The sequence below is a fragment of the Haemaphysalis longicornis genome, unplaced genomic scaffold, assembly GCF_048455015.1.
Source record: "Haemaphysalis longicornis isolate Haplotype H1 unplaced genomic scaffold, Haemaphysalis longicornis Haplotype H1 scaffold_3, whole genome shotgun sequence".
NCBI classification, from domain to species: Eukaryota; Metazoa; Arthropoda; class Arachnida; order Ixodida; family Ixodidae; genus Haemaphysalis; species Haemaphysalis longicornis.
The window spans coordinates 46,505,837-46,744,298 of record NW_027526335.1 but is presented as its reverse complement, the minus strand read 5'-3'; the positions used below and the strand labels follow the sequence as shown (position 1 = coordinate 46,744,298).

Sequence of the window (238,462 nt, the reverse complement as noted above, 5' to 3'; positions counted from 1 at the left end):
GTTTTCTCTCTTTCCCGGTCCTGGCATCCTTCGACCGCTGGAATTACGTCACTGCAGCGGTGTAGCGGCTATTGGCCGGCTTTTCTTCCGTTCGAGCCACAGACGCATTCAATAGCCACTTTAAAAAGAAAGCCACCAAAAGCAGAAACGGAAGGCGTATCTGCTGAGACGAAGAAATTACGCGATACCGCTCCTGCTGGCAATAAGTATAGCTTTCGCAGTGCTTCCAGACGGAAAGAAAAGAGTAAAAGCGTTTATCGGCAGTGTTGCGGCGCCCTTTTAACGAGTAAGTGCCAGAAGCGGCACGCGCAAGAAGTCGGATGGGCGAGAAGGAGCCTGAACACGACGTCCGCATACCCAGCCTGCCCTCGTCCGGAAAGCGCAGCCAGTCTCGTGCGAGCTGGTTCAGCCGCTTCTGCCTCCGCTATGGATCTCCCCATCTGCCTGCGTTCCAAGTAAAGTTTTTCAGTTGAAGTCCAGCGATCGTGCAGTCTGCTTCTTTCTTGGTCCGTGCCCTTTTTTCGCTGGTAATATGTTCTCTGCTAAGCGAATATATCTACTCAGGCCGAGTGGTGACCCCGGATCCCAACCATGAGGGGCAGATAACTAGAAGGATAACAATGTGGTGGAGTGCATTTGGTAGGCATTCTCAGATGATGAATGGCAGCCTACCATTGTCCCTGATGACGATGACGATGATGACAGCTCCATATTACCGGTACTCACCTACGGGGCAGAAGCTTGGGGGCTCACTAAGAGGGTTCAACTTAAATTGAGGATGACTCAGCGAGCAATGGAACGAAAGATAGGTTTAACATTAAGGGACAAGAAGAGTGCGGAGTGGGTCAGGGAACAAACGCGTGTTAACGACATATTAGAGAAAATTAAGAAGAAGAAATCGGCGTGGGCAGGTCATGTAATACGAAGGCAAGATGACCATCGGTCATTAAGGGTAACAGAGTGGATACCTAGAAAAGGCCGGCGTAGCAGAGGCGGTAGAAGGTTAGATGGGCAGATGAAATCCAGAAGTTTGCGGGGATAAATTGGTCGCACTTAGCACAGGACCGGGATAATTGCGTTTAATTGGAGAGGCCTTTGCCCTGCAATTCGGCGTAGATAGGATGGTGATGTTGTTGTTGTTGTTGATGATGATGATGTTGTTGATGATGATGATGTTCTCTGCGTGAACGACTAATCCTCGGTGGCCAAAAACAGCGACCTCGTTCCATTCCAGAACGGCCACCTCTGTCAAGCTGTAATACACATAACAACGAAAGGCTTCACTGAGCTTCTGTAACGACGAACTTCAAGCTTGTCTCAGGCTTTTAACCTTCTTCGCATTGCTACGTTTCAAAGCGGCCGCTGAGGTAAACGCTTTAGATTTCATGGCAGCCGAGGCAGCACCGACGGCAGCAGAACCGTGTCTAGGGTTGTGCTTGTGACTCGGTACCATCGCCACGGCCCTTTTCACATTGCACAATTTTCTTCTATTTCTCAGTTTGAGTCGGTGGCTAGGCCAGTCACGGTTGTTAGCCCCACATAAACGACGTTACCATGAGCGTGGCTTGCTACTTTCGCAGTTAGTATTATATAATATTACCCCTGCATGCCTCCAGTGGGCCGATTGTGCCTTCTCATTGTCACCGCGCCATTCCTTTCCCATTGCGTCGTTTTCTCCCTTTTCTCATTTTTCGCTCCCGCCAGCCCCAAACAAATGCTGTCAGGATAAACAGGCTTTGCTTCTTATGTAATAATCATGCTCAAATTACTGATCTAGACCTCCGTATACCGTCTATAATTGTTTTAAGTTGAAGCCTACGACAGGGTATGCTATAGACGACGTGCGTTGTACTCGCATTCTGCAGGCACTGGGTTTTAATACTAGACCAAGTATCATATTACAGATGCACACAGGACGAAAGTCTCTTCATTGACTCCCCTTTACATACACCCCGCTTTAGCCTCCATCGCTCACCCCACGTATTCAACTATCTAATCGCTCAAGCCAACGCTCTTCATGTCCCTCTGCTTCTACCAGTCTCATTCTGCCACCTACCTGTTTTTCGTGCCGGGCATCCCAGCATGGTTCAAGGTAGAAGATGGGTTGTCTTGCCTAGATAAAAGGTGGGTACCTCTGTGCGTCTCTATATACCGTATTTACTCGCATAATAATCCCACTTTTTTCCCCAAAATATGATGAAACTTTAGGGGTGTGTAATTACGCGAGGTAAATTTTTCGCCAAAAAAAGTTAGAGCTCAGAAAACGCAAGCAAGTTGCAGCTCAGAATTTTCACGATAGGTCTCATGAACGTAATAAACACAAAAAATTGGCCGCGTATCTGCTCCTTTCGTTGCAAATGCCGTCAAAAGACGATAGTCTTTATCGGCTTTTGCGAAGTAAATGCCTCCCTTCGCTTTCCCGCTCACCTTTCATGTTGTTCCTCATGCGTCGCGCTCCTCCCAAGGTAAATACGCCAAATGTTTGCTTAAATCATTTTAAATTTCCCGCGTTCCACTGCTCCAAACCGGGTGTCTCGATCCGAACGCTGCCGTACGGTGAAGACGAGCGTCCATCGAGGCGCCCTACTTCAACGTTTATAGAACCGCGTTTCCCTACTCCACGTGCGTTGCAAGCAGAACGTGAAACCTATCTAGTGGCACCTTGCGTAACTGTTGCCGGGCGATTTCTTAAAATGGCGCCAGATGCTGTAGTGGCGCGGGCGACAGCAGGCGACGGCGGAGTGAATTCTTTTTTTGCAGTTGATGAAGTTTTTAATTTCGCAAAAGTCAAGCATGTTTGATTTTTTATAAAGGAACACTGCAAATATGACTTCTGTATTGATTTGTTGTCTCATATTTGCGTAATGTCTTGTTCTTCTTGAAGAATGTTGACAAGTATGAGCATTACACCGGACATAGACGGGGAGATTTAGCTGTGACTATATAAGACTATTGCGCAGGCATTGTTTTGCTTTGGCCGGGTGGCTGAATCGAGTCACAGACAGACAGACGGACAGACAGACATACAGACATACAGACAGACCAAAATTTTTGGGTTTAAGTAGCCCAAGAAAGACTATCGTCTTTAATAAATAAAAACATAATGCGTCACAGACCACTGGCAGCCGCGTTGCAAAGTGACGCCAAATGCGGTGTTTTCATGAATTACGGAACGCGCCGGAACGAGTTTGCTGCGAGGTTACAAAAGGTCGACCAATAGCGGCTGCTGCTGACACAGTGCTTGACATCAAAACAAGACACTGCTGCCGACGCAGCAAGCTGAGCGCGTTTGTCCTTCTCTCGTTAGTACATTATGTGCATTTAGTGAGGGTTTCTTCCGCACCAATGATGAACTCATGCTTTCCGACATCGCTAATATCTGCAAGTCTGCGGCAATTACGTAGCCATGTCCGCGTTTTAAGAGGAGGAAACATAGCTAAGCACAACCTTCGTCAGCTATATTTGGCACACATACGGCATATGGCCGCGGCAAGTTCAAAAAAGTCTTATTTTGACGTCGAACTACAGGGGTGCCATCATTACGCGAGTGCGATCATTATGCGAGCGAATACGGTAGGCCTCTCCAAGTAACCGTTGTTCATCTTGCGCTTTCAGTGTGCTGTGCTAATGTCCCAGATATTAGCCGAGTGAAGCACGCTAGATGTTAGGAGTGCAGAAATTTGGATTCACGACAACGCACAGGTAAGATTTACACCTCACCCAATTTAAGATTACATGCGCGCATGAATAGCAATAACAAAAATCAGGTATCAATCTGAAGGTGCCGGTTACCGTAGCTTACGTCAGCCAATATGTGGCATGACAACCGCTTATAGAGGAATCACTCAGTGATTTCAATGGCCGGAACCATGCTGAACGCACCTTTGGTGTGCGCGGTCAAGACGAGGGTGGTGCTCGAAGCGCAGGGCTGCGCCGGATCCCTAGTGTTCAGGGGTCAGCGGCTGTCCAGATGGTCGGACGCCGTTATTCAGTGGGGGACGGTGACGTACTCTTCAGACTGGTGTGCTAAAACACAAGCGCCGCGCTCCTGGGATACGAAGGGTTGTCGGAAAACTTATAAAGAGGCGGAGAGGTCCGGTAAAAAGAAGAGCGATGAGAGCAGCGTCGTCAGAACTCCAGAACTGCCACTTCTCCCGTGAGGACGCGTTCGTGCTTCTCGCTCGTGCGCTTTAGGGCTGCGTGGATGGGGGAATAGAAACGATGATGATGATTAGAGCCGAACAGATCGCGCACAAGCTGTTAAGAATTCGCGGAAAAAGCGTAGGTAAAATCAATTGATCCACGCAGAAAATTGGCTTAAAACATAACTGGAGTTACTCAGTAAGGGAACTGTGGATTTGCGCCAAAGAAAAATTGTATGACAAAATACAGAGATGCGCTTCAGAGTGATCATGTAACAGTGAACTACAATATTGTACTAGTGGCAAAAGCGAGTGCATTTTCAATGGCAGGCACTGAAGCCAGAAAACCGGAAATCCGCAAGGGGCGCTGCCGTCGAATAATAGAGGATAAATAGTGTAGTCATGGTGTAGTGGATGCAGTCACTACCTGCCACTCGTTGTTGCTGGGTTCGAATACCGGCGTACGCCCTTTTTTTCATTTTAGCAAGCCGTGAACATGAATAAAAGCAAATTCCCTCTGTTGAACACCGACTGATTTCAAGCTTACGGTGAGTAATGACCGTCAATAATCTGCAGAAATTCACAGAATTGTCCACAAATTCGTAGAATTCCTATGCCACTTGAGTAGAGTGCGAGTTCTTTGCAGCCAAATATGAGCATGAGTAGCAAAAATCATTGGTTTATTTCATTCTTTTTAAGTTTTCTTTGTTTCTCTTAGTGAGCGATGTAAATATATGGAATTGTAGTGATGGAGCGCTTTTAGTTCGCTGATAATTATTTTTCCCGAAGGTGCAAGGCGTACTGCAGAGTTGGACCGTTTACGCTATTTTTATTCGCATTTCTGACGTTGTTTTGCGGGCTTTGTTTAGTTTATTCTTCGGTTATCGGGGAAGATGTATAAGATGCATATTATTGATTTTATTATTTTATTGTATTTTATTTTGCTATTAATTATAATTATTATTTATTAATTAAAATTTTATTATTTATTTCTCTTACCTTTTGTTTTTCAAAACGCTGCCCGACCAATTATCCCCTCTTGCGCTATTGTAGCGATTAGGGTTGTTTTTTCCCGCCAAAGCTGCACTTTTGTGGAAATGCAGGGTGTTACACGGTCCTGGCCCTGGCCCGGGTGTTACACGGCCGGAGCCCAAGGACTTCTGGCCGCCGTCTGAGGGGTGAAGAGGCTCGGCCTCCTTTGCATCAAAACCATGTTGGACAAATAAATGTTGTTTCTCTCTCTCTCTCGACAAAGAATGTTACCCATTACATTTTCGGCATATAGCGTCGCACCGGCGTCTTGCTTTCGGCTAAGCGATTAAGTGGACCGTAGGCAGAGAGGACGGTTGTACGCTTTCCCCAATCGCCATTTCCTCTCTTCCCCTACCAAAGGCGCTTACTTGTAAGAGAAGTGGAATATTTCAGTGAACTGTTCCCGAGCAGTATCTGGAATTGCTTTCGCTTCTCAAAGTTGGCTCGGGAGAAAATGCGCGGACAGAGAGATTGAACTGCTACTTTCACCACAATTTGATCCGTCATCCTACAAAACGTTCGTGTTTGCCGCGCAACAATATCTGCGCCCAAAAGAGCCAATGAAAGAATCCTCGTTAAGAAAAACGAAAGGCGGTAAAGCGATAACATGACTTGAAGAGCACACCGACTGTATAGCGAAGTTTTTTTGTTTCAGTTTTAAATTGATTTTGTTTATAGTTTTGTATTTTATTCTGGTTTAAAATTTCTTCTGTTCGGAATAGGTTTATATAGGACACTTTGATTCCGCCCCGAGCTCTCGAAATTTGCTCCGCGATCCCCCTCCGCGTTCCACATTCGATCAGTCCCTTAGTACGTTACACCGCTGCTTGTTTCCTCAGCTATTGCCGAGTTAAAGCGCATGTTTCAGTACGCGTCTCACTTTAAACGTATTGGGAGCCTCTGAAGCCGCTATAAATAAGCACGCATGCAAACAAAAAATTAGCAGTGGCTTAGCTCGGCTATGCAAGGATATACGTAGGGTGAGATGAGGTTCAGCTGGTTATTCTTAGGTTTCCTGGCTGTCTAAGAAAAGCTGATTATCATGCTTACTGCTACTAAAACGATTTCCTATCCTATCCAATCCAATCCAATTTAATCCAATCCAATCCAATCCCATCCGATCCAATCCAATCGCGGCAGCGGTGGCGACTCCGGCGCGCCAGCTGTGCGCCGTGAGACGTCACTGCTCCTCGCGCATGCGCAGCACGGCTCTCCAGGAGCCACGCGAAACTGCTCAGCCTCGGACAGTGTAGCTCACGCCAGAAAAACAAACACACAGCCACGAACTCCTCGCTGTATTTGACACCTCGCCCTTTAAAAACACGCGCATAATGTTGGCTTTTCCGCAAGGCGTCTTGATGTGAGGGCATAGAGAGAGAGAGAGAGAGAGAGAGAGAGAGAGAGAGAGAGAGAGAGAGAGAGAGAGAGAGAGAGAGAGAGAGAGAGAGAGAGAGAGAGAGCAAACCGTAAGTGACCATGTATAACAAGGTGGGGAGGCGGGTGGAGGTCCATGGGGCCGCCGCTACGTCTAGTGCCCGCGACGCAGGACATCGAAAAATGCATGAAATCACTTTGCGTTCGCTGGGGTAGAGTTTGGAACGTACACAACAGGTCATTTGCTCAGCACGGACAAGTACCGCCATCCCGCGCAGCCCGACGTAATCAGTAACTGCGCATTCACATGGTTGCCTGCATGTGTGCCTAGCCCGACGTGAAGCGTGGTGTGTCAAGCATTACAGATGTTGAAGAAAATTTCGGTTTGGCGTCTGCGCCAAAGAGATGCGTTGTGAGCCTTTATAGAGCCTTTATAGATTAGAAGCGTTGTGAGCCTTTATGGCGCCGGTAGGGATACACATTGAGAAAATTCGAATCGTAAAAGACGACAAGGCGCAAACAATAAAACCAGTCGAAAAAGGGCGGCACATCAACAACTACTCAAGACAGCGCGAACGTTAAATTTAATTTTTACGATGAGTAATATTGTTGAAATAGTTTAGAATTAGGCGATCCTCAAGTGTAGGCTATTGTTTTTTGGTATGCATCGCAGACTTTTTTTCAATGTGTCGGCGTATCTGCAATATATCCTGAATTTGTTTCACCTTTTGTTTTTGAATCAAATAATTTTTTTTTTCAAACTGATGCCATCAATCAGTGCATTGCGGAGACTGGCTGGTTGCCTGCTAGATTGTTGAGTTTTTGCGATGTCATCCTGGATGTTCTAATCCTACCTGCATTTCTTACTATTAGTTTTTGCGATCTTTTACGAAGAGGCTACCTTTATTCAAGATTTATAATTGCTAGCCGGCTGGCCAGCCTCCCACACCCCTCCCTGGGGGTATGTGGCATTTCTAAAGGTCACAAAACACATTTTTTTTTTTGCGTATAGAAGGGGAAACGCTTAAATTTTCAGCCATGCGGGGCCTCCATTGAAATAAATCACGAATGTACGCGGAAATGACTTCGCGTGGGGTGCAAACACAGTGCGAATCCTTGCCACTCATATACGGGGGAACCTGCCCACAACGCATGGACGAAGAGAAAGACTACTCTGCCGTTGCCTCGTGCGCACGCATCGTTCGACTGATCCTGCCTTCAGCGAGAAAATGGTAAGCGTTCTGTTGAATTTCGTACTGCGGACTGTGGCTTGTTTATGGAGCCTCAATGGGGGCTGAAGGGAGAACACGGGCAATATTTTGAAGGAATCGAACCCTCCCGTTCTGTTTGCGCCTCACTGGTGGCCGCCGGAGCAGTTGTCTGCGTTACACTCCCGTACTTCTTGTTAAAGACCTAGCTCAGTACAAATCCTTCGGCCAGTCCTTATGCCGTTTACGGTTAATGTTGCAAGCCGGGTGAAAGAACGCACACCCTTAAATCAACCAATTGTTCCCGGTAAATTTCTGATAAAAGGAGCAAATGAAATAAACACTGTGGTGTAGGTCAGCGGCGCCCTCCTTCGCAGCGCACGCGCACCAGGTGTGCCGCTGTATGGAAAATGTTTGACAGATGTCGTTGTTGAACGGCACGTGATTGGAGCTAGCCAATCACGTGTGTACGCGTGACGGCCGCTTGTCGGATGAGTTGGTTGTTGCGCTACAGATCCTCCCTGTTCTGTGGTTACAGCGGGTCGGGACTCGTATACTTCTCTGGTCGTGCCGCGGACTTGTGCCGGCGTACGTCGCGCCCCGCTCCAGTCGCCGGGCCCTTGTTGCCGGCCAACGCCCTCGACACAACACACACTTCTTTTTAATCTCTCCCACACACACGTTTACGGGAATACACTACGAGGGCAGAGCAGAATGCATACACGGGCGTTCCTTCCTATCTGTGATCAGTTTACCGATCAGCTGGGAAAATTTGTTTTTCCACATTTTGAAGGCATCAGGAATATTTTGAAAATTCGGAATACCGTGGTACGTGACGAGTTTTAGCGCACTTGCAATTCCTTAAACCAGCAGAAAACTAATCACTAGAGTTAAGGGTTTTCTGCTGGCGAGGAGCGAAGGTGGGGAATTCAGGGTTTTCAAATTTGAGTGGCGGTTTCAAATTTAGTGGTGCCTGGCAATCCTTGGAATTTGTACGCCTATTTTCACCTGCGTGTTTTGTATTGCATGTTTGTGTTTGCACCTTCCGTAAAGAAAATGTAGCGGTTTATCGCTAGAAAATGACAGTGCGTCATAGTTATGCGGTTTGTTTTGCTGTGTTTGCAGACGGTAACCACAGCTGGTCTAACCACGCTCATCGTTTTGACGCTGCGGGGCATATCGACAGCGTTGGAGTTTGATGTGCTTCTGTAAGTTTGTTTCTCTATTGATGTCTGTATTGAAAATCAACACGAGGCACGCGTTAAAGTCTTGAAACTTTTGTTTTTAGACTACAAGACAAGTCCTTGTCTATATACCTGCGGAGAACACAGCCGTTCGTAATCTAACCGGAAGCTCTCTTTTAAAGTAGGCTACCTGAAGTTTGAACTGTCATTTATTTCCGCACGCGGAAGGCTGTCAGAATGAAAATAATTTACACGGCAACATGTTTAAAATAAATGAACAGCGCTTTTTCGATTATTGAGGGTCGCGTTAGTGCCATGTTTGTTTCATCGCGACTCAACGCGCGGTCGGTAGACGTCTCGCAAAAAAGGTTCGGACATGTAAGGCGAGAGATACGCAAGAAAAAAACAATAAGTCATAGCTGTGGACCTAAAAGCAAAAACGACGTGAAAACGCATCTTTTTCCAACCTCAGTCTTGTTTGTAGGGTTAACGGAACATGCACTCAAACATTTCCATAGGTTTGTTTCACCGCAGTGCGCCCAAAAGGTCAGTGACTGGTATGATTAAAGAAGCTAAGTAGGATAATCACGAGGCCCACAAGAACGATGTCGGGAAAAAAAGTGATCCGTGCTGGGACATCACTGCGACTATTAAGCTTTGCTTTGTGCGACAGCAGGTCACAATTTAAAATCAAATCACATGTGGGGCTTCATTACTCAAAATTTCTTCCTCAAACGCAGCTATTGTTTCCACAGGCTGATAAGTTGGAAGCAGAGCAGGCAATTTTTTTTAAAGAATGACTGTGTAATTTATAGATGCAAATTACAAGACGTTTAGATGACCGTCTAGTCGCCAATTGATGACCTAGGCCAGAAGCCAGTGCTGGCATCATTCTGTTCACCCATCGTTATTAAATGCTCGGAGAAGTGTTCATCAGAGTTTCCAGGAGTTTTGTCAAAAATGCTCTCCTCTTCGTACATGTGTCTGAAGGGGCACTAAAAATGAAAGCCGTTCTGCTCAATGTGAAAGCTGTCGGAAGTGCAGAGCAGTGATCCGCCGTAATGGGCTGTGGCGCCGTTATCCGCTAACTCTTACCACCCATCACGCTCTTCGCCGCCGTGTCTCATTCCTCTCCCGAGGAATTCAACGGAGTCCAGATCAGTTCAAGGCATTTCAAATTTCCCGCCTTCGCAGTGCTCGCGCGCCCCCTGCCTGAAACCATCAGCGGAAGTTCTGTTCTTTTTGTGCTTGCTTTTCCTCCCGCACGTGCGGGAAGAAAAGTGGCAGTCGCACTGCCACTATTTTTTTTTTTGTTGCTTACTATCGTAAAAACCAACCCAACGAGCGTTCCTAACCTAATGAACACGGGCGCTGCCGGTTAATTGCGTACATTTTGCCTGAAATGTACCTACAGTTTTCTTTGCGCTAAACAACAGGGAGATGTGTGACAAGCGCCAGCGGTTCACAAGGCTCGAACACTTACGGCTATATAAACCGCTTGGCTTTCGAAGCCTCTGGGTTACGCCGCAACGACAGCCGCTACGACGGAACACCGTGTGACTCTACCATGGGTCCAGCGAGCGAGTTAAGAGAAGGCGAGCCCCTAAAGTGCTCTGGCCTTATAAGAGTTATTCGATTTGGCGGATTTGCAGGCGGTTTATCCCGAGAAGAGTACGTTCAAACGCTTTGTTTTCCTTGCGCTTTCTTTCTCGAATATGAAGTAGCAACTCTGACTACACGCAGACAGGTCTCAATGGCCGTATGTAACGCATTTCAAACCTGTTTATCATCTATAACCGGCGCATTGACGAACAGAGAGCGTAGCGTATTAACCAAGAGATAGCTGTACATCGAAAGTCCGAAGACTGAGAGTACCAAACCACAATGCGAACCAATGTGGTGTCATTTCGGTAGTCCTTGAGGGCCCCGTATCGCGCCTACCGTAGTCTGCTTTCTGAGCGTTGCATGTAAACTGGTACCAGGAACTCTCACAGAAGTGCAAGAGCTACATCTATTGAGCTGCGCAATCAGGTTGCAAGAAAGAGTCTGTCAAACTCACTGTCTGACAAGTCACTCTCAGACGAAGGTCTGGCGCGATGCTCCTCCCTTTTGTGACCTGCCTGCTGTATACGGTGTTTAGTTTGACACCGGGGTGGAGACTTACGCGAAAGCGATAACTTGTACCCTTTCAGTATTGGCTGGCGTTATCGAAATGTGCAGTACTCGGAACCGCCATCGAAACACAGAACAAAGGGGAGGAGCTTTGCACCGATCTTCACTGACTATACAGCCTGCGTAATCATGAGAACTTCGCATTTCAATATCTCGAAGTACGAATGCGCTAGAAGAATTCTATCAAATGAAACTGCGCAGAAACACGATTGCGTCTATTTTTTCAGTACAAACATGCCTGTTTACTGCAGCCACTAAAAAGTTAATTATTCAATTTTAGTTAATTAAGCCACCGACATCTATAATTACCACCGAAATCTGTGCCCCCCTGGGCGCGGATAACGTCGCTGTAGAGGTTGTCTTCACGTAAATCTAAGCGCCTAGTTAAAAAAAAAAAACTATCGACTTAATTTCGGTCACCCTGTAGGTAAAAGATACATACTAAGGTGATCTTGCTGGCTGCACCGAAATCCTATCTGTGATGCTTAATGGCGCCATATCGACACCATTCATTTCTTCGGGCGAGGAAATGTAAAAAGAAAAGACTTCTTTGTCCTAGCGACTGCCTTGCCTTGGTTCCTCTACCCTAGGTGTATTTGCTGCTTATCCATTTATGGCTTACTGTCCACTGCATAGCCCTGTGCTTCCGTGTATATGGCTTGTACTGACATATGTATAACATGCATTACGGCTTTTGTGTATCCTGGGTACACATAGTTATTTCGTTCTGTTTTCTTGGTATCCGCCGCGGTGGCTCAGTGGCTAAGGCGTTGCGCTGCTGAGCACGAGGACGCGGGTTAGATCCCCGGCCGCGACGGCCGCTTTTGTGATGGAGGCGAAAAGCAAAAATGCCCGTGTTTACGAAATTTCGGCGCACGTTAAAGATCCCCAGGCGGTCAAAATTTATCCGGAGCCCTCCACTACGGCGCGCCTCATCGTCTGCGTTGCGTTGGCGTGTTAAACCCTACATTCAGTCAAATCTGTTTTCTTGGTTCTCTTGCTTTTCAAGATACAAATTGCATTTGATGTTCCTGGGTACACACAGTTGTTTCCTTATGTTTTCCTGGTTCTATTGCTTTTCAAGATACAAATTGTATTTGATGTTGCTTTAATGCTCTCCAGTGGTGTTCGGAGGCTCTTGACTCTCTGTCAAGCTGTCGATATGCAACAGATTTTATTGCTTTCCTCAGCGCCATGTACTTTGTGCACGATTCAAAAAAGACAAACAAACAAACAAATAAACAAACAAAAATAGTCCGTCCTTTACCCTGGGCAAATTGCGCGAACGGCGGTCACAACAGCCAACGTCCGGGATATACTCGTGTACTGCCCCATCAATCTAAGCTCAAGGTTTACAACTCTGCGTCTAGGCCCCTTCCGATGGACGATCGAGAAGAGTGGACCGACGACGACAGATCGCCGAGGAGGGCGGATGGCCTCATGAAGCTACCCCAGGACGCTACCAGGTCGGAGTGGGAAGACGAAAGCGAATGGCGTAAGCAACACACTTACACCTGCCGTATGCGCATGCGCACTTTCGCCAACATATAAAACGGTTACAACTTATAATAACTCATAATACCGCCCTAGCGGGCCTCGTGAAGCCATCAGTTTGGCTGTTGTTAGCCGTTTGTTTGGACGGAAAGTGCCTCGACATCGCGTGTCTCTGCGTCGCCTAAGCGCCGTCTACCACGCAAGTACGCCAACAAGGGCGGAGCGCCAGAGATGTACAATACTAGCCGAAACCATACTGGTATCGCATTCAAGTCACGGGAGCGGAGTCAAGTTCACGAGAAATTTCTTTTCTTCGGACGGGAAACGTTTGGTAGTTCTCCCGCCGACTCAGGCTCGGAATCATGGTGGCGTCCAGTTATGTTTAGGGCATGTCTATGCGTTGCAGTACTATTCGTGTTGCAAACCTGCCCCGAGCCGCTGTCCCAATCTGTACCTCTTCCGGCGCTGTTCCCTGCAGTGCAGAGCCGGATGCACAGGGCGAACCCGACCCCGAGGCCAGCACCCCCGCAGGCGCCCGCAGGTCCGAAGGCGTCGGCTCCTGTCCAGGGTGGGCTGCCTCCGCCCCTAGAAGCGAGCCCCGCGGCCGGCATAGACGACGCTGCGATCGGACAGCGCGGCACTGCAGGCGCTGGCTTCGGCGCACCTTGCAACGCCCATGCACCATGCAGCAGCGCTCTGGGGCTCGCCTGCGTTGTGTGAGCCACCAACCTGTTTAGAGCGCTTTCGTCTGATCTTCTTCATCCACCTAATTCTCCGCCGTTTCGCTTTTCTTCCGGCGTTGCGCCCTGTACATACTTTATATTCGTGTTATTGTTACGTGATGATTCATTGATTGATTGATTGTAGGGTTTAACGCGCCGACGCAACGCAGGCGATTAGGCGCGCCGTAGTGGAGGGATCCGGATTAATTTTGACCACCTAGGGATCTTTAACGTGCGCCGTAATCTCGTACACACGGGCGTTTTTTGATTTTCGCCTCCATCAGAAAAGCGGCCGCCGCGGCCGGGAATCGAACCCGCGTCCTCGTGCTCAGCAGCACAACGCCTTAGCCACTGAGCCACCTCGGCGGGTTATTGTTACGCGATGTAAGCTGAAACAAGGCAACCAACATGGAAGATTCGAAGGATGTCGGTAGAATCCGGCCATGACTGCTCGAGCAATTGTCTACGTGCCACACACTGCTTCGTCGTCGTCGGGGGTGGATTACGCTGGAGATACGCGCCACTGTCTACGTCTTATGCTCTTGTAGCACTATTACGCACAACCCCACAATCAATCAATCAATCAATCAATCAATCAATCAATCAATCAATCAATCAATCAATCAATCAATCAATCAATCAATCAATCAATCAATCAATCAATCAATCAATCAGGGAGTGTTACGATGACAACTTTGCCGCGTTGTTGTTTCTGCCGATCCACTTCCGGTCACGTGGTACTGAACGCCTCAAAGTGCGGTGCGCGTTCCCTTTCCGAGCGCGGGGTGCAGCCTCAAAACACATTTGCGGTGAAAGACGCGTTTCTGCGTGCGTTTTCCCTCTCCGGAAACCGGTCCGGCGGCGGTGAGGAACACACGCGAAGGCTGCAAGACCGTCTGGGATAGGGAAGAGACGGGAAATGGAATGCGTGAGGTCAGCCTGTGCTCCGGCGCTTGCTTGCTCCTTTCCCGTGACGGAAGTGTGTGAGACATTGCGCACTACCTCTCAAGAACAACACTGTCACTGTTCTGTGAGCCCTATCTGAGCCGGTTTGACATAAGATATTGTGTATGAACTAGAGATCCTTATTCGCACTTTCCAGCGAATATAGGTGGCGTGACGGGGTATCCAAAATGGAGGACGGGAAGATTATCGGGACGTCGCGTAAGCGCGCGCGTCTGGAGGAAAAAGCCGATCCGGGCCCATTAGTGTCTCACAGTATTTTGCGGCAGCAGGGTGGCCACCGATGACATGCTGAGCATCGAGGGATTGTGCCTGCAACCGAATGGCGTCACCAGCCAACCGCACTGCGTGAACGTTTGCTGGCACTGCAGGTTCTATAAAGGATGCTACACTTCCATCCATGCTCGTGAATCTGTTCAAGCACACTTTACGAATATTTATTAGGCGCCAAGCAGAGCTCGGTAGACGCATCCGAGCACAGCGTTTTGTTATTGCCACTTGCGCGATTGTGTCGGGTTAAGTGCGAACAATGCGAGTAAATTATAATTTTGTAGGCTGTTTTTACAAGGAAAGATCCAACGGCGTTTGTGCAGGTTACAGGTAATAATAAAAATACCGAAACTAACTATCAAACGCTGACGCCTCTACGGCAGGGCCTGTTACATCGTTTGTGCTGTGCTTTCACCGCGCTGTCGGAAACGACGATGCCGCAGTAAAAACTTTATTTATTTATTACAAATACCTACATCGCCCATTCCTGTGGTGGGTTCGAGAAAAAAAAGAAGCAAGTTCAAAATAGTAATTACACATACTGCTAAAAACAGAACGAAGCACAAACCCCACAAAGCACAAAATGCAACTGGAATCCAGCATTTATTAAAAGAAACCAGCCCGTTAATAAAAGAAAAATGACGTTATCCTGTTGCTTCTTGGCTTAACTTTCTTCTCGTGCGTGCGCATATATAGGAATGTTATGTGGCGGCACGGCGCCTTTCAACAACCGCGGTTCCAGCGGCTGCAGACCATCTATTAATAAACGACACACTCAACTTGCACGAAAAACACACCATCAATAACGAGAGAGCGAACTAAACTTACGGATATTGCTTCAGGGGAAGTCAGCTTTCGTGAAGTGACTAGTGCAAACCCTATTGTGTTGCTGACACCTTTTCCAATGCGGAGCATATAGTTATCCAAACCTTTCTGGCTTTTTTATCTCTATAGGAAAGATATGAACGCTGGCTTTTCCCGGCGCTGAGCGATTTCTATACTGCGGTGTACACAGTGCATTCGATTGCTTTTTGGTTTTGCGTTGTCAATCGCCACGTTTCCGAACGCTCGCTGCCTTCGCCCGGGACGCCGATCATCTTCAAACAGCTTCGGAAAAAAGGCGCGCGGCGGCGCCACTGTTGCTGGAGAGTGCGAATAGACAGGAGCAGCTGCAGTTAACGTAAAAAAGAAAAAAATTCCCCCGCATTTCCCCGAGGGGGAGAATGTGAAAGTGCGAATGCACGGTTGTCGGCCCGCTTGCGGCGCTTGCGCTCGGTCCCCGCAGTCCACCGCCTCGCCGCCTTCTCTTCCATCTCTTCCATCGGGTTTGTAGTATCACGTGTACACCACGCAGTTATCAAGCCGCTATAACGCCGCTGAGTCGCCAACGCACGCCGCTGACGACGTAGTTTGAATGCGTTAAAGATGTAAGGCGCGTCACTAACACTGATATCACAGTCGCGTCCGTGGCTTGGTCGGTAGAGCGTCGCGCTGCGGCCGCAAAGTCCTCGGATCGAAACCTGGCGCCGGATGCTGTTTCTTTTTTAAATATAGAGGAGCACTGCGGACGCCGACGCCGCCGCCGCCGCCGACGCCGGCGGTGGATGGTTTGGGGTCGCTTATAAAGTGCAATAGCGCTGCGTCTGCCTCCGATGCACTTCCAGCGGCCTCACCAGGTTTTATGAAATAGCTGTAAACCGAATCAGGTTGTAAGGATTTTCCTCTTGTCCTCAGAAAGAAAGCCACTATCTTACCAAGTTTTATTAGGCTGTAATTCCATTGAAGTCCGTTAAACTGCAAACTGAAAATGATCCTAATTCAGTTTCCCAAACTCATTTGGTCACGCCACGATGGCACACTTCCCGGTCACGCCGCCCACTAAAATGCAATAAAGATCCAGAGATTTTGCCAGAGATTTTGGAGATGATTTTGGCATCAAGGCATGAAGAACCAGCCTCGCTGGTTCTTAATCTCTTAATGCCAAAATCCTCTCCGAAGTTTCCTTATCCTGAGTTGGAAGTGAACTTACAGCGCAGACGAAAACTAGCTTCGTTGGAATGGCAACCATAACGTGTTCCTTAAAAAAAACGGAAAACAACTAACCACCCCTAATAATCGAAAACTGCTGAAACTGGGGAAACCTGGGCATGTGGCCTTCAATCTACATCTACGCAGCATGATAGAGTCCGCCGGTCATCGTTAAGTAGAATACCATAACCGTGAATCGTTCACTATCCCCCGCTGCATGGAGTGTATGGAACTATCTTAAGTTCAGCTACTTACGAACTTACGGTTGGCGTTCCATTATGCATATTTGGGCTCTCGTAGGAAGCAGCAAGGTTGGCCTGACACATACCTAAGCCTGGGTTCACTAAGCGTTAAAGAGCTTAGCGTTTCTTTTTATCCTTCGCAGATCCGACCAAGGAAGTTACCACTGCGGTTGCGCCCATGAGACACCGGTCTTTTTTGATGAAGGCGGCATGAAAAAGTGCGTTCAAGGTAAGCGCCGAGTATTCATTACAATGAGAACTGGACAGTGCGTAAACTGCATGTACTTCCGGTATACAGAAAGGATCACAGCCATCGGTTTTTGTTTGTCAGGTTGTTGTATTGCCATTTACGCACGCACTGCTATATATGCCATTCGCAGCCAAATCGGTGTACGAATCGTGCATCCACAACCGTGAGTGCAGCTTCGAGAACCCGAACCTGCAGTGCGTCGACTTCGTCTGCTACTGCCCGCTGCCTTTCGTGCTCACGGATGATCACCGGTGCATTACGCGTGAGTCGCGAACTGTTATCCCTTCAACTTGGCACGGGAGGTTACTTAGCACAGTCCAATAAACTGAAACGGTTAGGGCAACAACGTTCTGATGGATGTCGGTGGCGATTCTTTCCGACAACTACGCTTATCTAAAGTTACTCATCATTACGAGACTTTATAAGGCGTACTTCCTGTTGCTCAAAAAATTGGGGAAACTAGTTGTTCAATTCAATTCAATTCAATTTTTATTCAGGGATGTATACATATTTACATATGGGTTGTAATACAGACGGAGGTCCCAAGACCGAAGCCGTACGCGGGCCCTCCGATGACGATACACAAAATATTACGAGCGACGTTAAAAAAAATAAAAAGGTATACAGAACTGTTGAACCATAAAGAACTACATATACAAAGCCAAACTATAAAACTATACAGAACTATTGAACAATACATAACTATGTATTCAGAGACAAAATATAAAACTAAATAGAACTTCAGATACAGTTATAACAAGTAGTAGATTTCAAGCAAGTAGATGTTCGCTGCTAAAACGCGCCTATACAATTACAGTATGCGTCGTCCGCTATCGTATACCCACTGAACTTTTTTACACCTTCCTTCGCCGAAACGGATGTACATATCTTGTCCAAAGACGAGAAATATTCAAAACTGGTTTGGTAGAAGAAGGTCCAGGCAATATGTTAGCGTGTTGCAGGTAAACACTGCATTACTGGTGGACTGTAACACGCATTCTTACACAGTGCTGCCAGATCCACAATCTCATATCAACAAGTGCACATATTTAAGAAAATTGGGATAGCACAGAAACCGCAAGTATATACGTCCTTTGCCTTGCAGCATGTTTTATACTATCTTCTTTCATATGCTGCATGCTACAGAGGATCCTTGGACAGAATTGATGAACCCCTTGCAAAAATGAAACATTTTGGCGCTAATTGGACTGTAGGTGCATGAATCGCTCTATATACGAATCAGTATGCCGTCTTGCAGAAGGTTCTGGTAGAAAAGGGCACAGACAGTTTTGTTTTACGCTTCCACACACTTCACACATTCTTAGATGATTATTCCCTGATTGAGATGATGAAGTGTTCTTGTTTGAGCACCTGCGCTTGTTTACGCACTTTTTTGTCATTTCTTCTACCGTCGGTACCAGCCCTGGCGCTACTGCATCTTTGTGACTTGACTCTGTGAAGTTGGTCTAAAGACATACTTGATGTGTTTTTTTAAACGTGAAAAACTGTAGCAGCACCATAATTGAAAGCGTCGTCCGCAATGGCACGACGCGGCACGGCATTTTTGTTTTTAAGTGACCCTCGCTTTTTGTCTTACTTTCGTTGTGATCACGACTTTCGTTGTGATGATCTGCACCTGTAAGTAACTACCAACCTCAGCGACCCCTCGTTGCGTGCAGCTGAAACCATGAAGTAGGCCTAAACGGGCTCTACAATTTTCGTTGGGCTCTCTAAGTGATTTCTGTAGGAAAAGCAGTGCTTTTGCAGTCGTCATTTCACGCTGTGCACGGAGGTATCTGTATCACATTCACTTTCGTCCTGCTTTGGTTTTACTCGGCAGCGCCAAGCTCGCAAAAGAACATCGTCGTCGTCATCGCACCAGCCACTCTGTTCATCGCCGTTGTTTTGCTCATTGGCGGAGGCTATACGTACAGGAGGTGAGTGAGTGTTTCGTGAACTCATTCGAAGCCCGCGAAATAAATGATACGCCAAAGACTTCGGCGGATTCCTCGTAAAGGCGGCCTTTAGTACTGGAGAAACTTGGGTCTTAAATCGGAGTTAATGCTTGTGCATTCGTTATTCACAACTGCTATCTTCATACGGAAGCTTTCCCCTCCCCGCTCCCTCTTTGCCGTTTAGGTTACCTCAGGCAAGTCCACTACAAAAGCTGCATCTATATATTCAGCTACGACGTTTATTATATCAATTTACTGGCCAGTTTTATATCTTGTTCTTTGGTAAACTAAAAACGGCTTTAGAGCGATTTCATCCGCAGCAATAAAGACATCACGTCGGCACTAACTAGGCGAGAGACAGTAAAACTTCCGTACTGTTCTCCTTGTCATTCGCCTTAATGCGTTATTTTACCTCTGTATTGGCGCAGTAGTGTTCCTGTGTTCCATTTCAGGAATATCATTTTATAGTAAATACATATAGCACGAATGTGGTTGTAGTAGACAACGACCCCATGGCCCTGTTCACGCACGCAAACCGGACCGCGTGTTTAGAAAGCGGTGACATTCAGTGCTTCTGGACACCTTTAGGCAGTGGAACGGCCACGAGGGGAGATAATGGGGAAAACAATTTCCGGACTTTCTGCTTGCGCATGCGCATCGAAAGTTCAACGCAGTGTTCAGTGCTTCAAGCGCCGTTGCTTAAAACATTGAACAGGTATATTGAAGATGTGTATTCGCTGCTTTCAAGAGTCTGCTTCTGGCAACCCGTAATGGAAGGCGCCTCTTCGAGGAGAGTCGCTGGATTATGTCGCGATCGTTCATGATAACGGCAAGCTGGAAAGCTCTGGCAAGGCACTTCCTCGAGGAGTGCAGTCACGACTGCGCGGTCTTCTTCTTAGGCGTCGCAGCAGCGTCGAGGGCGGCTGGCCTTCCCGGAGCAGCGTGTCGGGCCCGCGCTCGACCAGGCGCTCTTCGGACTCGACGAGGCGCGTGTCGTCGGCCATCCGGCTGGGTCGCAAGGCTGAGGCGAGTCGGCGCCTGCGGCTTTCGCTCGACGAGCATGGCGCCGCCCTGAGGGACAACCGGGTGCCGCGACATCCTCCACGTTACATCAAAACCAAGCCGCGCGAGCAGAGCCCCCAGGTGCGCCCCGGACGCTACATCGTCATCATCATCATCATCATTAGCGCCGCTACATCGTCATCATCATCAATAATAATCATCATTAGCAGAAGCAGGAGCAGCAGCAGCAGCCTATCCACGCCCACTGCAGGGCAAAGGCCTCTCCCATTATTCTCAGATTATCCCGGTCCTAACTGCGACCAATTTACCCCCGCAAACTTCTTGATCTCATCTGCCCATCTAACTTTCTGCCGCCCCCTGCCACGCTTACCTTCTCTAGGGGTCCACTCTGTTACCCTTAATGAACAACGATTATCTTGCCTTCGCAATACATGCGCTGCCCACGTCCATTTCTTCTTAATTTCTACTGATATGTCCTTAACACGCGTTTGTTCTCTGACCCACTCCACTCTCTTCTTGTCCCTTAGTTACACCTATCATCTTCCATTCCATTGCTCACTAAGTAATCTTCCATTTAAGTTGAACCCTCTTAGGGAGCCTCCACGTTTCTGCCCCGTAGGTAAGTACCGGTAAGATGCAACTGTCATACACTTTCTTCTTCAGGGACAATAATAGGCTGCCATTCATTATCTGAGGACGCTACATAGACGTCCTCAAACAGGGCACGGTGTCCACGTATCCGCTTGTCTTGCTGGAAATTTCGTCGAAAGATGACAGTTCTGCCGCCCATGCCACATTAATCCCTCTCCACCCCCCTCACGTTACTTCCTTCCACTCTTGTTCTCACCTGATGAATGCAATGGAAGATCGCTTATTTGTATTTTCACGCGTTCGCACGTAATGCCTACTGCACGCGGGCCATATCCCTCACATTTCTTGAGAGAGAAGTCGCAACGTTGGCAACATCTGTTGGGATTTTAATGAAAATCCAATGGATTAATAATCGAATGCTACCTTTACGTTAATCTTGACTTACCGCATGCAACAACGCGTGTACCTTGCGTGTTTTGTTATTACAGTGAACCCTCGTTTTAACGAGATCGCTTTGATTGGAATCTCGCTTTATGTGAAGTGTTTCATGCTCTCTATACTTCAGAGCATTAAGAGCAAAGCAACTCCTTTTTTGCAAGCTTTCGCTTTTGACGAACCCAGTTTCCTGCAATGGTGACCTGGTTATATTTGCTGTCTTCGTTGCTTCATCGAGCGCAGAGGTCGGTCCCGCAAGGCACTCGCACATCCGACAACAAGGACGAGTCATTGCTGATGTCGCTGTCGGGGGACAATACTTCCATCCGCGACCTGCCATACCATTTCTCCGAGGGAGCTCCAAAGGCCAACGGCAAGCAACTACGGCCGCTCCAGGAGGGCGGCCTCATTCACGCGTCACTTAGAGCTCCTCTATATCGTGTAGCGCAAGAGTTGCGCGTCTGATTGCCACATGCCGCGGGTTCCAGTTCGACAGGAAAGCCCCCTTTCAGTGCTGCACACAAGATCCCGTATTCAGTCAATTATGCTCCACTGAGCATCGGCGGTTGCGGAAGCGGCGGCAGCGGCGGCCGCTCAGCTGATAAGCAGCCGACTATCGTGCGCCAGTTTTAGTCCGCGCCGCCCCTAGCCACTCCTCTTCGCGGCCCGGTGGCAGCTCGTACATGCGATACGTGTGGCTTTCCCGCACGACCTGGAACTCTAGATACCGAATGGACGCTCAACTCTGCTCCTCGAGGGGAGCAACATACAGGAACTATAGAGTCACCCACATCCACCAGGCAGACCCACTACCTGTCCAGTTGATTGCAACCGCGGCGTGGCAAACCAGTCGATTCGAACTTGAAATAGGATAAAGCGAGGACGCATACCTGGCGCTAGGTTACCTTAAAACTGAGCCTCACGATATGCTAAGCAACGTCGTGCATAGTGTACGTCGAGCTGCAGGTTCTGGTGCACGTTAGATCTCAAAGCGGGACATTGGTAGGCCTAACGTGAGAACGTCGCACACCATCACTCCCTCCATTTACTGCGCATCAACTGTTGCGCGAGCGAGCTATAAACAGAAAAAATTGTGGTTGATTCCTCCGTCATAGGAATCTGTAAAACACGAAAGTGAAATGTGCAGCGAAATCAGCTGCAGCAAAATGCGCAGCTGAGCATGATTTGCGGGTCGGCGGCTGTCTTGTGGGTGTGCTTGGCGAGCGACGTCCTGCTGGCGGATCACTTCGGCAAAGGTGAACTGGCGTCATTTCCGTGACGGATATGACCCGGATATGACATCAGTTAAACCTTGGTGTGTCCCGACATAAGACACTTTTGTGTTAAAATATCAAACCCGAAAACGAACCCGTACTATTTAGTTCTAAAGGTTGCTTTCCCGCAAGAAGACCATGTGTGCAGGGGTGTGCACCCTTTACAGGCCGCTTGCTTCGTTGTACTGGCGTCACTTCTGTGACGGGTCTGTGTATGTTTGTCACTCAAATGTTTCAAATGGCATGTCACTCAAATGTTTATGTATCCCTGAATGAAACAGTTTCATGTTAAACGGGGGACTTCCGACACAGTCGTGCTGATTTTACAAATGCGTCAACCGCGGGAAGGAACAGTTGGCACTGCTCGTAGGATTACATGCGCTATAGCTTTTGTTGTTTATGTATGAGAGGAATTAGAAATGCTGTCAAGCTTTCGATACGCAAAGGTATTATTCTCCGACAGAAAACCTGGGGAGTCGAAAAATGAATTAATAGATCGTGCGAGCAGTTGGTCGATAAGATTGAAATATAGTCACCTTGCAAAAATAACATGCTGTCGCATCATAGTGAGCGATGAATTCAGTTTTTTTTGGTACGGAATTAAAAGAGCAGCCCTTTTGTTTGCTGGCACACAAAATTAGTATGCGTGCACACGTGACCAGCAATACCTGCTGTTATGTTACTGGGTGCGAGGCAAACAGGCAGATGGGCGTGTGCTGAAGGTAGGGCGGAAGATTAAAAAGAAGGACGCTACAGGTAAGATACTTAGGGGCATTGCTCGTTTCAGTATTCCTTCTATGTTAGAAAATTAGGCGATCTAATGCAACATGCCAAGTCTCTGCCAACCGTTTCTAAACAGATACATTGATGGTGTGTCTGGAAGTGCACTTATGACTGTTAAGCCCCCCAATTAGCAAAACAAATAAGCCATCTAAAAACAGTCGAAGACATGGCAGTCTCTCGCTTGGCTTTACGTTTCCGTGCTGGAATCGGCCCTACTGGTGGTAGGCAGGGTGGAAGCCAATGTGGAACCCATAACAACTAATATGGCCGGTTTTAGTGAGTGTTGGCCCAGATTTATTTTGAATGTTACTTTGGTGTGTATGAAAGGTCTAGTGCCCTTGAACCCGTGTGCACTTGCAGAAAACAGTCACCGATGCGTATTTTTAAGTTATTGGAGTTGCCCCGTGATGTTGATTCGGTCTTTTCGTAGTGTTACACGAACTCCTCAAACGATGTACGTACTCACTACCCGTTTCCGACGCGCAGTGGTCGTGTTGCTAACTCACGCGCCACAATGCAGCCAAGGTTCCACGGGGGAAGCAGGCCCAGAAAGAGGCGGGTGGCCACCAAACTTCTCCGTTGCGGCAACTGGAGTCCAAAGGCGACCTGCTGCTGAAAATGCTGAACGAGGCCGAGGTCAAGGTCAGCGTTGAGAGGCACGGTTCCAGTGCGTTCGCAGAGAGCAAGAGTCGCTCTGCAGGCCGACATCCCAGGTTAAGCTCTTTCTCGATTTCATGGTCAGCGCAAAGTGTTCAGAAATACAATAGGAAGGACTTCAATCTTACGAGTCCCTCCATATTTTTATATTTGCATCGTACAAAATACATTTTAGCGGAGACCTGTGTTGTAACTGCCCAAGTGCGTATAAACACTATTTTAAGGCGAAAGCCTTAAGTGCCCCGTTGAGTGAAAAGCCATTGTTGTTTTTGTTGTTATTGTTATTGCCTGGTAAATAAAATGGCCGCCGTGGTAAATAGTAAATTTAAACTTGTGGTAGTTGAACAGGGGTCTCCATAGTAGTCTCCATAGGGGACTCCAAGGCGTTACCGCTGCGCTGTTTCCGCATCTTGCCAGTGGTAAAACTTAGTCAAACCAGTGCGTCCTGGCTGAGGAATGAAAGTGACGGCTTGGGAGTAAAACAGGTGCACATCAGCCGCGCCAAACTATGGCTGTGGGCAAGCTATGACATGAATCACCCGCCTGTTTGCTAAGGTACTTTGCGCCAAAAGAGAAACTATAGCAAATAAAGGGACGGAACAGCCGGGCGACGAAATTCGCTTCAGGACACGATGCTGTCAGTGAAAAACAGAGGCCACAAAGAGAGAAAAAAGTGCTTAGTGGTGTCGCGTCGCCACACGCGGGCTTAACAAGTACTCGGCCAATGCCGGAAGCAATGATACTGCACTATATAAACTTGACTGCTAGTACACTCAAACTAATCTTATCAGGAGCTTGGCGGAAGTTTTTTTCCTGGAGCAGTCGAAGATTGGAATTGACTGCTCTATGGCGCTTTTAATTTTAACAGTTTTCTTGGTGACTTCGAGCATTACCTTCTTTTTTAACTTTTATGTTTCTACTTTATCGTTGTCTTTTCTTTTCTACAATTATGTTATGATGTACCCACTCCTGCTTGGGCCAGCGCCATTTCGTCCAGTATTGAAAAATAAATAAATAAATAAAAATTAAATTACTGGCCAGCAGCATTACACAGCATTTGGAATCACTATGCCCAGTGTAAGCTGTTCTAAAGTGAGAGTAAGCGCGTTTATATGAATGCGACAGTAGCGTAAAGCTACGTGCACACTAGCGTCGAACTTGCCGTGCCGCCCTGCCGTCGGCCCCCAGCGGCGTCACCCACAGCGCTGGGGCGCGACGCCGCTGGGGGCCGTCGGCAGGGCTGCACGGCAAGTTTGACGCTAGTGTGCACGTAGCTTAACGCATTGGTCCGTCGAATCGGAAAAATGCGACGCATTCGCGTTTAGATGCATGCGAAATGGAGACGCCCTGTGTCATATCTTAGAGTTGTGGGTTCACCGCGGTGGCTCAGTGGCTAAGGCGTTGCGCTGCTGAGCACGAGGTCGCGGGTTCGATTCCCGGCCGCGGCGGCCGCTTTTCTGATGGAGGCGAAAAGCAAAAACGCCCGTGTGTACGAGATTTCGGCGCACGATAAAGAACCCCAGGTGGTCAAAATTAATCCGGAGCCCTCCACTACGGCGCGCCTCATCGCCTGCGTTGCGTCGGCGCGTTAAACCCCACAATCAATCAATCAAATCAATCAGAGTTGTGGGTTCGCATTTCCGGGGTTACCAGTTTCCGGTTGCGGGCAAGTTGCTTGTGTGCGTTTTGACGTCTACGCGAAAATGTTGGGTAACGGTGCTGTTCGACTCCGAATTCTGTTGCTTCTGGCAGCGTGGACGAATCTCCATCTGTTTTTAACAGCGGAGCTATTGGTGCTGGACGTAATGTGTGCGGCGTCATCAGAAAACATTAGGTCATAGTTACTCCCGCCGTTGACCGCACACGTGAGCACGCGCTTTACGAGGTGCGCCCGGCGTCTCACAGGCTTGCGCGTGACGCTCGCGAAAATACCAAGAAAACAGTTCACGTGCGTGCGTGGCTCAATGCGGGAGGACAGGACAGCTTGCGCTACAGACGCCCAGTTATACGTCTCGGACATAATACGTCTCTTGGCTGGGAAATGTCGTGCGCGTCGATGCCGGAGCACTCGAGGTGGATGCCATTTTTATCTCCCGAAGTTCGGATGCCGCGCGCGCGAAACCAGTCCGGATAGTCCGGGAAGCTGGCGCGGGCGGCGCGGCGAGTGCCTTCACACCATTCCTCAGTTCCGCAAATGCGATGAGACTGCCGCTACATGTGTTCGGGAAGTCGCATTTGCGTTCTCGATGTATATTCTGGCTTAGCGCATCGGATACGACGCGTCCTCGAAGCGAATTGTCCTGCTTACATGCGGTGCGATACGCTACTGTCACATCCATGTAAAGGCGATTAGTGACGTCACGTGTCTTAGCTGACAACGACCTGGTGCCGATTGTGTCCCTGCAGGGTGCCCTTCCCAGCTTCAACGCACCGGCCCTCCTACTGGGAGAACAAGGCGGAGTCCACAGGGACCGAAGACTCGTTCATGAAGGAGGTTCGCTTCCGGATGAGGGCCACCAACAAGCAGGGCCTCGCACAGAAGGGCCCGGTGTCAACCGATGTGATACCCTCGAACGCCGGTGCCGGTGGCCATGAGGACAAGACCACTCGGAATGTGGTTGACAAGTCCCAGCAGGTGTCCGATGAGTTAGGCGGAGGTACGAAGCGGACTATTGGTCGTAGGCGAATAATTTTCCCTGACTTCGAAGTAAATATCACTAAGTGTAGACCGTCAACGAGCTTGACAACAATCACAGCGCGAAAGAATTCCCCGCGAAGCGTGTTGTCGTTGGTAGCGACAGCTGCTTGCTGCTTTGCCGACGAAGGCGCTTCAGCAAAATTGTTTTCCAATTCCTTCCTCTTTCACTACTGACTGCCGTGAAAGGTGGATGGCCTGCCACTGATGTCCAGCGTGATGTCCAAATGACCAGTTTGGTCCCGATCAAATAGATCGGGACCAAACTGGTCATTTGGACATCAAGCTTTGTCAGGCCTGGGCCATGACGCTCGGGACGACCAGGATGCACTGTGATGTACACTTGTATGCGCCGACCAATGTTTAAGAAGCGGCGTGGGCGCACACTCGAAAATGTTGATCGGAGGCGAAGGCAGGACAACGCGAGTGTCAGATTTTTCGCGACGCGTTGTATTTGACGCAGGTGAGCAGAAATTTTAGCGGACTTGAGCGCAGCATGCAGTCCCTATGACCTCAGCACGAGATTGTATGAAGCTAGAGAGAGGGAGAGAGAGAGAGAGAGAGAGAGAGAGAGAGAGAGAGAGAGAGAGAGAGAGAGAGAGAGAGAGAGAGAGAGATTTTATTTTGAAACCTGTGTCCAAAGGACTGCCCGGCTTCTTGATTGGATTACAGGGACTATAGTCTTGGCTATAGTCCTGGCCATCTATAGTACTGTCGTATTTTTAATGTGGTTCACCAGCGTGGTCCAACAGAGCTGAAGAAGTGCAGCTTGCTGGGCCAGTTGGTACATATTGAAGGTGAAAAACCAGCGAAAAAGACGGAAGACGTAGAAGAGACGAGACAACACACACAGTTGCTAGTCCAGCGTGTGTGTTGTCTCGTCTCTTCTACGTCTTCCGTCTTTTTCGCTGGTTTTTCACCTCCAACAGAGCTATTCTAGCTCCTTAGGGTGTGTGACCCATGCCTTCCAGAAAGGAGGCCGCTTTGTGGCAGGAATAGGTTGCAGGGAAGATCTAAGGGTGCTTTGTATGTTTGGGCATGTCCAGAGGGTGTGTTCATTGCTGCGGTATTGGTCGCACTGTGAGCATTTTGGTGTGCCTGGAAGCCCGTCTATGTAGTGCAGTATGTGTTGCGTTGGTAGAGTGCCGGTTTGTGCTAGCTGGTAGCGTTTCCCACTGGCAGCGTTTCCCAGCAAGACCTGTAATTAAGCGAGCATAACTGAGCATCTGCTAAACGCTTTGAGCGTGCCAGAGTGCATACGCCCCAGTGAAAACAGGATCATGAATTCCACGCTTCACGTTATCGAGATGCCGGATTATTTCACTCTTACCTTCAAGGAGGAGTGCGTTCAAACACCCCTTTCACTCCTATAATATACCTCGTACCTTTCCTGCCTCAAAAGCTACTGGGACTCCCAACACTCGAGCATAAAGTAATGTTCAGAACAATGCAAAAGCCTGATTGTGTTTGCCTTTGTGGGGATGGCTTGTTATTTGCATTCTTTTTCCTAGTTGTTGGGACAGCGACAATGGCCCGGAAAACGTTGGCAAAGACAAAGACACACGTAGACGCACGCCCACACGCAATCTTCTTATCACACTCAGAGCGACATGAAGTCTGTATCAAATAATACAGTCACTGTCCTCCTCAAGGTATTAAAGCCAAGTTTTATATGCCTCAGTAGTGCCGTCCAATGCTACGCTCAAAACTCACGACAGAAAAGCCAACTTACACAATGGCTTTCCACAAAAGGCACATCAAGCGTCTCAAAAAATGGCGGCGGCTTAGCTCAGCTAACCCTGGATAGGCAAAGCAAAAGTTTGGTTTAGTCTGGTTGAGTCTCGGTTTCGCTTGGTTAAAACCTTTGATTTAGCTGTATTGTTAAAGACGTCTCAAAGCCGTTCGGTTCCGTGCGACGCTTACAGAAGGAAGGAGGCCTGGCGAACGCGGCGTTCGCTGGGGCGAACTCGGCGCTCATTCATGGCGAACGCACCGTTCCTCTTCGCCGGGCGCGAGACGGGTCACGTTGGCCCAAACGACCCAGCGCCGCATGCATGGGAAGCTTCGGGAAGGGGGTAGGGCGGGGGGCGGGGCGGGTGTAGGCGGGAGGGTTGGCTGCCTCGACCGCAGCAGCGGTGGCGACTGCTGTCGGCGCCCGCAGGCTCCAACAGCGGCCCCGGCGAATCAAGCGATGCACTTCGAGGGGTGTGTCTCCGGGGGTGTGTCTCCGGTCAAAAGGTCATTTTCGCATCCTCCACGAAATCGCTGGACGAAAGTAGTGAAGCTTTACTTGAATATAAGCAACTCTTCCCATGGTTGGAATCGAAGCTAGGTTCCCCGCGTTATGAAGCCGACGTCTATCCGATTGCGGCATCCCCGCACGGTCAAACAAGTTTGTCTGAGGTTTCATGGGAGAAGGCTTTGCGTTTTAATCATCTTTTCTCTTAAGAAAGTCACTTCGATATATTTTTTCGTTAGTACTCAAATGGGCTATTCTAGCCTACATGTGTTACCGCGGTGTCTCCCACAACTTTTCCCGACCTCTTTTATTACAGGAAAAAAGCCTGGCGTACCAGTACACAAGCAAACACAAAAGTCTGATAACCAGCCCGAACAGCGGCTTAAGAAGAGGGCGGAAAGTATCTTCGGGTCCCAAATTGTATCTTTAAAAGACATCAAGAGGAAAGAGCCCGAAGCCTCTGAGGCGTCTACCAGTGCACGCATACAAACGTTTACCCAGTCAACTTTGGCAAAGCGGCAGAACTTCTTGAGGCGTATTTTTCCTGACGCGGCGGAAGACCTGAGTATCCGGGCAGCCGCTAAGAAAACTCAGGGACACGGAGACGTCGAAGAGGACGCAAAACATAGCGTCGCCTCAGGAGTCTCACACGTCCCGAATGAGAACGCAGCACGTACCAACAAAGATGAGGAAGACACAAGAAAAGACACAAGGAAAGATGCTGGTAACGAAAAGAGTGTTATGGCATCGTTCTCACTTCCTGGCGAAACAGTCGACGTCTCTGATGCACTAACATCGAAGACACCTACTTTCAAGAACGTGCTCAAGGAACTTATCCATCAACGCATGCGAAAAACGTCGGTAACGGCTAAGGACAATGAGGTTCCGCAGAACACTGCCGCGGAAAAAACGTCCCTGAGAGCCGCGGAGCCTACGAACCGTTCCCTGTTGGTAAAAGAGGATGCTTCTTTCACAGGAAGCATCAAGCGAAGAATGTTTCGCCGGGTGACGGAGGAGACGAAAAGCTTGTCGCCGCAAACGTCGTCGCGCTTCTACACGACCACAATAGACGAATCCAAAAACAGCCCGATTACTATGGGTACACCCCAGCCGCAGACGATTCAAGACGCCACTGACAAGACCCGCAGCGATATCTCCAAGGAAACAAACAGCAAAACAATTCCGAGAAGGCAGCATGAACTCATCGAGAAAACGTGCAGCACGCTGAAAGGCTCCCTCAAATCCGCTGCTGCAGCTCCTGAACTAGCTCAGCTGCTGACGAGTCAAGACGCCGACGACAAGACGAGCAGTGAATTGAGCGGAAAAACATTTGAGAAGACAGACAGCCATGCCACTGGCTTGCTAAGTTTACCAAATGGGATGGTGGACGACTCCAGACCACTGGATGTTATGCGTTTCCCGAAGGGGAGAGGGGGAAGTGACAATCGCAAATCAGCTCAGAAGCCAGCTGATTCGAGACCTGGAGCTAAGCCTCAAGGCAACCAGTCTGTTGGCCATCGTGACAAGCCGGCGCAGAAGAAATTTCCCAAGAGCCCCCTACGGAGAAACTTCAGCCAGTCCGAACAAATACTCCCTGCGGAAGGCCGTATCGACGGCTACGCTCCACCCGGCAGCCCAGGCAATTCGGCTCTCAAGCCACGACAGCCGTGGAAGCAAGAACTGGCCGCAGCTCGAAGCGAAAGCCCCCTTGTCTTGGAGCAGTGCTTCAGGCGCGGCTGGAGCCTGGCTTCGCCGGAGGCCATTCTCGGAAGCATGGACGTCGAGTCGAGCGAATCATCACTGGGAGGCCTGCGCCCCGCGTTTAAACAGTCTGTCAACATGACTTCGCGTCTGCTTACTCCACGCGGCGATCCCAAGCCTGTGCTTCGCAAGAACAAATCGAAAAGGTGGAAGAAACAAGTGAAGTTTCAAGAGAAGCCTTTCGCGGACGTCCTTGCCGAAATGGAAGCCGATTCTCCCTGCCACGGTAAGCGGTAAAACTTCATAGCGAATAGAAGGGGAAGGAGGGTTTGATTAAACGTTACTTTATCGAACTTTCAGCTCAAATTTCCATTGTGTGATTATGCCAAGGCGCAGTGGAAACTGCCTCTGAATAAAAAAAGTCTTACGATATAGCGAACTTTTAGGAACATGTAACTGTCTCTAAGGGCGTTTACATGGATGCGACAGTAGCGTATCGTATTGGATTTACCGCATTACCATACCGCATCGCATCGCATGTAAGCAGGACAATTCGCTTGGAAGACGCGTCGCATCCGATGCGCTAAACCATGGTAGATCGAGAACGCAAATGCGACTTCCCGAACGCATGTAGCAGGAGTCGCATCGCATTTCTCGGCTCGGCTAGGGTGTTGGGAACTTTAGGCTTAGCATCGTGGAGGATATTTCATTGCCGCTGTCTGTACAACTGCGGATGACGATCCTTAACACAACTTTTCGCCACATTACCATCCCCCTTCTCGTATGTTAGACATTATTTACGGGATAATTGCCGTTTGAGCGATCGGTGTCCAAGACATCTGCCGTGGCCTGTCTTGATTCTTCCGCGCATGTAGCGCCATCTTTCGGCCTGCTCGCCGCACCGCGCGCCGAGGTTCCGGGTCTAGAATCTTCGCGGCCGTTCAGCACAGGCTAATAAGCATCGCGGCGGATATGTGATCGCCGCTTTTAAAATCAGCGCTGATAATCCCTAGCTCAGTTTTTCACCACACCAGCATCTACTTTCTCGCATGAGGAACTCCTTTTTCGCGATCAGGTTGATTTGGAAGAGTGGTGACAAGCTGTTGCTACCGTGGTCTGCGTGTGCGCGTGTGGCCGGCATGTGCGCGGACCGTTGCCGAGGGCAAGTAAACGCTTCACGATTGCCTGCTGTATCCATTTCTTGCGAACGACGCGCTGAATCTACACATTTAGCTCAGCGATCGTCGTAGTAGATCGGGTGGACCGGGGAGCGACCCGCAGGATTCGCTTCAGCCGCGATAGACGCCAAAAAGGACACAAGCAACTTGCGGGCTACCGGAAACTGGTAATGCCGGAAATGCGACCCCACAACTCCCAGATATGACACAGGGCGGCGCTAGTCTCCGATGCGCATGCATGTAAACGCAAACGTATCGAATTCGGCCGATTCGACGAACGAATGCAATACGCTACTGTCGCATTCACGTAAACGCGCTTTCTGAAAGCATTTTTTTTTCGAACAGGGTTTGCTTTGCTCTCAAAGACCGCCAGACTAGAAGTTTCTTCCCTTGCCATGACATAAGGGGATACCGTTAGACATATCAACTCATCTGAAAGCCTAAATCGCTCTCACTGTCATGAGCAGCCGCCACATACTCCCCTATCGCAACTTGAACAATGGACGTTTTCCCTCCGTAAAATGGTTCTACGGAGAAGCTTATAAGATTTTGTTTTCTGCGTGCATTAACGCCCGCAAGCATGTCTTCGGCAGACAGTGCGCAGAGACAAGGATTTCAACCTTGCCCGCACAATTTTCAAATCTATAGTCCCAACGTACGATATTTTGCACAGTTTTAACACTTCGCGTTTAACAGGGCTTATACAAGGCAATACAATGTCAGGGCTACGCGGCGTTGAATAGTACACTGTGTAGAAATTACGTACAAACAGTAAATATAAATTAGGTTCTTCCTCCATAACGACATGCCACATTGGTTCCGACAGGCGGAACTGGTTCAAAGTCACTGCCCTTGTGGTTAAAAAGTTCACTTTGAGTAAAAATGGGGATGCAGAGCCACTGCATGTTAACATAAAGCCTCTTCATAACCTGTTTTTAGAGCGCAGCTCTTAAGCGTCCGCTCCAGGGGTTTCGCGGCCACCGTCACTGCCCTCCCTCGTTGTAACCGAGAAAAGGGGGGGACGCCGTTGAGAGACGTAGCAGGAAAGCGGAGGAGGATAGTATGGCGACAGTTCGAGGAGGAAGGCGGTATGCCGAGGGTATCCGAGGGTGCCGCGCGATACGTGCTCCGCGGCGGCTACTCGCTACGATATGACGCTAGAGTGGCTCGAGCCGTCGTACGCTCGCTGATGACGTGATCACTTCCTCACACGAAGGGACTGCTTCGCCTGCCACTGCAGCTAAACGAGCTGCCCGAACGGAGGCTTAGCGGCGCCGCCGACGCCAGAATCTAGAGGCACGCGCCGCCGAAGCAGCAGCGACGCACTGACGCCGAGAAAACTGCAGTTGGCGCCGCCGACGCAGAGGCTTACCGTGGCCGCCAGTTACATATATGTCTGTCTGAAATTCTTCAGGGAAGCATGGTTTGCAAAGCCATAACGGCTTAACGGGTATTCACACGACGGAGAAATCCGCCGTTTGACTCCTAGTAGTGCGCGCCCCGCGACCTCTACGTCACGGTTTCTCTCCGGCGCACCGCTCCGATCGGAGGTCGGAGCTTCTGCTCGCGAGCTACAAACGATCCGATGCTTGGCGGCGGAGCCGGCGGGATTTCGTCTGCTCGGCGGGGAGCTGCCCGCGACTCAAGTTCTAGAGCGATTGCAGGCTTCTTATTACATTGGACACGAAAATGCGCCGCGCACACGATAGGCGCTCTGAGGGAGCCGCGTACACCACCAGCACGGTCGCTGGACGAGCGGCGCCGCAGGCCGGCGCATGTAGCTCGAGCGATAGCTTGTTATCGCTCCCCAAGGCGCAAACATAGCTGCTAATACGAGTAAGGGTGTAATGATGTGATGGCAATTTGCATTAAAAATCGTCATCTGCGCCGCTCCGAGAGCGGCAAAAGAATATTCGCCGCAGTGTTAAGCCTAACATCTGTATGCGGGCCTCTAGGGGGACCGGCCGGCTGATCCCAGCGCGCGTATCCCAGCCCACTGCCTCGCGTGTCGCGCGCCTGCATCGCGCACACGGGCACTTTTTGGGCGGCTGACAAGATCAGTACGTAGGGGAATTAGCAGAAGTTGCCGCCGTCACGAAATCGGTGGTGCTTCGGCAGCTCTGCTTTAGAGATGGGCGACTGCAAACAGTGATGTCCGTCCGACAGTCGCATCCTCCGTGTGAGCGAAGGAGCTGGCCGAGCGAAAGTCCGCCTGCGGTGACGTCACGACCTCCCACGGATTTCTCGGCTGAAAGGCTCCGTCATGTGAATACTGCTTTAATAGCTGTGCTGAACCTTCGCATTAAGGAGTGTCGTAATTGTCAGCCATTTTTTTTCTTTTTCATTCAAATAGAGATAAAACAGCTCGAATGCCTCTAAGAAAACTTTTTTTAAATGCTTGCGCTACCTGCAGGTCGGGTTTGCAACTTACTTTCACGGTTACGAGTGCACTGCTTTCACGGTGCCACAGGTGGACTGCCATTAACGTTTGTTAATTGTTGGCGACAGTTCTTAAACGACATCTATTGTCATTCGTTCTGTAAGCGAAGTACTAAGTCATGAGCAACACCATTTTATTATCCAGACTTCCGAAATTAGCAGTTGTAGAATTTTCTGTGGCCGGCAAAACCTACATTAATTGCGTCGAGCACAATGCGCTTATGACAGCGCTTTATTTTTTTTTTTATCAACGTGTTTTTTCAGACGGCCGAAAGCAATCCGCCAGCGATGGAGAATCCGGCAAGTTCAGTGGAAGCGGGGAAGAAGACGTTCTGAACACTGCCGTCGTCAAGACTGCCAAAACTGCTGCTCCCAAGGTAGGAGTTGATGAAAGCGCGGAACCGCCTACACGAACGGAAGACAAAGATGTTTTAGGAGCAGCTCCGCCGCGTGATGCACAAGATGGAACCATTCCACGAGATATTGCGCTACCGGCGAAGAAAGAAGCCAGCAAGCAAGAACACGAAGTGCCGCCTGACCGAAGCGCGGTCCAGAGGACTGCCCGCCAGATGCAAGAAGCTCCAGCACGGCCCCTTTCGCTCCCGCCATCACGAACGGTGAGCTTGAGGGACGCTGCGATCAGCCGCCCGTTCTGCCGCTCAGATGAAGGGACACTGACACTGTCCGCGTCGACCACGCTGTCCTTCTTTTCCTCCGACTCGAGCGTCAACGTGGTAAATCGAGTCACGGACCTGACAGCATTGCACGCTCTGGAAATGCTGACCGCGCCGTTCCCAGAGATTGGAGATGCGATACTACAGCCGAGGGTGGCCGGTATCTCGGGGGAGCCGAAGCTCAGCGCAACAGCACAGCACCCTTCCCATCGCCAGGAAGGGACTGATAAGAACCAGGAACTGGCAGAGGCACCCCGACAGCACCAGCAGCAGGAAGAGCCACGTGATAAAGTGCGCCCACTTGACCAGTCGAAGGACGCATCTCTTCCGGCGCCCGAAGCCGTCGATAGGCTTGCGCGTCCCACCCTGCCTAAGCATCTCTCCGAGCAGACCAGGCGCCAGGGCATCGCCAAGAAGTGCAGCCCTACTCGGCTGCCGAAGCGACCCAACACGGGCGAACGCCAGAGGACGAACCAATCCGCTGAGAGGGAGCCCCTCTTCAGCGATGGCATCATGCGGGTCATCCTAATGGGCAACCAACACTATCTCCGCGAGCGTTCGAGCGCTTCGGCGTTAACGCTGCCCGAGCCTTGTCCTCGAATTCGTCCACTAGACGAGACGCAGTACATAGCGCAGCAGATCGAACAAGCCCACGCTTCCTGCAAGGACGCCACCGACGCCACTGCGCCCAAGCCTGAGCACGCTCTATCGCCCCCCGGCGAGGGCCTCAACAACTCGCCGGTCATGCACTCGTCCATGTCGGGGAAGGAGCGCTCTCACGACTCGTCTAGTAGCGGCATCGGGAAAAAGCTGCCTCCGACCAGTGGCACGCCGAAAAAGCAGGTATTGTCGCTTCCGTCACGCTGTCCTGCTGCGAACCGGCTCCCGCAGAATGCCTCTCAGGGACTGCCGTGCGTGCTTGCGTTGCCGCAGCCGGCGACAGCTAGGCAACTCGCTTCTCTTGGCCCAAGCGGTGAGCGGAAAATGGACACTATCATCGAGGCGGCCTACGAAATCAGGCTGGAGCACCCGCATGCTGTCACGGGTGTGCTCGGGGCCAAGAGCCCATGTCCGAAGGCCGGCGACCAGGTCGATGATGACGCGCGCGAGGTCGTCGGGAACGCAGTCCAGTTTACCGCTGTAGGAGATGACATCAACAACGTGTCACCCGAAGCGACGACCGGGCGCGGCATCACCAAAAGCGGACTGACGCACAGCTCTCGGCAGTGGCAAGCGCGCGAGCTTGAAGCCCCGGCGCCTGTGGGCAAGCTCACGGAGGTAGCGGGCTCGCCGGAATCCTTCTCGAAGTTTATCGAGCTGCCTTCCGCCAGCGACCTGCGCATGTCGGAGACCCCGACGCCCCCCAGCCGACTGGCAGACTCGGCCGGCCGCCGCGCTTCGCTCGATCCTAGCAGCAGCACGCTTTCGTACGACAGGACCGACAGTGTTCGAGACGCGCACGGCAGGCGGTTGTCAACCAGGATGCGCGAGGACCCTTGCTTCGAATCGCTATACAATTCCATCCTGCAGTCTCCGCCTGGTACTCCGGCCAGCGTGTTTGGGTCGACCGATTTCTCGCGCCCGTTCGAGGTCCGGGAGAGCGTGAGCGGGTTCGCGCCCCGGCACTCGACCTCTGCTCCTCGGACTGAAAATTACAAGCGCAAGGACGACGCCCCGCACGAGACAGGAGTGGCGGAGCGCCAACCTGTTCTCCGTTTCGAGACATCATCCCCGACTGGAAGCCGGCCGAATGCCACCCGACCACTGATCGCCGGTTTGCCGCGGCATGATTTGGTGGCCACGAGGCCGCAGCCTCCTCGTACGGGGGACCATACCGGCCTCGGCTTTCAAGGAGGTAAGCGCGAGTCCTGTTTAATATTTACTGCGTGAGCACTTAAAGTTACCCTCCAGTTTGTTTTGTGAGCAAAAAAAATGTGGTTGTGAACAACGGAGTGCACTTAAGCCTGAAATGGTTCTAACGAATCATGACTTATATTCTTGCGAAATTCATTGTGAAATCCCCTTGTTGCTCGTGCTATGAAGCCTTAGTTTATAAATAACCATGAAATAAAATGCACAGCTTATCATGCCTATTTTTTTCAAAATTGAGCGCTACGTTGCAGCTTTTCTCTATGCAGTTTTTCTCTATGACCGTTTCGTTAGTGTTAGAGCGTATACGTGACAGCGGCCCAGCACCGCTAAGAGACCGGCGGTGCTTTATGTTAGCGCGTTATCACCAGTTGCCAGGCTGGGGGAGGTATTGGTCGGTTCCGATTTTTGCTATGACAAATTAATGCTTATTATTCAATATTTACAGTATACAGCAGTCCCAGTGCAAGGCTCAAGTTCTAGCGGGGCATAATTGGAAGCTGGGTAACATGGACAGCAAAAATCAATTACAATAAACCCCTCATTATAACTAAGTCCTAGGGGCAAATAAAAAATGCTCCGCTATAAGCTTCGTAAACACGCGGATGATTTTCTCTCTATTTACTGTAGTGGGGATCATAAAACGCTTCGAATAAAGCAAAATGTACAGTTGATTGCGTGATACCGAGGCTATCAACAAAGCACAAACAAGAACGAACCAAAGTGTAATGATGACCGCGCCGATGAACCCCGTCTTGACGGTGACCCCCCTCCCTTCTCCTGGCCTTGTTGTGTCTCCCCATCCGGTGGCGGAATGTTGGGGCGGCCTCCGCCGACGCCAGCGAGTCGCAACCCTTTGTATGGGCCTCGCCGGCGGCTTTTACGCGGCGTCGGGGAAGGCTTTCCTGTGCTCCTGACCTTCGGGGACGGCCAGGGGGGAGCGGAGGTCAAACCCCTTATTGGCATGTGCGCTGCTGTGGGGAGGCGGCATTGCTTGCGCCCTGCTCGCGCATGCTTCAACGAGTTTGTTCGGAGCTGCGGCCCAGAGTGGTCGCACCAAGACTTGCTCCCGTGGCTGTTTCTGGGCGCCAGAGCGCCACGAATTTCTCGCCAACCGTGCGGCGGTTCGGCACCCTTTTTGGCCTCCGGGCCCCCATCAGGGATCGCGCCGCGATGCCCCCTTTCGTGCGCTGCGGCGCCTTTTAATTTTAATCCAGTTTTCGTTTTGTCTTGTGCTATGTTTCGTCGTCTCCTGTAAATAAGTGTAAATAGACTTTTTCTTCATCATCTACCTCCTGCGTCAGCGTCACCGGCTACTTTCACCCACCCACGGCGACACCAACCACCTTCTTCTACGAACCAAACTTTACTCAAAGCAAAACCAAATTCTTTTCGTACCGGGATGGATCACCACAATAAGGAAATATCAGCAGCTAGAGTTCAAATTTAGCATTACAGAAAATCGCAATGATGGGGTTTTGTAGCTTGAGCTACACAGGCATGGAGGGAAGAATACTTTTCTTTCCTCCATGTACACAGACGTAGGTTGAGCTTCTGGCTTCTGGAGAGCCGTGGCTTCTGGAGAGCCGTGCTGCGCATGCGGGAGGAGCAGTGACATCACTCGGCGCACAGAACGTTGCTCGCTGCCCGGCGTCTCTCACACACCCCACGAGGCCAGCGTCTTCGCCGACCTCCGTTCCGCACTAGGCGGCCCGGTCCACTTGATGATCATGCGAGGGGTGGCCGGGTGTGGAACCGATGGCTCGTGCGTCGCAGCAACACCGGCGTGCTCGTGCTGAACCAGCTTAGCGCTCTGGGGTGATTGGTAACGCTGCGCCGGAGTTGCTTGATAAATATACATCTGCCACATAATGCGTATACCGTGTGTGTGTCATTGAAGCAGCAGTAAGCATGACAATCAAGCTAATCCTAGACAACCAGGAAAGCTAAGAATAAGCAGCTGAACCTTAGCTCACGCCACGTATATCCTGGGGTGTAGGAAAAAATGGTCCCGGAAAAAATGGTCCCGGAAAAAATGGTCCCGGAAGAAATGGTCCCGGAAAAAATGGTCCCAAATCCAAGGTAGGAAAAAATGGTCCCGGAAAAATTGGTCCCGAAGCCAAGGCAGGAAAAGTAGTCTTGTTCGAGTAAATCCGGTTAATCGCACCAAGAACGTTTGTTGTTTTACCGAAATTCAGGTTGGGTTGTTTTCATGGCCTCTCCCATATTTATTTTCTAATTTGCCGTTACGCTAGCTTAATCCACAGATGTTTCGCATTGATGACGTCTCAACCACATATAGCATGCATAAATCTCAGCACATCTCTGTTTTGAACCTGCACGTTGTGAGGAGGGTAAACCGCTTCCACACAACCTCGACAGGTGAAGGTACCGACACGAAAAACAGGATCCTGGTGTTGTGTAGTGAAAGGAAGGAGCGTCAGAGGGGGCTGCCCAGGGGGCTAATCAGGCGTGGACGGGGGCGACCGTTAAGTTCGTATGAAATTTCAAGGCATATCAACAGAAAATTTCGCCTTCACATTCTCGGAAAGTTGTAAGCACCCCCTGCAATTTTTTACATGTTTTTTACTTAACTTTTTCTTACACTCTTTGTTGCTTGTTTCTCTTGAATGCTTTTTTTCCTTTGTTTATTCATGCTTTGAAGTTAAAGATCTTATATTTTAATTGTATTTACATTTATATTTCGGTGGCCGGACATTTCGGTGCATGGACATGTCGGTGCACGCACATTTCGGTGCACGGACTTCTCAGCGCACGGACGTTTCGGTGCACGATGTTTCGGTGCGATCATTCCGGTGCACGACGTCCGAGACATTAACTTTAGCTTTAATCTTTAATCTTTAGCTTTAATATTTTAATTTCGATATGACTTTATGATTGAGAGTTGGGTTTGGGTCGTACTGCGCAGAAACGAAGGCTAAACCAAGGCGGAGCATCAGCGCGTTAATCCCGATTTCAATTTACACCGATTCTGATGAAAACTCTCAGCGTAGAGCTTTAATGACCTTCCAGACACTGAGATAGCTGTGTCCGACTAAGCTCCTAAACCGGCTGTTCCAGGCCTCACAGTTGTTTGGGCGGTTTTAATCCAATTACTTGCACTAAATTTTTAATCGGTACTCAGCCCTACCATCCATCTATACATCCATCCATCTGTACGTACGTCGCCCACCCATCCATCCAGATTTTAGCATCCACAGGAGTTAATTTCTGCCCTTGTAGGAATATTAAAGCGTTCCATCTCTTTCTCAACCCTTTAACTAAAACGCAAACGCTCAAAAGCAAAGCCGCAAAAAAGTTCAGATCTGACTAACTTGAAGGGAAACACGTCGACTGGAGCATGGGACCATTTTTTCCTAGACGGTCACTGGGACCATTTTTTCCGGGACCATTTTTTCCGGGACCATTTTCTCCGGGACCATTTTTTCCGTTTCCGATATCCTGGCATAGCCGAGCTAAGACACTGGTTATTTTTTTGCCACTAAACTTGGAGCGTGGCAGATGAGCGGGGTAATTGCCACATGAACTCACCCCGGGCACGACTTGCAGGTGACAAAGGGAACGACGAAGAAGACAACTCGTCGTTCTTGTCCTTCGAGGAGTCGGCGTCCGAAATATCGCTGCTGCCGGACGGCGCCGACTTGGACTGGTCGTCGCCCTCATCGGGGCCCGCGTAATTTGAGGCGCGAACGGCGAGGTAAGGATGACCGCTTTTTCTTCGCTCGGCCTCTGTTCTACGTAAACATTTGAGTACTCTCAACGGCCACTCACAGAACCATATCGTACAATAAACCGGTTGAAAGCGCCGAGCCATACATGTGTAATAAGGAGCTAGGCATTGTATGACACACAAGGGGCTAGACAGAAAGGTCGCATTGGCGTTACCGGGTAGTTTACTCGGTATGAAGCAACGAGAAGTTTCTGTATGGATATTCGGTTCGAGTACTCATGCTGGAGTGTATGGAAGCACTCAACAACGTATGTGAAAAATAGTACTTTCACTGCTGGTGGAAAAAATAAATGTTTGTTTGGAGGCTCTAAGTATTTTCAAGATAATAGGTTTTAAGCTACAACACATACAGATGTTTATGACTTTGTTACGAGCCGCGTCGTGATTTCTTCTCGCCTAGCCGATAAACAACTGTGCCTTCTCTTCTTGGTAATGAGCTGGTTGGGCCACCTAGTGGCACTCAACTACCACAGCCCCTCTTTCAAAGCTCCCACGGTGTGCGACCTGCCATCTCGTGCGTAGCTGCCGACAGCCCCCTAATGACATAATCAGTCGCTCCAGCATTTACCACTGACCACTAACTGGGTGAGCACAGCAACTGGGCGGTGGCAGACATCGAGCAGGCTAGCCAAAGTACAGTCATGGACCAATGAAATGAGAACGCGCAAATATGAACGGGAACACATAAATAGCGCGATTTCTCGCTATGCAAGCCTAATTGTCGTATCACTCCATAGCAACGCAAAGTTTGTAGACGTGACTTTCCAAATATACCACAACCTCGTCCACACGTGATCTCCACAATCCAAACTCGTCGATTTTGCGTGGTCTGGTTCATACTTTCGGGTTCGCTTTTCAATTGTCCATGACTGTGCATAGGAGCTTGTCAATTTTTAGTTTCATTTTTCCGCCGCGTATGTATAATGCAGCCCGACGCCGCATGATCCAGCCCTTTCCTTCTCATACCGTGACCGCGCCACTGTATGTCTGCCTTTTCATGCGTTTATAGAAACGTTCGATGTCGGGCCCTGTTTATGCATTTTTAAAGCTTTATTTTAAGGCAACGTAATGACACGATGGGGCTTTCACATAAGTTGATTGGTTGCCGCTCACTCACTTCTCTTGCAGTGGCGAATATGTTTGCCACCCGACCACCTCTGGCGCCGCAACACTGACGCCAACACTGAATGCACCATCGACCGCGGCAGTGTTCGCGCTGTATAGCACCGGCGGGAGATCGGCACCGCCTCGAGGTTGCGGTGAAAAACGCAATATTCTTCAATAAATGTGACTATCATATGTTTTACAGGGACAAACGCCTCTGGTTTTATTATTCCATGATTATCTATAAACTGACCGTCGTGTATGGCTGTAGAGGCAAGTCGCAACGACGGCTTCACAAAAGCGGGTTTGAAGGTGAGGGGGAGGAGCGGTGAAACGTTGGAGACGAGAAGCACAGCTTTAGGTTGTAATGCCGATATCGTCGCAATTACCGTGCCACACGTACACAAAAAATGACATTAAGTGCTGAAGGCCCTAAGATGCCAAATGACATTAAATGGTCGTGCCGTGCTACACGTGAAACCGCAAAGGCATTAAATGTGTTAGGCATGATGGTGATCATGACCAAAAAGAGAAATTTACTCGTGTTTTAGAAGTCTTTAACGTAGAGAAAAACATCTCACAAGGGTTACAAATATTTTTTTTTGTGAAAGAAAACGTTATGAGAAACAGTGTTTTCTTAAAAAAATGGTGTGAGCCATTTCTAAAAGTGGCTTCAGCAGCTGCCATCGCCTGCTAGTGGTAGCCAAATCCGAAATATTTTGCACGACGAGTGACACGATGGTTTGCCTTTTGCCGCTGTTTTAGTGAACTTCATCTTCTTCAATACTTTTTTCTGATGGAGGCGAAAAGCAAAAACGCCCGTGTGTACGAGATTTCGGCGCATGATAAAGAACCCCAGGTGGTCAAAATCAATCCGGAGCCCCCCACTACGGCGCGCCTCATCGTCTGTGTTGCGTCGGCGCGTTAAACCCTACAATCAATCAATTCTTCAATACTTCGGCACCAAGGGTGCACAAATAATCGCCTTATTTCGAAGTTCAGCTACGTTTCCGCGTAAACACTCTTGTGCTGAAGGAAGGAATAGTACAGGAAAGGCAGGGAGGTTAACCAGAATACTGTCCGGTTGGCTACCCAACTCAGGGGGGAGGGGATACGGGAAATGAAAGGGAAAGAAAGGACAGCGGTACATATTAAAGGAGAAAATGAGAGAGAAAGAAAAGTAGAAAAAACACAAGGCATGACCAGGTAACTATAAAGGTGGTACAAACAACGCACACAACCAGAAAATACACAAAACTAATACGGTCCACTGATAAAATTGGCGAACTAAGGTCACTGCACTATATTAATGTCCCTACAATCGTTCAGACAGGCCCGTGTCCTTCAAAAAGAGCAGTAGGGCTTTTATAGCCTTTTCGGCCTGTGTCGGACAACGCCTATGGCACAAAATTGTCTGCGCTGTAAAGGGGAGGTCGTCGAGTCGGCGAATTGTGGTGGAGAGCTGTTGCCTCGGCGTTATGAAGCGGTCACAATGGCACAGAAGGTGTTCAATCGTCTCGTCGTTGGCGCACGCATCACAAGCAGGGCCGTTGGCTATTCCAATGGTGTAGGAGAGAGAGAGAGAGAGAGACAACCTTTAATAGAAAAGGATGACCACTGGTCACGATGGGGGAAAGAAATGGGGAGGGAGGGTAAGAAAAAATAAACAAATTAATGCTGGTCGTTCTCAGTAGAGTCAATAACTGGGCCAGTTCTTGGAACCTGCAATTCATGGGCCAGTTCATGGTGATCGCAATAGGGTTTGTGCACATAGTAAGCACCGGTGAAGGCAACACCTAGCCACGGGCGACAAAGTAAGGTGACGTCCGAGGGTGGCACGTTATTAGGTAGGTGGCGCTGCAAATCTGGGTCGAGCGAGTAAAGACGAGCGTTGGAGAACTCGGGTGTATTCCACTTAGCGAGAGTGACTTCCCGGGCAATGGACCGCAGAGACCTTGCTGCATCAGTACGTGATAGAGGGATGCGGGTCAATCTTGCACTTCTGTGGGCGCCATGAGCCGCTCTATCCGCCTGTTCGTTCCCAGTAATGCCGCAGTGGCTTGGGAGCCACTGGAAAACGACATCATGTCTATGCCTGACTAATGTGTCATATAAGCACCGGATTTCAGCCACAAGTTGTTCGTATGGGCCGCGGCGGAGGGCAGATTGGATGCACTGAAGAGCGGACCTCGAGTCGCATAGCACAACCCATGAGTTTCGTTGGTTTCATTTGGTGCTCATCGCGTTCGCTGGTAGGTCGATTTAGGGTGTTCGTGAAGGTAAATGAGTTGTGCGGAACTCCTTAAACCAAAATGACATTAGAGCGAATGGCATTAGATTTTTGCGTGTAGCAGCGAATTAATGGCATTAAAAGTTAAGGCATTAAGCACTTAATGTTATTTTTCGTGTACGTGTGGCACAGTTTACTTGGGCATTTTATATCGACAGCGGTGGTGCTGAAATGCATCCACTGCCACGATTTGAAACTCTAGCTGATCAGTTTTATAAGACTTATGTTGACACTTGCAAGTTTAGTCTGCTACTAAGTAAATACTGCCTATGTTCCCTGTAAAAGTTATGTTTTACTCGTATTCAGTACGTGACGCTCATACCTTTATAAGTTCTTGCATTCTTTGTAGCAATGATTCAGAATGCTGCAGGCGTAAATCTATTTACGTGAATAAAAAACTGCGAAGTGCGCGGATAGGATGTCTGTGGTATCTCTTTCTGCAGAATGGGGCTGATTGCAGAAACATGAATCCGCCATTCTCTCAGCCACCCCGATTGATCGATCGATCGCTCGATCGATCGATTGATTGATTGATTGATTGATTGATTGATTGATTGATTGATTGATTGATTGATTGATTGATTGATTGATTGATTGATTGATTGACGCTAGGTTAAGAAAAAGACAGCTTCACACGTTTCGAAGTGCACTAAATATTCAAAGTTAACTTACAACGAATTTGGGATTAGCTAAGACAATTTATTCGTGCGCTTGAGGTTGAAGTGGAGTCGTATGCGAAGTTACGTGGGATTTAGACGGTGGTATTAAACCAGTACTGTTGAGGCAAGCCTGCCCCAGAAGACTTTAGTCCCAATGGTTAGGTCCGAATTTCGGTGGGTTCAAAACTGGTGTCGCCATTTTACCCACACCCGTGGCACAGGTCTCTAATTCCTTCGGTATATTGAATGGCGTTGTCGATTCCCGCGTTCCTGCAGTGCATACCGCTCACTGGAAGGCTTGGTTGGACGTTTAAACCACAAAAGCAATGTGCTAACCCATTTTCGAATGTGTCGTCTGAACACCTCTTCAGTCGTATAGTGCATCGTAGCAATGACGCCGCTGATGTCATCCATTATTCTGAGCACCCCACGAATGAACAGATCTGTGGAGGACGCAAATTCAAATGTCAGGTTTAACACCTTGAATCAACACCTGGGCTAATAGTTCGCCATAGCGGACGGCTCTATAGTACATTAGATCATTAGATTATCCGGGCTACCGGGCACACAACGTTTTGCACTGTTCTGCAGAACAGTGCAAAACACGAAGACAATGGATGTTTATGCGAGAAACGTTGGTAAGCCTTACCATAAGCTTGTAGACGTTACCCTTGGCAGGTGAAAGCTCAGTTCAGGTAGTCGACGTAGTGCCCACGTTGGGTGTGTTTAACCAAAGGCGCGTTTTATGAGGTCTCTGACCACTTTCACTTCATATGAATCGCCAAAGCACACAAAGAATGACAGGATCGAAAAGCTTAACTGCGCTCATGATTCAAATGAAGCAGAGCACACGAAAACCCCCAGACGTTTGTCAACTTCTGCGAAAGTGACCGAAACACATGTTGCCCAGCCCAACAAAAGGAACTCCTTGCGATACTACTTGCGTACGACGATACGGCGCCGCGGAAAACCTGTTTGTCCGAAACAAAGTCATTGTTGTGCACTCTTTTGCTCTTTTTCTTCTCTCAGCTTCCAGTTAGCCACGCGCAAGTTCCGCGCCTCCCTCTCCCCCTCCCTTCCCCTCCGCTTTCTTTCCATAGAATATGTGGACTGGGCTACCACCACATCTGCAGTGTCTTAGGAGCGATTCTACTCTTGGAGGCTAGAGGTTAAAAATAAACCAAATGCGAGAACTGTAGAAGGGCTTTCGTTTATTTCCCGCTTTAAGTTTTCTTTTCGAGTGATGTACCACAGGCGGTTTCCTCTCTCGTGCTGAACCCACCACTGATGTGTGACAGCATAATTTCATCTATGCTATGGTCCATGGAGCTTTTTACGCTAACTTAGGCAGGGGAATAAATCGCAATGAAATGCTGTGGGGCACAATTAGCTGAGCGTAGAACACGATGGCGAATTCTAACTCTACAGCTCGAAACTGTTTTTCTTTGACAATTATCGGCTGTGGCTAGTCAGGTTGCGCGGAGTGAGTAAAATATTTATTAGCACACTAAAAAACGAGACGTGATCGGAGCGTAATTCTGGAGCAAAGGAAATGAATAGGGTGTACAGCAGTGTAAATATACCTGTCGTGAAGTACACACGTTTCTCTGGACGCATACGGGGAATGAAAATCACCTGTCATAATCGAACGGAAATTTGGGCCTTTAATCCGCCGAAGCTAAACGTGTTATGAGGCCCGCCGTATTGGGTGGCTGTGGATAAATTTCGACCAACTGGGGATTTTTAACGGGCGCAGATTTTTCGACACATGGGCATTCTCGCTTTTTGACCCCCATCAGGGAAACTGCAAGCAGGAAGGTTCCTGCTTGCAGTGCTGTTGACTGAGTCACCACCCGAAGCTGTTAGAAAGTGTGGCAGCCTCTATGAGATCGCGCATTCAATTGCCGATGAATCTATTCATGGCCAATAAATGCGGCAAAGGAGGCCGTGTCCTGTCAGCGGCCTCCTTTAGCATCGGCCTGTTATAGAGGAGGCGTTGGAAGGTAGGGTATGGCACGGGAACACGCACCTTTCAGCCGTTGCGACAACATGTTACCTGCCATTGCTTGGCTGGAGCGGGTTTCGTTCCCCGATTTTTTTTTTATTTTGTTTTGCTTTATTATGGGGAACACGGAATTAATAAAGGAATTAATAAAGGGAAACGCCGCCGTTGCTCGGCAGCCACTGAGCCACGGCGGCGGGTTCACGTCATTAGTTGTCACCTTTGTCGACGTGAAGTTGACCCCGAAGCTCCGCTTCATAAAAGTAGCTCCTGGAGTTTCTCCTTTCTTTTTGTCATGATTGTCGCGAGACCTGCGCGGTGAAGAAACGGCTGTTTGAAGCGCAAGGACGGATGAGTAGCAAGATGCGCTTAGCAGAAAGTTTCGAGCCTTCGCGTTGCCCATAATAGAATATCCGCTATCATCATTGGCGTAATCATCTTTGTCGATGGGGCACCGGCCACGAAACTAAGTCATCAATGTCGTGTGGCCAGCGACGAACTAGAAAATATAGAACATTTCATGTTTAATTGCCGCAGCTTCTCCATAATGCGACGCACGCATCTGGAGCCAACCTGTAGGCTCCTCGACCTTCTGCTATCTGTCACTGGGCGCTTCAGCCCAAGGAGTCTGCCACAGGGATGATGTATCCGCCCTTCATTCTTAAGTTGCGGCGACAGGCCGGTTTTCCTGCTAGCCAGCTAAGCGTTCACATTTATTTAATTTTTCTTCCCGACTCTACTTTCATGTTACATATAACAAAAAAAATTTCTGTTCTGTATTTCCTTTTCTAAATTTTGGGGTCTAGAATAATATGGGTCACATACTGATTAGGTACAAAGCTTCTTGGCCAATCCCCCCCGTGGTTATGTGCCGTGGTCTGAGGCAACCAACCAAACAACCCGCTAGGAAGAGGAACGCCAGGTTCAATCAGGTAAGGAGACAGGGGAGGACGCCAGAGCATGCCAGCTAAGGAAGAAGGTGCGCCATACTCCCGTGAGCGCTTATCAGACCGAAGTGCGCCAGTGGTAGCCAATGATTCCAACTCATCCGCCATCCCCTTTATTCGCGTGCGATCGCCTCAATGCCGGGTGGGGACGCAGTGGTGCGAGAATGGTGGCCTGGCCATGTCTGATAGAACGTGCCGCAGCATAAGGCAGCTACCGGCCGCACACAGTAGTGGAAGAACCTAGTTATTAAAAAAAAAACGTGAATATCAAGGAAGAGGAGGAAGAAGAAAAGACGGAAAGGCCGGTATGTTAAGCAGGTGTAGGGTGCGGTTTGCTACCCTGCACTGGGGGAGTGGGGTTCAGGCGATAAAAGAGAGGACGGGAGAAGAGGAAGATATATCAAAGCGTTTCTACACATACGTATGGTAAGAATGTGGCCTGCTGGTTGCAGTAAAGCGACGAAGGTGAGTCGTTGCAACAGTGCATTTATTCCTACTGCTTTTGCAAACCTACAATGCAGAAGTTTCACTGCCACTTGGTGTTCGACCTTATTGCGTTCAAATTAGAGGAGAGGCTGTTCTGTGAGCTGTATGCGCCAACGTAGAAATCGTTAAAACGAGGTTCGAATTCCGTGTTATGGAAATTTCTGGACTTTTCGGTTGTTTTAACGGCGAGTTTGTGGGAGTTGGGGTGGGAGAGAGTTCTGGAAAAGCAGAACAGGACCAGTGCAACGCAGTTACTCTGTTTTCTTAGTAACCAGTAACTGAAGTGAGATACAACGGCGCGTAAAATGTATACGGCAAATAAAGCAAGCTCGCGGTTGTCCAAATGCACGCCCCATTTGCTAAACGCGCTCCGCATACCCCGCCTTATGCCATGCTCAAATTGCTGGCGGGACAGCAGATGTATCGTGAGCTACAGACGTAAGATACGGCGCTTCACGCATTTTTGTGTCCGACGCATCTGATGACGTCATTATTCAGAAATGTTACGCAGTTACGACCACTGGCGTAGTGTTCAGGACTTGATGTCTTAAAGGTGAGGCGGATCACTATCGTGACAGCAGAAAACGAAGCAGCGCAAGCTTAGGGGTTTGCTTGCAAGAAAAAGAAACAATTAAAGTAATTTTTTTTGTTACAGTGACGCAAAAATATGGGGATGGGCCGCAGCCCCTGCGGTCCCTCCTCCCCTACGCATTATAGTTTAGACGCCAGTGGTTGCGACAAGTCATAACCTTGTCCCAACCGCTGCTGACCCACATGTAAGATTATGATGGGTAAGCCAGGAGTTCATTCCTCTTTTGTGCCTGCAGGAAATACAAGCCCATAAATGGTGCTGATCAATTTCGGAGGTTTTGTGACGGCGCGGCGCCGACACTTCAGAGTGTGCAAGTGGGCAGCGTTCGTGTCGGTAGCCGCCTATATCTTCAGCCTGGTCTGGACCCCTACAAGACCAAACCTAAAAAACGTGAGTGTTCGCCAGTTGTGTGCATCGATTATTACTCGACAGACGAATCGCCACTTCTGGTTTATGCAACGTTCATACGACTGCTCCCTCGATTTTGTTTCTGTCTGAACGCTTCTCGTAACCTGGAAAACTAACCATCTCGCTCTTCAATTACTCATTGCTGCAGCTTTATATGGTATGATATGGTAAGTGGTGCGCGAGAGTTTGTACGAGTTGACCCTCGCCCCCTTTCGGCAGTCTTTATTGAGAAGGGATGTTCATAACAAACTATTCTCTTCCCCAAATTACGTCAGCAACCACTGCGGAGTACTTTTTTTACCATTTCTGTGCACGTTAGGCGGTTATTGAAGTGGCGTGATTTTACGTGGTGAGGATTGAAAATCGTTTGGTAAACAAATGGCATTCCCCCTTAGCATACCGACATGTCTTAAAATAGTCTCGTCTTGGTGTGTGGCACAGAAATGTGGTGGTCATCTTTTCCGCTAAGATGCAAGGAGGAAATAATCGGACAATATTTGCGAGGGTGCCATGAGCGCGTACAGCGCTGTAGTTCCGACACTGCGGCCGTCCTGGCAGGCACGCAAAGAACGCACAAGACGCGCATTTGATGTTGGAGCCCCTTTGGTGATCAGACACGTCGTCAATCGGTAACAGGCCTGTAAAATGTTCTATCGTTGTAAGTGAAAACAGGTAAATTCCGATAAACTCGGTTATATACATAGATTGCGCTGACGTCACTCACTGTAGCTCCAATGTTGGAGCTCTGCTTGCACGGTGAAAGACTATGGACTTATCCACCGCTCTTATCTCGAACAGCGATAAGAAATCTGAGAGCGCTTTTGACCAGAAAGGGATGTGGTGACGTCACATGCAAAAAATGTCTACTCTGGTTCGATTGATGATGCTGTTTAACGCGCCGAAACTACACATGTTATGAGGCACGCCGTAGTGGAGGGCTCTGGATTAATTTTCACCACCTTGGGATCTTTAACATGCGCCGAAATCTCTCACACACGGGCGTTTTTGCTTTCCGCTTCCATCAGAAAAGCGGCCACCGCAGCCATACTGCGGTTCCAGCGCTTTTAAGTAAATGCTCTAAACGAGCGCGAAGCCTTGTAGACTAACACAGCAGCGTGTGACACGAAAAAATGCATGGTCCCACCAACGTTGCAGAATGGTACGGGGCCGGGCTATTGATGGGGACCCTTGAGAAAATTAAAATTGTTCCCGCACACGTTTGGTAACCATAATGTATGCGTTTCTACTTAGCATCGCATATTTGTAACGCAGCGTGACGTGCACAGAGTGATATTTACTCTACCTTGCATTCAATCTAGTTGTTTGCATTGTAACCTGCCTGATAAAGTACCATAAGATTTTTGTGTTCAACTGCGTCTGCTTTCTTTTTTTGCGGTCCTGATGCGGAACTTCGGAGCTAAAAGAACAAGCCCTTCGATCCCGGTACTCGTAGTGGGTTGCGTTTCTCAGCTTGTACGTTCAAATGTCCAAGTTTCGGAAACAGCTCGCCACGGATAGCGCGCAGATGAAGTTTTAGGCGCGAAAAATAGCAGCTGAATGTGCGTACACCCTAGAACATCGAATACAAAGGAATGCATTTCGGCTATTTACAGAAAACTAGCGACAGAACCCGTTTCAGCATTATGTATACAAACTTTATACTTGTGCATTTTTTTTAAAGTCACGCCGTTTTGCCGACGAAAAAAAAAATAAAACAACCATGACCTGTTCGCGACAGGGACCCTGCAACACTTTTACCAACTTTTTTTTTTTTTTGAAATCTTAAATGCTTGCAGAACGGAGTCCCCCAACACACCCAGTGCTTAGATTAGGGGGTCGCAAAGTACCTCTGCCAAAAATTACTGCTCTATGCCCTTCAGATAACTTGTAAACTCGCTCAAAAGATTTTTCTCTATTTTCCGGTCTTGAGGTTCTTCAAGGCTCCAATTACTTCACTAAGGCCATGTAGCGGCTGTTGGCCGGCTTTCCTTAGGTTGCAGCAATGAACGCTTTTCGAAAGCGACTTAAAAAAACCACGAAAATAAAGCGGAAATGGAGGGCGTATTTGGGGCGACGACCAAATAACGCAGTGCCGCTCCTCGCTGTCTTTCGCAGTGGTTCCAGACCCGAAGAAAAGAGTAAAAGCGCTTATCTGAAGTGTTTCAGGGTGTCTTGAAGGGTGTTGAATGAAACGTTCTGATTGGTATCTCCGTGCAACCAATCATTTTACCTGTTTTCCGGCGTGAATTGAGTGTTTTGGTCACGGTGCACGGAGTGATTCCTCCCGATCACCGTTTCTGTTCTTCTTTGCGAAGGTTGCCTTTGCTGCCGATGGACGTCACTTCCTGATGTACGGCAAGCCCGTGCAGATTCTCTCCGGATCGGTCCACTACTTCCGCATTCTGCCCGAGCTCTGGAAGAACCGCCTCACGACCATGAAAGCCGCCGGACTGAACACCGTACAAACGTACGCCGCAAGTATTAGCAGCGGCCCTGTGTGCTGTGGCACGCGTGCGCTGGGCGAACTGCTTTTGCTGCGCGCGCCGAATTCGAAAAACTCCCGGGCCATCTCCACTAACGTGAAACATGGGGAGGGGCGATGCATCAATCGACCAGATTTAGGGGAGATCCCCAAGGTGGAGAAGTTTCTATGAAGGCAAGTTTAACATCAACCTGAATGCAGCAATACGGCTATAAAGGAAAGCTATACAGCTTTCTCAGAAACTTCGCAGTTGAAGCGAAATTCGTCCTGGTCAGGGATTCGAACCCGGGACCACCGCTTAGCCGGAGCAGCCGCTCTACCAACTGAACTAACCAGGAGGTTAGCAGTTTGTAGCGCGAGAGCGGATTTATCAACAACTCGAAATGAAGGACAGGTGTTAATCGACCAGATTTAGGGGAAATCTTCAAGGTGGAGTATGTTTCTGTGGAGGAAAGTTCGACATCCACCTGAATGCAGCCATACGGCTACAAAGGAAAGCTATACAGCTTTCTCAGAAACTTCGCAGTTGAAGAAAAATTCGTCCTGGTCCAGGATTCGAACCCGGGACCACCGCTTAACCGGAGCAGCCGCTCTACCAACTGAGCTAACCAAAAGTCTCAGTTGGTAGAGCGACTGCTCCGACTTCGCGACAATATCTTTATACGTGAGCACTTAAGAACACATCACCATACATTTGTAGATGCTTGAAATTGTGTACCTACATGTTCCGTCGTTACTTTGCACTATGCATGCAGTAGTCATCGCCATATACATGGATATCGTCGTGTTCCTTATGCCACTCGTTACATATGCGTGGTAGAGCTTGACGGCAGTACTGGAGTTTTCTTTTTTTCTTTTTTGCTAAAGCCGCGGCGCGAGCGGGGAACTCGGCGATCACAGGGAGGCAAGCGCTCACGAGCGCTCGTCATTTTATCTCTCCTCATGGTTTTTGCCTTTCTTTTTCCTAAAGCCACTGGGCGTGCCACGAATGCGCGACGGTCGCCGTGAGGCACGCGCTCATGAGCGCTCCACATTTTCTTGATATTTTGTCCTGAAACACCGAACTTACGGCTCGTACAACAGCTCCGCTCTTAAAAAAAAAAAAAAAAAAAAACTGGGGAAAACCCCGAGAAGCGCCTCGCGTTGCCTAGCAACGAACGACGCCACAGCTCGCGCAACACCTGCTTCACGGAACCTCGACGCGACTCCAGGAACGCCGCGTATGCGTCTTGCACGTACGCACCGCTGCTACGCCCCAGCTGTCATCCAGCGCTGCCGCGCATATGTAACGTTTGACATGAGGGACACGATGATATCGATGTACATAACGATGATTACTACTAGCACAGTGCGAAGCAACGACCGAACGCGTAAATAAACAATTTCAAGCTTGTACAAATACGTGGTGATGTGTCCTTCAGTGCTCACGTACAAAGAAATCCTGCGGCTTCGCTATGGTTCAAGCCTTGCGCGACTTTGTGCAAGCATCGCCATTTGAGCTGGTGGAAGTATACAATGCTGAGGATGATTTGGCATCCACCAGTCACCGCGAAGAAGACGACGACCTCTTCGATGGATGTGACGACGATTACTAGCACCGCAACTATGCAAATGAAACAACTATGTGTCCGGCAATTTTCACCTACCATAGTTTCACCATTCAAGTCTTGCGCGTGAGTCCAAGCTTCCTTGACTTTTTTTTTTCTATTTGTGCAGTATAGCTGTCTATAACTCTGGTGTATAACTACCCAACTCTCCCCCGTATCTGCTTGACAAAAGACCATCCACGCGAAATGAGCGTACGTGCGTATAGTAACACGTCGTTGCATACCAGAGTGTGCGCTATCGAGACGATCGGCAGCGTGGTGTAATTGTTCTGCCGACTTCTTGCACGTGCAGCTACGTGGAGTGGAGCAGCCACGAGCCCGAGGAAGGCCAGTTTGACTTCGAAAGACAGCAGGAATTGGTCCGCTTCCTTTACATCGCGCACAGCCTGAACCTCATGGTCATCCTACGTCCGGGACCGTACATCGGCGCCGACCGCGATTTCGTGAGTCATTCGCGGATACCCCGCTAGCTGTATTCGCTGCACCGACAGAAAAAGAGGACTCTGCTCAGCTTCTTGAGCATTGTCATTGCCTCTGTTCCCATTGAGTGAGGGAGTGAGTGTGAGTGAGTGATTGAGTGAGTGAGTGAGTGAGTGAGTGAGTGAGTGAGTGAGTGAGTGAGTGAGTGAGTGAGTGAGTGAGTGAGTGAGTGAGTGAGTGAGTGAGTGAGTGAATAGGTGAGTGAATGAGTGAGGCAGGGAGGGAGGGAGGTGTCAGTGAGTGAGTGAGCGAGTGAGTGTGTCAGTGAATGAGTGCGTTAGCGAGTGAGCGAGTGAAGGAGTGAATGAGCGAGCAAGCGAGCACGACGTGTAAACAGGACGCTTCTTAAGGTACCGGGCTACCTGTCTTTTCTGCCTTCGCTGAACAGCTGTCAAACAACGACTCCTTACAAAGCCTCCAGGACTGGCGTCATGATCGAGACTTGGTCGCCGCCTATTTCCACAACTAGAAAAGCACGGGGGGGCAGTAATCAGTGAAGTACTGCAACACTGAAGAGTCTGCTCTGCTGCAGGGAGGACTTCCATACTGGCTGTTGCGAAACGGGTCCTTCATTGGGCTTCGGTCTTCAGACAAAAGTGAGTGCCTGGAGCTGTTATACGCGATTAAACATCACTGGGCTAGCTTCGTTTGTCTGCAGAAGGTCAGCCAAATGGCAGCACCAAAAAAAAAAAATATCCCGATGGCACCAGCAGGCTGATTAAGAGGCTCAGATGCTGCTAACAAGTTCATATGGTGGCCCATCACCAAGTCGAGAATTGAATTGAATTGAATAACATTTATTAAGATGGGGGAGGCCACATGGCCGTAGTTGGGGAAGGGGAAGCAGGGAAGGAGAAGGGGGTGATGAGCCAACTCAAGAACAAAATTATGTATGTATGTATGTATGTATGTATATATGTATGTATGTATGTATGTATGTATGTATGTATGTATGCATGTATGTATGCATGTATGCATGTATGTATGTATGTATGTATGTATGCATGTATGCATGTATGCATGTATGCATGTATGTATGTATGTATGTATGTATGTATGTATGTATGTATGTATGTATGTATGTATGTATGTATGTAGTAGAACTTTGAAGATGGTAGAGAACACAAGAGAAGAAAAACTTCGAACAAGGTAAAAGCACGATTGTGGCCTACGTTTCAGCAAAGAGAACTTGCTTTCCTCAGGGCAATCTCTCGCCTGGCAGGCAGGGTTTATACAGGGGTAGGACCCCAGGTGAATGTATGTATGTATGTATGTATGTATGTATGCATGTATGTATGTATGTATGTATGTATGTATGTATGCATGTATGTATGTATGTATGTATGTATGTATGTATGTATGTATGTATGTATGTATGTATGTATGTATGTATGTATGTATGTATGTATGTATGTATGTATGTATGCATGCATGTATGTATGTATGTACTTACGTATGTACGTATTTATTATGGAATGTAGGAATGATGACCCATGAGTGCAAACGCTTTTTCAGATTAGAAAGCTGTAATGGCATACTGAAGCTCTGTACACTTCAATGATCGCTTATAGCATTCTGCCTAAAGCTGACACCAAAGTGCCCAGGAATGAATCAGCTGCTGTTCGGCTGATTTGCTTTAGGAGCACGAGGTGAAACGCACTAAAACTGTGCAGGAGCCTATGATAAGCGCGCTTTACCTAGAAAGAGCAGAAACATACTATTTGCAGTGGCCGGTTGTACGTAGTGAATCACCAATACGACTAGCACAATGGCTGATCCATGCTGGCGGCATCAGTACAAATGTTGTGGGAGGTGCACCTTCATGAAACAAGTCAGAGGCTATACACCGTCACCCCTCCGCATTTGTCTGCGTTGTGTTTTTGTTAGTTTTTTTTTGTATTTCATGGTGTTACGCTGTAAATATGCCCTCTCTGTTCTGTCTCTCCTCTCTTTCAATCTGTCATTCCCTTTCTCCCACGAGCAGTTGTTCCGTTGTCCACCCCTGGGTGGCTCAAATTACGCCTGCTGGTGGACCTCCCTTAAAATCTCCTGACAATAAATTCATTCATCTATACACTGTAACATACACGTAACACACGTACGCTCTAGCATGTGTAAAACATATACACTCTAGCATACACTCTAACACAACTAGCCCCGCGGCGGCTCAGTGGCTAAGGCGTTCTGCTGCTCAGCACGAGGACGCGAGTTCACCGCTTTTCTGGTGGAGGCGAAAAGCAAAAACGCCCGTGTGTACGAGATTTCGGCGTACGTGAAGGTCCCCAGGTGGTCAAAATTAATGCGGAGCCCTCCACTACGGCGCGCCTCATCGCCTGTGAAGCGTCGGTGCATTAAACCCGACAATCAGTCAACCAATCACTCTAACACAGCTATATTGCGTTACCATTGCCGTGATTGTGAGTGAAAACTACCACCTCCCCTCGCGGGAACCCCTGTGTAGATGCGACGCATAGGGGGTTCACGTTCGAGCGTTGGACAGCGGAGGAACGGCGCTGGAACGATGGAGCGGAGCGACGCAGGCACCGCGTTTTATAGAGCGTGTAACGGTGAGGGGACGCGCCGGCGCCAGTGCGTCTGCCGCGGCTATGACGCAACACAATCCAACACAATCCACTTTAATCCAATCCAAATCCAAGCCAATCCAATCGAATCCAATCCAATGCCCCTCGCGAGAGAGTGTTCGCTATCTTAGAGGAGAGGGGGTGAGCGGCGGAGAGCGCAGCTGGCGCGGCGAGGAGAATGGGGGAGGGGCGGACAACGCCGCCGCCGACGACGACGACGACGCCGGAGGGACAAGGCGAGTGAATCAGATGCTCTGCATCTAAAAATGTCCTAATATTTATGTAACGAATGCTTGCGGACGTCCTAACGCGTACAGTAATCCATACGAAATAAAAGAGGTTTGGTTATCATGACTCGCGCGCAACTGGCAAAGCCGATATATGGCGTCGAATGAATCGGTGAGGGCATCACTTCAGAACACTGTTCGCTCCTTTTGTGCAGAGTTCCTGTCGTACGCGAAGAGGTATCTTTCCAAAGTGTTCGAGAAAGTGAAGCCTCTTCTCATCAGCAAAGGAGGACCAGTAATTATGGTACAAGTAAGTGCGCTGTTTTGTTTAGGCCATTACTTTTCTGAAGGTAGCACTCTAAACATTGCAAATATCTACGTCCATCATAAAATTGTATAAAAAAAACAATTCCCTATCCTGTTCTGTATTCTCTTTCGTTTTTTGTCTCATCCTCTTCTTATTTGTACTTTATGTGTTGTTCTGTTGTTCCCCTCCACCTTGTGTTTTTACCGATAGCATGTACGCTGCCGTGCCCCCCCCCCCCCTTATTTAATCTTCGTATTTCATTTGTTCTTGGGTTGCTATTTTCTCGTAGTTATTTTGATCTCTTTTAATTTAGCTGCCGTATTCGTCCCACCCTTTATGTAATTCCCCGGAAGGGTCCTTTAAGGGAAAATAAATTATGACTAAGATGAATTCGACAAAATACAGCCTGATTGAGAACATTAGAACCCCACTAAGTAATGGCGGCTTTAATATATCTAGGGCGTTATTTTCGTTGTACCGAGGTCTCGCGCTCCGCGTTCATGTGAACAGTGGCAATTTAGACGCACACCAGAGCAGGACCGGGGCACGTTTTGTGCTGCATCTGCGGACACCACTCCGTAACAACAGCAACTAGGTAGGTAGGTAGGTAGGAATAATTTTATTGATGCCGGCAACCGACGGTTTAACTCGTCGTGACGTCGGCCAAGCGTCGACCCGGGGTTATGCCCTACTCTGCAATACCCCAGTTCGGCCCGTTTGTGGCGGGTCGTGAGGCTTGTGCTTTTCGAGCGCACCGCGGGCCTGCTGGACGGCCCATAGTTGAGTGTCCTTGTCTCTAGACTCCACTGCGCTTTGAAGTTCGGGCGGGTATGTCCTGGAGGTAGCTTCAGTCGGGAACCTGGCGCAGTCCCACATGATGTGCCATTGATCCGCCAAACCCACTGCACAAACACTGCACATACCACTCGGATAGAGTTCTGGGTGAAGCACGTGTAGCACTGCCGGGGCGGGGAGTGACCCGGTCTGTATCTGCCTTAAGATAACGGCCTCCTCCCGACTGAGTGCCGGGTGGGGAGGCGGCATTGTCCGTCGAGCTAGGCGATAACACTTGGTAACTTCGTTATAACTGGTCATTCGGTCCTTGGTTTCAAACCACCACACGGAACGGTCACTCTCGGGGGAGCGGAGGGTAAGCGCTCGCGCCGCCGAATGGGCCGTCTCGTTGTGGTTCGGTGAGGATGTACACTCGTCCGCGTGAGCCGGGAACCACTTGATCCGGATGGTGCTGCCGCGGTCTTGGAGCTTGAGCTTGCCGATGATGGCGGCCGCCGGCGCGCACACTCGTCCCTTGGCAAAGTTGCGCGCGGCGTTCCTCGAGTCGCTGAGCACGGTGCGACACTCGGCCTCGGAGATCGCCAGAGCGATGGCAACCTCCTCGGCGTCTGTGGCGTCTGTGCACCGCACGCTCGCTGCCGTTGTCTTAGTCCCGGTAGCCGCCGCAACGACCACTGCCGCAAAGCCTTCTCGTTAGTATTCCGAAGCGTCTACGTACCGGGCGTGCGGGTCTTGGGCGTGTTGCTTGGTGAGGGCCTTGGCCCGCGCCTGCCGTCGTTCTTGGTTGTACTCGGGGTGCACGTTCTTCGGGATGGGGTCCACGTGGATGTGGGCCCGCGCCTCCTCGCTGATCTCGCACGGTTGCCGGCTGGGAGCTCGCGGGTTGTAACCTAGGGACGCCAGGATACTGCGGACTACTTTTTCATAAAGGTGACAGTCGCCCCTTCCGTCACCAGTAATTTAAATCAGTGTGTATATATGCTTTATGAAAATCCACGTACAGTTCGTCATGCCAGCTAACTTTTATTTCAACCTGATAATTTACCTTTATGCATGACAGGGCTGTTAATGAAATTGGGTTCAAATGCGTGCCTTCTCGTGTAGAGCAGTGCGTACATCGTCCTTATCATATCGTAATGTTTGCAGAGAATGGGCTGCTAAATATTTCGACCATTATCGACGATCAGCCTCACGCTCATCTAACTTTTCAAAAGCGTAAACGACACCAAGATAACGTTCATCCGTTGACCCCGATGGAGTGGCTAAAATTCTTCAAAAGGAACAGATAGCCAAGAATAACTTGTGCGCAGATCCAACTGCTCGAGCGGCACCACTTACATTGAACTCAGTGGCACGACGCTCAATTTTTTCTTGTCATTTAGGAAGCACTAGGTTTACAATCAAAACCATTACAGGGGCCATTGTTATTGCACTGTGTTTACCGGGCATTCACCGGTGGCCCTTCTCAGTTGGAGAACGAGTACGAGTCGTACGGCGTGTGCGACTTGGAGTACATGCACTCCCTCCGGGACCTGGCGTGGGCAGAGCTGGGTCGGGATGTCGTGCTTTTCACGACGGATGCCGGCGAATTCAAGTGCGACCGCGTCGACGGCGTTATCGCCACCGTCAACTTCGGAACAGGTGCGAAGGCTGGCCGCCAATTTCAGAACCGGAAATTTTCCTTTTGTGTCGGAACAGAGCTGCAATACAAACTGCAAGGAGAACAGGAAGGCACCCAGCAGGTTTCAGATTTACTAATTTATAAAGAGTACCCTTAAAGGCCCTCTGGATGATGGTATTACATAGGGGAGGGGTGGGGAGGCAAGACAACATAATAAGAAAATACGGAAAAAAATACAACAAGACGTAATGCAACCAGTATTTAACCGCAACGATGGAAAAAAAAAACGTAAATACAAGCTACAGCCATACGGCATTCTACAGTCATTAAACAATCAGATCAATTGGGAACATGGCGCGCCTGAGCTCTAAGAATTTGCTTGGAACTTTTTCGACGATAATATGGGCTGAAAAAACCCAATATAACGTAAAAACAAAGAAAAGAAAACATAAAAAGTGGCAGTATATCCAGAAATAGCCTGCAGCAAGAGCAAGACCAGCGAATGCAAGCTACAACTATAGGGCGTTATACAATAGTTAAAAATACAAGGAAAAAAATTCTAGTTAGTGAGAGTAGTGTGCAAGAGCTGCAAGAATACATTGGAATCTCTTCCGGCGTCAGCGTGTGCTGGCAAGTCATTCCACTCAAGAATGGTGCGCGCAGTATGAATGGCTGTTCGAAACGAAGGGGATGACATTGCGGGCGTGTGACTTTGTTGAGCTGATATACTGTCTGGCGAGATGAAATACGTCTTCGACAGTTCACCTCAATTTGGCACACTGGATTGCTTGTAAGCAGTAGGAATGCGTGCAGCCAAAACACATGAAAGCAAGCAGGAAAGTTGCCTGACTTCAGCATCTTTACGAGCTACATGGGGGTGCATTGTTGAAAGCATTGAAATTGCGGTTTCGAAGTGGAGGATTTCATTTCCCATTGGCATGACAACCACTGGCGTCCCTCCCTGGCCAACGTTAGGTGTGGCGTAGGGGGAGGTATCTCCCGTTTCTCATCCCTCATGTCATGCCGAAGGGGAATGAGGAGCTGTACCTGTTTCTGTATTTATTTATTTATTTATTTATTTATTTATTTATTTATTTATTTATTTATTTATTTATTTATTTATTTATTTATTTATTTATTTATTTATTTATTTATTTATTTATTTATTTCGTGTAGACTGGGTGCCAGGGCACTGCGTTAACTCCTCAAAGGAGGCCGCGCGCGCACTGGCGAGCGATGTTCTTTCCACCCGCTCCCACCCAGTTTTGCCTGATCACGACCCCAACTTAGACCCCTTTGAAGCCCGTGCCACCTACCAGCGATGTGCTAGAGCTCGACTCCACAGCCACATCCCTGCCAATGACTACCCGTTACCTACAGGACTGCCGCGTGGCCTTCAGATTCTGATCCACAAGGCTCGTGCTATGGCGGCGCTTACAGAGGACATCCTTTTCAAGTGGCGTTCTTACATACCAAAAAAAGGGCGGCCACCCATTCTCCCAGGCACTACCGCAAGCGATTCACCTCCGCCGGCCATGACACCCCCCACGTGCGTGACGGGCTCTTTAGGAGCCACACCGACCATTGACCATCTTCTTTGGAAGTGTCCAGGACTGCATGCGGAGCGCACCTCTTGCAAACACAGCAGCGTTACGTGTTTGACGGACTGGCTCTACCCACCCGCAGCCACAGCCAAGCAGGTGTTTGCCTCCTTGTGGGACTTCGCTCTCGCTACTGGCGTTCATCTGAGAATGTAAAGTTTGCCCTACACCACCCTCCCCACCCGCTCCACATAGACCGAGTCGCCATCCTTGTGTCAATAAAGTTTCGTTCGTTCATTCATTCATTCGTTCATTCAGTCATTTATTTATTTATTTATTTATTTATTTATTTATTTATTTATTTATTTATTTATTTATTTATTTATTTATTTATTTATTTATTTATTTATTTATTTATTTATTTATTTATTTATTTATTTATTTATTTATTTATTTATTTATTTATTTATTTATTTATTTATTTATTTATTTATTTATTTATTTATTTATTTATTTATTTATTTAGAAATACCTTACTGGATCCAGGCGGAGCGTGGTGTTAGGGGGGCTATACAAAGAAGAGGAACTTGGGGGCTTAAGCCAACACACGGAACAGGGATATATATAACAAGAATATCAGAACAACATTATATGTTTTTTCATGAAAAAGTACCTTGAAAAAAGTACCCTGAATGAAAAGTACCCTAGCGGAGAGCGATGCTAAATCAAGCTTCTATGAAACTGCAATTCTTATTGGCGCCTAGCGACAAGCGAAATCAAAAATATTGTACAGAAAGTACCCAGGGGTATTATATTTTTGCCGTTTGATGTGAAAGTATCCGCGGAATTAATATGTTTCAATGCGTAATAATTCTTAGGCGACTCCTCCAAGAAATCTGCCCGACTGCCCCTAACGCGTGGCACGATGCGGCGCTACATATTGGCATGTAGATTATATTTATGGTCCACGTGAGTTGAATCGGGTTTCTATCTTATCTACACCAGAATATACCCCTTGTAACAAATGTGCTATATGGGGCGTATTTATTGGTGCGTGGGTTATAAGGGCCTATGGCTCAACATAACTCTATATTCCCTATAATGTACCCCATGTAAGACATAGTTTATATGGGGTTTTATTTTGTTGTGCGAGCGTGCGCAGATGTGAACCCCAAGGCTGAATTCGCTCGGAACCGACGTCACCAGAAGCGGGGCCCCCTCTTCAACACGGCTCTGTCTACCGGGTGGCCGGATCACTGGGGAAAGCCGCACCGCACGGTGAACGCAACGCTTCTCGCCGCCAGGATCCGCACCATACTCCAGATGAAGGCCTCCTTCAACCTGTGAGAAGAGGCTTGGCCGCACTGCTTACTCTGCATAAGTGAAAGACTGTCGTTTGCCTGTGGTAACCTTTGCGTAAATTGTGCGTTCATTTAACGAACAGATGGGCTTACACAGGAAATGCGACCCATGCACCGTTCTTGAACGTAATCGTTCCACTACCGCTTTTCTATACTCGCTGCGGAAGTTTCACACGTGGACGTCATAGGTCATCTCAATTCAATCTTTGGTCAGTAAAAAAGCAGTCATCAGTGTTGTCGGTCCACTGTCCTTGCCTTCTCTGCATTTAATCCTCTGCAGTCATCAACGAAAAAAACACGTAAGGTAAATCTCTAGCCAATAGCAAGCCAACCGTATTCATTTTTCCTCTTTCAGTCGTTCTGTTTTTTTTTTTCCTGTACCTGTCACCCTCATCCTCTCCGAGCTTTAAGGTCCTATCTCATCTATCATCTAATTAGTGTTGAGCCTCCTCCCCCCCTCCCTTCAACTGCTAAACTTCTCCGAATCCAGGTGCCGCATTTTGTGGCTTAACATTTCATCCCCACAAAATATTGGACAGCTAGCCCGAAAACTTTTCATGGAAAAAAAAAGGGTGGTTCAAACTGTCCCGCCATTTTATGCCGCGGGCGACAGTCGGTTTCACACATGACGTAAATTTACTCATCCTGCTGTAAACGTCTCTGACGCTTAGTTTTCGTCGTTGGAGACATCACCGGGCATTCACGTCGCAATCGCCTTGCCCCGCTTGCTCTTTGCAATTTGCTCTTTTTGCTCTTAACCTTGCCCCGCTGTGATGCCTCCGAAGGTGCTGGTTTGGCATTCCGATTTTCAAAGGCACTGCAGCAGTGCTGCGTGCTGCTCCCTTTCCAAAATCTCCTGACGTGAATGATGATGATGATGATGATGGTTGGTGTTTCATGGCGCATCCTGACGTGAATGCATTCATCGCATTCCAGGTACATGTTTCACGGGGGAACAAACTTCGGATTCAAGGCTGGCGGTAAGAAAACGCTCTGCATTGGACGGGCAATTCTCGAAGCTCATGCAATCAGTGTCACGCGATTCTTCAATTTTGATATTTTGTGTTAACGTTTAATAAGAGAGACTGTCACAATTTTTTTACTTTTATGCAGCAGTACCGAACTCGTATGAAGGATAAATATTGTTGGCTAGAAGCAGCTTAAGGATACATATCTAACGCTTCCTTATTTAAAAGACAGGCCTGTCCGGCTCGCATAGCTCTCATGCATCAGTCAATGAACTAAGTATACACTCTGCTCTACCATTTTCTAGCGTTACGCAAACACGTGAAAAGCGCACGTTCTAGAACCATAGTTGCACCTGGTTTGGAGACCGAACGTTAAGAAAGCTGTTTTATTCTCGACGCGTCACCATGCTGCAAACTGGAGCCTGTGCTCTTTGCGGCTATTCGCTCCAACTGAAAAAAAATTACTTAACTTGAAACACTGGCTGTGCGCAGCCGAACTCTTCGAGTGGGAGCTTCTATCCAATAGTCATCTCTCGTCACGTACTGGCACAGAGAGCAAATTAGGAAAAAAAAAAAAACACACTAAACCCCACTTATAGCGAGGTTCTGGGAACGGGAAACTTATTTCGTTATAAGAGGTATACCGTTAAAAGCGATGATGACTTGTTGTTCCTACACTGCTATTGGGACAGCAACAAACTTAGAATAAAGCAAGATCGCTGTCAAAACGATTCCCCGACAACGGGGTTTAGTGTGTTCTCCTGGCTCGAGAACAATATCCTGTATTATGAGGTGAAATCTGTAAAGTTGTGACAAAAGGGTGATGCTGTAACGCCCCAAGAGACTAAAGAGTCGCAATTACTGACGCCAAACGAACGGTACGGACAGAAACAAGTTTACATTGCGTGCAGTTCTGTCGGCAGGAGTTATAGCCTTACCTTCCGCGGCCAGTTATGACAGTGATTACAGCCTCGCCTTCGGAAGCGAGTTATGGCTGTGAAAATGCCGAAGGTATAGCCCTACCTTCGGCGGTGAAAATTTGTCTGTCTGTCTGTCTGTCTGTCTGTCTGTCTGTCTGTCTGTCTGTCTGTCTGTCTGTCTGTCTGTCTGTCTGTCTGTCTGTCTGTCTGTCTGTCTGTCTGTCTGTGTGTATGCGCGAGTGTGCGTGTAAGTGGACGCATGCGTGCATGCACGCGCGCCACAGTGAGATTAAGGTTATTTGATGCCGACTCGCCTGTGTAATCTGTTCCTAATATTGATGAGGTCACGATTGTCAATGACGGCGTTTAAAGATGCAGGGGCCACCACACAAGATGGGAAATGTTTGCCGTAGCAGTGCGTTTGCATACATCCGCGGTAGTGTTGGCCACGGTTCCGCAGGGTCGAGCCCCGAGCTCCTTTTGCTGTCATGTTCCTGGACAATCATGGCACGCCGATTCCAGCATTGTTGCCCGTACACAACGACGATGGCGCCGATAGGACCCTAGAGGATTCCCGATTCAGGAAAACTTGCGTAGGTCGCGAAAGCAGAGTGGGATGGAGTTTGATTTTTCCGGCACCGCTATTTGTTCTTATTCGACGACACGGGCCATTACGGCACATTTGTACATTTGAAGCATCTTTTCTTCTGTAAAATTTAATAAGCGCTAGAGCCATCGCCGTCGACAAACAGGCAACGAGTTATTGCGCAGTATGTAAACATTATAAGGAATGAAACTAAACTTTCCATTTCTCCGACTGTCGTTACGAAGCACCGAACATACGAAACTTCTGCTATTACGGCACAAGTTACGAACAACGATGAATTGATAATTCAAATGTACGAACTGCACTGTGAAATATATATCTGAAGAAAAAGGAAGAGGAAAAAGGAAAAAGAAACAAGAAAGGAGCTACAGCTTACGACAGGTAGAGGCAATATTGTGACCTGTTTTACATTCTTAGAATAAGTACGACAAAATATATATTCTGAGTAATTACCGAAATATAAAAAAAAATTTTAGAAAAAAAAACAGATCGTGTTATGTTTGCCTCCTAGCTTGTAAAATATGTATCCCTGTTTTAATTAGCGTAAGCTGCGTACTTCGAAAGTCGTGAAACCCGAATATTTTACCCTGATAAACATTAACATCAATGTAAGAAAATATTTTATTTACCATTTCGCAAGCTCCTTTTCCCACACGTTAAACTGCAAATGATTTCCCATGTAGGCGTGACATAGGAGCGCGCTGTTTTTCCTCTGAGCTGTTTTTGACGCTTTGCCCTTTTGCCGTGCGCTCTATTGTCGTCGTACTCAATTGTCGCCTGCTGTTTTGACGCCGTGCTATTATGTCGGTGCTTTTTTTTGACGCCTGCAATACTGTTGCGTACTGTTTTGACACCGTCCCCGTTTCTTGTGTGCCAGTAATTACGCTCCAGTCTAAGCCCCGTCTAGGTCCACTTTTCCCTTGCGAAAGGCTGAGAGCGGGTTCAGCGCACAGGAAACAGGGTGGCTGTCAATAGAGGGAGTGACAGATCACTGACGGATGCAGAAAACTATGTGAAGATATGAGAAGTCTGAAGAGAGATGATATAAAATAACCATGAAGTAAGTATAAATTTGGTTGAGATAAAACCAAAGGTACTTCGTCTTTCATAAGCATACCACGGCTGGTAATGACAGCATGGTTTTCTTGGCGCCCTTTTCTGGTCGTTGGTCAAGCTTTCTGTGATGCCCTCTAACACTGCGCTTTTGGACATTCCAGCCGACGAGGAGCAAGGCTTCCGACCGCAGATCACAAGCTACCACCATGACGCACCTATAAGTGAAGCGGGTGACGCCACTGAAACTTTCAAGGTCGTTCGTGACGTCATCAACGAGGTTAGGGGAGACCCAGCTCTTGACAATTAATTGTATGAATGGGGGAAGCAAATTTCGTAGCGGCGAATGTATTGCATTCTCAAAGGCACCCATCTAACTGCGTCGGCATATCCAACAAGCATACACAGTCGCTGCAGCCAGAAATACGTACATACGTTCCCCAGTTCCTAAGATAACCGTATTTATGGTTCAACGCATCGGGTTAATACGGGGACCTTGGGAAAATATAAGGGTAATTTTTGTACAGCCCGCTTTTACAGGCGAACCAGTAACTTTTTTTTTGTTCCCCTCACCGCAGCATGAGTCCGTTTGCTGTGGAGCACCCTTCAAAGGCAAATCTTCATTGTCACGTTGGAGCCGAGATGAACTCACAACACGGCTTAAAGAATTATCGGGGTACTTAAGTCTGCTTACATGCTTTGAACGCTTATGCCTGGCGTACAATTGTGACGGTTACCTTCATATACACCTCCAGCCGTCGACGCAGCAACTAGGCTATTTTACTGCCCTTAATTAATTTTAATCCTCCTTATTTCATCTCAATCCAGCTTAATACCCTCCTTTACTTACCCTGATCCAACGTTATTACACCGTGATTCATCTTTCTTCATCTTATTCTACCTTAATCTATTTTAATTTACCCTAATCTGTTTTAAGCCACCTTGATCTACCTGATTCCTTGCAATCTGCTTTAATCCGTCTTGATTCACTTTATACCACGTTATTAACAGTTACTATCAATCACTAAACCGGTCAATCAATATTAACTTTGGTGATCATTAATCATCTGCTATACACGGCTCGCATGCTTTCGCCTGGCGTTCCTTGGGTCTTTGCACCATTCGTGTCGACATCGGGGTCATTCAAGCTTCCCTTCCAATCAGACATACAAGGCTTTCGCTGTTATAACCGATACAACAGCGCATGATGTGAAGCACGCGATAAGGGGGTAGAATGTGGTTAACCACTGGTCACGGCCTAACAGGAAGGTCCGTGCAAAGGAGATGGCCACCATCAGCCATGAACCGGCAGTTCGATGGCCGAAAAAAATTGGCTGGGGATTACGATACTCCCTAATGCGGTATTTCGGCGCAGCATAAGTGCGCTGAGGCAGTGCACTCACTCCTAGGTTCTCACCACAGAAGCGATGATGAGCCTCTGCGTCGGCGGCGCGAAGTGCGTCTCAGGAACGGATCGCGAGCTGCGTCTTAAGCGAACGCACAACATAGTCACTCGCACGCCCCCCTCACGTTTTCGCCAAGCGTTGCGCCGTCGAGCGCCTCGTGCGAGCACAGCAAACTGCCCCCTCCACTGCCCCACCGCACCCTTTCGGAGAGCGCTGGTTCACGCCACCACGGCGAACCGCCTTCCGCTCCCACTTTCGCGATACTCTTCTCCTTTGCTTTCTTCCATCGTTCGCCTTTTCTTTCACTCGCCATTGTTCACTCGGTTACGCCGACAAAGCGGCTCAGCCCAAAGACGGCCGCCAAAGGGCTGCGCCCTAAAAACTCAGCCCGTCCAAATTAGGGTGGTGGAAGCTGCAGTGAATACGAGCTCCGAGGTCACCATATGGGAGTGTGGTCGGGTGACTGCCTTCCCGAGATGCGGTGATGGCCACGTAAGGAGCTAACCGGCTGGACCGATGTCAACTACGAGGGGTCGATTTTCGCACCTTTTTTGGTGCTCCCGCTCACTGTTTCCTTCCCCCTGAGGTACTAATACAGTTGCAGCACAAAATGTACTTCTCTGTTTCGCTTTCCGAATAAGCGTATCAGCAAGTAACCTTATAACGTAAATGCTGAATTTTTTCCCGCTATACCGCCATTCATACGGTTTTGCGAGGATTGATTAGGCGTTAACCTTGGTCGTCCATTGGAGTGTGGACATGGACGGCTCTCTATAGTTTCCTGTTCATTTCAAGATTGTTTTTTAAACCTTGTATAGTCTGCGTGTTAAATGAGGTACAAATGCAGAAAAAAAATTCTCTGTATACATGCAATGTGGTTTGATTCACCATGTCGGACAATAGAACGTTTACATGGTTGAACATACAGTGCATGTGTGGCCCCCGCAGTTGTTTTTGTCGCCACAACATCGTGATAGTGTGCGCGTACAAAATATATTGTTGTGGACCCTAGCTTTAGTAATTTTCGCGATAACCGGTAAACGCGTTGTTGTCTCGCTTGCCTTTATAATGAGGGAGCATGATGATTGGCCTCTGTAGAAATTATTTCTTGGCTCCCAGGCAGCTGCAACTTTGCTGTTTTTTGCACGCTTCGAAAAGTAAAGATGAAGCGGAAATTTATATTATTGTTGAACGATAAAACGCTGAAAAAGGCTGCATTTACCGGCGTGGGACATTACAGTTCCGTTCCACTTATTTCTTTTTTCACATTCTCGTCACTCCAGTTTTTTCCAGGTAAGGTGAACAGCGAAATCCCGACCCAGAAGGATAGAATGGCGCTGGGAAACTTCGTCTTAAAACGTGTAAGAACGCTTTCGCGGGACAAGTTGCATGTCACTACTTTCATGTGGTACCCTTGTTTTATGCTGAACGCAGCTCCTGAAACTCACGTAATCTGTATTTGTGTCACAATGTACAGTCTTTATAAGTATTTCTTGTTTACTTAGAAGGTGTCCCTTTTAACGTGGATAAAAAACCAAGATGATGCCCCCTATGTTGCTTCTGAGGGCGGAATTTTCTTCTGAGCACATAGGGTTGCGATAAACAATGGTAGAATTGGTCGTTGTACCAGAGTACAGTCAAACCTGGATGTAACAAAGTTGACAAAAATTCGCAATTTTTCGTTACATGCAGGTTTTCGCTACATCCAGGTTTCGAGTTAAGGATCCCGTAAATGAAGCACAAACTAAATAAAAAACGCTAGACACCATGGATAGTGAACTCTCCATTTAAGAATTTATTTCACTGTGAAAAAATGCTTTGTGCCTCCTTCTTTCCCACGAAGTTATTCAGTACACGGCACTCCAGAGAATCAAGTTAACAACCCTTCGCCTTTCCCTCTCGCACTCCTCCTTTTCTCCCTTTCGTGGGTGATGCATCGCCGAAACCGGAATACGCTGCACGGCTCGTCTCCACGCTCTTCAAGGACACAGAGGCAGGCCCCGGTGATCGCAACGGAGTCCTCCTCTCTCCCCTCTCTCGGACTCAACGTGCCCGAGGCTATGAACAGCTTACGAACTCTGGAAAGAGTGTAGTGCGTGTTCCAGCGTGTTGGCGTTTGACCGTTACCGCTTTCGGGTATAAATAGAGCTCCCAAGCGTTGTAAACCAGAGAAAGCACTCCGGTCCCTCATCACCTTCCTGACCGAAACGCCCCTTCATACCTTCCTATAATCCCCTCCCCCTCCCAACCCCCCTCCTCATTCCTCTATAAATACACTATCCTTTACTTCTCTCTCACCTCCTTCCCTCCCTATCCTCTCATTATTCTCCTCCCGGTTGAGGTGTCATCCTAAGATAGACAGTTACCGGGTGGCTTCCTCCCACTTCACTTATATATATAACCACACACCATTCCTGTTAGAGCAGCGAATCGATGTTGTCGCTCTGCTCGAGTCCTGTATTGTAACCTCGCCCGTCGGGGCATTGTTCTTTGGCTTCGGCTCACCTCTCGCTATGAAGTAAACAGTTACGTTAGCCTACGGCTTCTGGACTTCTTCACGGCTGCAACAGCGGCTGGCCGCTCGCATCATACACGCTACCACTCGTATGTCGGAGGCCACGGAGCTCGGATCGGGTGCCCCCGCCCGGTCGCAACAACTGGTGGCAGCGGTGGGATGGCAACTTCGTAACACCTGAGGCCAGCGGTGCGAGACCCAACACCACGGACGTCAAGGCGGCTTCGGACTTCGCAGAATTCACGGCGGTCAATGGTGAGTGCGGGACTTTTCTTCACTGAGTTTTACCAGGCTTCTGAGGATAGCTGGTAGGGCGTGTGTTTTTGTCGCGTGGGTTATTCGCGCAAAACATTTTTGGGAGCAGTGGGAAAGCAGTACTCTATACCGGCCATGAATTTGAAAGCGTTGAAAAAACCGCAGTTGTTGGAGCTTGCAAAAGAATTGCGCTTGGATGTTACGGACGCGCTGAGAAAGCCAGAGCTGATACAGGCTATACTCGCTGTCGGGGCTGACGATGAGGAGCTGTCGGAATGCATTGAGCTGATCAATGGCAGGGAGACCGCGAAACGTCAGGCCGCCGAGGCAGAGGCAGAGGCTGAGCCCCAGCGTGAGGAGCTCGAGAGGCAGAAACGACAGCAGGGTCGCGAGGAAAGCGAACGAGAACACGAGGAAATTATGCGATGGTACGCCCTCGATATCGAGCGAATCCGAAGGGAAAGAAAGAAGCTCGAAAGAGAGAGACTCCAACGGGAGAACAAGTACCTAAAGCATGAAATTCAACTCGAGCAGGAAGAAGTGAAGCCCGAGTTGGAATTGTTGCTCGGAAAAGACCTCGTTGTCGTGGATAGAGAAACTGGCCACGGTAACGAAAAGAAAGTAGCAGACGCTCGGGAGCGGGAGTCGGAAGCGACCGTTGCTGCCCCGCAGCGCGTCAAGGTTGCTGAGAGAGATAACGACGGCGCATTAGCTCAGACTGTCGGCAGAGGCGGCAGAGGGCAGTGTGTGTCCACTGAGTGCGATAATGTGTCGGCGTTTGTTTTGGAAATCTCGGCGGAGTGTTCGGACGGTTCAAATTCGCGGGAGGCCTTGGGAATGGCTACCGACTTGAACATGAACATTTCGGGAGATAGCGAGGTTTCGCTGGAGTGCGTAAACCATGGGGCTACCGAAAGACAACACGAGTCCGCTGAAACGGAGGTTGTTCCTTCGGACGGTAGCACAGAAACGAGCGATGTGGTGGCAAAGCCTGCAGTCGAAGCAGCGAGCGGTTTGCACAGCTCAGCTGGGAGTCATGACGATCTCGCCACTGAGCAAGCCGATTCCGTCCTGCCAACAGCTCAGGTAGCTGACCTCGAGCAACAGCCAGCCGAGCTCGTAGAGATTCAGGTGTCGCGGGCGGCTGAGCCGTCTGTTGAGACAGGGCAGCTTGGATCTAGCGTAGCCTTGACAGCCGCAAAACAGAACGAAAACACCCTTCGGTATTCGCTTGCTGAGGCTGTCGCCGAAAGCGCTAGGGACAACGAGGTAGTGACTGCTCAAAGCTACCAGGTGCCTAATGAGCACATCGTGCCCTTTTCACTCCAAGCTGATGCTCCCGATGATAGGCCAACATCGGCGGAGCTAGTTGAGGTTGCGGTGTCGACTGCGGCTGAGCCGAAGTCGGGAACCGACCAGCCTAGAGCAGAGAACGTAAACGCGTTCCGGCGTTTGCTTGCCGAACGCGTTCGCGAAAAGGCGAGCAAGAAGGGTAGAGGGAAAACTTCCGCGCGTGCTTGCGGCGCGTGTTTCAGTGCAGGCACACGAAGGGGCAAAGCCGTGAGCTCGCATCGCGCCAGGGGGACGCCGCCTCCAAGAAGGAGTGCGCGCCTCTCGTTTGAACGATGGAAAATCCTTCTCGCTCCTCCGCGCGCTCGACTGTTGTCGAAGCGAACGGCCGGTGTCCTCTCACGCGGTCGCAGCAGCGTTCAGAGAACGGGTGCACCTAAAGTACGGTACAAAAAAAGGGAAAGCTCGGAGCAATGATGAGAGCTCGAATCGCAGCTCTCAGCGCGAGAAGTGGCTTGTAGACGCCTGACTTTCTCAATTTCATTGTTTTTCCTGGAACAGGTTTCGCCCTTTATGATTGCAATTTTTTTATGTGGGACATTTCCAATCAAGCGAAATGTCACCTTTCAGGTTTGTCACTTGTCTAAAGTACTGCTGGGCAAAAATATAACTAGAGTAGTTAGTTATTCGCGTACTTTTTCGCAACTAAAAGCCTGGTAGATCTTCAGTGTGGATTTGTCTTCGCACTTGCCGGCGATGCGGTTGTGTCTTCCTGTGTTGTTCTGTTGCTTGCCTGACCAAGCCAGAGACGTTCTTGGGGAGCCACTACTCGTCCAGTGACCCGCCCGGTGAAGCTCCAGCACGGTGTCGTACAGCCAAGGCCTGGAGTTGAGCGTCTGCCGAACCCTTCACTTCGACAGCATCCCTCCGGACAACGGTTGCAGACCCTTATCCATCGGGATCTCGGACCCCCGGCGGAGAAGCTGTTACGAATGGGCCAGCGCCGCAGTACTTCCCCGCATCACTCCTCGGCTGTGCGGCGAAGCCACTCGTGCGCCTTCGAAAACAGGCGCAATCATGTCGGCAACAAGTTGCGACAAAGCCTCGTCAGACGCTTCGCTCTCTGCGCATTCGGCGGCTGCCTGCGGCGGCTGAACTTCGGCGGCTGCCTGCACGGCTCGTCTCCACGCTCTTCAAGGACACAGAGGCAGGCCCCGGTGATCGCAACGGAGTCCTCCTCTCTCCCCTCTCTCGGACTCAACGTGCCCGAGGCTATGAACAGCTTACGAACTCTGGAAAGAGTGTAGTGCGTGTTCCAGCGTGTTGGCGTTTGACCGTTACCGCTTTCGGGTATAAATAGAGCTCCCAAGCGTTGTAAACCATTCCTGTTAGAGCAGCGAATCGATGTTGTCGCTCTGCTCGAGTCCTGTATTGTAACCTCGCCCGTCGGGGCATTGTTCTTTGGCTTCGGCTCACCTCTCGCTATGAAGTAAACAGTTACGTTAGCCTACGGCTTCTGGACTTCTTCACGGCTGCAACAGCGGCTGGCCGCTCGCATCATACACGCTACCACTCGTATGTCGGAGGCCACGGAGCTCGGATCGGGTGCCCCCGCCCGGTCGCAACAACGCTCTTAGGGGCCTTAATCAATTTCAAGGACCAAACGTATGCTGAAATGGCGCCTTTTCGCGAACCTAATGCTCGTTGCCGCACTGAAACTTTTTGGGTAGGAGCTAGCTGGGAGACTGTACCGGAAGGCAACGTTCATCTTTCTCGCCGGTAGAGACGGCACCTGAAATTGCGAGCTTGTCTTGAAAAGGCAAAACTTTTCGTTTTCTGACAGCAGAACTCATCACCGACGAACCTACACCTCAGAAAGCGGCGGAGACGCGAGCCTACACACCGACAGGCGGGCCTAGCACCTAATCGACACCACACTCACACTGGAAAGGCACGGTAGTTTGCGGTGCTGACAAAGTTCACTAAATTAGCGCATATTAGCCGATGTTTCAGAAAAAGAGCCCAAAACAATGGCTCCTCAACGTAGCGAATACGTTACATCAAGGTTATCCGTAGCCACGCGTTCGTCATATAGAGGTCGCAAACACATGAGTTTCAATAAGGCTGGCAATGGAGAATTGAAAACCTTTAAGTCTAGGAATTCGTTACATAGAGCTTCGTTACATCCAGGTTTAACTGTATAGGGTTTGCTTGGTGTAGTTACTTAACCTAGGGGCAATTTTTTAAAAGTCAATATCCAGATCCAATAGATTTGGTGTTTATGACAAGAAAATATCTCGGCCTTTGTTATGAGAGAGAGCGTGCAAAAATACATTAGATTTGTATTTTAGGGCTGGTCTAGTTGTTAGGGACGTCACGTGCGGCAGTGCTTTGTGCCACGGGTAGGCTACGGCAGGTTCGAGCTACCACGCCTATTATTACGGAAGGCCTTCAAAATATAGCTTTCGATTGATAAAATATTTCCGTATTCAAACTGGTCTGCACACAACCCGCAACCTATATCAAGGTGCTAGAACTTCGAGCGCGAGCTGAACTCTAATTACCAGAAAACGTGCCCTTTCTTCACGCTCCCATTTTCTGACTAATGGCTGCGGCGATGCGCATTGTGGGCGTTGCAGATGTTCGGCCTGAAGGAATTGCGAGAGCTGTCAAGCAGTCGCGCCGTCAAGTCACCCTATCCGCTCACCTTTGAACAAGTCGGACACGTAAGCTGCTCCTGGTGGTATAGGTAGTATGCGACGCGTATTTACATGGGGTGGCATGCATTACTCTATACGAACTAATTGTTAGTGGAGCCAATATGTACAATCTACAGTCTCTCCGTCTCAAGCAATTGAATTGGATTGGATTGGATTGGAAAACGTTTTTATCATTGCAAAGCCACAGAAAATTTACCTCGCATCTGCTCACTTCGCGCTGATGTCGTCTAAAGACGATAGCCTTATGCAGCTTCTGCCACGTAAATTCCTCTTTCAACACGAAAGTGTTTTATTCCGGGACTCACGACGATTTAACTTACGTCATATTCGTCACGGAAGTGACGCCAGTACAACGAAGAAAATGGTCTGTATAGGGTGCACCCCTGCACACAGGGTTTCTTGCGGGGACGCAAATTTTTGTACTAAAGAGTACGTTATACTTCCGGTTGTTCGTTTTCCGGTTTTATATATTAACACGACAGTGTTTTATGCCGGGACGCACCAAGATTTCACTGTCGTCATATCCGTCACGGAAATGACGCCAGTACAACTTTGCCGAAGCGACCCACCAGCAGGACGTCGCTTGCCATGCACACCCACAAGACAGCAGCCGACCCGCAAACCATGCTAAGCTGCAGATTTCGCGGCACATTTCACTTTCGTGTTTTACCGGTTCCTGTGACAGAGGAATCAACCACAGTTTTTTCTCTCACGCCCACCTCTCACGCTCTTTCCCGCCCTTTCTCTCCTCCCATGATAAACGTGGAGGACGCGTTTTCTAAAGTCAATTGAATTTCCCGCGTTCCACTGCTCGGGTCATCTACTTGAACGTTTCGTCACTGTTGACCTTGAAAAATTGCCGCGAGGTCCAGGCTCTCGCGAGCTGTTTTTTGCATTTTTGAGTCAAAATATTCTTTTCAGCGCGTATTTCTTATCTGCGAACCCAAAACATGAAGCACACATTTATTTTCAATTAACGAACAGTGCGCGTGCCAGTTGTGCACTGATGTATCCCCTTAAATATGCTTTATGTCTTTTTTTTGCTCAACAATGTTGACCAGTAGGAAGTGTGCTTCCAGATTTAAGGATTCGGAAGAGCTTGGCCTATATAAACTTCTCGTTAAAGAATTCTTTGAACTTTTGGCCGGATGGCTGCATAGACAGACAGACAGACAGATGGACGGACGGACGGAAGGACAGACAGACAGACAGACAGACAGACAGACAGACAGACAGACAGACAGACAGACAGACAGACAGACAGACAGACAGACAGACGTACGGACGGACGGAAGGACGGAAGGACAGACGGGCAGACAGACAGACGGACGGAAGGGCAGACAGACAGACAGACAGACAGACAGACAGACAGACAGACAGACAGACAGACAGACAGACAGACAGACAGACAGACGCGTGGACAAACAAACGGGTGGGCGGGCGGGCGGGGGGACAAAAATTGTAGGGTTTAAGTAGCCCAAGAAATACTATCGTCTTTAAAAGAAAGGGAGGTGGGTCCGGCAATTTATAATTAAAAAAACGCGAACTCAAAAGTTTCCGGAACGTGATTTCGAAAATCCAAGGTAATTTCTCTGCTGCTTCGTGGCTAAGCCTTTTCTATGCGTATGGTGATTATATGGTCCGAAGTATGATGTTTTGCTCAGCAAGACAAGCGAAGGGCTGAGCCATCAGGCAGCAAAGAAATTGACTTGGACTCTCGAAATCGCCTACCCAAAATTATGACGCAGGTGTGCATTACTACTGTGGGCACGAGCGGAAATATGAGACAGATAAGTTAATGGAACTAATTAAGGATTATCTTTAAAGCAGACTAGCAACTTATGTGGAATCGTAAGCGCCGGCATCTCTAAGGAGAGAAAACAACATTCGAAACCGCATCCCGGCAGCTTTTGAGGCCGGGTGTACATTGCCAATGTGCGTACAGGAGGGAATACTCCAACCAGTCCAACACCATAACTTGCCGACCTCTTTAAGTAGACTGTCTTGAGCCGTAGGTCAGGAATAGTGGCGCGTGCTCGCATGTCAATTGTGAATGAAATGTTGGGTCACCTTGTCCCTCCCTGCCTTCGCGCTTTCGGCCGATGTTCCTCCCGTATGAGAACAGTCCTTTTAAGTTGCTTAGTGAAGACAAATTAGCGTAAATATGGGTCCCAACGCCGTATTATCTCTGCTGACGGCAGCTGGTGAATGAAGGCTTGCTTCGTCTTTTCTCTTTCCAGGCGTACGGCTTCATGCTCTACGAGACTCGAATCGCTTTCCAGCCCCCGACGAGAGCAGTGCTGCAAGCGTATGGCATTCGAGATCGTGGCTACGTCTATCAGAATAACGTGAGTCGCCACATTAGAATGAGCAGTGCTAATGCAGTACGTCTACGGCCGTCACCCGCACAGTCGCAGCTTTGGGCTGCTTTACCCCGCCAGACAGGTGCGAATAGCCGGGAGGAAACCGCGAAGACCGAGGTGAAGCGACAGCAGAGCACGTCAAAGCCAAGTCGTCGCCCGCGACTTGATCATGGTAGTAGCTAAGCAGACAGACGCCGAGCTTTCCCTGCGATGGAGGGTCATTTCGCGTTTTTCGTTCTTCTGAATCAAACCTTGCTTATAATTCAGTGAACTGTGCTGTAGATAGCAACATTTTTTGTGTTCTCCGCATTCCGTCTTTTCTCTGGCGGAACGCGGATTAGGAGACTACAGCGCAGCTTTCGCACGGACAGAACGGAGGAGAACACGACACACACGAGCGCTGGGTCCAACAGTTTATTGAAAGAACTACGCACACATGTATGTGCGCAGTAGCCACGCCATACTGCTTGTTTATCAGCGGCGCATGCGTAGGAAGTTTAATTCCTTCTTCGACAGTGCTACGGACGGTGAGCTGACACATGCCAGTCCCAACCTGTTAATCAGTTCAGTTTAAAAAAAAAATGCTCTGACCGTGTCGCACGAGAGACCATTAAAGCTGAACTGAATAATTAACAGCTTGGGACTGGCATGTGTCAGCTTACCGTCCGTAGCACTGTCAAAGAAGGAATTAAACTTCCTACGCATGCGCGGCTGATAAACAAGCAGTACGGCGTGGCTACTGCGCACATATATGTGTGCGTATTTTTTTTTTTTCAATAAACTGTTGGTCCCACTGCACGTGTCTGTCTAGTTCTCCCCCCTTCTGCCCGTGTGCAAGCTGCGCTGTAGTCCCCAATCATGTTCAACCAACAAGCCCAAATAGCCACTTTAGCGGAAGGCGGACATTTTCTTGGGTGAAGCTGTTATTAGGAGGTTTGGTACTGTCGCTCTGTACAGGCGGGAAGGTTCTGATCACGTCACCTCTCGCTTTCGCCATTCTCTGCTGCGAGGAAAGGCATGGGAAAAAGCAAGAAGCTCCCTAATGAAAGGCACAGGAGAGTGATAGGCTGCTTTGTAGGCGCACTCTTTCTCCGCATCAATACATTCATCTGCCTCGATGAAAATGTCCAGCGGCATTTACGCTACCCGCTAGAACAAAGCAAACGTATGTTGAACTCGGGGCTTTGATAAAAAATGACATCCCTTTAAGAAACTTTTATGGCATTTTCACCAACAGTCTCTTTGGATCGTCTTGCGATATAAATGCGATTGTCTGTGGTGACGGGAAGTTTCCTTATATACACTACAATGTGCACTACAAAGTACGCTACAAAGTATACTACAAAGTACAAAGTAAACTACAAATTACACTACAAGTACAAAGTAAAGTGCACTACAAAGTATACACGCAGCTTCTAATAGTAATTATGCGTGTGTATGTGTGGATAATAAAACTAATAATGTATGTGTGCGTATGTTTAGGTGCGTGTTGGGGGGGGGGGAGCGCAGCTGCGCCAGAAATCACAACGCGCAATACTAGTTGTTTTGAGGTACTGCTGTTTTCAGTGTAGTTTATTTCCGAGGTCGTACTTATTATATTCGATGCGCGAAGAAACATTCGGAGGAAAATTGTGTTTGTATTATTTCCTTCTGCTCTTCCAGTCCTTAAGTGGCATCCTTTCTCGCTCGAGCAGCGTTCTCGAAATCATCCTGAGTGATGTCAAGCCGCAGCAGACCCTGTCCATCCTTGTGGAGAACCAAGGACGAATCAGCTCCGGCGATTCTCTACTTGACCCAAAGGTCAGCGCCAAAATACGCTCGCAAAAGCTTCATAAGACGACATAAAACACCATCTTTTTCTAACCACATGCGATGACGCGAAATAAAATAACGACAAAACTGGTACACACCCAGCTTCATGTACGTTGGAGTTTAACGAGGGGATAACGTTTGATTTCTGCAGTTGTCGCTTTTATGAGGCCAGCCTGTTGGAAATTTTCAAGCACAAGTCGCGCTCATGTTGCCAGGACTGATAGTATACCCCGTGGTTTAAGTATTGCTTTTGTGGGGAATATAACAGCTGCTGTTACGAAAAATTGGCCTTTTTCCCACAACCAGCGCTGTGTTGATTCGTTTTTTTTTTTTCTGCTTGGTGTTTTGTTGTGTATTTCTTCAAAATGTACAAACTCGCCCGAGCTCGCCTTTTAGAGCGATACCAAAAAAGCATAATGTAACTCGTGCAATCATTTTCGGAAATTTGTGTGACGAAAATACGTGACAGCGTTGTGAAGTCGCGTTGTGTATTCGCCGTGTTCACTTGCTGCGTCCTCCCTTGCTCTGACAGGGCTTATTGAGTAATGTGACGCTGGACGGCCGGATTCTGAGCGGTTGGGAGATGCGGCCGATCGACCTGTCCGACGCCGCCTCCTGGCTCCGAGACCCCACGGCCATAGAGCAACTGCGCGTGAAGGCCGACGACCACAACGGCGGGCTCGCGGTGTACGCGACCTCGTTCGCGCTTGTCCGTGGTCTGCCCCTCTACGACAACTTCCTGCTGCTCGAAAAGTGGACCAAGGTGGTACTCCGGAGCTACCTTATCGCGTGGGACGCTCGTGCGCTTTGGGTGTCACTGGGAATAATCTGTTGGCGCTTGTTACATCGAAGCTGAGGTGACTCGGGTCTGGGAACAATCGTGTCCGTGAACGAAAAACCCCTGTAGCGCGATCAACGGAAGTGCGATCGCCGCACGGAGCAGAACGGGGCAGAACGAGGTGAAAGAGAGCGCCGAACAGAGGACGCATGAGGCGAAAGACAGCTGAACACGACACAATGGAAGCAAAAGCCGTTTTTGTTTCGGATCACGCCTCAGAATCAAACAGCAGGTGCTACAGTGTTCGTTTCAATAAAGAAGAAGCGCAAAATACATCCAGCCCACATTCCCACGATGGATGAAAGGTACTCGCTAACATTGGGAATCACGTAGCGATTGCATCAGTTGCTTTTTGTGTGAGCCCATGGACACGAAAGATCCAAGCATCCGTGTCATGTACAGCTTCGTGTGAAATTCACCCAACATCAGGATCTACGGGGCGTTACAATGGGCACACGAGACGAGTGGAGAGAAATGAGATGGGGCTTCTCTCTTCGGCCAATCCGCACATAATCTCAGCTAAAAAAACCGTTGAGTTCAGCGGGAAACTAACGATAGAAGTTTGAATATTTTGGCGAGGATAACGCGGTGTGATGAAAAATGGCAGCGTAACTATGGTGATAAGTTGGCTCTCATGTGAGAAAACAGCCGCATGCTAAGACGTATTGCTAGCCCGGATTATTTCGCAAATGAATATAAGCAGATACTGCACCCTGTGCTCTCGATGACAACCAAACGCCGGCTGGGCGAGCGAGCGCTCAGTAACGGTTGACCTAACGTTGAGTTTACCGGCTCGCGAGAACTGCGCGCTAAAGTTTATGAAAACGCGTCTCAGAGGCCCAATGCGAGTGTTTCGCTGTCGATCGCATGCAGGGTGTGGCCTTCCTGAACGGGTTTAACCTGGGCCGCTACTGGACTCACCAGGGTCCGCAGAGGAGCTTGTACGTGCCTCTTTCGCTCTTCAGGGGTGACGGCAACCTGCTCGTACTGCTGGAGCTAGAGGGCGTTCGCTCTTCACCGCCCGGATGGTGCAGCGTGGAATTTGTTGACAGTCCGTACGTCAACGCAGCGCCGCACGATGCAACCCCGCACAGGAGCACGTAATTATATAAATAATAAATAATTATATAAATAATTATATAAATAAAACCCAATCATTCGCTTCCCCAAACTTGTTGGTCATTGGTTTGCCTGGAACACTGCGATAAACTTTGCCACTGGCACCTCTCCTTTGCCTTCTTATACATGTTCTTATTTCATAAGTTTGGTTGAGAGCGCCTCAGCAGTGGCACTTGTGCGTCTAGATAGCGTACACCAACTGCCCGCAGCCAAGCGCGTACGGCAACTGGGAGGGGGGTGCTGGGGAGTAGAAAATTGTCGGAAATGATAACTCTTCTCCCATTTCCCCATTGCATTCAGAACAGTGTCGGTAGTTAAAATCTTCTCTCTTTTTTAATCTTCAAGAAATAATCGCGACAACGAAATTTAGCTACGCCAGGGCCAGGAGGGTTCTGAACTAGATAGTTTCGCAGTAAAACCTTCCACCTTGAACTCTTCCAAGTCTCGGCATTTGGGAGACAAACGGTAGCGCCAGAAGGCGGCCATTCGTGTAGGTTACAATAAAGAGGGTTAGGAAGACTTGGGTTCCCCATGCACGTCAATTTATGACATCGTAACATCAGTCGATGAGAAACCTTTAATTCTCGGCGAGAGATGAAGGTGGGAGGCGACAACAAACACACCTTTGAGCTACAAATACTGCTATGAATGAAATGCGCTGGAATAACGGATACTAATAAAAGCAAACGGCAGCGTTAAAGCATCAATAAGAATCAGAAACAGTAGCGCGTTGTCACTTTTGCAGAAACCTGGGCGGCCACTCTGGGCAGCCACCGGTAAGTCTGCATTAAAGTGCAGCTCCTAAGTGGCTGAGCTTCGGCACGTACAGTATGCACCTAATAACAGCGCTAATTACATGACACGTGAAAACGTCAAAGCCGAGGTTCCCATGTTTGCACGTTTTGCCGTTTTTGTTTTATGTTAAGGCGCTTTTATTGGGCATCCTGTCGAACGAACTTGCCACCACTATTAGCTCTAGCTTCCTACATGTATTATTTAGCTCAAAGTGTGGTACCTGCTTTCCTGAGTGTAGTGAAAATTTATCCGAACATATGCGCTACGTTTTACCTCGGATATATCAAATTTCCTGTTACAGTGCACTGCAATTCTAGTTCGTATATCTCTGCACCTACAGCTTTTCCTCTTTTCATGTCCTTGAGAGCCTGTACTGCTTCCTTTTTAGTAACTAGGGGTGCATCGCAAACAAAGCTGGTACTCTCGGTAGTTTCCCCGACCTAACGTCGCTGGAATACAGTCCAGTGTATCGTTCTGCTACGTTTATTATCTCGTCCATGTTGTGTGTATTGTTACCCTGCTCGTCTTTGAGTGCGTACATTCTGACTTAGTTGCTTTCAAAGTTCCTCCCATTTCCAACGTTTTCTCAATCACTGCCATGTTATATGCGCGAATGTCAGTTGTTTTACTTTTGTTAATCAATTTAAACAACTCTGCTAGCTCAATTTGATCCACCACACTTGACACCTTCATGTTTCGCAATCAGTTCATTCGTTTTACTAGTCAGTTTTCCGGTTAGTTACCTACATGCTGTTTCTCCCACAGGTGCTGCAGATTCTGGGATTGCCGTTGTTAGGTTGTCATTTAGCGTATCTACCCTACCTTCGTTCTCCTCCTTTAGAAGCGCAAATTTGTTTTGGAGAGTTATCTTAACCTCATCCACCCTTACTCTGACTGACTACATGCAAGGTTTGTTCCTTTTCACGAGTTTTCTTCTTTCTCTTTTTAGATTCAGGCTTGCCTTGCATCTAATCATCCTACGATCGCTGCTCCGAACCTTACTTAGAACCTCTGCGTCCTGCACAATACCTGCGCTGCTACTTAAAATGACGTTTATTTCGTTTTTTGTTGTACCATCAGGATTTTTTCATGTCCATTTCCTGTTCTTTCGTTTGTAGAATAATGTGTTCATCAACCGCAGCTTATTTCTCTCCCCAAATCCCACCAGTGTATCTCCCGGACCTTTGCGATTGTCTATTCTAAAGTTTCCCACTGACCTTTCTTTGATTTGCTTCTCACCGACTTTGGCGTTAAAGTCGCCCATCACAACCGTGAACTGTGCTGTTCCCTTCTTCATAGCCGATTCCACGTCCTCGAAGAGCGGCCACGTCTTCGTGGCCACTTTTTTTAGGAAGCTTTGTTTCCGGCTACAGCTTGTCTCGACATCGACAATCCCGCTTCATCGGGGATCATCATCAGTGCTTGGGCTTGATCGCCATCTTGTGCTTCTTCTGATTCGCCTCCGAATAAAGGGGCTACGAAGTAACGATTACATCCATGTTGTGAATGAAGTGATAGAAAAATCCAGAGAACACACTAAACCCTTTTACTAGGCATTTATAGACTATGAGAAAGCGTTTGGCTGAGTACAAACCGCAGCCGCGCTAAAAACATTAAAAGACCAGGGAATATAAGTGATCTACGTAATACTTCTAGACGACATATATAAGGGATGTACGGGCAGGATTACACTCCACAAGCAAAGCGAGAAATTTCCCGTCCAAAAGGGAGTAAGACTGGGGGTATCCAGAAAGATTGACTGGGAAAACACAGGATTAAGGATAAACGGAGAATACGTGAGTCATTTCGGGTTTGCGGACGACAAAGTATTGCTGAGTGAGACTGCAGAACACCTCCAAAAATGCTTGAGGAACTGCAATCAAAAGCACGGCCATGGGGATAAAAATAATATTATAAAATCTAAAGTAATGAGGAATAATCATGCCAAGAACGTCCGCTTCAGCTTAGGAAACGAAATGCCAGAAGAAGTAACAGAATACCACTACCTTGGACAGATGGTTAGTGCTGACCCCAACCACGAGAAAGAAATCCGGTGTAGAATAGGTATGGGCTGGGGAGCATTCGGCAAGCACTCTGAAATAATGAAAGTCAAGCTACCTCTCTCATTAAAAAGAAAAATATACGACCAGTGCATGCTGCCGGTGATGACATGCGGAGTTGAAACTTGGTTACTTACTATACAAATAGAAAGCAAACTTAGATCCGCCCAACGGACCACGGAACGAATAATAATAGGAGGAACACTTAAGGGCAGGAAACGAGGTTCATGACGCCGGGAACAAACTCGAGTAGATAATATCATAGTTGAAGTCAAGAAAAAGAAATGGGCAAGGGCTGGCCATGAAGTGAGACTAGTCGACAAACGGTGGACAGAGTGTAACTGAGTGTAACAGAGGGTAACATAGTGGATACCAAGAGATGTGTCTAGAAGAAAGCAAGGTCAAAAGCAAAATGAAGGGATGAAATACCGAAATTCGGTGGCCAATACTGGACTCGAGCGACGCATGGCAAGGGCTGTTGGAAGTCAGTGGGAGAGGCCTTCACCTTGCAGTGGGTCTGAGTAGGCTGTTGATGATGATGGTATCTCTGCGCACGCTACACAAAACTATGAAACGTAAGCGTAAAAATCTAAATGAAGAAAACAGCGCGCAGTCACACGTGAGAATAAAAAAAAAGGTAGATCGATGGCAGAGGCAAGAAGGGAATGAAGGATCGGACTTTTGTTTGGCTGATCGTCTGTTTCGGTATGTACCATTAACCAAGGAACGTCATCATCATTGTCATAATTATTTTCATCATTTGTAAGAGCAGCTCATGTTTCCGGATAAGTATAACGAAGAATGCCATAAATGCCATCAGAAGGCAGACCTCTTCCACACTATATGGAACTGCCCGACCATATGGCAACAGAACAACTACAACACATCAATAGAGTCCTGGGAAGCGGCACTGTCCAGCTCGGACCTCTCCAGTCAGCGAGAACTGCTGGAAAGAGCCAAGCTAGGGGCTTTCGCCACTGGAGTCCTGGAAATAGGATTCCACCCTTGACTCCACCCCCTCCTCTTCTACCTTTGTTGTGAATAAAGTTTACCACCACCACCACCACCGTAAGAGCAGCTGGAACACAATGGAGGAAGGAGACACGCCATTAGCCCGCCCAACCACTCAAAAAATCAATAAAAGCCCCCTCTCCCCCCCTTCCTCCCTCCTCCACGGCGTCTTGTGAAACTGTGTCCGAGGATCCCTTGGCCGTGGACACCAGGAGGAGCTGCGTCACTGCGCTCGGGTCGGGTAGCGTCTCCCATTGCTCGAGCGGGTTCGGGTTGGGGGAGGGGGGAAGGGTGTAGGGGGGTGTTTTGAGATTTGTGCACTCCCCAATTATGTGCGCGAGAGTGCCGTCTCCCTTGCAGAACGTACATGTGTTCCCGTGTTCTGCCGGGTACATTTTGTGCTGAAGCGCCGGGTGTGCGAGCGACCCTGCCTGTAAGCGGCGCAGTATCGTATAGTGTCGTCTGCTTAGCTGCTTGTGCGGCATCGGAAGCCTCGTTCTACTTTCTTTGCATAGGCGGACGATCTCCTTATAATTCATGACGGGGTGCGGTTGCTCTTCCTCGGCCCTGATGGCTAGTTCTCGGGCATAGTGGTCGGCGGGGTTGAGAAGAGTGTATTAGAAAGTTACATGACTCTCGCACCAACGGTGTCGACTATAACGACGCTCTGAAATTACCTCAGAACTGAAATTACGTATTGATAACGTCATTATTTTTTATAGGAATGCCTTGAGGTGGCGCAGTCCAGGTTTCATAGCCGCATATCGTGCTCCGTTTTTCTTTGCCCCTGCTTTTGCTGAGGGCCTTGCCCGCCCGCGCAGTTATTACCCTTCGTTCCACGAAGCCTTCAGGATCACCCAGCCACCATCGGGGTCCCGGTCCGACGACGGGGTGGCCCCCCAGGCCCATTCAAAAGTCCAAAGCACCGCGTCGCCTCGCTAAGACTACAGCGTCGCCCTGGCACTCCGGGAATGCAAGACAGCACCAGGCCCCTACAGCCGATCACCACCGACGCTTCGCCGTTCTTCCAACCTCCTGCCTCCGATGCTGCTGCACCTTCTCCCATCACACTCAGTGCTATGGCCGACCCCGCAAGCCAAAATCTTGAAGTCGTCTCTGCAAACGCCGCGATGCCTGCTCCGAACGCTGTGAGTGGCGCCGACAGCGCAGGGCCGACGGTCCCGTTGCGGGCGTCTGCGTTCCTCACCGCAGATTGCGCCGCCATAGCGTCTCCGACGATGACCTTGGCCGCGGAACAAGTCAAGAGCCCTGCTCCCCCACCAACCGCGTCGCCGCTGGACGCTGCCGCCGGTACTGGACCTTTCATAGCTACACCTTCTACCGTGTGTTCCGTTACCCAGTTCTTACGTAGTGCTGCCTCCTCCTATGATAGACAAGAACATTCCATTAAGCCCGCCGTGCCTCCGACTGAAGACGCGTCGGCCGAAATGGATCTCACTCAGCCGCCAGGAGATGACGCTACAACGCAATCTTCGGAAAACGCCTGGACCACTGTTGGCTCCGCCCGTAAACCCGCTTCCACCGCCCGATCCCGCACCGAACTGATCACTGTCGGCATCCAACTTCCTCCAGGCACCCTTACTCCCAAGCTACCTCTGTACGACTTGCTCACTGCTATTGCCTCCGCTGCACAACTTTCCTCCCAGACAAGTGAAGAAATCACCCTCCAGGCGAAGCCCACTCAGAGCCTTGTGTTTCTGAAAACTCACTCCCCCCTTACCGCTCATCTCCTACTCTCTCTCTCTCACGTTCGGCTTCATGGTAAGACCATCAGCATCAAACCTTATGCTCGCAGCCCTCCCATCTCCTGCCTTGGTGTCATCCATAACGTCGGCGGCCATTTCACTCCTCCTCAGATTATGCAGGAACTAGAGTCGTATACCACCGATATTCTTGCTGCACGCATGATGGGTAGCACCCAATCAGTTCTCATTACTTTTGCTGGCACCGTAATCCCCCGCTTCGTATATTTCAAACGTGTTGCTTTTCGGTGTCGCCCCCACAAGCCTAAACCTCCCACATGCACCCGCTGTCTCGCTCTCGGACACCGGGCTCACCAGTGCCCGCAGCATTGTGCTCCGGCCAAGTGCCGCCGTTGTGCTGCCCCTCTACCACCTGACCCTAGCACCCACGTATGCTCTCAGCCCTGGTGCATTCATTGCAAGGTGAACACTCACCCCTCTCTTGACCCTACCTGCCCCTTCCTCCTCGAAAAGCAACGCGCATGTGCTAAAGCTGCGTTTGAACGCCGCATAGCTTTGCGCCGGGTCACGCAGGACACCCCTTGCCTTCCGTCCTCTAAACCTGCATCTGACTCACCGGTCACATCCCAACTGGGCTCGTACGCTGCTAAACTGAAAGGACCGTCGGTGCCACCGCCCGCTTCCTCCAATGCTCCACCCTCACCGTCCTTGAATGAGGAAAACCGTCACTCTTTCGACCTCCGACTCGCGATGCTCGAACGCCAGCTGCGTGAGCAGCAGCGCGTTTCCCAGGAATTGCAACAGCAGATTCAGTCTCTCACCGAAACACTCCAAGCAACCACCACCTGTCTTACCTCCCAACTTGCGCAGCTCAATCAGCACCTTGCCACGTTCACCACAGCTCCCTCTGCAACCCAACTCATGCCTTTGGCAGACTTAGTCGAAAGCACGTCCACCGCCCAGCACACTCGATTGGTTCAGCTCGAAACCTCCATCCTCAAAGTTCTTACCGCGCTGAATGCCCAATCCGAGCAACTTAAGTCATTTGGTTCCATTGCTATTTCTTTACAAGAATCACTCCCCCCGGCTAAGAAAAAGGACCGTCATTCTACATCCACCGCTACCTAGATGTCCAGTGCTGAGGGTTTGGAGGTGGTGCAGTGGAACTGCCGAAACTTACGCAATAATAAGACGCATCTCCATCAGTACCTCCTCAACCGCCATTTTCTCCCTCATTTTCTTTTGATACAAGAGGCCCGTGCCACTAGTGCCATCCCAGGTTACCGCGCCCACCATGCCGCTACAAGCACGCCGCTAGCATCCATTTATGTGCGTGGCGAGATGCTCGTGGAACCACTGGACATACCCTGTACCCTTCTCAAATATTTAGTCGGCGTGGTCTATTACGATCCTTCTTCTAAACTCTCACTGGCCCTTCTCTCTTTCTACAACCCGCCTGTAACTTCCTCTTTATTCAGTGCGCTAGGCAAGTTCCTTCACTCACTTCCGTCCACCACCAATCTAATCCTTGGGGGTGACTTCAATGCACCTCACACTCTTTGGGGCTACCCGCAGACCCTCAAACCTGGCCGCCTTCTCCACTGTCTTGTACAGGAACGCCACCTCACCCTTCTTAATACTCCGGGCTCCCCTACCAGAGCCGGCACTACCTCACAGCGGCCCACGACACCCGACCTTACTTTCTCTCGGGGGCCCCTTTCAGTTCAGTGGCGGGTCACAGCGGAAAACCTCCTCAGCGACCATTTTCTGATTCATCTTTCCATATCCGTTTCCCACATCCCGCGACGTCGCCTCGTCACTCACATTGACTAGGACGCCTTCCGCACGGCTTTGGCCTCCCACTCTTTTGAGTCGTATGAGAACTGGACGTCGGGCATTGCCGCTGCGCTTTCGAGCAGCAGTCGTCGTGCTCGCATCCGTCATCCAATCCAAGACCCTGACCCTCACTTTCTCCGTTTATGGCGCCGGCGTAAACGACTGCAGCGCTCCTTCCGCTCCCAACCCCAAAATACTCAGCTCGCTTCCAGAATCGCTGCTCTACGATACGAGATTGTTGCCCACTGCGCTTCCCTCGAACATTCTCGATGGAGTGCTCTCTGCGACAATATTGACTCAGCTTTGCACTCACGATCGACATGGTCTCTTTTTAAATCTCTCCTAGGCACTAAGCCCACGCTTGCTCCCACTTTAGCTAAAGCTCTTGCTCAAGGAACAGCCTCCGATCTCTTCAACCAACTAGCCTCTCTTTATCTCCCGCCCCCTCTTACTCCTAGCTATATGGACTACTCAGGTGAACCTAATTCTGATCTGGACCGCCCTTTCACTCTGCGGGAGCTCGAGGCGGCCCTGTTTGGAAATGCTAAGCGTTCTGCTCCTGGAGAAGACGCCATCACATACACGGCTCTCCGCAACCTCCCCGACAATGCGAAAGAGTTCCTCCTCCAGATTTTTAATCAAGCTTGGGACAGTGGCAGCCTACCTAGCTCCTGGACGTCTTCCCTTATTACCATGATTCCAAAACCTGGAAAACCTCCTTCCATCGCTAACCTTCGGCCTATATCCTTAACGTCATGCGTTGGTAAGACCCTTGAGCGTATGGCTCTGACTCGCCTCTCTGAATTTCTCGAAAAGAGGGACTTCTTCCCTCATACTCTCATCGGATTCCGTCGCCGTGTCGGTGCTCAGGATATGTTTTTGCTTCTCCAGCACACCTTTCTCTCTTCCACCCTCACCCAAATCCACGCTCTGGTGACCGTCGATGTCCGTAAAGCTTTTGACGGTGTGTGCCATGACCATATCCTGGCACAGCTTGCCACAATGTCCTGCGGCTCCCGCATGTACTCCTATCTCCGCTCCTTCCTCTCTCACCGAGTGGCTCGCTTTCAAGTCGACTCTCATCTGTCCGACCCCCACCACATCACTCGAGGCACTCCTCAGGGTGCTGTTCTTTCCCCCACCCTTTTCAATATTGCTATGACTCCTCTGGCTTCCGAACTATCTGAAATCCCTGATCTTCATCACATTTTTTACGCCGACGACATCACCCTTTGGTGTTCATCTGGCTCTCCGGGCCATGTGCAGAGCACCCTGCAACGTGGCTTGGATCTCATCGACTCTTTTCTCACCGCTGTTGGTCTTTCCCCTGCTCCAGAAAAGTCCGAGCTTCTCCTTCTCAACCGTTCCTCTTACCAGCGTGCCCACAATTCCCTCATCTCTCTCCATATTTCTGGTTCTCCCATTCCTGTTGTCACCAAATTCAAGGTTCTTGGTTTTCCTTTGCATGCAGCCAAGAACATACAAGCCCTACACAGCGCCGTCGCGACCTGCCACTCGGTAACCCACCTTCTACGTCGTGTGGTCACTCGACGGGCGGGTCTTCACGAAGCTAATGCCTGCAGGGTTGCTCATGCCCTCGCGCTCAACAAGTTCTTATACTTTATCCCTTACATCTCCTTCACCAACACTCAACTCAATACCCTTGAGACCGCCTTGGTGGGACTCTACAAAGCAGCACTGAACCTCCCTATCACCACTTCTACAGATAAGCTTTTTGCCACGGGCCTCTTTCATTCCCTTCGCTCTCTCCTCAATCTCCATCGAGATTCCCAGATTTCTCGGCTCTCCCTTACCCGTCAAGGTCAATGGTTACTGGTTCAGGCGGGTATATCTCCGATTCCCGTCTCCCCCATTACCCCTCCTGACGCAATTTCGGCGCCCAACCTTCGTATTCTCCCTCTCCCGTCAAACATGTCCCCTGTCCTTCATGCAGGTCGTCGTCATGCGGCCGCGCAGCATCATTCTCCTCTTTTCGCGACCCAGGGAATTGCTTACACAGATGCCTCCTTTGTGGCGCCTCGAGGCTCGTGCGGTTACATTCTGTACCACCCTCACCTTGCTGAAGCAGAAACCCACACTAGCGGCCCATACCTTCACCCTCCGGAAGCAATGTCTCTTGAGGTTCTCGCCATTGCCCATGCCCTTCAGTCCTTTGCTTCTCTCCCCCCCCCCCCGTCCCCGAATACACAGTCTTTTCTGACTCTCACGCCGCTATTATACAGATACAAAATCGCTCACTACCTTCTATCCTTCAACAGGAGGTCGAACGAGCGGCCTCCGCTCTACAGCCATCCATCGTTTTCCTCCGTTGGGTCCCTGGACATTCCGGGATTGACGGCAATGAGTTGGCGCATCAACTCGCCCGCGAAACTCTTCACCGGGCACCGTTGATCCCCTGGCCCGGGCCCTCGGAGGACGGTGCGAGGCTCTCCCTTCGCCGTACCATCAAGGAGGTCTACCTTCAGCTCCGTCTTGACAAACGCCTCTACCCGCCTCCTCACCCATCACTCACCGTAACGGAGGCTCGACTCCTCCGGCACATCCAAATGAATGCCCTGATCACTCCCTCCCGCCTTTCCCTCTATCGCTATAGGTCTGACCCCTCTTGTCCCAACTGCCCCACTGCCTACGCTGATCTACCTCATTGCCTCTTCTACTGCCCGGTGGCTCAGCTATCTGACTCCTATCCCTCTCCATCCCTTTCCATCACCACCTGGACCGACTGGCTCGGCTCTGAAGGAGAAGAAGAACAGCGCGGACTGGTCGCCCAGGCGGTGGACATGCTCGGCCTGTAACTTCGGCCGAATAAAGGTCTTTTCTCTCTCTCTCTCTTTTTTATAGTACATGAAAAGATTCTAGCTGAGGTATATGACTACGCAAAAGCCATCAGTTGAGTGCATAATGAGTAATTTATGTTGATCAGTATATCCAGAGCGGCCAACCAATCGCCTAATGCTTACAGAAGTTGTTAGCGTATAAAATGTACCTCTCAGAAATGATCTCGCTCAGAAAGCGCGTGCGGGTCTGTTTCGATCAGCGGCTCGCCTGATCCAAACATAAGCTTTTCATGCAGCTTTTCTAAGCTGTACATGGCAATTAGAAATACAAATTTACACGATTGAGACTCCCAATAGATAAATACTGTAGCACAACCACCGTATGCACTGAGAAACGTCGATACTAACCGCGAAAAGGACAAAGCAAAAAAATGTACACAAATTTAGAAAATATTGTTTACTAACGCGCAAGCATTCCTACGCCGCTCCTCGACACATCAAGCTTGATTTTTCCCCATTTTCACTTTCAGTACTATGACGATGATGTCAATGATGCATTTTGATGCGAAAACTAGGCGTTTCATGTCTGGTGCTATTACAAAATTTTTGATTCGCTTATTCCCCAATTTAGTTAATTTTTTTCCGAATTTCTTTTAGTTGTATACAAAAGACATTTTTTCATTTCGCTAATACATATTTATTTGTGCATGTTAATTTTTCGCTCGCAACTCTTGGTACACTAAACGTATATTTCTCTCTTTTGATATTCAAAATGTTTTTGAGCACTTATCGCTATTTGCGCCATTATAACAACTACATGTTTTAGCATTGCCAGTTATGCATGTTTTTGGAGATGCAGATTACAGATGCAGACACAGTTGGTGCTGAAGGGCACTCGGCAAAGAATGCTTGAGCATTAACACATTAAAACTCACCCCCCCCCCCCAAAAAAAAAACATAGTTTTTTTTTCTTTATTAAGATAAGAGGGCGGAACTATCTCATGTTCCTGCAACTTAATTTCTTTTTAGAAAGAGCCGCCTGGCACGTGCACCCCCCTCCCGTCCCCCCCCCCCCCACCGATATTGTTGTTGTGGTTGAAAAACTTGACAATGCCGTCCTTTTCGACTTACGGGGCACATGAAGCTTTCGCTTTAAAAAGTATCACAGTTTGTAGAGAGCCAATATTATCATCATCAAGATTATAAAAATATAGAGCGTCAATATCATCACCACTTTCGTCCTGCTTTTCCGGTTCTCGCGGTCAGTGCGCGAGCGAAGAAGAGCGAGGAACCATCGGCGGAACGGTGGTCTGAGGAAACTGCTGCCTCAACTTTTCTCCATTGCAGGCCTTCGTTGTCCGGTCCGGCGTCTTCGGCCACCCCGTCGAAGCCTACGCGCCCGCGGTGTTGCTGTTTCTCCGTCGGGGCTTCTGTACACGAACGGCCGCGTGGCGCTGTTCATTTCAGCACCGGCGGCATCCTGATCTCCGGAAACTAGCTGCAGCCTGCGCGCTTCGATTAGGCGGCGCCACCATGTCGAACGATGGTAAACCCCTGTATGCGTAAGGCTTTATGCGTGAAGCCCTGCTCGAAAGTGTGTTTTCAACAGCGGAGCTGTTGTAGGTCGAGGCTTCTCTTAAGCCTGCTGTAGGCCGTACATCCCGGAGAGATAGGAGCAGGCTTCCAGCCAGGGGTGAGACCAGTGCGCCATCTGTCGTTGGGTCTGAGAACCGCTTTCTGCGACACCACCGGGAGGTTCCCAGACCCACCGATAGAGGGCTCATTGGCCTCGCAGGGCGGGTTCCTCTTCCTCTCACTGGGGGAGAGAGAGGGGAGGGAGCCTCCTGCCACTGACCTTTAGCTGCCCATTATTTTGCGGGAACTGAACTTGCGGGAGCTGCAGAGCGCCAGTTGGCGTTAGGGCTGACTTCGTTGTTTCAGCTGATTCCGCTTTGGGTGGAAGTGGTTTTTTTTTTTTAATCGTTTGTGCGACGCGTAGCTCAGAGGCCGCAGCCACCGCCTCGCTCTCCGCTTTCTACGCGGCTCTGCATTTGCCCATGCGTTGCCCAGTAGCGTGGTCCTTTTCTTGGTCTTCCAGTAATACGAAGCACGCGCTATGGAAATATTGGCAGTCACGTGGGTTTAGGCGCCGTGGCGCTGCTTCAGATGTCGCCGACGCCAGCTGCAGCTTTCTAGCTCGATAAGCAATTTAACGCTTTCGCATTGTAATTCTGAGTTCTCACAGGTTTTCTGCTTAATTTGAGGAAATTCCCGTTGAGCCACGAGATAGATTATGCCGTATTCGTGTAGAGGGATATACGTACATGCCTACGTTCTATGGGCTTTTAAGCGACATCTTTAAGCATCACTGTACTTTTGAGCAACTGGTCACAGACCCGCTGCCGCAGAACGGGGTGAACCAAGATTGCGAATGAAAGCGTAGCCGACGCCTGCTAATATATCTGGTGTTTTCTCACTCCATGAAGAAGTGCTTTTACGTGGTGGTATCTTTGGTACTTTTGTCAGAATTAAAGCGTTACTCCTCTTGGGCCGAATTCGCTAGCCTTTTGGTTAACATTATAAAAAATGTCAGCATCTCCACTCCGTGGATGATGGCGAGGGTGCGGAGAACGGGGACTCGAATTGACATCCTAGTTGCACCGCTTAGTGACATCCGATTTGCGCCCCGACCGTCATTCGATTTGAGCCGTGACTTGCGCCTTGATTATTCCCTAAATTAAACTGCAACTCATGGCTCAAATAGAATTTCGCTTGATTTTCGCTTGATGGTGGTTTGCGCGCGGATAGACGCGGACGGACATTGCGAGGTCCTAAGGTACTCCGCACCGTTGCAGGTGAGGGAACAAGCTGTTTGACTTATGTGGTCGTAGCCCAATGGGTAGGACGACTGACACTAAATCTGTCTGGTCTACCAAACACAGGCTCGAATCCTGCCGGTGCCTGTGTGATTTTTTGCGATTTTAAATGCTATGCGCACGGACGCGGACGCACATTGTGCGGCCCTAAGGTACTCCGCACCTAAAACACTACTTTTGCCTGCAGAGTACCGTAATATGCATCAAAACTGCTTCCCGCATGCGGCCTAGTCTAGCTTTGTGCTGCTGTATGTTTACGACATCCCGGCTGCGTAATGCCTCCGTTGCGAACGACCGCCAATATTCCTTGCAGAGGCTCAGTCTGGTGGAGGCGTCGCAACTCCCGGACTCGCAACTCCCGGCTTCGCAAGTCCCGGAGTTCGAAGTCCGCAGAAGAGGAAACCGATGAGCCTACGTGAGAATTCTGATTTCAAACTTCCCGCTTCTGTTTCAGGAATTTGTTGAAGCTGATAGTTTGGTTTCGCAGCATTTGTAGTTAGACAATGCAGGAGAGCCATGCACTCTTTCCTACCCGGGAACATACTGACAACTCAAGTGGTCGTGACTTACTACCTTTCAACTTTCAGCAACCATTAGTGCGGTTGAGGGTCAGCACAGGACGGCTTATAAATCAGGGAAGAGCGTTACACACAGGACGAGTCGTTGTATCTGTGAGCTACACTTTGTCCCTGCACCAAACCAGAAGGACATATCTGAGTAATTTCCTCTTGGGTTATTTTTACTTTTGGTCGGTACCGAAGCCGTCCCTCGCCGGGTGTACCGATATTTTCCTCTTCTTACATGCGTGTGCTTGAGACTGAAATACTTAGTATAACGCCCCCGTTTAACGTGGCAGCTCAAATTATAGGGTACTAGTAATTCAGTCGCTCCGCCCGGCCGCGACGGCCGCTTTTCTGATGGAGACGAAAACAAAAACGCCCGTGTGTACGAGATTTCGGCGCACGTTAATGATCCCCAGGGGGTCAAAATTAACCCGGAGCTCTCCACTACGGCGCGCCTTATGCCCTGCGTTGCGTCGGCGCGTTAAACCGCACCATCAACCAATTCAGTCCCTCCCGCGTGCCGCGGCACACCTTTGAGGATCTGTCTTTTCCCACTCATCAAGGGCAGCACTCTGAATCCGTCTCAAATTATTGCGATGGTGAACTTTCCCTGATGGCATAAAAATTCCCAATAGTTTTCACGTTCTAGATTTTGGGAACGGGATCCAAAGGCTGCCGAAATGAAAGCATGAATGTCTTCTGGCAAAGCGAACATCGCTGCCCAGAGAGACTGCAGAATTGCGCGCATTATTGGTAGGAACACCAATAACGAGAGACGTTAGTGACTCCTGAGACCTGAAATACCATCTACCTTCCACGCACACAGGACACTATTGCGAGTTATCTTCGGTTTCGCGACCGATCAACATGAAATCTTTTGCGAAATGCAATCGGCCACTTCGTTTGCGATTTCATTTATTTGCTTCTGATTACGATATAATCCCCGATAATTTATATTCGCGGTCGCTTTCTAGAAACGTGTTAACAGTATTTTGAACACATTTTTTCACGTTGTTGAGGAATAAGAGACATCTCGTCTCACTTTATCGTGAGCAGCATCGGACCGTTAATAAATACGTATGAGCATGCGTAGCATAATATAGGCCTTTTCTAAAGCTAGACAAATAAAACTGCCGATACCATGCTGCAAAATCATATAAATGCAGTTAATTAAGATCTTTCAATTGATAAGGCGCTTGTATTTATTTATCACCTGAGCGCATCAAGTTATCTAGCATATCCTCATGAAAATGCACAAATACAGGTATGACTGTTCGTAAAACACGGCCACATTTTCCAGTCGGCCATGCTAATTACGGCACACCGGTCTGCTTGGTGCCCACTCGTCCGACAGGAAGTTTGAGGTATATAGGCAGAGCTGGGAAGTTTTAAACACAGAATGATAAAAACAAAGCGTTCCATGGCTACGTTCGATCTTTTCTGCGCCGTTTTCAAGAGCACAGAAAAAGCTCCCTTGCTGGATTTGTTTGAGGGGGGCAGCTCTGGTGTTCGCTGTATTTAATGACGCCGCTGACACCTGTTGGAATTGCAATAAATCTTTCGCTTCTTTCAGTTGAAAAGAAGAGGAAGAATGCCGGCAGGACGCTGGCGAACCTCTTTCCTCGGGTAAGCATAAAATTTTGCCGTGTCGGAAGATACCCTGCCTGTCACATTTTTTTAAGTTTAGAGCACTTTAGGAGCTCTCCTTGTCGTCGTAGCTCGCTCGCTGTACCGAAGTAGAACATCAGGGCGTCCCGTGGTAACGCTGTCGTTCGCGGTGTACCCCAGAGGCTTCGAAAGCTCAGCGGTTTATATAGTCATAAGCGTTCGAAACACGCGAACCGCTGGCGCTTGTCCTACATCTCCCCGTTGTTTAGCGCAAAGAAAACTATAGCTACATTTGAGACAAAATATACGTAATTAAACGGCAGCGCCCGCGTTAATTTAGTTAGGAACGCTGGTTGGGTTGGTTGTTACAATAGTAAGCGAAAAAAGCGGCCCCGCAAGAAAAAATTGGCACGTTCGAAATGCCGCAGAAAGGCTCCATCCGCAGGAAGAAATTGGCGCGTTCGAAATTCCGCAGAAAGGCTCCAGCCGCGCAATAAAAAAATGGCGCTTTCGGAGTGACGCAAACCAGCTCCAACATACGAAATTACAGCACGTCCAAAAAGAACAGAATTCCCGCTGGCGCATTCATTCAGGCGGTGCGCGAGCACTGTGAAGGCGGGAAATTGGAACTGCATGGGGTGGTAGCAGTGAGCGGATAACGGCGGTACAGCCCATTATGGCGAATCACTGTTCTGCACTTCGGAAAGCTTTCGCATTGAGTGGAACGGCTTTATTTTTTTTTTTTTCATTTGGGGGGGGGGGAGGGGGGGAGCATATTAAATGACCTTAGTGCATTTGTTCTTTTTCCTGCTGCGTACTTTATGGAACATCCAGGTGACCTGGAGAAAGTATACCTGTGTGTGGCTGTACTGGCTTGTTTTCACTCGAAGATTTCTCCAAATGCACTCAATAACTCCCGCGCGCGCAGTGAGGTCCCGCAGTAGAGTATGAGTAACAATGTATAGGTCCATCATTTCCGTATGCGTGAGCGAACGCGGGGCGCAAAATGGGGTGGCCTGTCCACCGAACTTGAATTCAACAAGAAAACGTTCTGCAGAAACTCAGAGAATTTTCTACCAATTTGTAGCATTCTTATGCCTCTTGTGTTAAGTGTGAGTTTTTACAGTCAAATATTTTGTTTTTTTTTTCTAAATCCTGACCGACCAGTTATCTCCATTTACGCTATTATAAATATTGGAAGTGGAACATTTGCGAAATCTGAATTATTGTCGAAATGCCATGGGTTATACGCTTTGCCATTTCCCGTATTTTTCGTATTTTTATTGTTTATAATTTTTTCAAAAATTCGTTCGGCCGATTATCTCAATTTACGCTATTTTGACGATTACAGGTGAAACTCTTGCGAAATCTGCTTTATTGTGGAAATGTCATGCGCTATAGGTTTTGCCATTTTCCGTATTTTTTAAATATTGCTCTTATTCTCTAGTTTTGCAAAATTTCGTCCGAAGAGGTATATCTATTTGCGCTATTAGAATAATTACAGGTGGAACTTCCGCGATATCTGCATTTTTATGAAAATGCAGGAAGTTGCACAGTCCTCGCTGTGGGGGTACTCGACAAAGAATGCTGCTCATTAAAAAAATCTGCAAGCTTCGCGTGTGCGCACACTTTAAAGAAATCTCGTGGTTCAGCTCCGCCACAATGCCCTAGAGTGAGCAATCCTTGCTGCCAACTAAGCATATTTGGCGAATGGCAACCAGGGGCATATCACTTGCCTGACAAATTGGATCTGAGCTATGGCATTGCATGCCCAGTGCAGAAAATCGTGATTTCATTGCGGGATGCCACAGCGTCAGTCGTCGGAATTTAATTGTTGCCTGCATAAATGGGTCGTTCTGGTGCATTGTGGAGCAGCTAAATCGCAGGGTTGTCTCTGACTGTAGGCTTTATATTCAAATACAGCGGCGAGACACGGAACCTAACGCTCGAGGTGGTAAATGATCCAACTGGCCACAACATTACATGCTGGATAAGAAAATGGCCGCGTATCTGCTCACTTCGCGGCAAATGTCGCTGAAAGACGATAGTGTTTTGCCGCCCCCACAACTTAAATGCCTCTACAGGTAAACCTGGATGTAACAAACCTCTATGGGACGATCGAATTCCTGGATTGAACCAAGTTTTTTTATTCTTTTTTTAATTTTTCAAGCCCCGTTGAAGTACATGTGTTCGTGACCCCTATATAACGAAGGCGTTGCGACGGTTAACCTTGATGTAGCAAATTCGTTACGCTGATTAGTCATTTCTTGTACTTTTTCTCGAATAATCTGCTGGAGAAATGCAGTAGCGAAGCTCATTTCGCCCGCACCGCAACCTACCATTCCTTGGTGTTAGTGTGGTGTCGATGGGGTGCAGGCTAGGCCTGCTTGTGGGCGTGTAGTCGCGCGTCTCCACTGCTATCTGTGGTGTCGGTTCTTCAGTGGTGAGTGCATCCGCTGCCTGAGAACGAAAAGTTTTTGTCTTTTCAAGACAAGCTCGAACTTTTAACCGTCTCCGCCGGCGAGAAAGGAGAACGTCGCCACCCGGTCCAGTATCCCAGCTAGGACCCTCTCGCCGATTTTGATTGCGGAAAAGAGCCCGGAAGTGCGCCATGTCACAAAAAAAAGTTCTTTAAATGGCGCTCTTTCGGGATAAGTGTGGTCCTTCAAGCATGTTAACGTACCGAGAAGTGTCAAAAGGCCGAAGTGATAAGTTCCGTTTGCGAATACGGGGGTAAGTCACCTTGCTTCTTTGTAGTGTCGTATAGTGACTAAGCTGGTGGCAAATCATCAGGCGGAAATCACACAATCCTCGCTCTAAAATAAATATTACAAGGGTGACTTTATGGTCACTGATTTCTACCGTTGTGGTTTCCTTTCTGCTTCATTCGCGCGAGCCTTAACTCAAAACCTGAAGGTAACGAAAGCCTGCACATAACGAAAAATTGCGAAATTTCGTCAAATTCGTTATGTCCCGGTTTAACCGTATTCTCTTTCCCGCTCAATTCTCCCGCTCTCCACTCCTCCCCACGATAAACACGGGGTAGGTTTGCTCAAGTCAATTAAATTTTACCGCGTTCCGTTGCACGCGCGCCACCTACCGGAACCTTTAACTACTGCTGGAGTTCTTGGAATGCCGCCACAAGGTCTAGGATCGGGTGCAAGAGCTTCTTGAATTTTTGGGTCAAAACAATGTTTTCAACGCGTTGTTGTTATCTGCTATAAAAAAAAATCAAGCAGCCCAGTATTTTTGATTAAAACAACGCTGCAAATACCACTTACGCATCGATGCATCGCCTCATATACGCCAATTGTTTTCTTTTCACTGAAAAGTGTTGCAAAGTATGTCGTGTGCTTCCGGATTCAGTGGTTTGGGGACGTTTTGCTTATATAAACTTTTTTTTTCAAGAATCCATTTTAACTTTTCGGAAAGCGGCTGAATCAAGGAACAAACAGACAGGCAGACAGACCAAAATTTTCGCTCTCAACGCTTTGATGCCCAAAACTTCTTTTGATGCCCAAAACTTCTTTTTTTTTTTTGCTTAAGCATGTGAGAAGTTTTTTATGATCTAAAATATTTCCGACATCAAAAATATGAAGTCAGAAAAAAAAAGTTCATTAGGACGGACACTAGGACACACTGGGCACTGGGAAACACTGGGCGCTGGCTGCCCACATATCACTTGAACAAGAAAGCTACCTTGATCACCATGATTTATGGTTCAAGTGAAGGTAATAACGTAAAATTTCTATTGCTATTATTTGTAATAACACAGAAATTGCACAATTTCGGTTACTTGTCACTAGCCCATTGAGTCACACGGGCTCGATACAAGTTGAAACGCATAAACAATATTGTTTTAGCACACGGAACTACGTGCTGCCCTCTCATCTTTAATTTTTTGAAAGTCCAGGATCTTCTGTATGCCGATAGGTGTCGTTAATTGAGAAAAAGCCACAAAGTGCGGGAGCAAAAAATGTTCCTGAGCAACGCTGGTCATCAAAGGGTTTAAAAGCTTGTGAAAGACTATCGTCGTTAAAACAAGCCCTCTCGAACCTTCTCCCGCACTTGTTTCCAGAAAAGGTGTTGTCTGCACTCTTGCGGAGCGCCCTCCCTGTTCTGATTCGCAGATTCCGAAGACGGCGCAGGCGCTTCTCGAGTTCTTCATCCAGCGCGAAAGCAGGGTGACGATGCTACGAGACCCCCTGGCCCACTTCTGCCAGGAAGAGATCGTCTTGCACGCGCAGGAATGCAGGCTCAAACTGGGCAGGCAGAGCATCACTCACCAGGACGTTCGCGACATGGTCGAGAATCTGGTCGCCCTGCACAGTCTCGTACGTATACACCGGAGGAATGCGATTTAACCGGCCGTGTACGCCCAAAGGTCAGCTATTAAAGTGCCTAAATCCGCGACAGCGATGAATAGAGTGTAAAGCTGACCGATCTAAGATACTAAGGGCTCAAAATCAGCCAAAAAAAGCTTTTGAACGGCCCAGGAAAGCCAAGACCCTGGAGTCGAGGTGGGACAGTGCCATGAAAGAATTTAGCTCAAAAGCTAGTACTATGTCTTATTACAAAATGCCTAATAATATTTTCATCCTGAAAGTTCTAAACTGAACAGAAGAGGCTTCTGGAAAGCAGCGTAAGGGATGAAAGATTATTTTAATGATGGTAGGAAAATGCAGAGAAGCATTACAACACAACATATACCTCACCATCGTAACAATCTTTTTACCATGGGGATTTCAGATGTATCTATGTACTACCTAATACAGGAGAGGAGCGTACAAATTCAAAGGGACGACGAAAATACCCTTCGGCACTCGCTCTCTCTCTCTCTCTCTCTCTCTCTCTCTCTCTCTCTCTCTCTCTCTCTCTCTCTCTCTCTCTCTCTCTCTCTCTCTCTCTCTCTCTCTCTCTCTCTCTCTCTCTGCGTGCGTGCGTGGGCGCGCGGCGGGAGGGGGCGAGGCGAGAACAACTACGGACGACGACTATGTTTTGCGCCGACGTCTCTTGTAGGCTCCTTACAATGATCTGCGAACAGAGGTTCACCATAAAAGCTGCTTGAGGCTCCGTTTACACCCTACCTGCGTAAACACAGTGCCTGCAATCTGCGCTTCATGCGGCCGTCCAAGGGAATCAAGTTCGGCGTCCCCTCTCTGATGAAGACGAAGCACGAAGACGAAGATGAAGATTTCTGATGAAGACGAAGCACGAAGATTGATTGATTGATTGATTGATTGTAGGGTTTAACGCGCCAACGCAAGGCAGGCGATGAGGCGTGCCGTAGTGGAGGGCTTCGGATTAATTATGACCACCTGGGGATCTTTAACGTGCGCCGAAATTTTGTACACACGCGCGTTTTTGCTTTTTCGCCTTCACCAGAAAAGCGGCCGCCACGGCCGGGAATCAAACCCGCGACGCAAGCCTTAGGCACTGAGCCACCGCGGCGGGTTGAAGCACGAAGAGCAGCTGTCCGAAACTTCAGCGCCCATTACAGATCCCTGCTGTGCTATAAACAAAACCGTGTCCTTTCACTGTTGCGGCCTCGTTATGCCCGGCCGATATTTTGGGGGTATTCTTGCCCGCTGTGCTTTCTTTCGTCGTGCGCTACCGTGTTAGGCGGTATCACGGCGGTGAGGCTGCCGACGGCATATCCGAAGCACAAAATTCTTTCGCCAGTCCCGAAGGTCGGGTAATCGAACCGAGACTCCCGTGCTTCTGAGGCGGTAAACATGACCGCTCGGTCTCGCTGATAACTAGTTATCTTTCCGGGATTTGTGTTCGCCTGTTGTGACCTGTTTTAAGCCCTAGTAAATTTATTGTGACACGAAGATTTCGCCACCACTGGGAACCGGAACATCGTGAATCATGGAATAGCTGCTCCAGATGGAACGTGACACATGCATACCAGGGATTAATGAAACAATTACGAGTCTTTTCATATAGATAGAAGCTGTGATAAATGCACATCAAACGGAAGGTTAGGGATGTAGGTTTTCATTTTTCTACTCCCTTGGTAGTGGCAGTGACTAGTGTCACAAGATAAGGTTACAGATAATCAGCACTCTTTTCTCCTATTGTTCCGTGCTGCCGCCGTGATCATTGGTCAGTTCTTATCACGTGACATTTGTTTACACTTCGATGGTTCATGGGCACTGCCATTTTGTCCTTTAAGCGTTTTCTGTCGGTCAACTGTGGTACTCTCAGCTTGTCCTCCCTGCTCGGCGGCTGCGCGCGACTGGCGTCGTTCCAAACGCGAATCAAAGATAACGCGCTCCGCAGCAGTTGAGCTGCAGAAGTGTGAGCCCGAAGACAGAGTTTCTTACAGTATACACTAGAGATGAATCTGGCGCTAGTGTCTATGCGGCTCACATCAAGGTCGTCTGTGTCGTCATGGACCGCCATTATACATCGCGCTCGCCTTAGTTTCATCATTGGCTTGGATTGAAACGTTTTAGTGACCGCAAATTTAAACAAAGTGCCAAAAAAACGCGAATAATAGTGTTCAATTATGTAAGTGGAAAATAAAAACAGGCTGTTTTAAAACTAGGAAAAAAAGAAGTAAAGCGTATTTTTACCGGAACGGTTGTGCCTGCTATTCCGCAGGCAAATTAGTTACAAACAATGTTATCATTTGGGGGGTAACTCACTAGAGATTGTGATTTTATTAATTTTAACATTATTTCAAAAAATAAGTTGTTTGCAGAGTTTCGAAACTTTTTTGAGCGTGCCTATGAAAACGTTGCCTTCGTGGTGAACCGGTGCACCGCGACCGCCAGCTAGTTTAACAAGAAAAATGAAAACGTGGCGTTAAACAGTCATGGGCGATGACAAGATAGGACGCATACAAGCGCCCTTATCTGCCGTATCTTGTCTTCGTCGAAGTACGTTTTGTTTCTTCTTCTCTTCAGCTACTAATTTCGCGGCGGCATATTACCCGCTCAGTCATACGTCCTTCGACTGCGGCTTGAGCAACGTCAGGTGCGATCATGCATTGCCTGCTGTTTCACTGAACACGGCTACCACAGAAACGGGAGGATATCGGCTTCCTTGTAGCTCGTAAAAGTGTGAATGCATAATGAAGAAAGCAAATCCCAAAAATCGCTTAAGAATCCAGTTGTCATGTCAAGCCCAAGCCAAAAAGGGTGGCTTCCCGTGAACCCCCATGATCACATGGTTTACGAGGCGCAGTTTCCTCTCTAGTACACTTACTAAGAAACTCTATGCCCGAAGATGCCGTGTTGCTGCCTCTCAGGCAGTGTTGTTTACAACTGACCTCGCCAAAGTTAGGGGTGAGGAGGCAGAAGCGGCAATCCGGCAACACTGATAAACACCAAAATGGCCGCCGTTGCTAACTTGCGGGCCTCAGTGGCGGTCTTATCTAGTGACACTAGCAGTGACTATGGCTTTGGGATTGCTTAATAGAGTTTGGAAGGACTAGCGTATTATACTAGCAAACAGACATGGGGCTGCCCGTTTCCCCGCCGTACATGCCCATGTATTAAGAGCAGACAGGAATTTTGTAACGTTTACAGCTTCATTGAAAACTACGTATGACAAGTAAACGAAATTCGAAGTAAGGACATAGTCGTATTAACTGTCAATTATCATTCAATTTGCTGGGACAGTATTGTTACAGCGCTGGGATAGCGTTGTTACAGTTACAGTGTCTAATGGTCATATAATTGTTTTTCGGGGAATTTCGATAACAGAAGAGTTACTTCAGTTTTCTGCTGAGCATTTGCAACAACGCTGACCTTCCAGCAAGCGGTTTTTGCCGCCCCAGATTTGTTGACGGACACGAATAACCCATAGAACCCCACCCATAAACAGCTTCGCTGTAGACTGCAAATGCCAATACTTCTCCAGTATACGTCGCTTTTCTAATGGAGGCGAAAAGCAAAAACGCCCGTGTGTTCGAGATTTCGGCGCACGTTAAAGATCCCCAGGTGGTCAAAATTAATCCGGAGCCCTCCACTACGGCGCGTCTCATCGCCAGCATTGTGTAAGCGCGTTAAACCCGACAATCAATCAATCAATCAATCAATCAATCAATCAATCAATCAATCAATCAATCAATCAATCAATCAATCAATCAATCAATCAATCAATCAATCAATCAATCAATCAATCAATCAATTAATTAATTAATTAATTAATCAATCTCCAGCAAACCTGAACTGTTATCTGCCCTAGGTATTTGCCCACACAAGGCATATGCCCACGCCTAAGTTTGAACTTCAACCCTAAGACGCATCGCAAGAAATGTTGTCCTTGTATAATCAAGTGATCGCACAGCTGTACCTTGGAACCTGCCTCTGCAGATAGCAAAATGTTTATTTGTTTGTTTTCCCTCGCTTTCGCCAGTGCATCAAGAAGGACCCCGAGGTGGCGAAGAATTTGGGGACTACTATTCGCAAGCTCATTATCATCACGGGCGAGGTGGCTGCGTCCCTGGAGAAAATCGCCGAAGTAGTGGTCACCGACTGGGTAGCTGTGGGCGACGCAGTAATCACCAAGGTGGAGCGGGTACGCTATAGTAAAATTAATGACCGAAACTGAAATGCCCAAGAAAACGGTGCGTCTTCAGTATCGATGCACGTGTATCAAGGTGTGTTAGCATCTGTATGAGGTGAAGCTAACTTTTCGAGTAACATCAAGTAAATTCAGATCCCCGGATCGCACAGGGGGAAAGCATTGGTTCAAGTTTCGTTTCCCTCGGAGTAACTTCGTACACAACTGGAGTAGATATTATACAATCCGAGGACTGCTTGAGAAACCCTTATTAATTGGCGAACTTTTCGTATTCATTAACTTTGTTGGTATCAGTGCATTTCAAAACTGTGGCCTGTAAACTTCTTTCGTTCACCTTTATAAAGAATCAAATTGAATGCCTTGTCTACGGCTGGAATACCGCAATAAACGAATGGGAACACAAACCATGTGTCTGGAACGCAAGGTACCAACCGGTTTATTGTTACATAATACCACTCTGGAGAAACACCGATGCACCGTAACAATATTTCGTAATTTTATCCAACCGAGCTTGTTCTCTGCGTGATTGCTAGCCTCAGCGATCTGTCCAATACCTTTTTTATCATGTAGAAATGCGGAACACTCCTGAGAGAAACGGGCACATTAGAGCACTAGATGTTCTAGGCTCAATTTTCGTACAGATCGCTTCAAAAAATTTTAATGTTTGCAACACTTGGAACACAATCTGCAGAAAAATGTACTTTCAAAAACAAACTTTTTCGTATTTTCGTAGTCCAAGTGCTGTCAATTAACTTACGTTGTGTTTGTCTCGTCAACAGATGAAATTACCATTGCCGCCGCCTTTCTCGACGTTTATACCAAGGATGAGCGACTTCAAAAGCATAAAGATGCTTGGTGCTGGAGGATTTGGGTAAGGTGCTTTTATGGAAATCCCTGCGGCTGCTAACAGTATGTAAACAAAAAGTACAAACATCGCAATGGTGTTCGCAGAGAAGATTGGACTGAAACTTTTTTTGGCTTCGCGCAAGGAGGTATGCTTCCTCAACGCAGCCACAAATCAAAAGGCTGAGAGTGGAGGATAAGAGAGCGAAGGAATGCCCAAGCAACGTTTTTAGGTATAGTTCAGGCATAAACGCCCCTTAAAGTATTTTTGGAAAAGTTAATAAATTGTGGCAGTGTATTGGCGGTGACCGCGCCCACAGGCGGCGCTGCGAAGCCACCTCCGTGACGTCGGCTTAGGTATTCTCGCATTTGTCGTCTGCTTCACTAGAGCTCGCTCGCCTTGCTGTTTCTTTGCGCTCGATTGACGTCTGATGCTCGTCCTCACGTGATTTTGCGTGTGCGTAACTTTTTATCAGAATTGTCGGGAAAGCGACAGAGAGACGAGCCGAGACCCGTCTGAACGCCATGCCGTGCACCCAAAAAAGTGGGGCCCCGTTTAATTCCACGCTCGTGGCGTTCGTGGCTGCTTGCGCAACGGCGGCGCGTGGCCCGCACTCATTGCTTGTCGCTCAGCCCCAGCGCCATCGCTCTTGCAGCGCCCGGCTGCGGCAGCAGACGACCCCAGCCGCTGGGGCGCCATGACCGAATAATAGACTTAAACTCGCATACAATTGCTCGAGGCGTGAGTTACAGTATAGCTTTAGATACCGCTACGGAAGAAACATTGCCGGCGTCGCCCCATTCCTTCCGGCCCTAGGCAGAGCGCGAAGAGTCGGAGCTAGGCGTCAGCTTCTGTATTAAACAATCTTTTGAACAAAGGGAACAGCCAGCTGCTAGTAACTGACAACAGCGAAAATACAAGACCGAAACGAATTCCAGGCCTCCGGGGCTGTCGGTTTTGCCAGAAGGCATTACAATTGCCGGTAATCATATGTAAGGTAAAACAGTTTTTTCAACCTTGCTGAAGGCTCGAAAGTACTGTATCATATGACTTTACGTCGTCATACAGGAAAGTATGCCGACATGCACTATGGGCTGCCAAAACTATTTCAAATAACCCACTGTGTGTTTAGGCGCGTGCTAGTTTTATACCAGGATTCTAATTGGTATGGAAATATATTGAACAAAAGGAGTCACGTCTACGGTAAAGATACAGTAACACAACGTTTGCTCAGACTTGAAGGGATATCTCGGTACAAGGGGCAATACGCTGGTCTATAACACAGGTTTCATACTTATAGCCTTATCTTGCCTCGGCTGAAAAGCAGTTGACGAAAACTATTGTGTCATTCTGAAGTCTTAACCATATATTTTGACCGCAAAATTTTTTGTGACAAGTTTGAGCCCGCAGTTTTGAGAGGTGACTAGTTGAAGTTGAAATCAGTGTTATAGACAAGGGTGTTGCGCACTGTACATTTCCCACAGCCATATCTTCTCAATATTCAGATATGCGTTGTAGAAAAACTGCACTCAAGAGGAAGAGGAGCAGGATGAGGAGAAGCAAACATTATTTAACAGTAAAATCGAGCTGATTGGGCCGGTTCTCCAGTCCAGGACAAGAGAGTAAGAGTAATTTTCTTCAATTCATAGAACGCCATCCCGAGTAGACCTGGATTTGTTCTTTACGCCTGGAAGGGTTGGAAAATAACAGATCTGTTTTGAAATATTCATCGGTTTGGATTCTTGTAATATATATGCACGTATACTATTTATTGCGTTCGTTAGCCAGTATATCAAGCCTTCAACATCGATATCATGTCATAATTGTTCGGGTTGAGAGTCAGTTCGTTATCATAACGATGGTTACGATGGAAATTCTGAGCACAAAAGCCGCCTTCGAGTACTCTGGACAACGTCGTTTGGGTCGCGATTCCGGTAGCATTGCACAAACCTTCTTAGTGCATTTGCATGCGAATAAACAACTCACGCTTCGGATATGCACCTTCTTGCACCCAGCCACAACGAAACCCAATATGTGAAGAAGGAATGTATGTCATACAGCCTGAAGAAAATATCCACACGATCTTCGTAAGCCTCCCAAACATTCCTAACCTACTAATAAGACGTTTGTGACGGTGCAGAAAAATTAATGCGATGGGCACAGAAAACAACAAGTCATCTGATACAAGTCAACAACGAAAGAAATAGAAGACAGCCGCGTTATTTCCTGCTGTGTGATTCGGGTGTAGGGGGCCGCTGCTTTTTACGTAGCATTAGACTGTTGAGTCTTCATAAGAACATCTCAAAAATACTGTAGGGAAGCCTAAGAAATCTTAATATTTGTCGAGGAGCTCTGAGCGCTGAACCTCGCGAATAAGCTAGAAACGACTAGTTACACACGATCTTCTGACCGACACTCTGACGAAAGTTATTCGCTCTCTCCTCGTGTGTTGCAAACTTTTGCGGGATACAGCTTGAAAGTATTCAGAAGTGTCAAAAGTCGGAAAAAATAACTGAATTACTCGAAATACGCTTTTTAATGCCCTAAATCATCAAAGCAGGCGATTTCTAGCACAGACACTGCTGCCTCTCACAAGCGGAGTGTAGCAGACGACAGCTGCGCGAGTCGCTAAGCCGACGTCAGAGCCAGGAAATGCCACTCGAACATCTCACCGCCAATTAACATCGCCTCCAGTGTTCCATAGCTTATTATTTTCATTCTGTGCCTGTCAGTGGTATTAGTTTTGGTTAAAAGCTCTCAAAATTAATCATACAGCTGCTGAGTTCAAATGAATTTTTACAGCATCGGCACTGTGTTCGTTTGAAATGTGATTGCATGTACACTCGAAGAGCCGGTAAATTTGAGCTATCGTAACTAAAAGTATTTTTGATTTCGCAGATACTTTTGTAATTTTTCAGAAAGCTTCGCGAAATAATAGTGACTTTACCTTTCTTTTTGGAAGCTTCTTTTTTCTTCGGCGTACCGCGTCGTCGGTGGGATTGCGCTAATCCGGAGGGCAGTGCGTCGAAAGTTTGAACGTTAGGCAACGTCTGCATTTCTCGCGAGAATTTGACCATAACAACGTTTTTTTCGCTCCTTAAAGACCTCAACACTGAGTAATACTTACGCCATGGTTGTCCTTTCTCTCCCTGGCAACTGAGGCAACGATTGTCCTGAATGAATTTCGCAGGGCAGTGTACCTGGCCAACTACCGCCCGGTCAATTTCGTCGCCACAGTGAAGCTTGTCAACACCGACCGCTTCAGCCGGCAGAAGCAAGCAGCCGTGGACAAGGTGGTGGCCTCGGTCATCAGAAACCCGTTTTTGGTGAAGTACTACGCCTGTTTCTGCGTCAAGGTGCGTTCCGCGAAGGCGTCCAAAGTGGCACCTCTGGTTCCCGCACATGGGTACTGCGAGTTGCATGGGTTGTGCAGTGACGTCTTATTTCTGTCCTTATGCCTATCCGTCCGCTTAACGGAGTATATACCGTCAGACGGCAAACGCGTTAGGGGAGAAGATCCGATGATCGGAAAGCCGGTGATCGGAGCAGTTGGAAACCTCTGGGAGCAGCCTTCGTCCTGCAGTGGATTCCAACGGGCTGTGGATGATCATGATGATGATGATGCATAGTTATTAAGGCTGTAATGTGGGGATATTTTATTTAAAGATAGGTCCACGTCTGGCACTTACGCTGCTATACAAAACTTGGTGATATGCCTCGCCTCATCCCTAATCCTACCTAAAACATACAAAACCAGCCTTATTTACAAAAAAATGCACAGAATTTGGTTAATAGAACACTTTACAATAAAATAATCACTAATTTGGCAAAAAATTAGCAGTGGCTTAGCTCGGCTATGCAAGGATATACGTAGTGTGAGATAAGGTTCAGCTGGTTATTCTTAAGTTTTCTGGTTGTCTAGATTAGCTTGATTATATGCTTACTGCTGCTAAAAGGATTTCCAATCCAATCCAATCCAATCCAATCCAATCCAATCCAATCCAATCCAGTCCAATCCAGTCGCGGCGGTAGCGGCTCCGGCGCGCCAGCTGTGCGCCGTGAGACGGCACTGCTCCTCGAGCATGCGCAGCACGGCTCTCCAGGAGCCACGCAAAACTGCTAAACCTCGGCCAGTGTAGCTCACGCTACAATTGAGCCACGAATCCGTGCCCTCCCCCTGGGCTACTCACGCCGAACAGCCGAGCTCGTTTGAGCAGTTGTTCAATAGAGTAGCGTGAGTGTTCCAAGCGAACCAGTCGGCGGCGCTGGGTGCGTACAGGCAATTCCGGGCTTGTACGTATCTTGGAAGGGAATGGCTCTAAATTGCAAACGGTGCCATGGAGCTATGGAATTTCGGTATAGCGTGCCGGATGAATGGGCAATCCGAAGAGGCCGGGAGGTAATATAAACGCAGACATTCCGTTTTTTTTTATTACGAGAAGAATCTTGAAAGGACATTCATGAAATGTTCCATTTTCCTCTCCTGTTGTACGTGTGAGGTGTGGTTAATCGAATAAATGACAAAATTTTTTGTGTCTGGTTTGCTTAGCTCTTATTTATTTATTTATTTATTTATTTATTTATTTATTTATTTATTTATTTAACAATCACTTCCTCCTCCTCCTCCTATTTATTTATTTATTTATTTATTTATTTATTTATTTTACCCTCAGGCCATACAAGCATTGTAGAGGGGAGGGGCTCATATAAAAGCTCAAAAACGATGTCAAAAGCTCGCGAAAAACGTTTAACGATTGTACACACAAAAACATACAATAATGTAAAAAAAACGTGGTAAAGCAAATGCGCTAAAAGTAGCCATAAACGCAATCACACTCGGAGTAAAATAAAATCAAATGGTAAACGCACATCATTCACCGTAAAAGAACGCAGAAACGGCGGATCGACACAAGCATACAATACACTAAACAAGAAACAATAAACACAACAATAAAAAACGAAAAAGCACTTTTTACTCGAAAGTATAAGACAAAAAAACTTCCAACAAATTTGAATTTGACAATGCTTCCCGGAAATTGTCAGGGTTAGTAATGCAAGCTAATGAAGCAGGCAGGCGGTTCCACTCACGGAACGTTTTCGGCAAAAAAGAATTAGAGTAGGTGACACTGTTTTGGTGCGGGATATGAACTTTGTGACGATGGTCAAGACGTTCAGATATGAAACGTGCGGGTTATATCCAGCGTAATTTGAGCACCTGGTTACTATGATACAATTTCTGAAATAGGCACAGACGTGACAGTTTTCTACGTGTAGCGAGAGGAGTAAGGTTCAGACTGGATCTCATAGAAGTTACACTGGCCGTACGATGATAGTTAGAAAGTATGAATCTCACAGAACGGCTTTGTACAGCTTCAGTTGGTTAGTTAGATTAGTATATCCAGGATCCCAAGTTGACGAAGCATACTCTAGTATGTGGCGCACGTAAGTAACATGCATGCGGATGTATATGACAAGAGGAAAGAGACATGGGCCGCTTGAATCGACGTGTATAAAATAAACAGATAAAGCAGCACAGAAAACGAGAAAGGAGCGATAACCACATGGGACAGCACTACCTCCAGCCGAAGTTTCTTGGGTGAAAACTGGTCACATGTACAGCGAATCACCAAGCATGCGCAGCTCCAAGCCACGCACATAATCGCCAAGAGCAAACATGCAGACACCACAGACGCCTCCAAACCGTACGATACGGAGGTAAAAATAGATTAGGGTAAACAACTGCCCCGACGTTGATGGGGAGGAAGATAGCCTACGCCGTCATTCGGTCCTTTCATTTCTGTTATTATGCGGTGAGCACATGTGGACATGTGAATTATATCCTCCCCTTCCATCTCCTCCTGCTACCAATTTTAAGGCGAAGCTTTCTACCTCTACCCCCCCAAGGATTCTATCGCAAGGATTCTATACCGTTGGTGTCAACAGAAAACTCCCGCGAACAAACGAAAGAACTAACTGGCACTGCCAGGTTTCGAACCTGGAACGAATAGAGAAACGTAGCGATAGCACATTGTCTTACCAATTGAGCTACGAGCCGATGCTGAGACGGCGGCGTCAAACGGTGCACTCGTCGAGCACAGCTGTGGGTTCCCGCTGAATGCCACGTGATAGCGTCATGCGACCTCTTGTGCTGCTGTGCGCTCTGCCCACGGCACGCGTAGCGGCCGTGTGCGCTCCTTGCGCAAGCGCTAGGGGTTAGTAAAAATTAAAGTAGGCTCACACAAACGCATGCAATCGCACTTCTCCTCAGTCTCTGCCGCCTATCTCGTCGCCTCTGTCGGCGGCGGCAGAGACGGATAAGCGAAATCGTATAACACTGGGGTTGATCTTCCTTTAATTTTATAAAAAAACGAGCTTCTACTCATGAGGTTCTCCAATACAACTCAGCCAACCATCGTAAATGAATCCTGCATTGATTTAATTTTTGGAAAGAACACTCTTTTCAAAAATGCATATCTGTCAAAAGTAACACATTTAAAGACTATAGATATGGAGGTGATTGGTCGAGCAGAATTTCGAAAACAAAGAAATAAAAAAATGAAAATACTTAGTGAAATAAACTGACGAAGTAAAAAATATGCATCTTATACACCTCCTCCAAAAAACGAAGCGGGGGAAGGTACACTGTAAACACAAAGAATAAAATAGGGAAAACGAACTAACCCTGAACTACGCCTTAAAAATAGCGCAAATTTAACTTGAAAACAATGAAATACCCCAATGTATTTGTCTACTCATAGCCAAATCTAGCTGCCAAGAACTCACAATGAAGCCAAGCTGCATAAGAAGCTACGCATTGGTAGACAATTCTTTGAATTTCTGCAGATTTTTTTTCTCGCAGTTTTTGCTATTGTAAACATTTAGGTGCGGTTTCTATTCTCATTCCAACTCGGTTCGACTTCTTACATATAAGGATTACGAAAACGACTTCGCATAATTTACCCGCCGTAGTAGCTCAGTGGCTATGGCGTTGCGCTGCTGAGCACGAGGACGCGAGTTCGATTCCCTGCCTCGGCGGCCGCTTTTCTCTTAGAGGCCAAAGCGAAAACGCCCGTGTGTACGAGATTTCGGCGCACGTCAAAGATCCCCAGCTGGTCAAAATTAATCCGGAGCCCTCCACTACGGCGCTGCGCGCCTCATCGCCTGCGTTGCGTCAACGCGTGAAACCTTACAATCAATCAATCAATCAACTTTCTGTGATTCAATAAATTAGCGGTGTTTGGATTTCAACATGCGCACAGCGCAAGTGCGCGAGTCTTATTGACGTCCCTTTCGTGACAAATGTGCTGTATTACTAAAATGTAAAGCCACAGCCAAGCGTTCGTGACTAATGTTTCTTCCCTTTTGCCAAGTCGCCCGAAGAAGTGGGGCTTCCTTATACGTTGTATTCACTGGTGAGGCACGCGTGCAGGCAACCATGGGAGTGTGCCTTCACTAGTTACGTCGGGCACCGCGGGATGGCGGTACTTGTCCGTGCTAAGCACATAATGTGTGTTGGACGTTCCAAACTCTACCCCACCGAACACAAAGCAATGCCCCGACTCCAATGTGAGTGCGATTAAAAGCGTTTCTCTTGACACCACCATTGGGAATCGGTTTGAAACGGAGCATACGACGCACGCCGGTGTTTTTTTTTTTTTCTTGTGTGGAGTGCGGGTGCATTGGCACAAGCCGCGCCATGTGCGTAGCCATTTCCAGTGTTGCCAAGTGAAGAAATTGTGAATGCCATCAATAGGACTTCTGGATGGTTTTGCCAGAAAGATAATCCGTATTGCAGGAGGCCTACGTGACGATCATGGAGTACATCCCGGGCCTCGACCTGATGCGCGTTGTGACCAAGGAAGAGTATCTGGAAATCGACGCCGTCCAAATCATCATGGCTCAGCTCATACTTGCGCTTGAACACATGCACCTGCGTGGCTTCGTGCACCGGGACATAAAGGTGTCCAAGTGAGCGAGATTAAACCGACATACAAGGGTCATGTGACGCTCGCAATTGCGGCGAAGAAATTCCAGCAGCTTGGAGTCAATAAAGCCTCTCTCTTGATACTGTACGTTGTGCATATTTTAGAAACAGCCGCTCACAAAGCGCTTTCCGTTCGGTGCACCATGAGCCAATATGTGTGGTTAACTGTGATCAGTTTAAACGGATACTTTTTATCAAATGCCTGGAAGTTTGATGCTGCCCCGTGACCTCCCTGCGCGCTCTTCTGCGAGTTCAAGCAAGTACAACCATTATCGCAAATAGCCGGTATAGGAGAGCCTGCCAGCAAAAAATAGGCCTTTTGGGACCCAATAATTGAACCCCTAAACCTCAGACAATTCATAAAAAAGGAAAGAAACTTGAAGGAAGCTTCACAAATACATCACGCTCTAATGAATATTTTTTTTGTTATAAAAATTTCAATTATACCGTTAGGCGCTGAATTGGCTAGGATGAAAACAGAGATCTAAGATAGACAATTCGGTTGTAGCCGAACCATTGCGCGGATGAAGACTTGAGCAGACAATTCTATGCGTAAGCTATCACTGTAACAATAACAACAATACGCGTTTAATGAACGTTTACGCGATCATTTCGCGTATATAGTAATCAGAATATTTTGCAAAGGTTCGCGCAAAAAAACAAATCTGGTCACCACTGGTATAATGACACAATGTCTGTGTGTTCACGCAGCATGCTGATAAATCCGGGAGGTCGCGTCAAGGTCATCGACTTCGACACGGTGAAAATCTGCAGTGGCCACTGTGAGAACCTCATGCTTTTATCAAATAGTTCCGCTAGGACTCACGCCAGGCGCACGGCGGGCAGTGGGAAATGAATAGTATAAGGCCATTTTTAAACGTCATACCCGGTTTGAAAGACTTCAACGCAAACTCACAACGTTGTGCCGTGTAGACAGCAACAGATATTTACTTTGTTAAATTGCAATGGCACGAAATGCCCCCCCCCCCCCTTCCCCCCGGCCAGTTTTTTGCGACATGTACTTTGCAAATGTCACAACTTTGAACATAATAGAAAAAAAAACAGCTGAAACTTCTCGGCTCATCACAATTCTTCCAGGTATGATTTCTCGCAAGCCCTTGAGTGTTACGCAGCTTATTTTCGTACAGCTATTATTGAATGCAAGAGCTTCTTTTGTTGAAAGTTGCACGTTTAAAAGAGGGTTATACCAAGGCCTCTACCGACACGGAATTCATTGAACCCGCCGCGGTGGCTCAGTGGCTAAGGCGTTACGCTACTGAGCACGAGGTTGCGGGTTCGATTCCCGGCCGCGGTGGCCGCTTTTCTGATGGAGGCGAAAAGCAAAAACGCCCGTGTGTACGAGATTTCGGCACATGTTAAAGATCCCCAGGTAGTCAAAATTAATCTGGAGCCCTCCACTGCGGCGCGCCTCATCGCCTGTGTTGCGTCGGCGCGTTAAACCCCACAGTAAATCAATCAACAAAATTCATTGCTCCATGGCTTATATTTGCATCAACGATCTTGAACGTTCTACGAAGTACCGCTATGTACCTCTACCTCAACAAAGTGCCTCTATTGGTCTATGCTCCGTATACTAACTCCTGTTGCATGGCTGCAGGAGTTTACATAAATGCCGCGGGATCACAAGCAAAGAAGGTCGCTTGTTCAGAATGGTAGAAACGTTTCCCTGTATTGTAGGCTTTGTAGCATTGCCAGTTCGCCCTCGTGAAAAAGACGGGCGCAGGTATGAATTTACCTACTGCTTTCCTGAGATTCCACGAGAGGGTTTCTGAAAACATGCTGGCCCTCCCATAATTGTATGCGCATGTGTATGTTGTTGCTGTTGTTTGTTTCTTTGTTTGTTTGTTTCCCTGCTTGTTTGCTTGCTTGCGTGCTCTCTTGCTTGCCTGCTTACCTGCTTGTTTGCTTGCGTGCTTTCTTGCTTGCTTGTTTACCTGCTTGTTTGCTTCGTGCTTTCTTGCTTGCCTGCTTGTTTTTCTGCTTGTGTGCTTGCGTGCTTTCTTTCTTGTTTACCTGCTTGTTTGCTTGCGTGCTTTTTTGCTTGCTTGTTTGTGTTTTGCTTTTTGTGTTTCCTTGGTTTTTCTTTGTTTTTGCTTGCTTGCTTGTTAGTTTGCTTGTTTGATTGATTGTTTGTTTGTTTGTTTGTTTGTTTGTTTGTTTGTTTACTTGTTTGTCGGACTTTCACGCAGTTTCCAAACGCCTTCTGCGGGGTTATTTCCGAAGAACACCGTTCGAGTTCCATGATGGCGAGTCGGCTGGGACAATCCCATACATGGCGCCAGAGATACTAAAGAGGAAGCCGTACGGTACGCAGCTTCTCTTGCAGCGCGTAAGATTGATTGTACCGGTGCAACCGATGTACACACATCATGCGGACGTCGTATAATGCGCACTAACGCTGTGTCTTCTAGCCGTGACTTCATACTGTAACGAAAACAAGACCCGCTGCATGCTGCCGGTGACAACAGTTGCGGGAAATTCTGTCGCACGGTGCACTTAAGAGTAATTTTAGCTAAATCATTTAGTTAAAAGCGACACTGTTAAGCACAATATCGACCATGTAGTGCAGTGTTCTTTTCGCGCGTGGTATATACAGCTATTTAACAGTGCATTTTCTTTCCCAGAAATTCAAATTCAAAACGCGGGCCTTAAACAAAACTGAAATTTTGACTGACGTCGAACAGGTTGCGAACGAAGCGTCATTTATTCTATTACCAATTTTCACAACTACAAGGACGCGTCGGTAGCCGAGTGTTTATTTCGATGAGAGCGTAATTTTTTTTTCGCAGCGCTACAGCTTGCCGCCGCAGTGGCTTAATGGCTTAGCCTAAGCACGCTGTATACGATCGACTGCGTGGCAGCCATTTACAAACATGTCACTGCACCTTTAAATTAAGCGGCCTATTTTTATTCCCGTCCAGCGGGGTCTACAAGGAACTATATATTAACAGCGTTGCAGCAGGGGGCATCCGTGAAGATTTGTCCTATAGTCCCAGGTAATACAGAACAACTCAATCTTATTCTTCCGAGATAAATTTCATCGCACTCACCCATCAAGGAAGGAAGAAAATTTTATTTCACAGATCAAGCCCGTCCTGATGCTGAGGCTGTTAAAGAGCTTCCGAGAAAGGGATGTCAGAGGTGTCCAGCCAATCTACGTCGATGACCTTAAGATTGGTGACCGAGGTTGAAACAGGATCTGTGTTTGAAGTGTCGCACATTTGTGGCACACGATGGCCAAAAAAAATGGCGGCGGCTTAGCTCAGCTAACCTTGGATATACAAAGGAAAATCTTGGCTTAGCCTGGTGTAGTCTCGGTTTCGCTTGGTTAACCTTTGATTTAGCTGTATTGCCGATCACGTCTCGATGCCGTGCGGTTCTGTGCAACGCTCACAGGAGGTGGCCGCGTGAACTCTGCGTTCGCCGGGGCGAACGCGGCGTTCATTCATGGCGAACGCACCGTTCTTCTTCGCTGGGCGCGAGACGAGTCACGTTTCCCGAAACGACCCAGTGCCTCATGCATGGGACGCTGCGGGTTCGGTCGGCTGCCTCGGCCGCAGCCGCGGTGGCGACCGCTGTCAACAGCTAATAGCGGGCCCCGCGAATCACGCGATGCGCTTCGAGGGTTCTGTCGCCGGGGGTGTGTCTTCGTTCAAAATGTCATTTGCTCATCCTCCCCGAAATCGCTGGACGAAAGTAGTAAAGCTTTGCTTTAAAACTCTTCGGCGGAATGTTTGCAAAATTCAATCGTGAAATTGAATATTGGGGCAGCGCACGTTCCAGCTGCCCGAACACACTGTGCAAACTTACTATATCAGGTTCTCAGCACAACTTAATTTTACTTGTTTCCCCGTAGGAAGCTTTGAATTGCCGTGAGCTAGGTTAGCAAGCACACTCAATATATCTGCTTAAGGTCGAAGTATCCAGGCAAAGTTGAGGAGTAAAAAGCGAACAAACTAGTTTCATAATATTGGAATAAAGCTTGAGGTTGCCTCATTTAAAACCACCTGAAAGTTAAACCATTTCAGTCTGGGATGAGATTAAAACCGCCGATGTGACACAGTGCGCGTAAAAATCTATAGTTATGGGGCAAATGATGATCTCGCTTCGATTTGTACTGTCTCAACAGCCATTTTACATGGTTGCTCTTTTCGAAGTGCCCATAAAAGACATTTAAATGCGCAAACCATTTTTTTATGATCTTTGCGCATCGGATTGTCAGTACTATAGCGACTCCCCATATTGGACTTGCTGCGTACATCCATTGAGAAGTGCGCTGCTCCTCGTGATGCTAGCTCATACAAGTTTGATTCGGCGGTTTCATGTATCACACAGTAAGCTGAACAGTACCACGGGTTTCTTTTCGCCATACTACTTTCACGTCAAGTTCGTTTTCTCTCTCTGTCGCGAACCCTGCCGCCCTTTGTGTAACTTATACGTCACGCCTGGCTCATTTATCATTTTGCTCAGCGCTCCAAATAGAGGGACGCTATGCAGCCCAACCGTTCGGCTGACACTATTTACGCCGGACGAAGCCTGCCAAAAGATTTACAGGCGCATTATTCAAAAGTCATTCTTGCCCTGCCGATCCATAGTCAGGATGCGACGAAAACCTCGCCTCAAGTTATTTTGCTTAGACACGCGGAGTTTTCTAAGTGCACGCGGATGGTGCACTTAGCATTCCAACCAACACGGCTTCATGCCCGGAAGATCAGTAGAATCAAATCTCGCATGTTTTCTAGACGACATCGGCCCTCCAGCCTCTCTCGTCAATAGGTAGATACAGTATATTTTGACTGTAGCAAGGCCTTCGACGCTGTTAATCATGAATTACTGCTTCGCAAATTGTCCGCATACCGTCTATCCAGTGACTTCTGTCATTGGTTCAGCAGTTATTTAAAAGGCAGGTCCAATTGTGTTTCTCATGAAGGCGTCACCTCCCGGCCTTTCGCGATGATATAAGGGGTACCTCAAGATTCGACACTGGGATCTCTTCTCTTTAAAATTTTTCTTAATGACATCCACCCTGTTATTAGGCGCTGTACGCTCTCTCAGTGTGCCGATGATATGAAGCTCTATCACGCGGTTTCTTCAGCGAACGATCGCGTTCTGCTACAAAATGACATCAACGCATTTTCGGCATAGTGCGACAGCAACTATTCAAATCTAAATCTCTCCAAAACTATCTGGATAACATATACTCGCAAGCCTGCCCCGCTCATTTTCTCACCCTCTGCTTGGTGTACTCGTAAAACGCGCTACGCGAAACTACTCAACTCACACGTGAACCATCTGACCAACTCCTGTCTCCGAACGCTCGGCATGATTTCCCGGGCCAGCAGTGAATTAAACGACCGATCATGTTTTGTCTCCCTCTACCGCGCCCTAATTTTACAGTAGCTCGCCTTTTCCGGTGCTATTTAGAATTGTCTAAGCCCTTCATCGTCTCATCGCCTAGAAAGGATTCAGAGGCTCTTCACTAAGACCGTATTTTATCGTTACTCACCAATTATTATCCGCATGGTGTTCTTTGTCAAGCTCTTGAATCTTCATGAGCTATGTACTAGGCGTTCCAGGCGTGACCTGGTTTTTCTTTTTAACTGAATTCATTGCAAGTTTGACTGCCCTTGTCTTGTAAGCTCTGTTCACCTGCGTGTGCCAAGCAGACCACTGCGGCCGCACGGCTGCTTTCATGTTGACAGAGCACAAAGCCTGGCACCAGCTAACCGATGCCAACATGCCTATAACAGTCGGTTTTTATCTTCCATCCACATTCTTTTGCAATGACATGGTTCTTTTTAAATGCTCCTTGAAAAACTTGACTTTTTTAACGCACATGTTGTAGAGAGGTCGCACATGCACTTCTACCTCTGGTTTTGTGTTTCTCCGCCAGAAGCTCCACCTTGCTTATTTTTGTTTGTGTTTCTTAGGGCATCCTCTCCACACGTCCTCAGAGTTCTTGTTGTTCAGACAATATTTTCGCTTCTTCGATCACTCTCCTTATATATATCTACACATCTGTTTTTACCCTTTTTAGAATTATTTTCCTTCATATATGTCGTTTGTCGTTTGTATGCCTTATACTCATGTACACAGTACATCAACCGAGAAGGCCCTTGCGCTGTTGGTGAGCACAAAATAAATAAATAAATAAATAACTACCCCAGTCGCCTGTTCTACCAGCCGGCGCCTTTGTTTTTTTTTTCGCGTTCCGCAGGCCGCGCCGCTGATTGGTGGTCCGCGGGCGTGGTGATGTACAAGCTCATGACTGGTCGCGTCCCGTTTCGGGGTAAGACCAAGCAGCAGCTTAAAGCGCGGATAATCGGGTCGCCGCTCAAGTGGCCTCGCTACGATACTCACCCGCACTCGGCAACGCCTACCGCCAAGGACATGACCTTTTACCTGCTCAAGAAGAACCCCATCGAGCGGCTCGGATCGCGCTGCTACGGCGACCTGAAGACGCACCCGTTCTTCGACCATTTCAACTGGCAAATGCTGTACACGCGGACCAACCTGTGCGACATTTCCGGCATACAGGAGCTCCTGGACGCCGACAGGTTGAAGGGCTCCGGGCCGGACCCGGACGACACGCGGCAGCACTTGCAGATGCAAGACATGACCGACGTTGGCTTCGAGAGCCAGAAGCCCTTGCTGTGCTACGCGTCGAGAAGCTTCAAGAAGCTCATGACTGCGGTAGGCACACCAGGCGTCACTGTCCTTGCTCCCTTCGTAAATCTCGATGATATTTCAGCAGCTTTCAGTACAGGAAGCAACTAGACCGGCTAACCGTAAACTTTTACACAAAATTTTATTAAAATTTAAGGGTATTTTGCTTCGAGTAGTAGACTCAAAAAGGCTACTACTTATACAGTTCAACCTGGATGTAGACAACTTCTATGTAATGAATTTCTGGATTTTACGATGATTTTCAATTCCCCGTTTGCACTTTCATTGAAGCCCATGTATTTGTGACCTCTTGCGACGAACCAGTTGCGACGGCTAACCTGGATGTAACGAATTCGCTACTCCGATGAGTCAAGGTTTCCTGCCCTATTTCTGAAAAATCCGCTCGCGAAATGCACTAATTTAGCGAATTTCGCCCGTATCACAATCTCTCGTGCGTTTGCACGTGTGAGTGCGGTGTCGGTTGGGTGCTAGGCCTATACCTGTCGGCGTGTAGTCGCGTGTGTCCACTGATGTCGGTGGTATGGGTTCGTGAATCATCTGTGCTTCCTGAATACGAAAAGATATCTCTGTCCAAGGCAAGCTCGCAATTTTAAATGCCGTCTCTACCGGCAAGAAAGAAGAACGTCACCGGTGGGCACAGTGTCCCAGCTGGCATCCCTTCAACAATTTACTGAAAAAAAAAGCAGGAAGTTCGGGAAAAGGCGCTTTTTCAGCATAAGTTTGGTTCTTCGAACGCGTTAAGGCACCGAAAAGCAAAAGCAAAAGTGTTACCTAGTTACGTTTGCGAATTCTGGGGCCGTGTAGTAGCAGCAGGCGAAAATAACGCAGTTTTTCAGTGCGAAATATATCCTTGAACAAGTGCGAGTTCAGCATCAGTGATGCCTAGCATATTGGTTTTGCTTCAGCTTCATTCACGAAAGCATAAACTCCAAACCTGCATGTAACGAAAACCTGGATATAACGAAAAAAATGCGAAGTTTTGTCAACTTGGTTATATCCAGGTTTAACGGTACTTGGTATTTTCGCGCCATCTGGCATAGTCACGCTACCCCTAAATAAACGCCGCAACGAGTCCCTTGCCAACTTCGCTTCGATATTAATAAATGTTTTTTGGATATTCTTTTGAGAACGGTCTTACGGCTTCTTCTCGCATGTATAGCTGTTTCGACAAAAAATGCAGCCCTTCGCAGCGTTCCCCGACGCCACGCTCGTTAAAGTGAGGTCCGCATAGTGCAAATTTTCCTGCAGTATACCATTGCATGAAACGACATTCAAAACACCAAGACTAAATTTTGGCAGCCGTACAGCTGCCCACGTCTCAACGCTCCGCTACCAGTCAACGTACAGTCATGGGCAAACGAAATGAGAACACGGAAATATGAACCTGAACAGGCAAAATCAAAGAATATCGATAGGAGATACAATAATACCTCGCTAGTACCGCCGTATTTTCGCGCGTATAACCCGCCCCTGCATATACCCCCCCCCCCCCTTCCATCGACGAATAGAAAAAACATATCCCCGCGTATTGTCCGCATTTTTATACATGAAAGTATGGACCAAGGCTACTACTAAATTACCCATTTGTTTATGCAAAAGGACTTACCTAGATGACTACGTAACTAGATGACTTGCCGCATACATTTTTTCAGCTTGGTACATTGTTGACCTGTGCGTGCAAAATAAGCACTGTCAATGGGATAAAAGTGGCTTAGTCGCTACTACTGCTGTAGGGGAATAACGGAACAGCGCGCATTGCGGCGAAGCTGCAGCAAAGCAAATATTTTGCATATAATCCGCACCTCTACAACATCCCTGAAATCTTCGTAATTTTGGTGCGGGTTATACGCGCGAAAATACGGTATATTTGAAAGGCCACATTTTCAAAAAAAAATCGCGCTAATTGCGCGGTCTGGTTCATATTTTCGTGTTCGAGTTCCATTTGTCAATCACCGTGCAGTGCTCTTTCTTGGGGATTTGCTTGTTCCATCCTCACAGACAATTGTCTGCAACGAAAATGCTCCGCTTTCTTGTGCGCAGAAATCTTTCCCCTTGTTGCAAGTGCGGCTAAAGACGACGTTCTTCGTGCAAAATTTTGGAGACAACTGATTTGAAAGGCCTTTTTTGCCTCGTAGATCAGGGAAGGCAAGATTTCAGCGACGGTGTCCCCCGAGTTCATGGAGACGAGCGAAATGGATACCTCCCAGATCGACTACCAGGGGGCAGGTCCGTTCCCTAATGCCTCGAGGGCAGCACTCGGTAAGTTTACGTGTAGTGTCACGGTAGACAGCGCTGCCTTTCAAATTGCTGTAAAATGATTTCGAGGTTTGCAGCCCATGCAGTGGTGAATGCGCCCTGCTTATATATCATGCTTCATTCAAGAAATAAGTGTGATCGCTTACTTCTAGCTCGGACATGCCTCGTCTGCAATTGACGAGCAAAATGAATCATCCTGTGTTTGCGGGAAATGTATGCGTCAAAGCGACGAGGCTGTGAACACTTGAGAGAAGGCCACTCAGGAAGCGCGCGGTACCAGTGTTCTGGTTTCGTAAATGTAATAGCCGGAGTACCGAATATATCTTGATGCTGCCCGTCAATATAAAGATAAAGCGTAATATAAACAAATCGCTATGTTTTTATTATATTCTATTCATAAAACATACAGCATAAAAACATGATGGGTGAGTTCAAACCTTCTGGTGCTCATACAGAAGCCCTTCATAATTGCTACTTGCAAGGCCTTGTTCTTGTTGCGAAAAAATCAAAGCCACTTTATTAAGACAAAAATAGTTAAAACGCGAAACTTTCACTCATGCAAACCGAGTCAAAGTGCAAGTCCAGAATCCAAATTGCTTCGACCATGCCAGAATGGCGCAATCGAATAGGCGTCGGCCTCGTAACGCGAGGAACCCATGTTCGATTCGGACGACGAAAAGCGCTTTTTTCTTAAGGCGCTTGATCTGTCTTTGCTTATCATCATCATCGCTTTGTGAAAGCCGTTGTGCGAAGACGGCTTCCCCGCAGTGCGTTTCGTCGCGACATGAAACGCTATCAATGAGGCGTAGAAAGCTTCGCTTTAAAACATGCCTGGGTGCGCGCGTGCGTGTAAGTTACGTTATGGTCTCTTCGCGTATGTCTGTAATACCACAGCTACTTTTATCGAGTGGCCGTGGTCAGGAATTTATACACACCCCCCTAACACCCTCCCGAAACCCCCCCAGAAGGACTTGGACACCCCCCCAGAAAGATTCCACAACCACAAGCACCCTGCCTAGGGATTCATACAACACCCCCCAAACATCCCACCGACACCCCCCCCCCCCCCCCCAAAATCGAAATTCTGCATAAACCCCTCGCCGCGGTAGTAACGAGCCGTACCTAGAAATAGCGTTTCAGGAACATTACGGCACGTTACTGCATTACACACCCCGCTGTGGATTTTACTGTTCGCAAACGAAAATGCCGCAAAAAGTAAAAACATTGCCCACTACATGGCCACATTTCATGAGCATCCGCAAGTGCAGCCGCGTTACCTGTGCGACACTAATGCAAGTAACACGCAAGGCGCAGGAACTAACGCCGCACCACATTTAGTGTGCGTGTTCAAGTAACCTTCCGTACGGAAAGCTCTAACCGCACAAAACGAGAACAGCACACTGTCCAAACACTGTCGTGCCTCTAATAGAAGCGCCGACAAGTCACGAAGAAGCGTAGCGCTCGCTGTTTCTGGTCGAATTGTGCCGGAGGCGGAGGTGAATTACGTCTCCCCACCAAGCTGAGCGGGAGACGTAAGCAGACGGAGCACCCCCCTCCTTACCGCTGTCAACCACAGAGCCCTTCGATGTAGGCAAGTAACTCTGGTCAACCCTGCCTGTGTTGTTGCAGTGTTGATCTTAGGGTTAATTGGTAGGTAGTCTTTTTCGGCAAATATAAACAACGCCAAGAACGAGAGGCAAGTAAGCCGCTGCACGAGTGCTGACCTCACAACAGCGTCTTCATTCCAACCTCCCCCACACAGAGATCCCCTACATCCGCCAACACGCTCTGCGGATGCGAACGTTTGAATCTGGCGCCAAATTCAGCGCGGCATTCTAAGCATCGCCACAGTCCTTCAATGCCTTTCTGGTCATGAAACTTCGGCGTCACGCTATGGGAGAGCTTCGTGCGCTGCCGGGCTTCGGCACTGGTGTTGATCGGAGGGCAGCCAGGGGCGTGGACTGAGCTCGTTGGGCCACGGCCGGACTGGAGCAGCGGCGAGCGCGCCGCGCCCGCCGCTCCTCCAGCCCGGCCGTGGTTGAGCAGGGAACGGACACGGAGTAAGATAAAACAGACGTTCGACGCCTTATCAGCAGTGCGCTATCGCTTTACGTGTCGTGGGCCGTTCAAATGCACCTATCATTTCGTGAGTGGCGAAAAAATGTGGTGCGATTGGGCACACTGCTACTGCGTTCCTGCCGGCCGGTCTGGCTACAGACCAACGGCGGCCGCTCGATGCCCTCCGATCTGCGGTGGCGCCACTCGTGGTAGCCTTTGTCCCTGTACGAAACTTGGCCGGGAGTTTCATGACCAGCGAAGCATTGAAGGACTCTGGCATCGCCATGCGGCACACTGTAGCTTGTTTCGAACATCGTCTCCTTATCGCTGCCTTTGTATTTATTGTCTCGGTGTTACGACGGTAGCAGTTAAATCATTCCGTAAAAAACCGGATACCAATACACAGGCGACTTTATCTGTAGAGCCCCGGCGGAAGTGGACGAAAGGGCACAGTGGAAAAGTTCAGGGAGGGAGTGGAGGAAGGGGAAGATAGGGATAGAGGAGAGAGACTTCAGTTCATCACCCAAAATGAAAATATGTTGCAGAACTGGAATGAAACTGCTACCGCTAGCGCCGACAGTACCGATTTAATCGAAACGATCGCCTATCAATTTTTTTGTATTCCTGAGCATGACGCATTATAGAATAGGAGGGAATTGTAATAATATGCTATCACAAAATTTCATGCTGTTACAAGAGAAAATGGGATTGATTGATTGATTATGGGGTTTAACGCGCCGACGCTACACCTGCGATGAGGCGCACCGTAGTGGAGGGCTCCGGATAAATTTTGACCACTTGAGGATCTTTAACGTGCGACAAGAGAAAAAGTAATGACGGTAGTAACAGAACCTGGAAAGTGGGTGGGGAGTCGCCACTGGTTTATCTGTTTTCCTTTATATCTCGATTTCGTTTGTTTATTTTAACCTACTCCAGCCCCTCTTGTGGCTGTAGCGGGAGTGGGATACACGGCACAAAGAGCAATATACATTTTAATAGGTGCAGACACCTCGAAAAAAGTAAAATCAAAGACAGTAATGATACAACTGCCATTCTAGCAGCAACACAGAAGGAAGTACACAAAGTAAAGTAGCGCCAAAGAATCACAATAAAATGATCTAGTGTGCGTATCTAAATACAAAGCACCCACACAAGTACAGCCTTACAAAGAAAATAGAAACAAAAAAATAAAAAATAAGAGTTATTCTTTTGCATCGCTTATAGCGCCTGAATTTTGTTAAGAAATGCGGCCGAGTCAAGGGAGCGCGCCCGTGGCCAGACAACGAATTCCACTAATTGTTCGCGGAAATAAACTGTATTTAAACGTGTCCGTGTGTGGGTGATAGGGGGAAACGTAAAGAGCGTGATTGCTTCTGATCTGTGTCGGGTTCGCATAAGTAAAATATTTGTTAGAAGACAGGCGGTACGAACCGTGAATGATGTGATGAAAAAAGTTTAAGCATTCTATTTCGCGACGGCAAGATCAGGTGGTTACGTTTAGCGTTTAGCGACGTTTAGCAATCCAGTTACTATCTGGGTAAGTCCAAAGGATAACGAAATATTGATGAGCTCGATACAAATCTGCGAGTTACAGCCGCTCTGAATTAAAGAAGGCCAGTCGATTCCAGGGGTGTTAATATTCCCCATGAGAACCAGATGCTTGGTGCTGAGGGTTTGTGACTTTGCGAACTCGTTAAGAATATGAAGCATATGGAGGGAAGGGAGGAATCCGCGGGGCGGTATAGGACGCCGATTACAATGTGAAGTTTGTCAATGTGAAGCTTACACCATACCGATTCGATGCCCAAAGGGCTGAGAAGGACTGCAAACCTGAAGTCCGACCGAAAAAGCAAGGCTACGGCCCCGCCCCTGCCGTTTCGTCTATCGACACGAACCGCGACATAACCGGATGGGGTAACTAAAAATCATAATTGGCATCGTGGAGCCACGTTTCAGTTATACCAATGATATGTGGGAAGTGTCTCGAAACGAGAGAAAGGAAGTCATTGCATTTGCGTGTTATGCTTGATAATAGGTTGATAATAGTTAGGCTGGGGGCAGAACCATGGGGTAGTCAATGCGGAGTTTCAGAGAAAAGCGGAGCACTAGAAGTGCCGGCAGCATTAAAGATTGATTAATTGATTATGGGGTTTTAACACGCCGACGCAATGCATGCGATGAGGCGCGCCGTAGTGGGGGTCTCCGGATTAACTTTGACCATCTGGGGACCTTTAACGTGCGCCGAAATCTCGTCCACACGAGCGTTTTTGCTCTTCGCCTCCATCAGAAAAGCGGTCGCCGCGTCCAGGAATCGAATCCGCGACCTCGTGCTCAGCAGCAAACGCCTTAGCCACTGAACCACCACGGCGGGTGGCCGCATTGAAGAGCAGCGACGCATTTGGGGACCGCACTCTCGGAACTGTACCAAGTTCTTTTGTGGTCCCGCTATGGTAACCAGGGGCCTTAACTAGAACATTCGAGGCGTCGTTCCAATTGTAGCGAACGTCGTCGATAAATACGGGGTCATACAACGATTTAACGGAGGAGCCGTTATTGCGTAAAGTGGAAGTTGCGACCCATAACTTCTTGTGGATACAGCGCACTCTAAAAAGAAATCTTCGGAGAAGCTGCAATCAGAGCCTTTGAGAAGTTTGGCATTTTTTACAAGAGCCACCTTGTCGCTAAAATCCAGCAGTTTCAATATGATTGGACGCGCCCGCCCTTCCTGCGCTTTGCCTAATCAGTGCAGACGCTCAACGCGGGGCATTTACATTTTCATTGTCTGCGAGACGAGCGCACATATACCAGACAGCATAGAATCGCCATTCTCGCCATTGCCCTGTGGAAGGCCGTGTAAATTATTATTATTTCTTCTGAATCGATTTTAGAGCTCGTATATCTTAAGAATTGGCTGTGCGATTGTTTTACCCGCCATGGCAGCTTCAGTGCGCAAGGCTTCGAGCGCAGTTTTTGATTCGCAACAAGCCGACACAGGTTCCAAAGTCCCCACCCGTGACTCTAAAGCATCAAATCTTGCGTTTAATTGTGTTTTTACGTCTACTATGCCACTTGCGATTTGGTTTTGCTTGCTAGCAACTGAGAAAGCATTGAAAAATTCCCCGCATTTCCCCGAGGGGAAGAATGTGAAAGTGCGAATGCACGAGTTGAATTTGCGCGGTTCGGTAATGTTCGCGAAAGAGAGATCACACACACACACACAACTACAAAGAAAGAAAGATGCATTTATTCACAGACACCTATTTGTGTTGTCGTTGTACTTGATTGCTAGAGCGGATCTCAGCTTTGAAATTTCGTGTCAGTACTCCTTTAAGCAGGTGCATTAGCCCTTCTCACGCCCGATTCTTGGCCAATCCCCCACGTGGGTATGTGCTATGTCAGCGGCCAGGCAGCGCGCGCCCATCTCTCCCCGTTGCCAAGGAAGACGAGGAGATTCCTGGCCAATCCCCCACGTGGGTATGTGCCGTGTCAGCGGCCAGGCTGCGCGCGCCCATCTCCACGTGCGCGGACATCGCCGGTGGACGCAGGTTCAGGGTCGCTTAAGAAGTGCATTGCACTTAAAAACTGTAGTGTTATCAAATTCGCTTTGCGTAGCATGGACAGACAGTGCAGCCGCCTCCGAAGACGCATTTGCACTTGTTCTAGAGCCGGTTGCGAGGCCATCTGTGTCATTGGTTAGGTTGCCTGCTTTATTTTTAGAACCAGGGCCAGGGTTTAGTTCTATGTCACCGCTAAGAATCGGGCGGCAAACACGATATAACGCATGCGGACATAGCGATATCACATCTGTTGGCCAAGGGCGCAACAGCAAGAAGCGATCGTCAGATCTGATGCAGTGTGAATGGTTCGATAACGTACCTGTGTGAAGAAGACGAAAGGATTGAAGTGTGCCCTTGAAGTTTGCGACAAAATTGGTATCGCTGTTATAGGAACATTGTACTCTTTTCATGAACTAAATTTGTATTTGGTCTTCAATCCCTTTTTAAAGATGAAGCTATATCTACAATTTCTTCGAAAGTTTGGTTTAAAACATCATCTTTATACGGACTTACTGGTGACTTTGTCTGTCGGCGCCGGCTCTGTTCAGAGGAATGATAGTGCCACAGGCAAAAAATCTATGCTGGCTTCATTTCTACAACCATGCTGTCTTATCCGTATCAATAACCAGAGCCTCCCTATCGAGCTGGCAGAGCAGGTAGATGCTTATGAGGATGGTGGTGGCTGAATCCTGTGCACCTTGTCCGCGAGGCTTTAGCGGTGGCTTGATGAGGGGCTGTCTTGATATTCCTTCGCGCTGCGCCCGCTGTACCGACACTTCTCGCTTTGTCCTTTGTGCACCCGCAGTGTTTGGCCCATAAATCTATCTGGGAATGAATAAGTATCATATAAAATCAATAAAATGCCACATGATTGACGCCACATGTCATGTTACACAGTAACGAAACTGTCTTTTGTTTTGGCTGTGAATTGTACAGCGTTCATGGTTCTCTACATAGCACGTATCATCGAGTTGGCTATTGTGATTCTCACAGCCGGAGTCATGCCAAAAACGCCAAGCGTGGTTAGAACGTTTACAAAAATCGTACAGACAAATTTCATGACCACACTGCCTCAAGAAGCACACGTATCACCCCCCCCCCCCCAACCTGAAGGCTCGTTAGGAGCTTTGGCAATGTACTGTTGTTCCCCAAAATATCAATTTGTGAGAACCTGTGCAATAATATAACCCCATTACGAGAGTCCAATTAAAGGTATTACCCTAAATGTTTGTGCGTATGTTTTCATTCTTTCTCTTTCTGATAAAGGGAAAGATTATCGTGCCCGAGCCGTCGAAAAGGTTGACTTGATCCTATTCCGGAAGAAGAAGCTTTACAGGTATCGGAGCTTCGGATTTTCCTTGCAAAGAGCAAAAGGTGAAGACAAATATTACATATATGTTGATGTAAGTGCGAAATTATTTCTTTCATTTACCCTTTGCCTTCATACCTATCGATTTTTGGTCGTGACGAATGTGCAGGTTTTTCTTTACTCGCGCTATGTTACAGCGTAATCAACGACATCATTCCAAGCACGATTGCATTGCCATACGGCGTAGCACCTCATCGTACATTGATTCCCACATTTAAGGCCAGTTAACTACGAATTTACTTACTTGTATATACAGCCGTTTTAAACATGAGTGCTCCCACTTCGCAATCCTCGCCATTATATACTACTCTATTATATAGACAAGTCTGCATCGTCGGAATTTTTACGCCGACGCCGTCTGGTCTGGCAGGCAGACACTCTGAACGCCATTTCTTTTACCATGTCGTTTTTTTTTTTTAACTCCATACTCATTCTGGGTATAACCAAACGGGAAAATTTGGGTTTACCGAAAATTTTGGGCAGGTGGTCTGTCTGTCATTCGTCGTAGTTACCTGGCCAAAAGCTGATACATGCAGGTTTTTTGACAAGAAGCCTGTATAGGTGGTATTCATTGAAAAGTTTGGCTGTCAATTTCTTCGCTTGGTAACACTGGAAACGGCCACGGACATGGCCGATGCGCTACGGACATTGCGCGGCTTGTGCAGCTGCACCCGCACGCCGAAGGAAAAAAAATTACGTCCACCTCCCCTCGCGGGAACCCTGGTGTGATGCGACGCTGAAGGGGGTTCCATTGTGCGTTTACGTTGGGTCGATTACTCGAATTGCGTGAGCAATCGTCGGGTAATGCGAGAGAGAGAGAGTTAGAGAGAGAGAGAGAGAGAGAGAGAGAGAGAGAGAGAGAGAGAGAGAGAGAGAGAGAGCGTAGCGCGGACGACCGTCGACTGAGAGACCGGCCGGAGCGCGGCACTCCGCTTAATGAACAGCGCGCCCGAAGGAGAGGAGACCGCGGAGAGAGAGAGCGCTGCACATGCGCACAGCGCGCTTGCGCCGCGCGCAGTGCCGCCCACCGGCGGAGTGAGAGCGTGCCGCACTGCGCGCGCCACAGATGTTGGGGGAGAGGGCACGCTATCACGGCGAGAGGAGAGGGGGTGAGCGGAGGAGAGACGCAGCTGTGCGCACGCGGACGCGGACGCCGACGGCGACGGACGCAGGACAGGGCCGCCGGCAAGAGATGCTCCTATCAGCGTCGCATCTAAAAGCACCGGCGTGCGTTGTCTGCTGCGTTTCAACCCGATTCTCAACGGTGTTGTCAACAGACATGTTATTAATCGCACTCAAATAGACTGGAGACATTACTTTGCGCTCCGTGGGGTAGAGTTTGGAACGTCCAACACAAATCATGTGCTAGCACGGACAAGTACCGCCATCCCGCGGAGCCCGACGTAACCAGTAACGGCGCACTCGCATGGTTGCCTGCATGCACGCCTCGCCAGTGAATACAAGCAACAGCCGAACCCTTTCTTAACTACTAAAGCAGTTGGCACTTTACACAGCGCCGAAAAGCGTCTGTCGTTTTTGCGGAAATACATCAGTACATTAAGGACAGAAGCAAGGTTTGTTTAAGTAGTAGTACACGACAGTGTTTTCTTACAATAGCAGATGAAAAAAAAACGCGTTACAAAAAGTGAGGCAAGTTGCTTCTTCTTCCACCAGATGGCGCACGAGCACTGCGAGGGCAGAAAATTTATATAGAAATGAGAAAATCGGCCCAGCATACAGCATAGGAGCGAGAGAGGAGAGCATGCTACATTGCTAAGTCACAGGAGAAGCAGAACACTCATCAGTCTGGCTATCGTCTACTATCAGACGGTATGGTCTACAGTCAGACTGACGTCCAAGACTTCCGACGGAATTGTTGCGGAGACAGCAGATACACGGCATTTTTTAGGTGCGGAGTACCTTAGGACCGCAGAATGTCTGTCCGCGTCCGCGCGCCTAGCATTTACAATCGTAAAAAATCACACAGGCACAAGCAGGATTCGAGCCTGTGTCTGGTATACCAGACAGAGTTAGTTTCAGTCGTCTTGCCCATTGGGCTACGATTGTGTGTTAGTACCCGAGAGTCAAACGGCTTACTCCCTTGCCTGTAACGCTGCGGAGTACCTTAGGACCTCCCAATGTCCTTCCGCATCCACCCGTGCGCACACCACCATCAAGCGAAAATCAAGCGAAATTCGATTTGAGCCGTGAGTTGCAGTTTCATTTAGGAAATAATCAAGGTGCAACTCACAGCTCAAATCACATGACGGTCGGGGGGCACGTCGGATGTCACTCGGGGCGCAACTTGGATGTCATTTCGAGTCCCCGCACTCCGCAACCTCGCCATCATCCGCAGAATGGAGATGCTGCCATTTTTTTTTCAGACTGTACGCTTAGCATCACAATCCCTACTGCTGTGACCAGTTTTATCTTTTTTATGGGCACCATTTTGGCGTAGGGTGCTAACATTACCCCGCACGGTCCGGGGTCACCTTCAAAGCCTTGTTTTCGGCCCATACCATAGCCCACACGGCTGCCTGTTGACGCTCCTGCAACAACACGCTCTCTCATCCTTGTCTATGGTGGGTTTCCGCTAGGAAGCAATGTCGGTTTCATGTGTATCGCGAGGCGTCAAACACCGCCACGAAGTGCGAATGATACGAGCACTTTTAGAGTCGAGCCGCTCATTCCTGCTTAACGATTGTCACCCGATTAATGTAGTTATTAAATTCGACTGGCGTTTATATGCCCTGTCAGCCCGGCTTGGTCAAGCCTTGGTTTTAAAGGTCACGTGAAGGGCTCAGCTAGGACGCTAACTAGAAAAATTTTGCATTATTCGTTAGGAGGCTGCTGCTGCAAATATTTTGCGGCACCCACGGCGTCCCTGCCCGAAACTACAACATAACTGAAAGAGACGCTACTCCGGGTAATGATGTAACTGCCTACGATGACGTCACGTGATGGCGTGCCTACTTGCCTGTATGCGGCGTTACATGCAGAACGGCGCATCCCCAATGCTGCAGGGCGCTGGGAGTCGACTATAGCATGCCGACAATAGTCGCCAAGTCGATGCCTGCGCACGAGTACAGGTATCAAGATCTCACGAGGATGTGCTATGAAGGAGCCATGAAGAGAAAACACAAGTTTGGTTCATTCAAAAGCTTGCCTCGTTAGATACATACTGACACCACTTTTAACGTAACGCTTAAACAGAGTGAATTGCTGGGCTAGTTGGTTCATAACGTTCAGAAATGGTGAAACAAGCGAGCAGAACGCAGGACAAGACGAGGAGTGTGTGTTGTGTGTGTGCCTCCTCTTCTTGTCTTGCGTTCTGCTCGCTGGTTTTATTTTTACTGCGCTTAAGTAAGCTACATAATTAGGATAAAAGGAAATGGCCATGCGACCCTCTAGCTCATTTCCTACAACAGAACCTATGATGTCATACCAGCCAGCTCTGCGATTGGCGGAAGGCGGTAAGAGCAAACGCAAATTAGGCAGAGCTTATAAGCTTGCCGAGCTTATGCGAGTTATTTGCGCTTAAATTTAGGGCACATTCTTTTTAAACCCGTAAGAATGTTGGGACAAACAGTGGAATTTACGCAAGTACACGTAAATATAGAAGTTCCGATGCGTACTGGTGTTGGTACTGCGCGCACTATGCTCGGTTTAGCTGCACAGGAACACGGGGCTTTGGGGTTGTCTCAGAGGTCACTGGCCGATTGACGCAAGCAACGGTGTCGTACGTGACCAAATTTGTCGAGTGAGCACTATGTTTCACGAAACAATTATTTCCTCCCTGAGAAAAAACAATCCATTTTTAAATACGGTCAAAAACAAACCAAAAGCAGAAAACGGCTTGCCACGGTATGGTGGTGCCACCTAGGTTCACTAACGGTAAACAAGGCTTCCAAATCGGCTGCAGAGCGCTCGGTTCTTGTGATGTCATTGCAGACCACGAAAACGCATGATATAGCGGGAAAATCAAAATTTTAACTTATAACAATTAATTTCTCGGTGAATAAAGCATCGTTTGCATTCTGACAAGCGCTGATGCAGTACAAAACACGAAACATTTCGAATAACACTATCTTGTATTTTGTCTTCGTGGCTCCTTTAATGCAGAACTTTAGCGCCATAAGAGACTCCACGCTGTAAAATCTTCGGTAGAATAATAGGGGTGTTGAGGACCGCTAAACATGTGTCGACCAGCGCCACGTGTCTGCGCAACCCTCCCGGCCGCTTCCCCGTGTCTTAATTCCCGCAGAGCGTGGTCAAGGACAGCCCGGCGGACGAATCGCGCGTGCTGCCGCTGGACGTGGTGCTGACAGTGAACGGGAACCCGTTGGAAGACCTCACGCTAGCGCAGGCGCGTAGACTGGTAACCTCGAGCGGCGACCACGTAGTGCTCTCTATTATGGCCTACAGCACCTACCGACTCCTCACAACGCGCACCGACATAGTAAGCCTGCTCCGAGGCATGCAGTACAAAACTGCCTCCTTCAAAAGGCCGCTCTTCTCCTGCCTGTCAACGCTGCCGTACGGCCTGGGAATCATCAACGCCGACGTGTGGGACGACAAGGTCAAGCGCTCCAACACCTTCTACATCGTCACCGTGCGTACCCCTCGCATGCTTCCCTCGTTCTACAACACCGTAGAGCCGTATGTAAACGCGTATACACTAACGTAAATTGAGAAGTGTACGGACCCCATCCCGATTACCTATATATTCTTTCCGAGGACGTCCCTGTAGATGATGTATCGCATTCGCAGCTTTGGCTGGTCTTCGAAGGACATTCGAGATTCGTTGCCTACCTTGAAAAAGGAAGCCATGAGTTCGAAGGATGAGAAGGGTCCATAAATAATACTTCTGCCTTAGGGCAGAACTAAGCGATACGAGTATCAACTATGAGGTAACTTCACGATACATGAACACAAGCTGAATTGCAGTTGCGCTGGAACTTTTCAGGGCGATCGGTGTAGCGTAGAAGCCACGTGCAACCTTCAATGAAGCACAGTTTCTTGTGACACATGTTATGAAGTTGCAGGGGAGCAGAACGAAGGGCATCGGTTAGGAATCTGGACACAGGTGCACCCGACGGTGCACACACCTTCTCTACGCCGCCAAGATATAGACGGGCGGATTATGTCCACTAAGATGGCGTAGTTCCCGGTGCGTGCCGTAGTCTTCAGATCTGCACGAAAATAATCTCTTTGAGCTCGCAGTTACGTTGCGGCTAGCGCGAGCAGATGTTGAGTATATAGCTTGAGCATAGAGTATTTGATAAAGACGTTCGTTGTCTTCCTTCTTACGAATACTACCTGACCGTGACATAGTAAGAATGCGTTGGCAAGAAACCGGGCGAAGTGGTGGACCTGACGTATAGATTCGCTTCCCTACAGCGAGGCTAGGGCAGCAAAGCGCACGAATGGTACACAGGGTCTGACGATGTCTCCCGATCGCAGCACGCCAAGCTGGCGCCGGTGAGCGGCCAGCCGGTGTACCCGGGGGACCTGGTGTCCAAGATCAACGGGTTAGACCTGGACAAGATGAAGCTGGAGCAGGTGCTGGGCGTGTTGCAAGCGGCTACGGGCGAAGTCATCCTGACCGTCATGCATCTGTCACCCATGCGTGTGCAGAGCTTGTTCCTAAGCAAGATGCACGAGACGGCAATGACCGACAGCAATGTGCCTAGCCGCACCATGGGAGCCGATATCGATTCCGGCTGACGCCAGCGTAGCACCGAGTGGTCGCGCTTGGCGCTGTCCCCCTGCCGTGCCAAAAGGCCGAAAGGCAAAGTTCGCAGTGTCTTTTCGCGCATGCAGGGTTACTCTTCCTCCTCCTCCTGACGTGGTGGGCGTTATAGGGACAAACGCTCACGGTGGGGTCTTTTTTAAAGCGGGACAAGTGCCAACTACGCATTGCCCGAGAAGTGTGGTGGCGTCTATGACGGACTTGATTGGTACTGTTTTCGTTCTGTTTAACTAACATCTTAGTATTGTAATTGTGACTGTTTAGATTCCGATAATTCTAAAAACTATTCGCCCTTATTTATTGCCTCCGTATTGGCTTCTTTGCTTCTTATGAGTCTATGGCACTAATACGGTTAATGGAAGTTTTACTCGTGGAGATCAGGACCACATTTTTAGGCTAGGTATGAAATGAATGACAGTGAATTTTATTTTTCGGATAAACAATGGCCAACATAACTGCACGGATATATATTCTGCAAATAAATGAACCACTTACAACGGCTTAATTTAACATATCTGTTTCCTGTGTTACGCGAGAATGGTTATGTAGAAATGTTTGTTTGCTTCAACAGGATTGCAGTGTGAAAGAAATCCTGCATTCGTTTCCTGCTGGGTTTTCCGCAGTTAGGTTCCGATTACTGCTTTGTTTTCTGCAGTAATGTTTTGGTACATCTGAACGATGAAAACTTGTACCGTATAATTTCGCCTTCAAGTACACTCAGACCAGGGTGTGCTTGCTCAAACGAATGCTACGAAGACGGCCATGATATCCAGTGGTAACACAATAAAACGGCACCTAGTATTTCATGTGAAATCAGTCAAAAAGTTGCGAGGTCACCAAGCACTCCTCGGGAGCAGGGAATGCGAAATAAATAGTGCCAGATTGCCGAACGTGCTGTCTCATTAACATCATCATGCTTTTATGTTTTTTTTTTTTACTTTGTTATGGCTGAGCGCCTTAGTTGCCCCTGGGTAGCGCAGCTCCCTACAGCCGTTGTTCTGGATGTACAGAGCAGTCTCAGGGTCCGCGAAAAACTGCCACCATGCGCATTTGTGCAGAGGTAAGTTCGGGTCCGTTGCAGCGCGTTGAGAGAAAGAGTAGTTTGCAAGGCGTGAAGATGCAAGGCGTGATACTCATCCGTCGATTGCTGTGTTGGCTCGCGATGTCGAAGTACAGCTCATTGCGCGGTGCATTTCTTTAGTGTTCTCGATGGACACAAGCGTGGGCACTTTGGTGCGGGTTTAGGGCGTGTACACGTATGTGGTAGTTAATGAACTTGGGGAATCCAACCATAATGCGGCAGGTGAATTCATGAAGAAGACAGCATTTACAGCGAAGCTGCGTATTTTTTATCCCCCTAGTTCTTGCGCCCGTATGGAACGAGAACTCTGTTTGTTGAACGAAAACTCCCATAAAAGAATTTATAAAATTTTATAACTTCCATAAAAATGAAACATTCCTAAATATAAAGTCTTGGCTACTGCATATTTTTTGGTACAAGATCTTGAGTGTCTTCCCAGCAATGCATTTCTGTTCAGAGGTGAATCCAACTTTAGAATTTTAAGCAGGCTTTTTTAGGCTTTTTCTCATTGTGTATTGCGCAGTGAAACAGAGAGAGAGAGAGAGAGAGAGAGAGAGAGAGAGAGAGAGAGAGAGAGAGAGAGAGAGAGAGAGAGAGAGAGAGAGAGAGAGAGAGAGAGAGAGAGAGAGAGAGGGTGCCCCATGCTATAGTCTTGTCCGCCGCCGCCTCGTCTTTCCAAAGTGATGTGTTCTGCTCGGCCAGGGAGGCGTCTGCCTCCCCCAGCAATTTTAAAGCCGCTATTCTTTCTTGGGCTATTTAAACGCTAAAATTTTGGTCTGTCTGTGTGTCTGTCTGTCTGTCTGTGACCCGATTAAGCCTCCCGGCCAAAGTGAAACAAAATCTGCGCAATAGTCTTATATACTCACAGCCAAATCTAAACCTCTAAGTCCGGTTTTAATGTTCATACTTGTCGACGTTGTTGAACGAGAACAAAACATTCCTCTAATATACGGCAGAAAATTATTACATAAGTAATATTTGCAGTGTTCGTTTATAAAAAAATCATAAATCTTCGATTTTTGCGAAATGAAATACTACATTCACTGCAGAAAAAAATTAACTCCGTCGCCTGCTGTCGCCCGCGCCACTATATCTTCTTGCGGCATTTTTTGAAATCAAGCGGCAACAGTTACGAAAGGTTACACTAGATATATAGGTTCCACGTTCTGCATGGAACGCACGTGGAGTAGGGTAACGCTGTTCTAAAAACGATGAAGTAGGGCGCCTCGATTCACGCGCGTCTCCACCGTACCACAGCGCTGGCATCGAGGCACCCGGCTTGCAGTGGAACGCCGTAAATTTAAATTGACTTGAGCAAACCTTTACCGTGTTTTCCTTAGGAGGAGCTCGACGGAAGAGGAACAGCATGAGGTGTGAGCGGGAAAGCGAAGAGAGGCATTTATTTGGCAAATGTCGACAAAGACTCTCGTCTTTTGTCGACACTTGCAACGAAAAGAGCAAATACGCGGCCAATTTTTTACGCGTGCATTTGAAGGTGGAGAACAGACTTCACCGTGTACTCCATGGTCGAGAAATTTGGGTTGGTGTGTTATACAGTAAGGCGCCTATGACGCGGAAAGAAAACTGACAGCCCCAAGTTTGTCCCGTAGAGTAAAAGTCTAAACCTTCCCAGTTCTATTCAGTTAATTAGCTAGGACGTATGCTCAATCGCAAATGGCAAAACTAACGCGTTTTAAGTGCGAAGCACTTCTTAGTCGGGCCTACTCCTGCTTCCACCGCCGTCCTCCGTCCGCAGCCTAGCAACGGAGCTAGCTACCGTGCCTAGCAACGGCGCCAGATTTCCGACGCGTGAGGGCGCTCGCATAGCGCCTCCTCTCCCCCCTCGCTTACTCTCCTAAAGCCCCTTTACTACTCTCCAGCTCGCAACACCCTCTCTCGGCGCGCCAGCCAGGCCACTACACTGTATAAAATAAAAACGGCATCCGGCGCCAGGTTTCGATCCGAGGACTTAGCGGCCGCAGCGCGACGCTCTACTGACTAAGCCACGGACGCTTTTTTGGACGCGACGCTGATATCAGTGTTAGTAACGCGCCTTATATCTTTAACGCATTCAAACTACGTCGTCAGCGGCGTGCGTTGGCGACTCAGCGGCGTTATAGCTGCTTGATAACTGCGTGGTGTACACGTGATACTACAAACCCGCTAGTTCTGCATTCTCTCACGTGACTGCGCCTCCTCTCCCTTCACTCCGGTCGGCGCTTCGCAGCTGCGGTGCGCTGCGGTGCGGTGCGCTCCTCCTCTTCCCTTCCCATTGTTACAGTGGCTAGAAGCCACTGTACCATTGTGTCGGCGGGCTCCACGTGCGACCGCGGTAGGCTTAGTCGAGCGCAGGCTTAGCGCAGGTGCGGTCGAGCGCGTGTCGAGGTCCGTATAAATAGCGGTTGAGAGCGCGTCACCCCGTGCTTCGCACTTCCTCATACTCCCCTTCGGGGAAATGCGGGGGAATTTTTGTTTCGTGCACTCCTTGCACCACACACAGCTTCGCTGATAATCCTCCTCCACAGAGAGGAAGGGCGCTCATTGGCCGCTGTCCTTCAATTCTAGCAAAGATTTAATCCTTAATTTACATCTTTAAGGGCGAAAGGTGACTACCTGAAAGAGTTGGCTCCTCGCGGCGCCGTTTTCGCCGTTCGTACCACGCAAACTTGCAGCTCGCTACATTGTAGCGTACGTAGTTTAGCGTGAATGTGAAACAAGTCCGCGTAGTCACTGCAGGCGTTGAGAGAAGTATCATAGTGCGCCATTGCTTGTGTCAAACGGGGAACACAAGCACTCAATAAAAATTCACACATCTCTACGAAGGGGATTATGACGAGTAGGCGAAGCACTGGGGATCGTTCTTGCCGTAAATCACCCGTGGCATAGCCCACTCGCGCATGCAAATGAGTGACAACGTGCGTACACTATATACAATTCTAATGCAATCCAATCCGATACAATTGAATTTAGTACAGTCCAATCCAATCCATTTCAATACAATCCGATCCAATCCAATTCGTTTCAATCCAATACAATCCGATTCATTTCAATCCAATCCAATCTAATACAACGCTCCTCACGCAGTAACTACTTGATGTGGAGGAAGGCAGTTACCTAGCGTTTCAATTTCCGCTTATTCGGTGGTTAATTAAAAGCAGTGTGGAGGAGAAATTTATCTTCGGACACCCTTCGCACTGCCCATGATCTGTTTTCGCTACGCACGCACGCACGCACACGCACACACACATACACACACACACACACACACACACGCAAACGCACGCGCGCATGCACGCTCGCACACATACCACACAAACACACGCACGCACGCACACGCGCCACTCGCACTCGAACGCGCAAGCGCACACGCAGACACGCCCGCACACGCACACACACACACACACACACGCACGCACGCACGCATGCGCACACGCACACGCACACGCACACGCACACGCACACACCAATTGGCATTTGCATCCCACCGCCTCCAACAATTGTATTTGTTGCTTTTTCCCCAGCTCTTCTCTAGGCTTAAAGAAGTACCACCTGGCGTGGCAAAGCCCGTACCGTGCAACGCCCTTTCCTTGTGAGAGTTCGAACTGACCAGGTCGCGGCCTGAAGGTCGACAACATTTGGCCTCCCGGACCAAAGCGAAAGCGGCAGGCGGTTTGTTCGATTGAGAAAATGCCGCGCACCCATGTTTTCGTCTTTTGTTTTTACTCTGCGTCAATACACGATTAGTAAATTTGGGATTTTGTAGCTCCGCCAAATCCTCAGGCTTGTGAACCCGCTGCACCACGATGCGCATGAAATCCCCGTTGTGCCGTTCTAGTTAAGCTAAGCTGTGTACTGAGGTGAACGTGAGGGCACGAGTACGTTACCCTAGATGCATATTAGGCATAAATTTTCTGAAGGGACTCGTACGTCTTCGTTTTTGCAGCTTGCTACTTATTCGGCGAGTTAGAGGCAGGGCCTCCGCAGATGCGTTGCTGGTATTCGCCCATGTTGAGGCTCTGCACGGGGAGAAACCGGAGCCACGTGACGCCGACCCTGCCACAAGTCTCGTGGCCTGCAACTTGCTGTCATCCTCCGCGCAACGAGAGAGAGAGAGAGAGAGAATCAACTTTTACTGAGCCCTTTAAAAAAAGGTATGTGCGCGCAGGCACCAGATGGGGTGGAGGCACATCACCGAGAACAGCCGACAAGAACCGACATCACGTAACAACACAGCGGGATCAAAATTAAGTGACAGATTTTTTTTGAAATTGGGCGCTTAGATTTACGTGAAGCCCACCCCTACAGTGGCGTTTTGCGCCATGGGGGACACAGAATAAGGTTGTAACTATTGATGTCGGTGTTTTATTAACCAAAATTGAATAATACACACTAAGCAGGTATGTTTGTATTGAAAAGTTAGCCGCAATCATGTTTCTACACAGTTTCCTTTGGCAGAATTCTTCTAGCGCATCCCTACTCCGAGATATCGAACTGCGAAGTTTAATTGCCGCTCGCATGATTGCGCATGATAGACAGTGAAGACTAGCGCCAAGCTCCTCCCCTTTGTTCTGTGTTTCGATGGCGGATACGAGTACTGCAGATTGCGATAACGCGAGCCAAGACTGAAATGGTGCCAGTTATCGCTTTTGCCTATGCCTCCCCCCCTTTGTCAAACTAGACATACACAGCAGGAACGTCACAAAAGGGAGGAGCATTACGCTGGACCTCGCCGTCTTGCATGCGTAATCATCCGAACGGTAATTAAACTTCGCAGTCCAATATCTTGTAGCGCGGATGCTCTAGAAAAATTCTGCCAAGTGAAACTGCGTCGGAACACGATTGCGTGTAAGTTTGCCTCCTTACTGCCTACTTACTGCAGCCACTAAAAAGATAATTATTCAATTTTTGTTTATAAAGCCACCGACATCAGTAGTTACCACCTCGTTCTGCATGTGTACGTGTGGGCGCATATCGCGTGTAGAGGTGGTCTTCACGTAAGTCTAAGTGCCTAACTTTTAAAAAATTTGTCGACGTAACTTTGATCACCCTGTATATACAAGCTCACAACACTCCTTCCGAGAATGGCGGTGCGAACCAATGAATGCCGCACTGCTAAATGAGCCATGAAGACAATATACAAGTTGGGTTCATTAAGAGGAGAGAGAGAGAGAGAAAACTTTATTTTATACATCATTAAGAGGATACTTTGTCCTGATAACAGCGCTACTAATTTTATAGCAACTTGGTAGAAATAAGTCAGATATTAGGGAAAACAGTTGCGGCAGTGGCGACTCCACAGCCACATTCTGCCATTTCCCTATGACGTCACAGAATCTTGTTTGTGCGATTGGCAGCCGCCGACCAAAGCCACTTGCACAGAACATGACTGGGAGATTGTAATGACGTCACAGAATTTTGTTTGCGCGATTGGCGGTTGCCGACCAAAGGCATTTCCACAGAACATGACTGGGACATTGTAATGACGTCACAGAATCTTGTTTGCGCGATTGGCGGTTGCCGACCAAAGGCATTTGCACAGAACATGACTGGGAGATTGTAATGACGTCACAGAATCTTGTTTGTGCGATTGGCGGTTGCCGACCAAAGGCATTTGCACAGAACATGACTGGGAGATTGTAATGACGTCACAGAATCTTGTTTGTGCGATTGGCAGCCGCCGACCAAAGGCATTTGCACAGAGCATGACTGGGAGATTGTAATGACGTCACAGAATCTTGTTTGTGCGATTGGCGGTTGCCGACCAAAGGCATTTGCACAGAACATGACTGGGAGATTGTAATGACGTCATAGAATCTTGTTTGTGCGATTGGCGGTTGCCGACCAAAGGCATTTGCACAGAACATGACTGGGAGATTGTAATGACGTCACAGAATCTTGTTTGCGCGATTGGCGGTTGCCGACCAAAGGCATTTGCACAGAACATGACTGGGAGATTGTAATGACGTCACAGAATTTTGTTTGCGCGATTGGCGGTTGCCGACCAAAGGCATCTGCACAGAACATGACTGGGAGATTGTAATGACGTCACAGAATCTTGTTTGTGCGATTGGCGGTTGCCGACTAAAGGCATTTGCACAGAGCATGACTGGGAGATTGTAATGACGTCACAGAATCTTGTTTGTGCGATTGGCGGTTGCCAACCAAAGGCATTTGCACAGAGCATGACTGGGAGATTGTAATGACGTCATAGAATCTTGTTTGTGCGATTGGCGGTTGCCGACCAAAGGCATTTGCACAGAACATGACTGGGAGATTGTAATGACGTCATAGAATCTTTTTTGTGCGATTGGCGGTTGCCGACCAAAGGCATTTGCACAGAGCATGACTGGGAGATTGTAATGACGTCACAGAATCTTGTTTGTGCGATTGGCGGTTGCCGACCAAAGGCATTTGCACAGAGCATGACTTGGAGATTGTAATGACGACACAGAATCTTGTTTGTGCGATTGGCGGTTGCCGACCAAAGGCATTTGCACAGAACATGACTGGGAGATTGTAATGACGTCATAGAATCTTGTTTGTGCGATTGGCGGTTGCCGACTAAAGGCATTTGCACAGAACATGACTGGGAGATTGTAATGACGTCACAGAATTTTGTTTGCGCGATTGGCGGTTGCCGACCAAAGGCATTTGCACAGAACATGACTGGGAGATTGTAATGACGTCACAGAATCTTGTTTGTGCGATTGGCGGTTGCCGACCAAAGGCATTTGCACAGAGCATGACTGGGAGATTGTAATGACGACACAGAATCTTGTTTGTGCGATTGGCGGTTGCCGACCAAAGGCATTTGCACAGAGCATGACTGGGAGATTGTAATGACGTCACAGAATCTTGTTTGTGCGATTGGCGGTTGCCGACCAAAGGCATTTGCACAGAGCATGACTGGGAGATTGTAATGACGTCACAGAATCTTGTTTGTGCGATTGGCGGTTGCCGACCAAAGGCATTTGCACAGAGCATGACTGGGAGATTGTAATGACGACACAGAATCTTGTTTGTGCGATTGGCGGTTGCCGACCAAAGGCATTTGCACAGAGCATGACTGGGAGATTGTAATGACGTCACAGAATCTTGTTTGTGCGATTGGCGGTTGCCGACCAAAGGCATTTGCACAGAACATGACTGGGAGATTGTAATGACATCACAGAATCTTGTTTGTGCGATTGGCGGTTGCCGACCAAAGGCATTTGCACAGAGCATGACTGGGAGATTGTAATGACGTCACAGAATCTTGTTTGTGCGATTGGCGGTTGCCGACCAAAGGCATTTGCACAGAGCATGACTGGGAGATTGTAATGACGTCACAGAATCTTGTTTGTGCGATTGGCGGTTGCCGACCAAAGGCATTTGCACAGAGCATGACTGGGAGATTGTAATGACGACACAGAATCTTGTTTGTGCGATTGGCGGTTGCCGACCAAAGGCATTTGCACAGAGCATGACTGGGAGATTGTAATGACGTCACAGAATCTTGTTTGTGCGATTGGCGGTTGCCGACCAAAGGCATTTGCACAGAGCATGACTGGGAGATTGTAATGACGTCACAGAATCTTGTTTGTGCGATTGGCGGTTGCCGACCAAAGGCATTTGCACAGAGCATGACTGGGAGATTGTAATGACGTCATAGAACCTTGTTTGTGCGATTGGCGGTTGCCGACCAAAGGCATTTGCACAGAGCATGACTGGGAGATTGTAATGACGTCACAGAATCTTGTTTGTGCGATTGGCGGTTGCCGACCAAAGGCATTTGCACAGAGCATGACTGGGAGATTGTAATGACGACACAGAATCTTGTTTGTGCGATTGGCGGTTGCCGACCAAAGGCATTTGCACAGAGCATGACTGGGAGATTGTAATGACGTCACAGAATCTTGTTTGTGCGATTGGCGGTTGCCGACCAAAGGCATTTGCACAGAACATGACTGGGAGATTGTAATGACGTCATAGAATCTTGTTTGTGCGATTGGCGGTTGCCGACCAAAGGCATTTGCACAGAACATGACTGGGAGATTGTAATGACGACACAGAATCTTGTTTGTGCGATTGGCGGTTGCCGACCAAAGGCATTTGCACAGAGCATGACTGGGAGATTGTAATGACGTCACAGAATCTTGTTTGTGCGATTGGCGGTTGCCGACCAAAGGCATTTGCACAGAGCATGACTGGGAGATTGTAATGACGTCACAGAATCTTGTTTGTGCGATTGGCGGTTGCCGACCAAAGGCATTTGCACAGAGCATGACTGGGAGATTGTAATGACGTCACAGAATCTTGTTTGTGCGATTGGCGGTTGCCGACCAAAGGCATTTGCACAGATCATGACTGGGAGATTGTAATGACGTCACAGAATCTTGTTTGTGCGATTGGCGGTTGCCGACCAAAGGCATTTGCACAGAGCATGACTGGGAGATTGTAATGACGTCACAGAATCTTGTTTGTGCGATTGGCGGTTGCCGACCAAAGGCATTTGCACAGAGCATGACTGGGAGATTGTAATGACGTCATAGAATCTTGTTTGTGCGATTGGCGGTTGCCGACCAAAGGCATTTGCACAGAGCATGACTGGGAGATTGTAATGACGTCACAGAATCTTGTTTGTGCGATTGGCGGTTGCCGACCAAAGGCATTTGCACAGAACATGACTGGGAGATTGTAATGACGTCACAGAATCTTGTTTGTGCGATTGGCGGTTGCCGACCAAAGGCATTTGCACAGAGCATGACTGGGAGATTGTAATGACGTCACAGAATCTTGTTTGTGCGATTGGCGGTTGCCGACCAAAGGCATTTGCACAGAGCATGACTGGGAGATTGTAATGACGTCACAGAATCTTGTTTGTGCGATTGGCGGTTGCCGACCAAAGGCATTTGCACAGAGCATGACTGGGAGATTGTAATGACGTCACAGAATCTTGTTTGTGCGATTGGCGGTTGCCGACCAAAGGCATTTGCACAGAGCATGACTGGGAGATTGTAATGACGTCACAGAATCTTGTTTGTGCGATTGGCGGTTGCCGACCAAAGGCATTTGCACAGAGCATGACTGGGAGATTGTAATGACGACACAGAATCTTGTTTGTGCAATTGGCGGTTGCCGACCAAAGGCATTTGCACAGAGCATGACTGGGAGATTGTAATGACGTCACAGAATCTTGTTTGTGCGATTGGCGGTTGCCGACCAAAGGCATTTGCACAGAGCATGACTGGGAGATTGTAATGACGTCACAGAATCTTGTTTGTGCAATTGGCGGTTGCCGACCAAAGGCATTTGCACAGAGCATGACTGGGAGATTGTAATGACGTCACAGAATCTTGTTTGTGCGATTGGCGGTTGCCGACCAAAGGCATTTGCACAGAGCATGACTGGGAGATTGTAATGACGTCACAGAATCTTGTTTGTGCGATTGGCGGTTGCCGACCAAAGGCATTTGCACAGAGCATGACTGGGAGATTGTAATGACGTCACAGAATCTTGTTTGTGCGATTGGCGGTTGCCGACCAAAGGCATTTGCACAGAACATGACTGGGAGATTGTAATGACGTCATAGAATCTTGTTTGTGCGATTGGCGGTTGCCGACCTTAGCCACTTGCACAGAACATGAGTGGGAGATTGTAGTAGGGCCTCTAGTTCCGTTTGATCGTATCACTAAATGCGAATGTGCGGCCGCTTAGAACGCTGATAACTGTGTATTAGTGCAGGCCCGTATTACGTGATGTCACTGCAGCCAATAACACGTCACCTTAGCGCAAAATTGGAAATTTTTCATCATTTATTCCGTTTTCTTAGTTAAAAAATTGTGATTAGTTCCTCTGTCATAGGAATCGGTAAAACACGAAAGGGAAATGTGCAGCGAAATCTGAAATGTGAAAAGTGAAATCTGCAGCGGCGGCAGATATTATTAAAACATATTTTACTTTTATGAGCATTTAACGTCTACGACCTGCACAGGCAAATCGAATATATCATGGCCTGATTTAAGAACCAACTCACGTTCGCGCACCGGCAGCAGGATACCATGCTTATAAATTTGCCCTACCGCGCGATCAGAGGCATTCGCTGAATGTACCAAACCACTCACTTCTGAGCGTGCGTAGCACGCATTCGCAGGAGACATATTTGTCGCGCATAACACTATTTCTTGCTATAAACACAGGAGCAATGTATTAGGTGCACCAAGATTTCACGGCCGTTTAGTTTCTCAAAAGAAATTTTGCGTTTCAGCGGCGGGTGGGAACCGCTAACAGTAATTTAATTACCGACACTACCGGACGTGCACCGCCACCGCGACGCTACTATTTCGCTTTCGGCTCGCCTTTTACGCGTACCCATGCTGCAGCATATATGTGTCGGGTTGATTTTTGTTGGCTTCTCGTCAATAAAACGAACAGAGAATGCCCTGCTGGCGCGGCGAAACGTAGCCTCACAGGCAACCCCCGTGAGGACAAAGCATGCGTAGTGTGGCCCGCCGCCTTAGCGGGTTGAGGACGGAATTTATGGGCACACCTGACAGCTCTCGGATATTTTGAACGTTCTCCTTAATGCACCGTTAAACTTCGCGCTGCTGACATACCGAATAAATGACACCGAATTTTGATGCTGCTGGGACGTCTGATATCCACGCACGGCACGGGACAACAGCGTGTGACTGCGGCGTCGTCTGCTCGCAACGCAGTCCCCAAGAAATGCCCGCCAGATGGCGCACCGGTCATTAAAAAATGGCGGTGCCCAGTGCTCAGTGGAAATTTTTGTCTATACCACTAGTGCAAGCTGCGCCATTTTATTTGTTTCCGCAAGAAAACGACTGCGGGGCATGCAACGGCGGGTTTATGAGTAGAGAATAAAGTTATATCCAATTATATAAATGAACTAAACTATATTATTAAAAATAAACTTGGGGCCATTAAGAGTATTGCTCGCACATTCAAACATGATTCAAATGCACAAGCAGCCCTAAGTTTCACTGCGAACCTTTTATTTCTCTTCAGTTAGTGTTGCAATCATTGACCTCCCATGGAAAACATTTTGCAGTAAATAGTACAGTTAAAGATACTGCAACACTTGCGATATACGCTTTCACTCTTTCCTTTGCGTCTGGAAGCACTGCGAAAGCTCTAGCTAGCGCCAGTACGAAGCGGCACTGCGTGATTTGCTCGTTGCAGCATATACGCCTTCCGTTTATGCTTTGATTTTGTAGCTTTTTTAAACAGATAAGTGTTTAAGCTTGAAGTTGTTCCGGCGGCGTTAGAAAAAAAAATACTTAGAGCAAAAACTGTGGCGCGAGTAAAGGGTTCACCACCGCAGATAGGGTGTCAAAACAGTGAAAGCCGGCTTTCACGCCTTGTTGTGCCAGAGCGGCCGGCGCCCAAATGCGTTGCACGGGGCGACGCGCCGACAGCGGGGCTGGTTCACGCCTCGTCCAAACCAGACCAAACTGCCTGCGGTGAAACACGCACCGCCGCAGAGGAGCCTCTCCTTTTACGTCGCGGAGGCTCGGCCAGATCCTGCATCGGGTGAACGACCCACCGCGGGCTTGTCGCTACTCGCCTGGAGGCGAGGTCATGGAGACGGCGTGGGCGTCACCCTCCCTTTCCCCATCATGGCGACGCGGCTGACTCACCGCTTCGCTACCATTCGTCGGATTTCAAACTTCAGCCACCGAGCGCCCTGATTGGAGCGATTCAAACTTCACAGGGCTCCAACGACCTTCCGGGGGTATAAAAACCCGCCCGGATTGAGTATCGCCCGGCATTCTCCGGCGACATTCTTCGACGCTACTTTTCGGAGGCACCGAGTGGAGAGGTGCTGCCGCCTTTGTGCGAGCCATGTAACGTTTGCTTACCCTTGTACATATGTATATAAATGTTGCCTCAACTTTTCGTCGGCCCGAGAACTTCATCGCTCTGCTCTGCGCCGCGTCGATAGCGGACAGAGCAAGGCTACACCGGTGACTGCGCTAGGATGGCCAGTCGCAACAGTGGTGGCAGCGGTGGGATGGCTGATTCCCAACTTCGGGTGACGAGCTGGATGCGAGTCACAACCTTGGAGCAGCGCTGGGGAGGTCATTCCCAACAGTCTGCTCGAGTGTGAGCACAAGGGGCATATGCGTATGCGCACCCCTTATTATACCATTTTAAAGGCAACAGCATTTCCTGTGCTACTAAAATGCTAAAATATTAGCGCAGCTTGCACTTGAGGTGCAAGGCTGGAGAAACAGCGGAGCTAGGGGTCGACCTAGCTTTTTCCCCCCTGGGGTCCTCTGTCAATGTGGGGGACCTACCAGAACAGCCTAGCAAAATCAGGCTAAACTTGGCCTCACCCGCAAACACTTAGCCTATAGCCTCCAAGAACATCGCAGGACAAAACGAGACCAAGAATAAAACTTAGCAAAACCTAGCAAAACCGGAAGAAGCTAGGTCGACCTCCAGCGCCGTTGTTTCTCCAGCTTTGCACCACTTGCGCAAGCTGTGCCAGTTTTTTTAGAAATGGATATAGAATGCGCCAATCGCTGCAGCTAAAGGAAAGGCAGCCAATAGCCACTCCATTGCTGTAATGACATAATTTCAGCGGTCGAAGTAGGCTAAGACCGGAAAAAAGAGAAAAATCTTTTGAGGATTTCCAAGTTATTCGATGGGCATAAAACTAATTTTTTTGCTGAGGCACTTTGCGACCCCCCTAATCTAAGTAATGGCTGTGTTGGTTGACTACGTTCTGCAGGCATTGAAGATTTCAAAAAAAGTTGAAAAAATTGTTGCAGAGACCCTTTAAGTTGGCCATATCAAAACATTTGCACAAATAAACCTACATTATCACTTTGTTTTTCCACCGACGTGGCAGAGAAACGAAAAAAAAAACGCAGCGCTAAAAAATCAAACACATAAAACACTCCAGCTTTTTTTTTTCTCCGAACCCGTTTCAACCAGCTCGAACTGGTTCGAACCGGAACGGAATGGTGCTCCGGAACCGAACCTGGAACTGAACCCGAAAGGCTTGAAGCCGAACCCGAACCGAACCTGAAAAAATTCCGGTTCGACACCCTGGTGTCAGCCGAGCCGCCATGACGGGGAAAGGGAAGGCATGTCGCTGAGTGTCTGCCGCGGGCTGGTCGTCCGAGGCATGCTTCGGCCCAGCTATTGAGAAGGGAAAAGAAAAGGGGAGGTGTCGCTGCGGCGCCGGAAAGTTGGGGCACGTCTGCCGCGGGCGGTTTGACAGAGGCGCGACTTGGCCCCGCCGTCGTGCGTCGCCAGATGAAGCGAATTTGGGCTGGGCGCTCTGGCACAACAGCCCGCAGCGGACGGGAGCTGGTGGTCGTTCAAGGGGCCAAAGGTAGGAAGAGGGCACCAGACGTTCTGCCTGCCACTGTTACACTGCTCAAAGCTACTGGGCGAAGTTTTCATTCTTTACCCGTTTGACCCTGGTGACCGAGTGGCTGGGATGCGTCAATGGGTAGGCGACTAGGCCGTGGTATGTGCTCGGCGTCTTTCCAAAGCAAGGTGAGATTCGAGGCGCGGGGCACAATTCGCGGCGTGCACATATATGGACAATACTTTAGGACGAGGCGCCCGAGAGACGATGGTCATCGCTAGGTTTGCTTTTTGTTGGTTGGTCTTTATTTGTGCTACATTTGCGTTTTGCGGAACGCCTCCGGGTTTCTGTATGAGAGTGAGAGAGGTGGGTCACGGGACCATTTTGTACGTACCTAGCTTTGTTTCTCACTGTGGCCAATCAGCGGCCTAGTGTGGGTTAATCAATGAGCCGTCCTCGCTGTCAAATTGGGACGTCCCTTTTGTGGTAAAACCGAACTTGTTGTTTTGGAAGAGGTGAGCCCCGCTCGACGCGGGCCTTGCTCGACCTCTTTTATGTGATCCTGAGCCTTGAGAGTTGTAAATACGTAGCTTAAATAAAGTGTACATATTGCACATCATACAAATGCTTGAAATACCTCATCGTTTGCAACGTGCCGTCGACCAGGAGCCATTGTTTCATCGGATCATCTTTTCGGTCATCGGCCGACGGATCCAGCTGGTAGGGTCACATGATCTTCATCTCCGTCTTGAATTTAACTGTTGTATTTTGTCTTCATGGCCCCTTTAAACGTGTTCGCACTTTGGAATTTGGGTTTAGGCTTTGGGTTTAGGCCCAGCAGTTTTACCCAACTGGTCGCATGTTACCAGATGCAAAAAGAACACGCCAAGCATTCGTCGCATTTGTCCTCTATCGCGACGGGCCGAACCACGTCGTCTCACCCTTACCTCACCCTGTCCTGTACCCCTCCTCTCTCCACAAACCCTCTCCACGCACGGCGCAAACCGAGAACTACGTGGAAATAAGCATTTCGAACAAAACGAAACAAGTTTAGTCGAGTAGTCTCCATCAAGAGAGAGAGAGAGAGAGAGAGAGAGAGAGAGAGAGAGAGAGAGTAAAAGCATTTTTTGCGAAAAGAAATGTGGAGGAGGCCCCAGTCCGAGACTGCTTGATTAATTCCCTTATACGCGTACTTACCGCCACTGTGAAAGGATAAGTATAGTAATAACCTTCCCAGGAGCATGGACATCAGCAGTGACTAATGTTACAGCAATTATACGAAAGGAGAGTGATTGGGGCTGTAACAGGAACTAAAATTTGAACGGACATCAGCGCGAGCAGTGCAGAGATATACATAGGGAGCCGCGTATTGCGAATAACCCTTATTTTTAGGGTGCGTCTTCACAACCTGACCCTCTAAAGGCTCGCCAACATAGGGCTCCTGCGCTGGAGTTTTGGAGACATGCAGCGCTCCTTCGTGTCCGACATACACCTCTGGATAGTACAAAAGCAGACGATTCTCACCCCCTCCATGTGTTTTCAATTACAAATCAGAGAGAAAGTTGGTTGTACTTAATTTAGTCGCGATATGGTGCGTTTAAATGACTCCTTACTGAATAAAATAGCTTTAAATTAGTTGCAAAGGGAAACAAAATAATAAAGGCAACAAGCCGATTTATCGGATTTCTTTTTAGCGAGCTGTCGCGATCTTCGCGACGTGGGACAGTATCGCTAGGTGGGGTGGTCTTACTTGCTGGCGATAATTATCGTTCTTTCTTCTTGCGTACGGTCGACAAAGGAACAGTTCGCAAGGAGCATAAACAACGCTTCTCAACCTAAAGCCTGACGTAACTGTCAATGGTTGCTTCAGCGGCAGCATGCAAGCGGACGCTAGAAACGCGCAGCCGACTCAGCTGACACTGCCGGCCTGGCACCGTCCTGAAAACGAGTGGAAACTTCGCTGTGCATTTTCGCAAACTTAATTATTCTTACTCCATTTGACGCCGCACGATTTACTAACAGCAGGGTGCATGTATACTAGCGAGTAGGTTAGGCAATAGCGTCCAATAAACAAATTGAGCGCAGTTAAATGACACAAAACAAGCACCAAATCGCACGTCCGCTGCCTGAAGAGATCTGTACTTTTATGCTTACACAACATAAAACACCCTTTTACACGGTGCGCGGCCCAAATATTTACATACAATCGTCGCAGACATTGTTGGTTATCTTTTACTGACTTTTACTGCAGGGGTCAGCAACCTACAGCCAGTGGGCCGAATGTGGCCCGTGGGGCTGTATTATGCGGCCCCCAGCACGTCGTCAGAACCCCCACCCCTCCGTACTGAACGCCGACACGCCAGTTTTGACATTAAATAGTGCTTGATTGGGAGACAAATGACATGAAATTGATCGCTTCCTGCTGCATGGTCCCCCATATTCACACTCTGCCATTTTGTGAAATATTATTGGCGATTCGCTGAATTTTTTCTCTTTGCATTCAAAACCCCTTTCCCCCTCCCACCCGGTTTGCTGTCCAATGCTCCCCCCTGTCGACTTCATGCAACTCGACACTATACGTCAAAACGTTGCCGACGCTTATGTTCTATTAAGTGTGAACTGGGAATATATGATGCAACAGCGTAATTAAATGAAGTGAGAGCAAACAAGGAAACAGAACGGCCACTCAGTTCGCCCGAGCACTTTGTTTTACGGTCACTACTTTCAGAATCACAAAACAGATTTTACTCTTCTGACGCTCGCTGCCTTTTGTCACTGAGCCACGCAATAAAGCGGCAAGCTAACGCTGCACCATGTATTCGTTACGGCGACGCAAACCAGCAGTGTAAACACTGCTCGTGAAAGTACACGCACAGTGTGGAGGTACGCAAAAGCGCGACGCACCGCAGCAGGCGAGCCTGCGGTCCGCCGGACTCTCATCGCCGATTGCGTTATGCTTTTTTGAATAGGCTGTTGTTTGAAAGTCCTTGCTACCAAGTTTATTAGTTTAAACAAGAAGCTTTCGCTTCAAATTTCACTTCATACGACCATTGGTAGGTGAACCTGCGAGTGAGTGGCAGAGTGCCGCCGTCCTAGCACTTTTCTCAACGCTGTAAAGGAAATTAGTGCTGCAAATCTTTTTTTAGGGGCGAAGCACCTTAGGACCGCCCTTTGGCCAGGGCTTGGCTTCCGTGTACACAGTCTTGCGCATGCGCGAGGAGCATTGGGTTGGATTGGATTGAGTTTGGATTGGATTGGATAGGATTGAAATGGATTGGATTGGATTAAATTGAATTGTATCAGATTGAATTGGATTGGAATTGCACATACTGTACACACGCGTTCCCACTAATTTACGTGCGCGAGTGGGCAATGCCACAGGTGATTTACGGTAAGAACGATCCCCAGTGCTTCGCCCACTCGTCATGATTCACTTCGTGAAGATACGTGAATTGTCTTCCCTAATGCCCAGTTGATCGCCGGAAGAGATCGGATGCGTCGGGGATGGGCTGAAGGCCATGTCGCAAAGCAATCAGGTGTATCGAGCTCATTTTTCTTGTGTCAAAATGGGATCCTATGGGACCCCCGCAGCTTTGTACTACCCCGAAGTACTAAGTCGGTTCCGCAGCGCTCCCTGGGCAGCGCAGGAGCCCCATGCAGCTGTGTTATTGTAACCTTCTCCGATGCTCAGAACAGCTTCAAATTCGAGCGGGGTGACGAGAATTGAGAATTAGGCACGCGTGCTTATTCTCACCCTTTAACTGTAATAACTGTCACGAACGGTTCAGTCAAGGGCCCAATCAACAACTTCCCACGTTTCGGGGCAAATGTATACCAAGCTTAATGGGAGCGAGTTACTCATGCTACTCGGTCGTCCCTAGAAATTTAAGATCGGTGTGGGCGGCAAACGAGTACGCGTTTGTATATCGCTGTATACAGCTGCAACAAATACAGTGGAATCTCGCTGATACGATGCGGCATATTACGTTTTTCGGCAGAATACGTTTTTCTTTTTGTTCCCGGCCAACGTCCCTTAGAAAAAATGCATTTTCGTGTGTTTATTACGATCACACATTTTTTGCCGCAATTGGATAATCCGATCGCGAAAGCGGATCTCGACCGACATTTCTAGTAATCTTACGTTCATTTTTCGGGGTACTCCCTCACACCGCATTCCAACAAGCCACGACCTGCACGTTGCAGAGACGCCCAGGGAGCGAAAGCGCCGGTTTTGCGGCAAAAACATTTCTGCAATGCGTGGCGTTTCCGTGCAAGGCTGTCGATAAGTCTGGCGATGCACCCCGCCATGTAGCAAATCGTGTCATAATCAAGGAAGAAGGCCTGCAATTCTCGCGGCTGGCGCGACTTCCCTTCGCGACTTCCCTTTCCGATTTATGCATGGACCGTGCTTCCCGCGCAGTGATTTGTTCTGTTTTTGCCTTGTTGATATATGCGGGGCCGTGTTTCCAGGCTTGTGACAGCATCGAAGAAATGCAAGGCGAAAGTGATAATTGTACGCCAATTAGAAGAGAACCCGAAGAGGAAACGCGAGGAATTGGCAAGTGAGCTCGCGTTGCCAGTGTCAACGCTCAACGCTATTGATAACCAGCAAGAGTAACCTCTAAGGAAGCTGCAAGTTTTTGGACCTAGTGTAAAGCAAACGCGAGGTGCGAAGCATGAGTAAAAGGAAAGCATCCTGCTCACATGGTTCAAGAAAGTTACAGCGACAGGAGGGAACTTCGACGGGTCAGTCGTATACGCGAAACAGTTGACACACCGCGCTCTCCTTGGGTATTCGAAACTTCCAACCATCCGCAGGCTGCCTTCACCGACTAACGGCCCGGAATAGATATGCCAAATAAACAAATACCGGCAGCTTCTTTTTGTACGTTTTAGGAGAATTTACTCCTGGACATTTAAAAGAAGAAAGGGCAGCACAAATTGAGCAGTTACTTCAGTGTTGCAGCATAAAAGTTAGTTGCTGACGGAGCATGCATATTTTCCTTCTTTTTTAAAAAACCTATTTGGATAGTACGATTTTCGGATAATATGTTTTATTTTTTGGTTCCCGTGAAAAATGTATCAGCGAGATCTCAATGTAGATACAAAGGCCCACTCCGGGATACATTAAAAAGAGAAACAGATGCGCGGAGGACGACGCGTATTGGGCTCCTGCGCCGCCCAGGGGCGCTGCGAAACCGACTTCTGGGAAGTACTTCAGGGTAGCACAAAGCTGCGAAGATCCCATGGGATCCCGTGTTGACAGAAGCAAAATGAGCTCGATACTCCCGATTGTTTTGCGACATGGTCTCCAACCCATCCCCGGCGCGTCAGATCTCTTCCGGCGATCAACTTGGCTTTAGAAAGAAAAGCTTTGCATCGTTAAGTATGTTTAAGCGTCGACAAAAGTGCTGGGACGGTGACAGCACTCTGCCACTTGCAGGCTCACCGATCGATGGTCGCATGAAGTTAAATTTGAAGTGAAAGATTCTTGTTTAAACTAATACACTTGGTGACAAAGAAGTTTCAACAGCGGGCCATCAAAAAAAGAAGTAACGCAGACGGCGATTATCGCGCTTAAAAGCTAGCGAGTCCGGCGGACTTCAGGTTCGTCTGAAGCTGTGCCCTGCGCTTTTGCGTACGTACATGCGCACTATGCGTGCACTTTCATTAAACACTGCTGGTTTGCGTCACCGTTACGAGTGCATGGTGCAGCGCTAGCTTGCCGCTTCATTGCGTGGCTCAGTGACAAAATGCAGCGAGCGTCCGAAGCGTGAAATCTATTTTCTCATTACTAAAGTAGTGGCCGTAAAACAAAGTGGTCGGACGAACTGAGTGGTCGCTCCGTTTTCTTGTTTGCTCTCACTTTATTTAAATACGCTCTTGCACCATATATCTCCAGTTCGAACTTAACAGACTAGAATAAGGGTCGGCAACGTATTCAGGTGTAGTGCCGAGTTGCATGAAGTGGACATGGCGGAGGGCTGGATGGCAAATCAGGTGGGAGGGAGAGGGGGGTTTTGAAGGCAAATCTGGCAGAGTGTGAATATGGGGAAATATGCGCAGCCGGAAGCGATCAATTTTCTGTCCTTGTTTCGCCAAACACGATTGAAAGTCAAAACTGGCGTGTCGGTTAGAGACAGGGGGAGTGGGGGGTGGGGGGGCGGAGGGGGGTTTTTGACGACGTGCTGGGGGCCGCATATTAGAGCCCCGCGGGCCACTTTCGGCCCGCGGGCTGTAGGTTGCCGACCCATGCAGTAGATGTAACCAACACCACCAGTGAAGATCGCATGTAAATATTTGGGCCGCGGACCCTGTATGTGGCTGTGTTATGTTTTGTAAATATAGAATTACACATCTCTGCAATAGCGGACATGCGATTTGGTGTTGGGTTATTTAATTACGCTTAATTTGTTTATTTGACGCTATTGCCTCACCCACTCGCTATTATACATGTACCCTGCCGTTTGTATATTGTATGGCGTAGAATGTTAAGCGAGAATCATTTAGTTTGCGAAAATACGAACTAAAATTTCCTCTCATTTTCAAGGCGGTGCCAGGCCAGCAGTGTCAGCTGAGTCGGCTGCGCTTCTAGCGTCGTCTTGCATTTGCTCCTGCTAAAGCAACCATTTTCAGTTACCTCAGGCTATATGATGATCAGAATTCTGTGTTGATGATATATTTGCGGACTGCTTCTTTGTCAGCCGTACGCAAGAAGAAAGAACAATAAGGACCGTCAGGAAGTTAGACCACCCAACTTGGGGATACTGTCTCACGTGGCTAAGATCGCGGCAGCTCTCTCAAAAGAAAGCCGACAAATCGGCTTGTAGCGGATATTATTTTGTTTAGCCTCTGCAACTACTTTAAGGGTATTTTTTTAGGTATGCAATCACTTAAACGCACCACAATGTGATTACATTAAGTACAACCAACTTTTGTTCTGGCTTGCAATGAAAACACATGGAAAGCGGTGAGGGTCATCTGCTTGGGTACTACCCAGAGGCGTCAGACACGAGGGGCGCTGCATGTCGCCAAAACTCCAGCGCAGGAGCCGTATGCGCACGCTTTTGCTCCCTCCGCAAGTCCAGTACTGCAGCCTCCATGAGTGTTCCTGACCACTGCAGGACCGGTTTTGTTATAGGCAAAATGCGTTCGGATACGCGTCGTCCTCTGCGCATGCGATTCGCCCTTAATGATATGATGCTTTTCCAGAGACGTAAAATTCCACTGTCTTCAAATAGAGTAACCATACATATATGCTCATTCTATAATCCCATTAAATAGCACTGAAACGTCGCAAAAGTGCAAACAATCGCTCCAAGAGTTTAGGCGAAGTTCTTGCCATTACGTCGAGCCATCTTTTTTGCCGCGACATCACAATAGGGCGTGTGGGGACTGGCGACCCGCCCGGTTTTCTTGGTGGAACAGTTTGGAGTGGACCGTTTCCGGCCGCACTGAAGCTAATACACCTTTTTTTATTATATACGCAACAAAACAGTCCAGTATATCTTCGCAACAGAAAACCTTGCACCACCTAGCCAGCCCTTCGACTAGTTCAATGCCTATGCAACTTGACCATTAACGGTAGAGAGACGTCTTGGACTTCCTTCAACTTGGCCTGGATATCGCCAGCAGAAGCGTTCGGGTTCTGGTCCAACCAAGTATGCACATCCTTGCACTTGGCGACCACTGGCTCCTTTTCCTCGGGCTTGAACTTCTCGCAGGCGACCTCACTGAGAGCCTGCTGCACGCTGAAGATGTAACTCTGGAGAGAATTCCTGGCGGCCGCGCGTTCCCTTTGCGCGATGTCATCGAGCCGGTGCGTCTCCGCCTCCTTGAGCATGCGGTCCATCTCCTTTTTGGACAGGCGGCCTTTCTCGTGGGTGATTACGATGGTCTGGGCCTTACCCGTACTCTCGTCTCTGGCAGACACGCTGAGAATGCCGTTTTCGTCGATATCGAAGGTCACTCTGATCTTGGGTATTCCCCTGGGCGCCGGCGGTATACCGGTGAGCTCGAAACGGCCTAAATGGCGGTTGTGCTGCGTCATTGTTCGTTCACCTTCGTACACCTGAATAGTCACTCCCGTCTGATTGTCCGCGTACGTCGTAAACGACTTCGAGATCTTGCAGGGCACCTTTGTGTTGCGGGAAATGATCTTGCTCATCATTCCACCAAACGTTTCAATTCCGAGCGACAACGGGGCAACATCCAGAAGCTTGACCTCCCTGAGGTGATCGTCCTTCACCCCAGCTGTCATGGCGGCACAGACCGCCGCTCCGTATGCGATGGCTTCGTCCGGATTGATCTTAAGACACGGCTTCTTATCGAAGAACTCCTTGACGAGGCGTTGGATTCGAGGAATACGCGTAGAGCCTCCGACCATAACAATATCGTCAACCATCTCCTTGCCTACACCGGAGTCGGTCAGTGCCCTCTCGATCGGCCCCAGGATGCTCTTGAACAGGTCCAGGCAGAGCTCTTCGAACCGAGCTCGAGTGATCTTCATGCGGAAGTCGTTCCCTTCAAACAGTGCGTCAACCTCAATGCTGGTTTCGACGGTGGAGGAAAGGATTCGCTTGGCTCGCTCGGCCGCAATTCGCAGGCGACGGACTGCGCGTGCGTTGTCCGAAATGTCAACCTTAAACTTGCGCTTTATCTCCTCGAGGAAGAAGTCCACCATCCGACTGTCGAAGTCCTCCCCTCCGAGATGCGTATCTCCAGCCGTCGCAAGCACGTCGAATGTCTGCGAGTCCTTGATGCTTAGTAACGACACATCGAACGTTCCACCACCCAGGTCGACAATAAGGACTTTTTTTTCGCCCGCGGTGATTTTGTCGAGGCCGTACGCCAGGGCCGCTGCCGTCGGCTCGTTGATAATTTTCGGCACGGAGAGACCGGCGATGGTCCCGGCGTCCTTGGTCGCCTGGCGCTGCGAGTCGTTAAAGTAGGCTGGCACGGTGACGCAGGCAAGAGTGACCGGGTCCCCCAGGTAGGCCTCGGCGACCTCGCGCATGTGGGACAGAATCATGGCTGATATCTCCTCGGGGCTGAAGATCTTCTCCTCTCCCTTGAACATCACCTTGATTTTAGGGGTGTTGTTATCGTCGATTATTTTGAAAGGGAGGTGTCTCAGGTCGTCCTGTAGCTTGGGATCGTTGTACTTTCGGCCAATGAGCCGCTTGGCGCCGAACACCGTGTTCTCCGGGTTCAGGGCCACCTGCAACTTCGCCGCGTCGCCGATGAGGCGCTCAGTCTCCGTAAAGGCCACGCAGCTGGGCGTGGTCCTGTTGCCCTGGTCATTGGCGATAATCTCCACCTTCCCGAAGTGATAGATGGCGACGCACGAGTAGGTTGTGCCGAGGTCAATGCCGATGGCCAGCGCATTCGGGTTCTTTTCCATGCCGTCCGCGGCGACGTCGCCAGTCGGAGGGTCTGCTGCTGTTCCTAAAAGTGAGCCCAGACCTCCACGGACGACCTGCCGGCCGCGGGATTGCGGTGGCGGCAGCTGAAAGGATGACGATAATGATGATCATTGTGATGATGATGATGGCTCCTTCATAATTTTCGAACGTACCCAATAGGGGGGGGGGGGGGGGGTTGATCAGGGCTAAATCACTTTCTGAAATTCGTTAGCACGTAGACCCGATAATATATCAATGCAGAAATTTGTCAAGAGTAAGCCATGATTTTTCAAAGAGCACAACATCAGGACTACAATTAGCAACTAGGCACTTGGGATCAACAAAAGAAGAATTAACGGAGTGGCAGTTTTACTGAACACCTTCAGAGATGCCATACTGACTTGTTTACTGAGGACACCACAATGTAGCTTCGGTCGTTGCTATTAGTCGTTTGTAGCTGCGTTTGTAGCTGCCGTCGTTGCTTGCTGTCGTTTGCGGTCGTTGCCTTTATGCTTACTGGTTTGCATCGTGCAGCCTTTGCTTCATCCATAGGGAAATACGCCTGTTCTGTTTTGTAAGGAGAATCTTGGCTGTAGAAACGCCATTCACGTCCATGACGTAGGCGTCGTCGATACCGGCAGCCGTGGCAGCTTTTGGAACCTTCTCATTATTAACAACCTGAAGTCCCTTCTAAGCCACCGGCTCGTTGCTATCCCAGTCTGAATCTTATGCCCCTTTCACACGGGTACTTTCAATCCGGATTGAAGTGACGCGCGATTGACTTTTCGAGCGCGCTCGACGTACCGCCGCTGCGTTTCAATCCCGATAGAGAAGTTTCACCTGTTGGACTTACGTATGCCAGATGGCGCTAAAAATTTACTTCGCGTCCTGCGTTTGGTAACTTTGCGCAGTCGTAGGAAGCACCGGACACTGCAGTTTGCGCGCGACTCCAGCGCCGGCTCTCGCCTCCGCTTAGCAACTCTGGGTCGGTGGATGTCGCGACCGGCCGTTCAGCGCACGTAAAAACACACGCGCTGCGTGCGGTTCGACGTTGTGTGGCGGAAGTTATAATTGCAAGTTGCGGGGTCCGAAATGATCAAAAGGCTGCAGAAAAGATTTAGTGGCAGCGCCGCTACTGCTGCGCGAAGGACAGCCACAATCGCGAAAGCAAGCCTGCCATCGTTCTGTACAGGTTTCTCGCTCGGGCAGCCGTGGGAGAATAAGCGTCGCAAGAAGTGATTTTAGCAGTAAGAAAAGTCAAGGAAGTAAGAAAGCCATGACATTTTTTGTCAGTGGAAGGAGTAAAATTATGAGTACGATTACCGTTTGTGCGCAGCGCCGACACGAAGGGCCGTAAAATTAAAACGTTTGCTTTCAGTGTTCATACACATTACGCACTGCGATGAATCGCATGCCGTCGTAGTAGTTGCATAACACAAGGTATTACCGCTTCCGCCACTATTGTTTTATCAGTAGTAACGTTTTGTAGCGACATTCACGGCACCGAATGGGTACTAAAAGGCGGCACAAGAATATGCATTCACAGCACTTCGCGGGTGATGCCAAAAGCAATGTCAAGACGGTCAATACGCATCCCGCTTACTGCCCTACTTTGTTCCCCGAAGTGTACATAGGTCGGTCACGCATTCCAAGCGAGAGCGTGGAAAGGTATCAAAGGCAAGGTTGCTTTCAGTCGCGCTGACTTCTTTAATGCGTTTTGCGCACTTTGAAAGTTGAGGTTATTATTGTTTAAACAGAGGATGGGGCGGAGGAGGAAATACTTTTTTGGAGAATTCTGAATGGCCTGAACAAACTGCATCACAATTATCCGCTAAGACGACTCTAACATTACTCACGAGATATATGAAGCCGAAACTAAACGGAATCTTCGTAAAGACAACCGCCGCTCCGCAGCAGATTTGAAACTGTGTGGAACTGCGTTTACTTTGTCAACAGCTAATAACGTTTGGAATGCGTTGTCACTTAGTGACAACACCAACCGAGCTGAAGAAGGGCAACCGAAAAAGTAACTGTAGTGTGGTTGCGCGAACAGAGGAAACAATAACACAAACACGCTTCTGTCGTGGAGCGCCGTTGTATACGCTGGCTAGTGACCTGAATTGGCGCTGTACATAAGCTTCTCTTGCTGAGAATGGGACTTCGCAACGATGTCTGTCCCGTCAATTTCTTTCACGGTGCACACGCGCGCGGGAACGTACAATCTCTGCAACTTCTCGCGTACGCGAGGCCGACAGTGGTAGTTCAGCCCGCAATTGTCCGGAAATCGCACAGAAGCACTTGAGACACGGGGAAACTATTTGCCAGAACAGTTTTCAAGGTCGAGACACCTTTCAAAAACAATTGCATAATCGCAAAAATAAACCGACAGGTGCCGAATATATGAACGCGCGGCCGCCGTCTGCCTCTCACCGACCCAAAGTTAGCTCAAGCTTCCGCGGGGCGGCGCTGGGTGTACTTATTCGTGGCGCCCTCTGAGCAGTGACCGGTGCCTATATACATGTTATCGCACGCTTATTTGGGTCAAGTTATTTGATGCAATTTCTGGCGTTACTTGAAGTTATCAACTTCTGTGTCATTAGTCAGCGGGAACGAGAGTATCACCGCTTCCGTCCGATCGCGCTTGAGAAACCACGATTGAGGTAGAGCAGGATCGGGATCGATCGCGATTGAAAGTCCAGTGAAGCAGCACTTGATCCGGACTGAGCTCGATGCGGATCGACTCAATCACGATTGAAAGTGCTTGTGTGACAGAGGTATTCTTGAAGGAGCAGCCTACAAAAGCCTGGGTGTCATGTGTTTAGGGATAAGTTACAATCTGAGGTTGAGAGGAAGAACATTTAGCCTGATGGTCAATAGCAACAACCGGTACTAAGCATCCTTTGTCGCCAAAAGAATGGTTATATGAGTCAACGTGACAAGAGTCTCAGTGAACGGAGCCGCCAGTTGCTGCATTGGTTGGTTGGTTGCTTGGATGCCTCTCAAAATGGCGCGTAGCCACGCGGGGGATTGACCAAGAAGCTTTGTACCTAATCAGGACGTGGCCTATATTACTTTAGATCCCAAAATTTAGAAAAGGAAATGCAGAACAGAAAGTACTTTTTTTACCTGCAGGCTCTTGAGATCGCTGATTGCTTTTTTGTTTTCCTCTTGAGCACTGCACACCAGACAGCGCCATTTACGCCATTGAGCAAATGAGGCAGAGGAATATAAATGAAACGTGCAGGCCGCCAGTCCGCCTGCACTGAAAAAAGTGCTAAAGAGATGCAAAATGGAACAAACGCAAAAAGGAAATGGCGCCACGAGCGGATGTCGTTCGCCATTCAATACTTCCTGGCCCGCCCCCCACGTGGGTGCGTTGTTGTGCCAGGGCGCACAGCCCAAATTCGCTTCATCTGGCGACGCACGATGGCGGGGCCGATTCGCGCCTCTGTCAAACCGGCTGCGGCAGGCGTGCCTGCTTCTGTTTCACGCGGGCTAAGTAAAGGCCCACTTCCTCGCAAATTTCGATGAGTTCTTTCACTTTAAGGTCCTCCACCGTTTGCCCTAGCCTCTTGCTGCTTGCCCACGTTAGAATTTTCTTGCCGTTCCTATACTATACTATCGAGCTACTAGTACTACTAGTAAGGTACGTGCAAATAATTCCCTACGCTGGTTTGTTTATACCCTCGGCACTAGCTCTGGTTTCAACACACTTTCTTTGGGCTTAAAACAATCAAAGCTTTCCACTGTGCTTCACACAGCCCTTCTCTAAACTACACTAACCTGTGCTATAGAAGACTGGTGAATGGACAGAAAACGCTTTGCGCTTACCACACCACGCAGTAGCCGTTGCCGGTCGATCCCGCAGCTGTCATCTAATGTTGGGACTGCGCTCGGATGGCCCGGTACCAACATTGGATGGCAGCTGCGGGATCGACCGGCAACGGCTACTGCCTGGTGTGGTAAGCGCAAAGCGTTTTCTGTCCATTCACTAGAGTTCTATAGCACAGGTTAGTGTAGTTTAGAGAAGGGCTGTGTGAAGCACAGTGGAAAGCTTTGATTGTTTTAAGCCCAAAGAAAGTGTGTTGAAACCAGAGCTAGTGCCGAGGGCATAAACAAAGCAGCGTAGGGAATTATCTACTAGCGCGTACATTACTAGTAGCTCGATGTTATAGGAACGGCAAGGGAATTATAACGTGGGCAAGCACCAAGAGGCTAGTGCAAACGATGGAGGACCTTAAAGTGAAGAACTCATCGAAATTTGCGAGGAGCTGGGCCTTGACTTAGGCCGTGTGAAACGGAAGCAGGCGATTCTTGAGGTCTTACGGAAGGAGAACGTGACGGGTGAGGAGAAAATGAGGCCAGGGCTGAAATCAAACAGCGCCGTGAGCGCGAAGAGGCGGAAAGGCAGGAACGGAGAGAGCAAGCCGAAAGGCAGGAACGGAGTGAGTTGAAGCGGTTAGAGTTGGTGCTCCGGCAGAACTCGCCGGCGCCTAGCGTAGCTTCTCCAACGGTTAAGGTGAGCAGTCCCAGAATTCTGCACCAACTGCCGCCGTTAGTTATTGGCGAAGACATGGCAAAGTACCTCGTCGAGTTTGAGCACGTCTGTGCGCGAAACGAGAACGCGCGCTCCCTATGGGCACAAGACCTGTTAGCCCTGCTTCCTGAAGAGGCATCGGATGTGATAACGTGCCTGGAGGCCTTTGATAGCTACGACGAGGTCCAAGAGGCTCTTTTGAGAAAATACAGGGTGTCACCTGAGGCTTTCCGACAGAGGTTCGGGGTGCGAAAAAGGGCAATTTCGTGTAAAGGCTGACCTAATTGAGTGGCTCAAAGGTGAGGAAGTTTATGACGACCACGACAAAGTGGTAGAGTGCATAACGCTGGAGCAATTCTACCGCTAGCTGCGTTGAAGACGACGTCGGTTTGCGGCTGCAGGATAAGCTCCAAGAAGTAAAGCTCAACAGGGCAGCAGAGTTACCTGAGGATAAGGCGGTGCGCGTTGAAAAAGCGGACAGTAAAAGACGTTTTTAGGAAAAAGCCTGACGAAGGGAAACAGCTAGCTCGTCGCAGTTTTCGAAAAGACACACCTCCTACGAAAGAAACTGTTGGTGGAGGGATAGATGAGTCCCAAAAATAGAACAGCGATGCTAAGCAGCGCGCGGAAGCCGCTAATCTGCCACAACTGCACAAAGGAAGGGCACATCGCGGCAAACTGTAAACAGAAGTTTGTTTTCCTTACGATTCGAGAAACCGATAAGAACATGCGGTTGCTCGAGCCTTACATGCAGAAGATAAGCGTGAACGGCGAGAAGCGCAGAGCACTGTCAGACTCCGCTGCAATTATAGACGTAGTCCACCCGTTACTAGTTTCTCCTAACGACTGCACCGGAGAATGCGTGTGGTGGATAAGGCAAGTTGCCGAGGAGCAGAGAGTTTGCTTGCCGATTTCTGGATTGTCATTGAAGTCGGTTTTGGTAATTTTAACACCGATGCGGCCGCAGGGCTCCCCGAGCATTTTCCTTATCCCTTCTCTAATAGCTCGGAGCAGCTGCTCAAAGAACAAGGAAAATCGTTCTTCACCAGCTCGGCGTGCATGGCACTCACGAGATAGCAAGCGTTCTCGCATGAACTTGACACTACCTCAGCGAGCGAAACGGTAAAGGCGTTAGAGAGAGAGAGAGAGAGAGAGAGAGAGAGAGAGAGAGAGAGAGAGAGAGAGAGAGAGAGAGAGAGAGAGAGAGAGAGAGAGAGAGAGAGAGAGAGAGAGAGAGAGAGAGAGAGAGAGAGAGAGAGAGAGAGAGAGACTTTATTGAAAAGTCCGGTTAAGGCCGTTCGGTGACCTACAGCCTCAGCCTGCCGGTGACCATGGCAGCTCATTACGCGAGACTTTTCTGGGTCTGCAAGTCCGAGCTGCCCAGGGCCTTCTCCCGGAGCTCGTCTGAGGGGATCAAGGGAAAAGGGTCTTCACAGCATGCACATATGAGATGGGCGACTGGGTCCTTCGCACCACACGCAGGGCTTTTAGGTGACGGATATAAATTCGGGTGAGTATGGTGCAGTGTGGAGCGACATGGCAGCGTGTTTGTCTTAGTAGGCGCCACAGACGTTCTTCGGCATTAGTAAGTTCCCGATGTGCGGGCGAATACATTTGGCGGGAGAGGCGGTAGTGTGCGGTGATTTCTTGATAGCTTAATAAGCTGTCTCGGGCTGATCGGGCTCCATGTAAGGGGACGAGGCTTGGTCCTGCTCAGGTCGTGAGCTCTGGAGCTGCTTGGTTGACCGCCTCATTACCCCCATCCCTGTATGGGCAGCAGTCCAGATCAATTCCAGTTCGGTGTTAGCAGGGTTTTGCTCGAGAATTTCGAGTGCCTAAGGGGAAATAGTCCATTTGGCGAAGTTTTTGATGGCCGTTTTCGAACCTGAAATTATGATTGCAGGGGTCGGCCGGCCAGCGCAATAGCCGCCTCTTCTGCCGTTGCCGGATTTCGGGCTTCGGGTGCGTACAGTAAGGGAATTGATGGGTGGAGTGTCGAGGTCATACAGAGCCGTCACAGCATAAGCGTCGTGATGTCTGTGTTCGGCCGCGTCCACGTATACCGGGCTTGGGTTTATTGGGTATTTCTCGGTTAGACTTCGGGCTCGTTGTTCCGTGCGCTTTTGATTGTGTACCGAGTGCATGTTTCACGAGAGAGAGTGAATGAAAAGTTGTGCGTGAATTTCATGGGGGATGGGGACTCTGGTATCGGCAGTTAGCGGGGCTCGCAGATTCAGTCTGTGCATGATTTGTTGGCCGGTAGGGGATGCCGACAGTCGCGATAGCTGATTGAGCCTGTGGGCCTCTATTAGTTCCTCGGCTGTATTGTAGACGCCCAACTGTTCCAACCTGGCAGTGGAAGTGCTGTGGGGTATTTGTAAGGCTGTCAATTTACCTTGTTCAGTTCGATCGGGGATGGGTTAAGGTATGGTAGCGAGTATGTAATACGGCTCATTAGAAATGTTTGGCTAGTCGGATTCTTTCAGCTTTTTTGAGTACTTTATTCCGGGCTGCTACACGCCGTATTAGTCCAATTGTTTGATTCCCTTGAGTCGAGAGTTGCGCCATGAAGCTAGCGTTGGCATGATTGCTCTGGATAATTAACCCCAGTATCTTAATGCTGGGTACATTCGGTACATCTGTTTCGCCCATACAGATTTTTATGTTTGAGGGTGGTTGGGAGCCCGAGAAGTTCTGATTTAGCTGGGGAGCATTCTAAACCTGCCATTCTTGCCTCATCAATGACAATTTGGGCTCCTCTCTGCAGGGTACTTTCTATTTGAGCGTCCCTGCCTCTCGACGTCCAAAGCCTGCGGTATAGCCTCTACGCCGATGATATAACCCTTTGGACGTCGAAAGGCGTGGGAGAAACGCAGCCCCAGCTGCAAGCCGACACTGTAAAAAATTTTTGCTCGAAAAAACAGAAATTTTCTGGCAGCTGTCCTGCCAGAAATTTTCTGTAAAGTTATGTTTTCTGTTTTTCATGTTTCTGTTATTTTACAACCATTTTCTGTTTCTCACTACAGAGAATTTATGTCAATTCCCTGTTTTCGGTTTCTCCTGGTTCTGTTATTTTACAAGCATTTTCTGTTTTTCACTACAGAAAATTTATGTCAATTCCCTGTTTTCAGTTTTTAGTTTTCTGCTTTTTTATAAAAATTTTCTGTTTTTTAAGGTTGTGTTTTCCTCCAGAAAATCTGTGAACCTTCTGTTTTTCACTGGCAGCTTATAGACTACTTGTGTTGTGCAACATCGTTTTTTTACCAAAATTATAATAATGTACTGTTTCACGTTTCTGGTTAAATTGTTTTGCTCACTTAACAAGTAAGGTTAAATTGGTTTGCTCTGACTTATTTTGACATCAATCTCTGCTAAGTATTCAGCGCCGTGACACAATTTCGGTTATGGTGCTTCATAAAATACATGTCCTGTTACTTTTTCACATCTTGAAAGTACTGCAGTTGAATTCGCGGCTTTATGCTTCATGGGTGGCAATAATCATGCCTTGGAAGTATCATATTGTTTGAAACTGCCCACACAGTTACTGGTGTGCAGTACATAGCATAAAGTGACCACTCAGGCACACAAGAAAGCAGGGTAAAAGTATCATTAACATTATTTATTTTTCTGCCAAACTTAAGGCTGTTGTTACCAAGAATTAACTTAGTTACGAACAACGTATCAACAATCTCAAATATGAGGATCTGAGTATGAAAACAAAATCACAATTCATGATATTGTGGCACAGTGAACAAAAGGAGACTTTCAGTGACAGAGGTTTTGTTAGACTAGGAAGATCACCTTTTTTTCAACTTTCAGAAATTCCCACAAACACGCCACTGAGGCAAAACAAAATATTTACAGAACGTAATCAGTGACGTTAAACTAAGAACACTTTTTCTACACTGACATTAAGCTACAAAATGTTCACATCTCATATTACTACAGTTCAATAATACTACGGTGAGAGCTCCGATAGGACTAGGAACACATTTTTTCTACTTCCAAAAAAAAAAAAAAAGACCATCAATAAAATCACATCCTACATTTTTCCTGCTTTCTGGAAGCAGAAAGATGCAACATAACGCAAATACCACGGTAATGAAAAATGAGGGAGGAAGTGTTGTGAGGCTAGGAACATAACATCTTTTCCACATTAATGAAATCACAAAAAAGCAGAGAACAATATACAATAGCAAAGTAATCAAGAATGCGGCACATTTGGTGCAAGGCGCTTCCATCACAGACATTTTCATTGCTGCTCAGGGAAATTGGAGTGGGGGGCCTAGTAGATTTCATGGTCTTCCACCACAGTGACCAGGGATGCGACATTTGGAAACAGGAAATGCTGCTTTTGCTTTGACTTCTCCACCTTTGCTCCATGTCAGGGTTGATGGCTGCAATAACCCTGCAACAACAATAGCATACGTTCCGCATATAAAATACATGTGCACCAACAAAACAACATCGTTTGCGGGTTTTTATGTATGATATCATGCTGTAATAATAGCTGCCAGTTGTTTGAAATCAAGTGTTAAGCTAGCCTCAGGTGTTTGATAACTACATTCCGTTTTCTTGTGCTACTGAGGCGATCCAGACGTACCACCTGAGCGAAGGCAAGAAATATATATAGCAGACTACCAACATTGCAAGGGGGTGAATAAATACAGTTCACTGCATTTCTTCACTACCCGCTTCACAGTACACAGCGGGAACAGTCAACCTCAATTTTTTCCCAAACGGCCAAACTCCTCCCGCTCACTGAGTAGCCAGTCAGTGTTAATTATTAATCACTATTAATATTTGCATATTATCCTACGTAGCTCTATCAATGGCTCCATCAGCCTTGGCTTCAGCCTAAGCGGCAGCGGTTTGGCCGGTTGAATAAAAATTTAGACCGACCTTCCTCGCGGAGTGATCTTTGGAATGAATGGATCTTTGTCCAGTACCGGCCCTCCAGGCGGCCGCCACGGCGAATCAAACTGGCTGTAAAGCACGTCCCCAAAAATGTTTGGCTTTCGGGGAACCCGTGCGCGAAATATCCTGGTCCTGCACTTCCTCCCGCACCCAGCTGTCACCCGTGCCTCTCAAATTAATGCCACAGTAGCAGGCGCACGCTGGCATGACTAACCTGCAGTGGCCGAAGCACCCCCTTTTCTTTACTTTTTTTTCATTTTCCTTGCTCCCTCACAGGTAGACAAGTGCTCACAGCGCGCAGCGTCAAACATTTTTGGCCCTTTCTTTGAAAGCCTTTTTTGTGTGCATGTACGAACTCACTGCGACGAAAGAGAAAATAAAAACGTGCAGCCCTAAGATGCATAGCCGCTCCCCAAGCAGGAAGCTGAGGGGGCGCGCTTTTGTTTATTTCACCCGAGGCAACTGCCAATTATTGTGGACCGGCAGCCCAACGTTTACAGATACTTCGGCAGCCCGCGCATGTGCAGGTCGCCACTGGAAAAAGGCCCAATGGAACTTTTTGTAGTAGCGGTCTGTTCATACGGGGTGTGAAGTATAGCTACAGCTGTTACAAAAGGCAAGCCACGGCTACAAAAAGAAAAAAAAAAGAAAGAGGAAAGCTTGGGGAGCCTCGAACCCGTAATTACAGCATCCGTAAGCAATGACGTAACCTTTACACTAAACTCCACGACGGAAAACGGCATCTGAAAAGGAGAGCACGGCGGCTGCGTCGCGCGTATAACATACATCAAAAGAAAACAAAAAAAAAACTCATATTAAGGCGAGCGTCACTACATAGGCACGGCACAACGCTCTTGTCCCACGAGGCGACATATCGTTACGCTACGCGGCGAGCACTTCATAACAATCTATTTCCATCCAACAAGCCAACAAACAACAGTGCAGGCACGAAAAAGAGAGGCATAAACAGGAACTAGGCGCAGCCTCCACACGACATAGTTCAAATTTAGTACTCACCCTGGGAAGATGAAAAATTGAAGAAACAAGCCCGCCAATGTATCGTTGTGCTGGTACCTACAGGACGGCCATTTGCAAAGGGCCGCATTTCAGAATTGCAGGAGCGCAACAAAATGACGTCGGCCGGGCGCTGTTCGACGGTTAAGTAAATTCTTGTTAAACATTAAAAAAATTATTCATATTTTATTCTATTTTATGCAAATTAATAGTACAATATTTTCACGATTTTACGCCTGTTATTGGTCAAGACGAGGAAATAACAGAAAATGTGTGTTTTTTCTGTTAAGAGGTTTCTGTTTACTAACCATCACAGAAAACTTCTGTAGGGCAACAGACATTGTATGTAAAAACTCTGTAAATTTACAGAAATTTTTTACAGTGGACCGAAAACTCTCGCAATACGTTAGTCGAACCGCCAGCGGCCCAAGCGGGTTGCGTCAAATCCTTCAGCGGAGAAACCAAATCGGCGCCGCCGAGCGAGGCGAATGATACGTTGTCCTCGGTCTCCGACACCTGGCATGAGTTAATAAAGGTGGACAGAGCGACGTTCATTAGAGAACAGAAAGGCGATAGCTCGATAAAAGCCTTTCTAGAGAGCGTGAAACTGGGCGCAAAGAAAAAACTCCCACCTCCCCTCGCGGGAACCCCTGTGTAGATGCGACGCATAGGCGGAGCGGCGAAGGGACCGCGTTTTATAGCGCGTATAACGTTGAGGGGACTGCGTAAGCCGGACCCAGTCGATGACGACGTTGGCGTACTTGTAAAGCGGCGTGGACTCTAGGTGTTTGAGCCAAGCGTGGATGTTGCTTCGCCGGAGAACGGCACACCGGTTATATGCGCAGCGCGCCCGAAGGAGAGGAAACCGCGGAAGAGAGAGTAGTCAAACCCGTTTATAGCGAACTTCAATATGCACCGCGATTAGTTCGATATATCCAATAGTTCGATATAGCCGAACCCGCCTATAACGAGCTTATTGTTACGAGTTCGCAATCCGCTGGAGCCCCCGGCCCGCCGCCTCCCCAACTCCGCCATCCGCGTAGGCATAAACGAACAAAGTACAGTTTCCGCCTCAACTGCCCATGTTGCAAAAAAAGCCGGTGATTTTTGTTTTCAGTTTCGTTTTGGTGGCTTCAACTAGCGTAGCATTCTCTACAAGAAACATTGTTTGCACCAGTTCGAGTCCGCGTCCTCAAAAATCTAAGAAGCATTGGCGGAGCACATCGACTGCCGAAAGCGCATCATTATAAGCGTCGGACGGATTTCACTCGCGACATCATCGGGAACGTTGGCAAGCTCTTCCCACCGTTCACCGATACTGCTGTTTTGGTCCGGACTCGTTGACTGAGCGGGTTCCGTCGCGAGTCCCGCGCATCGGAAACAGTTACGGAAAGTATTAGGCGTCACGTCGCTCCATGCGAAGCGCAATGTCTCAGTCGCCGCTCTTGCTCCGTGGTCGCGGCCAATCCACACCTCAATCGCCGCTCCGAGATCATGCAATTCGGCGGCCATTCTAGGCGCCCAGAGTTCGATATATCGGATGTGAACTTTGACCATCTGTTGATCTTTAAAGGAGCCATGAGGAGGAAACACAAGTTTGGTTCATTCGAAAGATTGCCTCGTTAGTACCATACTGACACCACTTTTAACGCAAACGTCGCTCAAATAAGCTACATAATTAGGAAAAAAGAAAATGACCATGCGACCCACTGGCTCATTTCCCGCAACAAGACCTATGAAGTCATACTAGAATGCTCTGCGATTGGCGGAGGCCGGCATAAGCAAGCTCAAGTTAGGCAGGGCTTAACAGTTTGCATAGTGAACTATATGCCCGTGAAACATATATATATATATATATATATATATATATATATATATATATATATATATATATATATATATATATACTGCACATTCCTTTCATGACACTCAGAACGGTGGAGAAAACGGTTGAAGTTCCGAACGAACACGGAAACGTGTACGCCAGTGCGTACGAAACTACCGCCGGCCAAGCTGGACATTTTCGGGTTCGAGGCTCTTTGGGCAAACGAAACGTCATATCGCCAACCAGCAAAGGTAAAAATAGAAACGAGGGGAGTAAGGAACAGCAAGCAGCGACGAGATAGTGACAGTCGTCGCAGTTTCGGAATGGTGTTGGCTTGCTGCTATTGTTAGGAGCTCGTTTCCAGTTTACAACCACTGAAAACTTCAGTTTTTTCGAGTACTTTACAACGAAATTTCGTTGCTGCGTTTTGAAATGCCCATGTAGTGCGGGAAAATCGTCGAGGGAGTGCGACATCCCCGCCGGTGAAGAGATCTCCTTTCATGCGCTGCCCAACGACGAACCTCGGCGAACCAAGTTCCTACGTTTTGTGAACTTTGCAAACGGAGGAGAAGGGGGCGAAAGGAAATACGAGTGTGCTCGCTCCATTTCCGACGAAGTGATTACGGCAGGGACCCTTACGTTAGCTCACTCCTGGGACACGCCGCCGCTCGTCGCTGACTTCGTCAAATCGCCGTCAAAGCGCTCTAAGCTTGGAAAAAAAAAAGCGTATTCACCGCGCATTGACGCTCGTATCTTTCTCTTCTGAGCAGAGTGCTCGCGCGAACGGTTTTCCATGCACGACACCCGCCAACTGGCATAAGCGATACTGCTACTAAAATTGAACTATTATTAACCGTAATAAAAAAATTTCCCCGCATTTCCCCAAAGGGAAGAATGTGAAAGTGCGAATGCACGAGTTGAATTTGCGCGGTTCGGTAATGTTCGCGAAAGAGAGATCACACACACACACACACACAACTACAAAGAAAGAAAGATGCATTTATTCACAGACACCTATTTGTGTTGTCGTTGTACTTGATTGCTAGAGCGGATCTCAGCTTTGAAATTTCGTGTCAGTACTCCTTTAAGCGGGTGCATTAGCCCTTCTCACGTCCGATTCCTGGCCAATCCTCCACGTGGGTATGTGCCATGTCAGCGGCCAGGCAGCGCGCGCCCATCTCCCCCCGTTGCCAAGGAAGACGAGGAGATTCCTGGCCAATCCCCCACGTGGGTATGTGCCATCTCCCCCCGTTGCCAAGGAAGACGAGGAGCGCGCGCACCCGCAGCTGTTGCTATGTGGACGGACGGCGGTCAACGGAATTCAGGGTCGCTTATAAAGTGCATTCGCACTTAAAATACAGCACATACGTACTAGTCTGTATTCGTCCGTCGCGACGGGGCTGACCAGGAAGCGGTGCCGACGGCTGGGCGTTCGTCTGTTGTGGCTATCGTGAAATGGTCGCTTTCCGGTCCATCCGTGTATCCCACAACTCCTGCCGCTCGCGCACTTAGAAGCATTGAGCGTTCAAGTGGTGTGAGGTTGTTAAAAGAAAGCCCTAGCTCCTTGGCGGGAGCTTTCTTGTCCGGATCAGGCGATTCCATGACTAGGGCTGCGGGTGTACTAGGCTTTACTAGTATTTTTAAAATGGCCCCCGTCTCGGTTTCGGCACGAGTTCAGGTTCCTGTTTGATTCCCGCGTGTGGGTGCTATATGGAGTCGACATACTAATATCTGTTTCATGTACCGGCTCATATCACGCCATTGTTCACGTCACGAACTGTACAATATAGCGGGAGATTCAAAAATTTTGCTTAAATTGCCTTATTTCTGAGTGAATAAAGCATCGTTTGCTTCCGGGAAAGCGTTGGGGTACTATGAAACACCTCATCTTTCGAATAAAACAAACTTTTGTTTTGTCTTCATGGCTCCTTTAACGTGCGTCGAAAAGGGCGTTTTTGCTTTTCGCCTCCACCAGCGCCGCATGAAATGGGTGCATAAGAATTTCTTGCAAATTCGCCATCTCAACCGATAGCGTTTCCTGATTGGCTATCAGCTGTTTCAAGTGCTTCAGGGAGACAATGATTGCATCCGAATCCACAAATTCAAGTTGCGTTACTTCAACAGTTACAATATGAAGGCCTATGTTTTTTACTGACTTTTTATTGGAATAAGCTAATGGCTCCAGCAATAAAAAGCCAGGTGAAAGGTTTCGAAAACTACGGCGCACCTTTCACTTTCTTTGCCACAATAATTCATGCTCTCCGTGATTGGCTGCAATATCGCCGGACAAATTCAATCCTCTGGCGGGAAGGGCTACGTCTCACGTTAGTTGTCAGCGCAAGGGTCACGGTTTTATTTATGAGGGAGCCATTACTGGTCGCCATTTACCACAACGCTCCAAACATTGCATTACTGTGAATCCTTTGGGAATCCGCAACAGCAGGCATTTGCCACGAAGTGCTGGATAAAACTCTGTTCTAGCTAAAATAAATTACAAGTTCTTTTTCTGCATTTATTAGTCCCAAGCTGAGTACATTTCAAAAATGAGTTCCAAATTTTTCCCTAAAAACGAAATACAAATATGGCAGCTTTTAACAGGTTGGCGAGTTTTCGACAAATTTTATTCTTGATTTGCTGCTTTTGTACGAAGACACTCAGCAGTCTGTAGACAGGAGTAACACATAGGAAACATGCACAGATGTATTCATACTGATTGTAATTCGATCCATCGCATCTGTGCGTAATTATTGCGAGGCAAAATTTTCAATCGAAATCTCCATTTGAAGCCAGCACCACTGCAGCATCCCATGTGCCTGGAACGAGAATTCACATTCGAGTCATGAATGAACACCGCACAAACATGAACAGCCATCTTGGTTTACACCTTGAGCATGAGCTTTGAAATGGAAAAAAAACATCAGTCACAAATACGACAGATTCCGGAAGTAGACCTAACTACCCGCCACTGGACAGCAGGCTAAGCTTGGTAGAACAAGGCAAGGGCTTCTCCCAAGCCCTTGCGAATGTTCTCGAAGCCATAAAGCACGCAAACCGATGTTGCATTCAGTCCGCGAACGGCTACGTGGTTACACTCGAGCAGTCAAGCAAAGAAAGGAATATGAAATGCACAAAACAGTCTGCTAAAAATTGAACAAAGAACATCATTCAAGAAGGTGTAGAAAAAATTCATGGTGACATACCCGTTACCGTCGTTTGGGCGGCAACTGTGGGAAAAAACGGCAGAACATTCAGTCAAAACTGTGTCTGCATCTCGCCTTAGCTACAGCCAGAAACAATCGCTATCTCAACATTCGGGGACCACCACCCCGCCGTAACCGAGAAGCTGCTGTCCCTAAACTTCATAAACCTCTACCGCAACTGCTTAACTCAGAAAGCAACCGTCATAGGTGTATTACTTCTGAACGCTTTGGTTCCCAGATAATACAAGTTCCTGCAGGAGACACAATTTTTCTATGGCATGCTGGCATCTACATGCACCACGTCCACTCAGCGTGTCGTGGCAACTCGGCAGGAAAGCCGGCGCGTTTAATTTACCCCGAGGGGCTGCCTAAAAAATTAACCGCGTATCTGCTCACATTGCTGCGAATATCGTCGAACAACGATAGCCTTCTGGCGTCCTCTTCCCTGAACTGCCCCCATCTCACCTTTTCCACAACTTTCTCGCTTTTCCCAAAATTCAGACAATTCCATTTTCCTGCCCTTTACTACTCGCGGGCATCTACTGGTCACTTTCGTTACTGTCAGACTTAGAACGCCACCACGACGTAGAAGTTCGGCCGCGGGCTCCCTGTATTTTTGGGCGAAAATATTCGTTTCAGCGCATTTTTTTTCCTCGGCTATCGAAGATATCAACTGCATAACTATTTTCAATTGAAAATAGAGAATATTTCACTGCATAGCACCAGCTCTATATTTTCCGTCTCAAACATGCCTGATGTTTTTTTTTTTGCTCAACAGTATTAGTATTGAGGAGTATGAAGAATGGATCCAGACTTATCAGTTTGGAAGTGTTTTGCCTATATAAACTCGTTTCAGAAATCTTTTGGCAGGGTGGCAATATCAACCGACGGTCAGACGGACGGACCAAAATTTTTCGGGTTTAAAGGGGCCATGAAGACAAAATACAAGTTTGTTTCATTCGAAAGATTTCGTGCTCTATAGTGCCCCAGCGTTTGCCGGGTAGCAAACGATCTTTTATTGTCTGCGAAATTAGTCAATTTAAGCAAAAATTTTGATTTTCGTGCCAAAACGTGTGTTCGAACGACGTTTGCAATGACATCACAAGAACAGGTCTTTCAGCTAAACTTGGTGTGGAGCGGAGACTTGTTTACTGTTAGTGAAACAAGATGCCTCAACCACCAAGCGACAAGCAGTTTTCTGTCTTTGGTATGTGTGTGACCGTATTGAAACCTGGCTTGCTTTTGTTGATGGAGAAGAAGTTTCGTTTCGTGAAATATAGTCACGTAAGACCCTGTCGCTTGCGTCAATAGGCCAGTGTCGTCTGAGACAACCCCAAAGCACCGCAGGGCTGTGCATCTAAACCAAGCAAAGTGCGCGCAGTACCAACAGCAGTACGCACAAGTACTTGAATGTTCACGTGTGCTTTCCTAACTTCCACTGTTTGTTCCACCATTCTCACTGATAAAAAAAGAATGTGCCTTAATTTTAAGCGAAAATAGCTCGTTGGGCATGCTTATACACTCTACCTAATTTGCGTTTGCTTTTGTCGGCCTCAGCAAATTGCACAGCTCGGCATATGACATCATAGGTTCTGCTGCGGTAACTGATCTAGTGGGTCGCACGGCCATTCCCGTTTTATCGTAATTATGTAGCTTATTTGAGTGAAATTTACGTTAAAGGTGGTGTCAGCCTGATTCTACCAAGTCAATATTTTTAAGAATTGTTTAAGTTTAAGTTGAAGTATTTTTAAATAGCACTAGAAAGACTATTTTCTTTAAGAAGTGCTTGAAGCCTTCCAGCCATGCTGAGTGTGTTCCAGGGCTTTAGGCCTATAACAGTCGCAGTGCTGGCGAGGAGGCGAACAATGCTCGCACCGTTACGGGTACGTCATATTTTCCAATGGCTTCCTATTAATTTGATTACGTTCCCCAGCACAAGCGCCCAATCCCTACACAGATACCGAAGCACTTACGCATTCGCGAGCTCCCCCGAAACGTGTACCCCATCCACTATTCGCGTCCCATTGACAAAGCGTCAAAGCCCCTCAGGACACTCAGCTCTATTGGCGGTGAGATGTTTGAGTGGCGCCCCCTGGCTCTGACGTCGGCTTAGGGATTCGCGCCGCTGTCGTCTGCTACACACCGCTTGTGAGGGGCAGCAGTGCCTGTGCTAGAAATCGCCCGCTTTGCATTTTTAGTGCATTAAAAAGCGTACTTCTAGTGATTCAGTCATTTTTCCCAGCTTCTGACACATCTAAATAATTTCAAGCTGTACCTCCCACAAGTTTGCAACACGCAAGGAGATAGAGAACAACTTTCTTCAGAGCATTGGTCAGAAGATCGTGTGTAGCTCGCCCTTTCTAGCTTATTCGCGAAGATCAGAGCTCAGAGCTCCTCGATAAGTATTCGAAATGCGTAAGCTTCCCTGCAGTATTTTTGAGATGCTCTTATGATGACTCAACAGTCTAATGCTACGTACCAGGCAACGGGCCTCTACACGCGCATTGCACAGCAGGAAATAAAACGGATGTCTTCTATTTCTTTCGTTGTTGTTGACTTGTATCAGATGAATGTGTTTTTTCTTTTTGTGCCAAACGCACTAATTTTTCACCATTGGAGGCTCACAAAGATATAGTGTGGATATTTTCTTCAGGTTGTATGGCAAACATTCCCTTCCTCACAAATTGGCTTTCGTTACGGCTGCGTGCAATAAGGTGCATATCCGCAGCGTGCGTTGTTTATTCACATGCAAATACAATGATAACATTTGTGCTACTCCACCGCGATCATGCCCCAGACAACGTTGTCCAGAGTACTCGAAGGCAACTTTTGTGCTCCGAATTTCTATCGTAACCAATGTTATCATAACGACCTGACTCTCAACCCGAACAATGATAACATGATTACGGTGTTCAAGGCATGATATACTCGCTAACTAACGCAATAAATTGTATACGTGCAGATATTACAAGAATCGAAGCTGATATTGAATATTTCGATGATGATTGTAGGGTTTAACGCGCCGACGCAACGCTGGCGATGAGGCGCGCCGTAGTGGAGGGCTCCGGATTAATTTTGACCACCTGGGGATCTTTAACGTGCGCCGAAATCTCGTACACACGGGCGTTTTTGCTTTTCGCCTCCATCAGAAAAGCGGCCGCCGCGGCCGGGAGTCGAACCCGCGACCTCGTGCTCAGCAGCGCAACGCCTTAGCCACTGAGCCACCACGGCGGGTATTGAATATTTCCAAGCAGCTCTTTATTGGTTTCCGACCCTTCGAGGCGCAAAGAACAAATCCTATTCTATTCAGGATGGCGTTCTATGAATTGAAGAAAATTAATCTTACTCTCTTGTCCTGGACTGAGGACCCGGGCCACTAACCAGCTCGATTTCATTGTTAAATAAAGTTTTCTCCTCCTCCTACTCCTCCACCTTCTCCTCTTGAGTGCAGTTTTCCTATAATGCATATCCGAATATTGGGAAGATATATAGCTGTGGGAAATGTAACGAAATGTCCCTCCAGGTCTGAACAACCATATTGTTATTTTATGTTTACCGTAGACGTGACTAATTTTGCTCAATAAACCTCCATACTGGTTAGAAGCCATAAAACCAGCCTATACACAGAGTGGGTTATTTGGAACTCAGGTGGAAGTTATTGCAGCCCATAGTGAATGTCGGCATACTGTCATGCCATGACAACGTAAAGCGATGTGGTACAATACTTTCGAGCGTTCGGCAAGGTTGCAAAAACTGTTTCACCTTGCATATGATTACCGGGAATCTTAATGCCTTCTGTCAAAGCCGACAGCCCTGAAGGCTTTCAATTTGTTTTGGTCTTGTATTTTCGCTGTTGTCGCTTACTAGCAGCTGGCTATTCCCTTTGGTCGAAAGATTACTTAATACAGACGCTGACGCCTAGCTCCGAATCTTCGCGCACCGCACAGGACCGGCTTCGCATGGAATGGGGCGACACCGGCAGTGTTTCTTCCATAGCAGTATTGAAAACAATACTTTAACTCACATCTTAAGCTAGTGTATGCGATTTTCAGCCTATTATTATGACAAAAAGTTAAGCACACGCAAATTTTGGCGCGCACAACCATCAGACGTCGACCGAGCGCTAAGAAACAGCAGGGAGAGCGAGCCTGAGTGAAGCAGACGACAAATGCGAGAATCCCTAAGCTGACGTCACGGAGGCGCGCTTCGCAGCGCCGCCAGTGTTCGCGCTCACCGCCAATAGGAAGAACATACTCTATGTCGATTCCATTTCCTACCCATCTTCACCCTCCTATGCCCTCGCAGCCGTTACTTTGGATGTCCAGGTTACTACGGCAGCCTCTGCCACCTCTCCTGAGGAGGCAGAGGAGGCCGCCATTGTGCTTGTCATGACCTCCATCCCCAGTTTCACGTGTGTGAGTGACTCGAAAATCACCATCCGCAATTTCAGTGCCGGTGGTATCTCCCATACTGCCCTTTCCACCCTCTCCACCCGACCCCCAAGGCACGCTATAAGTGTTATCTGGACACCCGCACATGAGGCAGCCTCGAAATGAGGCAGCCGACCCAAGCACACGAGGACTCACCCCGCTCTGGCCACTCGGCAGCGACAATCGCCGGGGCCACCTCCCAGCTCTCGCGGCCGCCTCCTCACCTGTCATAACATTACGCCACACTGCCGCCTCGGACGAACCCCCTGTCCGCCTGAAAATCTCCCTACTTCGCGACACCGAGGAGACTTGTGGCGTCCGCTTCAGACCCGCACGTTTTGCCATCCCAGCCTTTAAGCACCTCATCCATCCTGCCGTCTATGATCTCCTTCCTGTCTCTCCTGTCCTGAAAGAGCTGACCTGAACCACACAATGTGTGGATGCCCCAGACGGCCCCTTCCAATTCCCCTTCAGACAGCTACGTTCGAGCAGTGGGAGGCTGCCATGCACCGCTCAATGCCTACATTCCAGGAAAAAGTCTTGGACTGGGTGGAGAAGGTAGCAAAGCCATAGGATGTGTAGGCTGTTTCCACTCCTCCCCCGCTGCTTTTTGTCTACCTGACAACAAAAATATTCTGAACACCACTACCCCTACAACATAAGCGCCATTGCTTGGCAAGCTGGCTTCAGGGCGTGATATACCAGCCCATTTGCTGCAGTTCCAGGGCGTGCAAGAGTAGGCGGCCTCTATATGGCGGATGTCTGAGCAGTGGAGCGACCCTAAATTTAGTGCATAAAATTACTACAACCACTATTTGAAGGGACACTGAAGGCAACTTCAAATTCCACTTTGTCCCACTTAAAGGGGCACTGACACAAAATTTTGAAGGCGAGATAACTTCGGAGATAGATTGGTGGGAACACATATACATCATCTGCAAAATATCAGCGGTGAATACAGCCTAGAACATATTTAAAATCAATTTTGAAGTGTGCGAAACGCAACCGAGCGGCCAGCAGAGGACCACGCGCAAGTGTAAATAAACAACATCCAAACACGTCACGAGTTTGTGTTTGCCGCTTCCGCACTGCCGGCTCGCCGCTCCAATCGGAGGGCCGGAGGGCGGAGCTTCTGCTCTCGAAAACGAACGACCCGATCGTTGGCGGCGGAGGCGCCGTGATTTCGTCAGCTCATCGGGCAGCTGGCCGCGACCAAAGTTCTACAGCGATTCCAGGCACTCTGTTTCTATTACTGTTTATTACCATTGGATGCGGAAACGCGCCGGAGGCACGAAAAGCTTACTGAGCAAGCCGCACGGTCGCTGTGCAGGCGGCGGCCACGGCCGCGAAGTGGCCCACGCCGGCGCAGGTAGCTCGAGTGATAGCTTGTTACCGCTGCACGAAATTGTCCCCAAGTCCCGACCATGGTGGCTTACATGAGAAAGGAGTTAATGATGCCATGGCGGGTTGCATTAAAAATTGTCATCTGCACCGCTTACGAGAGCGGCACTCGAATATCCGCCGCAGTGCTAAGCCGAACACATCTGTAGGCGGACCTGTAGGCAGACCGGCCGGCTGCTCCCAGCGCGCGTCTTGCCACCCACCGTCTCGAGCGGCGCGCGTCGTTCGTTAGCCGCGGTAGCATTTGCACTCGCAGCGCCTGCGTCACATCCACGGTCGCTTTTTAATTAGGCGCCTCACGAGATCAGTACGGGGGGGCATTCGCAGAAACTGCCGTCGATGCGGATTCGACAGTGCTACGGCGGCTCTGCTCTGTAACTGCGATATCCCTCCGACGGTCACGTGGTCAGCTTTGTTCACACAAAATCCACAAAATCCATCGTTTCGCGGCACTCGCTGAAACCGAAACTGCGACTGGCCGCATTGAAAATGCCTCTAATTAAACAACCGTCGCACGCTGAAGCAAATGAGGTTTCTACAGGTTATAAGTAGGTCACTAGCTACTTATCGCAACAAAAAAAACAAGATGCAAAATTTTTGTGTCAGTGCCCCTTTAAATGAGCGGGCCTTGTAACTCGCTAAGCTTTATTTTATCCGGGAAACATGCTTTTTGTTAACAGGAAGAACGCAAATTTAACAACGCTTTCCGATTTGGTGGTAAACTGACGTAACATGGGCAGGAGTGATACAATCGGTGATACAATCAAATGGAATAAAGCCACCCCCCCCCCCCCCCCCACTCTATCACCCAGTAATTTTCTTAGTCGTAGGTCGTCGGCCGCGCAATTCGCTAAAGCAAGACTACGCGAAGTCAACAAAATTGCAGCAACGCGGCTACGGTTCCGCCACTGCTTCATGTGCTTTTATTACTTATTCATTAGTTTTAAACAAAAGTTGTCTGATTGTTATTGGCACAAAGCAGTGTGCCTAACGAACCAAAGTTGTATTTTGTTCCCTGGCCCATTTAAGATTCTCGTCATTGTGCCAACAGCGTTCACGCGACCCGTAAGCAAGACCCCCGTGCACGTTTTAAGCACGGCGTACACACGACGTTTCCTGCCGAAAATGTGTGTGTAAGAACGGCTTATACCCCGGAACCGATACTGCGCACCCATATGTACGGCCCATTATCCGGGACGCGACTGAGAGTGTTTAAAAGCTAGAAGTAACAGCGGCCGAGTCACAGTAAGCACTCACGTTGCTCCGACAGCAGTGAGTAGAGGATGGCGAAGAGAGTGGCGCTGATGATCAGAAGCAGAACGCTGAGTGCAATCAGCATGAGCCCCTCCCGGCTCCGTGAGTTTGTGCTGCGAGCGTTGGGGAAAAGCTCGGGTTAGCGGAGTGCTTCGCCCGCAACAAAGCCATCTTGCTCTACGTGGTCCTCCAGTGCAAAACAGCGCGCGCGTGCCTTACTGGATTAGCGCCACACGGCGAGATAAAGTTTAAGATTCTACTGCAGAATCATCGAGTTAATTCGTCAAAAAAATTTACTCAGTTCCACTTAGTGTGACATCTGCTGAAACAGTGGAGTGGAGGTTCTCTTGTGCCAGATAAACCGTTAACGGCCAACGGCTGGGGTCTCCCTACCCCCCTCCCTGCCAAAGGGGAGAAAGCAGATCCGGCCACTCGAAGACCACTGCGCCCTCTATGGCAGTCCGGGAACCGGTTTCTGCGAGGCCGCCTGCGTTACGCACGACCTACAGCAGACTGCAGGGTAGTTGGAATGATATAAAAACTACAAAAATAGGAAGGTCGTCACGAGTTAAAGCAATAAACGAAATGCCTTCGGGCAAGCGCACTTTGGTGGCCAGGCGAGAATGTGTACTTTCAAGAATTACATCGATGATGGGAGCGATGCGTGCCAGTACACAGTTCCTTGCCCAGTCTCATTTCGTAATCATCCACAGATCCCGGAACTGCGCGGATTTTGTGCGGGAAAACCTGTTATCCAGAAACTTCTAGTGAATTTTCTTCTAAAAGCAGCATTGGTTATCTGATCCTGAAACATTAATAATAGCATTATTGTAGGCCCGCCCAGAAATTGGGCCTGCCTAGCCCATCACTTGGAGAGAACGACGCGGTGGGTGCAAGATATTGCGTAGGTTCTGCTACGCCGTAATTTTTACTTCGAGCACTTACATGTTATAGTTACAACCACCACGTTGCTGCAACGTATACCGTGATCGCGAACCTTCCACTTTACATATCACAGAGTATCGGTAGGTATTCCTGTCACAGCGTGGAGGATGCATGTACTCGTGGAAGCATTGTTGCGAGTTTCTAGCATTACAACTGCTCAAGAACGAAAATGCAATGGTACGTCAACCACCCAGCATTCGCTGTCCCATTTCGTTTGTAGACGAATAGATTCCTCGACGCATAGGTCTCTCTTGTAAATTAGGAAAGCTGCATTGTCCTGTTGTAGAAACGTCTTCATAACTACTACGATTTCAGAAACGCCGTCTGCAACGGTGGCATCCGGGCTGTAGGACAGAACATGGGCTCTTGGCACTGGAGCCTTTCGGTGTATAAATGGGTGTCCATGATTTGCGCAATGCTTCACAGGAAGATTGGGGTGCTTGGTACAAGATAAGGGCAATCTAGTATGTGAGGTTACATAAAACAGCGTGCTTTTCGGTGGGAGCGGCGAATTGGTGAAGTTGATCGGTGAAGTTGTCTGCAGCTTCTAGACTATCAAAGAATAGGATAGCCCATCGCACCCTCACCTTGGTTTTACTGAAAGGGAGGTAAAGGGAAAACTTTCCGCTTACCATATACAGGCTTTTCATCGAAGATAGAAAGATAGCAAATAAACCGGGGCTCGTATAATAAAGACGTAAAGGAAGATCCGTTATTGGATCGAGGAAGACGCGAGTATCTGCCCCCTCCGTTGTTCTTCAGTTCCGGCTTATCGTCGACGTCAAACACAGTTCGCATCCTTTAGATGTCTACAGCAGCCCCATATTCTACATCACAATATTCCTCAACGGTGACAAAACAAACGGCGGCAGTAGGGACGTCTAGTTCGCCCGCTCATCCGGGGTAGGATCATGCCGGCGGAAACAGCCGAGGCAGGAGCACGCAGGAAGGCTAGCGGGTGGGGAAGGGCAGGAAAAAGCTGAACGGGACACGCCTCCTCGGCAACGATGCCCTCTACACTCTGTTTATATGTGTTTTATTCTCGCAAGTGCATCTAGGGCCAGAATGTGCCGAGACAACATGTGTTACCGAAGCTATGTCCGCGTGCTCTTTCCACTCCATTTTTATCTTATACCGCTCGCTCGGATGACGCAGCGACGTGGCTCTGTTGATGGAGCGACGCCGAAATTTGGGCGACATTTTGCGTCTATTACTAGGTGATAATGAAAAGTTGTACAAATAATAGATATATATTGTAATTGGGTCCCACTATGTGACAATTGTGTATGAACGCGACCCTAACTTCTACTACCAGAACGAACCAGAAGTCCTTTGTTAATATGCAGACACGTGTAGCCTCTCTCAGTGCATGCGGATTTGTTCTGCCCGTATTTAGGGCTAGTTTAATATAAGCTTTTTGTAATTTCAGCCTTGTGGCATCGGCATTCTATCCCCCGCGTTACCGATGTATTGAATCTGAAATCAACGTAGATTGGGATCCAGCTACAAAACTTCGTAGACAAATTCACGAGCACGATCCATTTGACCGAAGCCTACCTCTGAAGCTGGTTAGTTACTGTCCTGAGTATCTTCACAGCGCAGCAACGACCACCGAAAAATGCCAGCCCTTGCATCGTTCTGGGGTATACAGAATCCCGTAATGCTTACAACACTGCACGTAGATTCGGTAGTGAAGGGTAAAGTTAGATTTGGCTTGGTTACGTTAGGTTACGTTACGTTACGTCAGGTTAAGTTATTTTACTTTGGGTAGTTGCAGCATGCGGGGCCGCAGCACACCATCCCCCCTCGCACTAAAGTAGTGGAAGAAATTTGTGACTGCAGTCCACATGCAGGACACACATTCACATGCGTCTCAGGCATCACAAAAATTCTGCAGAAATACAGACGATTGTCTACTAATGCGTAGCATTGTTATGCCGCTTGTCTATAGTGTGAGTTCTTTACCGCCAATATTTTGGTTTTTCTAACTCCTGTCCGACCAATTATCCCCGTTTACGAATAACGAATCATTTACATAACGGGGTACTCCGTATAGAATGCTACGTATTAGCAGCGCAGCGATGCTTTCAGCATTCAAAGCGCAGCCTAACGAACGAGAGCGTCAATATTCGCTGAACTTAAGGCTGCGTCTGTTGGCGAGGAACTCATTCCTTGTCGACAGGTGGCAGCACCTTTGCAGGACCATTGATACAGAATTCACGTTCTATCGCGTTACAGCATACTCTCGCCATTAGTGTAGATTACTGGGTATCGTTTACAACACAACGATTCTTTACCAGCATGCCAAAACACAATAAAACGCGTCGTCTTCTAACAGAATAATTTTGGATAGCAATGAAAAGAATGTTGCAAGGATAACCGCCACAGGACAAAGCGTTCCTTTTGTGAACGCACAGTACACTTACCTGCTTCCTCCGGGCACGGTTGTTTGCGGCTTCCTGAAAAGAATAAAAACGCACGCGCAGTTGCTAAGTGCTAATCGTCCACCATTTCGGTTCAAGCCAATTCTGCAAATCATCTCTGATTTTGCCACTGACTCTTAAACATGTATGCGCTAGTGGTAAGTATGGGTGAGGTATAGGCTCTCGCGTTCAACAGCGTGCATGTTTGCGTGCATCTTTTGATTGCCCCTGTACAAAAAGCGAAACATTTTAACGAAACTGAAACTGAACCAAAGCCTATCAGAGCCTGGCCTGAAGCATACTATAATTAATGCTTGCAATTTGTCTTTTAAAATCCACGTGACGAGCTGAAAGTACTGCAATAATTTATGTTAGGTTCACGGGTAATTGTGTTTTAAAAAACGCTTCAACAAATTCTACCAAAGGCGTTTCTCCGGGCATTTGCGATTTGTGCGGTCTCAAGTTGTACTGAGTAAAAGTATATAGGTGGTATTCAATGAAAAGTTTAGCTATCAATTTCTTCGTTTGGCAAGACTGGAAACGGCCAACGACATGGCCGAAGAGCAGCGGACATATTGTGGCTTGAGCCACTATATCCCCACAAGCCGGAGAAAAAAAAGTCTGTAGAAATTGAGAGAATTATCTACTAATGGCGGCATTCTTATGCCGCCTGTTTTAGTGTTAGTTTATTCCAGCCAATTTTTGTTTTTTGACCGACCAATTATCTCCAGTTACGCTATTATAACGATTGCCGGTGGAAATTTCGCGAAATCTTCAATATCGTGGAAATGGCAATATCGTGGTATAGGTTTTGGCAGTTTCCGCAATTCATTTATATTTTTGTTATTTTTCCGTTTTTCTAAATTTCACTCGCCCAATTATCTCCAATTACGTTATTCTAACGATTATATTTGGAAATTTTGCGAAATCTGCAATACTGTGGAAATGCAGGGCGTTACACGGTTCGGCATTTTAAGTAATTATTTTAGTGTTTTCTTATTTTTTTATTTTCAAAATTTAGTTTAACCAATCATCTCCACTTACGCACTTATAACGATTACAGGTGAAAGTTTTGCAAAATCTGCATTATTGTCGAAATGCTATGCGATATAGGCGTTTTACCATTTTCCGTAATTTTTTAATATTTTTCCTTATTCTTTCTTTGAAAATGTCGGTCGACCAATTATCTCAGTTTACGTTACTAAAAGGATTACAATTGGAGCTTTCGCAAAATCTGCATTATTGTGGAAAGCAGGGCGTGACACGGTCCACCATTTTTCGTATTGTTTTAAATTTTTTGTTTTATTTAGTTTTTTTTTAATTTCGTTCAACCATTACCTACATTTACGCAATTATAACGATTGCAGGTGAAACTTTCGCAAAATCTACATTATTGGGGAAATGCCATGCAGTATACCTTTTGACATTTTCGTAATTTTTTTATATTTCCGTTATTTTGTATTTTTTCAAAATTTCGCTCGACAAATTAGCTCCAGTTACGTTATTCAAACAGTTACATCTGCAACTTTCCCTAAATCTGCATTTTTGCGGAAATGACGGACGTTATACGCTCGTGGCTATGGGAGTACTCGGCAAAGAATGATTAAAACAACATCGGTGTGAGTCGTCTCCTCCATTTTAACCCGATTCTCAACGGTGGTGTCAACGGAGATGTTAATAATTGCAATCACATTGGAGTCAAGGCATAACTTTGCGTTCGACTTTCCTGAAGGAGGGGTTGGTGCATCAAAAGCCCCTCCCTTTTCGTGGTAGGTATACGTCTACCCAAGACTGCACTCAAGCACACCTGAACAATGCTTTAGCCACGTTGTGTCATTGAGACTAGTTTCCAGGCTCTATGCACCGCCTAAAAAACTTCGCCTTCGCTGACAAAGTGGAATCCCTCTGTCTTTCGACGTGAATGGAGCTCATCGAAAGGGTGATGGCAGGACGAAGCTCGAGGCACCACTTACACGACGTAGACGCTGGGGGAGATAGTTCGGAAAGTTTCGGCCGAGACCACGTCGGACATGGGCACTTTGCGGGCCGCCATCTCGGCGTGCCCGCCTTCTCCCTCGATGGTCTTTCGCCTCCTCATACTCTGTCTGGGAATGGACAGAAAAAAAAACTTGTAAAAAACCCATTCAAGCAGATAAACACAACGCAGTAGCTGGTGCTAGTTGTGATGTACCAATGTGCCGTACATTACAAACTGTGAACCGCCTCGTTAAAGGAAAAAATGTGTCCCTAAGTTTGGCTTCTAGCCATTTCAAAACGCGGGCGACAATTGCTATCGGCAGAGAAACAGACCAAGGCAGCGGATGTCACCAATGAGCCGCTCTTCCTCAACTGGCTGCCACAGAGCTACGCTTCACAAGCAAAAACAAAGACGCAGCACATATAAATCATTGATTACTTAGATCAGTGACTCAGCCCTCCAGAACCCCTTTTGCGATTGCAAATGTGAGGGGCGACTCCACGGCGAACTAGGTTTATCGTGTCATATCGTCAAACAATTTACACATGAAGATAGCGTCGCCCGTATTTTATGTCTGACCTTTACGCTGATGCGTGTCACATGTATGTATGTATGTATGTATGTATGTATGTATGTATGTATGTATGTATGTATGTATGTATGTATGTATGTATGTATGTATGTATGTATGTATGTATGTATGTATGTATGTATGTATTGATAAGATAATTGGAATGGGAATATCCACCAACCGGCGTAAATTGTATCACCTAGGGGAGGACACCGGAACGTCTGCTGGTGTAGGGGATGTGGCATAGGGAGGTGAGAGTACATGGGAATAGGGGGATAGGAGAGGAGGTTGACATTAACATATATACAGCACTCAGGGATTGTTAACAAGGATACGCATAAAACACAGTGAAAAAAGGAGTTAAAAAATTGTGCAAATGGGCAATACATAGAAGCTGTCACCCTCCCCAACAATTTGATCTTAAAGCTAACATCCCCGCCGTCTTTTGTGTGTCTGGCTTCCTCACATAGCTGATGTGTCAGGCAAAAAGGCAACCTTAAAATTTGCGCCACAAGAGGCAGACAAACAGGACGCAGAAGTCGTGTAGCAAAACCACATTTTTTGCATTTCCAGCAAGGTAAGCGGAAACGAGAAATCCAGTATACAATTTTGAGAGCGACAAATATTTAAACAGGGGACAAAAAGGAGCGAGATATGCGCTCCACCTTTTTTACCCCCTGTCTACAGCTATTTCGCGCTCGAAAATCTTATAATGGATTACCAACTAGCTCGAGCCCATACATTGTCAGGAGATATCAATGGAGACAGATAGCATTGAGGCGGGATTGGCGGGGTCCTGAAAGGAGGACCCCCGGGGCACCCAGTCCCATTTGCGAATCACTGACCTGGATCACACGAGTGATAATTAGCATCTCATCGCCCTTGCTCCTATCCAGGTGGGCTTTGGCACGGAGTCGAACAAGCTGCCTGTTTTCGGATTATGCTTTGGGTGCGTAACAGAAGCCCCGTAAAAGCTCGCCGTGCTTACTTTGTGGGGTTGTGCGATGGGCACTGATACGCGGCCGCCGACAGACCGTTGGACGGAGGAAGGGCCGGGTTAGGGACCAGCATATTTAGTGGGGCAGGATCTGAACGCTAGCTTGCCACAGGCGCAGATAGTGCGAGCATCGCTGGCACGCGAGCCTCGCTCCCACTTGGTTGGTTGGTTGTTTGGAGTCATCACAAGAATGGCACGGACGCATTCTGGGGGATTGGCAAAGTCTGATTGTGTTTCATTGTTAGTGAAGCTTACGATTTCAAAGTAAGGGAAAATAGAATAGTGGGTAAAGTGATGCTAACAATTTGAGAACCTAAAGAACAAAAACATGAAATACTGCTGTAACAACAGCTAATTTAGTAAACGATTAAAAATCGGTTGATGCGATTCACTAACAAGGCAAGCGACCTGATTCGGCAATAAAAGAGTGAACAGCGCGACAAACGTCCCCGTTGTACCAACTAAGCCCCACTGCCACAATTGACAATAAATTAGGCATCGACAAGGCGAGAACCAGGTGCCGGAGGGGAACCTCAGGATAACCATTTCGGAGGGAGAAGAACTGCCGGCAAGACCCCAGGAAATGCTCAATTGCTTCCTCTTCTTGACAGAAGCCGCAAATGGCCGATGGCGCTATGCGTGCTTCGTGTAATAAAAATTCAAATTACGCGTTCGGCAGCGATAGCAATTCTCTTTCCCGACTATGCAACGTTGTTGTATTTCCTGCTTTTGTTTCGCAACATTACCAATTGGAAGATTCGCCAGGATGGGGAGCTTTCAGGGGCTGATTTGCCCTCTCTGCAACGCTATAATTTGGAAACGAATATATATGGAGGACAATTACCTATGGCAATTGGTAGAAGAAAAGGTAGCCCGATGCAAAATATTGCGCGACAAAGCGAAGCCTTCTTTTTAACAATGAAACTTAGAAAGAGAAGCTCGCAATGACGATGATACCTCCCCATGATTATGATGATGAAAACTGTGCGAGCTTTGGGACCAGCATGATTAAGAATACTTGGGAAAGCGTTGGCCGAAATGCCCGTCAGCGGGTATGTGCTGCTCTGTGGGCATGCGAACAGAACTTGAGTGGGGCTGTTATTGTTGTTGAAAAACTATTTTCAGCCTGGCGATGTGGGAGCGCCGCCTTCGTGACGTGCGCCCGGTAGTCCTCGACGCCTGCTCTTCTTTGCCTTCGCCTTGTTCTCTGCTTCACCCGGGGCAACACTGGTGTCCTCCACGCGCTGCGTTCACGACCTCCACGCATAAGTTGCTCCGGCTCCCCACGGGAGCTCTGTAGAGAAACAGCGGCAGTCGTGAAGCGCTTCCGGCGGTGAAGCCCTCCAGATTGGACACGATGGCCGCTGAAGGCACGTCCGGTAATGGAGGTCGAAGCGCTAGTGTTGCACGCTCATAAAAACTCGGGAAACGCCTATTGTTGCCACGTCATCCCGTTTCCACGTCATCCCGTTTCTCTCAGCTATCAGCGTCAGCCGTTCCGATCACCAAGTATGCGCCGCTCACCGTGGCAACTGATGGGATCGTGGCCGCTGCTGCGTAGAACCACGCCTTCCAGTTGCTATCACGGACAAGGGAGAAAAATGAACAGCCTCAAAATAATGGCAGTCACATGAAACATCTGTCTGTCTTTCTGCACTTCGAGTCGGAATAAAAAACACAGCCCGGCACCTCGTCCTTTCCTTCTTGCTTTTTGTAGAGGGGTGGGGGGACATAGGTAAGGCCGAGAAGAGGGCCTCTGCGCTCCCGGCGAGGTATTCGACCCCATTTCCTATAGCCCTATTTTCCTGCGGCTCATTCGGCATAAATCTAAGGGCCGAACGCAAATTCTCCATCACAACTTCGTAATTAACCAACGTCCGCAATACATGTTCCGGTGTACTTGGGGAAACATCTACATGGAAAACTTCCGGGATGTGGTCGCCAGTCGAAGAGCCATCTACTGTAGTCCACGAAGAGGCTCCCTTTAGAAAAGTTAACTCAAAGAGTGATAGCATTTGGCTCTGAAAAAGAAAAATGTCACACTACGGGTGTACAATGTCGCACTATTTATCGTCAGCAGCGGGTGCCTGCTTCAGAGCCCCAACTGGCGTGATGTGAGTTGACGCCACCGGCGACCACGATATTGTGCTCGGTGGACGAAACAGCATGTTTGAGGAAAACTGTGGAAGTCGCTCCGTTCGGAAAATAACCATTAACTGAAAAGAAAAAAAGCGAAGGCACCCAGGCAGGCATATATACATCGCCAGCATTCCACAGTTCGGCGACAAGAATGCGAAATACAGTTTGATTTTTCAGTAAAATTTGGATAATACCAGATTAACTAATCCAGCACATCGGGTCGCCCTAACAACGTACGGCCCGCGCGTGGTGCGCGTGAGAATGAGTCTGCACGCTGCGAAGCGTGATGTTGATAGGACGAAAGAGAAAGACATGAACGTCGTTTTGCACGCACGAATAAGGTTTCTCTGAATCAGAATCCGAAACACATGAACGCCTGTCAACAGAGCGCTCCTCTAGCTGTCGTTGAAATTGGTGTCTTAACCCGTGTAGAGAATATCCGGTACCCACAAAGCCTGCAACGTCGAAATTCTGCGAAGAAAGCCAAAACAAAACAACTCTTAATTGTGTCTTTTTTAATGCGCGATGACGTTACCGCTCCACCTACATCTCCTTCGTGCAATGCGGCCGAAATGACCACGGTGCAACCTAAAAGTGCTTGTACGTATGATCGAATAAGACTAAATAATAAATTACTATCGTTCATTTTCGAAGGGGCTGCTATGTGGCTCAATAACGCGCCGCTGATTTTTTGATATCGCGCCAAGCAACTGCCAGCTCATCAACCGAGAAATCCGAGCGCCCCTCCAACACTGGGGATACCAGTCCCGGCTGACAGTCTGAAACCCGCATTAACCGACGTTCAGAAGCGGCGGACCGGAATTCATCATTTTGCTGCCGGCGGTGCGTGAGCGCATTGTTGTTATTGTAAACTTTATTAGAAAGGAAGGCCAAAGGCCAGGTGGGGGAAGGGGGTGGGGAGCACACAGTTCTTATGACGTCGTCTTCAAGGGTTCTCTTCAGAAGTCGTGCATGCCACTGCTAAATTACCCGTACTATATAGGCCGCTTTTTGTGGCATAAATGAGGATTTGGAAGAGTGTGTCGTGTGAGAGGGATGTTGGGTCGATGTAGGTTGAAGTGTCGTGGTGAGGGGGAGTGAATGTCCGAAATCGAGAAAACTTGGGGCAGTGCCAGATGAGGTGGTCGAGATCGGCTGCGATGGAGCGGTGGCAGTAGGGACGTCGGGGGGCGTGCTGGGGATAATACCATTGTCGAATGGTCTCTGGTGCCGTACAGGTGTTGGTAAGGAACTTGTTCAAGAAGATTTCTTGTGCTCGGGTCAGGGTGGGGAAGGAGGTGAGGTGGCCTGAAGGGGTGAGTGCCTTGAGGCGTTGTTTCAGTTGCCTGAATCTCGTGCGCGCATGCCTTTCAATGGCGAGTAATTCGCCTGACAACTGATGCGCCAAAGCTTCTTCTTTGTTTTTACTTCAGAGCTTGAACTCCCTCCTGGCGTGTGCGAGCGTCTTTGGCCATTAACAGGCGATGGTGCAACGCCTATTAAAAATGAGGGAGCGAGTGTTCTTGTTGCAGTCGTTTTCGCAAGCCCGTTTGCAGTAACATTGTTTTCCCTGCTTGCCGAACTGCGTATGTTTTAAGGTCGCTTCGTTGTAAATACTGCGGCAAATTCGCTCCGCACTCGCGCGCAAGAAGCTCGCCAATCACGCTACCCGACGCGGTCGTCAACGGAGGGCTCGTCGTAACCAAGGTTCAGGTGTCACTTCGTTGATGCTGGACACTTTTTGAACAAGTGACAGTGCAACACCCTTGCGGACGATCTCGGGGTAATGTTCGTTTCCACAAATGTCTTGTCACGGGACACATAGGTGGTCAATGCTCCCTAGCGCATTAACCACCCGCCGTCAGCGAAGAGGGGTGGCTGGCGCACAGCCTGCTCGGTATCCGTCATGGCCGCTCTGTAAACAGTGTTGACATAAGGCAGCAGGGGAGCGGTGAAAAGAGCGTGTACTTTTGTTTACATTTGTTTACACTGCGACGATTCATGGCCGCCTCCATTTTGTTGCTTACGCGGTTGAGTTAGTCAAATCTGGTATACTTAACTTGTCCTCGCTGCTCTGAGGCTGCGCGCGACTGACGTCGTCCCAAACGCAAGTCAGCGGATGTGCCACGGGTCCGCCGCGCCGAACACGACGACGATGAAGTCGTTAGTTCCTCACGTGGCACAAGCTCAGCGCAAGCCTGAATGATGCCGGCGGTTCCCCACGAGGCGCACTGTCACGCGCGGTCGGTATTTTTTTGTTAAAGGACTACTGACGCAAAGTTTTCATGTAACTTTTTTTTTTCCTGCTATGGGTGCCTATTAGCCCACTTAATCGTAGAATGTCATATTAGACGGTCGATCGCAGCTTAAACAATCATTTACGGCGTCGTTTATTCGTGTCAGTTTCGGTTTCGACAAAACGAACGCCGAGCGGACGCCATGACAGGAGGTAGTATACCTGACGTCACCATTCTTGTCGCGCCGCTGCCGGTCTGGACGCGCGCGCGACAGAGCGCACGCGCTCGCCCAGACCGGCCGAGGTTTTCACTATCCCCGCGCTCCCGGGCAGCATGACGTCAGTCCCAAACCATTAGGTGTACACGCGGTGTAGCAGCGCGCGCCAACCGCAGGCAGCGCGTCGGCTACGTCACGGGAGCCTCGACCTCGACAGATTGGGGCAAGTAGCACATGATGACATGCTGGCCCGCTCTGGGCTTTCTAGTGCGGGCAGAGGTTAAAATGGATTTAAAATATGTTATATTGAACGTTAATGGAGGGTTAATGCAGAATACCTAAGTAACCTCAGATTAGCTGATGACGTTGCATTGCTAAGTAACTCGCGGGATGAATTGCAAAGCATGCCTTTCGCACTAGGCGAACAGAGTAGAACCGTGGGCTTGAAAATTAATATGCAGGAAACCAAAGTAATGATCAATAACCTCGGGACAGCCCAGCGGTTTGAGATAGGTTGCGAGGCAGTGGAAGTGGTAAGCGAATATATCTACTTAGGCCAAGTTGTGACCCCGGATCCCAATCATCAGGCAGAAATAATTAGAAGGATAAGAATGGGGTGGAGTGCATACGGCAGGCATTCTCAGATAATGAATGGCAGCCTACCATTGTTCCTGAAGAAGGAAGTGTATGACAGCTGCATCTTACCGGTACTCACCTACGGGGAAAAAACTTGGAGGCTCACTAAAAGGGTTCAACTTAAATTGAGGACGACTCGGCGGGCAATGGAGCGAAAGATGATAGGTGTAACATTAAGGGAGAAGAAGAGAGCGGAGTGGGTCAGGGAACAAACGCGTGTTAAGCACATATTAGTAGAGATTAAGAAGAAGAAATGGATGTGGGCAGGGCATGTAATGCGAAGGCAAGATACCCGTTGGTCATTAAGGGTAACAGAGTGGATCCCTATAGAAGGCAAGTGTTGCAGGGTGCGGCAGAAAGTTAGATGGGCAGATGAGATCAAGAAGTTTGCGGGAATAAGTTGGTCGCAGTTAGCCCGGGACCGGGGTAATTGGAGAATAATGGGAGAGGCCTTTTCCTTGCAGTGGGTGTAGATAGGCTGGTGATGGTGATGATGATGATGATGATGATGGTGATGATACTTAAGGTTTACTATTGAAACTTGCTGGGAGATATCTTCTGATAAAAAGTAAGCATTTTACATAGTTATCTCAGCATTGAAATTTCGTGTCACTACTCTTTAAAACCACTGCCCGAAGGTCATGCAGGGCACCTCACGCCGGGACTTCTTTCTTTTTTGCACAAGCCGACGGATCAAGCTCAAGTTTAAACTGCCCTGCTACCTGTTAAACTATGGGCAATGCAGCGGCTCGGACCCTGGCCGTCCATTCCAAAACCCACGGTATGAGGTGGTAAGAACATACTACTTCTCAGGTAACCTCCATACACGCAGCCAATCTGTCTTCCGTTACTTCTACCTCATCTCCAACCTGTTTTTTTTTTTTTTTTCGCGCATGCGCATGAGTAGAGCCGGAGGAGTTTCCTGCGTAGACGGGACCCCGGATTTCTGTTCGCCTAGCCATATAAAGCTGCGCTTTAAAAGTGCCTGGCCGCCGGACGCCAAACTCGTGCAGCGGCTTTTGCGCTTAATGGGACATTTAATGCTGTAAATACATTACTTGAAAGTCGACCCGAGTTTGTGCTATGATGCAGGGACGGCGCATTCATAACGCTGTCTCTTGCTCCTCCCACTTGAGTATTTCGATGCGCCACACGCTTTTTTGTGCTGTGGCAACTGGGAATAGTGTTCAATGACCGCAACTACTACGTTCATCGACACCGACTTTGACCCCGACCACAACTTCCACCGACACTACTACTTTCACCGATTCATCGACACCAGTCTGCGTTCATACTGGCGGCCTTAAGTGGGGTACACATGAGCGGAGATGGACGCGTATCCGCACGCGTATTCGCAATCAGAAAACCGGTCCGGCGGTGGCCAGGAGCACGCATGAAGGCTACAGGACTGGTTTAGGAAAGGGAAAAGCGCGCGCGGAAACACGCCGCTCTTTGCACATGGGTCCCTCATTTTAGGTGGCTAATTTAGTATATAAAACTAATTTTGGTGCACCAATCCCTGAGCCCCCTGAAGAAACGGGAACCTACTAGCATACTTTGGGACACAAGAAGACGTCCATAGTTAGATGTGGGTGGTAAGGAATTGATTTGCTGCCGTAACGTCAACTTGAGCAAGGAAAAATTATTTCGCACCCACCCAGTCGGTCAGGCGCAGATTATTAGAGCGAACCATTCTATGCCTCACTGATGGCGAAGTGACCGTAAACGCGCTGCAAAAAGCCGACTTTCCCTTACGATGGTGATGATCGTGGATGAAGTAAAATAAGGCTGCAACACGAAGCTTCCTTTCTCTGCTCGAAAGACAATGTTTTTAAAGTAAAACATCGTCTAAATTACAAATTGTAACGGCCAAAATTCACTGCAGGAAAGCCAACTTACCGATGGGTTTCCACAAAGGCACGTCAAGCGCCTCAAGAGGAAAACGCTTCCCCCGGTGGGAATCAAGGAGGAGGAGGAATGAACGCCCCTATAGAGTAGTTATTCTTAGGGAAGAGTCCTTATCCCAGGACCACTTGCTACTACCGTCCGGCTTCTTGGGCTCTCTTCACCAGCCAAAGCTTATCGTCAGAATCGAGCCTGGGTCCATCGCGTTATGGATCTGACATCTATTCCATTTCGCCATTCCAAACACTGTCGAAGCAGTTTGGATTTTAGACCTTCCCTTTCGCTCCGGTTGCATGAGGAAGCTTCGTCTTTTACCCGCCTGCTTCTTAAACAAGGCGCGTTGATGTTGTATTGGCTATTGGTGGTATAACACTTATCATTCAATTCCTAATTGACTATCGGTAGTTTGATTCTGCAGCATATTTTTTCAACAGCTTTCAAATGCTTCTCTGCAGCCTTTCGTCTGCCTGCACTTTCGTCCCTAGATAAAAAAACTGTTTTCGTATTTGTACTCATATATCAGCGTGTTCAAGGAGTACTATTTTATCTGGTTCATCAGTTTTTATTACGAGTACTGGAGTCCCGGTTGTTCTCCACTGTATTAGCTGATTTTGTCAGCTAATTGAGATTAGCTACGAAGCAGAAATTAATCGCCGCTTTCGTCAACGCTTTTGTTGACGAAGACAATTTGTGTAACCGAATACGTCAAAAGCGTACCTAACAAGTTTGAACCTCTTGAGAATTCGAATGCGTAAACAGTTACAAACACAGCCGTAATATTATTACTACTGTCGTTACAAGCCAAACCATCAATGATACACGATTGGAACCACTCTGGACACCTACCTTTCGAGTGGCGAGATCACCAGGCTGCGTATGACGTGAGCAACCGACGCATGTACAAGTGTTTGAACATGCGGGTTTTCAAACAAGACAGGCCCAAGTTCACCCGACGGTGACCGTAGCTGCGCGGATGCTCAGTGCGGCACATGAAGTGATTGTAGATTTTAACGCGCCGACGCAACGCGGGCAATGAGGCACGCCGTAGTGGAGGGCACCGGACCAATTTTGGACCACCTGTGAATTTTTAACGTGCGTCGAAATCTCCTACACAAGGGCGCTTTTGCTTTTCGCCTCCACGAGCAGCACATGAAGTGGCTGAAGAAGAATTTCTTGCGAATTCACCATCTCAACCGAAGGCGTTTCCTGATTGGCTCTCAGTTGTTTCAAACGATTCCGGGAGACAATGAGTGAATCCGCATTCACAAATTCAAGTTGCGTTACGTCAACAATTACGATTTGAAGGCCTACGTTTTTTTTCTGACTTTTTATTGGATCAAGTTAATTGCTCCAGCAGTTAAAAGCAAGGTGAAAGATTTCGAAAACTACAGCGCACCTTTCACTTTCTTTGCCACAATAATTCATGCTCTCCGCGATTGGCTGCAATGTCGCAGGACAAATTCAATCGTCTTGCGGGAAGGGCTACGTCAGACGTTACTTGTTAGCGCAAGGGTCACGGTTTTATTTATGAGGAAGCCATTACTGGTTGTCATTTACCAAAACGCACCAAAAATCGCGTTACTCTGAATTCTTTGGGAATCTGCAACAGCAGGCGTTTGGACGAGGTGCAGGATAAAACTATGTTCAATTAATTGATTTACAAGTTTTTCCTGCATTTTTTATAGTCCCAAGCTGAGTACATTTGAAAAATGAGTTCCAAATTTTCTCTTAAAAACAAAATACAAATATGGCAGCTTTTAACAGGTTGGCGAGTTTTCGACAAATTTTATTCTTGATTTGCTGCTTTTGTACGAAGAGAGCTCTCTGTAGAGAGGAGTAACACATAGGAAACGTGCAAAAATGTATTCGTACTGATTGTAATATGTATTATTCGATCCATCGCTTATGTGCGTAATTACTGCCAAACAAAAGTTCCAATCGAAATCTCCATTTGAAGCCAGCACCACTGCAGCATCCCATGTGCCTGGAACGAGAATTCACATTGGAGTCATGAATGAACACCGCACAAACATGAACAGCCATCTTGGTTTACACCTGGAGCATGAGCTGTAACAAGAGAAAAAATACATCAGTCAAAAATACGACAGATTGCGGAAGTAGACCTATCTACCCGCCATTGGAAAGCAGGCTACCTTGGGAGAACACGGCAAGGGCTTCTCCCAAGCCCTTGCGATTGTTCTCGGAGCCATAAAGCAGAGCAAACCGATGTTGCATTTAGTCCGCGAACTGCTACGTGGCTATACTCGAGCAGTCAAGCAAAGAAAGAAATATTAAATGCCCAAAAGAGTTCAAAACATTCTACAAAGAACGTCATTCAAAGGAAGGGTAGAAAGACTGTCTTGGTGACATACCTGTTATTGTCGTGAAAGCACCTGTTATTGTCGTGAAAGCTGCAACTGTGGAAAAAAATGGGGTCAGAACATTCCCTCAAAACTGTGTCCGCATTTTGCCTTACCTACAACCAGAAACAATCTCTAACTCAACATTCGGGGAAAACCACTCCGCCGCAATCGAGAAGAAGCTGCTGTCCCAAAACTTCATAAACCTCTACCGCTACTGCTTCAACTCGGAAAGCAACCGTCATAGGTGAATTACTTCTGAATGGTTTTATCCACAGAAAATACAAGTTCCTGCACTAGACACTATTTTCCTACGGCATGCGGTAATCAAAATGCACCACGTCCACTCAGCGGGTCGCGGAAACTCGGCAGGAAAGGGGCCGCGTTGATTTACGCCGAGGAGCTGTCGAAAAAATTAATCACGTATCTGCTCACTTTGCTGCAAATATCGTCTAAAGATGAACGTCTTCTGGCGTCCTCTTCTCTCAGCCGCCCCCATCTCACCTTTTCGACAACCTTCTCGCTTTTCCACAATTAAGCCAATTCCATTTTCCTGCCCTCTACTATACTCGCGGGCATCTATTGGTCCCTTTCGTCACAGTTAGACTTAGAACGCCACCACGATGTAGAAGTTCGGCCGCGGCCTCCTGTGTTTTTGGGCCGAAATATTCCTTTCAATGCAATTTTTTCCTGGGGTATCGAAAATATCAACAGCACATCTATTTTCAATCGAAAATAGAGAATATTTCAGTGCATAGCACGAGCTCTATATTTATTTTCCGTCTCAAATATGCCTGATGTTTTTTTTTTTTTGCTCAACAGTAATAGTATTGAGGAGTATGAAGAATGGATCCAGACTTAGTAGTTTGGAAATGTTTTGCCTAATATCAGGGTGGCAATATCGACGGACGGTCGGACGGATGGACCAAAATTTTTCGGGTTTAAAGGGGCCATGAAGACAAAATACAAGTTTGTTTTATTCGAAAGATTTCGTGCTCTGTAGTGCCTCCAGCGCTTGTGAGGGATAAAACAATGTTTTATTCTCTGCGAAATTAATCAATTTAAGCAAAAATTTCGATTTTCGCACCAAAACGTGTGCTTTAACGACATTTGCAATGACATCATAAGAACAGGTCTTTCAGATAAACTTGGTGTGGAGCGAACACTTGTTTACTGTTAGTGAAACTAGATGCCGCAACCACACCGCGACAAGCAGATTTTTTTACTTTGGTATGTGTGTGACCGTATTGCAACCTGGCTTGTTTTTGTTGATGGAGAAAATGATCGTTTCGTGCAACATAGGGATCGCTCGAAAAATATGGTCAAGTAAGACACCGTCGCTACCGTCAATCAGCCAGTGTCGTCTGAGAGAACCCCGAAGCCCCCACAGTGCTGCGCATCTAAACCAAGCATAGTGCGCGCAGTACCAACAGCAGTACGCGCAAGTACCTGAACGTCAACGTGGGATTTCCTAACTTCCACTGTTTGTCCCACCATTCTCACTGATATAAAAAGAATGTGCCTTAATTTTAAGCGAAAATAGCTCGTTGGGCATGCTTATAATCTCTACCTGATTTGCGTTTGCTTTTGCCGGCCTCAGCCAATTGCACAGCTCGACATGTGACATCATAGGTTCTGCTGCGGTAAATGAGCTAGTGGGTCGCATGGCGATTCCTTTTTTTTTTTTCCTATTTATGTAGCTTATTTGTGTGAATTTTACGTAAAAAGTGGTGTCAGCCTGATTCTACCAAGGCAATATTTTGAGTTAACCAAACATGCATTTTGTCTTCATGGCCCCTTTAAGTAGCACTAGAAAGACTATTTTCTTTAAGAAGTGCTTGAAGCCTTCCAGCCATGCTGAGTGTGTTCCAGGGCTTTAGGCCTATAACAGTCGCAGTGTTGGCGAGGAGGCGAACAATGCTCGCACCGTTACGGGCACGTCATATTTTTCAATTGCTTCCTATATATTTGAATACATTCCCCAGCACAAACGCCCAATCCCTACACAGATACCGAAACACTTACGCATTCGCGAGCTCCCCCGAAACGTGTACCCTATCCACCATTCGCGCCCCATTGACAAAGCGTCAAAGCCCCACACGTCACTCAGCTCTATAGGAAGAATATATTCTATGTCGATGCCATTGCCTCCCCATCTTCACCCTCCTATGCCCTCGCAGCCGTTACTTTGGATGGCCAGGTTACTACGGCAGCCTCTGCCACCTCACCCAGCAGGAAGAGGAGGCCGACTTTGTGCTTGTCATGATCTCCATCCCCAGTCTCACTAGTGTGAGTGACTCGAAATCGCCATCCGCAATTTCAGTGCTGGTGGGATCACACCTACTGCCCTTTCCACCCTCTCCACCCGACCCCCAAGGCACGCTATAAGTGTTATCTGGACACCCGCACATGAAGCAGCCTCGAAATGAGGCAGCCGACACAAGCACACGAGGACTTACCGCAGCTCTGGCCACTCGGCAGTGACGATCGCCGGGGCTACCTCCCAGCTCTCGTGGCCGCCTCCTCACCTGTCATAACATTACGCCACACTGCCGCCTCGGACGAACCCTCTGTCCCCCTGCAAATCTCTCTACTTCGCGACACTGAGGGGACTTGTGGCGTCAGCTACAGACCCACACGTTTCCCTATCCAAGGCTTTAAGCACCTCCTCCATCCTGCCCTCTACCCGCCTTCCTGTCTCTTCTGCCCTGAAAGAGCTGACCTCAACCACATAATGTGCACATGGGATGCCCCAGCCGGCCCCCTCCTATTCCCCTTCAAATAGCTACGTTCGAGCATTGGGAGGCTGCCATGCGCCGCTCAATGCCTACAACCAAGGAAAAAGTCTTGGACTGGGTGGTGAAGGTAGCAAAGGCATAGGATGTGTAGGCTGTTTCCGCTCCTCCCCCGCTGCTTTTTGTCTACCTGACAACAAAAATATTCTGAACACCACTACCCCTACAACATAAGCTCCATTGCTTGGTAAGCTGGCTTCAGGGCGTGATATACCAGCCCATTTGCTGCAGTTCCAGGGCGTGTAAGAGTAGGCGGCCTCTATATGGCGGATGTCTGAGCAGTGGAGCGACCCTAAATTTAGTGCATAAAATTACTACAACCACTATTTGAAGGGACACTGAAGGCAACTTCAAATTCCACTTTGTACAACTTAAAAGAGCGGGCCTTGTAACTCGCTAAGCTTTATTCAATCCGGGAAACATGCTTTTTCTTAGCTGAAGGAACACAAGAATTATAACGCTTTCCGATCTGGCGTAACATTTATGTAACATGGGCAGGACTGACGTAATATACGTCAGCGCAAAAACGTAGTAACCAGTCGGTGATCAATCAAATGGAACTAAAGGACCCACTACCACCGCCCAGTAATGTCTCTAGGGCTGAGGTCGTAAGCCGCCATCCGCCAATACAAGATTATGCTAAGTAATAGCAGAGTCCTTCAATGCTTTACTGGTCACGAAACTGCTCCGTAACTCAATGGGAGAGCTTCATATGCTGCGTTTGGCCGCCGCGCGATGGCGCCACCATCTCACTGAGGTCACTCCTCGGGCGGCGTTGTGCTGGCTCGAGCGGCGGAGACGCGGCAAAATGTGTTTGTTTTGAGCGGGGAAAAAATGTAACGTGCATCTCGTGCTGTTGTGATGCGACTTAAGTAGTGCAACGACGATGCCCAACACGTGTTGCGTCCCGGGATGTCGTTCCCTGTACAACGATACAACAGAAAATGTTTCCTTGTTCTGTTTACCGAGCGACGGCGAGCTGCGTGAGAAATGGAGGCGCGCCATTCCAAGGCAACAAACGGGAGATTGCACTGTGTGTGAGAATGAAAAAAACAATGTACCTTTTTGAGAGCATCCTGGAGATAGAATTGTACAAGGCTAACTTAAAGCCGGATTTTTGCCATATCAGTCAGGTAGTAGCGGTGCTTCATTACCTGTTTGCAAACTTGTTTTACCTTGCGCTCAGGCTCGCATGTTAAAAAAGCTTTGGGACGTCCTTCTGCTTTCACGTTTCATATTTCCACGAATTATCCCTTAGGGTTCGTTTTGTTTGTTTTGTAACCGCGCGTGGCCGCTTCCGGTTTTCTTATGTGGTGTTTTAACCAGAGCGCCCATTTGCTTTTTTTGCCATACGTCCCGTCGGGCAATATTGTTTGATATGAAAAGGATGTCACCTTGTCGCTAACTTGATTTTTTATTTCTTCGACAATGTTCTCGATGCTATATATTTCCATGGATCTGAAATTAATAACGTTCCGAGAGTAATGCCTGCATAGCAAACGCCGCGCAACTCATTTTATCGACGTTCTTCTGTGCACGTCACACTGCGGACTGCTTCTTCGACGTTTGTGTTTCATTCTAGTCTTTTGTAGAGCAGGAGGTCGCTTTAATAAACTTCGTTCAGAAAAGCTTTGCGTCGTTCTTGGCTACGTGGCAATATTCTGTTTCCTCCGTGTGCTGCATATCGTAGTGCAAAAAAATCAAATTGTGTACGCTGGACCACGCTCTTTTGCTCTTTTGTCTCCCTTCGTAATATTGAAAATTTTTTTGCGTGTAATAAAATCAGTTTTATTGTTCTTTTTTCGCTTCCTTTTTTTGCAAGGATTGCAAAGCGTGGAAGCGGAAAGACACACGGTGCAACATATATCTCTTCTTGTTTTGATCCTTCGCGTTTCTGCAGCGTTTTTAGATGTTCTCAAGTATGTACTCCCTCATCGAAACGACAATACTATTGGGCTATCTCTTTTAGCGTTCTGTGCATTCCAGAGCAATCAACGGATTCATTAAGCGTAGTCTGAAGGACGCGTACTTGGTTTCTTTCAGTTTTTTTATTGTATTATCCATAGGCCCGCACCAGTCCGTGACTACGGAGCTACCGTATGTGTGGTATTTACAACTTTTGCCTTAAGAAAAGAAGCAATAGAGATTTTTAAATCCGTAAACACGACGGCTCAGCGCTTGTGCCAGAGGACGCAGAAGCCGTGGCCGGTCGCGGCCGAAGTCTACCGTAATTTACTTGGAAAAATAAAACCCCATTGTAGGCAGGGGATATACACAATGACTGGACTAATCATCGCTAACTACTACGAAAAAAAGCACAGTTAATCAGCGCGCAGGCACCAAAAGCAGCGAGCGTTTGCACGCCAAGGGCTGGCCAATATGCCGCACGCGGGGTGGCTCCCTTCGTGCGGCGGTGGCGCCTGTAGTGGCGCCCGCGGCCCCCATATGAAACGAGCGCCGAAGTTTCGTGACCAGTAAAGCATTGAAGGACTCTGGTAATAGCAAATTTGCAACCCGCAGCGGTGGCTCAGTGGCTAAGGCGTTGCGCTGCTGAGCATGAGGTCGCGGGTTCGATTCCCGGCCGCGGCGGCCGCTTCTCTGATGGAGGCGAAAAGCGAAAACGCCCGTGTGTTCGAGATTTCGGCGCACGTTAAAGATCCCCAGGTGGTCAAAATTAATCCGGAGCCCTCCACTACGGCGCGCCTCATCGCCTGCGTTGCGTCGGCGCGTTAAACCCAACAATCAATCAATAGCAAAATTGCCGCAACGCGGCTGCTGTTTCGCCACTGCTTGATGTGTCTTTTATTACTTATTCGTTAGTGTTAAGCAATACGCCTCGAGCGCGGCCTGTAGGGGCGCCACTGAAATCCCCCTAGCGGCCCGTTTCAAAAGCAGGCGCGGGAGTCCCCGGCCCGCTCCCCCCTGTCCCCGTTGCTTTTGGGGCTCGTTCAAGACAGCGATTTGTCCGCGTTCGAAATACCGAATAACGTGGAGCAGGCACTCTGTTTGCAAGCGTGGTGTGTTCACGAGAGTATAAACGTTTATGACGCGATCTTAGTGAGATCTATATGAGCGGCGGGCGTGTGTCACAGGCCGGCGTCCCGAAGCCAGGATTTGCATGCAGCTGATTGCAATTCCGCTGCCCTGACATTTAGTGGCAGTGTCTCCGTAAGCAGTGTTTCCTCCCATGGTCATGTTGCGGCCATACACACTATGATGTGAATCGACTATGTGCACTTACAAAATCCAGCGGAGCACTCATACCTGACAGCGCGCAAGTTACGCCTGCCAATATCACATATCAGATATTGATCAGTACCATGAACAAGCCAATGCGGCATAAATTTCACGAGCATTGTACCAAAGAAGTACGATGGGTAATGCAAAATTACACTCCGGAGTCAGCACACGACGACAAGTTTAATGCTGTGTCGTCTTGTCCCGAGGTGAGCGCTCGCAAAGATTCATCTGTTACATTTATCCTCCACGAGAAGCGCGAAGATGGGCTTATAGAGTAATCCGCGTCCGTGACCAAACTCTTCTTCGAAACATCGTCATATGACACAGGGAGACTGCAGAATCTAGCTAAACCGAAATCAGAGACCCTTATCAGATACGACACTCTTCCAACGAGCCCGTGTGTAGGACATTTCGGCGCACGTTAAGGATCTCCAGGTGGTCAAAATTAATCCGGAGCCCTCCACTACGGCGTGCCTCATCGTCTCCGTTGCGTCGGCGCGTTAAACCCTGCAATCAATCAATCAACTCTTCCAACGACACCTCGTATCGCTTGTGAACTGCCTACCCTGTATTCTTCAAAAATGCGTCCTCCGGGTGATCAGCCGTTCGTTGAAGGCGAAAAACAAACGAAAAGAGAACACGCAGCTTGTGTGTGTGATTACTGAGACGTGCATTCGTTGATTTCGCTTCGCATTTGTAAACAACGATAGTTGAGCGTCCTCCTCCTCACCCCTCCCCCCCCCCTCTCATGTCTAGCGAAATATCAGTGCATTTCGCATCTAGTTGGTCTGGTGAATACTACCTTGCTCAAACAAACGTCTTTATCATTTCAGAGGCTGCACTCGTTTTTTTTTTTTTTTTTTTCATTCCCGTACGACTGTTCTATTTATTCAGACCATTCATTTTCCTGTGGTTTCATTAACATATATCTTGGTTCTTACTGTAAGGCATGAGTGGGCACATATCTGACAATGCACAGCCTTTGAGTGTACTTAACATTTTCGCGTGGCTTATATTCCCATAAAAGGCACAAGTTTTTGTCAGCTATTGGGTTATCACATCCCCGAAACATATTTTTCTACGACGTACATATTCCAAGCAAAGCCGCATTTGTTGTCTGCGCTGCAAAACGAACCAACCTCTTACAGTGCCGATATCAGGTCTAAACGAGGCGACAATACATATAATTCACTTGTGCTGACGTATTCGAAGGTGGCAGCGGTGATATGCTGCTGCCGTCGCCGACGCCCGCAAGAGCGGCCAAGAAGCGCGCAGAACCGCCTCCCCGGGTAGCTCTTGTTGGCGTTAGAGCGCTCTACCAAGACGCAGCTGTTTTTTTTTTAAGTGCCCTAAACGTGCAGTTAGCTTACAGACGTCACCATAACAAGTTGTTTAGTGCGCGGAAAGGCAAAGAGAAGTGAAAGAGAACCAAATCACTGCATGACCACCTATCAGCCACGCAGCGCTAATCCCGCAAACGCCGCGGAGAAGCGGCGGCAGGCGGCGCAGCGATCGCGAATCTCGAGGCGTATAGTTCTGTGATTGTTATTGGGTCAAAGCAGTCTGCCTAATGAACCAAACTTGTATTTTGTCCCCTGGCCTCTTTAGGCTTCTCGTCACTGTGCCAACAGTGCTCACGCGACCCGTAACCAAGACCCCCGTAAATGGGTTAAGCCCGGCGCACAAACGCCGTTTCGTGCCGAAAATGTGTAAGAACCGCTTATACCACGGAATCGATACTGCCCGCCGCTTATGTACGGCCCATTATCCCGGACGTGACTGAGAGTATTCAGAAGCTAGAAGCAACAGCGGCCCAGCCACAGTGAGCACTCACCATCCTCCGACAGCAGCGTGAAGAGGATGGCGAAGAGAATGGCGCTGATGATCAGAAGCAGGCAGCTTAGAGCAATCAGCACGAACCCCTCCCGGCCCTTCGAGCTTGTGCTGCGAGTGTTATGGAAAAGCTGGGGTTAGCGGAGTATTTCGCCCGCAACAAAGCCGCCTCACCCTAAGGGGCCCTCCAGCGCAAAACACTGCGCGCGTGCCAGACTGGATTATCCGCACACGGAGAGATAACGCTTCAGATTCTACTTCAGAAGCATCGCGTTAACACGTCAAAAATATACTTTGACTCGGAGCCACTCAGTGTGACATCTGCCTAAGCAGCGGAGCGGAGGTTCTCTTGTGCCGGCTCAACCGTCAACGGTCAGTGGCGGGGGCTCCCTCCCCGCTCCCTGCTCAAATGGAGAAAGCAGATCCCGCCACTGCGAGACCACGGCACCCTCTATGGCGGGCGGTCCAAGAACCGGTTTCTACGAGGCGGCCTGCGTTACGCACGACCTACAGCACACTTACAAAGAGGCTCGACGTACAACTGCTCCGCTATTTCAAAACAGGAGAAAGCGACGATGATCGCGATTCTGCAGATGAGGCTGCAGGGTGGTTGGAGTGATATAAAATCTACAAAATAGAAAGGTCTTCAAGAGTTAATACAATAAACAAAATGTCTTCAGGCAAGCCCACTTTGGTAAGTGTGTACTTTCAAGAATTACATCGATGATGGGAGCCGTACGTGCCCGTACATAGTTCCTCGCCCAGTCTCATTTCGTGCACATCCACGCATCCCGGAACCGCACGGCTTTCCTGCGGAAAATCCGTTATCTAAAAACTTCTAGTGAATTGTTGTGCAGAAGCAGCATTGGTTATGTAGGCCTAAAACATAAAAAAAGAGCATCCATGCCACCCCGCCCAGGAATTGGGCCTGTCTAACCCATCACTTGGAGGGAACAGGATACAGGATAACCCATCACTTGGAGGGTGCAGGATACTGCGTAGGTACTGCTACGGCGTAATTTTTACTTCGAGCACTGACATGTTATATTTATAACCACCAAGTGACTACAACGTATACCTTGACCATGAACCTTCCACTACGCATATAAGAGTATCGGTAGGTGTTCCCGTCATAGTGAAGGAATAAGAAGTGCTGCGCTGATCAGACGTGTCCTTCATTGGCTCCGCAGAACTTCACGCAGCAATGTGTCAAATTTCGTTCTGTTCCACCCTTTATCCCACGATACTGAACTCTACAAGCTCTACCGATCACCGGAGCACCCACCTAGACCCCGTGGGTGAAATATTTCGTGATTTACTTTTGTTCACGACTCCCGCACCATGCCTGTCGCCTAGCGCTAGGCGCAGCCAAGGAACCCGTCATGCAAGGCACCTCGAGCGCCTCGAGTGCCGCCACTGGGCCTTCAAACAACACCTCCTCGGATTCAGATATACATGCTGATGTCATACAAGAAGGTCACTCGACTGCAAATCAAGACCAGCAGCCATCATCCAACCCCTCAGCAGACACCGAAATGGACTCGATTATCACAGAAGATCACTGTGCCGTAAATGTGCCGTAAATGTGCCGTAAATTCCTTCCAGACCTCCAGCGTGAATGCTAAACTTCTCCACCTCTGGGAAGCCCGTAGGAGCCTCACAAAGCGATGGAAACGGCAATTAGTGACTGCCGCGCGTACAGCAGCAGACTGAAATGATGTTCAGACAGGTTTTTTGCGTTTTGATTGAGGGCAGGATGGACGGAAATTGAACTTTTCAGGGCGTACGCCCCACACTGTTAAGGGGTAACTACATGCGTCTAAGGCGATGAGCAACGCGAAAAACCTCACTCAGTGTGTACGGCAAACAGGTATTGTGGGCGACACAGACAAGCGAAATTTTTTTTCACAGGCCGCTGACGGCGGCGACTGCGGAAGGCGACGGGCCGTCGCCGTGGCGGTCTAATTCCCGGCCAGAAGCAGCCCATAAGTGAGCGGCAGCAACGACGATGAAGGGCATTGGCAGCAATGCATTACTTTTTTTCGTTTGTCGCTGTCGCCCACACTGTTTGTTCGCTGCTGAGCACGAGGACACGGGTTCGATTCCCGGCCGCGGCGGCTGCTTTTCTGATGGAGGCGAAAAGCAAAAACGCCCGTGTGTACGAGATTTCGGCGCACGTTAAAGATCCCTAGGTGGTCAAAATTAATTCGGAGCCCTCCACTACGGCGCGCCTCATCGTCTGCGTTGCGTCGGCGCGTTAAACCCTACAATCAATCAATCACACTGTTTGTTGTACCCATTACATTACTTTTTTCGCGTCGGTTGTCGCCGTCGTTGCATGTGGTTTAATGTTCGAGCGTTCTTATCGTTCAATAACGAGCCTATTGGTTCTCATCAAATGTTGCGATCTGCAGCGTGCATGCAGCGAAGCGTACTCGAGAATGAAGAAAACAGTAGCTATATGACCCATTAGCAACTTTTCCACGCTGGACTTGTGAACGTATAATGGGCCGTACGTTGCAGTCGGCTGAGGACAAAATCCAATGCAAATTGTGGGGATCGCGACTTTCACGCGAACCCCTTTCTGGCTAGCTTTCCATCGCAGCCGGCGTTGCACAGCGCACCTCGCTTTCGCGACGGGAGCGCGGGGGTGAAGTCGCCCCCTTTTCCCCTCTGCCTTACCGGAGAACCAGTTCTTCCTCAGCACTAGCGCCATCAAACGGCGAGGTCTGGTGGGTTGTCGCATGACGAGAGGACAGCTCTCTTGTCTTGGGGATGCGGTAGCGCGCGGACATTTCGGCGCGCTGGTCCGGACCTGGGGAACGCGCCACAATGGGACGCGTCCGGGCGAACTGGCAGACTGCAACCCCGCTCGCACGCGCAGCGCCCCGCTGCTCTGGTATCCATCGGTAAGTCGAACCATCTCGATCTCTAGCGTTGTTTAATGCCTCGCTCCCAGTGTTACCGTTATGGCCTACGATTATTCTGTATGCAGTATATTTGATTTGCACTTTGCAATAAATGCTGCTTTGCCCTCTCCGCCTCCTGCCTTTGTCTGTCTCCGCAAACAACGGACCCGTCCGCAGCCGGCGCTCGCAAGGCATGTTTGCTGAGCGCGGATGGCTGCGGGGTGGGAAATACGTAGCGTGTGAAATGGAGAATCCCCACATCTGGCGCCCCAACGTGAGGCCTTGTTTGCGGAGACGAGCAGGAGGCACGGCAGCATCCTTTGTTATAGCGTCGGACGATCCGAGCATAGACAGAAGACTTCAGGCCTAACTGATTGGAGCGAGTTATTAGCAGAGGCGAACTTTCCTGAGAGTGAGGCAAATTATTTATTGCTGCGGCGTTTTTAATTTGTTAAGCGCCGTGTTTGCAGCAATCGTGTATATGGCAGGACATCGCTGCCAGTTCACACGCGGTCTCGGAATTTTTGTCGGGACGTTGTTGTTTATGGAAACGAGGGTTTCCGAGTTTGCATCCACGCGAGGCCAGGGAGCCCGCGCCGTCGTGTCAGCCCGAAGTGAGTGTGTGAGGAAGCTGCAATTTGGGTCCGAGTTTTCTTTTATGTTTTGTCGACTCCAGGAGTCGAGGCTCTGGGAGCCGTGTGGTGGGCCACGTGTGCCTCAAAAGGTTAGCTGGTATTGCAGCCTGGCATGGGCGCTCCGATACCGTTGGTTGCGGTAGGCGCCGCGCCGTTCGCTCACAAGCTGCTTGTGTTGCAGCGAGCGTGTAGGACCCTAAACAGAGCAGATGTCTCCTCACGGCTCCACGTACGGGCAAGTTCGGGGTTTCTTTCGTTTGGTCGGTTTTATTTTGGTGTGTTTTTGGATGCGGGTCGTTTGCCGAAGTGGGTGACCCGAAGGCTTTCACAGCTGGTCCTCCTGGAGAAGGCACGACCTTGGGAACAATGCGAGGGCGCACAGAGCGCTCCCCCCCCCCCCCTTTTTGTTGATCGCCTCGCGCGAGAGAAAGGAATCTCTCCCGCCTCAGGAAAGACTGTTGCTTTGCTTTGACCCCTCGCTGCTTGAAAAACTCCTTTCCGTAGCGTAGCTGTTTTTGTTGTCGCGCCACGCGGGCGACGGGACGGAAGGGATGCCTCATCCCTCCTTGTTTTCTACTAACGGGGAGAATTACGCGGGACAAACTTTGCGCCGGCTAATTGTAACGTCGCAGGAGCCCTCTTGTTCGGCTCGAGAGACCAAGCTCTGTTCCCGTTAACTAAGCGCCAGTGTGTTGAAACGTATTTCAGAATTTTTGCGCAAGCGGTGTTCATGTGTGTGAACATAAGGCTGTCGTTGGGAGCAAATACTGTTTCCGCGTTCATGTGCATGAATGAAGTGTTACTAATGCGAGCAAATACTGCTTTCGCATTTGTGTGGTTAAGCATCGCGCCGGGCGGTCGATGCGATCGTGTGTGTTCTTTGTGCCCTGGATTTATCGCACTATTGATGCAATGTAGTTTGTATTCTCCCTACCCTGCACGCTGCAGGGTCAGGACAATTTGGCGTTCTTTGTTGACGTTAACAAACTGGTATAGTTATGCCGAAGCCATGGCAATTGTGATATTCGACATCGAACCACGTGATCAATGGGATCAAAGGGCTACTGCAGCCTGTTTTTCCTGCCCTATACATTGTAGGGTTTGGACAATTTATTGGGCTTTGTTGACATTAACAGAGCGATGGCAACGCTGACAGGACGCGTCCGGGCGAGCTGGGAGACTGCAACCGCGCTCGCACGCGCAGCGCCCCGCTGCTCTGGTATCCATCGGTGAGTCGAACCATGTCGATCTCTAGCGTTGCTTAAAGAAGTACTGACACGAAATTTTTATGTTACGTTTTTTTCGCTGCTATGCGTGCCTACCAGCCCACTAATCATAGAATGACAGATTAGACTGTCGAGCGCAGCGTAAACATTCATTTACGGCGTCGTTTATTCGTGCCAGTTTCGGTTTCGACTGAAAAACGCCGAGCAGCCGCCATGACAGCATGTATAACATGACGTCACCATTCTTGCCGTATCGCTGCCTCTCTGGAAGCGCGCGCGAGCGAGCGCACGCGCGCGCCCAGACCGGCCGAGGTTTTCGCCGTCCCCACAGGCCCGGGCAGCATGACGTCAGTCCCAAAACCATGACGTGTACACACGCCCGAGCAGCGCGCGCCAACCACAGCCAGCGCGTCGGCTTCGTCACGGGAGCCCCGACGTCGGCAGTTTGGGGCACGTAGCAGATGATGTCACGTCGGCCCGCTCTAGGCTTTCTCGTGCGGGCGGAAATTAAAATGGATTTTAAATATGTTTCGCTGAACGGTTGCTGCTGAAACTTGCTGGGAGATATCTCCTGATAAAAAGGAAGCGTTTTACATAGTTATCTCAGCTTTGAAATTTCGTGTCAGTACTCCTTTAATGCCTCGCTCCCAGTGTTACCGTCATGGCCTACGATTAGTCTGTATGCAGTATATTTGATTTGCACTTTGCAATAAATACTGCCATTGGTGCTTTGCCCTCTCCGCCTCCTGCCTTTGTCTGTCTCCGCAAACAACGGACCCGTCCGCAGCCGGCGCTCGCAAGGCATGTTTGCTGAGCGCGGATGGCTGCGGAGTGGGACATAAATGTAGAATCCCGCAAAATTAATCAGGGATTATAACCTTACAAAAAGAGCTATCTTTCCTTAAATTTTGTGCGATGTTTTTATACCGGGAACGATAGGGGTAAACAATGGAAGCTATGCACACGTAAGCACTAATGGGTTTGGGGCGCAGTGCGTAGGCAGACAGCTGTAGGGCGCGCTGTCTGACATGACATTGGCCAAGTGGCACAATGAGGGTGGCTGCATCCAAGGTCACCGCACATTCGCATCTAGACTGGGAACTGCGCCAAGCAGTATTGCATTCCAATACGGGTTCAGTAAACTATATAATCTATAACCCAATAGACTTCATTTAACGTTGACAAACTCGTTCATTTTTTTTTTTCATTGTAGAACTTCTCTTTGCTGTCCCCCTCTTCCTGCCTATGTAGGAACCACGGGAAGACGCTACTTGCCCGAAGTTTTTTTTTTTTTTTTTTTTTTTTTGCGAGAGAGACAGATCCCCGAGGCGTCAGCAGGAGTGACCGTCGCATTCAAGACACTTCTCCTCACATCCTTGGACATCGTAGATGGGTTCCCATTGCTGCTGTCTGTGTTTTGGCTGTTCAGTGTGTAATACGCTTCAAAGGCGAAGCGCACCTTCTTGCTCCTGTAGACGTTACTTCGGCTCCAGCACGGTGCCCTAGTCGGTACTGTTCTGAAGGCCGCCACCAACATTATGAAGCAGTCAGCTCGAACGTGTTTGTTTTTAATACCAAGTTATGCCTTTTTTAAATCTTACTAGCGCATCCTCATTTGAGAACCACCCGCCTAAAAAACCCAGTGGGAATGTTTCCTGCGGTTTCCTATTGTCCCACCAACATATATCTGTTGCAAAGTTCCCGTGTCAATGGCTTTGTATCTTTGTGTTGATTGCACCTTGTAATGCGTTAATAGTAATCCACGCTGAATTGCTTGAGTCCCACATTTTTGTTTCGCAAAATTTATTTGTAAATGTTTCTAATGTGTCCTAAATAAGAACTGGATTTCCAGTCCATGTGAAGCACTCACTGATGTACTAAGGCCATTTTGTTTTATGTTAATACTTTTAACTATTCTTCCACTGCTGTATTTCTACTGACGCTTTACGTGCTAATGTCAGTACCTCTTTATTTGTGGATGTTAATGTCATTTTTATTCTCTTAATTTAATGCATGTGCAGCTTTCCCGCTCATGCCAGTCCTTTCAACAGCGATTACTCTGTAGTTATTTAGCGAAATGTAAGCTTCTTTTGCGCAGCTCACATTGGGGGTGAAAACTTGCTTTGTGCACAGTTTCAAGTCTCGCACGTTGCGCGACTAAGTTCCTGAGCCATGGAAACTATCCCATAGAAATGCATGGGGAGTAAGATTTGACAGCGAATTGCACACAAAATATTCATAATCTTGAAAACTTCTTTTAGTGTTGTCATCGCCACGTTGACTGCTTGCTTTCTGCCAAATATCACTATCCTGAAGTGGATTTGCTAGGTTCCTGAGAGGTCGGAATTTTAAGCGAGAAAGCTTTGTATTTCAGTGTTTTCAATTGCTTTGCTGCATTTTTATTAGTGAATTTTTCTTGGGTGTATTCTAAATAGGCGCTACGTCTCCTGTGTGCATGTGGAGTAGGAACCGTTTTTATGCTGGGATATTTTAATTCCAAATAAATTGCTTTTTGTCTGAAATTGCAGAATGAACCGATTGTTGTGGTGTTTTTTGAAAAATAAAGTCTGAGCTTGTTTTTTCTCCTTTTTTATGTTTCAAAATAGCTTGTCCTGTTTTGTTTGCTTGTAACTGCCTATAGTTCCATCGTGAGGAGGGGGGAGGGGGGGCTAGTAGCAGGCGGAGCGAAAACACGCTGCCTCGCGGGAAATAGCGGAACGCTCTTGAGGCGTAACGAGATGCTTTCCAAGAGAGAGTAATACTACCCGTGCATGCAGTATCCGGGAACGCCGCAGCCAATAGAGCTTATTCACACCTAAAGGGAGTGACGGAACGCTGCCTTGGCGTTGGCATTGCAATTCCCACACAGGGTTCAAGTACTCCGCTTCCAAAGCAGCAAGTAAATCCCACGAGGAGTGTTTCGCCTCTCGTTTGGCCGCCCCGCGCTACTCCTCGGAAGAGTAGCCCAATGCTTCCAAAGGGAGTGAAGTATGGGACAAGAGTTTTTTACTCGTAGACAGAGTGCCCAGCACTCCTCGACTTAGAGTGTAGTTCGACCGCTTATCCGCGGTAGGATCGTGCCGGCGGAACCTGCCCGAGGCAGGAGCACGAAGAAAGGCTAGCAAGTGGGGAAGGGCCGGAGAAAGATGAAGGGTACACGCCCCCTCGGCAACGACACCCTCTACACTCTATTTATATGTGTTTTATTTTCGCAAGGGCATCTAGGGCCAAAATGTGCCGAGACAACATGTGTTACGGAAGCTATGTCCGCGTGCTCTTTCCACTCCATTTTTATCCTATACCGCCCGCTCCGGTGACGCAGCGACGTGGCTCTATTGACAGAGCTACGCCGAAATTCGGCCAACATGTTTCATCTATTACTCAGGTGATCATGAAAAGTTGCACAAATAATCCATACATACTGTAATGGTCCCGCTCAGTGACAATTGTGTAATAAAGCGACCCTAACTTCCCCTACCAAAAAGATGCCGAAGCGTTTTGCCAGTATGTAGACACGTGTAACCTCTCTCAGTGCATACGGATTTGTTCTGCACGTATTTGATCCAAGTGGAATAAGTTTTCTTTAATTTCAGCCTCGTCGCATCGGCACTCTATCCACCAGTGTTAGCGATGTATTGAATCGAAAATCAACATACATTGGGATCCAGATACAAAACCCCGTAGACAAATTCACGAGCACGATTCACGTGACCGAAGCATACCTCTGAAGCTGGTTCCTCACTGCCCTGAGTAACTTCACAACGCAGCAGCGATCACCGAAAAATACCAGTCTTAGCATCTTTCTGCGATATACATAACCAAATACTGCATGTAGATTCGTTAGTGAAGGGCAACGTTAGATTTGGCTTGGTTAGGTTCGATTAGTTTACGCTACGTTATGTCACGTGGTTTTGCGTTGGGTTAGTTGCATCATACTTGGCCGCAGCACGTCATCTCTCCTCGCACTAAAATGGTATCAGAAATTTGTGACTGCAGTCCACATTTAGGACGCACATGCACGTGCGACTCAAGCATCGCAAAATATCTGTAGAAATTCAGACAATTGTCTACTGATACGTAGCATTTTTATGCCGCTAGCGTAGAGTACTTTATCGCCATTTTTTTCTTACTTCCGTCTGATTAGTTATCTCCATTTACACTATTATAACGATCAGAGGTGTTACTTCCGCCAAATCTGCATTTTTCTGGAAATGCAGGGCGTTACACGGTTCGCCATTTTCGCTCTTTTTATATATTTTTTTACTTTTTTGTTTTTCGTAATTCTGTTCGGCCAATTTCTCCATTTACGCTATTATAACTAATACTGGTGGAGCTTCCGACATCTGCATTTTAGCGGGAAGTCGGAAACGGTTTGCCATTTCGCTATTTATATATTTTTCTTATTTTTCTGGGTTTTTTCTTTTCAAATTCTGTTCGACCATTTATCTCCATTTCGCTATTATAACGATTAAAGGTAGAACTTCTGCGAAATTCCATTGCTGTGGAAATGCAAGGCGTTACACGGTCATGGCTGTGGTGGTACTACGCCTAGAATGCTACGCAACAGTAGCGCAGCGATGCTTTCAGCATTCAAAGCGCAGCCTAACGAACGAGAGCGTCAATATTCGCTGAACTTAAGGCTGCGTCTGTTGGCAAGGAACTCAGTCCTTGTCGACAGGTGGCAGCACCTTTGCAGGACCCCTGATATAGAATTCACGTTCTTTCGCGTTACAGCATATTCTCGGCATTGTCGTAGATTGCTGGGTATCGTTCACATTACAACGAATCTTTGTCAGCATGCCAAAACACAGTAAAACGCTTCGTCTTCTAACCAAAAAATTTTTGGTTGCCGGGAAAAGGATGTTTCAACGATAATCGCCGTAGGACAAAGCGTTCCTTTTGTCAACGCATCAGTACACTTACTGGCTTCCTGTGGCCGCGGTTGTTTGCCGCCTCCTGAAAAGAGTAAAGGAATCGGATCGCTCTTATTTTGCACCGGTGGAGAGAACAAACACGCAAAGTGCTAATCGTCCGAAAAGTCGATTCTAGCCGATTGCGGAAATCATCTCTGATTTTGCCGCTGACTCTTCGAAATGTAAGCGCTAGGGGTAAGTATAGGTGAGGTATAGGCTCTCGCGTCCACAGCGTGCATGTATGCATCTTTTGATTACGCCTGCACACATAGTAGAGCATTTTACCGAAATTGAAACTGAACCAAAGCTATGAGAGCCTGGGCTGCAGAGGCTCACTGTATTTAATACTTGCAAAATGCACGTCATGAGCAGGAATTCCCGCAATCATTCACTTCACGTTTAAGGGTTATCGTGTATGAAAAAACGCTTCGACAAGCTCCACCAATGGCGTTTTCTTTCATGCATTTGCGATTCGTGCTGTGTGAAATTGTACAGCGGAAAAGTACGTAGGGCGTTGATACCTGTTAACGATTTCGGATTTTCTGCGTTACAAGTATGGTCAATGCTGCTGCTGCAAGTGAAATATTTATATTCGCGACACCCCTATCAACCCACGGTGGTCAACTGCCGCTTACATTTTTAGGGTCCCTTTAAAATTGTTGAACCATCTTTCTCCTCCAAACGGGTGATGTCGCGTGCTTCTGTAAGCTTTCCGTGAGCTATAAACAGTGGAAGGGACGGAGAAGAAAGAACGCTTTCCAGCAATTCTAACAATCCGGCTAACATGGTAACAGTCTAACATGGCAACATTCCGGCCAAGTCATCATCATCTGCCACTGCTTGCAGCTCCGAAGTTTTCGGGTTCTTCACCCGGAGGGCCAAGAACGCAGCCACGCGACGAACTTTTCCGCATAGTTGCGTAAGAAGAAACATGTGGTCCTTTGAAATGCCTTCCTGCACGAAATCGAAAAACAGACCAACCAGGATAAAAATTCACCAGCCATTCAACTATGGGAAGGTGGTTGTCGATTGAATTAGCTTAGTGCTTTGGAGGGGTTAGAGAGCTGTGGTTCCCCGGCGACTGTGTGTCAGAATTTAGTGTCTGCGGTCTGGTCGTTATCGAACCACATTCTACCATACACGTTGCATCTCTAGTCGAAATGAGTATCGAGAAAGTATCGTTGGAAACTCGTTTCCCGGCCAATGAGCTCTTCCAAGCTGCCTCCCTCATGTCGAAGTCGTTTTCCGGCATTCTGTGGCTCACGATATGCATTGACGGTTTTTATTGATTGTTGTGTTTAACGCGCCGAAGCTACCCCTGGGCCATAAAGTGCTCCATACTGGAGGGCTCAGGATTAATTTTGACCACCTGGGAATCTTTAACGCTTGCCGACATTTCGACACACCGGCGTTTTCGCTTATCGCCTTTATCGGAAAAGCAGCCGCCGCGGCCAGGGTCGAACCCATGTCCTTGGGCTCAGCAGCACAACGCCATAGCCACTTGGAACTTAGTCTGTTTTCTCTCGTCCCGTACATGCCGTCTCGCAGGCACGCTCATCGGGCGCCACATTAATTTCGGCACGCCAAGCACCGTTTGCATCGCGCATTTTTCGTTATGAGTAAGCTTAACTTCACTATGCAGTAAACTGTGAGAGAAAGCCAGCTGACAAAGACGAAATCTGTACGATCTCCTTAATTTCAGGTTCACTTCTAAATACAAACCCATTGATGGGTAGATTTGTTCCTCCCGAGACGGCACAATCCTTCTTTTATATCAAAATATGAAAATCCAAGGACCACCTCGGTGGAACCTTGGTCTTTTTAAGCTAATCAAGCTCACACCGATTGCCTTGAAGTCGGTTGCACTTTAAGAGAAAGATGCATTCCTGGAAAGAGGTTTTCCGGAGAAATATAAGCATTCTTGTATCAAAATATAATGGCCCTTGGACGTTAGCGGTGTATCCTAGGTCTTTGTAAGCTGCCTTTCTCACACTTCGTTTTTCCACGCGGACGCTGTATAATCCCACATCTTCGATTTAGACAGCTTCCCTATCAAAAAGGGGTGAGCTTGTGGGTCACTGTCGTTTGCACAGTAGACAAACGAGCCTTTTTTTTTCTCCCCACACACACACACCAAGAGACAAACTATCTCTGTTGATTTGTAGTCGCAGGCAGACTACGATTGTTGCTAAGGGTGAAAGTGAACAGCTACGAGAATTGCGGAAGGAACACTCGCTTACGGGCGCTGCCTCGAGTTACACCAGGGAGGGGTTGGTACTTCGAAAGCCCCTTTTTATTGGTAGTACGTTCGCCCAAGACTTTATGCATTTAAGCACAACTCAACAACGCTTTAGCCGCGTTGGGTCATTGAGTCTAGTTCCTATATAGGCGCCGTGCACCGCCCAAATAACTTGGCCTTCCGTGACAAAGTGGAATCCCTTACCCTTCCGGTTCGAACCGAGCGCATTAAAAGGGTGAGCGCTGCACGAAGCTCGAGGCATCACTTACATGTAGACGCTGGGGGGTGACAGTTGGGCGGATTTCGGCCGAGACCACGTCGGAGATGGGCACTTTGCGGGCCGCCAATCCTGGTGCGTCTGCCTCCTCCCTCGATGGTCCTGCGCCTCCCCACACTCTGTCTGGGAGTTCACAGAAAGAAAGGATTGTGAAAAGCCCCTTCAAACAGATAAAGGCTGCACAGTAGCTGGTGCTATGTGCCGTACATATAATACATCATAAGAAAAAATGTGTCTCTAAGTTTTCCTTCTAGCTACTACAAAAGCGGGCGGCAATTACTATTGTTTATTGTTGTTTATTGTTGTTTATTGGGTGGTGCCCACCAACAGCACTAGGCCTTCTTGGGCGGTGCACACAAAAAGGACAGGGCGACACACAGATAAACAAACGGTAAACATGGAGACTGGTTATGAAGTGCAGGGGTCACAAAGTACATAGTACCACCGCACACGCGCGTGCTCGCAGGTACGCACACGCACTCACACACACGTAAGCACGCATGCATGCGCGCACGCACACGCACGCACACACACACACACACACACACACACACACACACACACACACACACACACACTCAATTTATACATTTAAGGAATTAAGATTACAGTCAGGTACATTAGCACGCGCTGAGACAGGGCTTGTGACAAGGTATACTACAAAGTGCATTGGCATACACGCAAGTTCAGTACAATCCACCGTCGTAACTTACTGGGGAACATGGATACTGGAAATAAGTACATATAAAGCAAAATTTATATGTATGCACGGCACATACGCTCGTGAGTGCAAACAAAACATACATACACGCATGCCCACGCGGGTGCATGTGAAGGTGAACAAGTGCAGGCAAATGCGCACGTGCATGCATGCACACACACATACATGGGTACACGGGAGTATGTGTACGGCAAACGGTGCAAGTGTAGAAAATGGGAAGGGAGCGGAAAACACGAACACGAGATAACTTCTATACCATACTGAATGGGCAACAGCGGCTTCAAATGCATGCATTTTTCAGGGCGCGTTTAAAAGAGTTAACATTGCCGGAAAAGACGTCCAAAGATGCACGAAAGTCATCATTATACGCACGTTGCACACGGCACACTGGAGACAGCATCTCTGAGGTGGTCACATCGAAGCAAAGGTGGGGGCGGAGAGCTCGAATTGGTGCCCTTAGCCGAACAGAGCTCACTAATTTCGGGCTGTCGAATCTGGAGTGGATACACTTGAACAAAAACACTAAATCGCGGTTTGTGCGTCTAGATTGCAGTTCTTCGAGCTTCAGCCGCTTGATGACATCCTTGTAAGCGTATTTCTCGTGTAGGGTGTAGCGGCGAGAGAAGATGCGCGTGAACCTTTTCTGAACCCTTTCCAAGCGCAAAGACGACGACGCACTCATGCAGTTCCAGACTGCCGATTCAAACTCCAGCTTTGGGAGTACAAGGGCTTTGTACAGAGCAAGGAAACACGAACCTCCGGAGAAGTCCCTTGTTGCACGAGAGATAATGCCCAAAGTCCGAAGAGATGAGCGTGCGCGGTAGTTAACATGCGGTGTGAATCGTAGTTTCGAATCCATCAGAACGCCCAAATCACGTGTTTCGCTTACTCTTCTTATCGTCAGAGAGTCGAGGTGGTAAGGGAAGGTTAAAGGAGAGGTTTTTCGAGTGTATGTAATTGTAACGGTCTTCAATGGATTCAAATCTAAGTAGTTAGTTTTGCACCAGAGGGAGATTGCTTGTACGTCGCGTTGAAGCTGGGCGCAGTCCGCCTGTGATCCCACTGCGCGATAGAGTTTCATGTCGTCTGCAAACTGCAAGAGATGAATGCTTTATAATTAACTGCACATCATTCACAAATAAGTTAAACAATAAAGGACCGAGAATAGAGCCCTGGGGAACCCCGGACGGTACAGTGAAGCTGCGAGACTTAGCACCAGCGTTCTGAACAAAGTTTGTTCTCTGTTTGAGGTAGGTTGCAAACCACTCGCAGAAAGCAGGAGCCAAGCCATAAGCAGACAGTTTGCGAAGGAGCAAATCATGGTTTACGCGGTCGAAGGCCTTGCTGCAGTTGAAGTAGATGCATCCATTTGTTGACGTGAAAGTATGTACTTGCCGGAGTCACTCAGAAAGCAGGCAAGGTTTGATTCGACGGACCGGGCAGGTATAAAACCGTGCTGATTACTATGAATGAGGGGCCGGATTTTGGACAAGAGATAACGGTGTACTATTTTTTCGAAAACTTTTGAGAAAGAACAAAGGAGAGATATTGGTCGATAGTTCCCAGGCACCGACGCATTTCCGGACTTATGGAGAGCAAAAAACAACGCCGGGTTTCCAATTTGTCGGAAAGTGCCGCTCTTCAAGCGAGAGAGAAAAAATGTGGCAGAGCAACGGCGCGAAAATGGCAGAGCAACCTTTTACAATGAAGCATGGGATGTTATCCTGGCCTGAGGATTTCTTCGAAGGTAGGCTGCGGATAGCAGCCGTGACATCCTCAACGGTTATGTTGGGCGTGTGTATGACATCACCTATCTGCGCGAGCCGAAGCGGGAAGCCGCTGTCGCGTGACGAGGAGTACGCGGACAAGAAGTGTTTCGTGAATATTTCAACAATGCTGGCTGGGTCGGAAACGATGGTGTCGCCATCCTGCAGAGTAATCCGCTCAGGGGCCTTTCTTGTGCGCGTGCTAAAGATCCGCCAGAAGTCGCTCGGCGATCGGGTAAGCGAAGATTCTGTGAAGTCCGAAAAATGTTTTTTGTCGCGAGCGAGCAGCACTTTCACAAGTGAGCGCTGTTCTTTGAAGTTAGTGTCGGCGGACGTGTCGTTTTTAGCTTTCCTTAGTTTGTGGAATCGACGCTTACTGCGCAGCGCGCTGCGGAGTTCTTTGCTGAACCAGAAAGGGAATTGATGAGGGCGCTTAGACTTTTTTGGTATGTGCTCGTCCATTGCTTTTTGGACAATTTTTGTGAGCAGCTGCACCGCTGCGTCTGCATTATGCGATGTGTAGACTGGCTCCCAATTCGTCTCCTGGAGCGTTATGTAGAGGGCATTATAATCGCCACGGGGAAAATCAAAGAATGGGGTCTCCATGCGCCGCTCATAGGCAACCGGTAGTGTCAGAGAACTAGGACGAAGGCAGCGGATGTCACCAAAGAGCCGCTCTTTTTCAACTAACTGAGCTGCGTTCCCACGGAGCACGTGTTGATGATTTATTACTTATGTCAGCGGCTGTCAACCCTCTCGGGATCCTTTTCGGACTTCCAAACGTGAGGGGCGGCCCCAGTACGAACTACGTTGATCGTGTCCCTAGTCAAGCAATTTTCAAATGAAGATAAAGTCGCCAATATAATTATTCAGCGCGCGCCTTTTATGTTTGACCTATCCGCTGGTGCGTGTCACATTGCCCAACAATTAGCAATTATATAGCTCCTGCCGCCGAAACTCCCCCAGCCTTTTGCGGTTGTGGCTTTCTCGCATGGCTGGCATGTGGCGCAAAAAGCTAACGCTAACACATGGACCACGCAGAAGTGATGTAGCAAAGCCACCTTCTTGCATTTCCATCAAGGTAGAGCATAAAGGAGAAATGAATGAGAGAGAGAGAGAGAGAGAGAGAGAGAGAGAGAGAGAGAGAGAGAGAGAGAGAGAGAGAGAGAGAGAGAGAGAGAGAGAGAGAGAGAGAGAGAGAGAGAGAGAGAGAGAGAGAGAGAGAGAGAGAGAGAGAGAGAGAGAGAGAGAGCTTCGGGGAGGGCTTGGCGGACCCCTGAAGTGCCCTCCCTGACCTCCTGCAGTTTTTGTGGACCCCCATTTGCGAACTCCTGACCTAGACTACATGAGTTAATTTGTATCTCATCGTTCTTGCTTCTATCCAGTTGGCCTTTGCCACAGAGTAGAGCAAGCTGCCTGTGTTAGGAATATGCTTTGGGCCCGTAATAGAAGCCCCGTAAAAGGTCACCGTGCTTACTTTTGGGGGCAGTGCGATGGGCACTGATACGGGGCCGCAGACAAATTGTTGAACGGAGAAAGCGCCGGATTAAGGGACCAGGATATCCAGCAGTGCGGGATTCGAACGCGAGCTTGCCGCAGGCGGAGGTGGTGGTGATGGTGGTTCCAGTGAAATGGCGCGTACCCACTCAGAGGGATTGGCCAGGAAATGGGCGCCTAAGCGAAAGAAATTAGGTAATTTTTGTAGGGAAAGAAAAATATTTAAATATTAGGATGGATTAGCAGTAGATAACTACAGAAATAAAAGTAAGGAGATTAGAGAAAAAAAGAAAAAAAAGATAAAAACGAACACCATTTAATGAAAGTAAGAAACATGACGAAAGTGGTACAGACGAAGCAGTGAGCTGGGCGCGCATATTCTTGACAAGGGATTCCAGTAGGGCTAAACGATGTCTAGCACGGCAGACGGCCTAGTGCGAGCAGCGCTGGCACGCGAGCCTCGCTACCACTTCTTCTTTCCCGCTCCAGCAATGTTGTCCAATTTCTTCCTTTTGTTTTGACACATACCCAAGTGGGGGGCTGGTGGTGGGGGAGGGGAGAGGTAAGGCCGAGAAGAGGGCCTCTGCACTCTTGGAGAGGAATTCGACCCCGTATCCTATATCCCTATTTGTCTCAGACTCATTCCGCAGAGATATAAGGGCCGAACGCAATTTCCCTTTCATAACTTCGTAATTAACCAACGTCCGCAATACATGTTCCGATGTACACGGGGAAACATCAACACGCAAAACTACCGGTATGTGGTTGCTAGTCGAAAGGAAATCTACTGTACTCCACGAAGAGACAAACATCCTTTGCAAAAGCTAAGTCCTAGACTGATCGCACTTGGCTCCTAAAAAAGAAAAATGCCGCACTTTCCGTATTCAATGTCGCACAATCGCCAGCCACAGGTGTTTGTTTTAAAGCCCCAACTGACGCAATGTGAGTTGAAGTCACCGTTGACCACGATGTTTTACAACGAAAGAGCAAGATCGAGGGAAACCGTTGAAGTCATTCCGTTCGTGAAATATTAACCTAAAAAAAAGAAAGGCACCCAGGGGTGGTGGTGGTGGTAAAACATTTTTTTATTGAGCAGCCAAGGGAGCTGGAAAGGGACGTGGTCAGCCTCCTACGTCCAGGAGGCCGCGAGCCTGAGGGGGGAATGTATTTATCGCTAGCAGTTCCCAGCTCGCTGACAAGAACGGGAAACACAGTTTGATTTTTTGGCAAAATTTGGATGATACAAGACTCACTCATCCACCACCTCGGGTCGCCCAAAGTAATGTACGGCCTGCGCGTGGTGCGCGTGAGAGTGAGCGTGCGAGCTGCGCGGCGTGATGTTGATTGGACAAAAAAGAAAGACATCAACGCCTGTCAACAGAACGTTCCTCGAGCTGTCGTTGCAGTTGGCGTCATAATAATGCGTGTACCAAATAAACAGTACGCGTTAAGGAACCGACAAAGCTGTACAATTCTGCGAAGAAAGCGAAAAAGAAACATATTTTAATAGATTCCCACTATTGCGCGAAGAATTTACCGCCCCAGCTACATCTCATTTGTGCAATGCGGCCGAATTGACAACGGTGCCCCCTATACAAGTGCTTGTACGTATGATCGAAAAAGGCTAAATAATAAATTACGATCGTTTCTTTTAGAAGGAGCTGCTATGTGGCTCAATAACGCGCCAAGCGATTGCCAGTTGTGCAACCAAGAAATCCGAGCCCCTATCCAGCACCGGCGATGCCAGCCCCGGCCGACAGTCTGAAAACCGCACTTACAGACCTCCCGAAGTGGTGGACCGCATTCATTCTATTGCTGCCATCGGCACGTGAGCACGTATACCTTTAAATGGCGAGTAATTCAGCTGCCAACTGGTGCGCCAAAGCTTATTATTTGTTTTTTCTTCAGAGCTCGCACACGCTCCTGGTGTGTGCGAGCGTGTTTGGCCATTACGCGACGACGGTGTAGCGCCTATAAAAAATTCCCCGCGTTTCCCCGAGGGGAAGAATGTGAAAGTGCGAATGCACGAGTTGAATTTGCGCGGTTCGGTAATGTTCGCGAAAGAGAGATCACACACACACACACAACTACAAAGAAAGAAAGATGCATTTATTCACAGACACCTATTTGTGTTGTCGTTGTACTTGATTGCTAGAGCGGATCTCAGCTTTGAAATTTCGTGTCAGTACTCCTTTAAGCGGGTGCATTAGCCCTTCTCACGCCCGATTCCTGGCCAATCCCCCACGTGGGTATGTGCCATGTCAGCGGCCAGGCAGCGCGCGCCCATCTCCCCCAGTTGCCAAGGAAGACGAGGAGATTCCTGGCCAATCCCCCACGTGGGTATGCTATGCGGACATCGCCGGTGGATGCAGGTTCAGGGTCGCTTAAGAAGTACATCGCACTTAAAATTGAGGGAGTGTCTGATGGGCAGTGTTCAAGGGTTCTAATGCTGTCGGAGCGAATGTTCTTTTTGCAGTCGTTTTCGCAAGCCCGTTTGCAGTAACCTTGTCTTCCCTGTTTGTGTTCCTGCGTATGTTTTAAGGTCGCCTCGTTGTCCAAACTGCGGCAAACTCGCTCCGAACTCACACGCAAGGTCGCCAATCACGCTACCTGACGCGGTCGTCAACGGAGGGCTCTTCGTAACCAAGGTCATTCAGGTGTCACTTCGCTGATGCTGGACACTTTTTGGATGAACAAGCGACCGTGAAACACCCTTGTGGACGATCTCGTGGTTATATCCGATTCCACAAATGTTTCCTCACGGGACACATAGGTGGTCAATGCTCCCTAGCGCCTTGACCTCCGCCGACAGCGACGAGGGGTGGCTGGCGCGCAGCCTGCTCGGTCTCTGTCATGGCCGCTCTGCAAACAGTGTTGACAAAATGCAGAGGGGAAGCGGTGGAAAGAGCCTGCACATCGCAAGTTGTTGCCACGTTCCCCGCCGCGTCCAAGACTTAATATGTCTTGGGTTTTAGGCGTTAAGCTACGATTCTGCCCGAAGGGTATGCAGAGGCAGAACGGCGGAGCTCTTTCAGCAGTTGCATGAAAGAATAGAAGTAGTGTTCCACGCGAAGCGGTTGATGGCGCTGGGAGCGCACAAGAAATGCCGGGCTTGTACCCACTATGAAACGGAATCCCGCGATCTGATACACCGAGCCATTGCCGACGGTGTACCTGAAGATCAACCACCACCCCCTGAGTGGCTACACGGAGATTCTCGCCCACTACAGGCACACTCGCCGTCGCCTCCCACCCCCACACTGGCGCCTCTCCAAAGAAGACGCTACAACTTGGCGGCGGCTCCAAGCGCATACCTACCCACATCCCAACCGCCTCCACCTCATCTTCCCCACCCAACACCCTTCCATATACTATGGGAGTGCCAACATAGTTAGGACCTACCCCCCCTTCCCAACCCCACCTACGAGCAGTGGAGGGCTTCCCTGGCCAGCCCAGACCCGGATACCCAGCTCAAACTGGTGACCAGAGCAAGGACAGCCAGCCGAAATCAAACCATCCAAATATGCCTTCCACGGGGCGAGGCCCATTCATCAGCATCTGCTCGATAAATAAAAAAATATTTATTCCTTTCTCTCTCTCTCTTTCTCGCGTGGTTGAGACTAGTGTTGGGTAATCCCCCTGAAGCACGGTAAAGTGCGCGAGCTCAGTTGTCTCCATGGCTAGGCCTGCAAAGGCTCGGGCTTTGGGTTGGACAAATTCGTTGCCTGCAGGGAGGAATAGCCGTAGCCGCGGTTCCCACGCAGTTCCGACGTCCTCGTCTAGTTGCTTTGTCGTCCGAGTGTGGATTGTGATGTGACGTCCCCATGTTTTAAACCAATCAATGAATCAATTTATAATTGATTGTCGGGTTTAACGTGCCGACGCAATGCAGGCAATGAGGCGCGCCGTAGTGGAGCGCTCCGGATTAATTTTGACCACCCGGGGATCTTTAACATGCGCCGAAATCTGGTGCACACAGGCGTTTTTGCTTTCCGCCTCCATCAGAAAAGCGGCCGCCGTGGCCAGGAATCGAACCCGCGACTCAATCAATTTATAATACCTGAAAATTATACACGGTGGTTGTCGGGCGTTTCGACGTACTATCTGGCGCGGTCCCTGAGAAGAGCAGCGCGGAAATGGAAAGAACGTGTTGCGCGGCGCTTTCAAACGCCGCGCATTCCGAGAATCCGAGAAAGGCCACGCTTGCTCGCACCGTGATGTCCTAACGGCCACCACATGGGGATGGACCCCGACGAAGAGGTCTTACTTTCTCCCCTTCCCCGGCCCTCAGCGGCAAGAGGAAGGGAAGATGAAGATAGACAGACGCGGTCCGGGTGCCGGAGTTCTCGGCCCGTCGTCTTCGGGCTCCTCCCGAGCACTGTTTCTTAGCCGCCCGCTGGGCTGTAAATAAATGTACAGTTTTTGTATCGGAAGCTGAGTTTGTCGGTTGAGGATACCCGGGGTCAGATCCTCAGCGCTACTGCGACTTGGAGGAGAAGAACATCACGAAGATCTTCAACAGCGACGACTCAGCCAGCCGGCGGGCGAGACGGGCCCCTCGACGGACGGAGCACGCGGAGAAATCGCGGTCTGCTGAACGAGATTGGCGGGTGCAGCGAGCTCGCCAGCCAGGTGGAGAAGCGGCTCGACCGGCGCTCAATGGACTTCTCAACGGAGAGAGGGCAATCTCTGCGGCCTGCTGAGCGGCAGAAACGCAGATTGACCAGCGGTCAGCGGATGCAGCAGCAGCCTGCTGACAGGAACGGCTGAAGCAGTGAGCGAGCTGGCCACGCCAGAAGACGGTGACTTCTAGTGCCGCGTGCGGACGCCTCAGCGGAAGGATCCGGATCACCCCTGCAGCCCCGAGAACTAGAACGCGGCCGGCGCCGCGTGGATATGGATCGCCCCCTCGACAGATTCATGCCATCACAAGAAGCACCAAACTGTGCAGGTCAGTGCCTCACTTGATCCTGGGTGTGTGGCTCACCATGACATGTAGGGGATACTTTCTGAGCAGCCCTGAGATAATGGGGGGCGGTTAGCTAGGTATGGTGAGATGGAATCCATGGAATCCACTCACCCAGCTTCGCACTCTCGGTGAGATGGAGCTGTGTGTGAGGGCTGACGATGCAACAAGCGTCAGTATTAGGTCAGCCATGTCGTTCGCTGAGGAGAAGGCCCTACTGTACGCGAAATTGAAGATCGCTGAGGCGGAGTTAGCAGCGGAACGTCCAATGAGTGAGCGTTTGAGAAGCGCTAATAACGCCACCGCCTCACTGATCGGGCAGCGAGCACAAGGGTGCAGCGAGAGCGATGGGAGATTAAATTGCATGAGCATGCTGCAAGGGGTGCTCGTAGATATGCCCTCCCAGGAAGCGCTTGTGCTTGATTGGTTCGCTGGTGCCGAGGCCAGGCTAGACTCCTACTATGTTCCGCCAAAATGGCGAGCAGGGGTAATTCTTCCCTACTTGAGCGTGATGGCTAGAGAGTGCCTAGCTGGACTCTCGGGGGTGCAGCGGAATAACTATGCAGTTCTTAAAGCAGCAGTACTGAAGGGGCTGAAACTGGCTTCAGTTGAGCGTGAGCCCGTCGTCGCACCGTGCGGAGACAAAGAGATTTCCGGCAGCGTGGGCGAGCGAGCGGCCAGTTGCTTTGCAGGATGCAGCAGATGGGAATCGCGCGAAGAATCGGATGCAGTTGGTGTCACGCACAATGCATCTCGTGTTTCTGGAGATACCAAATAGTCGCGAAATTGTGATTGCCATGGGAAGCTTCAGAGAATTGAGAGAGGAAAGTGTAAATCAGGGTACGGCCGCTCATGTAATGCAGCCCCAGGTTTTTGCAGGTAGGACTGCAGTGACTGAAAAAATAGCCTCTCCGGCATTGCATGACAGCGTTAACGTGCCAACGAAGCAGCCCTCTGCTGCTTACGCTGACCAAAGGTGTGTCGTAGAGAATGACGCTTCGTGCGCGTGCGGTGGGACAGTAGTAACCGAACCCGAGGGTTCGCCTAAAAAGGGGCGGAAGCGTCAGTCAGCTTTCCCGAGTGCAGCGTGGCTGCAACGCATGCTTATGAGGCAGCAGCGGTCCCTTCTCGAGCGAAGAGGAGAGGGGTCCCCGATACTGTTGTGCGACGAGGTGCGCCGCATGCCAAGGGTGTTTTCGGACGACGACGGACGGTGCGTACCGCCTTCGAAAGGCCGCTCGCTCTTAATGGGCTAGATGAGGATTGTGGCTATTTTGTCATGGTGACCTGCAGCCAGGGTCATGAGGCACTGCAGCGCTGGTTGTTGTGTCTCCAATTGAACGAACGATGGAGCACGCGCGAAAAGTGTGTGTCGTGTGTGTGAGTTTGGTGTGTGAACATTGCTGAAGTTATGTTTCACAGTGGCGGTGGAAGTGTCGGGCGTTTCGACGCACTAACTGGCGCGGTCCCTGGGAAGAGCAGCGCGGAAATGGAAAGAACGTGTTGCGCGGCGCTTTCAAACGCCGCAAATTCCGAGAAAAGCCGCGCCTGCTCGCACCGGATGTCCTAACGGCCACCACATGGGGATGGACCCCGACGAAGAGGTCTTGCTTTTCCCCCTTCCCTGGCCCTCAGCGGCAAGAGGAAGGGAAGATGAAGACAGACAGAATAACATAACAAAACTTTATTACAGAAGGTGGACGCGTCGGTCAGCATGGGGAAGAAAGGAAGGTGGGGGGAGGGGGCGGTAAGAGAGAGTAGCGTCTGCAGCGTCTGCCGTGCAGTGGCAGGTTGCAGCGGGGTCGTCCACTCCACAAGCCGCTGGACGCCGGGCTTAGACGGAAGAAGTGGCGGAGGCAGTAAATAAATGTGCAGTTTTTGTATCGAAATCTGAGTTTGTCGGTTGAGGATGTCACGTGAACGGATGGTGGGGTGGTCTTTACCAGCTCGGAGAAATGGACACAGGGAAGCCGTTGACTAGTTTAACAACATTCATTTAATGCACACAAAAAAAAAACCCTCATGCAAAGCACTCAATATTTAAACTACACACAAACGATAAACACTCGAGCCTCTACAATCCTGAAATAGAACTCACATACAAACCCCTAACTCAACAGCTCAATATACAATTCATATCAAACCCCAAAAGTATCTACAATACAGTTCTACACTCAGTCCCCTCTAAATACACTCATACAGTTCTAGTTAATTTCTCTCGAACCACAACTCCCTAGTTGTGTCCTTTACAACTGCGTCCCTACTGGACTGGCCTACCCCGCTGAGGTCGGCGCTGACGAGTCGCACCCGTTGCGTGGCCGCGACCCGGTGGTAGCCGTCCTCCTCTCGCTTCGGTGCCGGCGTTCGATGCGCGCGGTCACTACGTGGACGGCGTGGGCTCCGCGCGTCCTCACTCCTTTCCTCTGTGGCTACCCCCTGGTAGCCGCTCTCACTGGGGGTCCTTGATGCCGGCGTTCGACGCGCGCGGTCATCCTTTCGGCGGCGTGCTTCCTCGGTAGCTACCCCCTGGTAGCCGCTGCCGCTGGAGGTTCCAGGTAGGCTTGGCCCGAACGCAGCCTTTCGGGGCCGTCGAGACGAACGTCGACGGAGCGTGGACGCTGGCCGCTGGTGCCCGACCGATGCCGCTGGGGCCACGAAGACACAGGTTCGTGGTGCACCTAGGATGACGGTGCCGATGCGAAGTCGGCCCGCTCCCGCCCAGGCTCGGATGGCGTGGTCGATGGCCTAGCCGCGTCCCCTTGGCTCGTTCAGCGAAGCTCACGTGCTCCGGCCGCCTCCTGGTTGTCTTCGGTTTCTTGCCTCTCGTTGTCTTGCCTCCCCGTCCTTATATGGCCATCTCGCCACTTGTCACCTGCGTGGCCTTCCCTGATTGGCCGACCAGTGTGCTGCCACCTTTTCCCAGGATTCCTTGGTGCGTCGGCGCTGGCGCTTGCTGATTGGCGCGCTCCTGGCGCGCACTTCAAAATTCTCGTTCCTTTGTTCTTCCCTTCTATTTTCGGGGGGTTTCATGCATACCCTCTCGGGGGGTGCCCTTGACACATGACAGAGGATCTGACCCGGGGTGAGATCCTCAGCGCTATTGCGGCTTGGAGGAGAAGCCCCGTGGAAAAGAACATCACGAAGAATATACAGAAGGGGGTCCCAAGGTCGGAGTCTATAGCGGGATCTCCAGGTATTTCCTTGGACAGGATGATGCCTTGAGGATTCCCCTTGATTTGCTCTAGGACTTCTTGGGCCGTTGACGTCAGTGCGAGGCGTCGAGGAAAGAATACTCCGGAGAGGCGCTAACGTCACTTTTTGTGAAGCCGTTTTCTGAGAAGACCCCCCTTCGCCATGTGTCAAGAATCTTGGTGCAAATAGTTTATTCCTCCTCCGCCTCATGCCGGGACGCCTACGGAGACCACTACCCTTTCCCGCACTCTTCTTCGCCTGGCCTTCTCCGCCGCAAATTCCGTCCACATGGCAGCTGACTCGACGAGCTCCGGATCTTCCACCCGGACGTTGCGCTCCCCGAGCCAGCTCCGTCCACTCCTCCCGGCGTTGTCCTCCCGTTCCCGCCTGGCCTCCCCAGCTCCTTGCTTGTGGCCACCTCTCATTGGTCCATTTCCTCCCCTAGTGTGGCTTGCCGCTTCTTTTTCTTCGGCGGAACCACATTGAGGGCAATCCCCGCAGCCCTCATTCGCGCCACGAACACTGTGGGGGAATGTTTTGGCCACGCTGTCTTCGTCGTCGTCGTCACACCGAGCTTTCCCCCTCGCCGCAAGATGGTGAAGGCCAGCTTGTGTGGCGACTTGGCCGAATGGGCGAAAGGAAAATAACAAACTAGCCTGGAGGTCGCGTGCCACGCAATACCTCATTGCCAATCCCTCGCGGATGGCGTTGCGTACCAATTTTTTTCTTCTGTCACCAGGCGACCAAATGCGGAACGGGCACCCCTCGTAACAAACATGTGTATATTGCACGCAAGCAACAGACTTAATTGGCTTCTAATTTTGCTCATCGGCCCCTCGTCTGTTTTATATAATAGCAATCTGGCGTATTTGCACGCGCCTGCCTCAGTTCCCGATATACCGTAGACGTAACTGCCGCAAGTAAAATCAGGTGGCTGAACCAAAAGGAAATAGTTTTTATTGAATGAATTGAGGAATAGCTCATGGTGGTAATGTCACTGACTATAAGGTGCTTTTTACTCGAACAGCGCAACTTGGACGAGAATGAAGCCTAGAAGACGGCACGTCATTTTAATCGTCATTGTTTACATTCACCGTGAATTTTTAAGTATTTTTTTCCTTATTTGTGGATCCAAAATGCTTTTCAGCCACTTTAGAATAAATACAGCACCCAGTAAATAGACAAGAATTTTTTTTCTTCTCCAACCACTTATGTTTGGCCGATCCCCTGATTGGGTACGCGCTATACTCGAAGAAACAACGACGACGCGGGCGCTCGGTCCTCTTTCTTTTTTTCCCTTTCTCTCTCGAATCTACGTACTAAATCCTTTCTTCGGCTGTACCGTTTTACCTTATCTGGTTCTTTTTAATGACAACAATATTCTTGGCCAATCCCCCAGAGTGGGTATGCGCCAGTTTATCGGCCACCACCACTACCACCTTGCCTTGCATACTTGCAAACTTTCGCTTGGAGATTCAGGAATGCGTCCTATTCTGTGATAAAGAACGAACTGCGGTCATAAGCGGTGGCATTGTCCGGGTTGTGGTGTCGCGTCGGCGACAGCCCCGAAGGGGGCGAAGCATACGTGCGCTCGAGTGGAAGAGTCAAGCCAAAGAGACGTTTATTCCGGCTCACGTGCTCACGTCACATACATACACTGACTGGCGTCACAGGTTAGCCCCCTGGTGGTAGAATCGCTGACAGCAAAACCGAAACAGAAACCCCCGGATACTACACGGCTCTTCAATCAGCACGCGTTCGCCACATAAGGGTCCTCAGGTATCACCAAGGACGACCACCTGACCTTCGCTGCTGGACGCACGGCCCCCCGTACCAGCCCGTCCTGAACTTCATCGCAGAGGCAGACGGGACTGCTCGATTAAATTAATAGTTTGTGCAAAGGGCGTACTTGCGCAATAAAACAGCGGTGTCAGAGTAGTCATGCAGGCGCGAATGCTACAAGACGCGAAGCAGTGGCCGGCATTTATCAGCCTCGCAAAAGATGACGAAGATAGGTTCAGTGGAAGCAAGGTGAGGCAAGCAGTGCTGAACATGTCATACATTTGACGTCTGCGTCTGCGCATATGTATACGCGTCCCTTATAAGGGGCGGGGTTATGATCCGGTGCTCGTCATGGCCTTCCTCACTTCGGCGAAGAGCGGCCCATTGCCCCTCATACTTGAACCATAAGGTTACCTCCTTCGTCTCAGCGCAAAGCAGCGGCTGCTTCATTCGGTTACTTCCGCCAGGCGGACACCGGCGTAACTAAAATTACTACAAGAAAATATACCTGTACAGAAATGCAACAACATAGTTCAAGCATCGGGATAGTAGTCCCGCTACCATTGGCAACCGATTCTTACCTTATCGGCACCTCTGCGAGACCTGCTACTTTGGCCCAAGTGCAGCCTTGTGTGTCGTGCATTTCTCTCGTCCCTTGTCATTAATCCGTTTCGAGAGCGCAGCGTTTCCCTCAGTGCGAAGTACGGCAACCTTCTGAACGGGTTGAGATAGTATGTGCCCAAGGAGAAAGGCGGGCTAGGCAGTGGCTATACCCCATTGCGCTGCTGTGCGCACGAGGTCGTGGGTTCGACCACCGGTCGCGGAGTAGACCGTATTTCTGGTGAAAGTGACGTAAAAATGTGTACGCGATTTCAATTGGTCCGCGTTGAGAATGCGAGGTAGGCTAAACGATACTACCCCTCTACAGGAGGCTTCACTGCACAGAACTCTGTTACCATACAAATGAATTCCCACAAACGCATTGATGCAAGAAAATGAACACCATTCCAGAGATAACGTTTTGTTATTATGCTTTCTGATTCAACCTGCTCTTGCTTAAATCCGTTAATTTTGTAGCGTGATCTACACTGGCCGAGGTTGAGCAGTTTCGCGTGGACCCTGGGCCGTGCTGCGCAAGCGCGAGGAGCATTGGATTGGATTGGATTAGATTGTGTTGGGTTGGATTGGATGACGTCATAGCCACGGCAGACGCACTAGCGCTAGCGTCACAAATAAGCTACGCTTAAAGAGTACCGCCACTTCGTGCACCCGGAAGCGTCTGGGGGCTATTTTATTTCTGGCTTGCAGTGTGGCCATCTCTCCCAACGAAACCGCCGCCGATTGTGACGGGATGAGTGCAACCGGCTGCTCTAGCGTCCGCGCAGCAGAGAGAGAGAGGCGCCCAGAAACAAAATGGCTGCGCCCATATGTAAACAAATATCATGCGGTGCCGACCGACCAATGAAAATGCTGGCGGCACATAACAATGAGAGAAAAGAGTGCCGATACTCTAAAAGCCTTTATTTAGCGACGCTAACTGGCGCCGGCGCGTGCCCAGCTGTGCGCCACCGTTGCGCAGTAGCCAAGTCTGACACTGGGCCGGAGCCGCTTGATAGCCGTGTCGCGTGGCTCCATGGAGAGCCGTGCTGCGCATGCGCGAGGAGCAGTGACTGGACTGGATTGCATTGGACTGGACTGGATTGCTAAGCCTTAGCTCACGCTACGTGTATCCTGGCATAGCCCAGCTAAGCCAATGATAATTTTTATCCTTTAAAGCCGTAAAGCACGAATACGATCAGCATGCTCGTACCCATGATTCTGCCTCAGAACTGTTTTTCTGCCACTGTCTTACACGTGGATTAAATGCTACTGGGTTCTTACACGCGTATTCCACTTATCAACCAATAAAAGGCCAGAAATGTGCGTAGAAACGTCTTTTTCTACGCCTGTAAGCTCAAACTTTTACGCTTATCAAGTAATTAATGCAGCAATAACATTTTTTTTTCAACAATTCAAAACCGCGCAGCGGTCTACATGATGTTCACCCCTGATCTGTATCGCGGCGACAAGGAGAGACAAACTGCTAGGTGAATCAGGTTCCTGAATTGATCAGCAACTTCGAACATATTCATTGGCAAAGTACTGAAATGAACACAATGAAACACTGGTTAAATGAAAACCAATCACTGTTTATTTCAGAAATTTTAGAAGACTGCCTTGCAGTGTGTTTCGCTGTCGCTTTTGTTTCGACATCATGACCACACGTGCGCGCACTGGCGAGCGGCCCTGTTTCTTGGCGGCAAAGTTTGTTGCCATGGACGAACAATTTTTTTTTTTGTAAGTTGAAGTTCCTAATCGCAGGCAGCACGATGATCAGGCGCCTGTTCGACCGCATCTTCGGAACAGTGCGCCTCCTAGCCGGCGGCCCCGCCCGGTCACCCCATGTGCATCTTGATCATGAGAGGAGAGCAGACCTCTTGGACTTCCTTCAGCTTGGCCTGGATGTCCCCAGCAGTCGCGTTCAGGTTCGCTTCGAGCCAAGCATTGGCGTCCTTACACTTGGCACTCACGTGCTCCTTCTCCTCGGCAGTGTACCTGTCGCTGGCGACCTCCTTGACGGCCTGCTCCACGCTGAAGATGTAGCTCTGCAGGGAATTCTTGGCCGCCACGCGCTCCCTCTGCGCGATGTCCTCGAGCCGGTACATCTCCGCCTCCTTGAGCATCCGCTCGATCTCCTCTTCGGACAGGCGGCCCTTTTCGGGGGTGATGACGATGCTCTGGGCTTTGCCCGTACTCTCGTCTCTGGCAGCCACGCTGAGGATGCCGTTTTCGTCGATCTCGAAGGTCACGTTGATCTTGGGCACACCCCGGGGCACCGGTGGGATTCCGGAGAGATCGAAACGTCCCAAATGGCGGTTGTCCTTCGTCATTGTCCGTTCTCCTTCGTACACCTGGATCGTCACTCCAGTCTGGTTGTCCGTGAACGTCGTGAACTCTTTCGTAGTCTTGCAGGGCACCTTAGTGTTGCGGACAACGATCTTGCTCATCACTCCACCGGCCGTTTCAATGCCAAGCGACAACGGGGCAACATCCAGAAGCTTGACTTTTTTGAGGTGTTCGTCCTTCACCCCAGCTGTCATGGCGGCACAGACCGCCGCTCCGTATGCGATGGCTTCATCCGGATTGATGTTGAAGCAGGGCTCCTTGTCAAAGAAGTCCTTGACCAGCCGTTGGATTCGAGGAATACGCGTGGAGCCTCCGACCAGAACGACTTCGTCAATCTTCATCTTGTCTACACCGGAGTCGGTCAGTGCAGTCTCGATCGGGCCCAGGATGCTCTTGAACAGGTCCAGGCAGAGATCTTCGAACCGAGCTCGAGTGATCTTCGTGTAGTAGTCGTTTCCGTCGAACAGTGCGTCGATTTCTATGGTGGTTTCGGCAGTGGAGGAAAGCATTCGCTTGGCTCTCTCAGCCGCGGTTCGCAAGCGACGGACTGCGCGCGCCTTGTCCGAGATGTCGACATTAAACTTGCGCTTGATTTCCGCGATGAAGCTATCGACGAGCCGGCTGTCGAAGTCCTCCCCTCCAAGGTGGGTGTCGCCAGCCGTGGCAAGCACATCGAAGGTCTCCGAGTTCTTGATGTTCAGTAGCGAAACGTCGAACGTTCCACCACCCAGGTCAACAATAAGGACTTTCTTCTCACCAGCGGTGATTTTGTCAAGGCCATACGCCAGGGCCGCTGCCGTCGGCTCGTTGAGAATTTTCGGCACGGCGAGACCGGCGATGGTAGCGGCGTCCTTGGTCGCCTGGCGCTGCGAGTCGTTGAAGTAGGCTGGCACGGTGACGCAGGCCAGCGTGACCTTCTTCCCCAGGTAGGCCTCGGCGATCTCGCGCATCTTGGTCAGAATCATGGCTGATATCTCCTCGGGGCTGTAGATCTTCTCTTCTCCCTTGAACGTGACCTTGATTTTAGGGGTGTTGTTATCGTTGACTATTGTGAAGGGGAGGTGTCGCAGGTCGTCCTGTAGCTTGGGATCGTCGTACGTTCGGCCGATGAGCCGCTTGGAGCCGAACACCGTGTTCTCCGGGTTCAGCGCCACCTGCGACTTCGCCGCGTCGCCGATGAGGCGCTCAAACTCCGTAAAGGCCACGTAGCTGGGCGTGGTCCTGTTGCCCTGCTCATTGGCGATAATCTCCACCTTACCGTGCTCGAATATGGCGACGCACGAGTAGGTTGTGCCGAGGTCAATGCCGATGGCCAGCTCCTCCGGTTTCCCTGCCATGCCGGCTGCGGCGACCTCACCAGTCGCAGGGTCCGCTGCTGTTCGGAGAGTGAGCCCTGACCCCGACGAACGACGTTCCAGTCGCGTGACGGTGGCGGCAGCTCACGAGGAAGCACGCTCGCCTTTCTTCTTTGTCTTCCTCTGGATCACTGGCGCCACCTGCATTCTTAGCTGCACCGAAATGCACAGAGGAAGTGGCTGCTGACTACTTCTCGGCCAATCCCTCGCGCATTATACATTACACTTTACGCACGGGTTTTTCCCAGGTAACAAGCCACCCAAATGCGCCTGAAAGTAGCTCTGCAAGTAGTGCTGTAACTATCGCGAAGGCGTCGCAGGCAGGACCCCACGGTGCTGGAATGGGTAGGAGGCGCAACGGGGAGTCCGCGAATGTCTCTTCCCATATTCGTGTTAAGCGTGACCGCTTGCGATCCTGGGAAGATTTGAAAGCATTAACAGATGAGTGTACACCAATATTCGAAACGGCGTTTCTGGAAGCGCATCCCAGCGCATTTCGTGCGTGTGGTACGTGTCTGCATTCTTCGCGGAATCGCACGGTGCCCCTGTGAGCGTAAAATAAATCGCCGAACAGCGGGAATAATTGCTGTTGGACCTTGTTAGCAAACGCTTGACAACGCTGGCTGAAAATACGTCGCCTTACGTGCTTTTGTGGACACTGTAATTTGAAAGGACAGGTAGTGAACGTGTTGGAGGATGTTGGCACAATGACGGCGTCCTTTTTACAGCGAAGCTGCTTATCGCTGGGGCTCCAAAGATTTTTCATTTCAGTAAGCAAAAACAAGCAAGGCTCCAGGTGTCTTTGAAGCGCAAGGCGTTCCATAGCGCTAAGACGTTCGTGTTTGTTGGTTCGCGGTCTTATTTGTTTTTACTTGGGTATGCACTTGCTCTAACTCGAAACTTTGTTTCTCAATAGAAACGTTCCCATCTCAAAGCAGTACTACAGCACAGCGCTACAAAAGCAGTCAGCATTAGGGGGTTTTAATTTTTTTAGAACATGTTTTAACCCTGTAATGCCCAGACAATGAAAACAATAGATAAAAATTCTAACGCTTCTAACGCTTTATTACATTATAGTTTGTCACTCAAACAACAAAGAAACGCGTTTCCCCCAGGGTTATATATTTACATAAGGAAACATGAACACATAAAAAGTAAGATTTGTGAGCGTGAACTTGGCATACGAGAAGTTTAGCAACGGGAGCGGCCAATATCCCTTTTATGCTTCGTTGTCGTTTCTACATTGTACGTGCTCATCATCTCATTTCTTCTTCCTTCTCGAAAGGTGATCATCATCTCCGCTGCTGGAACGGTTGCTGTTCTTTTGTGGCCGTGCCTGGCGCTCGCAAGTAAAGCGGACCTCAAGCGTTTTCGTCGACTCTCTCAGTATATAATGTATCATATACCCCGTAAAAAAGTGTATCATACATCGTTTGAAATTATATGTAGATGCGCCGGACACGCTTACGATGGAGGAATACACCTTTCAAACTGTATTTGGGACTTCACGCGGCCAGTTATCGAGCTGAAAAACGCTTAGGAGGTGACAGAATTGATACCGCGGGCATATCTTGTCGGTCGGAAGGCCCACGTGCGAGTAAAAAAATCTGAAAGACGGCGTATCTTATATGATACCTTGAGCATTACAGGGTTAATGTGCAACGTGAAAAGCCAGTTGACCCAACGATGCTCCAGGTGGCGTGCTTAGTCAATCACAGATAGAGTTCCTCTATATAGCAGCTATATAGAGGAACTCTAATCACAGATGTTTGTCATGCATTTCTCTTTCTGTTTGTCCTGGCTAGTGTGTGCGCGGCACACCCACCCGATTCAAAGGGTACAGCCAAAATATCATCATCATCGTCATCAGGCGACTGCCGCGAGAATTTAGGGAACGCAATTCTTACGGCTGCGGTAAGAATAGAAACTGCCACTAAAGATTTCCCGCTCTGCGACCGGAATACTATACTTGGGTGCAAGTTAAGAACGGCAGTAGCTCACGTAGTGTATCACTCCGCCGAAGCGACGGACCCGGATGTCAGCGCTGGCACGCGTTTTGAAAGCTGTTGTTGTTGTTGTTGTTCCTTCATTAGATTAGCGCATACCCAATCAGGGGATCGGCCAAACATCAGTCGTTAATTCGAATGAGATTATAGGTGGATGATTCGAGGAAAATTAGAAAATTTTGGAAGCTTTTTTCTTCTTGTGTTTGAGGAATCGAGTTTGGAAATTAGTCATTACTGAAACAAAATAAATTAAAAAAAAAATAAAGAAAGAAAGAAAGAAGAAGAAGAAGGAGCTTAATGCGTAACATCGTCTTCTTTTTCGCACGTAGTCTTTTTGCAGCCGCAGCCGTAATTTAAAAGCAGATTAAGTACGAGAAATCACAGAGAGAGAGAAAACTTTAATCTCTAAACAGATTCCGGGCCGTCGTGCCACAGTCTCTTCCAGGAGACGGCTGGTCCGCAGAGCTCCCAGAGGTCCGCACTAACACGGAGTGGCAGTGGGCCGCCAGAAGTTCTTGCGTCGATTTGACATCTACGCCAGGACCCGGGTTCAACCAGACCCCCCAGGAAGCGATGCGGGAACGCAGGTGTGGTGGTAGGTCTGGCGGATGGCACTCCCAGTAAAGGTGTCGTACTGATGGGTAGGAAGGGCAGTTGGGTGTAGGGCAAGTGGGACACGAAAGGTTGCCATGCATGTAGTGAATACGGGATGGCGCGACAAGAGAGGAGGTTTGTGCTTTCCGGACCACAGATGCGCCTTCACGGGAGAGGGTGAGGTGGGGCACTGGGAAACACTGCCTGCTTGCGCGTATATAGCGCGCAGAGATGCTGTCGGCGTGCTTTGATGTTGTGAAATCTTTTGAGTGCGAGGGTGGTACACCTGTGGCCACAACATGGACGGACCCGGGGAGAGTACTCGGGTAAGCTCGTGTGCTCGAGCATAGCCGTCCAAGTTGGCGGGGCCGGGGACCCACACCAGCGTTATGGGCGCGAAAAGCGCCGTTGAGGGTGTCAGAGGCATGAGGGAGTGTGGTGTACCGAGAAATATTTCGTGGCGCCTCCTGCGAAAATTGGGGTGGCAGGGTGCTCTATTTTCACAGCGTATTCGACGGCGGCGGCTATGGAGAATTCTTCTATAGGGTTGTACAAGTTGGGGCGTTTTTGAAGTGGACAATGGTGTCTACGGATCGGGTAGGGCTATGGAGGGCTATAGCACCATCTCTAGAAGTGGAGTCAAAACTGGCGTCCGTGAAGTAGATTGCCACACCATTCTGTTTAAGCCAATTCTTTTGTGCGTTGTTGCCTGCGGACCAAGTTGTGAGCAAGG

At 48.7% G+C, this 238,462-nt stretch overlaps 5 protein-coding genes across 5 annotated transcripts; 3 read left to right on the top strand and 2 right to left on the bottom strand.

Moving 5' to 3' along the window:
- Positions 1-26,284: 26,284 nt before the first annotated feature.
- LOC144175206 (uncharacterized) lies at positions 26,285-40,292 on the top strand. The gene is made up of 4 exons (XM_077704309.1): positions 26,285-26,456; positions 29,710-30,720; positions 34,316-36,580; positions 40,165-40,292. The coding sequence occupies exons 1-4, from the start codon at positions 26,285-26,287 to the stop codon at positions 40,290-40,292; spliced, it is 3,576 nt and encodes a 1,191-aa protein (XP_077560435.1).
- A 7,487-nt stretch (positions 40,293-47,779) lies between these two features.
- Positions 47,780-84,510, top strand: LOC144175205 (beta-galactosidase-like). The gene is made up of 15 exons (XM_077704308.1): positions 47,780-47,812; positions 51,149-51,300; positions 53,215-53,365; positions 53,935-53,998; positions 56,427-56,521; positions 58,783-58,954; positions 61,638-61,818; positions 62,773-62,816; positions 65,549-65,664; positions 73,490-73,576; positions 75,811-75,918; positions 77,596-77,733; positions 78,278-78,508; positions 79,457-79,683; positions 84,390-84,510. The coding sequence occupies exons 1-15, from the start codon at positions 47,780-47,782 to the stop codon at positions 84,508-84,510; spliced, it is 1,920 nt and encodes a 639-aa protein (XP_077560434.1).
- A 188-nt stretch (positions 84,511-84,698) lies between these two features.
- Positions 84,699-134,014, top strand: LOC144175204 (uncharacterized). Its single transcript, XM_077704307.1, has 14 exons — positions 84,699-84,879; positions 94,939-94,991; positions 99,104-99,307; positions 103,344-103,505; positions 104,291-104,382; positions 107,546-107,711; positions 112,151-112,323; positions 113,051-113,121; positions 114,550-114,666; positions 118,578-119,053; positions 121,183-121,306; positions 128,185-128,321; positions 132,552-132,899; positions 133,751-134,014. Exons 1-14 carry the CDS (start codon positions 84,699-84,701, stop codon positions 134,012-134,014), a joined length of 2,568 nt encoding a protein of 855 aa, XP_077560433.1.
- A 21,988-nt stretch (positions 134,015-156,002) lies between these two features.
- On the bottom strand, positions 156,003-157,850 carry LOC144175203 (heat shock 70 kDa protein 1A-like). The gene has a single exon (XM_077704306.1). The coding sequence runs from the start codon at positions 157,848-157,850 to the stop codon at positions 156,003-156,005; it is 1,848 nt and encodes a 615-aa protein (XP_077560432.1).
- Positions 157,851-233,048: 75,198 nt separating this feature from the next.
- Positions 233,049-235,277, bottom strand: LOC144174403 (heat shock protein 70 A1-like). Its single transcript, XM_077703087.1, has one exon. The coding sequence runs from the start codon at positions 235,109-235,111 to the stop codon at positions 233,264-233,266; it is 1,848 nt and encodes a 615-aa protein (XP_077559213.1). The 5' UTR covers positions 235,112-235,277; the 3' UTR covers positions 233,049-233,263.
- Between the last annotated feature and the right edge of the window lie 3,185 nt (positions 235,278-238,462).

What these genes read in the sequence shown, in the direction of transcription:
- LOC144175206 (XM_077704309.1), top strand. Translation starts at nt 26,285, where the DNA reads ATGAAGGAGGTTCGCTTCCGGATGAGGGCCACCAACAAGCAGGGCCTC. An exon ending in GTCCGATGAGTTAGGCGGAG is followed by an intron (nt 26,457 to 29,709) that starts GTACGAAGCGGA and finishes CTTCTTTCACAG; the next exon opens with GAAGCATCAAGCGAAGAATG. An exon ending in CGGCCTCGGCTTTCAAGGAG is followed by an intron (nt 36,581 to 40,164) that starts GTAAGCGCGAGT and finishes CACGACTTGCAG; the next exon opens with GTGACAAAGGGAACGACGAA.
- LOC144175205 (XM_077704308.1), top strand. Translation starts at nt 47,780, where the DNA reads ATGTGGCCTGCTGGTTGCAGTAAAGCGACGAAG. An exon ending in CTTCGGATTCAAGGCTGGCG is followed by an intron (nt 62,817 to 65,548) that starts GTAAGAAAACGC and finishes TGGACATTCCAG; the next exon opens with CCGACGAGGAGCAAGGCTTC. An exon ending in ATTCTCTACTTGACCCAAAG is followed by an intron (nt 77,734 to 78,277) that starts GTCAGCGCCAAA and finishes TTGCTCTGACAG; the next exon opens with GGCTTATTGAGTAATGTGAC.
- LOC144175204 (XM_077704307.1), top strand. Translation starts at nt 84,699, where the DNA reads ATGCCTGCTCCGAACGCTGTGAGTGGCGCCGACAGCGCAGGGCCGACG. An exon ending in GCCGCTGGACGCTGCCGCCG is followed by an intron (nt 84,880 to 94,938) that starts GTACTGGACCTT and finishes CGCTTCTTTCAG; the next exon opens with TTGAAAAGAAGAGGAAGAAT. An exon ending in TCAAGAAGCTCATGACTGCG is followed by an intron (nt 119,054 to 121,182) that starts GTAGGCACACCA and finishes TTTGCCTCGTAG; the next exon opens with ATCAGGGAAGGCAAGATTTC.
- LOC144175203 (XM_077704306.1), bottom strand. Translation starts at nt 157,850, where the DNA reads ATGGAAAAGAACCCGAATGCGCTGGCCATCGGCATTGACCTCGGCACA.
- LOC144174403 (XM_077703087.1), bottom strand. Translation starts at nt 235,111, where the DNA reads ATGGCAGGGAAACCGGAGGAGCTGGCCATCGGCATTGACCTCGGCACA.